Genomic DNA, 259,867 nt, shown 5'->3' with positions numbered 1-259,867 from the left:
AATGAGTGTGTGTATGAATGTTTCCCAGAGATGAGTTGCAGCTGGAAGGAAATCCGCTGCGTAAAACAAATGCTGGATAAGTTGGCGGTTCATTCCGCTGTGGCAACCCCTGATTAATAAAGGGACTAAGCCGAAAAGAAAATGAATGAACGAATAAATACCATCATATAGTTTATTTATTAGCAGAAAATGCCAAGAGGTAATAAAGAATTATTTTAAACAACATTTGTAGTATACATACATACATATATATATATATATATATATATATATATATATATATATATATATATATATATATATATATATATATGAGAGACATATATATTTGAGAGATATATTTGAGAGAGAGAGATATTTATATTACATTAACGAAAAATGTATTTGTATTTTTTGTACTATTTCTACAAACTTTCCATGAACTCAAAGTAACCCTTTTTGTATTAAGATTTTTTACTTATTCATTCAATATTCTTATTCATCAATCTTAGTCCAATGTTTGGTTTTTATAAAATTAATAAATGTATCATTTTGAATGTTTTTTCTCCACTTTTAATGAACCACGTGTGTGAATATGTATGTGTATATGAGCAATATCACACGAGTAGCAGTGCAATATGGCTATATATTTGTGACAGCGAGTGTGATATTGCGTTTGTACAACAGTTCGACGGCATAATTGTGTGTATAAAAAAGAAAATCAAACACAAAGAGTCTCAAAAATCATTTTGTATGAGGAACTAATTTCTTCCACCATTTAAATTGACATCTATCTGCAGCTGACGTCAAAACAGCAAACAGAGTTGCTACTTCACCAACATCACTTTAGAGCTAGTATTTTAATGATTCTCTAGCGTAATGTCTAAAGTGATGACAAAAATTTTTTTGCTGACATTTTAAGATTATAAGACTAAACGGCATGAAATGCCATCAGTCTAGAGAGATTTGTCAGTATTTCTGTTGTAATCGGAAGATCACAATAATTAACCCTGAAAAAGCCAAACCAGTGCCAACACTACTAGATTACCGTTGTGTTTGAGATAAGGAAAAATGCTAAACATGCGGGTATTTCTTCTTTCTTTCTTTTTACTGAACTAGTCTGCAGTAACGAAAACAGGAGACTCATTAGACACAAACACAAGGCCAACCTAAAAGTAACTCAGGGTTATCCAAAGAGTGGCCAACACAAAATAAACACATCAGTGATATGTGAGTCCCATCTCACACTCAATACACTACAACATACAAAAGAGAGATCAACTTAGAATGTCACTCACAAATTTTATGTTTTGATCAGCTGTAGTTTGAAATTACGCTGAGTTGTTCTCTAAGAAAATATTCGGCGGTCTCTGTCGCCATCTTGTGGCGGAACGTCAACATCTTTGCTCTGCTCTGTATGATGGATGCCGATGTGCTGTATCTCCGAAATTATAAATATTTAAAATAGGCACTGTCCTTATAAATAAATTACATAGTTGCAATCTAAACTTTCTCTCCTAATAAAGCCTCAAAAATGCATCATGTCCAATGGCTGCAAAATTTTTCAAACTGTAGTCAATTTATTGATCTGCTGTCACTCTATGTGGGCGGAGTAACACACAAGGGTGAGGAGGCTGTACGAGTGCTGTTATTGCAGAATATCGCACAGCTATCGGCCAATTAGATTCGAGAACCAGACAGAACTGTATATGAGAATGTGTGTATATGCATATGAAAATGAATTTATACATTTATATATCATCATATCATTATCAAATTTACATTTATTTGTTTATAATATGTGTTTAATGTTTTTATTCATTAAATTGATTCTAAATTTACAAATAATCTATATATATTTTAATGGTTTTTCTCTAAACATGAAACCTATTGCGGCCCCAGATTTACACTGACAAAATTAAACAAAGAATTAAATACAGAAATAGTTTATTTCAATTATGATAAAAAAATGCAACATTTTTCTAAAAGAGAAACTCACTTATAATCTAATGACAGTACAGTACAGTTATGTAAAGCTCACTACAAAGCTACGAATTCAAACACACAATATACAATACAACATACAAGACAGTTAAATATTCAGAAATACAATAATTAATTCACTGCATCTTATATCATCATTTCACAATAAATATGAAAATAAACCCTTTTAATCAAGGCACAATATCCACAACTGGCCCAAATCTGAGATTACCATAAAAACATTTTTTTCCTCCACACAATATCTACTTATTCTTCTGAATGGGCCGCACATCCATGGGATTGTGTATGAATTCATAAAGCATCCTGGCATTGCTGCTGCTGGCCAAAATCTCACTGAGCGTCTCCTGGCTAAATGTCACAAGATCAGCCAGACAGGAAACATGTTTTATCAGACTCTTGAAGTTCTTCACACTGACCCCAGGCATACGAAGCAGGAAGTCGTAAGGTCCAGGATTGTACAGATCTGCAGATTCAGTCACAGTCTCTGATTCTGCTGTAATGGCTTGAGCCGCGCTGGCGTCCGGTTCCGGACGGCCATGCTTGAGCTCCTGAAACAGCTCTGCTGTCACATATGGCGAAGGGCACCAGAGGAGCCTCAGGCGGGGGAAATGGAGGGTGAGGAGGGTCAGTTTGGAGGTGACATCATTGGCTGAGATCTCCTGCCGAAAGTCACTGCGGGCCACCAGGGAGAACGGCTTAGTGGGGTCAAACTCGATGAGCAACACGGGACGGCGGTAGAACCGAGTCATGGAGAGGCATTGTGTGTAAAGACGTCCACTCTGTAGGGAGCCAATGAGGTCGCTGACGCTTTTGCGCTCCACGCAGATGTCAGACGTTAGTATGTAGTCGCCGACCTCTAAGGTGACGGGCTCTATGTCCAGACCACGTCGATGCAGAAGCGAAGGAAGTTCACTGCGAAACTCTCTCATGTCAACGATGATCCGATGAGACTCTTTAACCTCTTCAAGTCCTCCTAATTGAAGTCAAAACCGTTTAAAACAGAGATACAGACAGTTATGTGGTCAGAAAGTGAGAAGTTGAGTGAGAACACCAAGAGAAAAATCAGCACTTACAGTTTTGGTTCAAGCGGCACACTACTACATGCTAATATCTAGTTACTTATTTAATGCAGACACCCTATGTAAATGGAGAATTAGTTCAAGCCAAGCCAAGCAGGCTTTTATTGTCATTTCAAGCATTTACAACATTTTTGGTTCAAGCGGTGCACTATTACATGCTAATTTCTAGTTACTTATTTAACGCAGTGTGAATTGAGAATTAGTTCAAATTAAGTCCAGTCAAGTCAAGTCAAGACAAGTCAAAGTCAAAGAAGTCAAAGACAAGTCAAGTCAAGCAGGCTGTCATTGTTATTTCAAGCATATACATTTAGTACACAGTGAAACTAAACAACATTTCTCCTCGGCTAATGTTCTATATTCAACATAAATACAGTGCATCCGGAAAGTATTCATAGCGCTTCACTTTTTCCACATTTTTTTATGCTACAGCCTTCTTCCAAAATGGATTAAATTCATTTATTTCCTCAGAATTAAACACACAATACCTCATAATGACAATGTGAAGAAAGATTTTTTAAAATTGTTGCAAATTTATTAAAAATAAAAAAACTGAAAAATCACATGTACATAAGTATTCACAGCCTTTACTCACAGCCTTTGATCAATAACCCGATGGTCACTCTGTCTGTGCACCAGCATTCTTCTGTGGAGAGAGGAGAACCTTACAGAAGGACAACCATCTGTGCAGCAATCCACCAATCAGGCCTGTATGGTACAGTGGCCAGACGGAAGCCACTTCCTGCCTGGAATTTGCCGAAAAGGCATCTGAAGGACTCTCAGACCATAAGAAACAATATTCTCTGGTCTGCTGAGACTAAAATTGAACTCTTTGGAGTGAATGCCAGGCGTTACGTTTGGAGAAAACCAGGCAAAACACTCCGCCAAAATATCAGTGGAGTGGCTTCACAACAACTTGGTGAATGTCCTTGAGTGGCCCAGCCAGAGCTCAGACCTAAATTCTATTGAACATCTCTAGAGAGATCTGAAAATGGCTGTTCACCGTTGCTTCCCATCCAACCTAACAGAGCTTGAGAGGTACTGCAAAGAGGAATGGGCAAAAACTCCCAAAGACAGGTGTGCCAAGCTTGTGGCATCATATTCAAAAAGACTTGAGGCTGTAATTGCTGCCAAAGGTGCATCAACAAAGTATTGAGCAAAGCCTGTGAATACTTATGTACATGTGATTTTTCAGGTTTTTTATTTTTAATAAATTTGCAACAATTTCAAAAAATCTTTTTTCCCATGGTCATTATGGTGTATTGTGTGTACAATTTTGAGGAAATAAATGAATTAAATCCATTTTGGAATAAGGCTGTAACATAAAAAAAAGTGAAGCACTATGAATACTTTCCGGATGCACCGTATTGTCTCATCATTTAAATCGCAATGTGCGAATCTGCAATAATCACATCGCAGGATCTGCAATGATGAGTTAAGATTATAATTAACAAGGAAGCCCAGTTCAGACCGTGTGTTTTGTTGAGCATAACCCTAATAGAACAAAGGTTTCAAAGCCTTTAGATGTAATTGGGCTAACAAAAATATGCTTTGTGTTCAGGGTTCCAAAGTAAAATGTAAAATTCCTTGACATTTCCCTGACTTTCAAGTATAAATTCAATGACCTATATTGAATAAAAATACAAGCAGCTCTTGTGTTGCTCCGGAATTTTGTGATTCAGCAATTAAACATAATGAAAACAGAAACAAAATCAAAAAATTTTGAGGTGCATGCATTTTTTTGAATTGCTGCATATACAGTTGAAGTCAGAATTATTAAACCCCCTAAATTATTCGCCCCCTGTTTATTTTTTTCTCCAATTTTTGTTTAACGGAGATAAGATTTCTTCACCACATTTCTAAACATAATAGTTTTAATAACTCATGTCTAATAACTGGTTTATTTTATCTTTCCCATGATGACAGTAAATATTATTTGACTAGATGTTTTTCAAGACACTTCTATACAGATTAAAGTGACATTTAAAGCTTTAACTAGGTTAATTAGGTTAACTAGGCAGGTTAGGGTAATTAGGCAAGTTTTTGTATAATGATGGTTTGTTCTGTAGACTATCGAAAAAAAATATATAGCTTTAAGGGGCTAACAATTTTGACCTCAAAATGGTTCTAAAAAAATGTAAAACTGCTTTTATTCTAGCCTAAATAAAAAAAATAAGACTTTCTCCAGAAGAAAAAATATTATCAGACATACTGTGAACATTTCTTTGCTCTGTTAAACATCATTTGGGAAATATTTTTAAAAAATACAAAAAAAAATTTAAAGGGGGTTTAATAATTCTGATTGCAACTGTAGATTTTGGTCAGTCAAGATACTTTTCAAATTGCTGCTGCGCCCTTCGTTTGCATTGTTTTATATTAAATAACATTATATTTGGATATCGGTAGAGCTCATCTGCACAGGGAAATACAAAGACAAAAAATTGATAAATGCAAAGTAAAACTTAAAACAACAAACAAAAATCCCAGCTTTCCCATGACTTGGACAACAGAAACATAAAATTTCAATGTCTGCAATAGACCTTTAAAAATTCTATGACTTTTCAGAAACTAAATCACTCGTAAAAAAGCCTTTGTGTTAATATTTTGGTAGATTAGCTAATGTTCACCTGCTTTGCGGGTGTTGGTGGCAGCACTAGCAGGTTCCTGACTGCGGACAAGATCTAGGTTGGTGTCTTCTCTACCTTCTCTTTCTTCTGGCACAACCATGCTGGCCTTTTCTCTGTTTGAAAAACAGTGGAAAAAACAACAGCTTTTAATAAGATGAATGCCACTGAACGTTCCACTGAATTTTTCAGCTAAAAGAGATATATTTCACATACCTTATCAGGTGCTCAAACGCTTGCTTTTCTTTGTTTAATGCTGTAAGATACCTCTGTTCTTCTGTTGAGCCTCCATATATGAGAAAATACACACTGAAGCAGAAAATAACATGAGGAACTCGTACTGTATTTCTATACATGGTTTATATTGTTTTTAGTATTTATTTATATAAATAAGTTAATACTTATGTAAATAAGTAAAGGAAGTTGACAGATGAATAAATTTCTATTCTTCAAAGAATCATAAAAAATACATTATGGTTTAAAGGCTTTAAATGCTAATATTCTTATTTGAAATTCTGAAGATTTTAAGATTTGACATTACCAGTAGTTTATAAAACGGAACTGACCATTTTACTCAAAACACTGATCTATAAATATAAATGAATCGTATCCAAAATAAGTTTGTATTTATATAATGTGTAAGTAAATAAATGTACTGCGCATATATTTACATTTATATACAAATTGTATATATAAATATTTATGCAAGTCATTTTGTCACACATGCATCTTTGTAATTAATTTCGCAATTAATTGTTTGACAGAACTAATTTTAAACTATTTTAACTTCGCTATGTTAAAATGTAAAAATATTTACTTTTTGATTAAATCATTTCAGCATTCATTAGCCTTAATGTCTTCTTTCAAAAACAAAGATATTGTTATTTTGCTAAACAACAATTAACAAGGCCGAAATACACACCGGAGTGGTTTTCCAGGCCTGCATGCCTTATAAATCTCCAGCTGCCGCACAAAACTGAGTTCAGCATCGTACAAGACGACAAACATGGGGTCAACCTCATGCAGCACGCGGGTCAGACTGTAGGGGTCACTGCATCCCTTTAGTGGGTGAATGACAGTCAGCGGCTCTTTCAGAATACCATAATAATCATCAGAAGAAAGATTCAGAACAATCTCTTCTTCTTCCTCCTCCGCCTCTTCAATCAGCCCTCCTTCATCTTCACTGTTCTCATTCAGGTCCTTATCAGCGCCATCGTCCTGAGAGTCTCTTGACAGTTTCTCCACTTTTGCCGGTTTCTTTGAATTGGCTTTGGATCTTTTCTGACGGCCGTTTTTTCCTTTGCTCTTAGCAGAGTCTTTCTTTTGCCAGCCTTTGTCAAGCTTCAGTAAATCAGGCTGAGGATTTTCTTTTCCAATAGTGCGTGAATAAAGGCGGTTCAGTAGGTGTTCTGGCCCTTTTTGGATGTATTCCTTCAGCTGAGCACAGGTTCTGTCATCACTGGCACATATCAACACTCGGCCTTGGTGTACAGAGAACAAACTATAATGATTAGTTCAACCAAAAACAGGGTTTCTGTAGGTTTCACTAAGTTAACTTTAAGACTTTTTAAAGACATTTTAAGCCCATTATCAATGAAATTTTGGCTCATATAGGGCTAAAGGCTACAGAATTTTTTTAAATGGCCTAGATGGAAAAGATTTTTATTTTCCCCATCAAAAACATTATTAAAATTTAAAACATTTAATAATACAATAATAAATTAATAATAATAATTTTTTTTTTTACATTTTAGATATTTCTTAGTAAAATCCTAACAAAATACTTTTTTTCCAACACAAACCTTCTTTAAAATACAAAAAAATCTTCTAAAATTTTTAAAAACTATAACAAAAACAATTTTGATTTTGAGATTTAGACAATTTAACACCCCATGGAAACCCTAAAAAAATCAAAAATGTTATAAATTACTCACGCATAAGTGGTTCCAAACCCCAAGACATTCTTTCATCTTCAGAATACAAATGAAGCTATTTTTGGTGAAATATTTGAGGTAAAATGGCTTTGTTCTTTGTTCATTCATGTTAGTAAATACATTCACTAACATGAACAAATACAAGCTCATGAACAAATACTTGAATTATTAAAAAATAACCTGTTTTATTTACATTACTCAATGCATAAAGTAGCTAATTCATAAAAAAGCATTCATCTGATTTAGTACTTTTTGTACACTTTTGAAAGATCAGAGCAAGCCAAATCATATAATGGATTATTATAACTGGTGTAAACAGCTGTAACCCTGAGATAAATTGTAACCTCAAAAATGTCCACTTTTCATGAATTCCGCAGTTTGAACACCTGTTATTCAATGATCAATAAGTCACTAATGACATTAGAATTAGACATTAGAAGAAGCCATGTCCATTTTTAAATAATGTTTTAATTTAAATAATCTGAATGCACTGTCGGGATCGGCATGGTGGCGCAGCGGGTAGCGATGTCACCTCACAGCAAAAAGGTCACTGGTTTGACCCTGGCTGGGTCAGTTGGCATCTCTGTGTGGAGTTTGCATGTCCAAAGACATGCCCTATACAGTAGGTAAATTGGGTAAGCTGAATTGTCCATTGTATATGTGTGTATGTCCTGGTCCTCCAGGTTGCGGGTTGAGCGTTGGGTTAACGACCCACCTCATAAAAATTAGATGTTACGAAACACAAACATGGTGCGGCTAAATATCAACTTTGATATAAACGGCCCTGGAAGTAAGTAAGAAAGAAAGAATGCATTGTCACTGGAATAAATCGTTACTTTATTAACCAGAAGGCCTCTCTGATATCAGGCTTGTCTGTCTGTTTGTCTGATATTAAATTGGTATCGAAAAAAGTATTGACCGGGAACCTGTATTAGTACCTGTTATTGAAGATTTTTGAAAGACAACCCTGTATCAGCGCACAGAGCTGTTGAAAGAACACTCCATGCTGACATTAAGAAGAAGAAACAGTTTCATAAAGTTATTTATGTTTTAAGTGTGCACAAAAGTATTCTTGTAGTTTCATAATATTCCAATTGAACCACTGAAAACACATGGACTTTTTTGAGAAGTATTTTTTGGTATTTTTCTGGACTTTGAACAAGTCATGACCGTTGCCATCTATGGAGGATACGGGAGCTCTCGGTTTACATACAAAATATTTTAATTTGTGTTCTAAAGATGAATAAAGGTCTCTGGAATTTGGATCGACATAAGGGTGAGTAATTACGACCACAATATACTGGTTATTTACTCATTAAAAGTAATCTTACTTCAGTAGAACACTGGAGAAGCTTTTTACTTGAAACTGTGGTCTTGGTGATTCATAAAATGGAAGTCAACGGCTAACGGCACTTTGACAGCACCGCAGTATCGGCTAAAAATCTTTTGCTGAAGAAAACAAAAACCTTGGATGATCTGAGGATGAGGAAATAAACAGTGATTTTTTATTTGTGATCAATTCTTACCTGGTTCATGCTCAGATTTGCTGTTTTCTGTCTCAATCTCCTGTAGCACTTCTGTTAATGCTTCCCACTTTGGATTTTTCTCAAGTACAAGCTCTCTTTTCGGAGGTGCTAAATTTATACACAAACAAATAAGATGAAAATAGTTGTTTGAAAATTAAAACACATTTGTAAACAGACAAAAACAAGAAACATATTATACCTAGATTTTGTTTCTGCTCAGTCTCTCCAACTTTTAGTTTTTTCTTTGACTGCTGAATGCGATACACGCGACTGCGAGCATTTATAAACATAGACATGCTTGAGTCCAGGAATAACCAACCTGATATGGGAAAAAATAAATAAATAAATAAATAAAAAAATCGGGTGATATTTCTGCTGTATAATCAGCTCAAATAGAGCAGCAGACTGTACCTGAATTACTACCAAAACTTTTCTGGCTGGTTCTCAGAGACTCCAGCAGATTTAGGAAGGTGACACAGTCATACTGAGTGAGGTAGAGAAGAAGGGTTCTTAAAATCTTCAGGTCCTGAACAAGAGATTTGGTCCTGGACCCCAGCTGATGCCACAGTGGGTCAAGGTAATGTCGAATTGTCTACAGATGGAAGAATTATTAGTATTAAATATATCAGTATTTCACAAACAACTCACATAACCAAACATATAAAGTCTTTTAAATCAAGTCTTTTTTCTTTCATGCAATTATTTTATCTGTCAATTTAGTTTAACTAATTACGTTTATTTACTTGTAATTACATTAAATGACTGATCTTTTAAAACTTTTTAAAAATATAATTTGACCTTATCTAACTAAAAAATGAATAAAAATACAATTGGAATTACTTTGAAAATTTAATCTAAAAGGACCGTTAATTATTTTTTATTTAAAAAATATATAAATAAATTGTTTGTTTTAAAGTAATTTCCCACTGTGTGTAATATCATATACAGAAATATAAATAACAGGACTTCTCACTTTCTAAATGGATGGGCCAAAGATTTAAACTTGATTTGAAAACAAATGCATTTATCTTTTTACTATATTTCTAACCGGCACTTATACACACACATACATATACATATATACATATACATATATATATATATATATATATATATATATATATATATATATATATATATATATATATATATATATATATATATATATATATATATATATATATATATACACATACATACATACATACACACACATACATATATACATATACAATTTATTTTTTTATTAGTGGTATAGTCAATTCTTCTATGTGCTGTATAATGAACAGCATGTGATTAAAAAGATTTCTCACTTTCTCAAAGGCAGTGCCCAGGCTGTTCTCTAAAGAAAGGTCTTCTGCTTCCAGTGTGGGGTTATAGCGCTTCAGCTCTTTCAGGCAGGCATTCATGATGTCCAGAATCGAGCTCTGAATGGCTCTCATTGCTGGAGTCACAGTCACATGAAGTTCCACTACATCTGGCTTGTGTTTGTCTAGCGTTGCATTCACTGATGCTTGGAATCTAGTAATTAAAGACACATTTACAACTTGATTTACAATAGGGGTGCACAAATAGTGAAATATGATCAAATAATTATTTATATAATTATAATTTCAAATAATTATTTGAAAAATAAAGAACAATATTAGCATTTTGCTAAAAGTTCCTCAGGGGTTGTATACATTTTTCCTATTAAAATTCCATGACTTTTCCAAAACTTTCGGGTAAAATATCATGACATATTATTTCATGCAATGTCTTTGTATAGGCCTACATATTAAATAAAGATAAAAAAATGCATATTCAAATATATTAAAATAAATAATCTATGTCATTTATAATACAAAATAAAATTTAAGTTTACAAAACACTTAAACATTATAGTGAGAGCATGTAATTGGCCAAGGACAGAAAAGAAGCAAAGAGGCTGGGACAACTAACCCTACACATAAGGATAATTTATACACAAAATAATAGAATAATGAAGAAAAGTACTGAAAACATATTATAAAACTAAAGGCCTAGTAGAATTCATACAATTTATATTGAAAAATATTTAAACATAGATATTTGTTAACCAAATTTCCATGACTTTTCCAAAACATCGTGGATTCATTTGTTTTTCCAAAAAGTTTGCAGGCCTAAAAAAATGCCATGTGAAAATCACATGACTTTTTCAAGTTTTATATATCAGTATAAATAAAGAGCCTGCAAACTAAAACCTGCAGATATAAACACGCACCATGTTTATTTTATATGATTAGCTGCAAAGCAAGGTATGAAATGACTTTGATCAAAATGCTAAACACGGTTTATAATGCATAAAGTTGTTGTAAATAATATAACTTAATTAGATGATCAAAAATAACAGGAAAATATGATCAATAACAGAACATATTCTCTAAAATAATGTTTGAATAATAAAAGAAATATATATAAACAAACTTATATAACATTTTGCTCAATTTTATGAGCTGAAACAATCAACTGGCATATCAAAACATCTCTGTTGTAAATGTTTTACTTAATGAAGCTAATAATGTTCAGTAGAACTTTTTAAAACTTACATGAACAATAAGTTAAGACATTTAGCTATTTCTCAATGTTGATGTTAGTTAATACATTAACAACATTTACTAATGAGACCTTATTTTAATTCATAACACTTTTTTCAGTTCAATTTGTTAAAAAAAAAAAAGTTTACTCTGAACAATAAAGCAACACACAAAGATGTACCTCTTTTTATTGTTATACCTGTTAAAAAAAAAATTTGCAGCTTACTTAAACATTGTGAGATACATAATTAGTTTAGAGCTGTGGCCTTTCAGTCCCAGATGTCTCACTGCACATCAGCATTTTAAGCTTGTTTGAAAGCTTGTCTGCCTGTTTTACACAGTTGCAACACTATAAACAAGAAACCATTGCCTACATGCATGTTGTGTTACAACAATTTTTTTCTAAAAAATCTTTGACAAAACATTTGCAACAAATATTATATGATGATAATAATAATAAATAAATAAATAAATAAATAAAAATTATTTTATGTGTTAATAAAACATATTCTTATTTAGTGATAAAAATAATATTGTGATTCAAAATTCAACAATGTTTTTAAAATGTAAAAAAATTCTTAATTTATTAAAAATTCATATACTTTATATATTTAAAGGTCATAGTTATGAAAAATACATTAAAATAAAGTCAAAATCATGACATACTAAATCCTAATTAAGAAATTAAAGTAGTAATTACTGGACAAAAGTCAATCATTACAACATACAGTCAAATAAATGTATAATTATGAGGTAAAACTTCAAATGTATGACTTAAGTATTAAAAAAAAGCAAAAAGCAAACATTATATATATATATATATATATATATATATATATATATATATATATATATATATATATATATACACACACATATATATATACATATACATATATATGTATACATATGTATACATATATATGTATAAATATATACACATTTTAAATCTTTTTCTAGGAAATGTTTGATAAAATCTAGCAACAAATGTTTACAAAAAATGTATATACATTTTGAAATATTTTAAGATTTTAATATTTTCTCGATTGAAGCTGTCCTACCTTGGCCAGAGAAAAAGTTTCTTCACAAACAGGTTTCTCATGACGCGCTCAACTTTACAGAAGCCTGAAGAGAAGGAAGTGGCTTTATCTGTAAAGGCCTTGATGAAGCCTGTCTTGTTTTTCTGCCGATAAAGTCTCAGAATGAAAGCCTCCTGACAAGACTCAATGATCTTATGAGCACGGTACACCAGGATTCCTATTCAAGCACACAGTAATCCACATTATATCTCAGCTGTAATGAATGAACACAGATTTATTTTATTATATGTTTTTTTTTTTCTCTGACCTGTTATGAGGTGAGCAGGGATTCTGTCGGTCAGGAAATCCACCACTAGGATTCGGCTGGTGACAAACAGCACTCCTCCTTTAGTGTAGACGTTATATCTGTCAGCGCTCTGCACATCACTGGTCACAGTCTGAGGAAGATGACTGACTCCTTCAGCTCGCAGCCGCTCCGTCAAATACTCCTTAAGCAGAAACACACACATACAGTCAGCATCCATACTGAATCACTGCAATCCAATGTTTGACTGGTAGTTCATCTTTTTTTTTTAATAAAAGGCCTTTAAGTATAATTCTAAAAATGTCCATCTTCAGGATGCAGTACTCATGTTATTTATTTTTTGATGAGATTGAAAAGTAAATTTAACAGAGTAATATTTATATAGTTAGATATATTTTATGGATTGAAGCAACTCAGGATTGTTTTATTATTTAAAGGGCACCTATTTGACCTCTTTTACAAGATGTAAGATAAGACTTTGGTGTCTTACACAGCTTACACAAGTTGATTTTCATCATCGGTGATCTTTAATGATCAATTTGAAATGTTTTTGAGAAACCGTGTCATGCAGCTAATGTATTGATTTAAGTATCAAAAATGATACATTAGTCTTGATCAAATGTGTATTTGTGTGATTGTTGTATTGCAGCTATTAATAATTAAACTTTTAGATATCATTCAACAGATTTTTGTAAATAGAGTGACAACTATAAATTATAGACCTTTTATATAGTACTCTGCTCTGCGAAAATCCTTTCCAGATTTGTTTAAAAGATATGTAAACATTTTGTCTAAAGGTATGTTAATAATAATAATAATAATAATAATAATAATAATAATAATAAAACGAATTCTTATTATTTTAGAGATAATATTAATATTAGTCATTTAAAATTCAACAATGCTTTAAAAAAGTCTTCTAAACATAAAAAGTTACAAAAAATAGTCAAAAAATGACACACTAAATCATAATTATAAGATAAAAGTGAAAATTACAAGACAGAAAGTCAAAAACAGTCATTTAGTCAAATTAAGTCATAATTATGTGGCAAAATATCCAATGTATGACTTTATAACTTTAAATACAGTGGCTGAGAGAGCTTAACATGCTGCAGTTTAAGAAAACACATGCAATTACAAAAAAGCCAGCAAATTAAGAAATGATCTTCATTCATTTGACAGGACACATGCTGCAAATCTTCCGTATGCATACACACACACAAAAAACATGCTGCATTTTCACACAACGCAAACAAAAACGTGACGGATGCTGCTGTGCCGTGACTATTGCTCAGTGAAGTTGTAGGTGATCTTTAAAAGGTGAGTTTTTTATTTGTTTATTCTAACATCCTGATTCCCTTGTCTTAGTATTTCCTTAGACTAATTATCCATAACCTAAATAGCTGCGCCTGTCATGTTTTAGTGAAACATTTCCGTTGTGTTATGTATTTAAAAGTGTTGTGAGAAAATGCAGCATATTCTTTAAAAAGGGTTAGGCACGTATGATGTCAAATGGATAAAGATTTTTTTTTATTTGCTGGTGGTTTTTGTAATTGCATATGTTTTTTTTTTTTTTAAATGCAGTGCATTAAGCTCTCTAGGCCACCGTATTTATATGATGGTATAACAAAAGAGGTCAAAAGTAAATGTAAAATAATTGTTAAAAAACTATTAAAATAAATAACAATGAAGTAAAAATTGCATCATTTTATAATGTATATTATCAAATATAAACCCCCTATTAGATGCCTTTTGTATGATATGCCATAAAACCAACCTGATTATTTCCTGCCTGTATCAAATATGATACAAAACATAAAAACCATACACAAAGCTTTTCGACATATCTGCATAAAAGGTTAATAATAAAAAATATTAATTAGAAAGTTCACAAATTATTTTATAGTTGGGTTCACCAGTACTATGCAATGCATTGCTTATTTTAATAGCTTTTTAGCTTCTTTGCAGTTCCCATTTGAACATAAAACCGCATAAACAATAGCTATACACTATAACCAAATATTACACACGTAAGAGACATTACACTACTCGGTTATAGTACTGTAATAGCTGATGAAATGGCTCATGGTTTCACCTGTTCGGGAGTGCTGGTGTTCAGTAAGAGCACCAGGCTGCCCTCCTCAGAATACACCTTCATGAAGTGCAGCAGAAGGCGGTCAATGCCGAGTCCTTCAGCCGTGATCAGCAGCCCGTCTGTGCTGAACACGCTCAGAAACATCTCCGTCTCATACTCCAGCAGAGCACCCGCCATCTTCACCAGCACCTGCTGAAGTAATGTTAGTAAAACGCATATTAGCACATTCGTGTTAACTTGTAACATGCTCCCTAACTTATATCGTTTACCATGGTACTTTGAATATTCGGTCTGAAAACACATGCAAGTATGACTCGACAACAACATTAGACTTATTTATTTGACTGTGAACACTGCTGTACTTTGATAGTCACTGGCTGCTAATATGATTTCATTATTCACAAAGTTTTGAAATTATATTAGTAATGAGAAAGTCTGAATGTGTGAATACAGAATCAACTTTACCTCAGTTCACCAACGACAGATCCAAACCATCCAGATTTCCCCTAACGTTACTGAAATGATACTTCATTATGTTTGCTTTTCATTAATACATCCTCAAAACATACAGCTCATCATGACCGCCTTTTAACATGACGAGACGATAATATGATGCAGGTCGAGCACACAAACGGAACTAATGCATTATGAGGTATAAAAACATAGTTTGTTACTGTAGCTTTATATCACACAAGTTTGACATGTCTTTGGTTTGAAAAAAAGAAAGGAAAAAAAAAAAACGTGTTGTGTCACGTGACATTGAGGTGTTTTGTTCGTTAAATATTGGTAGCGCCATCTGCCGCACTGGAGTTTAAAAATACAAAAGCGAAAGCGCCTCAAAAACAACAGTAGGGTCCCAATAATACAAATATGGAAGACCAAGTGCAAAAATATTATTAAATGTATAAATGATTAGATAGAAAGATAAATAAACGTATTAATAGAAGAAAAATAAAGTAATATTATGATTTAATAAAAGCCTAAACCTAAATTTATATAGTTTTCCTTCATTCATTTTTTTCTGCATGTCGTTTTATTTATATTTGACTATTTTAAACTTGAATTAATTTATTTTATATAGGTTTTTTGTGTTATTTGTATTTGTTAATTATTTCCATATTTATTTATTATTGCTCGGAAATAAAAAAGAATACAAAAAGAAAGTAAAAAGAAATCAAAGCAAAATAAATGAATTCAAAATAAACATGGAAATAAATAAATGCAGTAATAAATAAATAAAGTTTAAAATTATAAACTACAAATGAAAAAATACAGGCAGAAAACAATGAATGAAAGAAAAATAATAAAATTATAAAATTAGGATTAAGTTTAACTAAAATATATCTGTTTTATTATGTCGCATTACTTATGTTACTATTTTTCTATTGTTACATAGGATATCTATCTATCTGTTTGTCTGTCTGTCTGTCTGTCTTTCTATCTTTTAATTATTATCAAACCTGCATAATAATTCTAAATGTCTGTCTGTCTGTCTGTCTGTCTGTCTGTCTGTCTGTCTAGGAATTACTTCAGATAATTCTAAATGAAGCAAGTCAAAATACCATGTTTTGGAAATTGCATTACATTTACTGTGAAGTGTGTGCTTCAAAAAATGTTTGTAAACATGCAGACTAAACTTGCCTATTTGACAAAATATAATTAATTTGCTTATGGCTTCATGTTTTAACAATGATTAAATTGCTCACATAAATAAATAAATCAAATCAAATCAAATCACTTTTATTGTCACATCATCAGCAGCACGTGTGCTGTGATGAGTGAAAAGCTTAGGTGCTGGCTCCAGACGTGCAAAATACAGACAGTGCAAATACAACGACAGTGCAAAATACAGACATTTTTAAAATACAACAACATACAACAGCATACTCCCAAAAAAAACAGGACAATGTAAAATTGGCAGTGTTGACAGCAATATGTACAATGAATAGGTGTACACATAGTTATAGGCAGTATTGTTTTAAGTATGGATTGGTTAAAGTGCAGCACATGCTACATGTTGATGGTGTGCAGTGAGGGGTGTGGAAGAGTTTGTGTGGGGTGTGTTAAGTGTTCATCAGCCTAATAGTCTGAGGGAAGAAACTTACCTTCAGTCGGCTGGTGCATGACCGGATGCTGCGGAACCGTCTGCCTGAGGGTAGCAGAGAGAAAAGTCTATGGCTTGGGTGGCTAAAGTCACTGATGATTCTCTTGGCTTTCCTCATGCACCGCCTGGTGCAGATGTCCTGGAGGGAGGGAAGCTCACCTCCTACTACGCGTCCAGCAGTTCGCACAATCCTATGTTGGCCTTTGCGATTGCTGCTGGTGCTGTTTCCATACCAGGTGGTGATACAGCCAGACAGAATGCTCTCCTTACAGTAACACATACAGTAACAGACATCGCTTGACACAATCAAAAAATACTTTTGTTGCTTGCTAAACTAATTGAAAATGAGCTTAATCAACACAACTCTTGGGTTTGACAACTTAATAGTTTTATGTTTAATCCACCTAAATTTGTAAGAACAATCAAGTAAACTTAATGGATTTGTGTTATGATAAAATAAGCGAATTGTGTGGAACCCAGCAGTTTTTATTTTTTAAGTTTATTGCACTTTAAAATGAATTAAATGATTGTTTTCTTTGACTTACATGTTGTTAGTAAAAGTTCATTGGACTCAAAATTTGAGGGTATTAGACAACTTAAACTGAACAAATTATTTTAACCTTGCAGATTTCTAGTTCCCAGTATACTTTGTGTTAGACTGTAATGTAATGTAATGTGTATTTATACAGCGCATTTATTGTGTATGGCCATACACCCAAAGCGCTTCACAATCACGAGAGAGGGTCTCTTCACACCACCACCAGTGTGCAGCATACACTTGGATGATGTGACGGCAGCCACAGGACGACTGCGCCAGTGCGCTCATCACACACCAGCTATTGGTGAAGTGAAGAGACAGTGATAGAGCCAATTCGCTGGATGGGGATGATTGGGAGGCCATGATTGTAAGGGTCGATTGAGGGAATTTGGCCAGGACACTGAGAAAGTAAGTGCTTTTGAACACGATTGGGCATGATTTAGACTTTAATGTTGTGTTATGTTGAGATTTCTGTAAAAATAAAATGATAAACTACTAAATCAGCCAGCAATATGGTCTAAGTAAATAACACTCAGTAAACTGTAAAAAGCCATTAATTACTTTACTTAAAAAAAGCAAGTAAACCTGTTGCCTTAAAAACAAAAAGTTGACTTTACAAGAAAAAATGAAACGTGAGTAAATCTTTTGCAACTTGGAAAAGTTAAGTTGGCTTAACTTATTTTTTAATAATTATGCACATAATTCATTAACTTAACAATTTGAAGTCAATGCCTTTACACACTTTTTAAAGTGAAGTCAGCTAATTGCTTTAAACGCAATGTGTTTACTCACTTTTTACAAGAAAATTTAGCTAATCACTATAAAAGTAATGGGTTTACTCGCCTTTTTAAGTTAAAATTACTTAATTGAATTAAGTTAGGTTATTCAGTTAGGTTAACATAACAAATTTATATTTATGGTTTACAGCCAGTTAAAAAATGTAACTTTCTCTGGAAGAGAAAATGTTATTGGAACAATAGTAATAAATTTCCGTGCTCTGTTAAGCATTACTTAGGAAATATTTGAAAAAGATAAAAGATTTCACAGAAGGGCTTAATAATTTAGTCTTCTAATGTATGCCTACAGTTTTTTAGTATATTACTTTAGTTTTCATTTTTATGTTTTTATTTTAAGCAGGACATTTACTGGTAATATTTACTACTATACAGGAGTGGATTTGTGATTGTAGGTGAAGTGAAGCAACTAATCTTAGGTCAAATGACAAGACAACACACATGAGAAACCCATTATTTTATTCACACAACACAGAACAGGCTTTATTTATAAGCAGTTGCAAAGTCATTACTTCTTTAAAATAAGTAACAACTCAAGAATGCGATTTCAGATGTGATTCATTGTGAGATGCATTTCTACACGGCAGCCTTGAGAGAGCAGTAGAGCACTTCTGCTCAGAGCTCTGCTGAAAGACTGTTCATCACAGTTTAAGTGGGGCATGCTTCAAGATAAATAGGAAATGAATGTAAAGCGCTATTGTGAGGAACATAAGCTCCACGGTCGTTTTTTTTTTGTTGAGAAAACAGAGTGAAAATTCGTAGATATCATTGTAATTACCAAAAATATTTTGTACCAAATATACAAAAATCTAAAAAGATTAAATATAAATTGTCCATATTGTTAAATGCAATGTTGGCTGTTTAAAATTAAACCAGGAAAAATAATCATGCTCACTGAAACAGAAGATAGGATAGTATGTGTTATATGTTGGATATGTATCTTTTTTTCTTATTCTATCCATAATTAGTGTATTTACATACAGTATGTATATAAATGTGCCAGTCAGGCTGGTCTGAGTATTTCAGAAACTGCTGATCTACTGGGATTTTCACGCACAGCCATCTCTCGGGTTTACAGAGAATGGTGCAAAAAAGAGAAAATATCCAGCGAGCGGCAGTTCTGTGGGCACAAATGCCTTGTTGATGCCAGAAGTCGGAGGAGAATGCCCAGACCGGTTCCAGTTGATAGAAAGGCAACAGTAACTCAAATAACCACTCGGTACAACCGAGGTCTGCAGAAGAGCATCTCTGGATGCGCAACAGGTTGAACCTTAAGGCAGATGGGCTACAGCAGCAGAAGACCACACTGGATGCCACTCCTGTCAACTATAAACAGGAAACTGAGGCTACAATTCGCACAGACTCACTAAAATTGGACAACAGAAGATTGGAAAAACGTTGCCTGGTCTGATGAGTCTCGATTTCTGCTGCGACATTCAGATGGTAGGGTCAGAATTTGAACATGAAAGCATGGATCCATTCTGCCTTGTATCAACAGTTCAGGCTGCTGGTGGTAGTGTAATGGTGTGGGGGATATTAGTACCATTAGTACCAATTGAGCATTGTGTCAACGCCACAGCCTACCTGATTATTGTTACTGACCATTTCCATCCCTTTATGACCACAGTGTATCTATCTTCTGATTCACCTAATCTGATTATCCATCTAAATTCACTGTACTCAAATGGCCTTAACAGTCACCAGAACTCAACTTCAATGTTAGGACGACCCCGATGGATGTTTACTATTTTTGTATTTATATTCCCTAAAACGCATGAAAAACTGAACTTGATTTGGTTGTTCCAACGTCAAATAAACATCAGTATTTGTCATCAATATGACGTTGGTTAAAAATGTTGGCTCGACACTGAATTTTGGTCACTTTCGAACACAAACCAAAAAAAATCAACCAAATATCAACGTCATTTGATGTTGTTATTGGGAATCACAGTAACGTTGTCCTTAGACGCTGGCTAGACATTGAATTTTGGCCACCTGACATCACAATGTAAATCTAACCTAATATCAATGTCTTATGATGTTGTGTGCCTGCCGGGCAATAACTAAATGCACTACAGAATGTTACGTTTACACACACATCCACAAATTACATGTAAATGTATCAGCTTTCTACAGCGTTATACTCACTCTTCTTGAGTACTTTTGAAGGGTCTACTTTTTACTCATACTTTGAGTAATATTTACAACAGATACTCCTACTCTACTTGCACTACATTTTTAGGCAAGTAATGGTACTTTAACTTAAGTATGATTTTTCAGCACTCTTTCCACCACTGGCTGTATGTTTTGCTCTCCTAATAAAAAAAATGAAAAATACAATAAAATCAGACCCTTTGCTTAGCTTTTTAAATCTGAAGGTGATTTTTGTTTCTATCGCACTTCAGTTTATAATACACACACCTTGCCAGAATCAGTATACAGTAAAATATTGAATTCCAGATCTGCATATCTCAAGGTTGCATTCAATCATATTAAGTGCATTCTTCTGTAAACCTTTCATTATTTATTTAGCTTTTTTTTTGCCATTTCCAAAAGAGGGATGAGAATAGTAATAATAATAAAAACGATGTACATAGTGTTCTCAGGAAGCTCTTAACTCATCAAGTGCCCTGACGCTTGTTTGAAATTAAAGACCCCGAATAATTAACAAAGTAACCTCAAATAACATGAAATGGCACCGCTTGTCTATTCATTCATTCCATCCCAGTGGCTGTATTTGCTGTTTTGTTTTTTGAGGTCACCGACTAAGCACTTGAGGAGAGAAAGCTCTAATGGCAGAAGTGAATGAAAGCTGTATTAACCTTTTATTCGGCCTGGTTCAAAGTTTAATATGAGCTATTCTCAAACAGCAGCATGTCAGAAGGATGAGATGGATGTGGAGAGTGAGAGGAAACAAACAAACACTGGAGCATTGCAGTGACTGGGCATGTCAAGCAGCATATGAGATTAATGGAGGCTGGAAAAGACGGAGGCTCAGAGATTTTAGCAGTCTCTTTAAAGGCTGACAGGAGGTGCTCTGCTTAAACAGAGTTGTGTCAATGACTCATTAATAACACGTCCAAATGTTCTACGCATCATAAACCGGGTTCCTGCTCTGCCTTGTTAACCATGTGAAGCTTGATGTGTAAAGTAGTCAGAAAAAAATCCTATTGATTCTTTAGACATACTATGAAAAAATAAACAGAAGAAAAAAGTCAATTATATTTACAGACCAAAACCCAGCAAAAATATCCATGTTGACTAGCTGTATGCTCTTACATTATTGCAAATGTTTTGAAGAACGTTCAAATATAGAAAGATAAGCAATTTTAACTAGTGACATAGTCCTGTGCGCAGTCTAAAGTTAAGGGTGTTTTTTGCAAAACAGCATTTTAACAGCACCCTTAGATTTTTTTTATTTGCTAGTTTTTGTAATTGCATATGTTTTTGTTTTTTTAAATGCAGTGCATTAAGCTCTCTAGGCCACCGTATTTATAAGATGGTATAACAAAAGAGGTTAAAAGTAAATGTAAAATAATTGTTAAAAACTATTAAAATAAATAACAATGAAGTAAAAATTGCATCATTTTATAATGTATATTATCAAATATAAACCCCCTACTAGATGCCTTATATATGAATATCCCATAAAACCAACCTGATTATTTCCTGCCTGTATCAAATATGATACAAAACATAAGAACCATACACAAAGCTTTTCGATCTGTATAAAAGGTTAATAATAAAAAATATTAATTAGAAAGTTCACAAATTATTTTATTATTTTATAGTTGGGTTCACCAGTACTATGCAATGCATTGCTTATTTTAATAGTTTTTTAGCTTCTTTGCAGTTCCCATTTGAACATAAAACCGCATAAACAATAGCTATACACTATAACCAAATATTACACACGTAAGAGACATTACACTGCTCGGTTATAGTACTGTAATAGCTGATGAAATGGCTCATGGTTTCACCTGTTCAGGAGTACTGGTGTTTAGTAAGAGCACCAGGCTGCCCTCCTCAGAATACACCTTCATGAAGTGCAGCAGAAGGCGGTCAATGTTGAGTCCTTCAGCCGTGATCAGCAGCCCGTCTGTTCTGAATATGCTCAGAAACATCTAAAATGTATTCAATTATCAATTAGGTCTCAGATGTGTATAAAAGACCTTCACATCAACTGCAACTAGACCTCTGCAAACATGCCTAAGATTTACCCTGAGACTAAAGTGTTGATTATCAAAAGGCTGAAGACCAGATTCACTGCTGATGTGTCAGAGGTCTTCAATGTGTTTGAGCGTCAAAAATACAGAGGATTTAAAAAAAAATTAAAAATTGAAGATTTGTTTTTGACAAACTCAGGTCAGGCAGACCACGCAAGACAACTGCTCGAGAGGACCGTTAGTTGGCTTGAAAATCCAAGGCTAGCCCGTTTTCCACTGCAGCAGAGATCCACCTGGGCCCAATCCCAATTCTACCCCTTAGCCCTTCCCCTTACCCCTACCCCTCGTTTTGCGGTTTCTCGTGAAGGGGTAGAGGTGTCCCAATACTCTTTAACTTGAAGGCGTAGGGCTAAGAGAATAGGTTAAATACCCCTTCGAACAAAGATTTTTCAGGACCACACTCGAAACCAAGGGGTAAGAAAATTTCCCAGAATACACCAGCCACAGCGGCAGGATAGTAGCACCCGGAAATAAGGAAATCCACAAATAAGTATTTTTTTGTCATTACTACGAATCTTTACAACAAATAAGCACATGTTTTAATATATTCATAACCGCATTCATGTTTTACCATCATGCTTAAAAAAAAAACGCTAAAATAAAAACCGCTAAATTTCGCAATCTATAATCCATAATAATAACTCCTGTACAGCAGTCCCACAACATTCTGACACTCGATGACACTTGAATACCCTGTCAGAAAAGTCTAGTGGCTGGGAATGACCTTTTTACAGTGTCTGCAATAATGTTAATGTTGTTTTTTGTGTGATTACATAGATGAATATGGCCACTGTGTAAATGCACAGTACAGTTACGAACTTATTGCCACATTAGATCGTTATGATAACATAATATATGCCTTCAGTGATTTCCTAAAGATAAATACCAAAAAATAACACAACTGGACTAACTACAGCAGTCGCCATCGTCTGATCTCATAAGAAGCAAGAGATCGCGAAGACATATGATGATGTGTGCCGGTGCTGAAGTGCAGTCCCAATTCTTAGGGGTAAATTTTGAACCCCTTCCCCTTCACACTCTGTTTTAAGGGCCAAGGGGAAGGGGATTGGGCCCTGGTCATTTGAAGTCCCTGTGTCAAGCAGAGCAGTTTGTTAGATTCTGTCTTGAAATGGCCTCCAAGACCAAATCAGTGCCCAGAAGCCAGCACAAAAAAAAGACAATTGAAAAAACGTGTGACATTTGCCAAGGCCCACAGCCTGCTAAAAGGATGAACACTGGAAAAGTGGCAGAAGGTGAATTTTTCAGACGAATCTTCTGTTGAATTACACCAGTCACTGCAAATATTGCAGGAGACCAATTGGAGCCCGCATGGATCCGAGATTCACCCAGAAACGGGCGTAGATTTAGGGTGGATGGAGGGGACGTGTCCCCACCAATATCCACCAACTACTGAATGTCCCCACCAATATTTTAATTCACAACATCGCACTGTCAATATAAACCTAGACATGCCGAAAGGGTTAAATCACGTTCTCTCCTCGAGTCGCACCGCCCCCAAAACACATATGAACATTGTGATTGGCTTAGCCTTTCCCTGCTGTCATGTGAGAGGCTGCTTTCAGATACAAGCAGCGCCTTAACAACTACAAGGGGGGAATGTCTCGTAAGATGTGTGACACACACAGGTGAGGATGGCGGTAGCAAAAAAAGGTGGACATAAGGAGCTTTTTTCAACGAAAAGTGTGTCACATAAACTCAAGTTCGCTACTAAATGAGTCCATCATGATAACGCCACCTTGCTAGTGTTTTTCACCCCTTTTACAGTCAGTCTAAGGCTATAGCAGACTGATGTAGTCTGTGAACAATATTCCCTGAAAACTAACTGCAGAATAAACACCTACATGTAAAAGTATATGACCCTGCCAGTTCTCCTAATCTCTTAGAGTAACATCTCCAATTTCATGAAACAAATTTTTGAAACAATTTGTTAGAAAAACTACAGCCTGTGCTCCATCTTTTAATAATACTATGAGACATGTTTAATTTGTACGAAAAATAAACGAATCTTTATTAAACTCTCTCTTTATCAGTTAATAAACATTGTTTTAACATTACACTTTCAGGCCTGCAGCCAGCTTATTGAAAGGAATTTGTTTTCTGAAAAACTGAACCTTTTTGCAGTTATTCACCTGATTAATTATTCATTCTGTTTAATTAATGTATAAATATTACATTTTATTGACATATTAAGAACTAATATTTGCTGGATTATCTTGTTGGATATTTATTATAACTACACTTTTTGATTTACTACAAATATTTCCTACCATTTTGTCAAATTACTTTATTTACACATGTGCACAAAGAAATTAGAACTTTAAATTCTTAGAATAAAGAAATGAAGAGTTCAGATGCCATGTAAAATGAGTATTTTTGGGGGGGAAATCTGTCAAAACTTGATTTAAAATAAAAACTGAAGCCTATTGGCAAATAACAAACTGGCCAGTGCATTCAACCTTCCTTAGTCAGAATTTGGCCATTTGAATAATAAGATAATTTCATACATAATAATAATAATAATAATAATCCAACTTTTGGTCTTTCACACCACCTGAACCCCCTTTGCTATGCGCCTGACTATTTAATTTAACTTAATAAATTGTGTGAAGAGAGGATTAATTAATAATATATTTTAATAGCAGTTAAATAATTAATGGCAATATAAAAAATATATCATATAAAAAAAAACAATATTCATTCTTGGCCGGGTGTGGGGGGATTGTATTCACTCGTCCCCACCAATGTCAAGTGCAAACCTACGCCCTTGCCCAGAAATGTGGTTTGAATGGTTGAGTGTATAAGTGCAAAGTGTATCATTTGTGATGCAGCTTTGGTTTGTTATGAGTAAGTAACACAGATTCCAGGTCCAGGGGCTCTATCAGACTTTATCGGGACAAAAGGTTCTCATAAAATGTTTCCAAAGTGCTGTAATATTATGATCACAATATACAGTTGAAGTCAGAATTAGGGGGGCTAATAATTCTGACTTCAACTGTATATCTCCAGGTCTAATATGGTTTTATATCATATTTTTTTTATAAATTGTTAATATTTTGGTGTCTGTGATGCAGCAAGTGTAGTGTTTACCATGATTTTGTAAGATATTCACTGTAATGTATGATAATAAGACTATAATAAGATAATAAGACTGCTCATAAATGAAAAAAGAATTTTCTCAATTCAAATGAGTAGCGGCTGGAACCCAAAATCATTATTCCATGCATCACAACTTAACAAATGAATAACTGATGTATAATTTCTGATTCCATGACGCCAATAAATCCTATAAATCAACAGGAAAGTATTTATTTATGTATGTCAGAGTAATACAGCTACAGTAACACTGGCCATTGCAGTAAGCCTGACTTGGTCATTTTAAAGAACGTCGATAAGAATCTATAAGAAGACCAACTGAAGACTGCCAGAAGAGTTTGCAGGCAACCTATATGGGGTCATCTTTTACCCTGTGGGGGCAGTTGTTGCCTAATGGTTAGAGAGTTGGTTTGTAACCTGAAATTCTCAGGTTTAATTTCCAGTAACCTTGTAACCTGCAGGTCAGGAGTTGTAGAGAATGAACAGTGCTCTCTTTTACCTTCAATACCCATGAATGAGGTGCCCTTGAGCAAGGTGCAAATGACTGCCCAACACTACAGTTTTATTGATAATGCTTTTTTTAGAGGAATTGGTGTATCAAATGTGGTACAGCAGGCTTATTGGGTTATAACCATGTCATGACATCATTTATTCCAAACATGTATTAAATGTAAATGAACAGTTTTCCATATTTTGTGATCCATTGTATTTTTCCATTTATTAATGCTTTTGAATTGCATTATGTGACCTTGATCTTTCCTCTGACAACTTACGATGTTGAAAAGTTTTAATAAATGATAAAAAAACATATATATAGAAACTGGAATATATATGTGTTATATTTGTTATATATTAATGTAACCATTTGAAGAAAATGACATATTTTACTATAGTTATTAGAGCTAGGCACCGCCATCATAGAATATCGCTGTCTGACGTCACAGTGTTGGTTCATTCCCTCAGCTGAATAGATACAGTGGAAGTAATGGACTGAGCAGCCTAATTTAACAATGCGTGAAGTTGTGGACATGGAGCTGGTGTATCATTTATTGCATCCTCTATAGTCTGAATGTAAATCCCCTCATCAGGCAGTGCTGGACCACAGTGAGTCTACCAAAGTACATCAAACAAAAAGGTAAAAAAAAAAGAAACAAGAAAAGAATAAATAGCGTATAAATATTTCTATATGTATTAGACACAATTTTTCTCCTTTATTTGCACCAGATCTGCGATGCACGTCCACAACTTCACACATTGTGTTAAATTGGCTTTGTAGTTTCCATGTTTAGTCCATTAATATCTGTTCAGCTGAGGGAATGGAACAAACTCCGTGACATCAGACATAGAAAAAATGTATGATAGCGGTTCCCTAACTCTAAATACTATAGTAAAACATGCTCTTTACTTTAATCGAGTTTGTTATCCAGTTGAAGTCAGAATTATTATCCCTCTTTTGAATTTTTGATTTCTTTTTTAATTATTTCCAAAATTATGTTTTGAGCAAGGACGTTTTTTTACAGTTTCACTGATATTTTTTCTTCTGGAGAAATAAGAAATAAGAAGAAATTTAAATTTTTAAAAATTATTTTTAAGGTCAAACTTGTTAGCCCCTTTTTGCTATATTTTTTTGATAGTCTCCAGAACAAACCATCTTTATACAATAACTTGCCTAATTACCCTAACCTGCCTAGTTAACCTAGTTAAACCTTTAAATGTGACTTTAAGCTGTATAGAAGTGTCTTGAAAAAATCTAGTCAAATATTATGTGCTGTCATCATGGCAAAGATAAAATAAATCAGTTATTAAAAATATTATGTGTAGAAATGTGTTGAAAAAAGCCTTCTCTCCGTTAAACAGAAATTGGGGAAAAATAAACAGGGGGGCTAATAATTCAGACTTCAACTGTATATATTTTCGTTAAAGTTGAAACCAATTTACAAAACAATGTAAACTTGACTGAGTGCTTAAATTCCACTTTAAATCAATGGAAAGCACAGTTGAAACACAAATAAAGAAACAGTTAATTGGATATTGGACATATACATGAACAGCTGAATGACTTTCTTTCTTTTGTAGAACATAGAGTTTTTTTTCTGTTTTGTCCAACATTAGATGTCAGTGGGATCCAAATAAAAGAAGAATGAAATCTGTTTTATAAGAATACTGTTTCAGAATGACATGACAGCGAGTGAACACTGTCAGTTTACATATTTCGGTGAAAACCTGTAGTAGGTGACCTTTGCTTTAAGTATTACGATGTGCAGTCACTCTGAAGATTGGACTCTTGGAGAGAGTAGATTATCTGAAGAGATCCAGCATATTTAAGGCAGACTCTACAACAAATTGTATTAAAGTCACCAAGGTACAGGAACAATACTGCAGGATATTTGGTTTGCACAACAACCAAATGAAGTTGCAGTGAGAACAGCATGACCCTGATAAAGTAAACTCAAAAACCACACAGGGAACACTCGCATGGGAATTTAAGCCTTTGTGGAAAATGATCTATCAGTAATGCAGAGTGTTTTTGGGACAGTCACCACTAGCTCACATTCAAAACGCACTGCTGGGAGTCACTAATAGAGAAAAATGCATCTCACTAGAGAAAATAATAACACAAACTACTTTGTGGAGGAAAGTGGAAACCCATTTTGTGTTTCAGAAAATGACTACAGCTGCTCCATTTGATCAGACGGCTTTTGTGCCAATGAATTTAAAAATGGAGCTCTTAGCGCTGAAACCAAATGGGAGTCTGGCTGATAAGTCTGGAGGCGCTTTTAAAAATATTAGCCCTATTCTGCAATTCTCTTTAATCCAAATATTAATATCATGTGTAATAATCTAATTGAAGCGGAGGATGAAAATCAAGGCTGCCCGGTGTGAGAAAATGTGCTGGCAGATTATCCGCATTAGCATTCTTACTGGGTTTTAAAAGAACCAGTAAGAAAGGGGATTAATGTTCATGTACAATGTAAAATATAGAAACCTTCTGCATGAATAACGCAAGTCAATTCTACGCTAAAAATGACTGCAAATTCCAATTAAAAATACAAAATTAACCACAGAGCTCAGAAGGATAAACAACACAAGGTCACGTTTTAAGTTAGGGCATTATGAACGAATGTTTAAACATCTTAACCAAATAGTGTTTTTTTTTGTTTTATTTAGACAAGTATTTATAGGCTGTCGTTTTGCAATGCCAATGAGGCATCTTAATGTGTACGCCTCTGTATCTCTGTGCTAATGTGCCCTTCACCTCACTGCATACTGAAAATGACTCTATTACTGTCCAACTGCACTGAAATAGCATGCGCAGATGGGCAGACCGTACAGCAATCTGTCAAAGTCTGGGTGAGGGTTGACTGACAGCCTGGAGTGTTGGCTTGTGGAAAGTTCTTGCTTTGGAAACTTTTGTACCATATACTTTTTCTTCACAAAGAGGGATTTCTGTTTTATTTTTAATTGTAGTGGTTAAATTTGACAGGATTAAACGCTGGAAATTTATAACTATGTAAGTAAAATATATATAAATATATAGAGCAACAATACTCAGGTAGGCTGTGGTGTTGACACAATTTTCAATCGGTACTAATGGGCCCAAGGTGTGCAAGGAAAATATTCGCCACACTATTACAGCACTACCACCAGCCTGAACCGTTGATACAAGGCAGGATGGATCCATGCTTTTATGGTGTTGACGCCAAATTCTGACACTACCATCCAAATTTCACAGCAGAAATCGAGACTCATCAGACCAGGCAACATTTTTACAATCTTCCATAGTCCAATTTTGGTGAGCCTGTGCCAATTGTAGCTTCAGTTTTCTGTTCTTAGATGACCGGAGTGGCACAAGGTTTCCGTCTATTAGCTATATCCCTGTCTGGCCATTCTCCTCTGACCTCTGGCAAACAATGGAAACCTCTTTGTAATGACAGCAACAGCTAGACAATACTTAATGAGGAGTGTGTGAGTGGCGTTTAAATAGTGTGTGTAATCAGAGTAAATGATCTGCAGCTGTGTGTCCATGTCCAAATTACTGTCAGCAGTAGCAGGAGTTGATTGGCACAAAGTCTCATGGGAGTTGTAGTTCAGGTGAGTGTTCTCCAGATCAATCCCTCTGGCCACCAACATATTGCATATCACTAATAATGGACTATATGCACAGCTAGTGTTTTTCAGCCAATGATGAACTTCCGGTGTAAGCTTATAATCAGAATCAGAATCAGAAAGAGCTTTATTGCCAGGTATGTTCACACATACGAGGAATTTGTTTTCATGACAGAGCTTCTACAGTGCAACAGAATTACAGAGACAGGACAAAAAACAGATAATAAATATATTTTAAAAAAATAGAAGTAAGTAGTGAGTGCAAATATACAAATTGACAAGTGCATGTACGTGTTTATTACTATATACAATGTTATATGAGCAGCTGTTTTGTGCAAATTGGCATGTAAAGTGTTTTGTTAAATAAGTGTATATGTGTATAAAAGCGTATGGCAAGTAGTGATGTTGGTTCCACAATTATTATCATCAAGTGTTCATGAGATGGATTGCCTGAGGGAAGAAACTGTTTCTGTGTCGGGCTGTTCTGGTGCACAGTGCTCTGTAGCGTCGACCAGAAGCTAAAAGTTCAAAGAGGCAGTGTGCTGGGTGTGAGGGGTCCAGAGTGATTTTGGCAGCCCTTCTGCTCGCTCTGGATAAGTACACTTCTAGGGAAGTAGGAAGGGTTGTACCAGTGATTCGCTCAGCAGTCCGAACTATTTGACGTAGTCTTTGGAGATCATATTTAGTAGCTGAGCTGAACCAGACAGTTATTGATGTGCAGATGACTGATTCAGTGATGGAGGTGTAGAACTGTTTTAGCAGCTCCTTTGGGAGGTTGAACTTCCTCAGCTGACGAAGAAAGTACAGCCTCTGTTGAGCTTTTTTGACAATGGAGTCAATGTGAGTGTCCCACTTCAGGTCCTGAGAGATGGTGGTGCCCAGGAACCTGAATGACTCCATTGCTGCCACAATGCTGTCCATGATGGTCAGTGGGGAGAGAGCAGAGGAGTTTCTCCAGAAGTCCACTATCATCTCCACTGTTTTGAGCGTGTTGAGCTCCAGGTTGTTGTGACTGCACCAGACAGCCTACTCCTTAACCTCCTGTCTGTAAGCAGACTCGTCACCGTCCTGAATGAGGCCGATAAGTGTGGTGTCGTCTGCAAACTTCAAGAGTTTGACAGAGGAGTCTTTTGAAGTGCAGTCATTCGTGTACAGGGAGAAGAGCAGTGGGGAGAGGACACACCCCTGGGGGGCGCCAGTGCTGATTGTGCGGATACTAGATGAGAATTTTCCCAGCTTCACCAGCTGCTGCCTCTCCATTAGGAAGCTGTTGATCCACTGACAGACAGAGGTGGGCACTGAGAGCTGAGTTAATTTGGGCAGGAGAAGTTTTGGGATGATAGTGTTAAACGCCGAGCTGAAGTCAACAAACAAGATCCTCACATAGGTCCCTGGTCTGTTTAGGTGTTGCAGAACAAAATGCAGTCTCATATTTACTGCATCATCCACAGACCTGTTTGCTCTGTACGCAAACTGAAGAGAGTCCAGTGAGGGTTCAGTGATGTCCTTCAGGTGGGCCAGCACCAGTTTTTCAAAAGATTTCATGACCACAGATGTTAGTGCCACCGGTCTGTAGTCATTTAGTCCTGTAAGTTTGGGTTTCTTTGGGATGGGGATGATGGTGGAGCGTTTGAGGCAGGAGGGCACTTCACACAGCTCTAGTGATCTGTTGAGGATCAGGATGAAGATGGGGGCCAGTTGGTCAGCACAGAATTTTAAACAGGCTGGTGTTATAAAATCTGGGCCTGGTGCTTTTTTCCTCTTCTGTTTCCGGAAGACCTGGCGCACCTCATCTTCACCGAACTAAAGTGCAGGTATGGGGGATGTAATGTAATTACAATACATTGTTAAATAGAGTTACGCATTTAGTTGTTCAAGTGTAAAATGAGATGAAAGACCGTGTAATCGTTAGCGCCGTCAGTAGCAGCAGGTTAGCGCAGAAACTCTATTGAAAATACTGGGGGAACAATTTTACCATTTTATGGTAAATTTTATTTACCATTTTATTATATGTCATATTTTAAAGACATGGCAAGGGGAAATAGAATTTAATGCAGTGCTTCTTGTCCGGTCTGAGACCCACTTTATACTGTATCTCATCCAGGCAGTGAAGAAAACCAAAGAAATCAGACCTTGGTAATTTTATAACGGAAAGACAGTTCACCGGAAACGCTGGCGGTTGATCTGTTGGTTGCATATACACTGCAAAAGTTCAAATATTTTAAACCATTCTGAATGTTCAAATCAGATCAGATTATGATCTGAACTCTATTGCAAATGAGAATATTACAGTTTTTCTGGCCCATTTTTCGAAACAGTCTAAACATTCTCTAAACTGTGAGTGCAAATGTCAAAACGGTTTGCTGGAAGTTGACATGTCAGTCAGAAGCATGACAGTCAGCCATGGAAATTAAGATTTTAAAAAATCTGATATTTGTTGAGAAGAGTCATTGGTATATATAGAAATAAAAGAATATTTGTATTCATACAGTACATTTATTTTTGTATGAATGTATTACATGTAAAATGCAATCTTGTTTGTCAAACTATAGTTCATATTTCTTATGTTAGCACAAATACACAAAAATGCAACAAAGTAAACATCCATGAAAAAGTTATTCTTAGTGGACATTCTGTCGCTCTTGTTGGTCAGGCTAGAGATTACACCTCTTCCAGTTACTCTTTCACAAGCATGTTTCTGCAGTTCAGGATTGTGGAAGTTCTCCATTCTCAAAAAAATGTAGTGATGTAGGACAAGCTACATATATATGCTTCCAAACTTGATTGGTTAAATAGATTATGCAAATTGTATTGCATTTAGAGGTCAATTATCAGTTTAGCAGACAATACAAACAATGTCAATATCAAATATTTATGGTGTAAACATGTGTGTATACAAATGTTTGATGATTGAATGGATTTTTTAGTGTGGTGGCTGTTCAATTGGCACCAGGCCCCCGACGCTATTTGTTTCGGCCCTCCAAATGGTGTGACCAAGACATCAAAAATAAATTTAGTTCAGTGGAAAAACGGTCGCTTTAGTTATGAAGTGACGTGCATCTGTTCAATACAGCACGAGCTGCAGTTGAATGCTACGCAGAGCGTGAGTCACCTGACATCAAGCGAGTGGTGCGAGCAGCCGAAAACATTTGGATATGTTTGTAGAAAAGGCTTTTTGTACAATGCACTGATATCGTTAATAGGGATGCAATGATTAGCCGATTTCACTATTAACCATGCTTTAATTCATTACGGTTAATTGATCTTAAAGGCTTCTCAATGTTTCTGTTGAACAAAACTGCTGTCACCAAACAAAAGTTATGCCAAACGTGTGCTAGTTTAAAATTCTGAGCTTATACCGAGGCTAATACACACGCACTTTGAATTAACTAGCAGCAGGCTGTCACATATCATGTTTTTTCCGCACGCAAGTTTATTATTTCCAATGGAGACATGCGCATATTGGGAGCGGTGTGCACATAGAGCAACCGATGCACTTGTGCCCTCCAGACCATCTCACACTGTACTGGTGAGAGTTGTGCGTGGCTTGTAGCTTGTAGTGGCAGTGCAATGTACACAAAAGATAAGTTAGACTAATTATTACAATTGATTAAAATGATTATGTATGTATGAACGCAGATAATAACAACAGTTTATTTAAATTCTTAGCTAATATATAGCTTAAATTAACATTAGACAAATACTATTTTTTATTTATTAATTTATTAATTGTTCTGTCATTTATTTTCATAAAATAAATTGTAAAATTATCACTCATGTTTAAATCAAAAACGTTTTCATTTATTTTTTATGTCCAAAGAGAGAAATTGGACTATTGTTTGCTTTTTACTTCACTTGGAGGGGCACATCATTATTACAGATCTGGTTTGAACTAATGCACGTTTTTTCCTGCACTGCCATGCAAATCGTCATGCATGGCCACGCAAGCTCCTGCAGTGGCTTTTTCCAGATTTTTTTAAACATTGCTGCGCTGCATACAATGACCACCAGGTGATGCATGGAACAACATTCAGGTGCATTTCCCAAGCTCTTTGACCAACCATGGTCGCAGTTCCGTTGTTACATGGTTCGGCAATTTGCTTTGTCCCGAAACCATATTTAAATAAATAAATAAATAAATAAATTAATGAATTAAAATAAAAAAGAAAATCGCGAACACCATTGCAAACCTGTGTGGTTGGAACAGGGCCGGATTAACCAATGGGCCTTATGGGCACAGGGCAGTGGCGCAATTCCCGGGGGGGGACAGGGGGGACATTTTTTTTTAGATATAACGTTAGCACAGGCCCGGATTGGACCAGGAGGACCGACACATTCTTAACTATTCATGAACTCCTTATGCACATCCATCTAGTGCGTTTACACTGAATAACAGAAAAGTGTTCTGTCTATCAGCATGAACAGTTTAAGCGCAGGAGTTCATGAGTAGTTAGGGATAAGTTAATAGTGATGTGCCCCTGCAAGTAAGGTCACGACATAATTGTACACTAACAGCTCATGAGTTCATGTTGACCACATTTAGCTTAAACTTAAATGTTAATTAATACATGAATTCACAACATGTACTAACATGTAATTAATATAGCCATTATTGACTCTTGTGACTCATGTTGTAGTTAAAGTTAGTTCACGATTGGTGCGCGCCTTAACTCATCATTAATTCATAATAAAGTAATGTTTAGTTTATATATTAACGCATCATTATTCATGTAGTGTTATTGTAAAGTGTTACCGGAAAAATGAATCCATGCAAGCTAATGCTAATGTTAATGTTTAAGGGTAATGTTTGTAATGTTTAATCAAAGTCTGACCATTTGCTTCTGTGATTGTAGTGGCAGTTCAAGAGTTCACACTTAGCTGATGATTGATTATAAAGCTTGTTTGGCATGTTGTCCCGGGAGAGAGCCCTGAGCTCATAAGATCCTCGAGCGCGGGGATCCCTCCCGATTGCAAGGCGAGAACCCATCCATCTAGGAAAGGAGGAGGAGTGGAAGGGGGGATTTTTCAAAACGAAGATGGCTGTTATATGGAGGGTATTTATTGTGGCTAAGCAATTGTCTGATTGGTGATTGGTGTCTGGCCAGCTGCAAGCAATCATAAGCAAGCGATCCTCTCGAAATTTGTTAATAAATAAAGTTCACTTCTCTGTGGGCATCATTTTGATGGCATCAGACACAATATTCTTAAGGGTTCATTTGGACTTTAAGCTAAGAGTAAGGATGGGGTTGACCTTGTTTCTATGGATGATGTTAACATGATAACTGCACACACAGTGATTGGCTGATGGTGAGGGGGAGGAGTCTCTGTCAGAGATTTATTCATGGAAACCTTGTAAAATATACAATTTTATTTAAATTTTATTGTTGCCATATTCAAATAAAGATTACAGGCTAAATGAAGAATCAGATTTTAAAAAAGTGTTCCTTTTCTTTTGATTCTTTAAACATTTACATTTCTTACAGTGTTACAAGATAATGTATTTTCTTAGAAAAAAATTAAGCGAATTATTCAAATGATTTTAAATACTTATGTTTTTTAAACTTTTTTTATTTGTACTGACAGAACATTCATTGATTTTCCTTTGGCTTAGTCTCTGTATTCATCAGGGGAATGAACCGCCAACTTATCCAGCATATGTTTTACACAGCGAATGCCCTTCCAGCTGCAACCCAGTACTGGGAAACATCCATACACACACATTCACACACATACACTATGGACAATTTAGTTTATTCAATTCACCTATAGCTCATGCCTTTGGACTGTGGGGGAAACCCGAGCACCCGAAGGAAACCCACCCCAACACGGAGAGAACATGCAAACTTCACACTGAAACGACAACTGGCCCAGCCAGGGCTCGAACCAGCAAACTTCTTGCTGTGAGGCGACAGTGCTAACCACTGAGCCATTGCGTCACCCCATTGCCAAAACATATAAGCTTAAATGCTTTGGTCATTTTGGTTGTTTTAAAATAAATTAAAACATTTATTTTTAAAAAATCATTTCTTACCATATGCGAATACCTCTGTGATTAAGGCGATAACTTTTTAAAAGCTAATAGTGGTGAAAAGGATTTAAAATGTTTGCTTCCCAAGGCAGATTTCCAGGAACCACCATTTTAGACTCCAACGACTCACTGACTTAAGAGATAGTTTAAGTAATAAAAAACTTTGTGGAAAAACTCCAACAAAAGTTTAGAGTCCTACATTTTGGTTTGACACAATCACTATTTCCTTACTCTTAGATAAATGGCAAATTCTTTTCCCAGACTTCTACTGATTAAAAAGACGAATTTCCATGACCTACAGTGAACCGAAAAACAAGGCACTGTTAGAGTAGAAACATTATAATTGTTTGAGGTTAAATATTATTTTTCATGAATTTAATAACAATTATGAGCACATCAATGAATAATTTACCTCAAATTTTGAACAGAAATGAATAGAAATAAAAGCACGCAGTTTTTGAAGAGGACATTTTGTAACCAAACTAATTTTGAAAATTACATTTTCCCAACATATTTGCCTTAGTTAACAGGTCTTAGTTATCTGGTGCTTGGTGACTTGGTGTTTGATCAGTTAACGAACATGGAAGGAATGAAACGGCGCTGAAAAACAGCCTAACCATAACGGTGTGCGAAACTTGTGAAACAACATAAATAAACATGATATGGTATAGAAACAAATTTGATAAAATTGTATGTGACAAAAACATTCCTGATATTTATTGACTTGGAGAAAAAAAAATTCAATGTCATGATAAGACCTTTTAAAGTTCCATGATATTCCAGAAATTCCATGACCTGTCTAAACCTGATTTTCTCCTAAATTGTTAACCCTTAAGGGCCCCTTTGCAGAAAATCACCTTTTGTAAACTGTTTGGACAGAATTGTGTGTAGGTATAGTGTGTCCACAGTCATACTGGAGTCATATAAAAACAATAAGTCTCTTTTTTTAATTTCCTGATGTTTAGGATCCAAATCCCTTCCATTTTGAGTCCCACCACAACATGACGTAGGAGTGCTATTTCCCCGACCACCGATTTGATTGACAGCCGTGTATTAACATGTCTCCATAGTAATGTGTATAATCAACAAGACAGGATGTGTGCAAAACAACTAGGATTATAAGATCTGTTCAGCTCGCTGTGATCATCAATCATTATCAAATGTGATCAAGAATGAGTTTTACAAGTTTAAAACGTTTTTAAAACAGTGCATGTGTGTAATGAATTACAGCGATTTTTTTTTACCATCTTTACTTCATCACCAGAGCCACATGTCAGTACAATTATAAAAGAAGACGCTTCAATCCCAGTTTGTGGACGTAAATTCAACTTTTTTTGTACATTAACATAACAGATGTCCATAGAGCAGTGGATATTAACGTGTATCATGTCACATTTGCCATACAAAAACAGTGCAAAGTTAAACACGTGCTGTGTGGGTGTGCGTGAACTTTGTAACAACATTGTGTTTGATTCGTAGCAGAAAGGCTTGAATTAACTCCATAACAAATACATCAAATAATCAATGGGAAAGTTCTGACTAGTATTTTCTCACAAACGTTACACGAGATCTGCTTCCTTCATCTTTGTCATATCACTGTGCTGTTTATCTGACGGAGCCGAGGTGGAGATTGAGGCACACTCTGTGAGGCATATGGGAACGTTAGGTGGGGAGAACTAGCATTAAAGGCACAGGAAACAAAAACAGCTACATTGTGTTAAGAGCAGCAAATCCCAATATTCTGAAAGGTATAATAAATAATCTGGAGGCACAAAAGACTGGTCTTAAATCTTGAAAAAAGGGTCAAGTAGGTGCCCGTTAAGATGTTTTGTAGGGCCTATGAATTCAACTTTTCCTAAAAATCGGATTGATCCCGCAGACCAGAATGAAGTATTTTATGAAGGACAGTTTACATTTCCATGCAACAGCCAAGAAAAGGGCAGTTTTTGGCCGTTCGGCAGGTGGTTATTATCGGTGATTTATATGTCAGGCTGTTGATGCCCTGTGATTTACTCAGTGTAGGAGTTCATTCTGCTGTGTGAAGAAAACCAACCTGCTAAATGTCAAATGTCCTCCTGTTCCAAGACTGAATTAATTTACATTCTATGCTGCGTGTCCCTTCGAGAAGCGCTTGGGTTGGGCAAGAAAAACTGTGCTCTACAAACTGACCAATGGTCTAATCATCTCAAATACAAAAAAACCCTCAGAAAACCTGTGTAGCTCTTTACAGCTGACTAACTGTGACAAACCCAAATTATCAATGTAAGAACAGAGGCCATTACTACGGTGTAGCCACTGACCTGGACAAATCGTATTATGTTGTACATCCTTGAGTACTGCATACTATCTTAGAATGACATGCTGATTACTTGCCCTTGGGCTTGAGATCAGAACAAAAAGGCACATGAAGATGCTTTCAATATACAACAGCTGTTGCAGGAAAGAGCTGGAGAGAAAATAAGGTAACATGACAGGGGACATCTTATGTCTGGGTTCATTGAGTCAGGTCAGTGCAGTGAGCTGCAAGCAATGACAAAGCCTGTTTTGGGTAATGGATGAAACACTGAAATGTTGGTGAGGTATTGTTTTTTGTACAGTATTAAGGATGTTTTGAGTAGTTTGAATAAAAAAGTTTAGGGATTTTAAAAAAATAATGCTGGTAATCTGCCATGGAAAGAAAAATCCATCCATCCATCCATCCATCCATCTCATCTATAGTATATCAATCAGTGTTGAAACAACATGAAGGAATTAGGTTAACCTATTAGTTTTTACAAATGTAAGTTGATTGAACATCATGTTATGTTTGGGATGAAAACATCCACTGAATTAAACTGTTGAAAAAATGCATCAGATAAATACATTTTTGAATTTATTTTTTTGCATAAATCTGTTAATCAACCTCAGTCCTGATCAAAACTACTAAATGTTTTAAATGATTACAGGATTTTAACTCTTTAGTTGCCAAATTTATAAATAATGTCACTGATTTAGTGAAAAAAAAAACACACAATGACATATTATTAATATAAAAAGTAATTGTGGACTGGATTGTTTTTACCTTTCATCACAGTCTTGGACATGTGAATGATTAGTAACACCATTGACTTTGACACATTGTTAGATTTTCATTTTTTCACCCTTATTGACTGTTTTACTGGGCTGTTTTTGCCCAATTGACTTCTATTATAACCACATTTGATGTTGCATAAATTCGGTCTTTGTTTTTGTTTACTCCATGTAGTTCTGAGAGCTGAGATGCATCCCTTACAAAAAATTACTGCAGTTTTTTATTAAGAATACTCCAGTTGTTTAAAGGGAATACTGCAGTTTTAGTTAACTTCTAGAAAGTGCAGTTTTTTGGACACGAAAAAACTGTGTTATTTAAATATATTGCAGTATTACTGCAATACAACTGAAGTCCTACAATAAAACTAAGGTGCAACCCTGCTTAGCTTCTGTGGGCAACTATGTGAGAGTTGCAGAGCGCTGGCTGCCAGCTACTGCCAGTTAGAAGTGATACTACTACTATAATGCAGTACAACTACTGCAATGGTACTGAAGTAATACAACTACTATAATGCAGTACAACTACTGCAATGGTACTGCAGTGATACTACTACTATAATGCAGTACAACTACTGCAATGGTACTGAAGTAATACAACTACTATAATGCAGTACAACTACTGCAATGGTACTGAAGTAATACAACTACTATATGGCAGTACTGCTACTGCAATACATGTTAAATAATTTATTGCACTTAGGTACATAAGTATTAAAAGTGTACTTTAGTTTTATTATGTATTGCAGTATTGTAGATGGTTCCACTTCTGAAAAGTGCAATACAATATATTGTGGTAGTACTTCAGTAATACAACTTAAGTGCTGAAACCTCATTTGAAAATCATTGTCCACCGAGCAGGAAAAGTAATAGTTGTACTGTAGTAGTAATTCAGTTGTATTGCAGTAGATGTACTGCAGTTGGTTGTATTGTAGTACTTCAGTTGTTTTACAGTAATACTGCAATATACTTAAATAAATATATATACTTAATATATACTTACATTGCGCCAAAAACTGTAGTATTCCTTTAAAAAACTGCAGTATTCTTTTTTTGTTGTTTAAAAACTGCAGTAATTTTTGAAAGGGCCCTCTTTATTTAAATGTTACTACAGTTTTACTGCAGATTTTACTGCTGTTGAACTTCATAGCATTATAGTTGCTGTTGTACTGTTCAGTTCAATGCAGTTATTTTTTATTATTCGTTTTTGCAAATAAACTCTTACAATTCAAATTAGAAAATTACTTGAACCCAAAAAACATCCCTAAAAAAGTACAAAATATTCTTGGAAGATGTTGAAGAACAAACCCCTTGTAACACAAGTGCAGTACAGTTCTTACCACACCATTGGCATATTAGACTACAGCAGCACAAGTGCAGTAAAGACGGAGTTTACTTGTTTTTACTGCAGTTTACTGCAACGTATACTGCTGTTAAATTTTATTGTACTCTATTTGAACTGTGTTTATACTTCATTGTATTGCAATTTTGCAATTGCACTTTACCTTACTGCAGTTTAATTTGCTGTTATACTCCAAACAACTCCATATAAAATCCAAAAACTAAGCTTTTTTTTTAGCATAGGCCTATCTAAAGGGTTAATGGTTCCACCAACTGATGATCAACAGTAAAAATGACAATTTTTACCTCTTCCAGGGAAAACCACCAACAATCAAAAATGCATGATTATATGGTGCCATGCTTATAATGGAAGTCAATGTGACAGAAACAGCCACCAACAGTAAATGAGGGAGAAAAAATGAAAATTAATCAAAAATAATGCATCAAAGACAATGCAGTTTCACATTTCCAAGACTTGTATAAAAGGTAAAAAAAAAATCCAGTGCACAATTACTTTTTATATTGAAAATATGTCATCTTGTGTGTGTGTTTTTTTTCTTCGCCAAATCAGTGACAGTATTTATGAATTTGGCAATTGAAGAGTTAAAATCCTGTAAATATCTAAGCAATCTAGTAGTTTTAATCAAGACTGAGGTTGATTAACAGATTTATGCAAAAGAATTTAAACAATATATCTATTCATCCATCCATCCATCTATCTCTTTTTGCTTAATTTTTTAATAAAATGCCTTAATTTCTAACATTGGAAGAAAATCACTATTTAATGTCTAAAACATTAAAAACAATGAACATATTTAAAAAAAAGCAATTCTTTACTTAGTCACTGAAATACACTGAAATAAAATGCAGGGTTCTACACAATTCATTCATTTTGTCCCAACACAAATCGATTAAGTTAACTTAATAAATTTAAGTGGATTGAACATTAAACAATTATGTCGTCAGAAAGAAATGTAAGAATTGTGTTGTTTCAGTTTACTTTAAATAAGTAGTCTAAACAAGCAAATTGTTTTTATTTGAGTGTAATATCATGCTCTACAGAGTTTCCACGAATTAATCTCTGACAGAGACCCCTCCCCTCCTCATCGGCCAATCCCACATAGTTAGTAATTATATTGAGATCATCCACAGGAATAAAGTCAACCCCACCCTTAATCTTAGCTAAAGACTTCTCTTTATTCCCTTTATTAATACAAAGATATTTTTCATAACTTCAATTAGGGCTGCACAATTCTGGCTAAAATGAGAATCACATTTTTTTTTTTTGCTTAAAATCAAGATCACAATTTTCTCACAATTCTGTAGATGTAAAGGTTAATATAAGTAGGCTATTATTATTATTGTTATTTCTCAAACGTGGTAAAACAACAACATTAATATTAGGCCTACGTGAAGGTCTACTGTTGGTTAAAATGCTACAATGGCGGACTACAGGACTTCATGTGCAAAGATGTGTGGTGTTTCTATTTAAAGTAATATAGACAACAATTGGACTGGCATATATAATACAGCATTTAAACAAATTGGTCTGTACACATTTTTATTTTAATGTTAATATTTATATTTTATTTTATAAAGAAGTTTATATTAGTACATTGTTTTTGTGTACTTTGTGGCTGGTAGGGCATCCGCCACATAAAAAATTCACCAGAGTAATTGGTGGTTCATTTCGCTGTGCCGACCCCTGACAAATCAGGGTCAAAGCCGAAGTGTAAGGATGGCTATATGTCTCCATAATATTAAACGCTGAGAACTGTTATGGAACTCCACATGAGATACAACCACAAGAATGGTCAGGCACTAAAACAAAAAACTTTCTAATCTGAGAAGATGATCAGCTAGGAATCCAGTTGTTCAGGTTGTCTCGATCATGCATCCTGAGCCCCCCCTCTTTGCCCTGGACTTTACCTTCTCCACCAGAGCAGCTAGTTCACATTCCACACAGAATACCCAAGTTTTTAATATGGTGTATCTTGTGGCTCTATATGACATGATGATAGCTCTATATTCATGTTTAGTGTCATTTCAAATGTCTCTGTGTGATTGGTAAAGTGGTCTTAATTTGACTGTAATATTTTACAGTTTCCCTTATATCTGTTAATTGTTGATTTTGACGTTGCAGTGTGTGAGTCTCTGAGCTCTGAATCGAGGCTTATACATACCGCAACATACTTCTACACAGTCAGGTGCTAATCTCTGAACTCTTAAATGAATCTTTGGGTAATTGATGTTGTACAATCAGAATTGGCTTATTTTGTTTAATTATGTGAATTGGAATGGAAAATCTTTGCCTAAAAAATAAATGTAAATATCTTGTTTAACTCTAATATCTCCTGAAATCATTTAAATCTAGTAGAGTGTTTAGGCTGATGTTTCCGCAGCCTAAGACCAGGATTTATTCATACATTCAGGCTCAATGGATGGAGCATAGGCACAGCATTAGAGACATGTTGATTTCTGACAATCACTGACTTAGTATGATATAATCTAGTTGCTAAACCATACTTTCTTTATGTATGAGCAAGCATGGGGCCTGATATTACTTAGGGGATATAACTGTAAACTAATTTCCTTTATCTAAGAACCAGAACTGGCGAGGATGTGTCCGTGAACAGATGTAACTGGCTAAAATACCGATTCTAAGCGACTTCGGGTAAACAATGAACCATTAACTGAAAATAAGGATTTATTAGGTTAATCTATCTAAATTAGGCCAAATCACAACCTATAAGTAGGCCCACATGGAAACTGGGCGCGCAGAATTGCGCAGATTTTTAACCCATCATTGATTCTATTTATTAACTTGTGTAAATGTGTTTAAAATTATATTTATTTAGTCAGTTTTTAAATTTCAGTAATATTATTGACTAATATGAAAATATTCATATGATTTATTTACAATAAAGTTTGTGAAGTAATATTTTCTGTCTTTTAGTAGATCTATTATATGAGAGACTTGCTTTGTTTACCAAATAAAGTGGATCTAATTGGATTTGCATTGTAAACATTAAATACAAGTTAAAAAGTACTGCTTTTTATTCCATATATTAAAGTTTTAGTAATGATACTCCCAAAATCATTCTGCATAATCCGCAAATTTTTAAAACAATTCTGCGCAGAAATAGCAAAAAATGTCGGCACGTTCCGTCTGGCCCTACCTATAAGGTAATCAGTTTGAATTGGATGAATTTAAATAATTAAAATGATTATAAATCAGATTAAATTCGAAGTTGGAAACAAATTAAAGTTAACTTTGACAAATAAAAATATTTCTTTTCGCATGTGCTAAAAAGGCTTACACACATTTAACCTCCACCCATGCTGTTAGTTCAGTCATAGGACTAATAGACGGACCCTTACAGAAAGATAGTAAGTGTTGTTTACTTTACTTTCTTCTGGAGCACTGAGTTCATATTTGAAACCTCTTTAAATGAAAAGCTCAGCGAAAATACAAGCAACAGGCAACTAATTACACATATAGATTTTAATAAATTTTCGTGTCATTTAAAATACAGTAGAGCTGTATTTGTTAACATTAATTTATGTAGTGAACATTAAAAGAACAAATCGTAAATTTAAAGGTTAATTAATAAATTACAGTTCATGTTATGAATTTTATAAAATGTCACCGTAAATTAGCAAAGCTAATCATAGGAACTCCTCTGCACAGATAGTCAGATGTTCATACAGCGCCGTCATTAAACAGCATAAATCAAATTCGAAGACATTCCAAAAATCATGTCATCACTTTTCATTTAACTTTCCGCTGAAACTGAATGTCAACTGCATAATTCATGACAAAACTTTAAACTTTTGAACCCCTTCTAGTATGATCACAGCATTAGACATTACACATCAATATTACATGACTATATCCTGAGAAAACTGGAAAACATCTTGTTTCATTTTAACATGACACTGCTAAGGAAAGTTATGAGGTCACGGGTGGAATTCAAACAAGAACTCTGTTCGTTTAAAACGCCTTTCTTTCTGCATCGACGCAGCCTAAGATATTCAGTCACACATTTCGGCTACTTTCGACGCTTCTGAGTCCAAGTGTGAGGTGAGGTCAGCAATTATGTTTTTGGTGATCCACCCACAGAACAAGTGACTCGATGTCCCGGTCACCGCAGCCACGTCTTTCAATCGTTGCCATGGAGATTGCCTCTTTCCTCCTCTCCAAGATGGAAAAGAGTAATGAGCAGAGAGGAGCAAGGAGTGAACTCATCAAACTGTCATCCAAAATGTTCAGCGCTATTAAACTACCATTGTACCCTAGCATCTCCTCACTCCATTACTATGATGAGGTGATTTAACTCCAGTGTTTTAGGAATTCTCAGACACATTTGCATGATTAAAGTGTGGAGACAGATGACGCGAGTATCAAAGATCAAACTGGTTCAAGATTTTAATGCTTGCTAATGTATTCTGAACGTAAATCTTGTAAAAAAAAAAACAAAACACCTGAAAGTTCTAAATGTACAAACAATGGCTCGCTTTTCTGTTGTGTATGGAGATACGGCCATTTGATTACTGACCTACAGCAGAAGTGCATTTAAAGCAGCAATTTCTTCAGGTCTTTATCCATTCCTCTTTCGGATAACTGGTCAAGACTATGGTAGCGATGGATGATGTCGTTTTCAGTGACTACCACCACTCGAACACCATGAGTGTCATCTCCTAACTGACAACCGACTGCTGAGCTCACCACCATATCCAGTCCGTCATGGCATCCTCCTGCATTCCTGTGGTAATGGCCGGAAAAAACACCTTTCACCCCTGAAAACAGAGAAAGGATGATGTTACTTACAAATGACATCAAAATAGATCTTAGTCTAAGGCAGGGGTGCCCAAACTTTTTCTTACGAAGGGCCAAAAACCAAACTTGATTGAGGGTGGTGGGCCGAAGTCATATACCAAAAATATAAATAAATTTGTAAACATACAAACTATAAAGTTGCCATGGTAATTTCCTAATTTAATAATATTCAAAAACATATTGAAAAAAAATACTTTAATCGTATTAATAATTATATATATACTTCAAATATAGATGCGCGATCGAGAGCTCTCTTTAGAGAAAGTGAAACAGCTCGCACTTTTAGACGGGCTTGTAAAACAACAGCAGGACACAGCAGATTTTGTTCCTCTTGGCTTTTTGGCAGTTCATCAAGACGACGACATAGTTTGTTTGAGCTTGAGTTGATCATTGCCTGTAATTATATGTATATATTATTGCATTGTAATGTCTTGGCTGTGTTTTTAAAAAATGGCGGTTTCTTTGTTTTCATTCTTCTGCTTGTCCACGAGCGAGTGACGCATGTCTGTAAACCAAAAGCGTTCAGCTACACATCTAGCTCCGCTTTTGGTACCCTTTTGTCATGCTAGATACCATTTGCAAAGGGTACTCAAAAAAGTGGTACAGCACGGTCCGCTTTTTGGTACCCTTTGACAGTGGAAAAGGCTATAAAAGCGTACCAAACCATACCGTACCACTCGGTGAAAATGGGCCATTAAAGTACTGTACAATATGTTCTGGTTACTTTCGGTTTCTCTCAGCGTATGGTCAGGAGTAGGCGAAGCTTCTGCTCTCTCCCCTGCTACAGTGACTGCATCTCCATCATTCATTCAGTATATAAAGCACCGGACTGAATGCAGAACTACAATAGTTTATCAAACAAGTCACCCAGAGTGAGACGCACAAATAAGCTCTCTCTTTTGTAAAGGCGGTGAATCTAGAGGTGTTTTTTTCTTTCAGTCAGAAACGGTGGTACCCCATACTGAGGTAATGGATGCACTTGAAAACAGGAAACGAAATCTCACATGAATTTTTCATACAGAACAGAGCAAAGGTGCCAAAAACCACAGGAAGATGCAGGAGATGGCATGCCAAAATACATAAAAGAAGAAGAAGAAAGAAGGAGAAAACGACTGTGACAGAAACACAGTGTTGAGAGGTATAATTACAGATGGTTGCTTGCTGTCAGAGTTCATCTAAATTTCAAAAGTTGTTCTTGTTCCACATGCACATGATAGCTATCTGCATGCTCTGTTGGACACTGCTAATGAAACCACACAAACAAAACACAATTACAACTACCTTGACACTTGAAAACTCACACAGCGGCACGTAAAGCTGAAAACCGTCACCGAAACAATTAAAACAACAAGAACAAAACATTAGGATGAATTATAATTGCTTATAAATAACTATTATGCACATTTCAAGCGTCTTTCACATATCATAACCTCTAATCCACGCGACGGAAGCAAGCAAAAGAAACAAGATGGATAAAAAAAAGTGTCCAATTATCTGGAGAAGTCAGATGTGAAACCGAGGAGGGGAAGAAAAACCAAAGCACTTCTTAAACAGTCATTTACTCTAAGGACATCCTCCCTTACTGCACTACCGGAAAGAATAATTAGACACGCAATACTGTTAACGACTGCATATATCTACTGTAAATCATACAGCTGAAATCTAAATCTAATAGCTTTTCACGAACAGACTAAAGGACAGTGACTGACACTAAAAAGTGATTTATGTTTTTTTTAACTATGAATAGTGTAATCTAGGTGCTTAACCTTTACAAGTTCATATTATATGAGCTTATCATTACTGCATATCAAAATTTGGGCCTTTATTAAACTTTACTTTGTATTAAACATTTGACTTTTTTTAAACTACGACTTATTAAAATAAAAAAAATCTAAATTCACCAAAAGGAAATGCTTTATTATCATGCATGAGAGGACAGTTTTTGGGAATGATGCTTTGTAATGAGACGCTATTTGATTTTTCTCTTTATATAAAGATATGAGCTGTATTTGCATGATCAAAGAAGCCAGGCTCGTAACCAGCCTATTGAAAAGGAAGGTTCTTTTTCTTTGAAAAAGTGGTCCTTTTTTGCCCTTATTGGCCTCATTTTCTATTCGATTATGCATTTTAGTGACATTTTAAGAACTAATCTTTGCTGGATCAGCTTGTCGGATGGTGATCATAAACACACTTTTTGCATGCACCAAAATTTCCTTCAATTTTGTCCAAGTGCTTACCTTACTATTTTACTACGAAGTATTTATTTACAAATTTGGATTTAAACTGTAAGTTAATTCAGGTTTTAAAATATTGTTATGAGATTATTATTTAAAAAAAAAAGAATAAAGAACTATAAAAATACTTATTTTTATGCAGTATATTTCAGTATATACAGATGATAAATTTATTAAGTGGCATCACAAAGATGCATAAAGTCTGTTTGAATGTGTTTATTTGGCAATTTAACATGTATTGAAAGTTTATGTTTATAAGGAAAAAGTCTTGTTATAACCCCCAGTAACACTCTATGGTTTTTCATGCACACTTGAATAAGCATTACAAAAGTCTTGTCGCCTATCCAAGTTTTAGGAACAACGAATAATAACTTAACTTCAAATTAATCGTTTGGTATCAGAAGTGGCTTATATGAAAGACAAAGGCATCTAGATTACGGTTGTTTTAGCAAAATAAAATATGATCATGCTTTGAATTTTAATTATTTAATTAGGAGAGTAAGGTCTGTCTTTGCTTTGACAAAAGTCTTGTCACGTAACAGAAATAATGTACAGTAGAGAATATAAAGTTATGGTGCAGTGGAAAAAGAATTAATGTTGTGTATGACTAGAGGTGTGAACCTATACTGGTCTCACGGTTCGGTTACGACTATCATGCCATCGATTCGGTTCAATTCGATGATTCGGTGCATCACTGTGCATTGATGATGCTTTCCATACACAGTGTTGTATTTTGGGGGGTGGCTATAACAAGCTGTCTGTATAAACACACACACACACACACACACACACACACACACACATGGACACACAGCACCACACTGTCTCTCATTCACACACATACACAAACATAGAAAGCACCAAACAAACACACACACACGCACACATACACATGCACTAACACACACACACACATACACACACACACACACACACACACGCACACACACACACGCACGCACACACACGCGCACACACACACGCACATACATGCCACGTGCGCTTGCTTGCTCGCTCGCTCGGGAGCGATATTGTGAGACCGCCCACTCCTGTTAAAATTACACCAGAGTTACAGACCGCTCCGGCACTTTATTCGGAAATTTATGTATGCATTCGGAATGCATACAGCCGAGAGGAAAAGAGAGGAGAGGAAAAGCCACGCCAGCAGATGAAATGGGCCACAGTGACAGAGGGAAATGGAGTACTTTCACTCCCTCAATTGCAGAGCAATAGGGGCTTCTGCTGTAAGTGCCAGTGAAAGGCTTTTCAGAAAACACACACACAGTGAAATTTTTAAGTAGTTGGCGCCTGTAGTGTTGTAAATACCCGCGCTCGCCTCCCTCGCGACAGAGCCATATGACATAAATGACGTCAGTACATAATAACCATAATAATGACTCAAATAACTTTATTAATAAGTCATCTGGAATGGTGAAGAAAGCATTCTTGCAGGACTCCCAGAGTTCATCAAGATTTTTTGGATTCATCTTCAATGCCTCCTCCATCTTACCCCAGACATGCTCAATAATGTTCATGTCTAGTGACTGGGCTGGCCAACCCTGGAGCAGCTTGACCTTCTTTGTTTTCAGAAACTTATTACAGGACTATCCTGCTGAAGACCCTCTCCTGTGGTTTGTAATGTATTGGGCAGCACAAATGTCTTGATACCTCAAGCTGTTGATGTTGCCATCCACTTTGCAGATCTCTCACACGGCCCCATACTGAACGTAATCCCGAACCATGATTTTTTACTTCACCGAACTTGACTGATGTCTGTGAGAATCTTGGGTCCATGCTGGTTCCAATAGGTCTTCTGCAGTATTTGTGATGATTGGGATGCAGTTCAACAGATGATTCATCAGAAAAATCTACCTTCTGCCATTAGAAGGTATTATTTGTTGCTCTTACAACTGGGATCAACGACAAGACTTTTGTCAGGGAGTGTAAGTCGAAGAACTTATACAGTAAGTTATGAAATATCATCAATAAGATTTGTTTAATACATGAGAACATTAAAAACCGCCATTTTTGGCAAATTTAAATGCTCAAAATTTAGAAGAGCTATTTTACAAACCAAAAATATTTTTAAAATATCATTATGGTAACTTAATATTATATTAAACGGCTAATCAAACAGTTCATACAACAAAAGTTTTTGTTGTTTACTTTTAATAACATAATAGAAAGTATTTTTGCATTAACATCTTGGGATTTACCGCTGTTTTATCATTTAATAATCTGCGCGTTTTATGACAGTATCTCAGCACGCTTGCAGTCTCAGCTTTTCTGGATTGTGATTTTTGGCTGTGAGTGTATCAGTGTGTCCATACTCCCACCAGTCCTGTAATCAGCCTGATTAATAAGCTGTGGTCTCTTAACAACAAACACTGCTGTGTTGGATTTAGTTGTGTAGATTTGCAGCAAAGTCAGTAGTTTCTGCGTGTTTACATAATGACGTCCATCTAAAAATGATCAAATGCATCCTGCCGCTGAGAATTCTGGGATTCTACACCAATACCGATAAACACAGAGCGGTTTCCACGTTATGTTCCTCTTGAATCTTGTCCATTGCTCACAGCAACTTACTTCCATCTTCCGAACTGCTTTTTATTTCACATCTTGTAGATCCATTTGAGAAAATCCCATTTATCCACTTGTTAATTAATGGGCTCATTACTGCAAGAATAGTGGTATCTGGGGATCAACATGCCTTTTGGCTGAGAGAGGTGAAATTTGCTGAGCGTGTGAGAGAATAGTACATACTAAAAATAAACATTCACATAAAATAAGCCAGAAATCTCATCCAATAAGGAGGTATGATGCCGTTCTGCGTTCAGTTCTCTGGAGACACTCTAAACGCGCTACTAGAGTCTCTCTCTTCCAAGCCACAGAACTAACGGATCTGCCAGATTTGGATGATATGTAAATCCTCAGTCTCGTCTATTCAAACTACTCAGACTGCATTAACGGTTTAGTTTGAGGGTTGTGTGTGCGTGTGTGTGTGTGTGTTTCTGCGTGCTGTCATTAGGCCACTGGGATACATTATTCACATAACTCTGCCAGCAATAATTTGCATGACAGAAGGAAGTACAAAATGATTTTGTGCAGGGAGGGCATTGCTTATGCTGGTCATACATAGGCCCCGCTTATCACTGCAGATCCTCTAAATGAGGGACAGAGTTTGCTGTGCATTGTAATTATGATTTAATCGTAATATATATGATATATATATATCATTGAGCTTGACGATTAATACTCATAATGTCATTAGGGAAACATATTTAAAAGGGATATATTATGCCCTTGCAAATTAGGATGTGTGGGGGTGTTTTTGGTAAATTTTAAGTGATCAGTATTGGATATTTTATAGTTTATGTTCATTTAATTGTTCTTTAAATAATCTTTGCTGTCATCAAGTGCTCACATAACCTTTAAAAAACTATTCATTTAACAGCACAGGATTTTTTTTTTGGCAAAACAAATATCAAATTGTATTTTTATTTATTTATTGTACATTCTAATTTATATAGTTTTATGTTTTATTATTTTTTTATTTTTTTATTTAATATTTAAGTTAATTGCACAAAATAATACTATTACCATTAGCTATTAATAGGTCATCATTTAAGACATGAAAATAATTCTGTTCTTGTTATTTAGTATTATTCTTTGAAGTTTTTTAACAGTTTGGTATGGAAAACAAATTAAAGTTCAGTAAAAAGAAAAAAAGTTTTTTTTCAAGTTACAGTCTGAATAAATAAAGTAAATAACGTTTCGATTAGAGCTGCATGATTAAATAGAGTCTGCTTGCTTGTTTGTTTGTTTTTTACTTAGCTTTTTACCATGATTCTGAATAGGATCTAAACAAAATAATATGTAATTTAGTAAAGGTTCAAGAAAATATAGTTAGTAGAAAATAGTATAATTAATAGAAATAGCCAATTTCAAACGATAAATTGGTATAAAATGTAAACAGTACATTTATTGTCATGATTGAAGGCGGGGAAAGAACGAGGACTCAAGTGCAAAACTAAAATGGGTGTTTATTATTATAAAATAAAACAAAAGGAGGGGGAAACATTAACAAAAATAAACGAACAACCTTGACTGGGCAGGGCTGGACAAACTGGACGAACTGGCACAAAACAACAAGAGTAGACTATAAAGAGAAAGAATTAACAAACAAATAGGTGAACATAAACTAATAATGGGTTAATAAGGAGTGTGGGACTAGACAATAGACAATGGAGCACATTGCACAAAGAAACAACAAGCCATGTGCTCATGTAAAACGAGATGCAGCCAATGACAGAACTCATTAACCGTGTGTTCACATGAAACACAACACTAAAGCCTGTTTCACACTGCAAGCGTGAACAGAGCATGAGCAGCGCATGTTTTTTTCAGCGTCCATGTTAACAGATTAGAGCTTTCATACCGCACACAGAAGCATAGCGTGAGCGTCACTGAAGCAGCAGTGCTGCGATGGCTTCTGCGCTGGGTCTATTTTTGCCACGCTGCTCACGCTCAATTAAAGTGACAGTGCATTGACAATGACCAAAAACACATTGAATGACAGTAAAAAGTAGCAATTTTACCCAATAAATGCATCAATAATATCCACTGATTTTTATATATTCAATCAAATGAACTTAAACGATTAAAAATGGCAACAAATATTTAGTTGGGCCCAAACTACAAAACGAAATTTAAAACCATTTTAGTACCAGTTTTGCTGAAGTTACACACTAGTTTGATTATGTATACACACCATTATAACTATATTGTATTATAACTTTTGGCCTACATTATCCTGACAATCAAAAACAAAATGACATAATATCACAGGAGATTGTCTTCTGACCGAGTGCACCTGAATGGAACTCCTCAGAGCATGAGAAGCATACAGTTCTTCAGGATCTATGTAATTTGTAAAGTAAAGAGTTGCAGGGTAAGGAAACAGCATAGAAGGTAGGCGGGATTAAAAAAGATGATTAGACATTAAAAAAGCGAGCAATTGGTCCATATTTTACATTTCTGTCCAGAGAGATCATGTTTTGACCATTGGTTGGTCTCACGCAGTCAAGTGATGCGATTTCGCAGGTCACAGTTCACCAAGCTTGAACTTTGCACCCCAGCGAACTGCAAAACTTGTCGCATAAGCTTGCGTTTTCGGTCTGACGCATTCATGTGCGTATGAATGGAAGTCTATGGGGAAAAAAGTGCAGTGTGACCACATGAACATGAACCACGTGCTAAACACAGCTCCAACAGAAGACTGAACGCAAAACATGGGTACACAATAAATAAAAACATTTACGTGCCCTCACACATGCAACATACACGTTTCATCCCAGTGCCAACCAAAACCGAAACCAACTAGACTGAGAACAGAACAGCACGCTGCAGACAGAGCAAACACAAACGACACAATGAGAGCGCGCATCCTGAGTACGCCCGGACACCAAGACAGCCAAGACGATGCTCGTACAAAGACGAACACAATGACAGAAAAAGAGTGCTCGAACTGAGAATTCTTGAGCCGAGCACAACATACAAGACATGACAGGACTAGTGTCTGGACAAGACCGAAATGGCAAAATCCTGACATTTACATATATTTTAAACAGTTATTTGTTGCCTCTTATGGGTGTAATGATTTTTATTTGATTTATTTCATTTTATTATATTCATAACTTGACTCTATTTGTAACCACAGACATTAGTGTTTAAATCCCACCTATAAATGTTTATTCGTCTTATAATTTTTACTTCAGTAACCCAAAAATAACTATACAATGCACCTGAAATCACTAGTACTAAAGTTGAATTAGTAGTTGACGACACAAATGCAAATCTGAATGTACCCTGTGACCGGATGAGTTCCAAGTGACCAAATGTTTATTAAACAGAGCTGAACTGCTCTAATTTAGGATTAAGATCATGTGTCTAAATCAAGATCTCAATCTTATAACAATTAATCATGTGGTTCTTGCAATCGCCACACTTAATAATGCAGTTTAACCATCTACAATTCATCTTTAAACCAAATTACCAATTAAAGACACAAGAAGTGAAGAAACGCCAACTGATAACCACGAACTGACCCTATTATTTTCCTTAATTCACTGTCAAGTTACAGTATCTTTCTAAGGCCTGAAACACTGCTTATAATGATGCAAGACCTTGAGATACACAAAAAACAAAGCCCTGCCTTTCCTAAAGGATATCTGATAACAATGGGCACTCCATCACACTGTAACCTCCACAATACATGCCATCCTTCTTTGTCTGCCTGAAACAACATGCTTGCCAGCTTACCTTCAATTCTCAAGCAGATGACAAGCGTTCTGTTGATTAACCAAATCCCACTCTCATTCTACTGGCGTGTGCTGAATGAGAGCCTTAAGACAGCTGAAATAGCAGTGGAAACACTTGGCTTATCACTGCTAATTAACACGCCACAAGATAGCACCACTGGCACCACGAGAAACGTTGAATGGTAATTTCAAGTGAAATGGTTTTGCATTATAATACAAGGCAATGGGCGCTCAAAAACACCTTTTAGGATGGGCTTCTTTCTGCTTGTGTGTTTAGTAGATTTTAGTTTATAGTAGCACTAATGTAGATTTACCAATAAAGATGCAATCAAGGGTGCTTACAAAGAACACAAACATAAAACTTCACTTAGTAGTGGCTAAATATTCAGAGCTCAAATGATTTATATAGCTTTATGCCATTAGGGTGAAACTGATTTCTTTTTTAGCATATGCGAGTATAATAAGCCTTCTGGTATTCCCATTCATGACATATCAAGTCGCCGTGAAATGTAAATAAAGTTTCTTTGATGCAAGTATCACTATGTTAGTCTATAAGCTAGTGTATTATAAAACAGTGAAAAAATTTGTATTAAGAAGATATAAACATTCAAAGTTTCAGTTCATCACTTCCGGTTAAATGGATTGATTTTTTTTTTACTTCAGTTTCTCATCAAGACCCAAACTCAATTTTACTCCTTAGCCCGTCCCCTTAACCCCTTTCCCCTGTCCTTATTCTCTTTAGCTTGAAGGCATAGGGCTAAGGGAAAGGGCTAGATAGCCCTTGAAATGGAGATTTTTCAGGACCACACTCGAAACCAAGGGGTACAAAATTTTCCCAGAATACACCATCTACAACGGCAGAAAAGTCTAGTGGCTGGGAATGAGCTTTTTACAGTGTCTGGTATAGAGTTAATGTGATGAATATGGCCAGGGTGTAATTGCACAGTACAGTTACGAGCCTATTGCCACATTAAGCCTGGTTTATACTCGACATGTCTGCTAGTTCGCTTGAGTGCGCACTGCGAACGTGACGTCATCGATCGTGACATGAATTCGGCTGGCGGAGCACATGTTTTTTTTTTTGAGACTCGAGCGAACAATTCGCATGGCCCCACGTTTGATTTGAGTTGAATATGATACACTTTTTTAGACATTTTGTCTGAAACAAGTACACCTGTACAGACATCTTTAACATCCGTGATCATAGAGATAACCAGATGATCAATAATTCTTGGCTAGAAATTGCAACAGCTGTGGGAAAGGGGTAAAGTTTTTGTTAAAAAGTTTGGAAAAACCTGAGGGATAAGTTTGTTAAAGCCAAAAGAGGCCATGGAAAAAGTGGAGACCCAGGTACACAATTACAGAAATATGTTTTTCCACCATTCACAGGTTTTACACTGATGTATATATTACAATTTTGAATTTAAAACAATTTAATAGTTACAAAACTATTAATTAAGGAACAAATTATTCCTTTAATAACTGGAGACAAGTAATTTCACTTGGCGGCCATCTTTGAAATGCCTCTTGGGCAGTATGCTCAGGCATTCTGTCTGAATGAAACGACATCAAATTTTCCAAAACTGTTTGCCAAGCTTACTATTATATCACATCTTTGGAAATCACAATTTAAATTAAACAATAACCGTCTCAAAAGTTTTGTTTCTATGTTCGAATCAAACAACATTCGAATCAAACAAAATCAGCATATTTTCAGATTGCCCAAGCTAATGCGCATGTGCCACTCGAAAGGAACGAGATCAAGACACCAACCTCATTTATGGCCATTCTACACATTATCATCCTCTGATCGCGCTGGTCTTCTGAAGTAATCCATAACTTGGTCTTAATAGCGAATCTCCTCCAGACATGACAGTGACCCCTTGTTTACAAGTCTGTGGGCGTTTGAGTTGTTGCTGTCATGTGAATGGACAGAATGGACTGTACCTCGCATTAATTTCATACCAATTACAAAACCAAAAAACTTTTGTTTTTAAGTATAATTGGTTCATTTAAAAGCAAAAATGTCAAGCTTTATGTTAATATATTTCTTGTTTGTGAAGCAAGTATTTGCTGAGATTCCTGTGCGTTTGTTGACCACCAAACTGTCGTAAAAGCACATGTCTGGTCTGAGCCCCTCCCGTGGAGAAACTTCAGTCTATAACGATTGATGATTGGCTCCTGTACTAGTAGGTGGGGCTTCTTTCACCATTTTGACCGTTAGACTTTTCCCCATTCAAAGCTATACGAGTGACACATCTTGTGTATTCTATAGATTTTGATTATATACAGTATAATACAATTTACTTTTAGATTATTCAAAAAATACTGTAGTAGTATTTACTATAAATCACTTTAGTATTTTTTTCATGTGGGTATTCAAGCACTTTCTGCAAAGTTCTAGACTTCTGTGCAGGCCTGACTAGAATCCAACCATCCAGCCTTTACGCTCATCAATCTGTAAATCTGCACAGAATCAGTAAATTCAGAGTTTCGGTAAAGTTCTGCGTACCGTGTGTCCCAACCCTGATGTTACACACTATTATTTATCATTGAAGCTAGGGTAGGCAATAGAAAGTAGCTTTGAAAGAGTAAGATTCCACATTTAGTTTCAGTGTTCTTTCTTAAGCCACATTTCCTTCAAAGCACATGCACAGAAACAGCAAGTGCAGAAATCTGCAGAAGCTCCACTATGAGAGACGATGTCAAACACAACACTTTTGGTTGTTTCGGATTACCTCATGTTTCAATATTAATGTACAAAGCCATAACATAATGTCAAATGTAAACAACTTCTTTATACTTAGGGTTGGGGAGGCCACTTTGTAAGATAAGTTACGAGATACATTATGTAGAATGTAGTAGTGTAACTACAAATAATTACTTTTAATGTGACTGATTTCTTTTCTAAATGTAAAAAGAAAAAAGTGATTTTATAGCTGATAAATTTAATTAATGATTCATATCAGGATGTGAAAAGATTTTCAAATCAGTTTAAACCTTAGCTTCACATTGCTGCTCACGAATAGAGAGTACATACAGCTAATTTGGTCATTAAAGTTGAATAGTATCCAACTACTGTATCAGTGCAGCACAGGAATACAGGTCCAGAAACAGCCCAGGATATCAGCAACTGTACATGTATTCATTACAAAAAACACCCACTGTACAAACCTCAAAGCTAATAGACGTGTGGAGTGATCAGCATGTTTTCCTGCAAGGAAGAAGTCTCAAAAGAAAAAAAATCCTCTTCTCACAGCCCCACTCCCTTTTAGAAAAACCGATTTAACTCATACAAATATAATTTGCAGCATGATATTAAATCTACGAGCTGAAGGAGGCCTGGAAAATGATTTTATGGGCAGTGGCTGTGTTTTCCTCTGACAGTGATCTCTGATCTCCAAGAGGATTGGCTTATTTCTTTTTCAAAACAAATTCCTTAGGTTTGCATCCCTCATGAAAATTAGAGGAAATTAGAATGTTGAAATGGAGATGGAGTTTGGAAGCATGTAAAAGCCCAGACTCTGACAAGTATTTCCAGGAGGATACTTTGATGAAAAAAAACATGTAAAAATCGCAAGTTGATTTGATGTCAATTGAATATCTTGATGTCAAAACGATCAAGACATCAAGAAAATCTATTACAGGACAATCATTCATTCAATTTTTGACATGTTTTTTTATGCCAATGATTAAGTTTACATGGACACCATTAATCAGATTTTAACACGATTTAGACAATATTCTGATTAAGAGTCTACCATGGAAACAGCGATTTTTGATTACCTTACCACTCGAATTAAACATAAATCAAATTAGGAGCATGTAGAGTATGCTGGTTTTAGTCACATTATTGAAGTGCATTACAGACATGTTAACACCTTAATCAAACTATTGCCTTCATGTAGGATTTTGCAACAGGATAGTCTATACACACGACTGTTTGACACTATTCTCTGCACCTACTAAAGAAGGATCACAGACACCTGCATTGTGAAATGTGGATTTTTTTTTTCACCATACGGCGTGCGGTCTCAATTTCCATGAAAACAACACTCTTCCAGCAGTTGATCTTCGCATACAATATCTCGTTTGTCATAGGGGGCATGCATGAAATGTTCCTGAATGAAAGTGAAATTAAAAATGAAACACCCGAAATGACATGAAACTCTGGAGGAAATGTGGATAGCGTGGTGACGCAATGACGTTAATCGAATTAAATGCTGTAGCGATTAAAAAACGGGATCATGAATGGAACGTTTAAAAAGCAACTAATGTAAACAGGGATGGGCAGTATCTATATGTTTTTCATATACGTTTTTTAATACAAAATAGTGTTTTGTAAATCGTATTTCAAGGTTATTATTTTGTATGAAAATACTTTAGTGTCTTGTATTTTTGTATTTTTAAAATACTGTAAAATACTTTGTAAGAAATCTACATAATGATATCTGTCAGGGCTTGGACAGACCACAGAGAGTTTATTAAGTATAATAGTGAACAAAGAACTAAGGAACGGATGCTGGAGCTGGAAACAACTGAAGATGAACAGGACTCCTCTGTGAGGTGACTGAACAAATACAGGTAAGCAAAGGGTTAAATAATAAATTATGACACTGGACTAGACACGGTGAAGAAAGGAGTAACAGGGATAATGTAAGCTAGAGAACACAATAATCCGACAAAGTGTAACAAGACGGGGCAGGTATATATAGAAAAGTGAATGGGATCAAATAGAAACAGGTGAGTAATTCATGCATGCCAGCGCTGATTGTAAGGAGGAACAGCTGACGTGAACAACAGAAAAGATAACATCAAACCCGACTCATGACAATATCATAGCACCAAATGTGGCTTCAGATTGGTGCTTTCTCAGTTATTCGCCTAGGTTTCAGATCGGAACAAAAAATGTATTAAGATGGTCGTCGATGCTTGGATTGTGGATGGAAATTATGCACACATAAAGAAAATAACAGACAAACGGCCTTAAGAACAGGATGTGGAGCCTTCAGCACATCATCATTCTCAGTCTCAGTACTGCAGGTGCAGATGCAGAGGATGTTTAGAAATATCAAACAGATAAAAATGGTGTACTGGTATTTACTAAGATGGTAAACGGAGACACTTCCAGTTAAAGAAGAACAGAAATCATCTTTAAGGAATGAGTTAACTGTACAAATAATAGTATTTTTGAATGGATTGCTGATGTAGATGCAAAGAGAATACGACAAAGAACATACAAATAAGTCCTTCAGTGGCAATTCCTACAATACTTTATAGCCTGTTTCAAATGCCAGTCTCTGCAGATACAGTGTAGTTAATGAAGACTGTGTGGTCAAAATGGCACAATACAGTATATGAGACACAAATATTCAATGATACTCTATAATATCTAGTCTAGTCTATAGAGACTGGTCAAAAACTGCAGACTCACATTACACAGCTGCAGCAGGATGTATACGCAGAGTATTTTTTTTTGAGACTTCATGTTTTATGTTGTGCATTGAAAAGTACAATAGCAAAAACATGATTCATGGATATTACTAAAACTAGATTTTAGTAGTTTTCAGAAATCGTGTTTTTACATTAAATATTGAAGATTTCGCAAAAAAAACAAAACAATTGTAATGTAAATGTAAATGTAAATAACCTTCATATGTCATCCTTTTAAAAGACTGTTAATAGATTGTTGCAATTTCACTGGCCACGTGACTGATGGAAACACAATGAAGAGATATAGTATATTGAAACTCTATTATCTGCATTACATGGTTTTTACAATGATTAAAGAGATCATCTTCAAGACAGGACTTTCTGTATGAAATTTGTACAAAATTTATGCTAAAATGAAAGAGAAAGTCAGTTTTTTGGTGAAGGGATTGAACAAATATGCCTATTGATGGAAGGTTTGCGAATAAATTTGATGCTCCCTTGTAAAAAGATTTTTGTAGTATTTTCAAAATACAAAATACAGTATTTTATTTGGATATATTTGTGGCTGCTGTATTTTGTAGTTAATTTTAATACTCGTAAAAGTGAGCTATCTTGTATTTTATTTTAAAATGCTTTTCAATGTATTTTTTGCCCATCCCTGCATGTAAACACCTTAATCATATTATTGTCTTATTCAGATTAAGGCAAATAATTTGATTACTAATGACTATGTAAACGTAATAAATGTTAGATGTCAACTTGATGTCATTTAGACATTGCGGTAGTTTATATGTATTGCAGGGATGTAGAGTGTAGATGTGATTTGGAATTGAAGCTTTCAGAAGAATATAACTTTTTTATATTATGATACTTTGCGGGTCAAAAGGGCATAAATGAGTGATGAATATCAAGTGTATGCCATCAAATTGATTTGCATATTTGACTTGTTTTTTGATGCCATTTTGACATCAAGGCACTTGCTGGGATACACAACACACTACTCCTTTTCCATAAACACACAACATGCATAAAAGTAGCGATGAAAATAGGAATCTTTTATTAAAGACTGGACTTTTTTCATGACCAAAGGGATTTAATCTTTCTGCATTGCCCATTTTTTATACAGATTTTCAATATCAATGCACCATGATGTATGTCTCTGGCCATACAAAGATCAATACATATTGTATCTTCTGAACACTAACCTTTGCAAAAAAGGAAGATCTGTACTTTTTTGTTCCCCTATGGCAAACATAGCCCTCAACCAAGTGAATTTACTTCTTGTTACAGAGCACAGAAGCTTTTTTAATGGTTTCTGCAACACGAACTAAGATGTTTAACTGAAAATAAATGGAGAGTGAATCAATCGGACACGTTAGGAGATGCATATCATTTGATACCATCTTTGTGTGGAAATTAATACAGCATTCAGATTCTGCATATTAATAGTGGAAATCTTTATTTAAGCGAAGGGACTGCAAACCCCAAAAATGCTCATTAGATACCAACATGAGAATACAGTAGTGAGTAATGTATGCTGTGTCCAAAGCAGCTGTTAAATAAAACAATAACCGCTCTGACCTGCTTAGAGTTCTATAATCAATAATTAACCCATGCCTCTTATAGAGCGAGTCCACACGCATAATAAAAAGTGTATGGACAACTTGCACATTTCTCTGTAAAGCTTTTATTATACATCCGGTAAAAGCACTCCAGGGTACTCACAGCATAATTAAACAGCCACAGGCAAAATAAAGGCATCATTCCAGCATGTGGCCATAAATGGCATCTACTGTAGCAATCTTGCACCAATTTAATGAAATTATAGGTCTAAATAAATAGATAAATAAATGGAAATTTCAGAAATACTGAAAAATAAATTATATCAATTCAATAAATAAATTAAAATTAATTTAGATCATACACTTGTTCATACATTTTTGCTGCTTGTTCAAACTACTTATTTAAAATGAGCTGAAACAACACAATTTGTAAGATTTTTTTGGGGGAAACTCAATTGTTTTTTGTTCAATCCACTTAAATTTGTTAACTTGATTGATTTGTGTAGGGACAACATGAATGAATTGTGTGGAACCCTACATTTCTTTTACAGTGTATTAATGATCCGATTAATTTTAACACTTTTATTTAACATTTGTATTATTTTTGATTCTTTTCTCTTTACCTATGTTTTCATTTTAACCTTTTTAAGAACGAGAACCAATTCTACTGAATAAAAGCTATTACTATTTTTGAACGAACAGTTCATTCGCTATTAAAAATTTGTTTGACTTAATAGAATAACATTATTGAAAAGCAGACTTTTGTGTTTTTTTTTTACAGTGAAAAAAAAGTTGTCAATAATTGCTGTTGTCTTCAAAATAATATTATTTGAATCACTGTTGTCTTTGAGGCAACACAAAGAAACTGTGTTTTGATTAAGAATAAAAAAAAATTAAAAATGAAAAAATATAAATAAATAAAAAATAAAAAAATAAAAAAATAAATAATAATTATATATATATATATATATATATATATATATATATATATATATATATATATATATATATACACACACATAATAATAACAATGTCATGGTCACCAGCGATCTAACACTTATAGATCACTGGAGAACATTCACTATCACACTATCACTACAATCCTGTCATCATAGGAACCACAAATCCTGTCATGAACCACACACACACCTGTTCCGGTTCTCCTTTGATTACTCACACACAGCTGGGAGCTGCTCAAAGACTGATTACATGGACCATATATACAGCATACACACACAGACTTGGCTGAGTCTTAAGCTACGGTCACACCGGGCTTTGTGTGTGCGAAATTCTGTCGTGCTGCGCTGCGAAAAGGGGCGGGATTAAACAAGATAATTAGACATTAATAAAGCGAGCGATTGCTCCATGTTTTTAAATTTCTGTCTAGAGAGGTCCTGTTTTGATGCTCGATTCATCTCACGCAGTCAAGTGATGCGATTTCGCAGGTTAGAATTCACCAAGCTTGAACTTTGCACCGCAGCAACCTGCGAAACTCGACGCATGACCCCGCGTTTCCGGTCTGACGCATTCGCGTGCTTATGAATGGAAGTCTATGGAAGGAAAAGTCAAGTGTGACCGCACCTTTATTTGGTTTTCACCCTGTAACATTACGAAGCATTCCTGATTGCGCCTGTCTTTGACCATTGCCTGTCTGACTACTCTAAATAAAGCTGCATGTGGATCCTCTCTCCACTGTTACCTGACCCCCTTGTGGTTACAAACAAAATACATATATGGGAAAATCTGCTGGAATTTGTATTACTAATGTGGTTATTTTTGAAAATGCTAAACCTTTTTTCTTTTTAATTAAAATATTTTAATTTAGTTACATTTTAGTAATTATTTGAGTTTTATTATTATTATTTTTTTAAATATGTCAAATTTATTTGTTACATTTAGGGCTGCAACAACAAATTGGCAGCAAATTTTATAATCGATTCATTGTGACGAGCGACACGGGAACGTTTGATTATTAAAAAAAGACTTTAGTTCAGCGAGGAGCAGAGTGAATACGGTCTTTCTTGCGCACTGATACAGAGTTTGGCACCTCATAGACAGGGACACGGAGGAAGGGAGTTCAACAGCAGGGTAAATCACTACAAAATGTGATTAAAGTCCCTGGTGCTGGTGTTTTTACTCGTTATTCAGCTTGACAAGCATGACAAGTTAGCGTTAGCTCGTTAACTGCAACTGAAAAAAAATCAAACTGAGCTTTGCTGCGTTGTCTGGCGCTGAGCCAGAGAAAGACTTTCATATTATCACAATTATGCAGTGTTTTTTTAACCTCCTAATGCTTATTTTATGTTTTAATCATTAAATACACACAAGCACTAGTAAAACAATACATTTAGATTTGTAAAACACACAAGGTAGTCTAACAATCCATTCAAATATAATTAGTTTTTTGTGTCGATGTGTTTTATTCATATCAGATACACATTACACACAGTGAAAGCAACTATAAAGTTGAATCTATTCTTCTCTATGTTCACCAGCCACTAACTTGCATGTATTTTGGGAGTAACTTATGAATTTACGTGCTGAATCCTGCGTTTTCTACTTTTATGAATGAAGCAAACGCGCGGCCGCAAGTGAAGATCACGATACACTTACACGTTTATGTGAATTGGAATATCAGGTAGTTGATGACATGATGAGCAAGAGTGTGAATGTTGAAATAAAACGGAAAAAACTAAATGAAAGGGATATATCTGCCATAAAGCGCTATTGCGGCTGCGGTGTGTCACGTGGCAAACATGACACGTTTCCATGGAAACATTAAGGGTGAGCATTCTAAAATAATGGTCACTTAAAAAAAACTGACTCCTGGTTCCATAAAATTTTAAACTCACCAGCAAAAGGGTTAACAGGAGTAGTAAAGCAGCGGTGAAATAGTTAATTTGCACTTTGCATTGCAAGACTAAAGACATGTTTTGATTCACTCGCCTTTTTTGGATCATTTATTTTTCCATCTGTTGTCATCTACAGCTACACTGCAAAAAAACTTTATAAGAAATTTAGTCTCTTTCCAGTCCAAATATGTAAAAAAATCTTAAATCCAGACTACTAGACATGAAAAATGGCATGAGAAAATTAAGTGACGCTTAAAACTTCTGCCGCTAAGTGACGCTAAAAATCTCATTAAGATTGTTTTTCTTACCATATTGGCAAACAATTACTTAATTTTGAGGTGTTTTTTTTTCTCAGAAAACAAGACATAATTTCTTATGCTATTTCATTTGTCTAGTATGTATCTTGATTTAAGATTTTTTTAGATATTTGGATTGAAAACAGGACAACACTACTTAGTTTTTATTTTAATATTATTATTATTATTGTTATTATTATTATTATTATTATTATTATTATTATTATTATTATTATTATTATTATTATATTAGCTTTTTTGAATAAAGGGATGGAAATGAATGCTTTTCTTGTTTATCCGATTCACCAATTAATCGAAGAAATAATCGAAAGATTAATCGATTATTAAAATAATTGTTAGTTGCAGCCCTAGTTACATTTAAGTTTTAGTTATTTCAGTTTAACATCACAATGAAATAAAATTACACATATTTTTATTTATTTCAAACTGTATTTTTATATAAAAATTTGCTGCAGACCTCTTGGCCAGGTCACCAATAGGTCTCAATAGGTTTTTTACTCAGTTAACTGAAGAAACACATATATTTTCCTGTCAACTACAGAAAATGAAACATTTTGGTATCACTTCAGTTTAAGTAGCAATTTTCACAATTAACTAGTGGCTTATTACCTGCCTAATATTAAAGATGCAGTAGGTGATTGTCTTCAGAAACATTTTTTGTTGTGCTGGTTAAGTCTCTTCATAAGACTAAAAAATGCTCATCCAATTGAAAATCTTTGTGCCGACAAATAACTCAATTACAACAGGTATCTTAAACTCTCTGTCAACAAATTTAAGTTTGTATTTCTGTGCAGCCTGTCACACAGTCAGAATCGTCATTCAGCTGTAGGTGGCCATGCTTCTTGTGCACGTGCATGAGAGAAATGACGTTATGCAAAAAAAAAAACATGATCTGAAGGATAACATCATGACTGAAGTATTACTTTTAGACAGGTATGTTGTAAAACTATTTTGGTCAAGCAAAGCTTATGTCGATTGTGTTCTTTTTTTATGAATGGGTTATATGCACGGAGGTGTTTTTCTGCCACTGAAAACGTCCGGTGAAAAATCGACTATTTTCAAGTTCAGCATCAATAATATAGTCGGTTAAATAGACCTAAGCATTCATTTAGTTGTTCAAGTGTAAAAGGAGATGAAAACAAGTAATTTACGCGAGGAGCAGCGAGCACAATTGAAAATGAAAAGTCACTCGTCTTGATGTCAGTGTAATATAAAGCGATGACAGGATATTTCTGTTTTTAGCACTACTTTTTTCTGATCTGATTTTTATTTAGTTGCATAACAACACATAAGAGATTAATTTGTTAACATTTACAGCCTTTAAAATAACGTAACTAGCCTTCTCAGAATAAGATTGCACACTCTTCAACCCTCCCTAACATATGAACTCTTGCAGCTTCACTGTGTTTGATGTGAAAGGCTCAAGTACTTTCTTCTCACCTGCCCGTTTGAATCTCTGGATCAAATGTTCTCTGATCCCCCTCTGCAGGTTGAAATAGTCATCCTCTTCATCAGGGGTGCGGAGGAACAGCGGAATGTGCTGGAAGACTAGCACATGTCGGGACGGGGTCTGAACTGCCATCTGTAACCTGTTCTCCAGCCAGACCTCATGGGCCTCCATTAACTCAGGACAGCCTGATGAGTCAAAAAAGAACTGAGAGTTCAACACCAGGCACAACACGCCACCCACCCAAAAACTGAAGTAATCATCGCCCCATTCGTGGCAGAACTGCTCCACGGTGTCTGGAGTGGGTGCGTTGCCGAGGTCATGGTTTCCGCTGACGAACACAAGAGGAATGTCCGGATCGGTGCCTCGCAGGGCATCTTTCAGGTCCTTTATCTGCTGTTCTCTGAACGGACTACCTGAAAAATGTAAAAGAAAGAAGTTTTACTTGTTTGAAGAAAGTCAAAAATACCTTAAGAAAGTCAACACAAAGTTTTATTTGACAACTATACTGTGAAAATAGTAAATAAAACAAAGATTAAAGGATTTTGTTTAATAAGAAAAGGCTATTTAAGTTTTTCAACTTCACAGCTTCATGTTTATAAAAACAGAGGCTCAATCTGAAAACGTAGCAAATTATACAGCCAGAAGGTAGGGGCTTGGGGGGGGGCTTGAGACGCAGAGAGGAGTTGAACATGACAACGAGGTTCGAGTCTGGTGAAGAACGGTTCCAGAAAGCGGGTAGGACAAAAATAGAAGCCAAAAAGTAAAATAAACAACTAAATACCAGGGTGAGAATGTAGTAAAATCTGAAAAACATGGTAAAAATTAGACAAGGGCTGATTGCTAGATCGCTTTTTAAAATTGTCGGTTGGGTTTAGGGAAGTGGGTGGGCAGGTCAATCGGTGCTTTTGAAAGCACTATTGGTTGGCCTCTGGTGGATTCTGAATAAAAAAAACTTCAAAAAACATAGCTCCTGGGACGTATTTGGTGTTCTCCAATAATGGTACGTTTTCAGAATGAGCCTGGGTTGGATAATAATGTAAGATATTTTTAAATACTTAATCCACTACTCTTTTCATATCATTGGAATACATTTGTAGATTCATCAAGTTCATTCATTCATTTTCTTTTCGGCTTAGTCCCTTTATTAATCGGGGGTCCCCACAGCAGAATCAGCCACTAACTTATTCAGCATATTCTCTACACAGCGAATGCCCTCCCAGCTGCAACACTGGGAAACACCCATACACTCTTGCTAGATTCATCAAGTTTCAATATGATATTTTTATTTTTAGATTTTACGTTTTCTTATTAATTTCAAAGAATTAAGTCATTTTCATTAGAATTTTTGACATTTTATTTTCATGCATTTACTTTTCTAATTAATTTCATCATTTTATTACATCAAGCTAAACAAAACAAAACATAAAAACACACACACACCTAACACTTTTATGGGGATCTCCCATAGACATAAATATATTTATATTGTAGAGACACTTTATACTATCCCCACGTTTGGTTCCCATGACCCGTTATCCTTATAGGGACCAAAAACTTTCCCCACAAAGTCCAAATTTAGTAGTATTGCAATTATATCTCCACAATGTAAGGAATACAAGCTACACGTGTGTTTATGTGTGTATCTGTGTTGTTTTATTTTTTATTTTGTTCAGGGGTTCTCAATCCCGGTCCTTGTGCCTCTCAATGCTACACATTTCAGATGTTTCTCTTTTTAAATCAGATGTTTATTCAAAATTCAACAAGTGCTCTGCAAAGTAGTCTCTGTATGAAATCCCACCTTGATATCGGTTTGAAGGGAGCATCTTTCATTCGAATAATTTAGTGTGTGAAATGTTATTGTATTTATTTACAGAAATATATTGTCACATTTGAAGCTTCTCTAGTAAGATGCTGTGTCTAGTACACCTTTGTGAAGTGAATTAAAGGTTTTTCACGGTTCGGTAGAGAGTAATGAAGAAGAAGGGACTAGGGACGGATCGAGGATCCTAAATCCAAGATTGAGAAACACTAGTTTAGCTAAATTACACACGCACACGCACACACACACACACACTCTCTTCTTTAACATAACATGTAGTAAATTTTGTTATTTAATGTAACAAATGTATCAACATTTGTGCCTGTGTTGTTTCATTGTGCTGTGTTGTTTCATTTTCATTTTAACTTTTAAAATGTTTATAAAGTTTTTAGTAATGTTATTTACATTCAGTTACTCTGGCACAAAATGAAACAAATACATACACACATACATACAGTATGTATAAAAACCTTCATTTCAACATATTACACAGTATATAAATAGATTTATTTAAATTTTAATACATAATTTTTATTTCCCCATTTAAAACAATTTGCACAGATGTGCACAACAGGAGCAGAAAAGACTATATAAATAACCCCAAAAAATTTAAATAAAGAAATAAATAAAACTACAGTTAAATCCTCAGGAGCAATACGGCACTCAGCAGCTATGAACACAGTAGGAACAGTCATTTTTCAGTAGAAAATAAGATGCAGCTCCAGACATGAGGCATGTGATCGTATATAAATACAATCTTCAATGGCTTCTTCCATCTTCAAAAGAATACTGAAGCAGTCAATATGTGCAGGATTCAGAATGAAGTTTCTGTTTCATGCAGAAAATAGGGAAGCATTCAGTCTAACCACATTTCTCTAAAGTAAAGGCAGACTGTCAAGCGAGTTTTGAAGCTCGTTAATAACAGCCTTAGGTTACCTCTAATATGACAAGTAGGGCATCTTGCTAATTGCCTGCTGTGAATCTGAAACTCAATGAGTAGTGAGGCTGAAATTAGAGTTGGCATTAGTGACTGTGGTGTTGAGAATGCTTGACAAAGAAAACTAAACCAACAGACCATGGTTTTAGTCTACGGAGAGAATTAACAGCCTTTCCAACACCTCACTAAAATGTGTTTTAGAAAAATATAAAATTGGAACACATTTAGTGTAAATTATAATAGAGAAACCAAGGAGTAAAATAAGTGTGCTGTTGTTCTTTAATCACTTCTGTCAAAAAAATACAAATAAATAAATAAAAATTTTAAATTATCAATTGTTTCATCTTCAGATGGTAATAGGGTCATATCGGTCTATCCTAAAGACTTATTTTGAAAACCAGCCTAGTCATGGTAAATCTTGTAAGAGTTTTTTTAAAGACGCTAGGACACATTTTTTAATACTTCGGTCACTCTTGCAAAACTCTTCAGACAATTCTCCTAACCGACTTTCACCTTGGCAAAGCAGTTCATTTCACATTCAAAATGCACTACAACTACCAAAACACTTTATTCAGGTCTCAAATAAACTCATTCTTCCAAAACACTAGCAAAGGTTGACAGCCGACAAACACACTTTGTCACCAACAAAACAATGAGCTAAAAAGCACTATCAACATGTTGCATTACACAGTGTTTTCTTACCGGAACGAATCAGACATGATGCAGAAATCCTCAATATTTTATGTCGTTTATTTATTTATTTGCACCAAGTAATTCCAAAATACAATAATTTGTATACACACCATCCACTGATAGAGATACAATAGTAATGCTAATCAGTCTTCTACATTTGGCCACAGGTTCTCATCCACATTACATCTTATGTCATTTAGGGCAGTGTTTCCCAACCCTGTTCCTGAAGGCACACCAACAGTCCACATTTTCAACCTCTCCCTAATCAAACACACCTGAATCAACTCATCAGAAGATCAGAAGAGACTCCAAAACCTGAAGTTAATGGGTCAGATAAGGGAGACATTCAAAATATGTACTGTTGGTGTGCCTCCAGGAACAGGGTTGGGAAACACTGATTTAGGGCAATACACCTAGGAAAGACTCTTCTGGCATGCATGATCAATCCCAGCCACTCTTCTTACTCTTTCAGCCACTTCTCTGTTTCTGGCTGGATCCATGTTTACATCACAATACAAACCTATTCAGAAATTATCTCCTTTCGTAATGAAATTTACATTTACATTTAGTCATTTAGCAGACGCTTTTATCCAAAGCGACTTACAAATGAGGACAAGGAAGCAATTTACACAACTATAAGAGCAGCAGTGAACAAGTGCTATAGACAAGTTTCAGGTGTGTAAAGTCTAAGAAGCAAAGCATTAGAATTTTTTTTTTTTTTTTACTTAATAAATCAATCAACCAATCAATCAATCAATAAATACTTAATCTGTCAAATACTAGCCATGGGGGGTTAGTGTGGTTCAAAAGACCCACCCCCACTGACAAAGGTCTAGAATTTGTCCCATATATGAGCTCATTTGTACTATTCTGACTGCTATGCCATCATAAATTGTAAAAAATAAGCCATCAAAAAGGCCTTAAGACCAAGCGGAATTTGACACAAGAATCTTTCTCCATTGACCTTCTGTATTGCTGTTAAATAGAAAAAAAATTACAAGGAACTTTTATTCAAAATCTTGGACCTTATTCATGAAAGAAAAAAAAATCACCAATAAAAAAGTGTGAAGCACCAAAAGTGGACCATATTAAAGTTACTTTTAATACTAATTTGGCTATTGTTGTTATCCATGAATTGTCAAATTTGTTTTACAAGAGAGGCTAGAAAAGTTGTCAAGCTCTACATTATTGTTATTATTATCATTATTATTATTGATCAAACTAACTGAGGAAAGTTAGATGTGCTGCTTAGTTTGTTATTTGCCTAATGAATGACACAATTGGCTACAGTTTTTACTATAAAACCAACAGGTTTCATTTTCCCCCCTAAACATATATGTAATCAATTTGTATTTTAAAACTAAGTTTTTTCTTCATATAACTTAATTGCAAATCTTTAGAAAATACTTTTAGAACATCTAAAAGTGTGGTTATGATGAGATTCCAACTAGCTAACCCAGCTAAAAATAGTGGTTAAAATGTCACTAAATGCCGTATTTAAACCTCACATCATGAGTATAACCAGTATTAATTTTGTTTTTCCCGTTTATGTTTTTTTCTGACTGTAAATGTAGTAACTGTTGATTTAAAGAGATAATTCACCCAGAAATGACAATTTACTTACTATTTATTTACTCTTCCTCAAGTAGTTAGAAAATCTTTATGAGTTTCTTTCTTATGTTGAACACATATGAATATATTTTAAAGAATGCTGAAAAACCTGTAACTACTGATTTCCGAAGTAAAGATAACTAAATAAATATTCTGGAAGTCAAGGGTTAACACATTGCGCTTAAAATGTCAAAAATTGAAAGAGTAACACCTGTCTAGATGTTCATCTACAATGAGAATCAGCTGTGGCTGGTTAAACTGCATTTGTAGATCTGAAATGTTTCAATAAAACATTGCTGTTGAATTTTGTTGTCTTATTCAGTTTTGCATTATGTTATTGTTTTGAACATAAGTTTAACAGGTTTGAAAACAGTATGTAAGCACGTGCAAAATGTCCTGTACGTACAAAGATTTTTGGCAGTTGTTGTGTATGAGTGAGAAAAGAATTCTTGAAATTTCAAAACAATGATAATTGATCCTCAGTTTAGCCCACATAGACTTCTGTTGTGCTCACTGTGTGAAGAGCTTTGTAAAAGTGACCCAAGTATTGAGAAATGTGTCCTAGCGTCTGTAAAAAACTGTAATTATAGGAAGGTTATAGGGTTGCATAATTAATGATTGAACTGCTGTGATTCTCATGCACATGCTGCCTGTTATATTCCATGGTGTTTTGAATGTATTGTTGTGTTTGCTGTCTTTTCTCCCTCTCTCCTTTCTGTTACCCGTTTCTCAGCTAGGTGTGAAGGAACAGAGGTTAATTGATTGCGCCTGCTGCTCGTTGCCGTACAAGCTTAAAAGCTGACCAGTTGCAAGCCACAGTGACTACGCTTACATGGACATCAGTAATCAAATTATTTGCTTCGATCTGATTAAGACAATAATTTAAGGTGTTTATATGAGTTATTTTTGAATGTTCCTTTCATGATTCCGTTTTAGATGTTATAGCATATAATTGAATTCACATTTCCTCCGGAGATTCATGTTATTTCAGGCATTTCATTTTTTAATTTTTTGACAAACTTTTTTCGAGTAATTTCGTTCAGTTTGCCTAAATAACATTAAAATGTTACGAGATGCTTCTAAACACATCTACAACAAACGTTGATCCCACTACTACATACAAGTCATAACTAGAACACTACTGTACAATGCAAAGCTTTTAAGACAGAGAACATAATCCTTCATCGTTTACCTGGTGTTTTATCTATGATTAGCTTTGCTCACCTCCTCTGGCATGTCTTCAAATTTGAGTCGTTTGTTCACCTGACACTGACAGTCCCATACAAGCTTAACTAATAAAAAAACTAAATAAAAAAATGGCTTTCAATAGCCCCTTTTGCACAGTGATACCCGTAAATTTTCCGGAACGACTTTTAAAAAAGGTGTTCGCACAGGCACTAAAGAGCATAGAATCACCAAGAGGCGACACTAGTGCGATTTGGGAAACAGCCACTAGGCGGCCATTTTGGAATGAAAATTCCAATAGCACAACAGCATATTATAAGTCTGTAAAATAAACTTTTAAAAGTGCTGATGATTGTGATCGTAAGTGTTGTATTGTCGTCTTTCAGGTGGTTTCTCAGCTTTAATGCGCTTTTTAAATAAATAAAAAACAAAGCAGCCATCGTGACAGCCATAAGATCCAATGGACAGCTGACTGCTTTTACTCCAAAATGCTGGAATCCGGGGCTGTTGCTGGGCACTGCTGTTGCAATGGAACGTTCTATTGAGTGTCGTATCTTGGTCATTCTAAGTTCTTTGCAGGCACTTGAATTTTTCCGAAAAAGACCATTCACACATCCATTCCAAAAATACTGGTAAATTCTGACACCATTAACCAAAAATATAAACGGCAGCGTTTGTATTTGTAAACATAGAAGGGGTCCGGCAATTATGTTTCGTGCAGAAGGGGTCCGGCGATTTCACTTTTATTTAAAGCTTTATCATTTATGCAGCTGCTTTGTGAGACATCCAAAGGCAGAAATGTGAACCGCAGCTAAATGTTTACACACTTGACTACATACAAATTCTGTGGATGGATAAGTATTGTGAACAACTTATATGAAAACATATGGAGGAACACCTTCACATATCGAGATGTTCTTAATATATGTGTGTGTGCTGGCGCTCTCCGGCTGCTTCCCTTGTACACACGTCAAGCAACTGAAGCAGTGAAAGTAAACAAACAGCGCTTTATCATAAGCATTTTATCAATAATTATTTACACAGCTGGCATTATGAAGGAACATAGAAATATTGATCTGACTAACATCTAGTAGCTAAATGTGTCTGGAAAAATATTCAAATGCTTTTATTTTCATAAACCGCGGGTATGTGAATGCATCTGAGTGTTCTGATTGGCTAAACATCACATCAGCATGTTCTAGATGTGAATGCGCACTTTCCAGCAATCTTCCTTCTGCGTTCACACAGCGCAGCAAATTACCGATAATGTTACAACTTCTCTTTCTGGTGAATTGTCAAAATTAATTTACCGGTATTTTCAAAAAGGGCCTGTATGACCTGTACAGTCTGTATGTGTGAAAGGGGCTAAAGTATAACCTTATATAATTTCCCCTCTGGTCTCTTTTAAATTTTTTTATTCACTCTATTTAATTTATATGTTATAATTGTTTTCTCTTTTTTTTCTCTTCTGTAAAATTTATTATGCACATTGAAACAACATCTCAGTTTTTTCCTAATGTTCTAAGTTTCTGCAATCTATTGTTAACTGTTTTCATTCATTCATTTTCTTTTCGGCTTAGTCCCTTTATTAATGAGGGGTCATTACAGCGGAATAAACCGCCAACTTATCCATATGTTTTATGCAGGGGATGCCTTTCAGCTGCAACCCATCTCTGGGAAACATCCATACACACTCACACTTATACACTACAGACAATTAAGCCTACCCAATTCACCTGTACCGCATGTCCTTGGACTGTGGGGGAAACCGGAGCACCCGGAGGAAACCCACGTGAACGCAGGGAGAACATGCCATCTCCACACAGAAATGCCAACTGACCCAGCTGAGGCTCGAACCAGCGACCTTCTTGCTGTGAGGCGACAGCACTACCTACTGCGCCACTGCGTCGCCTTGTTAACTGTTTTTTAAACGAATAATAAAAAATAAAAAAAATAAATAAATAAAAAAAATAAAAAGCTTAACTAATGCTTACAGCCTGGGACAGAAACACCCATTATTAGTTCACCTTTCGAGTCTTTGGGTTTTTGAGTCGTTCGTTCATCACGTGACAGCATGTAAATAAAGAGATGACTCGAGAAATGAACAGATCAAATCTTTTTCCAGCTCTAAATTCATATGACTGGCTTCTGACTCAAAAAATGAACTAATCATCTCCACCTGCACAAATGTGTGCATGTGCAAATGAACGAATCACTCCCTAAGATGACTCTTCGTTCTCGAGTCACATAAAAGATTCATTCAGAATGAGCTACCCCCGTGTGACAAACTGAGGTATTGGATGCATAGACTAATGGAATAGTGTTGTTTTAATAGAATTTGATACTGGGCGCTGAATGGAAAGAAAAAAAAAAACTCCACATTTCGTGATGCAGGTGTCTGAGGTCCTTCACTGACTCAGTAGGTGCAGAGAATAGTGTCAAACAGCTGTATGTATGGAATGTTCTGTCTCAAAACGCAGTGTAAAACTCTACATGAAGGTGTTTACATGTCTGCACTGCACTTTAATAATGCGACGAAAATTGGCATACTCCACATGTCTTCATTCGATTTCGGTTTCATTTGATTATGAGCTTAATCAGATTAAAATAATCAAAAATCGCTGTTTACATTGTAGGCTCTTAATCAGTGTCCATGTAAACATACTCAATGAAGCTTGCTTCAAGAGTGTGGTCGCTCTCCTGCCTGGTTGTTTTGCGCAAATGTGTTGTCGCTGTTGTGGTCAATTTGTCAAAGTTAAAATATGTAGTAAAGCATTTGAAACCGCTTACAATCTGCCATTGAAACTTAACTTTGTGTTTGGAAGCCATAGGGAGGTGGGTGCCATTTTATTTCTAAACCTTTTTTTTTTGGTTAATGTTTAGTTAGGGAGTTAGTGTACATTTCTGTTGTTAGTTGAATTTTACTTTGTCAGTTTAGACAGTTTTACTCCCTAACTAGCTAGAGTGTGCTTTAGCTTGTTGTTTTGGCCTTCCCCGCTCCTGAAGCTTCCCAATTTTGTTTTACAATTGTTCATTTTTGTTAATAAATTCTTTAACTAAATTGGTGTGTTGTCGTGAAGGCAGGAGACTGATCCACACTCACCCCAACCAACTTTAAACTTTTCACTGTTCGCTCACCCCTAGACACTTAACATCAGGGACGTGGCAGACACGGCTCTGTGAACAGAAGTAAATCTTCTCCAAAGGCCAGAAGGTGCTCTCATGTAAAACTACAAATATGCCACAAAGAAGAGATACAGCAAAGTCCCTTTCAAGAAAAGTCATTTCACTCTGCATTTTTACTCATATTCTTTCAGTCTATCTTTCTCTTTTTCACACAATATAGTAGTATAACTGGATATAGTTCATTTAGTGTTTTCTTTGTTTTGCTATGTAGAGGGTACACTGTTAAAAAATGTAAAGATTAAAAAAATCATGACAACATGTTTCTGTTACTTTGACATATACGGATAAGTTAATCTTGAATCTTTTTCATCTCACTGAAGTTGAGGGTCTTTAATCTGTCCCAAGTTCACACAAGTTCACACAGAAAGACAAACCATATCAGTATCCTTTTGACACACCAAAAATTAAAATTGAAATTAAAATCGTAACGCATGGTTTCTGTATTTGAATATAAAAATTCTACCAATATGGAAATAAGAGCATTTTTGACTGCAGCAACTAAAGACATTATTCAGATGTATTTTGAAACATTTCAAGACTAGTTTTTGGTCTTCAAACAGCTCCATCCAAATTTCTAATGCTTTACACAAGGATTAGGAGTAAACACTAAGGGAATTTTTTACCATTCTTCTTAAAGTGCATTCGTGAGGTCAGGTCTAATGTTGGATGAGTACACTACCTGACAAAAGTCTTGTCGTTGATCCCAGTTGTAAGAGCAAAATATCTAAAAAAAACTTGATTTATAGTTGATCATTTGGAAGAGTGGCAGAAGGTAAATTTTTTTTATGACGAACCATCTGTTGAACTGCATCCCAATTATCACAAATACTGCAGAAGACCTATTGGAACCAGCATGGACCCTAGATTCTCACAGAAATCAGTCAAATTTGGTCAAGGAAATATCATGGTTTGCGGTTACATTCAGTATGGGGGTGTGTGAAAGATCTGCAGAGTGGATGGCAACATCAACAGCCTGAGGCATCAAGACATTTGTGCTGCCCAATACATTACAAACCACAGGAGTGGGCAATTAATAAGTTATTTGAGTCATTGCAGAGATGTATGGATGCAGTCGTTAAAACTCATGGGAGTCATACACATTATTAATTCTTTTTCCACTGCACCATGACTTTATATTATATACTGTACATTATTTCTGTTAGGTGACAAGACTTTTGTCTAAGCAAAATCAGACCTTACTGTCCTAATTAAATATTTAAAAATCAAGACATGATCATATTTTATTTTGGTAAAATAAGCATAATCTTGAGGCATTTGCCTTTCATATAAGCCACTTCTGATACCAAATGATCAACTAGAAATCAAGTTATTATTTGTTGTTCCTAAAACCTGAATAGACGACACGACTTTTGACAGGTAGTGTAGGTCTGGTTTAGTCTCCACTCTAATTAAACCCAAAGGTCTCTATCGGGTTGAGTTCAGGACTCTAATCAGGCCAATCAAGTTCTACACACCAAACTCATGTATCCCTGCCTTTAACGGCCTTGTTTTGTGCACTGGTGTGCAGTAATGTTGGAATAGAAATGGGAGGATATCCCCAAACTGTTCAAAGTTGTGTGCATGGAATTGTCCAAAATGTCTTTTAGGGTAAGTACTAAGAGTGCGGTGGCCTGCTTTACTGTACATGGCCTACTGTACTAATTCATGGCTGAGATGCTGTTGTTCCCATTTTCTACCACTTTGTTATAATTCAATTACCAGGTAACCAAGGAATATTTAATATTTAATATTTGTGATTTTTCACAAATGGACTTACTGTACAGGTGGAATCCTATCCCAGTACCAACTGTTGAAAACAACCTATTCTTTCACAGATCTTTGTAGAAGAAATCTGCATACCTCCATGCTTGATTTCATACACCTGTGGCCATGTAGTTGTTTGGAAGACTTTCTTTTTTCTTTTTTAAATATTTGCCAAATTATGTTTAACAGAGCAAGGAAATTTTCAGAGTATGTCTGATAAATTTTTTTCTTATGGAGAAAGTCTTATTTATTTTATTTCGGCTAGAATAAAAGCAGTTTTAAATTTTTAAAAACCATTTTAAGTTTAAACTTATTAGCCCCTTTAAGCTTTTTTTGATAGCCTACAGAGCAAACCATCATTATACAATAACCTGCCTAATTACCCTATGCTGCCTAGGTAACTTAATTAACCTAGTTAAGCCTTTAAATGTCACTTTAAGCCGTATAGAAGTGTCTTGAAATATATACATACATACATACATACATACATACATACATATGCACATACATATATATACATATATACATACATACATACATACATACATATGCATATATATACAAGTCCTTGTTTTAAAAGAAAGGTCATACAGGTTTCAACTTATATGAATGTGACTAAATAATAACAAATAAAACAATAAATAATTTACTTAATAGTAAATTACAGAATTGTCTTTACTGGTCATTACAAAAAACGAAAAGGAGATAATTATTAGGTTTATTTGAGGGGGGGGGGGGGGGGGGGGGTGGAAGTGAAAAAAAGAGGACTCCTGATGTGAATAGGCTAATTACTGTTCTTAGTTTGTGATCAATACCCATTCCCAATATCTGAATGCGAGTCTCATTTAGACTTTCTCTCCAAGTTACATAACATTCAATCTCAACAGGTTTCCCTCATTCTCCCAGAAGTGCCAAATCCCACAGAAACCTATTAAAATCACTCCCAAAAGAGATCTCTATCAGCTAAACATACAGAGAAGAGAGGGCTCTTTCAGTGCTGATTTCCCTCTGGTCAGTCCATTGATGTGCAGCTGCTCCTCAGAGAAATTCACTTTTATCCGCTTTCAACGGCAATTAAAACTCTAAAGTACGTGGAAGGGGAAACAGAAGGAAAAGCAAACCTCCACCTCACCTTCTGAAATGTCCCCGACCACAGCACAGGCAAGGCTACAGGCATCAGGCAAAGGTTTTTATAGTCCCCAGAAGGAAAGCATCAGGTTCAGTGCTCTCCAAATCTAATCACCTCCCTCGATGATCTCTCCCGCTGGCAGCCAGGAGAAGTCCTTGAACCGGAAAGCTCAAAAGGGTTTGGTGCCGATATCACGAAGCGGCCCTTCAATTACCGTGCAGAACTTAGCTTGTCCAACACGCTGCCGCTCACTGTTCATTACGGCTGGCAGAACGCAGGAGATTGAATGGCTGAAATAGAATCAGATTTGGCTTCCAATGAGGCTTGAAGAGATCACAGCAAGTGTTTAATGAAGGAAACGTTGACTGGCAGGGCTGCTCAATGCCTCATACTGCCAATACAATAGCACAATGATAGCCAAATTTATTTAACCTCATGTCATTAACATGTTGTTTTCCTAAAATAAATACGAAAAGAATTGTTTGGCAGAATGTCCTTGCACTTGAAAACTGTAATTCAATTAGTGTGATTGGTTTTTAGCTTATCTTTAGCTATCTGCAGGTTTTAGTGGAAAACATGCGGCCTGTTTTGTTTTTTAAATATATAAACGGAGCATATTTATGTGCCAATGACCTGGTTGTTAAATTTGCACTGGTTTATTCATAGCCAGCTAGTTCCTTTCATGTGCCTGCCTCCAAGTAAACTATGGACTTTACCTTCCTCCCACCTCTTTTTGTAAACAAATAAAAAAGTGACTAACAACGGTACCCCTTTTGTTTCTCTGCATTTGAACAATGAAGCGATTCTGGCATGGACACTGTTGTGTGTTTGTATGTAGCTTTAGAGGCTCACAGGTGTGCTTACACAGAATTCCAGCATCAGAAGAGGCAACAGCAAAATGGATTAGTTTCAAATATGAAGATAATGTCCCAGAAAGAGTGGGCAAAAACCTGCTTGTGTGTGCAAAACCTTTTATTGCTGGACTGCTTTATGACCTTGGGCAATACATAGTAATTGCAAATACGTTGTAATTGCATTTAAAGGATGTATCTGAACCTAAAATTTGTCTAAAAGATGCAAGTCATTTTAAAATATAATTTGTGATTGTTTCATTTGGTTACAGTTAGCAAATGCCAACTTCAATTCACTTGCGTTTAGAATCAGATCATCATCCTTCATGGGTTGAGCTGTGTGTGTAATGTTGTCTTTCAGACTGTGCATTGTGCAGCTGAGCATTTGTTAAATACATTGTTACTTTTGTATGTATATAGGTTTGTTTGAATACATTTTCTATTGATAATGGTGAGCTGCAATGTCAAGCAATGATAAATCATGTGACGATTACATGCCCAGTGTAACCTTTAAAAATAACTAACATTACACTAACATGTTCCATCATTCGCCACATAAGCTATGTTTCATCTAAAAATGCGAATAAAATTTATGCGCAAAACTGGAATATCACATAAAAGACGTGCAAATAATGCAGCGTTTCCATCCATCGAGTCAAAGAGAACATAATCGTCACTTCCTGATTAACTGGTGCCAAATATCAAAAGTACAAACGTAATTTGCAAAAGTACAAAAGTAGGAGAAGCTGCGAGAATCTTTTCTTTATTTTTTAAATGACAACGGCGACACGCAATGAATGGCGTTTGAAGGCGTGAGACGCAGAGCACAGACACTCTTTCTGGAGGTTATTAATAATATAATAACACTAATGCTGGAATGATTAAGGAATTTTAAAATCTCATATAACAAAATCACATGGTTTTTTTGATGCACATACTTGATTTTGTTCGGTAAAAGTGTTTCCAATGTAGTTCATGCATATCTTTTTTTATCTAATAAAAAGTTTATCCTACTCTGTTTTTATGCACATTAATGCGCATCAATGCAACCGATTTTTCTATGTGCATATGCAAAATACGCATAGATATAGGTGGATGGAAACATAGCTATTGTAACCTATTGGAAAACATAGGTGGATGGAAACATAGCTATAGTCTCCAATCTCTTAAAAAAAAAACATAAAAAACAAGAAAAAGATAATGACTTCCAGTCAGGCCCAGCCTCCTAATTTGTATTTTATTTACACCTTCGTGCAGCACCCAAAGCATATAGTGTGCCTTGTCAAAAACATCTACCTGTACATCAATTGATTAAATTGTTTACAACTCAAGGGAATTACAGTGGGTTAATATCCACACCGTATAATTTTATTCTGGAGGCTTCCTTGAACTACCATTAGATAGACTATGGTGACAAGATTGCCCCAACTTGGATTCACATTTTATTTAGGAAGATACTTGGATAAATAGTACAGAGGCTGCTCGGAACATGGACCACTGCACAGAACATGCTTAACTTCCCATAAACATTATTGAATGAAGAGATTACCAAACTCTAAACGTACTGTATGCAGTCTGAATATCCCAGGCACTTTCTTATGTACTGTATGGTATAAGAGTGTTCACCCGTTGCTCAGTTCTGAACTTAGGTTGCACCTAAATTGTCTGATCTGACTTCAACAACGAAACCTGTAACTATGCAATATTGAATAATATAACAATTTTACAGGTTAACAATCAGCACATATTATTATCAGCACTGTATTATTAGCTGACCTTACAGCTGCTAGGAAGATGATTACACTAAGATTGAAACCTCCCCATTTACTTTATGTTAAATGTTGAATTCTCACTTAGAACTGTCTACTGCTTGAATAAATGATGCAGATTACAAGACCCTCTGCAGTTGGCAGACATCTGCAGAATCAATAAAAATCTGTTTGAGGTGATCTAATCAGATGGTTTTTATTTGAGCATCTGTAGAAAAATAAGTCTCCTATAACATATATATTTTTATTTATTTTTCTTTCCTTTCTATTTTGTTTATGCTAATGGTCACCTTCAATACAGCTGAAGACAAAATTATTAGTCATTTACTGTAAAATTTTTAATCTTTTTCAAATATTTTCCAAGTAATATAGAGCAGAGTAAGGAATTTTTCAGAAATATGTTTTGTTTTATTCTATAGAAACGTTAGTCGCCTACTTAACTAACATAGTTGAGCCTTTAAATTGCACTTTAAGCTGAATACTAGTATAGGCTGTCAAGATACAGATAAAGTTCAGGTTTAGACAAAAAAAGGTTAAATATGTACTAAAAAACATTCCACATAGATAATGGGTTAAAATGTTAAACAACCTGAAATAAGGAAAAAAATCTTACAATTTTTTTTTTACATTTCAATCACTATAGCCATAGTTTAATTTGCATTATTTTACAGTTTTAAATGACCTTGTTGGTCTACTAAAATGTAAAAAACATAACTAAGCTTGAAAACACTGAAACTTTTTTTTTTTTTTTTACTCAGTAAAACAAATGTTAACTGAAATAAAGAAAAAAATATTTCAAAGTACTGCAATATTTTATCTTACAATGCTGTTTCAGTAGTACTCTCAAAAATGTCATTTACTTTCATTTTTCACATTCATATTTTAGGGGGAAATGCACTGCTAATTGTGAGAAATTGAAACATTTAGGTATCAAAACTTAGAATCATATGCACTAATTAGTAAATTAAACAGTACATTAAATCATAAAGTTATCCTATGCTGACCTGGAACTATCATATAAGTCACACTGTAAAAAAATGCATTGCCTAAAAGTTTTGTAGTTGAATCAACATTAGTCAAAATGACAAAAAAAATATTAAGTTAAACTTTATATAACTACAAGTATTAAGTTTTAATCTGTCTAATTAAATTTAAAGTAACAAAAACAGTTGTTGTCATGACTTTTTGCATATCATTTTGTAGTGCAGATTCCTTTCTTCTTAAACACTATAGTCATTATACCTCTCTTTCATGTTATTTGAAACTTTATGGAAGTTGTTTTGTATCAGGTTGAGCTACACTTACCAGCCACTTTATTACGTGCATCTGTCCAACTGCTCATTAATGCAAATTTAAAATCAGCCAATCACATGGTAGCAATTCAATGCATTTAAGCATGTAAACATTTAAGTGACTTTAAACGTGGCATGGTTGTTGGTGTCAGAGGAGAACAGCCAGACTGGTTTACTCGTTACAATCGAGGTATGCAGAAAAGCATCTCTGAACGCACATGTCCAACTTTGAGTCAGATGGGCTACAGCAGCAGAAAACCACACCAGATGCCACTCCTTTCAGCTAAGAACAGGAAACTAAGGCTACAATTCACAAAGGCTCACCAAAATTGGAAAATAGAAGATTGGAAAAACGTTGCTTGGTCTGATGAGTCTCGAGTTCTGCTGCAACATTCGGATGGTAGAGTCAGAATTTGGCATCAACAACATGAAAGCATGAATCCATCCTGCCTTGTATTAACGGTTCAGGCTGGTGGTGGTGGTGTAATGGTGTAGGGGATATTTTTTTGGCACACTTTGGGCCCATTAGTACCAATTGATCATTGTGTCAACGCCACAGCCTACCTGAGAATTGTTGCTGACCATGTCCATCCCTTTATGACCACAGTGTACCCATCTTCTAATGTCATAAAGCGAGATTCATCTGAGACTGGTTTCTTGAACATGACAATGAGTTCACTGTAATGAAATGGTCTTCACAGTCACCAAACCTCAATCCAATCGAGCATCTATGGGATGCGGTGGAGCGGGAGATTTGCATCATGGATGTGCAGCCGACAAATCTGCAGCAACTGTGATGCTATCATGTCAATATGAACCAAAATCACTGAGGAATGTTTTCCAGAAGCTTGTTGAATTTATGCCACGAAGGATTAAGGCAGTTCTGGAGGCAAAAAGACATCCAACCCAGTACTACTAAGGTGTCCCTAATAAAGTGAACATTTGAAAAATAATTACAAATTCACAGGAGGGCTGATAATTGCATCTCCAAGTATGTTCTAATATGTGTGTATGCATGCACTGAAACGCTTGTGCATATGCGTACATTCCCTTTAGATGTCTGAGATTTTTATGTGTGCTCCTTTTCACCAAAAAGCATTTGAACTCAAATCTACTTCAGGTTCATGTGAGTCAAAAGAAAAATAAATGGCAAAGACACGACAAAGCTTCTATTACCAAAATAGATTCAGGATGGACCCTGAGATACAGATATTCTTTTACAGGTGCACTATTGATAGGCTCATGTCATGTTATATTACTGTCCACTGTATGAACTGCACCACACAGGAGGTGATACATTTGGAATGGTTCACCGGGGGTCTGCAGAATGACCACAACAAATAAAGCAAGACTAAGGCCACCAAAATCATTATGGACCCCTGCCATCCAAACAATGGCCTCTTTTCATTGCTGCAGTCAAAAAAATAAAATAAAATAAAAATGCCCAAAAGCCTCGGGGTCAAAACTGAGAGGTTCTGGGGGAGCTTCTACAGCCAAACTATCCAGACATTTAATGAGGGCCAGAAGCCCGCAGCACTACTGTAACAACACAGCAGAGACCTTTATCATATGCACTCTGTCACATGTACTGTATATATTGTTATTCGTAGAGATGCAAAATAATCACACAATAACTACTGTTTTTCTCATTTGCATGGCCTCATTATTCGCACTTGCACTTTGGTATATAGTGGCAGAATTCAACACGTCTTTGCCGCCTTCTCTTTTTTTAACTTGTTTGTTTTTCAGTTTATTCTGCACCCAGTCATGTGTATACAGTACAGTAACTTAAAAAAAGACACTAACTGTAAGTTATGCAATGTTTACAAGTGGTTCCAAAACAGCACCTACTGTTAACACCATGGTAGGCAAGATTGTATATATATTTTTTTTTTTGGCAGTGCAGTGGCTGGATGAATAATCATTTCTGAAAAACGACTTCAATAAACAATGAATAAAACTGTATTTTAGGGGATTTAAAACTATTGGGTGACACTTTTTTGTAGTCGCACATTGTGGCTTTAAAACTATTAACCGTGAACTTATGTTTTAATAATTAGTTTGTTTGTTTGTTAAGACTAAATTAATCCCAAAGGGAAATTCACTCGTCACAACAGAGCTCTCCATACTATAAAATAAATAAAATAAGTTGCATATATAAAAAGACAATATTCATAAAATTACATTCATACTGCACACCTTAGTTTCAAACAACGATTAGACACTTGTCCATATCTACAATATTAATGCTATTACAATTTAGCATAATTCATCTACACTCTTAGAAATAAAGGTAAGCACGCTGTCACTGGGGTGGTACCTTACACATTTATACTTGAAGGGTCCATATTGGTACCTCAAAAGTATATATTAGTATCTACAAATTTTAAGAGGAACACTTTTGCACTTTTTAGGTATTAATATGGACCTTTTGGGTAAAAATTTTTACCTTTTGAAAAGGTACCACCCCAGTGACACCTTGTAGACAGAGTGTAGTATGACTTTGGTTATACAATTCAATTCAATTCAATTCAATTCAATTCATCTTTATTTCTATAGCGCTTTTACAATGTAGATTGTGTCAAAGCAGCTTAACATAGAAGTTCTAGTAAATTGACACTGTCAGTCCAGTTTTCAGAGTTGAAAGTCAGTTTAGTTCGGTGTAGTTTAGATTTCACAGCTGAAAGTTCAAACACTGATGAGCTAAACCATCGATGCGCAGCTCCACAAGTCCCAACCAAGCAAGCCAATGGCAACAGGGGAGACGAACAAACTTCACCAATTAACTGCAGGTGTGTGTAGGTCACCGTTGGGTGATCATACTGGCCCAGGGGATCAATGTGAAGACTCGTCTGACACTTTGGTCTTTCAGGAATCAGACTCATGCTCTCCGCTCCTCCAAGATCAATCTGATAACTGTTGGTAAAAATTACTTCCTGTATTGTTCCTTGTAACACCGGGGCTGAATTAATTTTTAGTTAAAAGAGCTTGCACACACTTGGACAGTATCAAAAAGGGGATGACTATCGTGGTTCATTATACTGACAAATTTGTCCATAATTCGGACATGTGCTATCTCTTCTATAGTGAGTAGTACCAAAGTCTCTTTAAGGCAAGTCATTTCACTTGGCGCCATCTTTGAAATGCCTCTTGGGCAGTATTCTCGGGCATTCTGTCTGAATATGGAAACATCAAATTCTGCAAAACTGTTAGCCAAGCTTACGATTACATTACATATGTGGAATCACCAATAAAAATTTTACAACAACCATCTCATAAGTTTAGTTTCTAAATGTTGTAATCAATTAAAATCAGCATTTTTTGCCCAGGCTAATGCGCATGCGCACTCGAAAAGAACGAGACCACAACACCAACCTCATTTATGGCAGTGTAGTGGGTTCGTTTAAAAGTAGAGATTTCAAGCTTTATGTGGATATATTTCTCATGTCTGTGAAGCAAGTATTTGCTGAGATTCCAGTGTGTTTGTTGACCACATAAAGTGTCGTAAAAGCACAAGTCTGATCTGAGCTTCTTCCCCGGAGAATCGTCAGTCTTTATTGATCGATGACTGGCTACTGTACAAGTCGGCAGGGCTTCATTCGCCATATTGACCGTTACACTTTGCCCCTTTCAAAACAATACGAGTGACATGTCTTGTGTATTCTGAACACCAAAGGACCTCAGTCATCTTAATAAATGAATGTGACTCTGACCCTTTTTGTACACCTGCATTGTATTCTCAGACCAATCAAGCTTGTTATTCAGATATACACCTAGGTACGTATACGATAAATCAATCTCAATTGCAATTGATGCCTTTAAATACACAATGAGTCTGTATTTGATATTCTAAATGTTATCTCTTTATTACCTTCTTGTTTACTTTTTTACTCTATAACTCCATGAAATGATTTCAGGTTAGACTTTATTTTAGGGTGTAATTACACATTTACAGTGTGTAAAATATTCATAGCACATCTCTTTTTCAAAACTTGTGAAATTAGACCACAAAACTTTGTTGTACAGGTTTATTTTGGCAAAATCCAAAAACATATTGTTTGAGTCATAGTTATAGCTTTTTCTTTTATGCCAAAAATCACAAAAATATTAAGACCATGTCCAATGAAGATGTCTTGTAAATGTCCTAGTGTAAATTTATTAAAACCTAATTTTTTATGAGTAATATACCTTGCTAAGTATCTAATTATGACACATTTAATTTGATTTAAATACCTTTTGAAAAATTGACATGTTGATTTCAGACAGAAGCAGACAAAAAAAGTTCTGCAATATGAATTCAAATGGTTTCTGTGAAAGTGGTTCAAAATTAAGCAAATAAAATAAAGACTGAGGCTGTAGCCCACAGGCCAAAGAGTAAACAGGAAAAAATAATATTTGCATTATGACCAGTCATATCATCTGTCAGTCAAGCTCTGTCTATACTCTGAGGTTGAAACTGGCTCCCAAAATGAAATGGTGACTTTTAATCTCACATTTCTCACTTTTTTCCTTTGCAAATCTGAGAAAAAAAAGTCAGAATTGCAAGATACCATCCAAATTCATACTTCTTCAAAAACGTAAATACATTTTATTACATACATTACATATATGAAGAAGGTGAGGGAGAGAGAGAGATCTTTAAAAAAACATGACGCTCTTGTATTCTTTAAATTCTGGGTGTATATTTGACTTTTCCCTCAAAATTGCAAGATATAAAATATAAACTGGCAAATCTGAAAAGGAAAAAAAAACATTTGGGGTGGCTGGGGTTGGGGGGCTCTGGCTGGGGTTGTTAGGGGGAGGAAGGCAGAATTGCAAAAAGCCCTTTTTTAAATTCTGTGAAAACAAGCCTCCATAGGCTTCCATTAGTTAATATCAATAAACTTAAATAAACAAATTCTATGTATATTATACACTCATTGGCCACTTTATTAGATAAATCTGTTCAACTGCTCATTAACGTAAATTTCTAATCAGCCAATCACATGGCAGCAACTCAATTCATTTAGGCATGTAGACATGGTCGAGACGATCTGCTGCAGTTCAAACCAAGCACCAGAATTGGAAAAAAGGTGATTTAAGTGACTTTAAACGTGGCATGGTTGTTGGTGCCAGACGGGCTGGTTTGAGTATTTCAGAAACTGCTGATCTACTGGGATTTTCATGCACAACCATCTCTAGGGTTTACAGAGAATGGTCCAATAAAGGAGAAAACATCCAGTGAGCGGCAGTTCTGTGCACACAAATGCCTTGATGATGCCAGAGGTCAGAGGAGAATGGCTAGACTGGTAGAAGGCAACAGTAACTCAAATAAGCACTCGGTACAACAGAGGTATGCAGAAGAGCATCTCTGAACATACAACACGCCCAACCTTGAGGCGGATGGGTTACAGCATCAGAAGACACACCGGGAGCCACTCCTGTCTGCTAAGAACAGAAAACTGAGGCTAAAATTTGCACAGGCTCACCAAAATTGGACAAGATTGGAAAAACGTGGCCTGATCTGATGGGTTTCGATTTCTGCAGCCACATTCGGATGGTAAGGTCAGAATTTGGCATCACCAACATGAAAGCATGGATCCGTCCTGCCTTGTATCAACGGTTCAGGCTGGTGGTGTTTTAATGATGTAGGGGATATTTTCTTTGCACAGTTTGGGCCCATTAGTACCAATTGATCATTATGTCAATGCCACAGCCTACCTGAGAATTGCTGCTGACCATGTCCATCCCTTTATGACCACAGTGTACCCATCTTCCGATGGCTACTTTCAGCAGGATAACGTGCCATGTCATAAAGCGAGAATCATCTCAGTCTGGTTTCTTGAACATGACAATGAGTTCACTGTACTCAAATGACCTCCACAGTCACCAGAACTCAATCCAATAGAGCACCTTTGGGATGTGGTGGAACAGGAGATTCGGATCATGGATGTGCAGTCAACAAATCTGCAGCAACTGCGTGATGCTATCATGTCAATATGGACCAAGATCTCTGAGGAATATTTCCAGTACCTCGTTGAATCTATGCCACGAAGGATTAAGGCAGTTCTGAAGGCAAAAGGGGGTCCAACCCAGTACTAGTGAGGTGTATCTAATAAAGTAGCCAGTGAGTGTATATTTGTATTTAACAAAACAGTTTTAAGTAATGGAAAATACAACAGTATTATTTTTTTTTGTAAAACATAACATATAACATACATTCATTGAATGCACAATGAAAACAAGTTGAATCAAAACACGCTCACATCCCTGCCTAGATAAAAATCAGCCATCATCCAACATCAGACAACAGGCAAACCTGTTTATGCCTTTGCCCAATATTTATGACTAATTTATGTGCCTGCTGGCGTTTATTTTTATTTTCTTATATACAGTCTTTTACTGTTGAATCTTTAGCAATAAAACTTGTCATTACTACGACCACAAATAAAACACAGAAGAAGCTTTTCTCTCTCACTGACTTATGCTTAATGAAGACGTGGTGAGGAGGAAGTTGCTTAGGTCTGCTGAAGCCCGTGTGGAGCAGACACTGAAGACGGGCTGAGTGACGGACGTGCCGTGTAATGCATATGGCATCCTCTGCCTGCTCTTCTGGCCTGACATTAATAGGTGTTGACGCCAGGCCATTTAAAGGTCTCCAAACCTCATAAAGTTCCATGACTGAGCTTTTACAGGCAGCTTATCATAACATGACCTATAAATTACATCCAACAGGGAAGCAACAAACCTAGGCTCATTTTAAATCAAGCAAATATGACACCTCAGAGTTCCTTCCGATCCCAAAAAAGGGATAATCTGATAAGTCAGCCATTGAAAAACCAGTTACTGTCAACATTTGGGTGATTTAAGTTCATTCATGATGGCTTTAAATGTACTGCCGCTTTGATATTGGCACTCCAGCGCAAGACATTACAGGAAACACTGACTCAGAGACCTGACACTTGAAATACATAAACACTTATGTCACATTCACAGGTGACTTCCTGTCAGCTTATATTTATGTGTGCAGGAAAACTGTCATCTGGTCTTCGCTGGTGTTTTTTTTTTCTTTGCCGTGTGCTCTGCCGTTTGAACTCAGGCAATTAGATAAGTGTGGAGATTTCAGGTAGTCGGCTCTTTCAGATTGCTCACAGCTCCATTTCCTAACAGCCACCTCAAAGATTAGAGTCGGCGGAAGAATAAAAGACTACTCTGCACAAGCCCTGCCTTTTCAATCATAAAGATAAAATAAATGTATTTTATAGTGGATTTTTAGTCTAATAAATGTGTTTTTTATGAACCTTGAATTTAATATTTGATATTAATTCATATTGAGATTACTGATATATTTTTTATATGATTAGTAGTCAACAATATGAAAGAAATATTTGATATCCATTACCAAAGACAGTTCTTCATCTATAATTTATGAATAAAATATATTATATTAAAAGAATATTTCATCCAAAAATGAAAATTTGCTCACCGTTTACACACCCTCAAGTGCTTCCAACTTTTATAATAGGACTGGGTAATCAATCGTAAAGTAATCGAAATCGACATTAACCTATAATCGTGGAAATTTTTCAAGGTCAATTTTTAAAATTACAAAACAAATGTGTTGTTCAGCGTTGATGTTCAATAAATAATTATAGATAGTAGATATATAGTAGATAGTGTGTGTTTACTTCAATTATTTTAAAATCAAGCAATCCACCATATACATTCAAAAATCTCTCACTTGTAATATGTGATCATATTTACTGTATAAAAATATTAGCTTTCACTTGTAATACTGAAAAATATTTATTATAATCACTGAAAATTACACAATTTTTAAAATCGACCCCTTGAAATTATTCTGCGACCCCCAGTTTGAGTACCACAGGTCTAGACTCTAAATCAGAGTATTGTCTAAATCATATTAAAATCGGAGCATTAGTGTCCATGTACGTAATCATTGAAAGTGCCATATGATGTCAGAGACAGTGCATTCCTCTGACTTTGAGCCCTCAAATGTGCCGTTAAGTTTGATGTATTTCCCCCTTGCACGCAACTTTTGTAAATCATCTGCTTCACGTTGCTGTGTCAGAATCCTTGCTTGTAAAATACGCTTATGCTTAAAAGCACATTTGATGATCATGCGTGTTGATCTGTGTGTTGATCTGAAGAGAGTCGCTCTCGCTCACCTAATCCGCTGTACTGCGCGAGTTGCATGCGTCCGTTCCCTAAGCAACAAGAACAAACACCTGACATCGCCTGTCCGTATTCCTCAAAGTTGTTTAGAATTAAATGTTTAGAGATGGTGAGACAACGCGTACCTATGTGTGCCTTTGATGCACCCCTTTCTTACGTCCTTGTCGCAGCACCAGTGGCACCGAAATTAGGCACCGAAATTCATATACTGATTTGATCCGGTACATACCGGTTACAAAGGTACCGGTGCTATAACGGCACCGGGTTTCGGTACCCAACTCTAAGTGTAAATACTGCAAGTGAGATTAAAATGGTTGCCTCCTTGTGTACTTGTAATCTCTCTGCGCGTCTTGTACTGTATTTGGTTAACTCTTTATATTCACATATTGCATCTTAAGCCATGTTGAAAGTGTGGTGTTTTTGCACAGATGCTTTTGAAATATACCTTATTATTTGCATACGTCATTTTAATAGAAATACCGGTCTTTTCATGAGATGCAATATTAGTTTAATCTTAGTCAGTGCTAGCCCTTTTGCGATGGTGTACGTGGTGTAACCACAATGAACTGAGCTAAACTGAACTGAACTTAAACACTACAAGCTGAACTACACTGTTCCAATTTACTATGACCTTTTATGTGAAGCTGCTTTGACACAATCTACATTGTAAAAACGCTATACAAATAAAGGTGAATTGAATTGAATTGAATTGGTGTGTGCTGCTTTGTTTACAGATTTAAATGCGTTTGTGAGCTCGTGGTCCTCTGCCGTTTGTCATTGTTTTGGCCATCATCAGCTGTTTCCACACAAGTGCGGTGGTCAAATTTCAAAATAGTTCAGCTTTTGCCACTGTGTGGATTAATACTGATTGTATGTCATTGATATTACTTATGGTTAAGATAAGAGCTATAAGCTGGTGTTTAACTGCATTGTTTTTATTCGCTCCTGCATTGGGCTCACACATATACTTTGTATATCATCAAACCAACCAGCGCAGATTAGCATCGCGCTAAGGAGGGGGTTGGGAACAAATGAATCACTGAACAAATCATATGAGAGTCGTTGGGATAATTAAGTAAAACTAAATGCATATTATAAGACAATGAAAATGTTTTTGACCTTGCATGAATATCAGCCTGTTGTTGAAGACCCCTATAACCAAAATATTTGCTGCATAAATAAAATTAAATGAAAATATATATTAAAAATAATAATAATTTAATGCATAATAGAGGCTTCTTTAGCACATCCTCAAAATCCCTATTTATATCAATGAATCGAACCAAAAGAAAGTCAAGAGAAAAATCAAGAGAAAGTTTTGCAGTGCATCACGACTTGAATAGAAAAGTTGTCTAACCTGGCATAGCGTGGACCAGATCTCCACACAGAACTATGAAGCGAGGTCTGGGCTGGAGTTTGTTGATGGCCTGCACTGCCTGCTTTGTGAGCTGGACCTCTTCAGCCCACTCATCGCCTCCTGAATCACAATCACCAATCCTCCATGCCTTCATCAGGCCAAGCTGTGGGTCCGCAGCCTGGATGAAATAAAAGGGACCGCTCCATTCCTTCTGTTCATCTGGGAAGGACAAGAAAACACATGAAGCTGACAAACTACCTGCTGTAAAATCTCAATTATTGATGGCGTGTTTGTGGACAACGTGTACACCGTTTTACATAATTAAACATTACATAAGACATTACATTACATTCACAATCAAAATGTTTTAAAGTATTTATAAAAAGTGCGAGAGTCAGCTGAGGGCACAGCGTTGGCACCTGGAACTTGTGGAAAACGCTTGTCTCGCTTGACGTATATACTGTAAACTTCAGCTGTATACAACACCTCCACAGGAGCTCTTGTGTTATAAGGAAATGAAACCGGCAGGAAAAAGAAAACGCCAATTTTCACACCTTGGGTTTTACAGCACAAATACAGCACAGAATCAGTTCTTATCTGGAAACTTCAAGCATTAAAACTTGGTCAAAATATAAAAGACGACGATGCCCCTGCTGGGAACATCACACAGGTCTAGTCTTTGCTTTCCACTATACTCACTTACTCCAAGTTTGTGGAGAGAATTTTTGACAGAGCTGCAAGCCTCAAGAGCTACAGGAAAAATAGAGGATTTCTATCAGTTCCTGATCCTGACAGTGCAGCCAAAGGAAATGTAGGATTCTGATTCATCTTAGCTACACGTTGTTATAATGTATTAACAACTTGTTAGTAACCACAATTATTATCTTTCCATCATTGACAAGATATCTCATCAATTTACAGAGAACACTTTCTTGCCATTGACACATTTTTGCTAGGTTTTGATGGTAAAGTTTAGATAGGATACACAGCCGGCTGGAAAGGTAATATGCACATCAATATAGGAGCATTTTTATGACATTGTATAACAATAATTAATATGTTTACAATACTGTGATGGTTGGGTTAAGGGTTGGGGTGGGGGTAGACATTAAAAAATACAATTTATTGGGTAATTTAATAGATTACATAAATAATACTCGGTACAAACAGGGATGGGCAGTATTTATGATACATGTATTTCAAATACGTATTTTAAATACAAAATTGTATTTTGTAATTTGTTTTTTATGGGGTTTATGAAAATGGGTATTTTAAAATACTGTAAAATACTTTGTAAGAAGTACATGATGACAGTATAAAGATGCGGCAGATTGGTGCTTTCTCAGTTATTTGCCTAGGCTTGAGATCAGAACAGAAAACTGATTTATATTGAAGACATTGTTCAATGCTTGGAGAAGGGATGGATATTATGCATCACATATAAAGAAAGTAACAGATAAACAGCAAGGGTAAATTTGGGAGGAGGTCAAAATCAGACAGGAAAATAGGACAAACAATATAAAAAAGTCACACAGTGGCGATACCTACAGAAATAAATTGTCTGTTTTAAATGCCAGCTGATCTGCAGGTGCTTTTTATAGTTAATTACAAACTTTGACATAGTTAATTAGTACACAACAAAAATATTAAATAATATTCCAGTCTACTGATCAAAAACTCCCAAATTGTTTGAGATCTCGTGATTGTACATTGAGTATTGAAGATTTCAATTGCAAAAATGTGGAAAAATTTGAGTTTTAAGAGATGGTGGCAATTTTCACAATCAAGAGATTTAGTACTATTTTCCAACTCATTATCTGTATTACATGGTTTTTACAGTGATTAAAGGGATAATCTTCAAGACAGAACTTTCTGTATGAAATTTGTACAAAATCTATACTAAAATCAAAGAGAAACAAGTTTTATGAATAAAACTTAATTTTTTTTATTCTTACAGTAGAGGTGATGAGGTGCAGAGAAGCTGAATTAAACTTGCTTAGAGAAACGCTTTTGTTATCAATTATTGTTTACTTCACTAAATTGATCTAATAGGCCTATTAATATAAAGTTTGCGAAAAAAAAAGGTCATGCTCCCTTATGAAAGTATTTTGTAGTATTTTCAAAATACAGTATTTTATTTTGATACTTGTTGCGACTGCTGTATTTTGTAGTTTATTTTGATACACGTAAAACTGAGGTACTTGTTATTTTATTTTAAAATACATTTTAATGTATTTTGCCCATCCCTGGGTACAACTACTGTTTTTCCGTTATTGTGATGGTTGGGTTTAGGGTTGGTTCTATCCGCTATCATCCCGTAAAGGTATTTTACCATATTTTTCCTGTTTTTTCAACCTTTCCATGAAGGATGGCAATAAATATTAAAGAGCCAATCGTCCCTATACGCAACCCATACCACCAAACCACCAGGGGACGCTCCCTGCTCTTAAATGTGTATCTGTTCTGCTCTTTCATTCTATTTAGGCATGAAAAGACTTTGAAATAAATATAAAAACGAAAGGATTCCCTTCCTTTCCATTACACGTGTCGTCGGCCCTCCTATGCAATCCTCAAAACAAGATTTTCAAATGATAAATTTCCGCTGTTTCCCAAACAGATTCTGTACATGCGATTTGAATCCGAGCGAAAGTGAACACTCTGGGTTTTGGGTGCATGTTGGAACATACATATACACATAATATTAATATTAATAATAACAACATCTAAACAGGTCGATCTTGGTAGGTTTTCATTTAAACTCAACCAATTTTGTCTTAAATGATCATAAACAGTTAGGAAAGCAAACGAATGCCTTTATTATGTGGGCATTTTTAAAGTGACAGTTATTTAAATGGGATCCCTTATTTTCACATCCCAATATTGACAGGAGTGCCTGAATAAGTTATGAGAATGTAAGAAAATCCTGTATGAGAATGGGTCTCCTGGGTGTAAAATATAAGACAATCAGGTATAGCGTAGATCAGATTGCATGTAAACATTTCTTTGACTTATAGTACCTGCATTATCAGAGCTTGCCAAAGTGAAAGGATCTGCCCCCATCAATCTGGAGGCAGTTTTGTGTGTGCATTGTATACTATATAAAAATTAACTTATTAAAAAAAAATTTTTTTTTAAATGATATCGGATGGTTAGTTTTATATATTTGACCATTATTTCAATAAAATGGTTTTTGTTTGTTTAAAAGCAGATGCTGCACTTTCTTATGTGTAATGTGGTCCTATACTCCTTGAAGTAAATTTTCTGAGGGTGAAAAATTTACAACAGGAAACAGGATAATCTGGTTGTGCTCTAGGTTTATGCACATCGAGCCCTGATTAACAATTTACAAGTGTCCAGCAGTTGGCGTTGCAAAACCAAGATTATGCAGCACTGAGCGATTACACGCAGTTTGAGCATGTATTTGAAAACGTAAATTTCTGTAGTGCATTTATTTATTCTTGAAGTACATTTGGCGATTTCAGTCATCATTCAGTATGGTTGATCATTGGTTGTGTCTTCTTTGACACTTTTAATGGTCATTGCTTCCATGCTGTCTTGAGCTCATTCTATCTGATGTGATTTTTTTTATGTGCGATTTGATTAGATGGGAATCACTGGACGGATCGCAAATCATACAAGAAAAAAATAAACATACAAAAGTAGTGACTGCAGCTTAAATGAAAGTAATGCAGTAAAAGAAGCAATACAGCTCTAAAATTTTACTGACATAAAAGTTAAATACATATTTTAAAGAGCCCCTATTATGCAGTATAAAAGGTCATATTTTGGTTTTGGGGGTGTCCAAAAACAGGATAACACACTTTAATTGTGTGATAACACAAAAAACACTTTCATTCTCTTATAATATGCATTTATTTTTACCTAATTATCCCTTCTTTGCGTGAAGCTAATCTGCGCTGATTGGTCCGATGACTAAGTCTATTGTGATTGGTCAACTGAGTTCAGCGCGCGACGTAGAGAACAACCCACCACGGTTATGAAGTAGCCAGAGTACAGAGTATATGTGTGAGCACAACGCAGGAATGTATTAAAGCAATGCAGTTAAACACCAGCCTATCCTCTATTCTTAACCTCAACTCCAAGTAATAATACTCTTCACCATAACTTTTCAATCCAGATGGATGGAGCAACCATCACTGCATCCAAAATGGTAAAAAGCCTTGGAGTTACGATTGATGACCAACTGAACTTCTCTGACCACATTTCTAGAACTGCCCGATCTTGCAGATTCGCACTCTACAACATCAGAAAGGTCCGACCCTTCCTATCTGAACATACAGCTCAACTCATTGTTCAAGCTCTTGTCCTCTCCAAACTGGACTATTGCAACTCTCTGCTAGCCGGGCTACCAGCTAGTTCTATCAAACCTCTTCAGCTGCTTCAGAACGCAGCAGCACGAGTGGTCTTTGATGAACCCAAAAGAGCACATGTCACTCCGCTACTCACCCGTTTGCACTGGCTTCCAGTTGCTGCCCGCATCAAATTCAAAGCTCTGATGTTTGCTTACAAAGTGACCTCTAGCTGTGCTCCTTCGTATCTGCTCTCACTTCTGCAGATATATGTGCCCTCCAGAAACTTGCGTTCTGTGAATGAACGTCGCCTCGTTGTTCCATCCCAAAGAGGGAAGAAATCACTTTCCCGAACTCTCACATTCAATCTGCCCAGTTGGTGGAATGAACTCCCTAACTACATCAGAACAGCCGAGTCACTTGCTGTCTTCAAGAAACGACTAAAAACGCAACTGTTTAGTCTCCACTTTTCCTCCTAATCTGCAATTGCCTCTCTGGCTATACCACTAACTGAGCCCTCTTTCTCTCTCTCTCTCTCTCTCTAAAAAAAAAAAAAAAAAAAAAAAAAAAAAAAAAAAAAATTTTCTACTAATGTTTTGCTTCTTAGACTTTTACACGCCTGAAACTTGTCTATAGCGCTTGTTCACTGCTGCTCTTATAGTTGTGTAAATTGCTTCCTTGTCCTCATTTGTAAGTCGCTTTGGATAAAAGCGTCTGCTAAATGACTAAATGTAAATGTAAATGTAAATGTAATAATGACACACATTCAGTATTAATCCACACAGAGGCAAAAGCAGTATTTTGAAAATCGACCACGTAATGTCTGTGTAGGAACAGTTGAAGGTGGTCATAGCAATGACAAAAGGCAAGGAATCAAGCACAGAAGTGCATTTAAATTGGTAAAGGGAGAAGCATGCTTCGCATTTTCAGCGTGTTTTTGGATGCTATATGTGACTAGCCCATAGAGATTTAACCTAAAAGATACAGTACAAGCACTGATCTATAATAGGTAAGTGATTACAAGCCGCTTGAAGCGATAACAAGTTACAACAAACAATTAAGTACACATTTTGCAAACTACAGAAAATGAGGCAACCATATTAATCACGCTTACAGCTTGTGTAGGAAGGAGAAACACTTACAGGATCTATAGGAAGAAGAAACTGGTCCAAATAAACCATGTAACAGTTACTGACGAAGTCCCATTCATTCACACGAGGCGTCAGCGTCAACACTTCCTATTCAATTTTAAATGGCTGATGTCAAGTGTTGCCGAACTGAATTGTGGATCCGTCGGCACCACTTCAGTGGCGTTGCTCACTGTACAAGTTGGACATTTTTAAGCGCCAACGGATGCGTCAGCCAATCAGATTGCTTTATGCAAATACTCCAGTTCAGACTGAAGCTGCGGTCACATTGGGCTTTTGCTCCCATAGACTTCCATTCATACGCACGTGAATGCGTCAGACCGGAAACGCAAGGTCATGCGTCAAGTTTCGCATGTCGCTGCGGTGCAAAGTTCAAGCTTGGTGAACTCTACCCTGCGAAATCGCATCACTTGACTGCGTGAGACCAATCGAGGATCAAAACAGGACCTCCCTGGACAGAAATTTAAAACATGGAGCAATCGCTGGCTTTTTTAAATGTCTAATCATCTTGTTTAATCCTGCCCCTTTTCGCTATACGACAGAATTTCGCACACACAAAGCCCAGTGTGACCGTAGCTTGATTCTGGACTAAATTTATTTGCTGACGCTGCTATGAAGATTGCGTCAGCCCCAACTTCAGACACGCCCTCCATCAAGTGTTGTCGCTGAGGCCCCATGTGTATCGGGCATAATAGTCTTTGTTGATGCTTCCTTTAGCAAATGGTTGGCAAATCCCGCTTTGCAGCATAGGTTATTTCATCAGTTTTTATTGTATATATTAGGGCTGCACGATTAATTGAAAAAACATCACGATCTCGATTCGACCCTACACACGATCTTAATTCAGCTTTTCTACGATTCAACCAATTATATTTTCAAGGTCAGAAAAGAAGAGTAAAGGCGGACGCACAAGTCTTCACAGGACTATGAACACCTTCAAATGGCGTTAAAAGTGTCATACTGTATTTATAAGGTATAATTCACCCAGAAATGTCATTTCTGTCTTCATGTAATGATGTATTTGCAGCCGCGAAATCACACGTGAGCTGACCACGAGCTACCGAGAACGCCAATGACGGCTACTTTAGTGAACAGAACCTGCATAGACTGTAAATAACAAGTAATAAAGTTGTAAATAATGTTCAGTTTGTTGCAGAGCGATCGTTTGAGAGCCACGCTGAAAGAATGATTTGCATGTGTGTGTGTTTTATCACAGTGACGGCAGCCATGAGCCGCACTAGGATGTGAAAATGAAACTGGCCACACATCATTTAAATGATCATAACGCATTTTACGGTTATGATTACGACAAGCATTTAAAATGTTTTTTTTTTTCTTTCATAGCTAACAGATAGTGTTGTGCATGAAAATAAATGTTTTACAGTGTCAGTATAGCTACTCTAGCTTATTTAATGTTGATTATATTGCAAAAAGAAATCTGATAATGACAAATGTCTGATTTTACCAGTGAAAACAAATGGTCTAAAAATGCTGTCAGTGACAAATGACACGTCTCAAACATAATAATTCAATTTAATAATTATGAATAGTTGTATTCTGATGTCATCATTTTACTGTGAATTAACAAACAGGACATATTAAAAGTCTGTTCAAGTCCACCATAATGACTGTACAAAATTTAGCATTTTAGGCAACAGTAGATCTACACATAGGCCCAATATTTTTATTGTTGTTTTACCATATTGTCACAATTATAAGGTTCTATCTGACATTTTTTGTCAAAATTAAGTTATTGACATATTCTTATTAAATGACAACTTATTGTTTACATTTTAAGACTTAAAAAAAAAACTGTTGCACACATACTGTTTGCTATATGGATTGCAAAAACTTTGAAGCTCAATATCTCAAAATCATTCAGAACGCAGATAGAACCTTGTAATTCTAAGGTGAAGATATGTTTGAGAATTACCAATAATAATAGCCTACTTATATTAACCTTTATTTCATATTTAAAGAATCGTGAGAAAGACTCGTGATCTTGATTTTAAGCAAAAAAAAAAAAAAAAATGTGATTCACATTTTAGCCAGAATCGTGCAGCCCTAGTATTTACAGTATGTTGTGAAAATGAACTTTAACACTTTCTTCCCCATAGCCACATATCTGGTCATCTCTCAGTGATAGTAATCTTTGCATCATGACCAATCCCATGATCCTCCTGCACTTAGCTAGTATTTGAAAAGAAGGGCTTGTTCACGTTTTACCGGAATCTGCACTTCATATTTGGCAATGTGTCATATCGACATCGATACGAGCAGGCAAAAGATCCAAACACAAAATGAATCATTCATTCGACTCTATCAACTCTTTCGTTTAAGAATCAATCATTTCAAACGGGGTCCACTTTCGGATTTAAACTTCAGCTGGATGTTTTCATTCACTTAGAGCTGTGTTACACACTGCATGGAAGGTAATTTTTAAAAAACATACTAGGAGCTCTTTAAAAGTACAATTTCTGAGAAAAACTCAAGTAATTTCAGTATTTGTAATCTGTTACTTTACACCATTGTTTAATACAAGAACCAATTCATTAAGTCATTTGTTTGGGAGGAGGAGTATACTCATAGCTCTGTTTCTGATTTACTAAACAGAACATGTTCGTATGAATCATTTGCTTAGTAACTGAACTTCATTTGCCTGTGCTGTTGATTTGACAGCAGTTTTGCGAACCCTTTACTGACAACATGTACTAAATGTGTCAAACTGCAAAAGAATACCCATGCCAGAAACATTAACACAATTTTAAACTGGAACCGATAATTTAATGTGTGATTACCTGCTGCGCAATCGTATAACTTTTCATTTTTAAATGAGCAGAGCAACTTCTTAATTAATATTACAATGAAGTTTCAACACAAATCCCAGTGGACAGACAATGTTGTTTCAATTCAATCGTTTTGTCATTCTGACAAGATGAAGTGTTTGCCATACTTCGAGTATCTCTTTGGGATAGCAGAAAACCTGCTTAAAATAAATAAATAAAATAAAAACACATGATATTTGACCAACTCCAAAAGCATTTAAAATGTACCATCTGCTGCCTGGAATCTTGTTTGTTGTCTAACTCTTTCATGTACGGTCCCCGGAGACTGGGAACTATTTTCAGGCAACTTTAAACAACATGAATTGAGAGGAGCAGACAAAGCTCCCATGACAGCCGATAAGCACAAGCCTCTTTCAGCAAACATAAATCAGAAGGATATCTCAGATGACTCCCAGAGCTTTCAAATACTGCTAACCTAATCATAAGTCAAGATAAAAGCCTCCTGTGATAAAGCATTAAAATATCAACTCAACTCACAGCATCCACTAACAGTCACTGCTGTAGGTTTTTCATATTAAAAAAGGGAGGAAAAAAACTGCAGATGTCAACACTGCCAGAGCAAAGCAAAGAATAAGCAAGAAATTAGTCTGCGATGAAGATTTCAGACAGGATTTACATAAACAGTCAAGCAGGGGAACTGCACAACGGCACAGAAGTACATAAAAAACTGGAAAAACACCATACCAAAGGTTAAAAGTCCATGTACATTTTCTTCACTTGTTTTCTAGTTTTAAACGGAATAAAGGAAACATAGAAAACAGATGTTTTTTTGGTTTTTCTTTTGCTCACTAGTAAAAAATAAAATAAAATAAATAAATAAATATAAATAAAATATAAATATAAATATAAATAAATAAATAAAAACAAAAAAAAAATAAAAAGATTTTGGCTCAATTTTCGTTTTTTGGTTTAGGTTAAGAAAACGCATAAACGACTTTAAAATTAGACTATTTGAAATTGTAAATTCTTTTAGTGTGTGTCTATTTTTTTTAATAAAAAGACATAACGAATAATTCTAGTAATGGTGAAAATGCCTACTTAATTTTATAGTTCTGGTCACAGTGTTTTAATAATGTTAATTTAAAAGGATTAACAAAATAAACTAAATAAGTAAATTAGTCAAGGAAACTGGTGTTGAGCAATAAAAATGTGTCATCTATCAGTTTCAGAAAACAATTTTAAGGCAACCAACTTTATAACATTTTTTGGTTTACAAAACTTAAAGTTCAATTAGCTGTACATTTGTATGCATGTTTAATAAATTTGCGTTAAACAAACTTATTTAAACTTTCAATTTTATGTTTGGTTGACTAGAACTATGGAGTTCTCATAATGTCTAAATGTAAGCTTACAAAAACATGATAGTTCTTCAGCAGTTATGTGAAATGTTTTCTGACAGAGAATAAAACAAAGAGGCAAATTATGCTAAACGTACTAATAGGTTGTATATGCAATTAAATTCTAGATTTTCTAATATTCCTTTCAGCCTATTACCAAAATTGCTAGATTGTTGCATTTTGTCTATCCTGTAAATGTCTGATATTTGTCTTGGCCGGCAATCCTGATTTGAGACATTTTAACCCAATCATGTTGTGTTAAGTTGTTTATGTTAGGTTAACTTCATTTTGAATTGTTGATGTTTGTCAACCCTCCTCAGAGTAACCCTCCTCAGAGTAAATGCAAAATATCTACAGCTCTGTCCAAAGGTGCTTTGTTATTCCTGACGTGTGTCAAAGACTTGTTGCTGGAATTCAGTAACCTACACTGGTAGCTAGAGTGTTTATTAAAACATAAAAGACCATAGAGGAAAACGTACTGCCATAATTCAAAGTTTTACAGAAATCTCTAATGTAAATCTACGTTAAGCTAGCTCAGCTAAGTTAACTGTACCTTCTGTCAGCCCCTTATAACTCCGATCCTTCGCCCTCAGAAAAACGCTTTCGTCCGCTGCCATTGAAACGCGATAGACAGTGATAAAAAGGTTTAAACTGGTTATGGACTTTCGTTGCCCTGTTTGGTCACGAAATAAGGGCGTTCTGTGCACTAAAACTGACTAAATCATTGGTTCCTGCTTGTGAATCGATGCGTTTGGTGATGTATTAGCGATGTCTGGGAATGTGCGGACTCCAGAGAGCTCAACAGAGTCAGAGAACGACCGTCTGACAAGAAAACAGAATAAAGATCGGCTATCTGAAGCTCATCTTCAAATATTTTCGGATTTGCAAAATGAAGGACAACGACAGTAATAACAAAATGAACAGTAGGCTACTGATTATGATGCTTCTTAATGTACCAATATATAAACAGAAGAGTTAAACAACACAAACAACTTAGAAACTTCAAAGTTCAGGACACAAAAGGTGTAGGCCTATTCACTAAATTACATTATAATAGATTATAATAGCATTTATAAATTGATATTATTATTATTTGATGATGATGATGATGATGGTGATAATAATAATAATAATAATAATAATAATAATAATAATAATAATAATAAAATATTGACCTATTAATAATAATATTATGTAATTAAATAATTATAAGAATATTTAATAATTTTGCAATACTAGTGAGGCTCATATCTCATTTCCAAATATACTAGCTACTTCTAATACGTATAGGCTGAAAATTGAAAATATCAAAATAATTTAGCTAATATGTTATTTATTATTATATTAGAATTGAACAACAACAGTAATAACAATATACAATAAGCTAGCAAAAAAAAAGTCTACTTTGCTAATCTCTGCTATCATAAGGTGTTACAAATCTGATTTACTTTATTATACTAAATATTGTTTGGCATATCATTCTTTTGTTGTAAAACTGGATATTAAAAAAAAGAAAAAGAAAAGAAAAACTAACAAAAAATACAAAAAATAAAATACCAGCAACAGGAGATTAAAATGTTGTAAAGTTGATTAAAACAAAATCATATTGATTAAAACAAAAATAATATATTGGGATGCGTTTTCTTTAAACGGCACTGTAACATTTCACATTATCTGGTATCATCAAGCTCCTTGTTGACTGAACGAGTCAGCACAGTCATGCCCAGTGGAGACTCGCAAAGGGGTTGCGTTGCGCAAAATAAACCACAAATCATGAGCTTTGTGTTTTCTGGTGACGCGTGGTTAAGTTACGCGCGATGGACTTGAGATCCAAACGAGCTGTTGCTATTAAATTAAAGATGAGGTATAGGGTAACCTATTTGTTTTCAAGTTGCATGGAGCATCTTAAATCAGTCTGCAACTTTTCACGGCGATTCTTTACTACAAGAGCACTTCTTCTTGTCCAATAGCCCTCCCATGTCTCCTCCTTCCCTTTACGCACTGTCTCTCCCACTCTCCGCGCGCGCGCTCCACAGTTCTGCCTCTGCTCTCCTGTCATCATCACAAACAAAGACAGCCTTCAGGGTAGTTGCGCAGTGGTTTCAGAGGTCCACAAAGTACTTGACAATCAGCAGAACAATTGGGATTGAGATCAACAGCGGCCGGAGTGGACTTCTCAAACATCTGCGGTTTTAATTCACCTCTTTGAAAATGCAAACCTCCCCGGATGGCTTTGTTCAGTCGTGTGGATTTATGCCCTGCTATCAGTGGTAGTACCAAGTCAATTCTCAGTCTCGTTTTGTCATTTAAGGGAAGCCTCCAGGAGACTACAGGATGAAATGGACAGTCTTGCTGTTAGAATACTTCTTGGTCAAAGTTCTGGTGCTGTTGTACAGCGCGGACGGGGAAGCGCAGCAGCTCGAGGGCTTTATAATGCTCTCTGGGTCCAATGGGTCCCGGGATGAGGAGAGCGTTTCTGAACCTCCACACACCGAGGACAAATGTCGGGGTTACTATGATGTCATGGGACAGTGGGACCCGCCGTTCGTTTGCCAAACAGGCAATTATTTATACTGTTGCGGCACTTGTGGCTTCCGATTTTGCTGCGCTTATAAAAACTCTCGTTTGGATCAGAGCACTTGTAAAAATTACGACACACCTGTGTGGTTAACAGGACAGCCACCGTATAAGAAAACATTAGATCCGAGACACGATCCGACCAAGGATAAAACAAACTTGATTGTGTACATAATATGTGGAGTAGTGGCAATCATGGCACTGGTTGGGATATTTACCAAACTTGGACTAGAAAAGGCTCACAGACCTCACAGGGAGAGCATGTCTCGGTAAGCAGCTGAAATATTGCTTTGACAAAGTTCCCATTCTCTATTTGAATTTAAATAAAATGCTTCAGCAACAGTGTGATTTGGTGGTGTAGGCGACTTACAGAACAGTATAATCTATTGTAAGCATGTTTGCTAAACGCATGCAGTTGAGGTCTAGACTCAAGTTAAAATAACACTCGTAAAAATCAAGGTGTCTTGAAGAATCAGTGATGTCATAGAACAAGCTTCTTTGTTCCCAAATGAACATTTTAGGAAAAAGGTATTTAAATAATATTTTTTTCCATAGTGTGAGGAACATATTTATAATCTAAATAGCAAATTTTGACTGTAAAGAACCTTTACGGGAATGAAAAGGTCTCTCTGAAAGGTTTTTAATAGAATGGTTGATGACAACAGAGACACTTTTTTAAGAATGAAAAAAAATCAAATAGAAATAAGTTAGAAACACACAAAGATGTCATTTCATTGCCATTGTTTCTGTTTTTGAATGCAAGAATGCCCCAGTATAAGTGGCTGAGAGGGCTGCTTCACGCATGATGCTTTTAAAAACAAGCAGACAACTGAATGGAGCACATCACATGTGCTTCAAAATGCATTTTGATTGTAAATATTTCAGTTTGCGACTTAATTTAGATACAATAAAGCAAAGAGAAACATGCAAAGCACTTTTGGTATGAAACACTGAAAAAAAGTGTGTAAAAGTGCTATATCTCGGATTCATGTACAGTATGATTGAAACAAAACTTTAGGTAAGGTACTCAACATTGAGTTAAAATCTCTCTAAACCAATATATCTTTAATTTGTTGGGGCAGCTTGCTTGGTTAACATATGTTTGACCTTTCGCCATGTTTTGTGCATGAGTCTTGGGTTTTAAATTAACCTTTTCAAATTAGATGTTAAAATTTTAAAAAGAATTGTGTATCATTTCATAGTTCATTTTTTCTGTTTCTGAATGCTTCAGTGTAACTGTTTGGGGTTGTGTGTAGACATGATGCATTCAAAAAGAACTTACATACTTTCTTTAAATAGTTTTATTTGTGGACTTAATATAGATATAATAATGCATGAGGAGTATAAAGTTGGAAGAGCGGGTAAGCTCTCAATGCATGGGATGTATAAAACCCTGTGAAAAAATTGATTTATTTTGTAGTTTTTGTGAATTTGCTCTACCTAACTGCTTGGTCAAAATGTCAAATTATTTAACATATTTATACATATTTAGCTCAATAGTTGGGTTTGTGCATATCTGATGCAAACTTGGGTTGATATAACCCAGCAATATTTAGCAGTGTGGCATTATAGACTAAAATTTGTTTACTCCATCTCAGGGTAAAAAAAAAATGAACAGACAAAGAATTTCACCTTCTGTAGCCAGAAGCGCTGCTTGTCATGATTTGTTTTTTCACTGTTGCTCCTATCCTACCCATGCATATTCATGCATAATTAGAGCAAAAACAATCCCTTGAATCTTCATTACAGTTTCTAAATTCATGCATTTGTGTTACGCAAGCTCTCGTTTAGAGGGCTTTCTTGAATCACTGATCTCAAGAGATCCACATGAAAACACGGTTAAGTTGCACATGTAAACCAAGAGAGCTGTACAAAATGTTACATGGCATTGCATAACGTCCGGTTGTCAGTTTTTACCCTTTGGTTACTCAACTTAGATGGTGGAGGTGTAAATCTCTGATATAGTGGGTCAAAACCTCTGATGAGAGCCGCGTTGCCCACAGTGGGCAGGTTTGCTGAAAGAGCGGCTCACAGAAAAACCTGCTCTCTTTGAATCAGCACTACGGACAGCGGCAGCTAAATAGATGTCAGTTTGCTGACTCTGTATCACTCTATGCTTTTCAGCTGGGCTCTGATATCTAAATAAAGGCTGGTTACACAATACAACTAAGCTAACGAATTGCTTGTTCTTCAACAGAGCTGTTGCGAGCGTCATGCAAGGAGCCCGTCAGGGTCAACACGAGGAGGCCATCGGAATGCACACACAGCGTTATGACACTGTGCAGGCCAGAGCAAACAACATGCGTAAGTTGACTGTAGCCTACTTGCTCTCTTTTCCCACAAGCTCAGCATAAACTGTGCGCTACATTTTTATGAAACAGCCTAAAAGCTTGGTTTGTCCTGGCTGGAGTGCCCAATATACCATACCCTCTATGCAAACAATGCACGTGTACTGAATTACATATGTAGTTATAAATGATACATACAGTAAAACATATTAAATATTTAGTTTTGCTGGTGGTGCAAAACTTTGTTCTGTGCCACTTTTGAATTCTTAGCATACAATATGTACTGTAGATATAGGTTGTTGAGATGACAATGCATTTTCACGTTCACACATGACAAAAATGAAGATAATTAGTGCTGTTGTTATTTTAAATGGAGTAAATGGTTAACCATTTCTTTGTCTTTCTTGGATCTCTTGGTATAAAAACTGCTGAGTTTTTATATGGTGTGATTGTCTCAAGCGTAGTTCAATGAAATAAAGCTCTTATAAATGAAAAAAGAAAATTGTAAAAACATTAAAGGTCCACTACAATATCATATTTTAAACTTTAGTTTACTTGTAATGTAGCTGTGTGAACATAAACAACATCTCTGAATGTAATATGCTCAAAGTTCAATACAAAGGCAGACATTGGCTTCACAGCAAGAAGGTCGCTGGTTCAAGCTTCGGCTGGGTCAGTTGGCATTTCTGTGTGGAGTTTGGATGTTCTCTCCGCGTTCGCGTGGGTTTCCTTCAGGTGCTGCGGTTTTCCCCACAAGTCCAAAGACATGCGCTAAAGGTGAATTGGGTAAGCTAAAATTGTCCGTAGTGTATGTGTGTGAATGAGTGTAAGGGTGTTTCCCAGTGATGGGTTGCAGCTGGAAGGGCATTGGCTGCGTAAAAAACATATGCTGGATAAGTTGGCGGTTCATTCCGCTGTGGCGACCCCAGAATAATAAAGGGACTAAGCCGAAAAGAAAATGAATGAAATTAGTGAAAATTTATCAACTACATGCATAGTGTCTGGCGTTAACGATATGTTGTAGCAAGGATGTAAACAATGATGTAAACAATGGGAAAATCAGTTTGGCATCGTTAACAATTTAGTTACAAATTCATATTTATCAGTCAAACCCCTATAAACAGCCACAATCTTCAGCAGCGTGTGCAGTGTCTCTTTATGTGTGTCTCTCTATGCGGCTGCTTTCTGTGTGTTCTACATCTCAAATAACCAACTGGCCAAAGATATGTGAGCGTTTCATATTACTTACACATGCTTATTCCGAATATATGTGAATGACACTTGTCAGATTTTATTTTAGGTAGCGGGTGTGAGCTGTGTGTTCTTAATTTCTGGCTGATTTAGGCAGCTAACGCTGCTAACAGCTGCTCTCACTGGACTGTTTACACAGCGCAAAAGTGCATGCTTATAGGGGAGTGACTTGGAGCCAATCTGCGCATCAAAGCACATTATGTTAGCGGACCGATCAGAGTCTCTTGAGGGCGGGCATTTCAGAGGAAATAGGAAACATGACAGTAGTTTTCATGTTTGCTGAGTGGCTGTGATAAAAGTGAGATATATGGGAAAATAATGTGATTTTCTACAAGTGAAGCATGAGCACACATTGCTTTGCATCTTATAAACACAACCAAGTCTTAAAAATACACTCTGGACCACCCCTTAAATAAATAGATCAGGCCTAATTTTACAAGTCACTATTTTATTAAACAACTTTTTTTTTTTGTTGAATTTTTCATTTGTTATCCTTTGGTGTGACACCACTATTTATTGAAAATGTCTAACAACAAAATACAATTTTATATCTATAAACTAAAATAGCACTATATAAAGATAATTGCGTGGCTGTAAGGACATCTGCTGCATAAAACCAATGCCAGTAATTGATGGTTCATTCTGCTGTGGCAACCCCTCATAAATCAGGGACTAAGCCAAAGACTATAGAATACACAAGACATGTCACTCATATAGTTTTGAATAGGAAAAAGTGTCAGTATGGCAAATAAAGCCCCGCCTACTAGTACAGGAGCCAATCATCAATCTCTATAGACTGACGATTTTCTAGGGGAGAAGCTCAGACGACTTGGGCTTGTACGACAGTTTTGCGGTGATCAAACACACTGGAATCTCAGTAAATATTTACTTCACAGACATGAGAAATATATCCAAATAAAGCTTGAAGGCCCTGCTTTTAAATGAACCAAATATTCTTGAAAACAAAAGTTGTTTTGTTTTGTAATCTGTATGAAACATACGCAAGGTACAGTCTGTCCTGTCAAACGTACATGACAGAAACTAGTCAAACTCCCATAAACTTGTAAACAAAGAGTCACTGTCATTTCTGGAGGATATTCGCCAATCGCCATCAAGTCCAAGTTGTGAATTACTTCAGAAGAGCAGCACGATCAAACATTATCCAGAGGATGATAATGGGTAGAACTGCCGTAGATGAGGTTGGTGTTGTGATCTCGTTCTTTTCAAGTGTGCATGCGCATTAGCCTGCGCAACCTGAACATTTTTTGATTTTGTTTGATTAGAACATTTAGAAACGAAACTTATGAGACAGTTGTTGTTTAATTTTATTGGCGAATTCCAAATATGTAATGTAATCATGAGCTTGGCAAACAGTTTCCCAAATCTGACAGAATACCCGAAAGGCGTTTGAAAGATGGCTGCCGAGTGAAATGACTTGCCTTAAAGGGACTTTGACTAAGCTGAAGCAAATTGAGTAAGTTAAGATAAGTGTCCAACAATGAAAATAAATCACTCTTACATTAGTAGTATATCATTAAGAGTTGTTTTTCTTTATTTTAGCTATGTTACATCATAGGAAATTTTTACGGTACACTGTAGAAAATACCTTTCAATGAACAGTTTTTGTATTTTGTGATTCACAAGTGTTTTTTGCTACTGTGAATTGCAATTATGGGACCTTGATCTCCGTGCTGTCATTTTTTTATGTTGAAAATTCAAAAGTACAGTTTAACAAAGTGACTATTATTGACATTTTAGAAATAATAAAATGTATAAGAAATGATATAGAGAGAGAAATAAGTCTGTAAAATAACAGAAAATGTACTGGCAGTTAATTACAAGGTTTTTGTAGCATAATATACAACACCAACCCAGACAATATTCATTCATTCACTAATTTTCTTTTCGACTTAGTCCCTATATTAATCTGGGGTCGCCACAGTGGAAAGAACCACCAACTTATCCAGCATATGTTTTATGCAGCGGATGCGCTTTCAGCTGCAAATCATCGCTGGGAAACACCCATACATTTTCATTCACACACATACACTACGGACAATTTAGCCTACCCAATTCACCTGTGCCACATTTTTGCACTTGTGGGGGAAACCAGAGCACCCGGAGGAAACCCACGCAAACATGGGAGAACATGCAAACTCCACACAGAAACGTCAGACAATATATCACTTTAAACTATTAAAAATGTTAATAAAAGTCACTTTTTCAAACTTCTCAAGGATAAAAGCTGTTGGAAGAAAGTCCAAGGTTCCATAAGTTAAAAGTTCCATGCAGTTAAAAAGCATGAATAAATGTGGAAAGATAAAAAAATAAAAACATGAATGGGTGTCACGGTGGCTCAGTGGTTAGCACTATCACCTCACAGAAAGTAGGTTGCTGGTTCGAGTCCCGGTTGGACCAGTTGGCATTTTTGTGTGGAGTTTGCATGTTCTCCCTGTGTTCGCGTGGGTTTCCTCCAGGTGCGGTACAGGTGAATTGGATGAACTAAATTGGCCATAGTATGTGTGTGTGTGAATGATTGGGTTAAGATGAATGTATGGGTGTTTCCCAGTACTGGGTTACAGCAGAAAGGGCATCCACTGCGTAAAACATATGCTGGATAAGTTGGCGGTTCATTCCGCTGTGGCGATCCCTGTTAAATAAGACACTGAGCCATAGAAAACATGAAAAAAAAGAAAAACATGAATGAGAAAATATGGAAAACTGCTAATTTACAGATATGTTTTACAGTGTACAGTTCAGTCATATGTAAATAACTGAAAGAATAAATAAAGTTAGAGACTCCTTTTATTTTCTCAAACATCAGACTTCAAACTACACAAATATACAGACACAAATTTTTACTGCTTATTTGTCACTACACATATATGTATATAAGAGAAAGCAGATGCTGAAAGCACAATGCTGTTGTGAAAGAAGCCTATTTCTGGTCACTGCCGTGGGCTGTTGCTGCAGTTGTGTGTTTGCTATTGTTCAACACCAGGATCAAACCACATGAAATGAATGTCTGTCATATATGTTTAAATTCTCATTTGTTGCGATTCTGATTACGTCAACTCCCTAAATATATCAGTGTTGAAATCCAGTGAGAATATCAAAGCCCTCCTAAGAGGGATTCATTTTGGTCGCCACTGAGGATGTGCGCGAGTAGATGGAGAAATTTCTCTTTCATCTAATTGCGAAGATAATGCCACTCTTCCTTTACTGCCATGCGTATTGTAGACGTCGCTAGTTTTTGAAGCTGAGATGATTTTAATGCAATTTTCTTCATAAAGAACAAAGGCTGAGCAATAATATATAGACGTTTCTTAGAACTTTTTTCTAAGCGCAATAGAATTGTGGGTTTCGAGCTTTTAACAGTAGCACAGTTCTTACCAAATTGAACTCTTTTTATGGTTGCATAAAGAATCGAGCTTTGCTATATAGAAGCTGAAAGGTCTTTTTGGAGTTTTTACTAAATAGAACCATTTTTAGGCTTTGAAAGAGCCTTTTCATATGAGTCTGAAGCATTTTTGCTTTATTTTTGTATGTATCTACCTGCTTTGCACCTGCACTGTAGCCTCTGAAATGGTTTTAAATATGAATAACCCTCAACTTTCATAGAAGCTTTGCATTGCACTGATGGTTCTGTATAGTTGATCATGGTTTTCTAGATTATTGGTTTTTGCATTAGGAAAAATGTGGTTCTGAATGATTTTGATAAGATGGTTCAAAAAAAGTTCTTCCATGGCATCCATGCAGAATGGCTTTTCTGTAACCTTTATCATTTCGAGTGTAGTGTTTTGTTTTTAGTTTTGGCGTTTTGCATAATATAGGCTAACTATTTTTATGATGTGAAAAATTTTTTTATATGATTTATTTGATTTATTTATTTAATTTATCCACCTGTTCTGCACCTGTATTCTCTGTATTCTCAAAAGGTCTTAAATAAGAAATGATTTAGAAAAAAAACAAATGGATACACTTTATTTTAGGGTGTCCTTGTTACAGTGCAGTTATAATATTAAAGAGATAGTTCACACAAAACCGAAAATTCTGTCATCATACACACTCTTCACTGTTCAAAACATCTCTGTTTAACTTAAAAAGAATGCTGGAAACCCATGACCTCCATAGTATTTAATTACTTATTTCTACAATTAATGTCAATCAATGGTTACAGGTTTTCAGCTTTCTTCAAAATATCTTCCTTAGTGTTCGACAGAATAAAGAAACCCGTTAAGGTTTGGAACCACTTGAGGATGAGTAAATAGTGAATAATTTTACATTTTTGGGTGATCTATCCTTTGGTTACCGACTACTATTAATTAACAACATATACTTAAGTAAAATGTGATGTATTTTTTTCTATGCCAAGTTTTTTCGCTGGTAAATTTCAGTTTTAAATTTCAAGTTTAAAGTAAATTTCATGTATGCTATTACAGTAAGTAAAATTTGCTTAACTAAGTTAACAACATTGAGTCATTTTTATCTTTGAAACCATTTGAAGTTTGCTTTCAAATACTTCATTTATTCATTTTCTTTTATTAATCTGGGGTCGCCACAGCAGAATGAACCGCCAACTTATCCAGCACGTTTTCACGTGCTTATGATTGCTTGCAGCCGGCCCCACATTATTCAATTTATGATTCACCAATCAGACGATTGCTAAGCCACTATAAATACCCTAAGTTCCATATAACAGCCATCTTCGTTTTGAAGAATCCCCCCTTCCACCCCTACTCCTCCTCCTTTCCTAGATGAGTGGCATGATGGCCCAGTGGTTAGCACTGTTGCCTCACAGCAAGAACGTCACTGGTTCTAGTCTTTACCAAGCCAGCCGATGTTTCTGTGTGGAGTTTATACATTCTCCCCATGCTCACGTAGGTTTCCCCCGGTTTCCTCCCACCGTCAAAAACATGCAACTTAAGTTAATTGACTAATCCAAATCGGCACCATAGACATGCTCCTAGTAAATAGCTATTTCTTAAAGTGCAATCACTATCTGTTCATTACAGCAGGGGAGTTCTCGAGATCTACCTGAGCTCAAACTCCCCTCTCGCCTTGCAAACGGGAAGCTCAGGGTTCTCTCCCAGGACAGCATGCCAAACAAGCTTTGTAATCAATCATCAGCTAAGTGTGAACTCTTGAAATACACTACGGGCAATTCAGCATACCCAACTGTACCACATGTCTTTGGACTTGTGGGGGAAACTGGAACACCCGCATGAAACCCACGCGAATGCAGGGAGAACATGCAAACTGCACACAGAAATGCCAACTGACCTAGCCAAGGCTCGAACCAGTGACCTTTTGACATGGAGTGTTATCCTGCTGGATATAGCCATCAGAAGATATGTACATTGTGGTCATAAAGAGATGGACATGGTCAGCAGCAATAATCAACAACAATACTGTGGCATTGAAACGATGCCCTATTGGTACTAACGGACCCAAATTGTGCCAAGAAAATATCTCCCACACCATTACACCACCACCACCAGCCTGAACCGTTGATACAAGGCAGGATGGATCCATACTTTCATGTTGTTGATGCGAAATTCTGACCCTACCATCCAAATGTCGCAGCAGAAATCAAGACTCATCAGACCAGGCAACGTTTTTCCAATCTTTTATTGTCCAATTTTGGTGAGCCTGTGCTTATTGTAGCCTCTTGTCTACTCTTGTACTGTAGACAGGAGTGACACCTGGTGTGGTCTTCTGCTGCTATAGCCCTTCTGCCACAAGGTTGGACATGTTGTGCATTCAGAGATGCTCTTCTGCATACCTCGGTTGTAATGAGTGGTTATTTAAGTTACTGTTGCCGTTCTATCAGCTGGAACAAATCTGACCATTCTCCTCTGACCTCTGGCATCAGCAAGGGATTTGCACCCACAGAACTGCCGCTCAGTGGATATTTTCTCTTTTTCAGACCATTCTCTGTAAGCCCTAGAGATGGTTGTATCTGAAAATTTCTAAAATATTATAGTTCCTAAAATATTTAAACCAGCCTGTCTGGAACCAACAACCATGCCACGTTCAAAGTCACTTAAATCACCTTTCTTCCCCATTCTGATGCTCAGTTTGAACAGCAGTAGATCGTCTTGACCATGTCTACATGCCTAAAAGCATTGAGTTGCTGCCATGTGATTGGCTGATTAGAAATTTGCATTAATGATGTGTGTGTGTGTGTGTGTGTGTGTGCGTGCGTGCGTGTGTGTGTGTGATACTTTTTTACAACACAGCAGAGGTAATGAGGCAACTACTGTAACTACTGTAACAGTAACAACTAGCTTTAAAAAAAAAATCATTCTTATAAATCTGTTGTTTTGAGCAGAAAATGTTACCCAGATGTCATAAAACAGCAAGTAACTACACCCAACAACACAATCCAGGATAAAACATAAACACAAATGGAAAAAAGTAACAATAAATGCAAAACACCACAATGAATGATACATTAGAGTCATCAAATTAAAAAAGCTAAGCTGGTTTTACATAATTTCATTTTTTATTATTTAGAACAGTCATTTGTAAACACAACAAACAATGAAAATATTAATTCATTCTACAAGCTTGAATTGAGTACTAATATAAAACTAGTTTCTCTTTTTTTTTTTTTGTTTTTTGTACATATATAGAAAGAAAGTCCCATTAAGCAGGAACAAGTTGATTTGCACATTTTACACTGAAATCACTAATATATGAGGACTGTCAGAAGAACTATCAGAGAAAGAACATTCAAAGAGTTTGGCTCACCTCGTCTTCAAAGATCATGATCATAATTCTCGCTGTACTGCCTTTAAATCCATAAACCTGAGTGTAATTATGCGGACTGCTTTTAACCTCTGACCTCAGCGATTTAATATATGCTCCTCCGGGTTATTCTGTATGAGCTAATGATTTGACCTGAATTCAAAAGAACAGACACAGCAGCACTTATAGCCACCATACAGAGGATCTCCTCAACCTAGGTTTTCAGAATTGAGTGGCAGAACATAAGATTGTAATTAAAACAGAAAGATTTGTTTAAAGCTTAAAGATACATTAAAGATGTGATTATTTTAATTATGAATCTGAATGCAGATAAGAATAAAGCCTTATACTGATAAAAGTTTCCATCTTTTGATGTTGAATGAAGGCCAGCAGAAGTTTATCTAATCTTGCTTTTAGCGTGACTATGAGGTTTCTTTCAACATGAGATGATGACAAAAGACGTGTGTATGATAAATGTGGCAATTATTAGCCTGTGTAAAGCTTAGTCAGATTCAGGGTCATCGCTAGACCACTATATTACTGATACATCCTTATGTGTCTGTGGGATGGACATTTACCAACCTAAAAATCAATTTCTGTGATAATATTTCAGAACGCAAGTCATGTGTTTTCTATCAACTGTTTAGTGAAGGTTTTTTATTTTTTATTTATCCACCTTCTTTGCACCTGCGCTCTTGCCTCTCAGGTTTTGAATATGAAGAAATTATAGCTTACATGCAATCTTTCCACTGCCTTAAGTGTTCTTTATAGTGGAAAAAGGTTCTTTACATTATTAAAATGTTCTTTGCATTAAGAAAAACATGTTTCTTTTAGGAACACCTGACTGAGAGGAAACAACATCAGCTTTAGATTGCAGTTTTCCTTACAGTATTTGTTTATTTTTAAGATTTAAGGGCATACAAGATGGAAACGTTATATCTTGTTGTAGGTTTACTTATTCTCATTTGCAGTGCAGATAGATTACTTAATAATTTTAGCCTGTAAATGAATTTGTATCCAGTATTATAATAGTAATAGATTACTCATTATATGGTGTAACTTGACTACCTTTGGATTACTTTTAGATTACTTCAGCTTGTTTCAATGAGATAAATGTAATTAGAACAGATTAACCAAATTATTCATTATAAGCATCGTCGAATATTTGTTGTTTACTTTTCATTAGTACCTTTAAAAATACAATCAATCAACACAAACTGACTTGACTGACATTGGTTAACGTTTTGTCGTTAATTCTTTGATTCCTCTTAATGTATGTTTGACAAAAAGCAAGCATTTTTATGGGTGTCCCTCAAGTTTATCCAATTCCTAGTGAGTTTATTAACAATTAACAACACAATATAAAACATTTTTTTCATTAAAATATCTAAAAAACTATTAGAATATTGTTATTTATTTTGACTTTTTATATTATATATTATATAATATATGTTATATATTTTGTCATATATTTTGACTTTGACTTTTATACTTACTATGCCAAATGTTTAAAAAAAAAAAGTTCAAATCCTGAAAAATAAGCAGTTTAACTAGTGCCAGAGACCCAATACAGCTTCAATTTTTAGGTTTGATTTGATAGAAAACACACAAAAAAACCCACAATTTAATTTGTTGTATGTTGTATTTTGTGGCACCGAGCAGCAATATAACAGACTCCTAAAATGTGTTTATTATGATAAAAAGAGGAACCAGAAGTGGTGGATTGTGGCATAATAAAAGCTCTTCTGTTTTGTGCTGTGCACGCTTGTCTCTCTTAAGCAATTGCTTCAGTGCTCTCGTTTCACTTTAACATCTTTCAGCCTTACTCTGCTTCATACTACCATGACAATACATTTTGAATAGATTAGCTTATTTGTGATCACGATTGCAGGAATCCTGTATAATGCAATGGAGACAAAAACTTTAGTAATTTGACACTCGGATGCAAATGCATCAACTGCATCTAGTATAAAAGCCTTTTGAAGGTTTACACACAGCTTTCACTGTTAGACTAATAATAATAATAATTCCTTACATTTATATAGCGCTTTTCTAGACACTCAAATCGCTTTACACAATTGGGGGGGGGGGGGGGGGGGGGGGGGCTGGGTCTCCAGTGTGCAGCATCCACTTGATGATACGACGATAGCCATATTGCACCAGACCCCACACCACACACCAGCTGATTGGTGGAGAGGAGACAGAGTAATGAAGCCAAGTATGATATGGGGATGGTTAGGAGGCCATGATGGACAGAGGTCAGTGGGCAAATTTGCCCAGGATGCTGGGCTTAAATGCCAAAAAAGTGATTAGATTATATTGCATTTTAAAATGTACTCAGATCCTACCCAGCTCTGTTCGTTTAAACTTTCAGTAAAATAATTTTTCTGCCATTCTTATCTGTTCATACTCCTCCTCTGTGAAGCCGACAATCCAGATGCTCACCCACCGTGTGCTGAATGATCCCATCAAAGAGGTCTAGTTACCTCACTGAAAGTGCAGAATTACTAGACCCTTTTTCTGCAATGATGCTGGATTCGGGAAGACACAGTACTGTGCTCCATTACCATCACAGCTTGGCATTACGAGAGTACCCATGGCTTAAAGAAGAAAGAGGAGGAAATAACTATTGAATACAGAATGCTGGTAATTCTTTTTTTTTTTTTTCGCCATGAAATAATCAAGACTTAAGCCCAGTGTGATTTCCATCATTGTACAGTACAGGATGTTAAATTCAGCATGTCAGTGACCTGAATTGAAGAACAAAAGCATTTCCTCCCACAGTGCACCGAGCAACTGAACCTTGCAGATGAAGTGGAGCTTTTTCAGTGCCACAGCTCAAACTAATTACCTTAATGGGGTTTCCCAAAAGAAACAGCAGAAATCTATTATGTTGTATTTATTCTGAGCTGTGCCCCAACGCAAACATCCGAAACGAAGGGCTGCTTACAAATATGCAGGTGCAGAAGATACATCTGTTTGTTCTGTATATGGACCTTACCTTTTCTGTACAAAACTCATCTGCTTGTTAAGACTGAATTCATGCATCACGGTTTTTCGGTCCAGATGCTCAATCTGATATGAAAAGTGAACAATATATGCTAATAGTATATGCTTACAATGTGCTGTAATTCTATTGAAAATCTTGATTATAATATTTAAATCCATGCCTAATCTCAGATGGTCACATTTCTTATTTATAAACCGTTAAAATATTGGTGTTTGGGCTGCACATTGTAAGAATTATATCAAATAAGTCAAATTGTTTTGTTGTTTTAACTTATTTTAATCAGATTTCACCTAAATTCCAGAGATTGGACATTGTAAAAATGGCTGTGATTAAAAAAAATATATATTTAACTATAAAAAACTTTAAAAATGCTATATAAACATGTAAATATTAAAGGGCACCTATGGTGAAAAATTTACTTTTCAAGCTGTTTGGACAGACATATGTGCATGTATGGTGTATAGACCGTCATATTGGGGTGAAATAAACACACCCAGTCCTTTATTTCCAATTTAACAACATAAAAACGGTAGACCAATTGGAGCGGTTTTCATACCGACTACAACTTTATGTAGGAGTGCGGTCCCCCCGCCCACCGAAATGATTGATAGCTGTGCGTAATAACATGTCCCGGTAGCCACGTGTATAACCATATCAACAAGACCAGACGTGCACAAATCAACCGGGAATAAAAGGTCTGTTCAGTTTGCTAGGATCATCAATCATCAACAAATGTGATCAAGAGTGAGGTTTACATGTTAAAATGTTTTAAAACAGTCCACGTGTGTAATGAAGTACAGCGATTTACTTCAGCTTTACTTCATCAGCACAGCCGCGTGTCAGAACAATTATAAAGGAAGACGCTTCAATCCTGGTTTGTGGACGTTAAATCAGGTTTATATTGTACATTAACATAACAGATATTCATACAGCAGTGAGGATTAACCTGTATCCTGTCTATGCGTGCAAAAAGAGTGCAAAGCTAAACGGGTGTGTGTGTGTGTGTGTGTGTGTGTGTGTGCGTGTGTATCTGTGTGTGCATGTGCGCGCATGAACTTTGTGTGACTCATCGATGCAACTACACAACAAATACTCATTGGTAAAGTTCTTACTGTAGTATTTCTTACAAACGCTACGTGAAATCTGCTTCCTTTAAGTCTGTCTATTTTCTGACGCAGCCGAGGGAGGAGATTAAGGCACGCAGAAAGGCACGTAGAAACGGTGGGCGGGGAGGACTAGCCTTAAAGGAGCAGTACACCAAAACCGCCACCCAGTGCAAAAATGTATAAATAGGAATTTAATAAAAGGTATAATAAAAAATCTGATGGGTGTTTTGAGCTGAAACTTTACAGACACATTCTGGAGACGCAAAACACTTATATTAAATCTGAAAAAAGGGCTAACCTAGGTGCCCTTTAAGGAAACTGTACAGGTTACAAATTGTACTGTAGTGTTTACTGTAAAAAATGTGTAACCTGTACAGTTTCCTTAATATATAATTAGCTTATTCTTTGCGTACGAGCGGGCGCAACCGTTTGAGTCTTTTTGGCTCGAGTCTTCCGGTCTCTTTCACTTCCATTAATTTTTAGACATTAAAAACGCTTGTTACGTTGCTTGATGTTGCAAACTGATATTTTCTTATTATATTATTCTGCTTTGTCTGTATTGTCATGCAAACACTTGTTTGTAGAGCAAGTAGTTTGACCGTTTTCTGCAGATTATTATTCCAAGTGATTTCACTCATAGGCAGCTGAATCGGAAGTTCTAAAACAATCGTAGAAACGAGTGCACTTCCGCATTGAAGAATAAGATCAATACAGTAATTAACTTTAAATAAATTTTCCCAGAATTCCCTGCATGACAAAGTCTAAAGCGCATGGCGCAAAACCATTAGGGCCATTGCTATTTTAAGGATGAAAAAATGCGCATGGCGCATGGTCTAACAGGGTTGTGCTTAGTCTGTTAATGGGTTATAGGTGTGTTTTGAGCATAATGTGCATTAAACCAATCAGAGTTGATTTTAAGAGTCAGTTGCGTCCCGCCATGACGCATTTGCTATTTACATGGTGGACTTTCTAAGTGGTAAAACTGAATGCTTTACTAGCGAGAAAACAGTTAAACAGACCATCTGCAGCGCGACAATAAAAAACAAGCCTCCTAGATTTGGCCTCTTTACTTTGTCTTTACTTTACTCCTTTACTTTCCTGGATAAGGAAGACAGACTAATAATAATAATAATAATAATAATAATAATAATAATAATAATAATAATAATAATAATAATAATAATAATAATAATAATAATAAGACTGCTTATAATAATAACATAAAACAAATGCAAATTGTCATGAATGAACTGAAAAAAAAGGCATGGAGGCATGAAGAAGACATGGAGGCAGTGTTTTTTATATCTATGTTGAAAATAATAATTTTTGTTACATTTTAATTCCTTAGTTTTTTATATGTAAAGATATTTGTGTATTTCTGTACATCCTATGTGTATTAAGCAATGTGTATGTGTTTGGGTATTAGACCAGCTTTTAGTTGGTCAATGGCACTGTCCAGTTCCTCAAAATACCAACGTACCAACAATGTGCCTTAACACACCTCTATTTTAGACCAGCACACCCATGAGTCCATAAAGTGCCGCAAATGGATTTGCTATTTAAACATCGTGACGCAAAATGTGAAAATTACTGTTGCACTGGTCTGTTGACATTACTATGGTTCTTTTTTCTCATCTGTTATGCACATTAAAGTTTTATGTTACATCTAATTTTGATAAATAACATTAGTTTAATTTGTTTCCATGATGGTGTTTAGTCATAGTGTGCATTGTCTATATACAATACTACTATGTTTTTCTGCTTGTGGGAAAAGTTGTTTGTTTTGTCTCATCAACACCTTCTTTTAGTTGTGTTTTTGTCTGTGTAACAAAGGTACAGTGTGTAGATGTTAGAACTCCAAAGCAAATTTGGTGGATTAACACTATAAATGGATGTAATACGGTAGTTTACAATAAAAACAGTTATATTTCTTTGACAGCTTCTACCTTATTTAACTGTAAACTAAAACTGCAGTTTTTGTACAGTAAATGTATTTTACAATGCAGTGGGCACGTCATGATTTTGTAAAATACTCATTTAATGTAAAAACAGTGGTCCTAATTTGGTATTTAGAAAGAGTTTTATGTTTATGTTAAATTCAGATGAGTAGAGACTTGGAACCAGAAACATTATTCCATACGTCACAACTTAACAAGTGCATAATTTAATACAAAACACTAAAAAGCGTAGAGAGCAGAATGGATTTGGATTTACATATTACATTCTTCATCCGTATGATTATTCTTCCCACTGGCACTGCTTGCAATAAGTCCATATACATCGAATTGTCCTTCTTCAAGTATGTCTTTCTTCTGAGATCTCTCATTGCAGAAATCTGATTTGATAAAGACGCACTTTAAATTTTAAGCCATCAAATAGACCTCTAACTTTCAACTTTACTCCTGCTCCATTTTCATAAAAGCCAAAGACTGAAATGTGAAAATGACTTCTCTGTTGTGACAGGGCGAGTTGATTTATCAAGTGATATGTGAGCTCTTTGAAATGCTATTATTAAATATTGTTATGCGCTAATGTCATTTTATGCCCTTTAAAAATCTTGACACATAAATCTGTTATCAAAACTAAAGCATTTGACATAGTTAGAGCTACAGTATGCTTGGCACCATTGAAAGTGCTAACAAAACACAACGAAAAGTAATTTTTTGTCTTTTATATTCTCTTCATTTTTAAACAATAGCAGTAATTCTTTCAGTCATTAAATAGAATCTTGTAAGTGTTAATCAAATGAATCTTAGTAAGTTGTTTTGCTAAATTACATCTTTAACTGTGGTAAACTTAGATGATAATCATTATTATTTGCTCCAAAAGGTAGACATTTTAATTAAAGAAAAGAAAAATTAAAGATGTATTACAATTTTATTCATTTGATTTATTAAATCCCCTTTGTCTTTTGAAAACAAAAGATCTGAGACAAATTAAAAAGGCCTGTAAAAATACTTCCAAGGACACAACTAAGAATGAAATTGATAGAAAAAAAATGCTTAAAAATGGCGCTATAAAGTTAGTTATCGATCATAATTTAAGTGAAGTGTGAGACTAAATCTTTAGTGTCATATATTTTGGATTTTGGATGTCAACATAGGCATAGACCAATCACTTAATAGATTTCTGTATTTAAGGGTATTATTGGCGGCACAGTGGCTCAGTGGTTAGTACTGTCACCTCATAGCAAAAAGATTGCTGGTTTGAGTCGTGGCTGGTCCACTTGGCATTTCTGTGTGGAGTTTGCGTGTTCATGTGGGTTTCCGCCAGGTGCTCTGGTTTCCCCCACAAGTCCAAAGACATGTGCTCTAGATGAATTGAATAAGCTAAATTGGCTGTAGTGTGTGAATGAGAGTGTCTGTTTTTTTCCATGTACTGTGTTGTGGCTGAAAGGTCATCTGCTGCATAAAACATATGCTGGAATAGTTGGCGGTTCATTCCACTGTGGTGATCTCTGAAAAAGAGACTATGGTGAAATTCAAAACACAATTGATAAAAAGGATATATAATACCAGCCTGATAAAAGCAGCCTGTTTAAAAGGAGGTGTGGCACCAAACCCCACCCCTAAACCCAACCATCATTAGGAGATAAGTAAATCGTGCTAAATTGGATGAATAAGATCGTACGATTTCATACGACTTGACCTAAATCAAAATCAAAAAGATACGGACTGCCATAACATAGCTTTTGATTATACACAACTGATTTGAAACAAAAACCAAAAGCACAATTAAACTGCCATTTTTAAATCTGTGTGCTGTGTGTGGTTTTATGACATCCCTCATCAAGTTGCTGATGAAGATGATACCTGCTTATTCAAACGATATCAAACTTTTCCTCTCCTGAAAGATCTGCTCACATCTTTGTCTCCACAGCACCATCACAAGCTCCTAATGGCTACTACCACTCGAGAGACCTCACGAGCTGTCTTAAATAATTAGGAGAGTAGTTCTTAGCTTTAAGAAATGTAATAACTTGCTTTTAACTTAAGTCTGAAAGTAGGAGTATATTCCATGAATTCTAAGACTAAACTGAGAAGCTTGATAAATATGGACCAAGACAACAATTTGAAGAGGAATTCTTGAGTAATTTGCCATATTATTTACTGTTTCCAATGAGAAATCCAAAAATGAATTGCGAATTTAATAATAATAATAATAATAATAATTATAGTATCATTTACAATTAAAGCAAAAACCATTTTTTTTGCTCTTTATTTCATCCTTTTTGTCTGATGCAATCATTGGCTACGTCTAAAAACAGAACGTGTGTACTCGTCGCAACATATCGGCCCCCCACCTGAGGCACCATCCCATCCCATTTACTGGGCCACGGTTCACGCTTCTCGAGGCAAGCAGCATATTTCTGTTGGCTCAGAGACCATAGCCACCATTGCTGCCATGCTACAATGGCAGAAGCCCCCCCCCCCCCCACCGGGATTGCATTCAGGTCAGCATGGTCTCCCCACGCTCAGAGAACTCCACCAAGGAGAACTGGCTCTGATATCACACCCAGAGGACAGGCTGCCAGCCTATTTCTTCCAGCACATTGGGGGAAGAGGGGCATGTGGCCATCTGATGTGCGTCACTGAAACGGGACTCGCACAGGTCTGCTTCTTGATGCCAAAGCTAATTTTACTTTGCGCGCGGAACCCTGGTGTCCATTGTCACCAGGAAATACCGTCTTCGATGCTCCAGTTCTAATAAGCAGATAAAAGAAGAATAAAGTCACAAGATAAATAAAGCACAAGAAAATGGATAAGGATATTTCAGTTGACCGAAATCCTTTTTATTATAGAAATGGAAGATGTTAAATGAAACTTGAGCCAGATTCATCATGGACCATGTAGATAAGATCCATTATCTGTTGTTTTTTTAAGGTAGAGGTCTATGAAGCATAAGTCATTTTTAAATGGAGCTGCTTCCCAATCTGTAAACACAACAAATGTGTGACCATCTTGATTCTGCTGTGAAATCTTGAATATCTTTCCCACTCTTGTGAAATTCTTCAATATGTGGGTTCCTAATTGCTTGTTAAATCTGACGTCATGCATCACTATTTCATGGTCCAGCTGCTCTATCAGATGCAAAAGCAAACTAAGAAAATAAAAGCTCCCAGTGTGCTGTAATTCTATACCAGTCATGATGCTAAATTTGATTTATAATGTCTTTTTTTATTTGCATCTACAAAACCCAAATATATATGCAAAAAATCGAAAATATTGTGAAATAACTCAAGTAAAGTGTAAGTATACGCACGTGTCAATTGCACCAAATTGAGTTTCTTTCTTTTGTTGGTATGTCGGTAACCCCCATTTACAATATGTTGTTATCATTTACAGTATACAGTATTTTAAGTTTGGAGTGAACTATCTCTGTAAGGGGGTGGGTCCTATATGTAAATGGCCTCTGTTTTGATTGGTGATAATAATTCATCAGTAAGAAACAGCATCAAAGTGTTATAACAACATTATCCATATAAAACTGTCATTCACAGACAAAGCATTGTATACTAGTTTGTGATGCCTCTGTATTAGTTGCGTTGTTTTCAAAGGTGTGTTTTTGTTTTCATATTTCAGAGATCCTAGTTTTTCACAATTGTTTATTTTTTGTGATTTTTTTTTTTGCGATAAAAATTACTGATTTTGTGGTGGTAATTCCCAGAAATTTGCGGACAATTTTGTGATAAAAAATTATATATATATATATATATATATATATATATATATATATATATATATATATATATATATACAATATTATGTTAGGTGTGCAATCTGACACAATGACAATGACACAAATCATAAAAATAAAGCTTCTTTATTTTGGTCTCTTGTCAAGACAAGTTCTAAAATTGATCTAAAATGATAGGGATTAAGCCAAAAGAAAGGTTGTATAACTTTTGTCCATGAGTTTACATTCTCTTTCTCAGATTTCACTCCCTGGAGCAATGACATCATGTACCTCACTCAGAACATGTGTTAGGGCTTCCCCTACCGTAAAACACGGATTGCTGTAAAACTCGTCAATGGCCACAATAATATATATCTCAATGGCAGGGAAACGCTTTCTCTCGTTAACTGCAGGGAAAGTTAAATGAAATAATTTATCGATTTGACGCACACCATAATCTATAGTCCTCCAATTCTGTCACATCCAGCAGCCATCATCCTTGAACTCATCTCCATCATTGTAAGCTGCTTGCTCGTTAGCCAACTAAGGTCGCAAGTTCCGTCGTTACAAACATAGTTTGTTGATTTGCCATTTTCCAAATTCATCGCTCCAACGAACATTCTCAAACTTCATCGCAAACTTGAGCACTCGCAACTACACTTCTGGAGCTGTAGTTAGGAACAATAGTTCCTGGCTGTGTTCTATTCCTACTTATCCCCCCTACATGTATGCCCTGTTTATTTAAAACATTCTAACATTCAAAGTTGGAATTATTAAAAATAAAAAAAGCGTTAAAGTCATCTCTCTTAGGTGTAATTTGCTTTCAAACTATTTTTACAGTTCAGTTTTACCCATCTTCATGTTTAAAATTGTGCTCCCTTTGCAGAACAGTTTCAAAACATTGATGTCATTTTGAACACAGCCTCATAACGAAAGATATAGGGGACCTATTATTTAAAAGTGGAATTTATGTTACGTCTCCAAAGCTTGTGAAAACAAAAAGCATACGTTAATTCTTTTAATATATAGTGGGTTTTTTATTAAGTATCTGTACTGTATATGACATGGGCCCGCCCGTTAGAATTCTCTGCAGTGGTTTACATGTGTCAAATTGTAAAAGTAGACTTTTCTAAAAAATACAAAATAAATAAACAATATCCTACTTAATAATAATAATAATCATCATCATTATCATTAGTATTAATATTATTAATAAAGTATAATATTTTCATTTCTAATAATTAATAATATATAATAATTATAATATTTATAATAAATAGCCTCATTATTTATTTATTTATTTATTTATATGATTTAATGATATTAGAATACGTGTTAGCTTTTGTGAGTGATTTTATGTTTTAGAATAGAATATGTTCAACTTCTCAATAATATTAGTAAAGCAAACATACGGCCTATATGTGCCATTTACATATATTTCAGTTAATATGGAAAGCGAGTGCATGTTTTTACCTAATCTAATATTGGATTTTTTTTTAAATGCATGTTTGTGTAAAACATTATAATTTACACAGAAATTTTGGGGTTCTTCTCTAAAGAAGTAGTTACTCCACCCTGTTTAGAGCATCATTATGGGCGTTTTACGTTATAACTAACATGGTTCAAGAGATGGATCTGCGACAGAGAAACTACGCGTTTTGGGAAACACTCGTCACTACATCGTTCTTTTCTCAAATGATGCATCGTACTATGATAGTTCAGCCACGAGTTACGTCGTTGTTTGGGAAATGCACCCCTGTTTGTTAGATGTTTGGTCTCACTTTCTTTTGCAGTCTGAAGGGCAATAAATGCACAAAATGCCCAATTTGTGCCACAAGATGTCTAATCGCATCTTTGCATTTACTTCACATGTAAATCACTTGCATTCATCTGCTTACTGCACAAGCTGCAAAACAATTCTGCCCCCCCTTCCATGTAATGTAATGATTGTGAGGGCGCAGGTGAAACGTAATTTTTCGAGAAACACTCAAATACATCACATGCGTTGCTTACACAACATCTATTAGTCATGTAAAACAATTCATTGTTCATTCATTCATTTTGTTTTCGGCTTAGTCCCTTTATTAATCAGGGGTCGCCACAGCGGAATGAACCACCAACTCATCCAGCACGTTTTTACGCAGCGGATGCCCTTCCAGCTGCAACCCATCTCTGGGACACATCCATACATACTCATTCACACTCATACACTACGGACAATTTAGCCTATCCAATTCACCTGTACCACATGTCTTTTGGACTGTGGGGGAAACCGGAGCACCCGGTGGAAACCTACGCGAACGCGGGGAGAACATGCAAACTCCACCAGTGACTTTCTTGCTGTGAGCCGACAGCACTACCTACTGCACCACTGCATCGCCCACAATTAATTTAGATTGAAATAAATATAATTTGATTATATGGTTTGGAATTGTATGTTTTATGAGATTATTTACTTTTTTGTGATTAATTTGTGTTTAGGTAAGAATTTTGCAGGATCGCAAAAATGGCCAACTTTTGTGGATTTTGCATTGGATTCAGCGATGGCAGAATCGCGAAAAACTAGCGGGTCTGATATTTGCATAACAAATAGCTTTACATTGAAATTTATGTCATCATTTACTCAGCCTCCACTTGTTCCAAACCTGTTTGACTTTCTTTAGTTGAACACAAAAGAAGATACAGTATTTCAAAAAATTTTTGAAAACTGGTTACCATTTTTCCTTACTATGAATGTCAATGGCTAGCAGATTCCAATATTCCTAAAAATATCAAATTTGAGTAAACATTGAATACATTTCCATTTTGGAGTGAACTACCATCACTTAGTAGCTTATGAGCATCTCAAGAATTGATGACGAGGAAGGAAAGCTATAGATCTACTGATCCAGCAAAGCAGAAAAACTAGAGAGAATTTTTGTTTTGCTTCTTCATATCCATTTCCAAGATATCCGTCTGCCTAAAAATGCTCACTACTTTTTCAAACTGATAGCTGCCACCACCCAAGACAGACAACATGCATGTGAAAGACCTTGATGTGACACCAAAGAGAATTGAATTCCGGTGTTAAAAAACATTTTTAATCAAACACTCACACGGGTTGACAGCACAATGACAACAAGCATTAATGAAAGGGGTACTGTTAGCACCTATTGAAAGGCATCAATCCCAAACCACCTGTCACTTATTCACATATGCACTGATTTGAATCATTCCTTGTGGCTTCTCCTCTCCCTACATGACTGACTGTATCAGTTGTCATGGTGGACACGCTCTTGCTAGCACAAAAACACACAGCTTCTAATCCTTAGATCAACACATCACTGGGCAAAAATGATGCATAATTCATTTCGTGTAGCACACAGCAGTGAAGGGAAATGACAGATTAATGTGTTTGCTGTTGAACACTTAGCACCTCCGGATGCTTTATCATTTGATATGACAGAAACAGGAATAGTTTCTGATCTCTGTCTGTTTAGCTTCAACTTTAAACGGACAGCCAGCTTTCTTTACCACAGTGGAGACCTTAATAAAAATAAAGGACGACCGAATGCAGTTTAACAGGCAAGATTAAGTTAGATTAAATCGGATGTGCTGATTAAATGCAGCCAACATGGATGAGTGCCATTCCATCAAACACACCTCAGTGAAAATGAGAATGTGCTGGTTTATTATTGACTTCCCCTTCATTAATGTAATTCTAGACAGCCAGGGCAAGACCCGGGTCGCAATTTATAATAAGCAACAGAGAAAGACTTGCAATGTTATTCTGATTTTAAAGTGATTGCAAATGTCCCCCAAAGGCACTATGACTGGCATTAATTGTGAAACAGGTGTTAAGGTGGCTGGATCTGATGAACGGCGGTTTGAAACAGTGCCGTTAATAGGTTCCTGTGGGTATATGTGTGTGTGCGTGTGAGCGAGGGAGAGAATGTAGGACTTACAGCTGTCTCAGGAGTGTAATAAGTTAAACAAAGTTCATTATAGTCGCATCATTATGCATTTAATCAGTATAACTCAAATGCTCTCAAATGGCTTCGTTTTAGGACACAGATTTTCAATTGGGCACCCAGTGACCACCCAAAACTAACACTGTTAAATATCACATCAAATCAAATATGCACTATTTAGAGGTTTAAGAAAGTGAATACTTATAATCAGTGATTTTAATTGACAGTAAATATACTTCAAAAAATGCTGGACTTTCTAAATGCTGTTCTTTAATTGTATTGATGGTTTTAAGCAACATAATTTTCAGCATTTCTGATCATAAAAAGCTTCTTGAGCTTCAAATCAGCACATTACAAAGATATTTTAAGGATCATGTGACCCAGAAGATGGGAATAAGTGAAGTTTATTCATTAACTAATTTCGAGAGAGTCACGTGCTTATGATTGATTGTAGCTGGTCCTGCATTATCTAATGCATAATCCACCAATCAGATGATTCCTAAATCACTAAAAATAACCAGAGTATCTTACCTTGCCATCTTCGTCTTGAAGAATCCCCCCTTCCACCCCTACTCCTCTCCTTTCCATTACAGGGCAGCACAGAGGCCCAGTGGTTGGCACAATTGCTTAACAGCTAGAATGTCACTAGCTCAGGTCTTTACCTGGCTAAGTTGACATTTCTGTGTGGAGTTTGCATGTTCTCCCCGTGTTTGCGTGGGTTTTCCCCAGGCTCTCCGGTTTCTTCCCACAGACCAAAAACATGTAACATAAGTAAATTGACCAAACCAAATCAACACCATAGACAAGCGATTAATTCAGAAATATTCTCTCCATAGTTATTCAGAATTTTCATTCACCATTATCAAGCAGGGTAGTTCTCGAGACCTACCTGAGCTCAATCTCCCCTCTCACCCTGCAACGGGAGGGAGCCCCGGGCTCGAGGATCTCATAAGCTCAGGGCTCTCTCCCGGGACAGCATGCCAAACACGCTTTATAATCAATCATCCGCTAAGGGTGAACTCTTGAATGATTAAAAAAATTCAGCTTTTCCATCACAGGAGTAAAGAAGCATGCGGTACAGGTGAATTGGGTAAGCTAAATTGTCCGTAGTGTATGAGTGTGAATGAATGTGGATGGATGTTTCCCAGAGATGGGTTGCAGCTGGAAGGGCATCCGCTGCGTAAAACGTGCTGGATAAGTTGGCGGTTCATTCTACTGTGGCGACCCCGAATTAATAAAGGGACTAAGCCGAAAAGAAAATGAGTGAATGGTTACCAGTTTGCAACATTTTTTAAAACGTCTTTTGTGTTCAACAGAAAAAGGTTTGTAAACAGTGAGTTGATGACAATCATTATCTACTCATGGCAGTTCATACATTTTTTTATTTAGTAGCTAATTTGTATTACATTTAGTCATTTTTGTCCAAAGCGACTTACAATTTAGGAGGTGAGTTATTGAGTTATACAAAATACAACCCAGGCTCATTCTGAAACTGTAGTCCAACGGATGTTTCTGGAGACCGCAAAATGCGTCCCAGGAGGTACGTATTTTTGCAGTTTATGTTTTCGTGAATTCACGAGAGGTCGTTGTGTGCACTTTTTCACATCTCAAATTTCTCTTGCGAGTGCCGTTCGTGCCCGCTGTTCTCGCGTAAACCCACCAGAGGCTGCTGTCGACTGACTGTCTGTCTGACTGACTGACTAAATGACTGACCGACCAATCGACTGACCCACCCTCCTCCATCGCTAAACCCAACCAATTTTAACGATTGACCGACCCACCTACTTACTTCCCTAAACCCAACCAACGATTTACAGAAGACGTCCAGAAAAAGAAAATCCCTCATCTGATTTTTACCACATTCTCACTCTGTTATTCATCCTGTTATTTTATTTTTTAGATTCTGTTAATATCTTACTTGATTTCTGGAACCGCTCTTCCACGGACTTGTTGCCATCGTGGTCAACTCTTCTCTGCATCTTAAGTCCGCCGACATACACACAAACTAACTGGACAACCTGGTTGCAGCAGGAAACGGAATTAAGCGGTCAGCTGGTAAGCGCGAAAAGGAACGGCGTCATACCGCCCCATAGTGTTCGTTTAAAAAATTAAATGCAGCCATACGTACCTCCGGTTACATAATTTGCAGTTTCCAGAAACATCCATGGGACTACGTTTTCAGAATGAGCTTGTGTTGGCAAAATAACGTGTTTGTGCTCAGAGAATTTAGTGCTAGAGTAGAAGTGTTTTTTTTTTTTGGAGAGAAAGAGAAAATGCTTCTACATGTTGTTTTGGTTTAATTCACCGGGGTTCAGGTGTTCTTGGAAGAGATGGGTTTTTAGTTGTTGTTTGAAGGATACCAGTGAATCTGCAGTACAAGTGGAAATGGGAAGATCATTCCACCAGCATGGAGCATTGAATGAAATGGTTTTGGAAAGTGACGTATAGCCTCTCTGCGATGGCACCACAAGTTAGTGCTCGCTCCCTGACCGGAGGCTTTTGAAGGGGATGTAGACCTTCAGGAGCAGGTGGAGGTGAGAGGGTGCAGTATTCATTTGTACAATCTCATTTGTATAGGTTAATACACGTTGCCTACGCCCCAATGAGGGGTAGGATTAGGGGTTCGGTTTGGTGTTACACCCTTTTGAATTTGACTTTTACATAATAACGAATTAGGTATTTTTCTGACAATACACAAAATAGTTACATTTCCCTACGACAGCAGGCTTGTAAATGACAAAAGTTTCAGTTCTGGGTGAACTAGCTCTTTAAGTGACAAATTAATTTATGACAAATGAGCCAGTTTAAAAATATTTTGGGAGACCGTAAATTTTTAATTTTCATGGTTTGCCTATTAACGACCAAATGGTAGCTTGTCCTGTGAAGTGAAGTTGGAAAAAGAGGGGGGATAGGATTGGGAAAGATCCATGAGCTGGGATTCAAATTGCCATTACATGTCAACACGCTAACCACTACGTTATCATCATCGACACAATTTGTCCGATTTTGATAATGATCAGAAATATGTCATTCAACTGTGAGTTTGTTAAGCAGTTTCTGAGATTTCAAAATTCTGTATTCAAAAAGACAAGACTTGGTTTTGCAAGCCCAAAATAGTTGGCCGAAGGCATTGCAAACATGGCCACTGTGGGAAAAAGACTTTACTTGATGCACTTTTGTAGAATTTGATCGAACGCCCAGCCTTTGACATTAGCAAAAATAGACATGTGAAGCAGCTACTTCTCCTTTTTTAAAAACCTATTTATTTTGCTGCCCTAACTACTGTATGCATAATTGTATGTGTTGCCGACTTTGGCCCTCAGGGACCTTCGATCAGGGTCGAGTCTCTATCTACTATTGGTTAGGATAGTAAGTTGTTGTGCTTGTTTCCTGTCCTACTTCTTTTTGAAAGCACCAAAAGGGAATAAAGAATATCAAAAGAAAATGAATGAGAGCATGAGCACATATAGCATGCTGTGCTGTATCCAGTTTTTAGGTTGCGAAACACCAGTTATAAACCACTGGTGAAACTTATGTCAGGAAACAAAGTTTAGAATAAAGCTGGGTTACACTTTATTTCGACGGTCCCCTTTTAAGTTAATGGTAACTGTATACAGTAGAGTAACTCTCAGTAGAGTATTAGCAGTTAGGGTTAATGGAATAAGTTGATGAACTTACAACATTGCTTTTATTTAATAGAATGCTTTTTTGGAGATTTTAAGAAGTGATATTAAGCAGACAGTCTACTAAAACTCTAATGACTTCTAGATGACATTTAGTTTTAAAGATACTTAAAGGCAACAGAATGTCTAAGGGGACCATTAAAATAAAGTGCTACCTAAAGCTATGTTGTTCCCAAAACAAGGACACCACAGCATATCCTCATAACGACTATCCAATTAACAGATGGTTTTGTAAAGTTTTCCCTAATGTAATATCACAAGTGTTTTGCTGTAATCCTATGGTGATGTATGGTATTCATAAGCTGCTCATCTCCTGAACTCTCATGTTCTTGCACTCTCCGTTGGCAAAAGAGCTTCAAACTTTGCTGAGAGGGATATTGAGGTTCCATATGAGATTACCTCTCACAAGGATTTTTCACCCTTGGAAAAAACTGCGTGCCTTGGCATCCGTTTTTTTTTTCCCTTCATATAACGGCATGAGATCCATTGCCTTGCAGCAGCGTTTCTCCAATACTGCTGCTGTCACCCGTCTCATATCCCAGAATGATCCTTCTATTGGAAAATAATGCCAAATAGAGAGTGAGAGAGGAGGTCTAAAAGAGGCTGTGTTGACAGAGCATTTTGGACTTTGTGAATATATTATCTTGACAATTTATAAAATGGATATAAAACAGTGTGGATTTCACTGCTTCCAAACCTCCATATGTGGACATGTTGGTTCATTTACAACCTCAAAATCAGAAAAAATTAGGCACTATGGAAAACGGAAATAAAAAAAAGAAAGTAGTGATTTCTAAATTTACTTTGACTTGTGTTTCGTTGCAGACAATACAACAAGTGAAGTTTATGTATAAACTAATTACGAGAGGAGCACGTGCTTATGATTGATAGCAGCTGGTTCCTCATTAGCTAACGCACGATCCACCAATCAGACAATTCCTAAATCACTATAAATAACCAGAGTATCTTACCTTAGCCATCTTCATCTTGAAGAATCTCCCTACCACCCCTACTCCTCTTTCTTTGTCAGAGCAGCACGGAGGCCTAATGGTTAGCATCATAGCCTCACCACAAGAATGTCACTGGCTTAGATCTTACTGGCTTAGATCTTGTGTGAAGTTTGCATGTTCTCCCCGTATTTGTTTGAGTTTCCTCCCACAGACCAAAAACACGTAATATAAGTAAATTAACAAAACTAAATCGACATCATAGACAAGTGTTTTCCATAGCTATTCATAATCTACATTCACCATTATCAAGCAGGGTAGTTCTCGAGACCTACCTGACCTCAAACTCCCCTCTCACCCTGCAACAGGAGGGAGCCCCAGGCTCGAGGATCTCATAAGCTCAGGGCTCTCTCCCAGGACAGCATGCCAAACACGCCTATTTTTTCGGCATGCATGTTCACAACTGGGATTCATACCGGTAGCAGCAACGTGAGCAGCGCATCAGCGTCAATCAGGGGCGATGCGAGAGGCGCGTGGGGATGTTTTCAGCGCATGCGTCAGTTTGTTTTTGATTACATTGCTTTCACCAGCGTTAGATTGGTTGCACATAGAGAGATCAACATCTTTATAAACCGATAAAAATCTTTAACATCTTCTTTATTGTAACAGAAAAAAAATATTTCACATGATGATTTTTCTGCGTGAGAAAATGGATGTGTGGCATAAGAGCGTAAGAATACTGTCATTTGCGTGACTCACGCCGAATGCGGGAGAGTTGCCAGCCCTGCAATTCTATCGAATACAAAAAGATGTTTTATAGAATTATCTGTTGTGTGCTGTCTTAACCCCAACTCGTGGCCGAGAATTAGGTTTATTAAGTCTTACCTCATTGGCTCGTCATCTATCAGGAGGCATGCTTAGTCTAAGTAAGATCACCATCATATTAATTAAACTTTGTTCTGTCGACTTGCAAACTCACTGCATGCCGACACCTCCGCATAAGCGGCGCGTGAGCAGCGCAGCTATTTTTTCGGCGTGCTTGTTCAAAACCAGGAGTACACCGGGAGCAGAGCAGCGTGTCAGCGTCAAGCAGGAGCGGTGCGTGAGGCGCGCTGTTTGCTTTTTGATTAAACTACATTGCTTTCACCAGCGTTGGTTCGGTTGCACATAGAGAACAATGTCTTCATTCTGGGATTACCACTCTTAAAAAATACACTTGCATATAAAGTAAGTCATATCTCAAAGCATTTACTGGGGCACTGGCAATTTTTACTGGGGCACGTGTCCCAGTAAATGGGGTCTAGAGACGCCCCTGCTTGAAATGGTGGCTAATTAATTGCACTAAATATTTTTAATATATAATGCTGGCTACATACAGCAGCATAATAACTATAGCAAACAAAAAGGTAAAATGGCTTACTATTTTCAAGTTTTGCCCACAAAACTTATTTTTTCCGCTCATTCTCATAGACAAACACAAACATATATCATGCATGCACAGTTTGTCAGCACTGCCCCACTCATATATCAATTTATCACAACTGAAAAGTATTAGTGATGAAGTAACTTTTACTAGAAACACTCATACCATATTTGGCACACATACATGCTTAATCTCTCTCTCTCTCTCTCTCTCTCTCTCTCTGTAATAACTGCATTAGTCTGCATATCAACGGCTCACGCCTCTGCCACAAACTCCTAAAATTACGGTTTGGAATTAGCAACCAAGGCTTGAGATAAGATGCAGAAAAAAAATGAGTCCTACACACAAGAGCACTTTAAAAACAAAAGCCTGGCAAAATGTCTTGAAATAAAACATCTTAATAGTGTCTTGAGGAGCAGTAACTGTAGTGTATGCAGATTAAATGGCTGCAGGTTGTTGAGTTATTAGAAAAACAACGCAAAAAGTCAGTTATTCCTTCTTCAAACAGTTTTCTGTTTTGAAATGAGTAAAAAACAATATCTGATCTTTATTTACTGAGCGCAAGCTGGATGATTTTTCACTTCTTGTGCTTGGGGTGGTAATATTACTGTATATAATTATAGGAAACACAAGAGCTGCACATTTCCTTTGCGTTCAGTATGTGGGTAAAGCCAGTGACAGACCCCCAATATGATGATCTCTTCACAAAAGAAGAGATTTCTTCACGCTTAACAAAATAAAAGAAGCAGCTGTATAATTTTATATACTGTATATGAACTTGCTATTACAATCATCTTTATAAATATATAATTTATTTTTAATATTTGTGATGCCACAGACCCCAAAATGTGATCATTTTCTTGCAAGTGATCACCATCCTAAGATGTAAAGGACATCTATGTAGTTTGCTTTTATGAAGACCCAATTTATAGACCTTTTTCTTTGTTGCTGCATGGAAGGTGTCATAGCGCAAGTGTATTTGTCTGTGGACTGCAAGACAGGGGCGTAACATGAAGGATGTAAAAAATGTAAAAATTTAGAGGCGTAACTTGCAGTTATCGAGACTAAACTATGCAAGATGTCACAACGAGATGTTGTTGGCAAGATGGTGGAAATGCTTACCAGAGAACATTTTCAGCAAATGTATCATGAGTTTTCTCCAAATTTATCCACAACCAAATCATTTGATATATTATTGTTGTATATTCATTCATTTAGCAACTCCACCATGCAACTCCACTTTCTGACTTTTTCATCCATTTTGTTATGACAGTTAGCCTACTCGATGTTGCCCCCTGTGGTTGCAAATAACAGTACGAGCGCGTCAAGTATGATATCCTCCTCAACTTGCGGCTGTATGTTAAAAGCTGTGACGGTTGAGTTTAGGGTTGGGGAAGGTTTAGACGTCAATAACTGTGATGGTTGGGTTATGGGTTGGGGTAGGTGTAGACGTTAATAACTGTGATGGTTGGGTTATGGGTTGGGGTAGTTGTAGACATTAATAACTATGATGGTTGGGTATAGGCTTGGGGAAGGTGTAGAGGTTAATCACGATGACAGTTGGGTTTAGGGTTTTGGTCGGTATAGACGTTAATAACTGTGATGGTTTGGTTTGGGGTTGTGGTAGGTATAAACGTTAATATCTGTGATGGTTGGGTTTAGGTGTGGAGTAGGTGTAGATGTTAATAACTGATGTACGGCACAATCTTGCCGACAACATAGTTTTGACATGTGGGTCTCCAACTTCAAGTTACGCCCCTGAGGCCTCTTCATGTTACGCCCCTGTCTTGCAGTCTGCAGACAGACCCTACTCCCATAGCAACCAGCGTGATTCGGTAGGATGCTTAGAACTTCCATTTACAGCGTTTACAACTGGTAAATCTCGATCCGAAAATGGGTGTCAGTACCGCTTTGAGTGGCTTACTGAGTGTTTTTGTGATTTACAACTTTGAAAGATGTGTGTTAAAGCCTTTATACTTCTGTCAGATGTGATTCAAACGCGAGAGAAAAATGTTCTCCTAATTCAGTTATAAATTCAGGCTAAATGACTCGCAGCGATTGTTTTTCATTCTCATTAGATTGCATTTTTTAAATAATCAGTCCAGGAGGTGAAACTGATCAGCATCAGCATTAGTTCAAAGACATTAAAAGCAAGTAAAATAAATTAAAATTATTATTTTAAAGTTGTTCAAATGTGATTCTTTATAAGCATAAATCTGCCGAACGAAAGTTTGAAGCATCCTCATTACACATACACGCAAATTGTAATGGGTAATTTTGCGCTTTATGAAAAAGGTCTATAGGCAGCATGGTGGCGCAGTGGGTAGCACAATCGCCTCATAGCAAGAAGATCACTGGTTTGAGCCCTAGCTGGGTCAGTTGGCATTTCTGTGTGGAGTTTGCATGTTCTCGTCGTGTTCATGTGGGTTTTGGTTCCAGGTGCTCCGGTTTCCCCCACAGTCCAAAGACATGTGCTATAGGTGAATTGGGTAAGCTAAATTGTCCGTAGTGTGTGTGTGAATGAGTGTGTATGGATGTTTCCCAATGATGGGTTGCAGCTGGAAGGGCATCCGCTGCATAAAACATATGCTGGATAAGTTGGCGGTTCATTCCGCTGTGGTGACCCCAGATTAATAAAGAGACTTAGCTGAAAAAAAATGAATGAATGAAAAAGCTAATTAAAATTTGCTTATGTAATTTTTAACTCATAACTTTTTCATCTTTCTTTCTTCTTCTTCTTTCTTTCTTTATTTCTTTCTTCTTTCTTCTTTCTTTCTTCTTTCTTTCTTCTTTTCTTCTTCTTTCTTTTCTTTCTTATTATTAATGTATTCATATTGATTTAGTTAAAATAGCATTAATTCAATTAATCATTTAATCTAAAATATACATGGGGTTGTTATAATCACTCAGGTCTTCCCTTTCCTGTGGCTTATTTTCTGAATTATAAGGGTAGAGTACAACACTCTGGGAAACCCACACTATCACATTCATGGACAATGGAAAACCAAGTACCTGAAGGAAACTTTACACTAACATGCAAACCCAGCCAGAAAAACCAGTGACCCTTTGCTGTGAGGCAACCGTGCGAACCATTTAGCCACCATGCCACTTTGTTTTAATCATATATTTTAATTGATTTGATTGAATTTTGGTTAAATTCCATACATTTATTGGAATTGGTATTTCTGTTTTTGTCAAATATTTTGAATTAAACAATATTTGTCTGTTTATTTGTCTATAATAAAATGTTATAAAATATGATAAACATTTCCTTTTTTATTTATTATTAAACTTTACAATAATTTACAACTGATGTTGTAAAACATAATGTATTTACTAACATGAGCAAACAATGAACAATAAATTACAGTGTTTATTCATTTGTGTCAATGTTAGTTATTGAAAATAAAGTTGTTCTTGTTACTCACTAGTTCTTGTGCATTAACCTCTATTGTTAACAAGCATACATTTGGATTTTATTAATGCATTGTTAAATGTGGATCTATGATTAATTAATGTGGCACAAGTATTGTTCATTATTAGTTTATGTGTAGTAAATACATTAACCAACATTTACTATCTAAACTTTATTGACAAGTATGAACAACTTTCAGTAGGAAGGTTTGAAAAGCCTGTATGTTATGTTATCGTCAGATCTGTATTTACAGTTGTATAATGGGCCCTACCATACACCAGCAGCACTAAGACGGCGCAAGGTGTGTATGGCGCGATTTGTTGCTATTTTCAGACCAGCGCAACACTAATTTTCACGTTTTGTGCCACGTTTTTTAATAGCAAATTCATTGTCACCACTTTGTGGACTCATGGGTGTGGCCGGTGTAACTGACTTTTGTCAGTTTATTTTGATAATTTGCATTTGTATAATGTTATTCTGATGTAGCAGTATTATTTAGACGTATGCATTATGGAGACGTATGCACTAACCCATGCGCATAAGAATAGGACGTGTTTTTTGGATATAATTCAGTTTTTTGACCACACTTCGCTGTTATTTTTTATTTATTCATTTTAAATTAGAACTGAATTTAGAAATAAATATACAAATCTTTGTGCTTCAGAAACTGAATTAAATATGTAAGCTATTGAATATCTTCAGGGGCGACGCGGTGGCGCAGTAGGTAGTGCTGTCGTCTCACCGCAAGAAGGGTCCCTGGTTGAGCCTCGACTGGGTCAAGAGAAAGTAAAGAGAAAGTACTGTAAAGAGGTCGAATGAAGGAGGCTCCTTCTTTATCCTCGTGCTGCAGATGGTCTGTTTAACTGTTTTCTCGCTAGTGAAGCTTTTAGTTTTTTTAGTTACAAATTCTGCCATGTAAATAGCAAATGCGACGTGTTGCAATGCAACTGACTCTTAAAGAGATTGGGAGATGAGTCTGAGCCAGGGAGCAGAGCATATTTTCTGTTCTTAAAATAGCAAAAACGAATTCTGACACGCCCTTAATGCTAGACTTTGCACCTAGATTGTTAAAATAGAGCCCTCAGTTTTTCTCTGTAAGATTTTCTTCAATCTGTACAAAAGTTAACCAAAAAAGGGTTTTTTCCCTTTTTGGCATCTAAAATGCAGATCTTTTCTCGTGCTGTTTCAGAATGTTCTCAGCTTTATCTGTCACTTTAAAACTGTAATCCCTTAAAATTTCCAAAACACCTGTAACCAAAAGCCAATGTAAACTACTATAATCAACAATAGTTTTACTGGTAATGACCTCACTTTTTGGTACTCAGCATAAAACAAAAGTCCCAAAACCAACGGTGTCACAGAGAGGTCCATAAATGCCTCACAAGCCATGATGATACTTGACATCTGGCAATCATTGTGTTTCCCTCTTCCTGCCATGGCTTGCATTTTGCTAATGTCAAGAGCAAGTGGGAGACACGTAGCGGGAATAGTCCTCTCTAATTGTATATCACTTGCAAGCTTAGATGCCCTTCTGCCGCTTCCATCCCAAAGGACGAGCAGCTCCCAAAATACCCTCCTGCATCTTAATGAGAAACTGGAAATGTATCTTATAGTCACATTGTTGACTCAGTCTATGCACTTTGTGATAACCTTGGCGTATTTAACCTGAAACTCGCAGAGGAGTCTGGGGATTTTACAGGCAGACGCAGACACAACGAATGGTTAGATGTGAATGACACAAAGATAAACCGTAGTAAATGTATTGATAGTAGTAAAAGGGGGTATCAAACAGATGGCGAAGGTTTGATTGACAGACAGATGGTAAAACAGATGCAAATACGCTTTATTTACCTGAAAAAATAAAAATCTTTGCATTATATATTTCGTTTTTTTTTTAACACTGTAAACAAGAACCTAGGATGAAGTCAATGTCATTTTCGTGTTATATATGATATTTTCGTGCAGCAAAATGTACCCAGCCATTATATACTCTAAAATAGTAATGTGTTGCATTTAAATTCAATTGACATTTATTTAGGAGAAGATCATCTGTGTAAGGGAAACTTGAGATCTTATTTATAAAGTTCTGCTTGATGCTGTTTACAGTATATCATCTACACTGAAAACCCTAATAAGTTGACTGAACTAAATTAATTGAGTAAACTTGTTGCCCATTAAATTGAGTAATGGAGTCTCCCAAAACTTGTTTATTTAAGTTTATTAACTTGCCGGTTTTGTAGACTATACTTAAATTGTTCAGTTCACCCAAACTTAGTACTAAGTTTGGTGAACTGAACAATTTAAGTAGCTCCAAGGAACCATACGTTCCCTCTACCACAACTTAATCTCTTTCTTCATTCACCCACTCACTATTATACATTCCAGGTGTCTGACCAGCGCCCTTTAGTTCCCTGTAGTTCCATTAGAATAGCCTTTTTATTTCAATTATTCCATGGATAACAAAAAAAAAAAGTGACAGACATTTCATTCTGTTACTATATATATATATCAAAAGATCCAAACACAAAATGAATCATTCATTCGACTCCATCAACTCTTTCGTTTAAGAATCAATCATTTCAAACGGGGTCCACTTTCGGATTTAAACTTCAGCTGGATGTTTTCATTCACTTAGAGCTGTTACACACTGCATGGAAGATAATAAAAAAAAAACATACTAGGAGCTCTTTAAAAGTACAATTTCTGAGAAAAACTCAAGTAATTTCAGTATTTGTAATCTGTTACTTTACACCATTGTTTAATACAAGAACATTAAGTCATTTGTTTGGGAGGAGGAGTATACTCATAGCTCTGTTTCTGATTTACTAACAGAACATGTTCGTATGAATCATTTGCTTAGTAACTGAACTTCATTTGCCTGTGCTGTTGATTTGACAGCAGTTTTGCAAACCCTTTACTGACAACATGTACTAAATGTGTCAAACTGCAAAAGAATACCCATGCCAGAAACATTAACACAATTTTAAACTGGAACCGATTATTTACTGTGTGATTACCTGCTGCGCAATCGTATAACTTTTCATTTTAAATGAGCAGAGCAACTTCTTAATTAATATTACAATGAAGTTTCAACACAAATCCCAGGACAGACAATGTTGTTTCAATTCAATCGTTTTGTCATTCTGACAAGATGAAGTGTTTGCCATACTTCGAGTATCTCTTTGGGATAGCAGAAAACCTGCTTAAAATAAATAAATAAAATAAACACATGATATTTGACCAACTCCAAAAGCATTTAAAATGTACCATCTGCTGCCTGGAATCTTGTTTGTTGTCTAACTCTTTCATGTACGGTCCCCGGAGACTGGGAACTATTTTCAGGCAACTTTAAACAACATGAATTGAGAGGAGCAGACAAAGCTCCCATGACAGCCGATAAGCACAAGCCTCTTTCAGCAAACATAAATCAGAAGGATATCTCAGATGACTCCCAGAGCTTTCAAATACTGCTAACCTAATCATAAGTCAAGATAAAAGCCTCCTGTGATAAAGCATTAAAATATCAACTCAACTCACAGCATCCACTAACAGTCACTGCTGTAGGTTTTTCATATTAAAAAAGGGAGGAAAAAACTGCAGATGTCAACACTGCCAGAGCAAAGCAAAGAATAAGCAAGAAATTAGTCTGCGATGAAGATTTCAGACAGGATTTACATAAACAGTCAAGCAGGGGAACTGCACAACGGCACAAAGTACATAAAAAACTGGAAAAACACCATACCAAAGGTTAAAAGTCCATGTACATTTCTTCACTTGTTTTCTAGTTTTAAACGGAATAAAGGAAACAAGAAAACAGATGTTTTTTGGTTTTTTTTTGCTCACTAATAAAAAATAAATTAAAAAATAAAAATAAAAAAACAAAAAAAAATAAAAAGATTTTGGCTCAATTTTCGTTTTTTGGTTTAGGTTAAGAAAACGGATAAACGACTTTAAAATTAGACTATTTGAAATTGTAAATTCTTTTAGTGTGTGTCTATTTTTTTAATAAAAAGACAACGAATATTCTAGTAATGGTGAAAATGCCTACTTAATTTTATAGTTCTGGTCACAGTGTTTTAATAATGTTAATTTAAAAGGATTAACAAAATAAACAAAACAAGTAAATTAGTCAAGGAAACTGGTGTTAATAAAAATGTGTCATCTATCAGTTTAGAAAATAATTTTAAGGCAACCAACTTTATAACATTTTTTGGTTTACAAAACTTAAAGTTCAATTAGCTGTACATTTGTATGCATGTTTAATAAATTTGCGTTAAACAAACTTATTTAAACTTTCAATTTTATGTTTGGTTGACTAGAACTATGGAGTTCTCATAATGTCTAAATGTAAGCTTACAAAAACATGATAGTTCTTCAAGTTATGTGAAATGTTTTCTGACAGAGGATAAAAAAAGAGGCAAATTATGCTAAACGTACTAATAGGTTGTATATGCAATTAAATTCTAGATTTTGAAACACTTTTTCTAATATTCCTTCAGCCTATTACCAAAATTGCTAGATTGTTGCATTTTGTCTATCCTGTAAATGTCTGATATTTGTCTTGGCCGGCAATCCTGATTTGAGACATTTTAACCCAATCATGTTGTGTTAAGTTGTTTATGTTAGGTTAACTTCATTTTGAATTGTTGATGTTTGTCAACCCTCCTCAGAGTAAATGCAAAATCTACAGCTCTGTCCAAAGGTGCTTGTTATTCCTGACGTGTGTCAAAGACTTGTTGCTGGAATTCAGTAACCTACACTGGTAGCTAGAGTGTTTATTAAAACATAAAAGACCATAGAGGAAAACGTACTGCCATAATTCAAAGTTTTACAGAAATCTCTATGTTAAGCTAGCTCAGCTAAGTTAACTGTACCTTCTGTCAGCCCCTTATAACTCCGATCCTTCGCCCTCAGAAAAACGCTTTCGTCCGCTGCCATTGAAACGCGATAGACAGTGATAAAAAGGTTTAAACTGGTTATGGACTTTCGTTGCCCTGTTTGGTCACGAAATAAGGGCGTTCTGTGCACTAAAACTGACTAAATCATTGGTTCCTGCTTGTGAATCGATGCGTTTGGTGATGTATTAGCGATGTCTGGGAATGTGCGGACTCCAGAGAGCTCAACAGAGTCAGAGAACGACCGTCTGACAAGAAACAGAATAAAGATCGGCTATCTGAAGCTCATCTTCAAATATTTTCGGATTTGCAAAATGAAGGACAACGACAGTAATAACAAAATGAACAGTAGGCTACTGATTATGATGCTTCTTAATGTACCAATATATAAACAGAAGAGTTAAACAACACAAACAACTTAGAAACTTCAAAGTTCAGGACACAAAAGGTGTAGGCCTATTCACTAAATTACATTATAATAGATTATAATAGCATTTATAAATTGATATTATTATTATTTGATGATGATGATGATGATGGTGATAATAATAATATATAATATAATAATAATAATATAATATAATAATAATAATAATAATAATATTGACCTATTAATAATAATATTATGTAATTAAATAATTATAAGAATATTTAATAATTTTGCAATACTAGTGAGGCTCATATCTCATTTCCAAATATACTAATAGCTACTTCTAATACGTATAGGCTGAAAATTGAAAATATCAAAATAATTTAGCTAATATGTTATTTATTATTATATTAGAATTGAACAACAACAGTAATAACAATATACAATAAGCTAGCAAAAAAAAGTCTACTTTGCTAATCTCTGCTATCATAAGGTGTTACAAATCTGATTACTTTATTATACTAAATATTGTTTGGCATATCATTCTTTTGTTGTAAAACTGGATATTAAAAAAAAGAAAAAAAGAAAAAAAACAAAAATACAAAAAAAAAATACCAGCAACAGGAGATTAAAATGTTGTAAAGTTGATTAAAACAAAATCATATTGATTAAAACAAATAATATATTGGGATGCGTTTTCTTTAAACGGCACTGTAACATTTCACATTATCTGGTATCATCAAGCTCCTTGTTGACTGAACGAGTCAGCACAGTCATGCCCAGTGGAGACTCGCAAAGGGTTTGCGTTGCGCAAAATAAACCACAAATCATGAGCTTTGTGTTTTCTGATGACGCGTGGTTAAGTTACGCGCGATGGACTTGTGATCCAAACGAGCTGTTGCTATTAAATTAAAGATGGTATAGGGTAACCTATTTGTTTTCAAGTTGCATGGAGCATCTTAAATCAGTCTGCAACTTTTCACGGCGATTCTTTACTACAAGAGCACTTCTTCTTGTCCAATAGCCCTCCCATGTCTCCTCCTTCCCTTTACGCACTGTCTCTCCCACTCTCCGCGCGCGCGCTCCACAGTTCTGCCTCTGCTCTCCTGTCATCATCACAAACAAAGACAGCCTTCAGGGTAGTTGCGCAGTGGTTTCAGAGGTCCACAAAGTACTTGACAATCAGCAGAACAATTGGGATTGAGATCAACAGCGGCCGGAGTGGACTTCTCAAACATCTGCGGTTTAATTCACCTCTTTGAAAATGCAAACCTCCCCGGATGGCTTTGTTCAGTCGTGTGGATTTATGCCCTGCTATCAGTGGTAGTACCAAGTCAATTCTCAGTCTCGTTTTGTCATTTAAGGGAAGCCTCCAGGAGACTACAGGATGAAATGGACAGTCTTGCTGTTAGAATACTTCTTGGTCAAAGTTCTGGTGCTGTTGTACAGCGCGGACGGGGAAGCGCAGCAGCTCGAGGGCTTTATAATGCTCTCTGGGTCCAATGGGTCCCGGGATGAGGAGAGCGTTTCTGAACCTCCACACACCGAGGACAAATGTCGGGGTTACTATGATGTCATGGGACAGTGGGACCCCCGTTCGTTTGCCAAACAGGCAATTATTTATACTGTTGCGGCACTTGTGGCTTCCGATTTTGCTGCGCTTATAAAAACTCTCGTTTGGATCAGAGCACTTGTAAAATTACGACACACCTGTGTGGTTAACAGGACAGCCACCGTATAAGAAAACATTAGATCCGAGACACGATCCGACCAAGGATAAAACAAACTTGATTGTGTACATAATATGTGGAGTAGTGGCAATCATGGCACTGGTTGGGATATTTACCAAACTTGGACTAGAAAAGGCTCACAGACCTCACAGGGAGAGCATGTCTCGGTAAGCAGCTGAAATATTGCTTACAAAGTTCCCATTCTCTATTTGAATTTAAATAAAATGCTTCAGCAACAGTGTGATTTGGTGGTGTAGGCGACTTACAGAACAGTATAATCTATTGTAAGCATGTTTGCTAAACGCATGCAGTTGAGGTCTAGACTCAAGTTAAAATAACACTCGTAAAAATCAAGGTGTCTTGAAGAATCAGTGATGTCATAGAACAGCTTCTTTGTTCCCAAATGAACATTTAAAAAGGTATTTAAATAATATTTTTTTCCATAGTGTGAGAACATATTTATAATCTAAATAGCAAATTTTGACTGTAAAGAACCTTTACGGGAATGAAAAGGTCTCTGAAAGGTTTTTAATAGAATGGTTGATGACAACAGAGACACTTTTTTAAGAATGAAAAAAAATCAAATAGAAATAAGTTAGAAACACACAAAGATGTCATTTCATTGCCATTGTTTCTGTTTTTGAATGCAAGAATGCCCCAGTATAAGTGGCTGAGAGGGCTGCTTCACGCATGATGCTTTTAAAAACAAGCAGACAACTGAATGGAGCACATCACATGTGCTTCAAAATGCATTTTGATTGTAAATATTTCAGTTTGCGACTTAATTTTGAGACAATAAAGCAAAGAGAAACATGCAAAGCACTTTTGGTATGAAACACTGAAAAAAAGTGTGTAAAAGTGCTATATCTCGGATTCATGTACAGTATGATTGAAACCTTTAAACTTTAGGTAAGGTATCAACAATTGAGTTAAAATCTCTCTAAACCAATAATCTTTAATGTGTTGGGCAGCTGCTTGGTTAACATATGTTGGACCTTTCGCCATGTTTTGTGCATGAGTCTTGGGTTTGAAATAAACCTTTTCAAATTAGATGTTACAATTTTAAAACAGAATTGTGTATCATTTCATAGTTAATTTTTCTGTTTCTGAATGCTTCAGTGTAACTGTTTGGGGTGGTGTGTAGACAGATGCATTCAAAAAGAACTTACATACTTTTCTTTAAATAGTTTATTTTTGTGGACTTAATATAGATATAATAATGCATGAGGAGTATAAAGTTGGAAGAGCGGGTAAGCTCTCATGCATGGATGTATAAAAACACTGTGAAAAAAAATTGATTCATTTGGTAGTTTTTGGGAATTTGCTCTACCTAACTGCTTGGTCAAAATGTCAAATTATTAACATATTTATACATATTTAGCTCAATAGTTGGGTTTGTGCATATCTGATGCAAACTGGGGTTGATATAACCCAGCAATATTTAGCAGTGTGGCATTATAGACTAAAATTTGTTTACTCCATCTCAGGGTAAAAAAAAAATGAACAGACAAAGAATTTCACCTTCTGTAGCCAGAAGCGCTGCTGTCATGATTTGTTTTTTCACATGTGCTCCAGCCTACCCATGCATATTCATGCATAATTAGAGCAAAAACAATCCCTTGAATCTTCATTTACAGTTTTCTAAATTCATGCTTTGTGGTTACGCAAGCTCTCGTTTGAGGAGGGCCTTCTTGAATCACTGATCCAAGAGATCCCATGAAACACGGTTAAGTTGCACATGTAAACCAAGAGAGCTGTACAAAATGTTACATGGCATTGCATAACGTCCGGTTGTCATAGTTTTTACCCTTTGGTTACTCAACTTAGATGGTGGAGGTGTAAATCTCTGTATAGTGGGTCAAAAACCTCTGATGAGAGCCGCGTTGCCCACAGTGGGCAGGTTTGCCTGAAAGAGCGGCTCACAGAAAAACCTGCTCTCTTTGAATCAGCACTACGGACAGCGGCAGCTAAATAGATGTCAGTCTGCTGACTCTGTATCACTCTATGCTTTCAGCTGGGCTCTGATATCTAAATAAAGGCTGGTTACACAATACCAACTAAGCTAACGAATTGCTTGTTCTTCAAACAGAGCTGTTGCGAGCGTCATGCAAGGAGCCCATCAGGGTCAACACGAGGAGGCCATCGGAATGCACACACAGCATTATGACACTGTGCAGGCCAGAGCAAAACAACATGCGTAAGTTGACTGTAGCCTACTTGCTCTCTTTTCCCACCAAGCTCAGCATAACTGTGCGCTAGATTTTATGAAACAGCCTAAAAGCTTGGTTTGTCCTGGCTGGAGTGCCCAATATACCATACCCTCTATGCAAACAATGCACGTGTACTGAATTACATATGTAGTTATAAATGATACATACAGTAAAACATATTAAATATTTAGTTTGCTGGTGGTGCAAAACTTTGTTCTGTGCCACTTTGAATTCTTAGCATACGTATGTACTGTAGATATAGGTTGTTGAGATGACAATGCATTTTCCACGTTCACACATGACAAAAATGAAGATAATTAGTGCTGTTGTTATTTTAAAATGGATGTAAATGGTTACCATTTCTTTGTCTTTCTTGGATCTCTTGGTATAAAAACTGCTGAGTTTTTATATGGTGTGATTGTCTCAAGCGTAGTCAATGAAATAAAGCTCTTATAAATGAAAAAAGAATATTGTAAAAGCATTAAAGGTCCACTACAATATCATATTTTAAACTTTAGTTCGCATTGTAATGTAGCTGTGTGAACACAAACAACATCTCTGAATTAATATGCGCAAAGTTCAATACAAGGCAAGACATTGGCTTCACAGCAAGAAGGTCGCTGTTCAAGCTTCGGCTGGGTCAGTTGGCATTTTCTGTGTGGAGTTGGATGTTCTCATCCGCGTTCGCGTGGGTTTCCTCCAGGTGCTGCGGTTTCCCCACAAGGTCCAAAGACATGCGCTACAGGTGAATTGGGTAAGCTAAAATTGTCCGTAGTGTATGTGTGTGAATGAGTGTAAGGGTGTTTCCCAGTGATGGGTTGCAGAGCTGGAAGGGCATTGGCTGCGTAAAAACATATGCTGGATAAGTTGGCGGGTTCATTCCGCTGTGGCGACCCCAGAATAATAAAAGGAACTAAGCCGAAAAAAATGAAATGAAATTAGTGAAAATTGATCAACTACATGCATAGTGTCTGGCGTTAACGGTATGTTGTAGCGAGGAGGTAAACAATGATGTAAACAATGGGAAAATCAGTTTGGCATCGTTAACACATTTAGTTACAAATTCATATTTACAGTCAAAACCCCTATAAACAGGCCACAATCTTCAGCAGCGTGTGCAGTGTCTCTTTATGTGTGTCTCTCTATGCGGCTGCTTTATGTGTGTCTACATCTCAAATAACCACTGGCCAAAGATATGTGAGCGTTTCATATTACTTACACATGCTTACTCCGAATATATGTGAATGACACTTGTCAGATTTTATTTTAGGTAGCGGGTGTGAGCTGTGTGCTCTTAATTTCTGGCTGATTAGGCAGCGAACGCTGCAAACAGCTGCTCGACTGGACTGTTTACACAGCGCAAAAGTGCATGCTTATAGGGGAGTGACTTGGAGCCAATCTACGAATCACAGCACATTATGGTAGCGGACCAATCAGAGTATCTTGAGGGCGGGCATTTCAGAGGAAATAGGAAACATGACAGTAGTTTTCATGTTTGCTGAGTGGCTGTGATAAAGTGAGATATATGGGAAAATAATGTGATTTCTACAAGTGAGCATGAGCATGAGCACACATTGCTTTGCATCTTATAAACACAACCAAGTCTTAAAAATACACTCTGGACCACCCCTTAAATAAATAGATTCAGGCCTAATTTTAAAGTCACTATTTTATTAAACAACCTTTTTTTGTTGTTGAATTTTCCATTTGTTATCCTTTGGTGTGACACCACTATTTATTGAAAACTGTCTAACAACAAAATACAATTTTATATCTATAAACTAAATAGCACTATATAAAGATAATTGTGTGGCTGTAAGGACATCTGCTGCCTAAAATCAATGCCAGTAATGATGGTTCATTCTGCTGTGCAACCCCTCATAAATCAGGGACTAAGCCAAAGACTATAGAATACACAAGACATGTCACTCATATAGTTTTGAATAGGGAAAAAGTGTCAATATGGCAAATAAAGCCCCGCCTACTAGTGCAGGAGCCAATCATTAATCTCTATAGACTGATGATTTTCCAGGGGAGAAGCTCAGACGACTTGTGCTTTTACGACAGTTTTGCTGTGAACAACACACTGGAATCTCAGTAAATATTTACTTCACAGACATGAGAACTATATCCAAATAAAGCTTGAAGTCTCTGCTTTTAAATGAACCAAATATACTTGAAAACAAAAGTGTTTTGTTTTGTAATCTGTATGAAACATACGCAAGGTTCAGTCTGTCCTGTCAAACGTACATGACAGAAACTAGTCAAACTCCCATGAAACTTGTAAACAAAGAGTCACTGTCATTTCTGGAGGATATTCGCCAATCGCCATCAAGTCCAAGTTGTGAATTACTTCAGAAGATCAAACATTATCCAGAGGATGATATGGGTAGAACTGCCGTAGATGAGGTTGGTGTTGTGGTCTCTTCTTTTCAGGTGTGCATGCGCATTAGCCTGTGCAACCTGAACATTTTTTGATTTTGTTTGATTAGAACATTAGAAACGAATCTTATGAGACAGTTGTTGTTTAATTTTATTGGCGAATTCCAAATATGTAATGTAATCATGAGCTTGGCAAACAGTTTCCAAATCTGACAGAATGCCCGCAAGGCGTTTGAAAGATGGCTGCCGAGTGAAATGACTTGCCTTAAAGGGACTTTGACTAAGCTGAAGCAAATTGAGTAAGTTAAGATAAGTGTCCAACAATGAAATAAATCACTCTTACATTAGTAGTATATCATTAAGAGTTGTTTTTCTTTATTTTAGCTTATGTTACATCATAGGAAAATTTTTACGGTACACTGTAGAAAATACCTTTCAATGAACAGTTTTTGTATTTTGTGATTCACAAGTGTTTTTTGCTACTGTGAATTGCAATTATGGGACCTTAATCTCTGCGCTGTCATTTTTTATGTTAAAAATTCAAAAGTACAGTTTAACAAAGTGACTATTATTGACATTTTAGAAATAATAAAATGTATAGAAATGATATAGAGAGAGAATAAATCTGTAAAATAACAGAAAATGTACTGGCAGTTAATTACAAGGTTTTTGTAGCATAATATACAACACCAAACCCAGACAATATTCATTCATTCACTAATTTTCTTTTCGGCTTAGTCCCTATATTAATCTGGGGTCGCCACAGTGGAAAGAACCACCAACTTATCCAGCATATGTTTTACGCAGCGGATGCGCTTCCAGCTGCAAATCATCGCTGGGAAACACCCATACATTCTCATTCACACACATACACTATGGACATTTAGCTTACCCAATTCACCTGTGCCACGTTTTTGCACTTGTGGGGGAAACCGGAGCACCCGGAGGAAACCCACGCAAACATGGGAGAACATGCACACTCCACACAGAAACGTCAGACAATATATCGCTTTAAACTATTAAAAATGTTAATAAAAGTCACTTTTTCAAACTTCTCAAGGATAAAAGCTGTTGGAAGAAAGTCCAAGGTTCCATAAGTTAAAAGTTCCATGCAGTTAAAAGCATGAATAAATGTGGAAAGATAAAAAAATAAAACATGAATGGGTGTCACGGTGGCTCAGTGGTTAGCACTATCACCTCACAGCAAGAAGATTGCTGGTTCGAGTCCCGGTTGGACCAGTTGGCATTTTTGTGTGGAGTTTGCATGTTCTCCCTGTGTTCGCGTGGGTTTCCTCCAGGTGCGGTACAGGTGAATTGGATGAACTAAATTGCCCAAAGTATGTGTGTGTGTGAATGATTGGGTTGGGATGAATGTATGGGTGTTTCCCAGTACTGGGTTACAGCAGAAAGGGCATCCACTGAGTAAAACATATGCTGGATAAGTTGGCGGTTCATTCCGCTGTGGCGATCCCTGTTAAATAAGACACTGAGCCATAGAAAACATGAAAAAAAGAAAAACATGAATGAGAAAATATGGAAAACTACTAATTTACAGGTATGTTTTACAGTGTACAGTTCAGTCATATGTAAATAACTGAAAGAATAAATAAGGTTAGAGACTCCTTTTATTTTCTCAAACATCAGACTTCAAACTACACAAATATACAAACACAAATTTTTACTGCTTATTTGTCACTACACATATATGTATATAAGAGAAAGCAGATGCTGAAAGCACAATGCTGTTGTGAAAGAAGCCTATTTCTGGTCACTGCCGTGGGCTGTTGCTGCAGTTGTGTGTTTGCTATTGTTCAACACCAGGATCAAACCACATGAATGAATGTCTGTCATATATGTTTAAATTCTCATTTGTTGCGATTCTGATTACGTCAAACTCCCTAAATATATCAGTGTTGAAATCCAGAGAGAATATCAAAGCCCTCCTAAGAGGGATTCATTTTGGTCGCCACTGAGGATGTGCGCGAGTAGATGGAGAAATTCTCTTTCATCTAATTGCGAAGATAATGCCACTCTTCCTTTACTGCCATGCGTATTGTAGACGTTGCTAGTTTTTGAAGCTGAGATGATTTTAATGCAATTTTCTTCATAAAGAACAAAGGCTGAGCAATAATATATAGACGTTTCTTAGAACTTTTTTCTAAGCCCAATAGAAATGTGGGTTTTGAGCTTTTAACAGTAGTACAGTTCTTACCAAATTGAACTCTTTTTATGGTTGCATAAAGAATCGAGCTTTGCTATATAGAAGCTGAAAGGTCTTTTTGGAGTTTTTACTAAATAGAACCATTTTAGGCTTTGAAAGAGCCTTTTCATATGAGTCTGAAGCATTTTTGCTTTATTTTTGTATGTATCTACCTGCTTTGCACCTGCACTGTAGCCTCTGAAATGGTTTTAAATATGAATAAACCTCAACCTTCATAGAAGCTTTGCATTGCACTGATGGTTTTGTATAGTTGATCATGGTTTTCTAGATTATTGGTTTTTGCATTAGGAAAAATGTGGTTCTGAATGATTTTGATAAGATGGTTCAAAAAAAGTTCTTCCATGGCATCCATGCAGAATGGCTTTTCTGTAACTTTTATCATTACGAGTGAAGTGTTTTGTTTTTAGTTTTGGCGTTTTGCATAATATAGGCTAACTATTTTTATGATGTGAAAAAACTTTTTATATGATTCATTTGATTTATTTATTTAATTTATCCACCTGCTCTGCACCTGTATTCTCTGTATTCTCAAAAGGTCTTAAATAAGAAATGATTTAGAAAAAAACAAATGGATACACTTTATTTTAGGGTGTCCTTGTTACAGTGCAGTTATAATATTAAAGAGATAGTTCACACAAAACCGAAAATTCTGTCATCATACACACTCTTCACTGTTCAAAACATTTCTGTTTAACTTAAAAAGAATGCTGGAAACCCATGACCTCCATAGTATTTAATTACTTATTTCTACAATTAATGTCAATCAATGGTTACAGGTTTTCAGCTTTCTTCAAAATATCTTCCTTAGTGTTCGACAGAATAAAGAAACCCGTTAAGGTTTGGAACCACTTGAGGATGAGTAAATAGTGAATAATTTTACATTTTTGGGTGATCTATCCTTTGGTTACCGACTACTATTAATTAACAACATATACTTAAGTAAAATGTGATGTATTTTTTTCTATGCCAAGTTTTTTCGCTGGTAAATTTCAGTTTTAAATTTCAAGTTTAAAGTAAATTTCATGTATGCTATTACAGTAAGTAAAATTTGCTTAACTAAGTTAACAACATTGAGTCATTTTATCTTTGAAACCATTTGAAGTTTGCTTTCAAATACTTCATTTATTCATTTTCTTTTATTAATCTGGGGTCGCCACAGCAGAATGAACCGCCCAACTTATCCAGCACGTTTTCACGTGCTTATGATTGCTTGCAGCCGGCCCCGCATTATTCAATTTATGATTCACCAATCAGACGATTGCTAAGCCACTATAAATACCCTAAGTTCCATATAACAGCCATCTTCGTTTTGAAGAATCCCCCCTTCCACCCCTACTCCTCCTCCTTTCCTAGATGAGTGGCATGATGGCCCAGTGGTTAGCACTGTTGCCTCACAGCAAGAACTCACTGGTTCTAGTCTTTACCAAGCCAGCCGATGTTTCTGTGTGGAGTTATACATTCTCCCCATGCTCACGTAGGTTTCCCCCGGTTTCCTCCCACCGTCAAAAACATGCAACTTAAGTTAATTGACTAATCCAAATCGGCACCATAGACATGCTCCTAGTAAATAGCTATTTCTTAAAGTGCAATCACTATCTGTTCATTACAGCAGGGGAGTTCTCGAGATCTACCTGAGCTCAAACTCCCCTCTCGCCTTGCAAACGGGAAGCTCAGGGTTCTCTCCCAGGACAGCATGCCAAACAAGCTTTGTAATCAATCATCAGCTAAGTGTGAACTCTTGAAATACACTACGGGCAATTCAGCATACCCAACTGTACCACATGTCTTTGGACTTGTGGGGGAAACTGGAACACCCGCATGAAACCCACGCGAATGCAGGGAGAACATGCAAACTGCCACAGAAATGCCAACTGACCTAGCCAAGGCTCGAACCAGTGACCTTTTGACATGGAGTGTTATCCTGCTGGATATAGCCATCAGAAGATATGTACATTGTGGTCATAAAGAGATGGACATGGTCAGCAGCAATAATCAACAACAATACTGTGGCATTGAAACGATGCCCTATTGGTACTAACGGACCCAACTTGTGCCAAGGAAAATATCTCCCACACCATTACACCACACCACCAGCCTGAACCGTTGATACAAGGCAGGATGGATCCATACTTTCATGTTGTTGATGCGAAATTCTGACCCTACCATCCAAATGTCGCAGCAGAAATCAAGACTCATCAGACCAGGCAACGTTTTTCCAATCTTTTATTGTCCAATTTTGGTGAGCCTGTGCTTATTGTAGCCTCTTGTCTACTCTTGTACTGTAGACAGGAGTGACACTTGGTGTGGTCTTCTGCTGCTATAGCCCTTCTGCCACAAGGTTGGACATGTTGTGCATTCAGAGATGCTCTTCTGCATACCTCGGTTGTAATGAGTGGTTATTTAAGTTACTGTTGCCGTTCTATCAGCTGGAACAAATCTGGCCATTCTCCTCTGACCTCTGGCATCAGCAAGGGATTTGCACCCACAGAACTGCCGCTCAGTGGATATTTTCTCTTTTTCAGACCATTCTCTGTAAGCCCTAGAGATGGTTGTATCTGAAAATTTCTAAAATATTATAGTTCCTAAAATATTTAAACCAGCCTGTCTGGAACCAACAACCATGCCACGTTCAAAGTCACTTAAATCACCTTTCTTCCCCATTCTGATGCTCAGTTTGAACAGCAGTAGATCGTCTTGACCATGTCTACATGCCTAAAAGCATTGAGTTGCTGCCATGTGATTGGCTGATTAGAAATTTGCATTAATGATGTGTGTGTGTGTGTGTGTGTGTGTGCGTGCGTGCGTGTGTGTGTGTGATACTTTTTTACAACACAGCAGAGGTAATGAGGCAACTACTGTAACTACTGTAACAGTAACAACTAGCTTTAAAAAAAAATCATTCTTATAAATGTGTTGTTTTGAGCAGAAAATGTTACCCAGATGTCATAAAACAGCAAGTAACTACACCCAACAACACAATCCAGGATAAAACATAAACACAAATGGAAAAAAGTAACAATAAATGCAAAACACCACAATGAATGATACATTAGAGTCATCAAATTAAAAAAGCTAAGCTGGTTTTACATAATTTCATTTTTTATTATTTAGAACAGTCATTTGTAAACACAACAAACAATGAAAATATTAATTCATTCTACAAGCTTGAATTGAGTACTAATATAAAACTAGTTTCTCTTTTTTTTTTTGTTTTTTGTACATATATAGAAAGAAAGTCCCATTAAGCAGGAACAAGTTGATTTGCACATTTTACACTGAAATCACTAATATATGAGGACTGTCAGAAGAACTATCAGAGAAAGAACATTCAAAGAGTTTGGCTCACCTCGTCTTCAAAGATCATGATCATAATTCTCGCTGTACTGCCTTTAAATCCATAAACCTGAGTGTAATTATGCGGACTGCTTTTAAACCTCTGACCTCAGCGATTTAATATATGCTCCTCCGGGTTATTCTGTATGAGCTAATGATTTGACCTGAATTCAAAAGAACAGACACAGCAGCACTTATAGCCACCATACAGAGGATCTCCTCAACCTAGGTTTTCTGAATTGAGTGGCAGAACATAAGATTGTAATTAAAACAGAAAGATTTGTTTAAAGCTTAAAGATACATTAAAGATGTGATTATTTTAATTATGAATCTTAATGCAGATAAGAATAAAGCCTTATACTGATAAAAGTTTCCATCTTTTGATGTTGAATGAAGGCCAGCAGAAGTTTATCTAATCTTGCTTTTAGCGTGACTATGAGGTTTCTTTCAACATGAGATGATGACAAAAGACGTGTGTATGATAAATGTGGCAATTATTAGCCTGTGTAAAGCTTAGTCAGATTCAGGGTCATCGCTAGACCACTATATTACTGATACATCCTTATGTGTCTGTGGGATGGACATTTACCAACCTAAAAATCAATTTCTGTGATAATATTTCAGAACGCAAGTCATGTGTTTTCTATCAACTGTTTAGTGAAGGTTTTTATTTTTTATTTATCCACCTTCTTTGCACCTGCGCTCTTGCCTCTCAGGTTTTGAATATGAAGAAATTACAGCTTAGATGCAATCTTTCCACTGCCTTAAGTGTTCTTTATAGTGGAAAAATGTTCTTTACATTATTAAAATGTTCTTTGCATTAAGAAAAACATGTTTCTTTTAGGAACACCTGACTGAGAGGAAACAACATCAGCGTTAGATTGCAGTTTTCCCGCTTATATCTCTTACAGTATTTGTTTCTTTTTTAAGATTTAAGGGCATACAAGATGGAAACGTTATATCTTGTTGTAGGTTTACTTATTCTCATTTGCAGTGCAGATAGATTACTCAATAATTTTAGCCTGTAAAGGAATTTGTATCCAGTATTATAATAGTAATAGATTACTCATTATATGTTGTAACTTGACTACCTTTGGATTACTTTTAGATTACTTCAACTTGTTTCAATGAGATTAGATAAATGTGATTAGAACAGATTAATCAAATTATTCATTATATGCATCGTCAAACATTTGTTGTTTACTTTTCATTAATACCTTTAAAAATACAATCAATCAACACAAACTGACTTGATTGACATTGGTTAACGTTTTGTCGTTAATTCTTTGATTCCTCTTAATGTATGTTTGACAAAGTGCAAAGCAAGCATTTTTATGGGTGTCCCTCAAGTTTATCCAATTCCTAGTGAGTTTATTAACAATTAACGACACAAAATAAAACATTTTTTTCATTAAAATATCTAAAAAACTATTAGAACATTGTTATTTATTTTGACTTTTTATATTATATATTATATAATATATGTTATATATTTTGTTATATATTTTGACTTTAACTTTTATACTTACTATCCCAAATGTTTTAAAAAATGTTCAAATCCTGAAAAATAAGCAGTTTAACTAGTGCCAGAGACCCAATACAGCTTCAATTTTTAGGTTTGATTTGATAGAAAACACACAAAAAAAACCCACAATTTAATTTGTTGTGTGTTGTATTTTGTGGCACCGAGCAGCAATATAACAGACTCCTAAAATGTGTTTAGTATGATAAAAAGAGGAACCAGAAGTGGTGGATTGTGGCATAATAAAAGCTCTTCTGTTTTGTGCTGTGCACGCTTGTCTCTCTTCAGCAATTGCTTCAGTGCTCTCGTTTCACTTTAACATCTTTCAGCCTTACTCTGCTTCATACTACCATGACAGTACATTTTGAATAGATTAGCTTATTTGTGATCACGATTGCAGGAATCCTGTATAATGCAATGGAGACAAAAACTTTAGTAATTTGACACTCGGATGCAAATGCATCAACTGCATCTAGTATAAAAGCCTTTTGAAGGTTTACACACAGCTTTCACTGTTACACTATTAATAATAATAATTCCTTAAATTTATATAGCGCTTTTCTAGACACTCAAATCACTTTACACAATTGGGGGGGGATCTCCAGTGTGCAGCATCCACTGGATGATGCGACGATAGCCATATTGCGCCAGACCCCACACCACACACCAGCTGATTGGTGGAGAGGAGACAGAGTAATGAAGCCAAGTATGATATGGGGATGGTTAGGAGGCCATGATGGACAGAGGTCAGTGGGCAAATTTGCACAGGATGCTGGAGTTAAATGCCAAAAAAGTGATTAGATTATATTGCATTTTAAAATGTACTCAGATCCTACCCAGCTCTGTTCGTTTAAACTTTCAGTAAAATAATTTTTCTGCCATTCTTATCTGTTCATACTCCTCCTCTGTGAAGCCGACAATCCAGATGCTCACCCACCGTGTGCTGAATGATCCCATCAAAGAGGTCTAGTTACCTCACTGAAAGTGCAGAATTACTAGACCCTTTTTCTGCAATGATGCTGGATTCGGGAAGACACAGTACTGTGCTCCATTACCATCACAGCTTGGCATTACGAGAGTACCCATGGCTTAAAGAAGAAAGAGGAGGAAATAACTATTGAATACAGAATGCTGGTAATTCTTTTTTTTTTTTTTTCGCCATGAAATAATCAAGACTTAAGCCCAGTGTGATTTCCATCATTGTACAGTACAGGATGTTAAATTCAGCATGTCAGTGACCTGAATTGAAGAACAAAAGCATTTCCTCCCACAGTGCACCGAGCAACTGAACCTTGCAGATGAAGTGGAGCTTTTTCAGTGGCACAGCTCAAACTAATTACCTTAATGGGGTTTCCCAAAAGAAACAGCAGAAATCTATTATGTTGTATTTATTCTGAGCTGTGCCCCAACGCAAACATCCGAAACGAAGGGCTGCTTACAAATGTGCAGGTGCAGAAGATACATCTGTTTGTTCTGTATATGGACCTTACCTTTTCTGTACAAAACTCATCTGCTTGTTAAGACTGAAGTCATGCATCACTGTTTTTCGGTCCAGATGCTCAATCTGATATGAAAAGTGAACAACATATGCTAATAATATATGCTTACAATGTGCTGTAATTCTATTGATAATCATGATTATACTATTTAAATCCATGCCTAATCTCAGATGGTCAGATTTCTTTTTTATAAACCGTTAAAATATTGGTGTTTGGGCTGCACATTGTAAGAATTATATCAAATAAGTCATGACAACAAATTGTTTTATTGTTTTAACTTATTTTAATCAGATTTCACCTAAATTCCAGAGATTGGACATTGTAAAAATGTCTGTGATTAAAAAAATATATATTTAACTATAAAAAACTGTAAAAATGCTATATAAACATGTAAATATTAAAGGGCACCTATGGTGAAAAATTTACTTTTCAAGCTGTTTAGACAGACATATGTGCATGTATGGTGTATAGACCGTCATATTGGGGTGATATAAACACACCCAGTCCTTTATTTTCAATTTAACAACATAAAAACGGTGGACCAATTGGAGCGGTTTTCATACCGACCACAACTTTATGTAGGAGTGCGGTCCCCCCGCCCACCGAAATGATTGACAGCTGTGCGTAATAACATGTCCCGTTAGCCACGTGTATAATCATATCAACAAGACCAGACGTGCGCAAATCAACCGGGAATAAAAGGTGTGTTCAGTTTGCTAGGATCATCAATCATCATCAAATGTGATCAAGAGGGAGTTTCACATGTTTAAAATGTTTTAAAACAGTCCACGTGTGTAATGAAGTACAGCGATTTACTTCAGCTTTACTTCATCAGCACAGCCGCGTGTCAGAACAATTATAAAGGAAGACGCTTCAATCCTGGTTTGTGGACGTTAAATCAGGTTTATATTGTACATTAACATAACAGATATTCATACAGCAGTGAGGATTAACCTGTATCCTGTCTATGCGTGCAAAAAGAGTGCAAAGCTAAACGTGTGTGTGTGTGTGTGTGTGTGTGTGTGTGTGTGTGTGTGTGTGTGTGTGTCTGCTGCGGTGTGTGTGTGCGCGTGTATCTGTGTGTGCCTGTGCGTGCATGAACTTTGTGTGACTCATCGATGCAACTGCACAACAAATACTCATTGGTAAAGTGCTTACTGTAGTATTTCTTACAAACGCTACGTGAAATCTGCTTCCTTTAAGTCTGTCTATTGTCTGACGCAGCCGAGGGAGGAGATTAAGGCACGCAGAAAGGCATGTAGAAACGGTGGGCGGGGAGGACTAGCCTTAAAGGAGCAGTACACCAAAACCGCCACCCAGTGCAAAAATGTATAAATAGGAATTTAATAAAAGGTATAATAAAAAATCTGATGGGTGTTTTGAGCTGAAACTTTACAGACACATTCTGGGGACGCAAAACACTTATGTTAAATCTAAAAAAAGGGCTAACCTAGGTGTCCTTTAAGGAAACTGTACAGGTTACAAATTGTACTGTAGTGTTTACTGTAAAAAATGTGTAACCTGTACAGTTTCCTTAATATATTCAGCTTATTCTTTGCGTACGAGCGGGCGCAACCGTTTGAGTCTTTTTGGCTCGAGTCTTCCGGTATCTTACACTTCCATTGATTTTTAGACATTAAAACGCTTGTTATGTTGCTTGATGTTGCAAACTGATATTTTCTTATTATATTATTCTGCTTTGTCTGTATTGTCATGCAAACACTTGTTTGTAGAGCAAGTAGTCGACCGTTTTCTGCAGATTATTATTCCAAGTCATTTCTCCCATAGGCAGCTGAATCGGAAGTTCTAAAACAATCGTAAAAACGAGTGCACTTCCGCATTGAAGAATACGATCAATACAGTAATTAACTTTAAATAAATTTTCCCAGAATTGCCTGCATGACAAAGTCTAAAGCGCATGGCGCAAAACCATTAGGGCCATTGCTATTTTAAGGATGAAAAAATGCGCATGGCGCATGGTCTAACAGGGTTGTGCTTAGTCTTTTAATGGGTTATAGGTGTGTTTTGAGCATAACGTGCATTAAACCAATCAGAGTTGATTTTAAGAGTCAGTTGCGTCCCGCCATGGCGCATTTGCTATTTACATGGTGGACTTTCTAAGTGGTAAAACTGAATGCTTTACTAGCGAGAAAACAGTTAAACAGACCATCTGCAGTGTGACAATAAAAAACAAGCCTCCTAGATTTGGCCTCTTTACTTTGTCTTTACTTTACTCCTTTACTTTCCTGGATAAGGAAGACAGACTAATAATAATAATAATAATAATAATAATAACATAAAACAAATGCAAATTGTCATGAATTAACTGAAAAAAAGGCATGGAGGCATGAAGAAGACATGGAGGCAGTGTTTTTTATATCTATGTTGAAAATAATCATTTTTGTTACATTTTAATTCCTTAGTTTTTTATATGTAAAGATATTTGTGTATTTCTGTACATCCTATGTGTATTAAGCAATGTGTATGTGTTTGGACCTGCAGAGGCACATAATTTTCGTGCTCTGGGTATTAGACCAGCTTTTAGTTGGTCAATGGCGCTGTCCAGTTCCTCAAAATACCAACGTACCAACAATGTGCCTTAACACACCTCTATTTTAGACCAGCACACCTATGAGTCCATAAAGTGCCGCAAATGGATTTGCTATTTAAACAGCGTGACGCAAAATGTGAAAATTACTGTTGCACTGGTCTGTTGACATTACTATAGTTCTTTTTTCTCATCTGTTATGCACATTAAAGTTTTATGTTACATCTAATTTTGATAAATAACATTAGTTTCCATGATGGTGTTTAGTCATTGAGTGCATTGTCTATATACCATACTACTATGTTTTTCTGCTTGTGGGAAAAGTTGTTTGTTTTGTCTCATCAACACCTTCTTTTGGTTGTGTTTTTGTCTGTGTAACAAAGGTACAGTGTGTAGATGTTAGAACTCCCAAGCAAATTTGGTGGATTAACACTATAAATGGATGTAATACGGTAGTTTACAATAAAAACAGTTATATTTCTTTGACAGCTTCTACCTTATTTAACTGTAAACTATAACTGCAGTTTTTGTACAGTAAATGTATTTTACAATGCAGTGGGCATGTCATGATTTTGTGAAATACTCATTTTACTGTAAAAACAGTGGTAATAATTTGGTATTTAGAAAGAGTTTTATGTTTATGTTAAATTCAGATGAGTAGAGACTTGGAACCAGAAACATTATTCCATACGTCACAACTTAACAAGTGCATAATTTAATACAAAACACTAAAAAGCGGAGAGAGCAGAATGGATTTGGATTTACATATTACATTCTTCATCCGTATGATTATTCTTCCCACTGGCACTGCTTGCAATAAGTCCATATACATCGAATTGTCCTTCTTCAAGTATGTCTTTCTTCTGAGATCTCTCATTGCAGAAATCTGATTTGATAAAGACGCACTTTAAATTTTAAGCCATCAAATAGACCTCTAACTTTCAACTTTACTCCTGCTCCATTTTCATAAAAGCCAAAGACTGAAATGTGAAAATGACTTCTCTGTTGTGACAGGGCGAGTTGATTTATCAAGTGATATGTGAGCTCTTTGAAATGCTATTATTAAATATTGTTATGCGCTAATGTCATTTTATGCCCTTTAAAAATCTTGACACATAAATCTGTTATCAAAACTAAAGCATTTGACATAGTTAGAGCTACAGTATGCTTGGCACCATTGAAAGTGCTAACAAAACACAACGAAAAGTAATTTTTTGTCTTTTATATTCTCTTCATTTTTAAACAATAGCAGTAATTCTTTCAGTCATTAAATAGAATCTTGTAAGTGTTAATCAAATGAATCTTAGTAAGTTGTTTTGCTAAATTACATCTTTAACTGTGGTAAACTTAGATGATAATCATTATTATTTGCTCCAAAAGGTAGACATTTTAATTAAAGAAAAGAAAAATTAAAGATGTATTACAATTTTATTCATTTGATTTATTAAATCCCCTTTGTCTTTTGAAAACAAAAGATCTGAGACAAATTAAAAAGGCCTGTAAAAATACTTCCAAGGACACAACTAAGAATGAAATTGATAGAAAAAAAATGCTTAAAAATGGCGCTATAAAGTTAGTTATCGATCATAATTTAAGTGAGGTGTGAGACTAAATCTTTAGTGTCATATATTTTGGATTTTGTATGTCAACATAGGCATAGACCAATCACTTAATAGATTTCTGTATTTAAGGGTTTTATTGGCGGCACAGTGGCTCAGTGGTTAGTACTGTCACCTCATAGCAAAAAGATTGCTGGTTTGAGTCGTGGCTGGTCCACTTGGCATTTCTGTGTGGAGTTTGCGTGTTCATGTGGGTTTCCTCCAGGTGCTCCGGTTTCCCCCACAAGTCCAAAGACATGTGCTCTAGGTGAATTGAATAAGCTAAATTGGCTGTAGAGTGTGAATGAGAGTGTCTGTTTTTTTTTTCCATGTACTGTGTTGTGGCTGAAAGGTCATCCGCTGCATAAAACATATGCTGGAATAGTTGGCGGTTCATTCCACTGTGGTGAGCTCTGAAAAAGAGACTGTGGTGAAATTCAAAACACAATTGATAAAAAGGATATATAAAACCAGCCTGATAAAAGCAGCCTGTTTAAAAGGAGGTGTGGCACCAAACCCCACCCCTAAACCCAACCATCATTAGGGGATAAGTAAATCGTGCTAAATTGGATGAATAAGATCGTACGATTTCATACGAGTTGACCTAAATCAAAATCAAAAAGATACGGACTGCCATAACATAGCTTTTGATTATACACAACTGATTTGAAACAAAAACCAAAAGTACAATTAAACTGCCATTTTTAAATCAGTGTGCTGTGTGTGGTTTTATGACATCCCTCATCAAGTTGCTGATGAAGATGATACCTGCTTATTCAAACGATATCAAACTTTTCCTCTCCTGAAAGATCTGCTCACATCTTTGTCTCCACAGCACCATCACAAGCTCCTGTTTCCAATGAGAAATCCAAAAATGAATTGCGAATTTAATAATAATAATAATAATAATAATTATAGTATCATTTACAATAAAGCAAAAACAATTTTTTTGCTCTTTATTTCATCCTTTTTGTCTGATGCAATCATTGGCTACGTCTAAAAACAGAACGTGTGTACTCGTCGCAACATATCGGCCCCCCACCTGAGGCACCATCCCATCCCATTTACTGGGCCACGGTTCACGCTTCTCGAGGCAAGCAGCATATTTCTGTTGGCTCAGAGACCATAGCCACCATTGCTGCCATGCTACAATGGCAGAAGCCCCCCCCCCACCGGGATTGCATTCAGGTCAGCATGGTCTCCCCACGCTCAGAGAACTCCACCAAGGAGAACTGGCTCTGATTTCACACCCAGAGGACAGGCTGCCAGCCTATTTCTTCCAGCACATTGGGGGAAGAGGGGCATGTGGCCATCTGATGTGCGTCACTGAAACGGGACTCGCACAGGTCTGCTTCTTGATGCCAAAGCTAATTTTACTTTGCCCGCGGAACCCTGGTGCCCATTGTCACCAGGAAATACCGTCTTCGATGCTCCAGTTCTAATAAGCAGATAAAAGAAGAATAAAGTCACAAGATAAATAAAGCACAAGAAAATGGAGAAGGATATTTCAGTTGACCGAAATCCTTTTTATTATAGAAATGGAAGATGTTAAATGAAACTTGAGCCAGATTCATCATGAACCATGTAGATAAGATCCATTATCTGTTGTTTTTTTAAGGTAGAGGTCTATGAAGCATAAGTCATTTTTAAATGGAGCTGCTTCCCAATCTGTAAACACAACAAATGTGTGACCATCTTGATTCTGCTGTGAAATCTTGAATATCTTTCCCACTCTTGTGAAATTCTTCAATATGTGGGTTCCTAATTGCTTGTTAAATCTGACGTCATGCATCACTATTTCATGGTCCAGCTGCTCTATCAGATGCAAAAGCAAACTAAGAAAATAAAAGCTCCCAGTGTGCTGTAATTCTATACCAGTCATGATGCTAAATTTGATTTATAATGTCTTTTTTTATTTGCATCTACAAAACCCAAATATATATGCAAAAAATCGAAAATATTGTGAAATAACTCAAGTAAAGTGTAAGTATACGCACGTGTCAATTGCACCAAATTGAGTTTCTTTCTTTTGTTGGTATGTCGGTAACCCCCATTTACAATATGTTGTTATCATTTACAGTATACAGTATTTTAAGTTTGGAGTGAACTATCTCTGTAAGGGGGTGGGTCCTATATGTAAATGGCCTCTGTTTTGATGGTGATAATAATTCATCAGTAAGAAACAGCATCAAAGTGTTATAACAACATTATCCATATAAAACTGTCATTCACAGACAAAGCATTGTATACTAGTTTGTGATGCCTCTGTATTAGTTGCGTTGTTTTCAAAGGTGTGTTTTTGTTTTCATATTTCAGAGATCCTAGTTTTTCACAATTGTTTTTTTTTTTGTGTGTGTGATTTTTTTGCAATAAAAATTACTGATTTTGTGGTGGTAATTCCCAGAAATTTGCAGACAATTTTGCGAAAAAAAAAATTATATATATATATATATATATATATATATATATATATATATATATATATATATATATATATATATATATATATATATACAAATCATAAAAATAAAGCTTCTTTATTTTGGTCTCTTGTCAAGACAAGTTCTAAAATTGATCTAAAATGATAGGGATTAAGCCAAAAGAAAGGTTGTATAACTTTTGTCCATGAGCTTACATTCTCTTTCTCAGATTTCACTCCCTGGAGCAATGACATCATGTACCTCACTCAGGACATGTGTTAGGGCTTCCCCTACCGTAATACACCTAAAACACGGATTGCTGTAAAACTCGTCAATGGCCACAATAATATATATATCTCAATGGCAGGGAAACGCTTTCTCTCGTTAACTGCAGGGAAAGTTAAATGAAATAATTTATCGATTTGACGCACACCATAATCTATAGTCCTCCAATTCTGTCACATCCAGCAGCCATCATCCTTGAACTAATCTCCATCATTGTAAGCTGCTTGCTCGTTAGCCAACTAAGGTCGCAAGTTCCGTCGTTACAAACATAGTTTGTTGATTTGCCATTTTCCAAATTCATCGCTCCAACGAACATTCTCAAACTTCATCGCAAACTTGAGCACTCGCAACTACACTTCTGGAGCTGTAGTTAGAAACAATAGTTTCTGGCTGTGTTCTATTCCTACTTATCCCCCCTATGCCCTATCCCCCCTAAAGTCATCTCTCTTAGGTGTAATTTGCTTTCAAACTATTTTTACAGTTCAGTTTTAGCCATCTTCATGTTTAAAATTGTGCTCCCTTTGCAGAACAGTTTGAAAACATTGATGTCATTTTGAACACAGCCTCATGGCGAAAGATATAGGGGACCTATTATTTAAAAACGGAATTTATGTTACGTCTCCAAAGCTTGTGAAAACAAAAAGCATACGTTAATTCTTTTAATTTACAGTGGGTTTTTTATTAAGTATCTGTACTGTATATGACATGGGCCTGCCCGTTAGAATTCTCTGCAGTGGTTTACATGTGTCAAATTGTAAAAGTAGACTTTTCTAAAAAATAAAAAATAAATATCAATATCGTACTTAATAATAATAATCATCATTATCATTAGTATTAATATTATTATTAAAGTATAATATTTTCATTTCTAATAATTAATAATATTAAATTTCATTTTATAATAAATAATTTAGCCTATCCAATTCACCTGTACCGCATGTCTTTTGGACTGTGGGGGAAACCGGAGCACCCGGTGGAAACCTACGCGAACGCGGGGAGAACATGCAAACTCCACCAGTGACTTTCTTGCTGTGAGGCGACAGCACCACCTACTGCACCACTGCATCGCCCACAATTAATTTAGATTGAAATAAATATAATTTGATTATATGGTTTGGAATTGTATGTTTTATGAGATTATTTACTTTTTTGTGATTATTTTGCGTTTAGGTAAGAATTTTGCAGGATCGCAAAAATGGCCAACTTTTGTGGATTTTGCATTGGATTCAGCGATGGCAGAATCGCAAAAAACTAGCGGGTCTGATATTTGCATAACAAATAGCTTTACATTGAAATTTATGTCATCATTTACTCAGCCTCCACTTGTTCCAAACCTGTTTGATTTTCTTTAGTTGAACACAAAAGAAAAAATGTTGAAAACTGGTGACCATTTTTCCTTACTATGAATGTCAATGGCTAGCAGATTCTAATATTCCTAAAAATATCAAATTTGAGTAAACATTGAATACATTTCCATTTTGGAGTGAACTCCCATCACTTAGTAGCTTATGAGCATCTCAAGAATTGATGACGAGGAAGGAAAGCTATAGATCTACTGATCCAGCAAAGCAGAAAAACTAGAGAGAACTTTTGTTTTGCTTCTCCATATCCATTTCCAAGATATCCGTCTGCCTAGAAATGCTCACTACTTTTTCAAACTGATAGCTGCCACCACCCAAGACAGACAACATGCATGTGGAAGACCTTGATGTGACACCAAAGAGAATTGAATTCCGGTGTTAAAAAACATTTTTAATCAAACACTCACACGGGTTGACAGCACAATGACAACAAGCATTAATGAAAGGGGTACTGTTAGCACCTTTCGAAAGGCATCAATCCCAAACCACCTGTCACTTATTCACATATGCACTGATTTGAATCATTCCTTGTGGCTTCTCCTCTCCCTACATGACTGACTGTATCAGTTGTCATGGTGGACACGCTCTTGCTAGCACAAAAAACACACAGCTTCTAATCCTTAGATCAACACATCACTGGGCAAAAATGATGCATAATTCATTTCGTGTAGCACACAGCAGTGAAGGGAAATGACAGATTAATGTGTGTGCTGTTGAACACTTAGCACCTCCGGATGCTTTATCATTTGATATGACAGAAACAGGAATAGTTTCTGATCTCTGTCTGTTTAGCTTCAACTTTAAACGGACAGCCAGCTTTCTTTACCACAGTGGAGACCTTAATAAAAATAAAGGATGACCGAATGCAGTTTAACAGGCAAGATTAAGTTAGATTAAATCGGATGTGCTGATTAAATGCAGCCAACATGGATGAGTGCCATTCCATCAATCACACCTCAGTGAAAATGAGAATGTGCTGGTTTATTATTGACTTCCCCTTCATTAATGTAATTCTAGACAGCCAGGGCAAGACCCGGGTCGGAATTTATAATAAGCAATAGAGAAAGACTTGCAATGTTATTCTGATTTTAAAGTGATTGCAAATGTCCCCCAAAGGCACTATGACTGGCATTAATTGTGAAACAGGTGTTAAGGTGGCTGGATCTGATGAACGGCGGTTTGAAACAGTGCCGTTAATAGGTTCCTGTGGGTATATGTGTGTGTGCGTGTGAGCGAGGGAGAGAATGTAGGACTTACAGCTGTCTCAGGAGTGTAATAAGTTAAACAAAGTTCATTATAGTCGCATCATTATGCATTTAATCAGTATAACTCAAATGCTCTCAATGGCTTCGTTTTAGGACACAGATTTTAAATTGGGCACCCAGTGACCACCCAACACTAACACTGTTAAATATCACATAATATCAAATATGCACTATTTAGAGGTTTAAGAAAGTGAATACTTATAATCAGTGATTTTAATTGACAGTAAATATACTTCAAAAAATGCTGGACTTTCTAAATGCTGTTCTTTAATTGTATTGATGGTTTTAAGCAACACAGTTTTCAGCATTTCTGATCATAAAAAGTTTCTTGAGTTTCAAATCAGCACATTACAAAGATATTTTAAGGATCATGTGACCCAGAAGATGGGAATAAGTGAAGTTTATTCATTAACTAATTTCGAGAGAGTCACGTGCTTATGATTGATTGTAGCTGGTCCTGCATTAGCTAATGCATAATCCACCAATCAGATGATTCCTAAATCACTAAAAATAACCAGAGTATCTACCTAGCCATCTTCGTCTTGAAGAATCCCCCCTTTCCACCCCTACTCCTCCCCTTTCCTTGACAGGGCAGCACGGAGGCCCAGTGGTTGGCACCATTGCTTAACAGCTAGAATGTCACTAGCTCAGGTCTTTACCTGGCTCAGTTGACATTTCTGTGTGGAGTTTGCATGTTGTCCCCGTGTTTGCGTGGGTTTTCCCCGGGCTCTCCGGTTTCTTCCCACAGACCAAAAACATGTAACATAAGTAAATTGACCAAACCAAATCAACACCATAGACAAGCGATTAATTCAGAAATATTCTCTCCATAGCTATTCATAATCTACATTCACCATTATCAAGCAGGGGAGTTCTCGAGACCTACCTGAGCTCAATCTCCCCTCTCACCCTGCAACGGGAGGGAGCCCCGGGCTCGAGGATCTCATAAGCTCAGGGCTCTCTCCCGGGACAGCATGCCAAACACGCTTTCTAATCAATCATCAGCTAAGGGTGAACTCTTGAATGATTAAAAAAATACAGCATTTAATATATATTAAAAACAAGTTGGTCACACTTTACAATGTTCATCTAGTTAATGTATTTACAAAAATGAACTACGTATGAATAATACTTGTGCAGCATTTATTAATCGTAATTCAACATTTACTAATGCATTATTAACACCCAAATTCATGCTTGTTAACATTAGTTATTGCACTATGAGTTAACATGAACTAACAATGAACAACTGTATTTTCATCAACTAACGTTAACTAACATGAACAAATACTGTAGTAAATGTTAGTTCATTGTTTATTCATGTTAGTGAATGTATTAACTAACATTAACTAATACAAACTTATTGTAAAGTGTTACAAATAATTTTAAACAATAATAATTGTTCACAATATTAAAATTTGTGTATCAAATAAATGCAGCCTTGATGAGCAGAAGAGACTTCTTCCAAAAACGTCTTGCCAACCCCAAACATTTTAATGGCAGTGTATAATAAGATTTAATTTTTTTTATTAGCAAACATCTGTAAGCCCAATTTAAATATCACTTTTTTCTTTACATAAGCTTTGTAAGCTTTACATTTTATGAAAGCAAGTTTATTTGTCTGCATTTAAAGGAATAATTCACCCAAAAATAAAAATGTTCTCACTATTTACTCGTCTTCAAGGGTTTTCAAACTTTTATGAGTTTCTTTTATTCTGTCGAACACAACAGAAGATATTTTGAAAAATGCCAACTGTTAAACTGTTAATTATTGAGGTTTATTGCAGAACAAACAAACATTATGGAAATCAATGGTTACCAGGGACGACAAAGTGGCGCAGTAGGTAGTGCTGTCGCCTCACAGCAAGAAGGTCGCTGGTTCGAGCTTTGGCTGGGTCAATTGGCGTTTCTGTGTGGAGTTTGCATGTTCTCCCCGTGTTCGCATGGGTTTCCTCCGGGTGCTCCGGTTTCCTCCACAGTTCAAAGACATGCGGTACAGGTGAATTGGGTAAGCTAAATTGTCCGTAGTGTATGAGTGTGAATGAATGTGGATGGATGTTTCCCAGAGATGGGTTGCAGCTGGAAGGGCATCCGCTGCGTAAAACGTGCTGGATATGTTGGCGGTTCATTCTGCTGTGGCGACCCCGAATTAATAAATGGACTAAGCCGAAAAGAAAATGAATGAATGGTTACCAGTTTGCAACATTTTTTAAAACGTCTTTTGTGTTCAACAGAAAAATGTTTGTGAACACTGAGTTGATGACAATCATTATCTACTCATGGCAGTTCATACATTTTTTATTTAGTAGCTAATTTGTATTACATTTAGTCATTTAGCAGACGCTTTTGTCCAAAGCGACTTACAATTTAGGAGGTGAGTTATTGAGTTATACAAAATACAACCCAGGCTCATTCTGAAACTGTAGTCCAACAGACGTTTCTGGAGACCACAAAATGCGTCCCAGGAAGTACGTATTTTTGCAGTTTTTGTTTTCGCGAATCCACGAGAGGCTGTTGTGTGCACTTTTTCACATCTCAAATTTCTCTTGCGAGTGCCGTTGTGCCCGATGTTCTCGCGTAAACCCACCAGAGGCTGCTGTCGACTGACTGTCTGTCTGACTGACTGACTGAATGACTGACTGACTGACCGACCAATCGACAGACCCACCCTCCTCCATCTCTAAACCCAACCAATTTTACGATTGACCGACCAACCTACTTACTTCCCTAAACCCAACCAACGATTTACAGAAGCCGTCCAGAAAAAGAAAAGCCCTCATCTGATTTTTACCACTTTCTCACTCTGTTATTCACCCTGTTATTTTATTTTTTAGATTCTGCTAATATCTTACTTGATTTCTGGAACCGCTCTTCCACCGACTTGTCGCGGTCGTGGTCCACTCTTCTCTGCATCTTAAGTCCGCCGACATACACACAAACTAACTGGACAACCTGGTTGCAGCAGGAAACGGAATTAAGCAGTCAGCTGGTAAGCGCGAAAAGGAACGGCGTCATATCGCCCCATAGCGTTCGTTTAAAAAATTAAATGCAGCCATACGTACCTCCGGTTACATAATTTGCAGTTTCCAGAAACATCCATGGGACTATGTTTTCAGAATGAGCTTGTTTGGCAAAATAACTTGTTTGTGCTCAGAGAATTTAATGCTAGAGTAGGAGTGTTTTTTTTTTTTTTTTTTGGAGAGAAAGAGAGAAAATGCTTCTACATGTGGTTTTGGTTTAATTCACCGGGGTTCAGGTGTTCTTGGAAGAGATGGGTTTTTAGTTGTTGTTTGAAGGATACCAGTGAATCTGCAGTACAAGTGGAAATGGGAAGATCATTTCACCAGCATGGAGCATTGAATGAAATGGTTTTGGAAAGTGACGTATAGCCTCTCTGCGATGGCACCACAAGTTAGTGCTCGCTCCCTGACCGGAGGCTTTTGAAGGGGATGTAGACCTTCAGGAGCAGGTGGAGGTGAGAGGGTGCAGTATTCATTTGTACAATCTCATTTGTATAGGTTAATACACTTTGCTTATGCCCCAATGAGGGGTAGGATTAGGGGTTCGGTTTGGTGTTACACCCTTTTGAATTTGACTTTTACATAATAACGAATTAGGTATTTTTCTGACAATACACAAAATAGTTACATTTCCCTACGACAGCAGGCTTGTAAATGACAAAAGTTTCAGTTCTGGGTGAACTAGCTCTTTAAGTGACAAATTAATTTATGACAAATGAGCCAGTTTAAAAATATTTTGGGAGACCGTAAATTTTTAATTTTCATGGTTTGCCTATTAACGACCAAATGGTAGCTTGTCCTGTGAAGTGAAGTTGGAGAAAGAGGGGGGATAGGATTGGGAAAGATCCATGAGCTGGGATTCAAATTGCCATTACATGTCAACACGCTAACCACTACGTTATCATCATCGACACAATTTGTCAGATTTTGATAATGATCAGAAATATGTCATTCAACTGTGAGTTTGTTAAGCAGTTTCTGACTTGGTTTTGCAAGCCCAAAATAGTTGGCCAAAGGCATTGCAAACATGGCCACTGTGGGAAAAAGACTTGATGCACTTTTGTAGAATTTGATCGAACGCCCAGCCTTTGACATTAGCAAAAATAGACATGTGAAGCAGCTACTTCTCCTTTTTTAAAAACCTATTTATTTTGCTGCCCTAACTACTGTATGCATAATTGTATGTGTTGCCGACTTTGGCCCTCAGGGACCTTCGATCAGGGTCGAGTCTCTATCTACTATTGGTTAGGATAGTAAGTTGTTGTGCTTGTTTCCTGTCCTACTTCTTTTTGAAAGCACCAAAAGGGAATAAAGAATATCAAAAGAAAATGAATGAGAGCATGAGCACATATAGCATGCTGTGCTGTTTCCAGTTTTTAGGTTGCGAAACACCAGTTATAAACCACTGGTAAAACTTATGTCAGGAAACAAAGTTTAGAATAAAGCTGGGTTACACTTTATTTCGACGGTCCCCTTTTAAGTTAATGGTAACTGTATACAGTAGAGTAACTCTCAGTAGAGTATTAGCAGTTAGGGTTAATGGAATAAGTTGATGAACTTACAACATTGCTTTTATTTAATAGAATGCTTTTTTTGGAGATTTTAAGAAGTGATATTAAGCTGACAGTCTACTAAAACTCTAATGACTTCTAGATGACATTTAGTTTTAAAGATACTTAAAGGCAACAGAATGTCTAAGGGGACCATTAAAATAAAGTGCTACCTAAAGCTATGTTGTTCCCAAAACAAGGACACCACAGCATATCCTCATAACGACTATCCAATTAACAGATGGTTTTGTAAAGCTTTCCCTAATGTAATATCACAAGTGTTTTGCTGTAATCCTATGGTGATGTATGGTATTCATAAGCTGCTCATCTCCTGAACTCTCATGTTCTTGCACTCTCCGTTGGCAAAAGAGCTTCAAACTTTGCTGAGAGGGATATTGAGGTTCCATATGAGATTACCTCTCACAAGGATTTTTCACCCTTGGAAAAAACTGCGTGCCTTGGCATCCGTTTTTTTTTCCTTCCTTCATATAACGGCATGAGATCCATTGCCTTGCAGCAGCGTTTCTCCAATACTGCTGCTGTCACCCGTCTCATATCCCAGAATGATCCTTCTATTGGAAAATAATGCCAAATAGAGAGTGAGAGAGGAGGTCTAAAAGAGGCTGTGTTGACAGAGCATTTTGGACTTTGTGAATATATTATCTTGACAATTTATAAAATGGATATAAAACAGTGTGGATTTTACTGCTTCCAAACCTCCATATGTGGACATGTTGGTCCATTTACAACCTCAAATCAGAAAAATATTAGGCACTATGGAAAACGGAAATAAAAAAAAGAAAGTGGTGATTCCTAAATTTACTTTGACTTGTGTTTCGTTGCAGACAATACAACAAGTGAAGTTTATGTATAAACTAATTACGAGAGGAGCACGCGCTTATGATTGATAGCAGCTGGTTCCTCATTAGCTAACGCACGATCCACCTATCAGACAATTCCTAAATCACTATAAATAACCAGAGTATCTTACCTTAGCCATCTTCATCTTGAAGAATCCCCCTACCACCCCTACTCCTCTTTCCTTGTCAGAGCAGCACGGAGGCCCAATGGTTAGCATCATAGCCTCACCACAAGAATGTCACTGGCTTAGATCTTACCTGGCCAAGTCGGCATTTCTGTGTGAAGTTTGCATGTTCTCCCCGTATTTGTTTGAGTTTCCTCCCACAGACCAAAAACATGTAATATAAGTAAATTGACAAAACTAAATCGACATCATAGACAAGTGTTTTCCATAGCTATTCATAATCTACATTCACCATTATCAAGCAGGGTAGTTCTCGAGACCTACCTGACCTCAAACTCCCCTCTCACCCTGCAACGGGAGGGAGCCCCAGGCTCGAGGATCTCATAAGCTCAGGGCTCTCTCCCGGGACAGCATGCCAAACACGCCTATTTTTTTCGGCATGCATGTTCACAACCGGGATTCATACCGGTAGCAGCAACGTGAGCAGCGCATCAGCGTCAATCAGGGGCGATGCGAGAGGCGCGTGGGTATGTTTTCAGCGCATGCGTCAGTTTGTTTTTGATTACATTGCTTTCACCAGCGTTAGATTGGTTGCACATAGAGAGAACAACATCTTTATAAACTGATAAAAGTCTGATAAGACTGATAACATCTTCTTTATTGTAACAGAAAAAAAATATTTCACAGGATGATTTTTCTGCGTGAGAAAATGGATGTGTGGCATAAGAGCGTGAGAATACTGTCATTTGCGTGACTCACGCCGAATGCTTGAGAGTTGCCAGCCCTGCAATTCTATCGAATACAAAAAGATGTTTTATAGAATTATCTGTTGTGTGTTGTCTTAACCCCAACTCGTGGACGAGAATTAGGTTTATTAAGTCTTACCTCACTGGCTCGTCATCTATCAGGAGGCATGCTTAGTCTAAGTAAGATCACCATCATATTAATTAAACTTTGTTCTGTCGACTTGCAAACTCACTGCATGCCGACACCTCCGCATAAGCGGCGCGTGAGCAGCGCAGCTATTTTTTCGGCGTGCTTGTTCAAAACCAGGAGTACACCGGGAGCAGAGCAGCGTGTCAGCGTCAAGCAGGAGCGGTGCGTGAGGCGCGCTGTTTGCTTTTTGATTAAACTACATTGCTTTCACCAGCGTTGGTTCGGTTGCACATAGAGAACAATGTCTTCATTCTGGGATTACCACTCTTAAAAAATACACTTGCATATAAAGTAAGTCATATCTCAAAGCATTTACTGGGGCACTGGCGATTTTTACTGGGACACGTGCCCCAGTAAATGGGGTCTAGCGACGCCCCTGCTTGAAATGGTGGCTAATTAATTGCACTAAATATTTTTAATATATAATGCTGGCTACATACAGCAGCATAATAACTATTGCAAACAAAAAGGTAAAATGGCTTACTATTTTCATGTTTTGCCCACAAAACTTCTTTTTTCCGCTCATTCTCATAAACAAACACAAACATATATCATGCATGCACAGTTTGTCAGCACTGCCCCACTCATATATCAATTTATCACAACTGAAAAGTATTAGTGATGAAGTAACTTTTACTAGAAACACTCATACCATATTTGGCACACATACATGCTTAATCTCTCTCTCTCTCTCTCTCTCTCTCTCTCTCTCTCTCTCTCTCTCTCTCTCTCTCTCTCTCTCTCTCTCTCTCTGTAATAACTGCATTAGTCTGCATATCAACGGCTCACGCCTCTGCCACAAACTCTTAAAATTACGGTTTGGAATTAGCAACCGAGGCTTGAGATAAGATGCAGAAAAAAAATGAGTCCTACACACAAGAGCACTTTAAAAACAAAAGCCTGGCAAAATGTCTTGAAATAAAACATCTTAATAGTGTCTTGAGGAGCAGTAACTGTAGTGTATGCAGATTAAATGACTGCAGGTTGTTGAGTTATTAGAAAAACAACGCAAAAAGTCAGTTATTCCTTCATTAAACAGTTTTCTGTTTTGAAATGAGTAAAAAACAATATCTGATCTTGATTTACTGAGCGCAAGCTGGATGATTTTTCACTTCTTGTGCTTGGGGTGGTAATATTACTGTATATAATTATAGGAAACACAAGAGCTGCACATTTCCTTTGCATTCAGTATGTGGGTAAATCCAGTGACAGACCCCCAATATGATGATCTCTTCACAAAAGAAGAGATCTCTTCACAAAAGAAGAGATTTCTTCACGCTTAACAAAATAAAAGAAGCAGCAGTATAATTTTATATACTGTATATGAACTTGCTATTACAAGTAAGATCATCTTTATAAATATATAATTTATTTTTAATATTTGTGATGCCACAGACCCCAAAATGTGATCATTTTCTTGCAAGTGATCACCATCCTAAGATGTAAAGGACATCTATGTAGTTTGCTTTTATGAAGACCCAATTTATAGACCTTTTTCTTTGTTGCTGCATGGAAGGTGTCATAGCGCAAGTGTATTTGTCTGTGGACTCCAAGACAGGGGCGTAACATGAAGGAGCGTTACTTGTAAAAATTTAGAGGCGTAACTTGCAGTTATCGAGACTAAATTATGCAAGATGTCACAAGGAGATGTTGTTAGCAAGATGGTGGAAATACTTACCAGAGATCATTTTCAGCAAATGTATCATGAGTTTTCTCCAAATTTATCCACAACCAAATCATTTGATATATTATTGTTGTATATTCATTCATTTAGCAACTCCACCATGCAACTCCACTTTCTGACTTTTTCATCCATTTTGTTATGACAGTTAGCCTACTCGATGTTGCCCCCTGTGGTTGCAAATAACAGTACGAGCGCGTCAAGTATGATATCCTCCTCAACTTGCGGCTGTATGTTAAAAGCTGTGACGGTTGAGTTTAGGGTTGGGGAAGGTTTAGACGTCAATAACTGTGATGGTTGGGTTATGGGTTGGGGTAGGTGTAGACGTTAATAACTGTGATGGTTGGGTTAGGGGTTGGGGTAGTTGTAGACATTAATAACTATGATGGTTGGGTATAGGCTTGGGGAAGGTGTAGAGGTTAATCACGATGACAGTTGGGTTTAGGGTTTTGGTCGGTATAGACGTTAATAACTGTGATGGTTTGGTTTGGGGTTGTGGTAGGTATAAACGTTAATATCTGTGATGGTTGGGTTTAGGTGTGGAGTAGGTGTAGATGTTAATAACTGATGTACGGCACAATCTTGCCGACAACATAGTTTTGACATGTGGGTCTCCAACTTCAAGTTACACCCCTAAGGCCTCTTCATGTTACGCCCCTGTCTTGCAGTCTGCAGACAGACCCTACTCCCATAGTAACCAGCGTGATTCGGTAGGATGCTTAGAACTTCCATTTACAGCGTTTACAACTGGTAAATCTCGATCCGAAAATGGGTGTCAGTACCGTTTTGAGTGGCTTACTGAGTGTTTTTGTGATTTACAACTTTGAAAGATGTGTGTTAAAGCCTTTATTCTTCTGTCAGATGTGATTCAAACGCGAGAGAAAAATGTTCTCCTAATTCAGTTTTAAATTCAGGCTAAATGACTCGCAGCGATTGTTTTTCATTCTCATTAGATTGCATTTTTTAAATAATCAGTCCAGGAGGTGAAACTGATCAGCATCAGCATTAGTTCATAGACATTAAAAGCAAGTAAAATAGATTAAAATTATTATTTTAAAGTTGTTCAAATGTGATTCTTTATAAGCATAAATCTGCCGAATGAAAGTTTGAAGCATCCTCATTACACATACACGCAAATGGTAATGGGTAATTTTGCGCTTTATGAAAAAGGTCTATAGGCAGCATGGTGGCGCAGTGGGTAGCACAATCGCCTTACAGCAAGAAGATCACTGGTTCGAGCCCCAGCTGGGTCAGTTGGCATTTCTGTGTGGAGTTTGCATGTTTTCACGGTGTTCGCGTGGGTTTCCTCTGGGTGATTTGGTCTCCCCCACAGTCCAAAGACATGTGCTATAGGTGAATTGGGTAAGCTAAATTGTCCGTAGTGTGAGTGTGAATGAGTGTGTATGGATGTTTCCCAATGATGGGTTGCAGCTGGAAGGGCATCCGCTGCATAAAACATATGCTGGATAAGTTGGCGGTTCATTCCGCTGTGGTGACCCCAGATTAATAAAGGGATTTAGCTAAAAAAAAAAAATGAATGAATGAAAAAGCAAATAAAAATTTGCTTATGTAATTTTTAACTCATAACTTTTTCATCTTTCTTTCTTTCTTTCTTTCTTTCTTTCTTTCTTTCTTTCTTTCTGATCTTTTCTTTCTTATTATTAATGGTATTCAATATTGATTTAGTTAAAATAGCATTAATTCAAATTTAATTCATTTTAATCTAAAATATACATCTGCTTGTTATAATCACTCAGTTATTCACTTTCCTGTGGCTTATTTTCTGAATTATAAGGGGAGAGTACAACACTCTGGGAAACCCACACACTATCACATTCATGGACAATGGAAACCAGAGTACCTGAAGGAAACTTTACACTAACATGCAAACTCCAGCCAGAAAAACCAGTGACCCTTTTGCTATGAGGCAACCGTGCTAACCATTTAGCCACCATGCCACTTTGTTTTAATCTATATTTTTAAATGATTTTGATTGAATTTTGGTTAAATTTCCATACATTTATTGGAATTGTATTTCTGTTTTTGTCAATATTTTGAATTAAACAAATATTTGTCTGTTTATTTGTCTTAATAAAATGTTATAAAATATGATAACATTTCCTTTTTTATTTTATTATTAAACTTTACAATAATTTACAATGATGTTGTAAAACATAATGTATTTACTAACATGAGCAAACAATGAACAATAAATTACAGTGTTTATTCATTTGTGTCAATGTTAGTTATTGAAAATAAAGTTGTTCTTGTTAACTCACTAGTTCTTGTGCATTAACCTCTATTGTTAACAAGCATAAATTTGGATTTTATTAATGCATTGTTAAATGTGGATCTATGATTAATTAATGTGGCACAAGTATTGTTCATTATTAGTTTATGTTAGTAAATACATTAACCAACATTTACTATCTAAACTTTATTGACAAGTATGAACAACATTTCAGTAGGAATGTTTGAAAAGCCTGTATGTTATGTTATCGTCAGATCTGTATTTACAGTTGTATAATGGGCCCTACCATACACCAGCGCAATAAGGCGCAAAGTGTGTATGGCGCGATTTGTTGCTATTTTCAGACCAGCGCAACACTAATTTTCACGTTTTGTGCCACGTTGTTTAAATAGCAAATCCATTTGCACCACTTTGTGGACTCAGGGGTGTGGCGGTGTAACTGACTTTTGTCAGTTTATTTTTGATAATTTGCATTTGTATGATGTTATTCTTATTAGCAGTATTATTTAGACGTATGCATTATGGAGACGTATGCATCAACACATGGCGCATAAGAATAGGACGTGTTTTTTGGATATAATTCAGTTTTTTGACCACACTTCGCTATTATTGTTCATTTATTCATTTTAAATTAGAACTGAATTTAGAAATAAATAAACAAATCTTTGTGCTTCAGAAACTAAATTAAATATGTAAGCTATTGAATATCTTCAGGGGCGACGCGGTGGCGCAGTAGGTAGTGCTGTCGTCTCACCGCAAGAAGGTCCCTGGTTTGAGCCTCGACTGGGTCGAGAGAAAGTAAAGAGAAAGTACTGTAAAGAGGTCGAATGAAGGAGGCTCCTTCTTTATCCTCGTGCTGCAGATGGTCTGTTTAACTGTTTTCTCGCTAGTGAAGCTTTCAGTTTTTTTAGTTACAAATTCTGCCATGTAAATAGCAAATGCGACGTGTTGCAATGAAACTGACTCTTAAAGGGAATGGGAGATGAGTCTGAGCCAGGGAGCAGAGCATATTTTCTGTTCTTAAAATAGCAAAAACGAATTCTGACACGCCCTTAATGCAAGACTTTGCACCTAGATCGTTAAAATAGAACCCTCAGTTTTTCTCTGTAAGATTTTTCTTCAAATCTGTACAAAAAGTTAACCAAAAAAAGAGGTTTGTTTCCCTTTTTTTGAGCATCTAAAATGCAGATCTTTTCTCGTGCTGTTTCAGAATGTTCTCAGCTTTATCTGTCACTTTAAAACTGTAATCCCTTAAAATTTCCAAAACACCTGTAACCAAAAGCCAGTGTAAACTACTATAATCAACAATAGTTTTACTGTATATGACCTCACTTTTTGCTTACTCAGCATAAAACAAAAGTCCCAAAACCAACGGTGTCACAGAGAGGTCAATAAATTCCTCACAAGCCATGATGATACTTGACATCTGGCAATCATTTGTGTTTCCCTCTTCCTGCCATGGCTTGCATTTTGCTAATGTCAAGAGCAAGTGGGAGACACGTAGAGGGAGAATAGTCCTCTCTAATTGTATATCACTTGCAAGCTTAGATGCCCTTCTGCCGCTTCCATCCCAAAGGAACGAGCAGCTCCCAAAATACCCTCCTGCATCTTTAATGAGAAACTGGAAATGTATCTTATAGTCACATTGTTGACTCAGTCTATGCACTTTGTGATAACCTTGGCGTATTTAACCCGAAAACTCGCAGAGGAGTCTGGGGATTTTACAGGCAGACGCAGACACAACGAATGGTTAGATGTGAATGACACAAAGATAAACCGTAGTAAATGTATTGATAGTAGTAAAAGGGGGTATCAAACAGATGGCGAAGGTTTGATTGACAGACAGATGGTAAAACAGATGCAAATACGCTTTATTTACCTGAAAAAATAAAAATCTTTGCATTATATATTTCGTTTTTTTTTTTTAACACTGTAAACAAGAACCTAGGATGAAGTCAATTTCATTTTCATGTTATATATGATATTTTCGTGCAGCAAAATGTACCCAGCCATTATATACACTAAAATAGTAATGTGTTGCATTTAAATTCAATTGACATTCATTTAGGAGAAGATCATCTGTGTAAGGGAAACTTGAGATCTTATTTATAAAGTTCTGCTTGATGCTGTTTACAGTATATCATCTACACTGAAAACCCTAATAAGTTGACTGAACTAAATTAATTGAGTAAACTTGTTGCCCCAATTTAATTGAGTAATGGAGTCTCCCAAAACTTGTTTATTTAAGTTTATTTAACTTGCCGGTTTTGTAGACTATACTTAAATTGTTCAGTACACCAAACTTAGTACTAAGTTTGGTGAACTGAACAATTTAAGTAGCTCCAAGGAACCATACGTTCCCTCTACCACAACTTAATCTCTTCTTCATTCACCCACTCACCTATTATACATTCCAGGTGTCTGACCAGCGCCCTTTAGTTCCCTGTAGTTCCATTAGAATAGCCTTTTTATTTCAATTATTCCATGGATAACAAAAAAAAAAAGTGACAGACATTTCATTCTGTTACTATATATATATATATATATATATATATTAGGGCTGTCAAATTATTTAAAAAATTTACGCAATTAATCACACTTTTTTGTAATTAATCATGATTAATCACGAAACGCCGTATTTATTACAGAGATAAAAACACAGGCATTTAAGTGCCATTTGAATTGCAAAACAATCAATGCCAATAACAAACAAAAATGATTTCCATGTTGGATTCTACGTGGACTACAAACATCAAACACACATACAGACATTGCGCGCAGTACAGCGGACCCGGTTAGCGAGGGATCCCTTCAGATTCATCAACACGCATGATCGCGTTCATCAAATTTGCTGAAACTAAGCATTCTAAATATGGCTATATATTACAAGCAAGGATTCTGACACAGCACGTGAAGCAGACGCTTTACAAAAGTTGTGTGTAGGGGGAAACACGTCAAACTTATGAAATGTTATGGCTCATGGACGCAGCTTAAAGGCAGAGAATAGGGCTGTGGCTGTCCTTGACAGGTTGCGACTTCATTTGCCACTTTCACTACAATACATTTACATGGACACCAATACTCCGCTTTTATGATTAAGATAATACTGATTAAGAGTCTACCATGTAAGCAGCGATTTTTTGATTACCTTAAAGGATCACGCGAGTCCCGAAATGTGGAGGTTTTTCTTTCCGTTCGCCATGCGGTAACAAATTCCAATAAAACATCCTGAATGAAAATATGCTGAATGAGAGTGAACTGCTGAACTGCAGTTAAAGTCTAAAGATTAGAAATGAAACACCCGAAATTGCATGAAACTCTGGAGGAAATGCTGGATAGCCAGGTGATGCGACATGAATTGTTTTATACTGAAACTTTCCTTCTAAAAGCAAGTCCTTGGTCTTATCCAAATTTATTTGCACATTAAACACACGCAGGACCAGAGCAAGCTGAACTCAACTGGCGCTCTAAGCAAACGGCAATCACGCCGCCCTCAACCGGAAAGTGAAAAGAAAGTGACCGGTTCACGGATGAAAGTTAGGACTGGGAGGTTCGCTCACTATTCTGAGGCCCAAGGCGGTCGCCTAGGTCGCCTATACGCATGTGCCATCCCTGAGCACACGTTGGCCACAACAGGAAAAAAAACTGCAACTGCATTACTATATATATATATATATATATATATATATATATATATATATATATATATATATATATATATATATATATATATATATATATATTTACACATTATGATGAAGAATTATACCTGAAGCCATTTGTTTTCTGATTATTCACATATTAGAATTTTACAGTCAAGACTACTTTTGTGAAAATGACCTATTTTTTTAAAGAGTTATGATTTTGAGCTCACTACACTTGAAATTTTAAGTTTATGCAGTTTCATGGTACATAAGTTAAATTAACTCATATTTTTAAGTGATAGGACCAAAATTCAAAATTTTAAGTTATGTTCAGTCAACTTTACTTAATTGTTTAAGTAATGACAACATTAGTGTTTACAGTGTATTATGTACTGTAGATGGTTAAGTTACTGAATACTCAAATTTTAAACAGATGTTATTGAGATCAAATTCTGAGACAATTCTCAAATTGATGCAAAATTATAGTTTAGAAATGCATTCAAATTACTTTGAATATAAGACAGCGCAATGAATTATGATACAATAAGTAAAATCATTGTTGATAAGAAGTTATTGTTGTAGAAGTTATTCAACCTAGGCTCATTCTGATACGTACCATTATATACATTTCTGGAGAGCACCAAACACATCCCTGGAGCAACGTTTTTTTGCAGTATTTGTTTTTGTAACTCCACCAGAGGCAGCTGTGTACGTTTTTTCAGATTTTAAATTTCACCTGCTCTTCTCATGTAAATCCACCAGAGGCCGCTGTCGACTGACTGACCAACCGACCGACTGACAGATCCCCTCACCCTCCCACTTCCCTAAACTCAACTAATAGTGTTTTAAAAAGCACCGATTGACCTGCCCACCCCCTTCCCTTCCTGTTAATTACTTGTTTATATTATTTTTTGGCTTTTGTTTTTGTCTTAACTGCTTTCTGGAACCGTTCTTCACCAGACTCAAAGCTCCGCTCTACATCTGAAGTCCGCCGATGTACATGTTGAGCTACCAGACAAACTGGTAACAACAGAAAAGCTGTCCATTTGGAGATAAGTGCTCAGCTGGTAACATGAAAAGAATTGGCATCACACTGCCCTGTAGCATTCGTTTTAAAGATGACATGCAGTCATACGAATGTCTCGCTACATAATTCGCGATCTCTAGAAATGTATATATTGGCTACGTTGTCAGAATGAGCCTATGTTGCAACATACGCAGCCGAGCTGACTATTGGCAGCTGGTTTAGTCCAAAAAGGTGCAGTACTTTTTGCAGTTGCCCCTGTTTGAGTTTGGATCGTCTCTGCTCTTAAACAAACAACTCCAGTGTACATTTGAAAGCGTACTGAGATCATCTCTTCAAGCAAGTCTTGGTACACATGTTTGGTCTGTTTTTTGGTGATTACTGCATTCACACCTGCCCAAATGAACAACTCAAATATAAAAACATACTCTAGTGCAATTTATTCAACATTTAGGTGTGAAAGCAACCTCACTTTATGAATATGGACAGATCATTCGCAAACTCATTGAAAAGAATCCAAAATATTGTTGTGAATGGATGGAAGGGTAGATGAACAGATCACAACAGTGAGTCTCATTTGTTATTGTCTTTATCACTACACACTAAAGTGCAACCAGAGGTAGAAGGGCACTAAAGTCCATCCATCATGCGTCTAACAAGGACTGATGGATCTCTCCAGTCAAAGTTGTGACATTTTCCCAAATTAGCAGCTGCGGTGAACACCGGTCTCGTTCAGCCTGTCTGCTGTCCCATTCAGCAGATGCTAATCCTCTTGATTCAAGTGTTTCCTGGAGAGCACAGCAATTTTTGACTTGATCAGAAATGTGCAGTAAAATCTGTAATGTCTATATATATATATATATATATATATATATATTTGGACCTCTATTATAAAAGCACAGCGCTGTCCAGCAGTGTTTATCAGCTGTTTTCGACACACAGGAGGCTGCTGACCCAGATACATGAAGGAAAACACCCATGCATAACTTAAGGTGCTACATCTAATAAAAGCCTCTTTTTCAGGCCAATAAAGTATTAACCAGGGTGCTGGAAGGAGACGGGGTGACATGACAGAGGCTGTTCTGCAAACCTATGCATTCCTTCAAAAAAGAAGGGTGCTTTTTTCATGGGGATTGAGTTAGCAGAATGATATTTGGGTGTTTTTTATCTGACTCAGTGGAGCATTTTAGACTATCTGTGGTGTTCAGACTGTGCCTGGATCTTTCCTTACAAAATCCGAGCAGTCGCATTTTAAACCTGATATATACTACTTTTAGAGCCTTCGTTGTATTTAGACAAAATCCAATGCTGTTACACCTTATCAAAATTATCAATTGGCTGCTTTTTTTCTAGATAGATGCTAATGAAGGGATATGTTCATCTTATATGAAGGAGTGTTTCGAAATATATCTAATCACTTTTTTCATGCAACTGCAAAATTTTTGGTTTTATTACTTTGTATGATATTACATTCAGTTCAATTCAATTCATGTTTATTTATATAGCGCTTTTCACAATATAGATTGTCAAAGCAGCTTAACATAGTTCTAATAAAGTCCAGATTTCAGAGTTAAAGTTCAGTTTAGTTCAGTTCAGTGTGGTTTAAATTTAACTGCTAAAAGTTCAAACACTGTAGAGCAAATCCAACGAAGTGCAGCTCCACAAGTCCCGATCCAAGCAAGCCGGTGGTGACAGTGATTCACCAATTGATGAAGTGAAGGGGGAAAAAAAAGCCTCTAGAGAAACTAGGTTCTGTTGGGCACGACCATTAATCTTCTGGCCAAACTTCCTGTGTGGAGCTGCAGTCTAGGTGCCGGAGGCTGGAGAAGCTGGACGTCCATTGTGGAGAAGCTGCAGGTGTGAGTAGGGCACCGGCGGCAGGCCAGGCTCGCCCACAGGATCAATGCAGGGACTCGTTTGTCACAGTGGTCTTTCAGGAGTCTCATGCACTCCATTCCTCCATGACCACCACAGCATCAGCTCGGGATACGGCCTGGTCCAAGATTATGGATACCTAGTGATCATCTCTTCACAGATCTTGGATCGCGTAAATGGCGCTGCATAATCTCTATGGGCCTCGGAATGATTATGCCCAGGTGGACATAGAGAATAGAGTTTGCATGTTCTCCTTGTGTTAGTGTGGTTTCCCTCTGGGTGCTCTGGTGTCCCCTACAGTGCAAAGACATGCGCTATAGGTGAATTGAATAAACTAAATTGGCTATAGTGTATGTGTGTGTGTGTGTGTGTGTGTGTGTGTGCGTGTGTGTGTGTGTGTGTGAATGGGTGTGTATTGATGTTTGCCAATACTCGGTTGTGGCTGGAAGGGCATCTGATGCATAAAACATGTGCTGGATAAGTTGCCGGCTCATTCCGCTGTGGCGACCCCGGATTAATTAAGGGACTAAGCTGAAAAGAAAATGAATGAAATTGGCTGTAGTGTGTGTGTGTGTGTGTGTGTGTGCGTGTGCGTGCGCGTGTGCATGTGTGTATGTGTGTGTGTGTGTGTGTGTGTGTGTGTGTGTGTGTGTGTGAATGAGTGTGTATGGGTGTTTCCCAATACTCGGTGGTGGCTAGAAGGGCATCTGATGCGTAAAACATATGCTGGAAAAGTTTGCGATTCATTCTGCTGTGTTAACCTCTGAAATATTTGGTTAGTAATGTGGATTGCTCGGTACTTAATTTGAACAACTCCAAAGGCAATTTTCTTAGAAACGTAGGCAGTTTTGATTTATTTGAACCCTCAGATTACAAATTTTCAATTAGTTATATCTTGTCCAAATATTGTAGACATATTTATTTGTTTGTTATTTTCATAGAATATGAATAGGCTTCCAATTCCCACAGTTTTTTTTTCTTTAATGTCAAGTAGTGCTTAGCTTTTGCTGTTTGAATACATTCATTATATTAGGAAGAAAACAAAGCTCAATTATAAGCCATAAGATCATCAGTTATAATAGCCTGATGAATTTTCACTGATGAAAAGGGGATTTCAAGCATCTAAACAATAATTGCAAGTGTATTAAAGCTTTAAATGTAATTGTGCTATACAGTAGATTTGAGCTAAAGAAAAATAGCTCTAATATATGTTTAACATTGTTTAGAACACCCAGGAAAAATGACATGTAATAGTTTAGATGTCAAAATTTCTTATCAGACATTTTCAGAACAAAAATTATTTAATGAAAAAATTCTCTAGGAATTTAAGTACCACAGCTCCAAAAAAGGAATTACTTTACATTTTAAAACAGTATTGTATTTAATTTTATTCATTTATTCATTCATTTTCCATTATTAATCTGGGGTCATCACAGCGGATTGAACCGCCAACTTATCCAGCACATGTTTTACGCAGCAGATGCCCTTCCAGCTGCAACCCATCACTGAAAAACACCAATTCACTCTCATTCACACACAAACACCATGGACAATTTAGTATATTCAATTTACCTACAGCGCATGTCTTTAGACTTGTGGGGGAAACCGAAGCACCCGGAGAAAACCCATGCGAACACGGGGAGAACATGCCAACTCCACACAAAAATGCCAACTGACCCAGGTGAGGCTCGAACCAGTGACCTTCTTGCTGTGAGGCGACAGCGATACCCACTGCAACACAGCTTTATTTTATAATATTATACAATATTATTTCTACATTTTCTACTACATTTCTTGCTTAATTATTAGAAATGATTAATTATTAGAAATGCTGGCCAAACCTAATGTGTGTAATGTAATACCCTCGGCTCGTTCCTGCTCCCCCAATCACCGCTCTCCCTCACAAACCACCTCTCACCAACCCCACGAACCATCACCAGCCTTCTAACATCTGCACCTGTTCCCCCTCATCAAAGGACACTATAAAACCTACCTCATTCTCCCATTCATCGGCCAGTATCGGAGTTGGATGGTTGTCCTCACCTTCACTCCTTCATTTGCTCCTCTTCTCCCATGGATGTCTCATTTGTGCCTTCAGTGATTATATTCATATTGTGTTTACATGAAGATCTACTATTTACCTGATGAACTGTGTGTCTGTATACTCACCTGCTGATGTTCCCAAGAACGAACTGTGTGTGAGATTGCTAACATCAGATGTTTACCTTATGAGCTGTTGAAGAAGATCGCTAACAGCATTGACACCACTCTCCTGCTTCCTCACTTTGATTCAATGATTTGTTTTGAATAAAATCCATAAAAAGATAACCATCCTTGTCTACAACCTAATGCTGGTTAATAAATTAAATTATCAAGTTTTCATGTTAGTTATAAGTACGTTAACTAAGGTTAATATACATGGGAAGGTTTTAAAATGTTTTTTTAATAAATGCAGTAGAAAACTCTAGTAAGATGAACAAATGCTGTAGAAATATTCCATTTTCCTGTGGCTTAGTCCCTTAATTTATCAGGCGTCACAACAGCGGAATGAACCACCAACTAATCCAGCATATGTTTTACACAGTGGAAGCCCATCCAGCTACAACACAGTACTGGGAAACACCCATACACCCATACTCATTCACACACATACTCGGCCGATTTAGTTTATTCAATTCACCTATAGCATGTCTTTGGATTGTGGGGGAAACCGGAGCAGCCAGAGGAAGCCCACGCAAATACAGGGAGAACATGCAAGCTCCACACAAAAATGCCAACTGACCCAACCTTTTTGCAGTGAGGTCAAATGTCACCTTGTTTGTTCATGTTGAATAATATTAACAATCTTGATTGTAGAGTTTAACACTATACATATGGTATAAATGTATACGTTGCTATTTTTATTTTATTTTATTTCATGTGGTCGGATTCTAAAAATCTGAACTACAGAAATGCATAATGTGGAATCGTTTGTGTTATTTTAACGCTCAGATTTCCATCTTCTCCTCTCATTCTGAGTGCCTGGTTGCTTCTCATTTTTAATTCACACCCTTTCTCATATCAGCTGGATGGATCTGAATATATCATGCTTCATCTTTTGTGTGACTTTCAGTCAGTTTGAAATGCAACAATCCGCTGACATTTGTAGGTTGTTGGTAATGACTCTGTGTGGATTTCAGTAGCGCTTCTCATGAGAGACAGAATTCTGCATGTCTAATGAGCGCCAGTGAACAAATAAACATATGGGCTGAATAATGAGGACATCAGTGTTTATAACACCAAGCAGTCCAGCCTCTCTAGCACATTCATGGCTATTTAACATGGTTAATGCTATACAGAACATCATGCTGTCTCATTCGGATCTCTTTTTGCCTTTTTAACTCATCCATTTGATCAAGGAGTACCAGTTATTTCAGATTATGTGGAGTAGTTTAGATGTATTATTTAAAAAATATGTTGGGAAAACTTTACTTTTGGTCACAATTAACAGTATTAACAAACCATTAACTAACACTACTAGCTTAATAAATTACTAATTGGCTGCTTCTTAATAGTTAGTAGTAGGTTTTGGGTAGGATTAGGGAAGCAGAACAAGATGAAACTTTATAACTACTAATGAACAGTTAATAACTTAATAGGCAGGTAATAAGCCAGTAGCTAACAGTGTGAATTGTGACCTAAACTAAAGTGTTACTATTTTTTTAAACAATCTCTTATGTTCATAAAGGCTGCTGTAAAAAAGCTATTTGCAATATAACACAGCAATTTCTATTCATTTGTTTAATAAATGCCATTCTTTGCTTTCTGACAGTACGCTTCTTCAAAAATGAATTTAATATTATGATTTGTTGCACATTTATTTCATTTATTTAGCAAGGAGCTATTGCATTGATCAAAAGTGACAATACGTATAGAATATTACAAAAGATGTTGTTTTAGGAATATCATCAAGGATTACTGGTGTAAAAAAGGTCACACTTCACAATAGGGTTTCATTAATGTTAGCTAATGTATTTCCTAACATTAACTAATAATGAACAATGCTTGTACATCATTCACAATCATAGTTCAGCATTTACTAATGCATTATTAAAATACTGATTCATGCTTGTTAACATTAGTTAATACATTGTGAGTTAACATTGAACAACTTTACTTCCATTTACTATTGTTAACAAAATTGAATAAATAAATGTGTTCATGTTAGTAAATACATTAGCTAACTTTACCTAATATTGTGAAGTATTACCATATACACGCACCAGCCACTTTATTAAGTTATCTAACTGCTTGTTAATACAAATTTCTAATCAGCCAATCACATGGCAGCAACTCAATGCATTTAGGCATGACGAACTGCTGCAGTTGAAACCGAGCATCAGAATGGGGAAGAAAGGTGATTTAAGTGGCTCTGAACGTGGCATGGTTGTTGGTGCCAGGCGGGCTGGTCTGGTCCATCCCTTTATGACCACAGTGTACCCATTTTCTGATGGCTACTTTCAGCAGGATAACACGCCATGTCATAAAGCGCAAATCATCTCAGACTAGTTTCTTGAACATGACAATGAGTTCACTGTACTCAAATGGCCTCCACAGTCACCAGAACTTAATCCAACAGAGCACCCTTGGGATGTGGCGAAACAAGAGATTCGCATCATATATGTGCAGCTGACAAATCTGCAGCAACTGCGTGATGCTATCATGTCAATATGGACCAAGATCTCTAAGGAATATTTCCAGTACCTCGTTGAATCTATGCCACGAAGGATTAAGGCAGTTATGAAGGCAAAATGGGGTCCAACCAGGTACTAATAAGGTGTACCTAATAAAGTGGCCATTGAGTGTAAATGTATCAATTTCCACAAAAAAAATACAGATAATGTTTTCAACATTAATAATAATAAGATCTATTTAAATACAGCCTTGGTGAGCATTTGAGTCTTTGGTAATGCTTTAGTTTAAGTAACAATTCACACCATTTACTACTGCCTTATTACCTCCTTATTAATAAGATATTAGCTGTTTATTAACACTTATAAATTATTAATTTCACATATATAAAGTATTAACATTATTGACATTAACATTACTTATAAAGTATTATTTTACATCCCTAATCATACCTAAACCCAACTACAAACTAACTATTAATTACTAACAGAATTAACATTAACATTACTTATAAAGTATTATTTTACCTCCCTAATCATACCTAAACCCAACTACAAACTATTAATTACTAACTATTAATAAGCAAATAATTAGTAGTTTATTGAGCTAAAAGTCTTTGTTAATGTGTTTTGCATAGCGTGAATTATACATTAAACTAAAGTGTGACTAAATCTTCATTCAAAAACATAAGAAAAGTTGTACTTTTACAAAGAAGCAGTTGCCTAGAGAAATCAAAATGTTGAGCACTAAAAACAAACCATTATTATCAAGTGCACTTTGACCTCATTTTTAAAGGAGTAAACGCTCTGCCATTCTCAGACCAGACTATTTAAAGCACAAAAGTGGATCCTGATAGAAGCAAACAGCTTTATAGACACACACTGGCTTCTCTATCGCTTCTTTGCTGCAGTTTTATTGACCTTATTCATCATGTACGAGCGGGCGCAACCATTGGAATCTTTTTTGACAAGATACTTCAGGTCTCATTCACTTCCATTGACCTCTAGACGTTAAAAACAGCTTGTTATGCTGCTTGATGTTGTAAACTCATATTTTTTTATTGTGGTATTCTACTTTTTCGTGCAGTCATGAATACACTTGTTTGTAGAGCAAGTAGTTTGACTGTTTTCTTTAGTTTATTATTCCTTGTAATTTCTTCCATAGACAACTTCTATTTTGTCACATTTAATATGAACTGAACTAACTTTCTCAGCACTTATTCTTCTATTCTACTTCCGCCTGCTGAATGAGCCTTGCTAAAAGCACCTACAGTGCATCCGGAAAGTATTCATATCACTTCACTTTTTCCATAGTTTTTATGTTACAGCCTTATTCCAAAATGGATTAAATTAATTTATTTCCTCAAAATTCTACACACAATACCCCATAATGACAATGTGAAAAATATTTTTTTTGAAATTGTTTCAAATTTATTAAAAATAAAAAACCTGACAAATCACATGTACTGTACATAAGTATTCACAGCCTTTGCCATGAAACTCTAAATTGAGCTCAGGTACATTCTGTTTCCACTGATCATTCTTGAGATGTTTCAGCAGCTTAATTGGAGTTCACCTGTGGTAAATTCAGTTGATTGGATATGATTTGAAAAGGCATACACCTGTTTATATAAGGTCCCATGTCAAAGTACAAACCAATCATGAAGACAAAGGAATTGTCTGTAGACCTCAGAGACAGGATTGTCTCTGTCTGAGCTCCATTGTTCTTCTGTGAACTTTACAAAACCTTACAGAACGACAACATCTGTGCAGAAATCCACAAATCAGGCCTGTATGGTAGAGTGGCGAGACAGAAGCCAAAATTTAACTCTTTGGAGTGAATGCCAGGCATGTCACGTTTGGAGAAAACCAGGCACCCCTCATCACCAGGCTAATACCACCCCTACATTGAAGCATGGTGGTGGTGGCAGCATCATGCTGTGGAGATGTTTTTTAGCAGCAGGAACTGGAAGACTAGTCAGGATAGAGGGAAAGATGAAAGCAGCAATGTACAGAGACATCCTGAATGAAAACCTGCTTCAGAGTGTTCTTGACCTCAGACTGGGGTGACGGTTCATCTTTCACCAGGACAATGACACAAAGCACGCCGGCAAAAGATCAATGGAGTGGCTTTACAACAACTCAGTGAATGTCCTTGAGTGGCCCAGCCAGAGCTCAGATCCTATTGAAGGATATAAAATCTTATTGAACATCTTTGGAGAGATCCGAAAATGACTGTACACCCTCGCTTCCCATCCAACCTGATAGAGCTTGAGAGGTACTGCAACAAGGAATGGGCAAAAATCCCCAAAGACAGGTGTGCCAAGCTTGTGACATCATAATAAAAAAGACTTGAGGCTGCATTTGCTGCCAAAGGTGCATCTACAAAGTATCGAGCAAAGCCTGTGAACACTTATGTACATGTGATTTTTCAGTTTTTTTTTTTATTTTTTTTTTAATAAATTTGCAACAATTAAAAAAAAAAAAATTTTCACACTGTTATTATGGGGTATTGTGTGTAGAATTTTGAGAAATAAATGAATTTAATCCATTTTGGAATAAGGCTGTAACCTAAACAAATGTGGAAAAAGCAAAGCTATATGAATACTTTCTGGATGCACTGTATATAGTACTGGATGAGTTAATTAAGTCAGTAAAATAAATGGGTAACACTTTACTTGAAGGGGGTGTTCATGAGACTGACATTACACCTTCATGCATGCTTACAACAACTGTCTTGAGATAAATATTATAATCACACTTTTACTGAGTTTATTAATAAAAATAAGCTCATTAAAAGTATCAATACACTGTCAAATTATTGTATAACAGCATCATTACTATTTAATGACATTTCATGAGATTTAAATAACAAATTCAATTTGTACCACTGTAGTTGAGGTCAAGAGAAATATTAATAAGACTGTTCTAAAATTATGATGGCCTTGTGACAGTCTTTTTCAGCCTATAACAGATTTATGGCAAGTTGAATTGTCTTGGTAATGTCAAGTGGATATATTTGGTTATGTCAAGTTGTCATAAAGACATCTCAAACATTGTCACCTCATGATGTCATGTCATGATTACAATCGTTGCTTATCAATTAACAATTGGAGTCTTATGAACACCCCTTCAAGTAAAGTGTTACTAATAAATGCATTCAAATGTGCCCCCACTGCTTACACAGGTTATAATTGTGGTCAGAAACTGCACAAATTAGAAAAGAGTTAATAAGTGACGTTTTATTAACAAATTTCTGGAGGAGCATGCACAGATGTTTCAACAATTCTAATACATCATTGACAATCATTCTATTATCCAATCAGCATTAGACCAGACCCCCATAAATACAAACTCGTGGTACCTTCATTTTCTCACGACATTAGCATCTTTCCACCACCCCAACACGTCACCTCTTAAACATTATCTACCTAGGGGGAGCCATTCTGGGGCCGGGCTAGACACTTCACTCTGACTCCAACATCTCTCACTATCCCGACAAGGGGATTAACACTAGTTGGGGTGTCTTTTCCAAGCTCAGAACCCTCTCCCTGCACAGCACACCAAATATGCTTTATTCTTAATCTGTAAGTGTGAATTTGTTAATATTAGGAAAATAATAGGGATAAAAGTTTTTAATTTAGTTCTAAATTGAATAAACTATAACACGTATTATGCAATGATTACTATAGAACTACTAGCTGAGTTCATGCATTTACAAACTGCCCATGGTCTCTAGAAAAAACCTTCAGTTGCTGCCATGTAATAGGGTATATGCCGAAGCATTGTAATAGGACTTTTAATTTGCCAGTAACCGGGGTCTGTTTTCTTTTAAAATCAGCGATCTCCACTGGCTGAGTGACATCCGATATAAAGTGGGTCTCAGACTGTACAAGAAGCACTGCATTAAATAACATTTCCCCCGCCATGTCTTTATAATATGAGCATTTATTTTATCCCATTATTTTCAATGGAGCTTCTGCGCTAGCCTGCCGATTCTGACGGGCGCGTGCGAGCAAACGTTTTTTTGTCTCGTTTTACAATTGAGCAACTAAATGAATACCAAAGTCTGATTAACTGATTGTATTTGAATTACATTACAACATCGATGCTGTAAAAGGAATCATATAAAATGTAAAAAAAACCTCACAATAACAGGTCGTTATTATACAATAACGGAAGTTTATCAGTTTGGGAAAAACACTAGCTCGCCATATACCCTATTCCTTTTCCAGCATTCCCAAAATATACTGTTCACATAAATTCTAGTGTACACATAAATATCAAAGATTATTTTGTACTTTACATCATATCTACAGCAGGTTGGCACCACACAACCCTAATGAAGATTGTAAAGTGTATTATAAAGTGTGATTTTGCCTATACTGGATGTGACAGATCATTCAAACAAACCTTCAACAGTAAACTGATGCCTCATTCTTATAATGTACTGTACTCACACAATGAACAAATGATTTACAATGATCACTTTGTCATATCCAGTGTACACAACCTCAGACGGTTGTGACGTTTTAAACATTTATTCGGTACACCTTGTAAATACTGTAGTGTACCACACTGGTCCGTTTTTGCCTAATTTTTTTATGGCACTGATTCAACAAGGTTTGGGTCCATATTAACCAACTAACATTACTACATCAAGCAGTTGCTTCAAATTTGATAGAAGCAAACAGCTTTTAAAGACACACACTGGCTTCTTTATCGCTTCTCTGCAGCAGTTGTTGACCTTATTCTTCAAGTACAAACGGGTGCAGCCATTGGAATCTTTTTTCATCTGGTTTCATTCACTTCCATTGATTTCTAGACGTTAAAAACGGCTTGTTATGCTGCTTGATGTTGCAAATATTTTCTTATTGTGTTATTTTACTTTTAATGTATAGTGATGAACACACTTGTTTGTAGAGCAAGTAGTTTGACTGTTTTCTGTGGTTTCTGTGGTCTTCCGTAGGCTACTGAATTGGAGGTTCTAAAACAAGCGCAAAAACAAATGCACTACTGCATTGCAGAATAAGGTCAATAGGACTGCATCTTTTTGTCACATTTAACATGAACTGAGTTCACATTTAACATGTGTCACATTTAACATGAACTCTCAGAGCAGCTCTGTGCAGTTCATATTAACCAACTAACGATAACGCATCAAGTTGCTTCAAATTTGTCTGCAACACATCCTAAAGATGTACATTGGCTTGAGATGTGGGCACTGTCATTTGAGGCCATATGAGTATTAGTGAACTCATTGTCATTTTCTCAACACAGTCTCATTGGTAAACATGTTTAAACCTACATTTTTGTAAAACCCAAAAACCCTGCAGTTGTTTGACTGCAGTTTCTGGGTAAAATGAATGCTATGGGCAATACCTGTATGATGCCAACAACTTTTGTTCATTTTCACACTAATGAAATTTACAGGGGAATATTATTATTTGATGAAAAAATAATTATGTGCAGTTTTTTGCACAACACCATATAAATACCACAAAAAACCTTAACTGTGTCTGTTATTTGTAAACAAATATGTAGTCCTCACCTTTCTATCTCCATATGGACCACTTGGACCATAGGGACTACACTCCGGTGTGATCAGTTTGCTCAGTAGCTCACTTTGTCCACTTTTAAGTCCAGTGAAGCACGGTTACATAAATGAAGAGCTGTGTAAACAAGGTAAAACTACATGATCTAAGTGTTTTTTTCTCTTATGTTTACTATTGCTACAGTACATCAGCCAACACAGGCTCATTCTGATTATGTACCCCTACAGTATATACGTTTCTGGAGTGAGAAAAATACGTCCCAGGAGCTGTGATTTTTGCAGTTTTTGTTTTCGTGAATCCGCTAGCGGCCTCTTGTGTACGCGTTTTCAGATCTCAAATTTCTTTCGCGGGTGCCATTCGCACTTGTTCTTCTTGCATAAATCACCCAGAGGCCACTGTCGAAGGACTGACTGACTGACTGACCAACTGATCAATCCCGCCTCCTACCTCCCTAAAAAAGCACCAATTTTAAAAAGCACCAATTGACCTGCCCACCCCCTTCCATAATCCCAACCGCAGTGTTTTCAAAAGCATTCTAGAAAAAGAAAAGCCCTGCCTGCGGCAGCCTGATGTTTACGTTTTCCGATTTTACCAAATTCTCAACCTGTTATTTGCTTGTTTTTTTATTTTTTGGCTTTTGTTTTATTTGCTTTTTGGAACCATTCTTTACCGAACTCGAAACTCAATGTCACGGTCAACTTTGCTCTGCATCTCATGTCCACCATCGTACCTGTCAAGCTACCAAACAAACTGGTAACAGCAGAAAAGGCCGTCCATATGGAGGTAATCGAACTGGAACAGCATCATATCACCCCATAGCGTTCGCTTTAAAGATGAAATGCAGCCATACGTAACTCTCGCTACATAATTCGCAATCTCCAGAAATGTATAAAGGGTTACGTTTTCAGAATGAGCTTATGTTCACATCAGCTATTGTTATGATTGGGTTGGATTAGGGAAGGAATTCTTTCAGCGGTTTGCTAGGTAATCTCAGATTCCAGATTTGCAAATAGTTTGTCCAAAAATTGTCCTATCAAAACAATCCTTACGCTAAAGGAAAGTTTATTTATTATATAACTTTTAGGTGATTTAAATCTTGTAAATGGTTACTTATGACTGGTTTTTAGGTCTATGGTCACATACTGTATTTGGATTAACAAGCAGTTGAACAGGTTACACCTGTTATAGAGATCAGTTACTAAAGGTTACATCAAAACCTGTTCCTTCCTCTGCAAATCAATGACTGATTAACATTAACAGCTAAGCAAAATTTGAACTCATAACCTCTCAGACTTACACAGAGAAATCTTCCTCATGCCACATCAGCTCATGCTCATAATATCAATGACTGAGCTCCTATAAACCAAAATCCCAGAATCGCCCCTGCAGGTCTCAATCAGATCCATGTGACAGGGATTATCCACCGGGGGCTGCGAGGGGCCGTTTTACATGACTGTTTTTAAACAAGGTTCATCACAGCAGATCACACTGCAGTCTGCTAATTGCAAACTTGGACGTGATTCCAGCAAAAATATCTCTTTCCATAGTGGCAGATAACAATTGCTAATGAATGCGTGTGTTAATGTTTCCTCATTCAGGCTTGCCGAGATGAGGGTATTTGACAACACCAGAACAAACCCCGAAAGTCCATTCTTTGCAAACACTGCACTCGTTTAGCATGTGGGTGGTGTAAACCATACAAGAGTCTGGCTGCATGCGTTGCGAACAGAGCACGGGAGCTTGTGTTGCCATGACAAGAGCGATAGCACAAGGAGAAGATGGTGTAAAGGCAATTTGCAAGCAAACACTTGGGAGGAAGTTCTCCCAGTGGAGATGAGTCAGCTTCTTACACAAAACAAAACAAACACTAAGATACCCAGGAAATTGAATAGAACCAAGCATGGGATCACTCCCACTTATCTGCTACTTCTGTCAAATTTTCAAAAGAGTAGGCCGCAAAATCTGTGGTGTACAAAATGAACAGCATGTATGTTTAGCAAGAATGGTTTGGCCCAAAAACCAACAAATGTTTTTCAAGAATGAGGTGTTCATGTCTCTTTTAAAGATATGTATATGCGCTTATTCTAGCTTGCTGGAATCTGTCATGTTTTTTGACCTTGCCATCAGAGTCAGATACACGGAGCTATGGCTTGCCACATCATCTTGACACTTACTGTTGTCTGTCATGAATAAGGTCACACTAGAGCAAGACACTTAGCACACTTAATCATGTCTTGCTGACCTTTGCCCTTTTCTGCTAAGAGATTAAATGTTAAATCTGTTAATTAAATGCTAATTTAAACATTATTTAATTAAGTCTTATTTCACAAAGCACTGACAAAAATATATAATAATGATAATAGCATACACATAAATAAGTCAAGGGGATTTTAAGCAGCAAAAGAATGGTGAAAAATTTTACACAGCTTTATTTTTCCCTACATTAAGATGTGCTCTAGCACATTTAGGTGGACAATCCCCTATTTATTAAACATTTTACCATGATTTACAGAAGACACCCACTAAAATGTAATTAAGGTTAACAGTTAATACACAAAAAAACATTTAATGACATTAAAAGAGTTATCTTAGTTGAGCCCCAAAATATTAATTCAACTCAATTCATCTTTGTTTCTATAGGGCTTTACAATGTAGATTGTGTCAAAGCAGCTTAACATAGAAGTTCTAGTAAACTGAAACGGTCAGTCCAGTTTTCAGAGTTGAAATTCAGTTTAGTTCAATTCAGTGTGGTTTAAATTTCACTGCTGAAAGTCAGTAAATCGCAGATGCGCAGCTCTACAAGTGCCAAACCAAGCAAGCCAGTGGTGACAGTGGCGAGGAACAAAAACTTCACCAATTGACCAAAGTGAAAGAAAAAAACCTTCAGAGAGAGACCGGGCTTAGTTGGGCATGACCATTTCTCCTCTGGCCAAGCTTCTTGTGCAGAGCTGCAGTCTAGGCACTGAAGGCTGGAGTAATGAATTTAAAATGTAATTTAAAATTGTAAAACTTTGCCATTATTCTTTAAACTACTAGGTTTTAGCCATTTTAAGTTTTTATCATTACAATAAAATTCAATTCAACATAACCATTATCCATTTGTCGAAACCAAAATAGATAACTTGCCTTTGACCCAAAACCCACATTGCTAAAAAGTTTTTTTTATTATTATTTATTGATTTTTAAAAAAGTTACAGAAAACTAATTTTGTAAAATGTGAGTTGGAGCACAAAACACAAGTATAAAGTAATAGCCAAAATACACAGAATTAGCCAAAATTATATAATTTTTCTTTAATGCCAAAAATCATTTTAATATGAAAAGCATAGTTCACCCTGAGTACATTTTAATTTTTAGATAAACTATTCACCTTTAAGTAAAGGTCATGTTCCATGAAGGTAATGTGTAATTGTTCTACGTAAATATATGAAAACTTATAATTTGATTATTAATATGCATTACTAAGAGTTGAATTTGGACACCTTTGAAGTCCCCATAACCTTTAAAGTACATTTTTTTTCGTATTGTGACGCAGAGAAACGGAATTTTGAATGAGAAAACAGTGGGCGTGGCTTGTTTTTTCTACCGCAAGCTGAATGATTGTAGTAAAGTAGGCGTTTCATTCAGAAAGATCGGGGAAATACCATTGCTGTTTGTTGTCAAAACTGACAGTTGGAACAGCGTAGTTAAATATGTTAACCACGTCCATTTGCTAACATATAGGTAATCTGACAATTTAGCTGAAAAAAAAAAAAACAGGAAATGCATTTTCAGATTTCAATTAAAGATTACAAGAGCAAACAATTTTTTTCCATAATGACATGCACAGATGAATTGTTCATGACAAAACTAGTAATGTGAGCTAACAAAATCATATGGTTAGTTCTGATTCCCCTTCGGGAGGGGAACTTCAATGCTATGTGGAAAATTCCATTATGGGGATTTCGTTCAGAAAGCCAATCATCTGAAAGAGTATGTTAAAGGGCCAGAGAAGTGCCAACGAGTTGGCAGCGTCAGCTTGTGCAGCTGATGCTCTTTGCAATCAATTTGGCAATATAAGCACAGCGAGAGCAAAGCTGAGGCATCATTTTTCGCTTCAGAGTCTTTCACGAAGCTTCTGAGAGAGACTATGAGTCAGCCTCGACTCCCGTTCAAAGCGTGTCGGTTTTCTGCCTCCCCTGAGCCAGAGCCCACACAGCCACGGGCCAGGCTACTTCCACCCTGCACGCGAGGGTCAATGCATGCGCACTTGCCCAGCTGCACGAGAGTGTTTCAGACCCAGGCTTGTTACAAGCCCCGCTTGTTACTGAGCTCCACGGGCCTCAAGTCCGCTGCGTGTGCCCTGGGAAGGACGATGGCCACATTAGTGGTCCTGGAGCGCCACCTCAGGCTAACTTGGCAAAAGATTTGCACGGAGTCGACAAAGTTTGCTTTCTTGACTCTCCCATATCCCAGGCTGGCCTGTTCGGCGACACCGTCGGTGGATTCACCCAGTCTGGGATGTTATGCCTTCCAGCTCGCAGGTTCCGTGCATTTCGTCAGTGGCTCTCCTTTCTCCCACTCCTCAAGCCCCCCCTCTGGAGTTTGAGTGTAAGGTGAGAGTGAATCTCTCACCTCCAGCTCTTCTGCGGGACCCCAGCACTTCCGGGATCAGCACACACACTCCGCGCTGCCCCATTGCGGGTACATCAGCGATTGTAACAATGAGTCCATTAGCGAGAGCTCTGCCTGTCTGGTTAGCACAGGCCAGCCCTTCGTGGTGGCTCATACGCACAATCAGACTCGGATATGCGATTCAGTTCACGAAACGCCCTCCCAAGTTCATGGGTGTGTATTTTACCAGGGTCAGCCCCTGTCCGCCCCTGTCTTGCAAGAGGAGATTGCTGTCCTCCTGGCGAAGGATGCAATCGAGCTGGTCCCCCCAGCCGAGATGGAGAGCGGGTTTACAGCCCGTACTTCATCATGCCCAAAAAGAGCGGTGGGTCACGGCCAATCTTATATCTGCACGTTTAGAACCGCTGTCTGCTCAAGCAGCAGTTCAGAATGCTCACGCAGAAACGCATCCTCTGATGCGTTCGTCCTCGGAATTAGTTTGCAGGAATAGACCTGAAGGACGCACACTCCCATGTCTCCATTCTTCCAGGCCACCGTCAGTTCCTGCGGTTTGCGTTCGAAGGTCAAACGTGGCAGTACAAAGTCCTCCCCTTCGGGCTCTCTCTGACTCCACTGGTCTTCAGGAAGCTCGCTGAGGGTGCTCTAGCGCTGCTTCGGCTCGCGGGCATCCGCATATTCAATTATCTCGACAACTGGCTGATTTTAGCCCACTCTCAGGAGCAATTAATTATGCACAGAGACAAGGTGCTCTGGCACTTCCACCTGTTGGACCTTCAGGTCAACTGAGAAAAGACCAAATGCTCGGATTACTCCATATGAGACCACTTCAGCACCGGCTTCACGATCGAGTCCCCAGAAGCGCATGGCATGCGTCTCATGCGCGTCTGGGAACTCTATCGTGAAGCCACTGCTGAAGTGGTCTCAAATGGAGTAATCCTAGCAGCGTGACAGCGGCTGCGGATGCCATATGCCCCAGGAGCCTCTAGGACAGGTGTCCAGACATGTCGTTTCGACAGATGATTCCAACACGGGCTGGGGGGGCCGTGTGTTGCAGGCATGCAGCTGCAGGCCTGTGGAAGGGAACCCAGTTGCTTTGGCATATCAATCGCCTAGAGCTGTTGGCAGTGTTCCTTGCTCTCCTCCGTTTTTTACCGGTGCTGGAGCAACAACACGTGCTGGTCAGGACGGACAGCATGGTGGCAGTGGCGTATATCAACCGTATGGGGGGTATCCGCTCTCGCCACATGTTTCAACTCTCCTGCCGTCTGCTCCTCTGGAGTCATACGCGGCTGAAATTGCTGCGTGCCATTCACATTCCAGGCGAGCCCAACCATGTAGCCGACGCGGTCTCACGGCAGCCTTTACGTCCAGGAGAATGGAGACTCCACTTCGAGTCTGTTCAGCTGATATGGGCGCGTTTCGGGGAAGCCCAGATCAATCTGTTGCTTCCCCTTAGAATGCTTAAGCTGCGTCCACGCTGGGCTTTTCCTCCCATAGACTTCCATGCATACGCACGCAAATGCGTCAGACCGGAAACTCAAGGTCATGAGTCAAGTTTCGCATGTTGCTGCAGTGCAAAGTTCAAGCTTGGTGAACTCTGACCTGCGATATCGCATCACTTGACTGCATGAGACCAATCGAGGATCAGAACATGACCTCTCTGGACAGAAATTTAAAATATGGAGCAATCGCTTGCTTTTTTTAATGTCAAATCATCTTGTTTAATCCTGCCCCTTTTCGCAGTGCCGTATGACAGAATTTCGCACACACAAAGCCCAGTGTAACCGCAGCTTCATTGGCAGATGTTTTTTTTCCCTGACCGAGGGCTCTCTCGGCACGGATGCACTGGCCCACAGCTGGCCTTGGGGCATGCGCAAATATGTGTTTCCTTCAGTGAGCCTGCTCGCGCGGTTACTGTGCAAGGTTAGGGAGGACAAGGAGCAGCTTGCTAGTTGCCCCTCTCTGGCCCAACCAGACCTGGATGTCAGAACTCTCCCTCCTCGCAACGGCTCTCCCCTGGCAGATCCCTTTGAGAGAGGACCTACTCTCTCAGGGACAGGGCACCATCTGGCACCCTCGCCCGGATCTTTGGAACCTCCACTTGTGGTCCTTAAACGCGAGGAAGACTTGGGTAACCTACAGATGGCGGTGGTTAATACCATCACTCAAGCTAGAGCCCTCTTGACGAGGCGTGCCTGCGCCCTGAAGTGGAGTCTATTCACTTAATGGTTCGTCTCTCGCAGAGAAGACCCCCGAACTTGCCAGATCAGCGTTGTGCTTTCTTTCCTTCAAGAGAAGCTGGAGAGCAGGCTGTCGCCCTCCACACTCAAGGTTTACGTGGCTGCCATCTCCGCTCACCATGACGCGGTGGCTGGCAGCACCGTGGGATGGAATAACCTAATCATCCGGTTCCTCAGAGGTTCCTCTTGGGATCTCGCCCTCGTTCTCACGAGCCTGAGAACCACTCGACTCAGTATCTTTAAGATTTCTGTCCCTGAAGACAGCTCTGCTGGTCGCTTTGGCATCGAATAAGAGGCTCAGGGACCTGGAGGCATTTTTGGTCAGTGACTTGTGCCTGGAATTCGGGCCGACCTATTCTCACGTTGTCCTGAGACCCTGCCCTGGATATGTACCAAAGGTTCCTACCACACCGTTTAAGGACCAGATAGTGAGCCTGCAAGTGCTGCCCCCGGAGGAGGCAGACCCAGCCCTTTCATTACTTTGTCCAGTTCACGCTTTGCGAATCTATCTGAACAGCACTCAGAGCTTTAGATCATCTGAGCAGCTCTTCGTCTGTTATGGTGGTCGGCAGAAAGGAAGTGCCGTATCTAAACAAAGGTTGAAAACCCACTGAATAGTGGATGCCATCTCCCTCGCTTACCAAAGCCAGGGCGAGTCGTGTCCCCCAGGAGTTCGAGCGCACTCTACTCGGAGCATCGCATCCTCTTGGGAACGTACACGCGGCACCTCTCTAACAGACATCTGTAGAGCTGCGGGCTGGGTGACACCTGATACATTTGCAAGATTTTTTAATTGGTGAGTGCAGCCGGTTTCCTCAAGAGTATTAGGTAACCCTTGGTGATTGAGGAAACAACTCGGTTAAGGTGCTGTAACCCGTTTGCTGCGCCATTATTCCTAACACATGTCAGTAAAGTTTCCCGCTTAGGCGAGCCCTGCAGAGATTCCTCCAAGGCCCCCAGCATTTGATTCAGCGGAGGAGTCAGACGCTGGCCCGTTATGTTGTAGGTCTGCCCGCTGGTCAGCCCGCGTTCTGAGTATAGGTGCCTGCTATGCGCGATGCCCACTAGGAGGTCCCATATTCAGCCACGGTGCAATCCCCCCTCACAGGCGGACCCGTGTTTTCCCTCACCGATAACCATCCTTTGTCTCTAACGTAGCGCTAACGTCTCTTCAGCTCTTTTTTTTTTTTTTTGAAGCCACTGTTTCCAGAATTTCACACAGTTGTGTCTCAGCCAAATATAGTTCTATCCATCATCAGGACATCAGTGGAAATATTATGATTGGTTTTGTTGTCTGGGATCACAATTGTAAAACTCAGTAAAAACTTAACACTTATTTGTCATTTTGTAACAATGAAATATAAAATAAATAATTTAATAATGTGAAACATTATCAACGTTTAAAAAGACAGTTTTGACACTATAAATCGCAGCTGACTAGCAGTCACACATGATATTTCAGAAATCATATAACATGCTGATGTGTGCTTGAAACAACAGTAGTTTTATTATCAGTGTTAAAAACTGCTGTGCTGCTTAATATTTCTATGAAACCTTTACTACATTTTATGATTCTCTGATCTCAGATGAACCAATAATTCATTCAAAAATAGTCTTTGAACAGAAGAGTACACAAGTCAAGACTTTGAAGTTTTCAGATTATAAGTGTTCACTCAAAGTGCTCAATTCCTGAGTCATCCCATTATAAACATTACATAACTGGATATAACAATGTACTACTGCCAAATAAATAGCATTTTCCACATGCTTGGGAAAAAAAGAGAAATCTGTTGGTATTATTATAGACAAAAACATATGTGAAAACAAGCATACCGCGCGCTAATGGGTGTACAGTAGTCTATAGTGTGCTTGCGGTAATGTGTGTGATGTCTGGTGTGGAGTGAGTCACTGCGCGGCACTCAGTACAGACGTGTGTCAGAAACCCTGCTGCAGGGCTAAGTGATTAATTAGTCACAACAGGAGCTCGACGCTGACAGCTCTGCCACGCAGGTTACACCTCTTTGATCGTCATTCACTGTTGACAATTCATCTCTATGAACCGGAGGAAGTCAAGGGAGGAAATCAATGCGACCGCTTGTATATACATACCATCGCTTATTCGTTGACTGTCACATCACAGGAGGCAGATCGGCCCTGGTTGTGACACATGCCAAACACACACAAACACTCATATCAAACAGCTCATTATCAGATCTATTTCTTCTTCCGTGCACTGTATGTACAGTGCCTGATGGAAATGAGTTTTTATGACAGATTTTAAATTCACACTTTCAATGGCATGCTACAGTATATAATGAGGTATTTGTGCAAATCTGGTTAAATGGTTTTACATTGGACTAGCTAAAAACTTGACACTAATCTAAACTTGACACTAATCATAACTAAACTTGACACTAATATATATATATATATATATATATATATATATATATATATATATATATATATATATATATATATATATATATATATATATATATATATATATGAGCAATATCACACGAGTAGCAGTGCGATATGGCTGTACTGTATATTCCCACTGGTGGGAGGCGTGCCTTGTGGTCTCGTGGCCTTCATTCACACTGGGTGTCAGCATCAACACTTCGCATTTACTTTGAATCGGTGACGTCAAGTGGTGCCGAACTGAATTGTGGATCTGTCGTCGCTGCTTCAGCAGCATTGCTTGCTGCAGAAGTTGGGAATTTCTCAACTTTTCAAGCCCCAACAGAAGCGTCAGCCAATCAGATCGCTTTATACAAATATTCCAGCTCAGACAGTAGCCGATTGTGGACTAATTTCATTGGCTGATGCTGCTATGACAATCGCGTCAGCCCCAACTTCAGACACGCCCTCACTCAATTGTTGACGCTGAAGCCTTGTTGAATGCATGAATAGTGTTCCACCAGTGACGAAATACAGCCATATCGCCCTGCTACAAGTGTGAAATTGCGTTTATACAACACTTTGACAGCATAATCATGTAAATAAAAAAAGACAATCCAACACGGAGAGTCTAAAAATCCTTTTGTAAGAGGAACTACTTTCTTTTGCCTTTCATTCACATCTGCAGCTGACATCAACAATTGAAACCGATTCTACTTCACAAACATCACTTTAGAGCTAGTATTTAAATGATTCCCTTGAATTATTTAAGATTATAAGGTGGAACGACATGAAATGCCATCAGTCTTCAGAGATTTCCCAGTATTTCTCTGTTGCAATTGGGAAATCACAGAAATTAACCTCGAAAAAGCCAAAGCAACGCAAACATGACCAGATTACTGTTGTGTTTGCGATAAGGAAAAATGTTAAGCACATGCGGGTATTTCTTCTTTCTTTCTTTTTACTTAACTAATCTGTAGTAACGAAAACAGGAGACTCATTAGAAACAAACAGATGGCCAACCAAAAAGTAACTCAGGGTTATACAAAGAGTGGCCAACACAAAATACATACATTCCTGATATGTGAGTCCCATCTCACACTCAATACACTACAATTACTATGGTATAAAAACAGCACTACAACATACAAAAGAGAGAGATTAACTTAGAATGTCACTTGCCTGTTCAATAATAATTTGATCAGTTGTGTTTTAAAATACGCTGAGTTTTTCTCCTCTAAGGGCGTATTATGCGGTCCCTGTCGCAATTTTGTGGATGGACAACATCAACCATCTTTGCTCTGCTCAATGACAGGCTGATGGATGCTGATGCTCTGTATCTCCAAAATTATAAATATTTTAAATAGGCACTAGCCTAAACTGCATAGTTGCAATCTAAACAACTACATTCTCGCCACTAAAGTACTATATGTTGTCTAAAAGCTGCAATATATGTCAAACTATAGTTTGATCTTGAGAGTTTATTGATCTGCTGTCACTCTATGTGGGCGGAGTAATACACAAGGGTGAGGAGGCTGTTATTGTAGAATATCGCACTGCTTACAACCAATCAGATTCGAGAACAGAACTGTTGTATAAATATATATCTTACTATTAAAATGTAGCGAATTATCGAGTTTATTTTGTTAGTGTTTCATTCATTGCAAAAATTGTACACTAAAATAAAATATTTTTATAATGCTAAAGATGTTCGGTCGGGTTGCGGCTGGAAGGGCATCTGCTGCGCAAAACATATGCTGAAATAAAGTCATCAGAAATAGAGCGCCCCTGAAATAGAGACTAAGGCGAAGGAATGAATGAATGTTTTATAAAAATCTACTTATAGATATTGTCCATATTCACTGTGAAATGGAGTAAAATATTAATGTTCAAAGAGTGCTGGGCACTATGTATGGTCTGTTTCTTTTTTGTTATTTGTGGAAAACCAGCTGACATTAGGCAGCAATAAGTATGACATATTATTAGGACTGACTAAGAAAATGCTGTAAATTAAGACAAATCCTGATGCAACCTTTTAACAATATTTGGTTTTGTTTTGCAGAAGCCGGCCAGATAAACAACATGATGCAAACGCACCCGTATCCAGCCCTCAGCCAGCTGTCCCATGTCTATGAGCAACAGCAATCGGCAAAAGACCTCAACAAATACGCCTCTCTGAAGGCTGTGGGTAAGGATCGACTGTACACTCCAAAGGATAATTTTTAGCATGTCCCATGTGGATCTTAAGCTGTGCAAAAGTCATAAATTATTCCTCTTATTGAGTACAGCATTTACAGAAGAATATTTTACAAATGATTAATGGCTCTCGGATTAAGAGGATTCAATAGTGGTTTTATCACAGGATCTAGAGTATATTGAAAAAGAGTCTCTGCACCTCATATTCAGTAGCTCACATAGATATACTTGAAATGATCTGATATACACTGCCTGTACACACAAAAAATCATGCACTCTAATATTGGATTGCCTTTAGCTTTGATTACAGTGTGCCTTCACCATGGCATTGTTTCAGTGTGTTTTTGCCAACCCAGGCTCATTGGAGATACGTGCCCAAGGCTATATTTTAGAGAACCACAAAATACGTGGCAAGGGCTATGTCTGCTTGAATTTTTATTTTTTTTATAAATCTACTAGGCCATTGTGCAGGGGAGCACGGGTTAATGCGGGGTAAAATGTAACATGGAGTTTTAAGATATTTGCTCAGGGTTAACCATGGCATGCTTCCAAAGTTTTCACCAGTGTTGGCAGACGTCTTCCTGACAATTATTGAAAAAGTTCAGCAAAATTTGGATGAGAAACACAGGAGAAACCATTTTTGCAGCATAAAAGTATTTATTATTTTAGTCAATATTTTTTTTTAATTAAAAAATCTGTGAAAGTATGTATGTAAAATCTTATATTGTTGTGATAACTGTCTTCTAGGCTAAAAGATGGAACCATTTTGAAAGACGTATAAAGCACACAGTGACTGCAAGCTAGTTTTGAGGAAAACACAACACAGCGTTGTGTTGCGCACAGTTGTAACAGGGTGTTACAAATAAGCCACACAATGTTGGACACCAACTAAACTAACAAAATAATTTTGGAATTTTGAGTGTAATGTTAAAAACTTTTTAAATAAAATGTTTTTAAAAGAAAATATTTTTTAATAGACAAAAAAAGTATTTTATTGCTAATACTACAAATAAATGCATTAAAATAATGGATAATAATCTAAATAAATCCAAATGTGTTTATCCAATAAATAAATAAACATGCTGTGTTAAGTAGAATAAAAAATAAACAGTTAAGTACTGAGGAAATATAGCTATTATTTAAAGTGAAATCTGCCTTTATAAGCACGTGTTACAACTAACTCTCTGACTGTTACAACTTGCCCCGCAGGTGGGGTAAATAGTAACATTTTTACTTATGGCCCTTTTGGCAATAATGCATAGAAACCATAAGTCAGGCGATCATACAACCAGTGCTCATTTGTAGGAGAGGCTACCTTTTTGACAAGTCCTTCAATTCGATCACATACAACAGCCATCACCCTTGAACCAATCTCCATCATTGTATGCTGCTTGCTGTTCTGTCTGTTCTACTACTCCACTTTTTTAGATGTTTGCTCCCACTTTCTTTTGCAGTCCGAAGCGTGTCAAACGCACAAAACATACAATTCGCACCACAGGATGTCTAATCGCATCTTTGCATTGACTTTACATGTAAATCACTTGTGCTTTATCCGTGTCTGCTTACTGCACAGGCTGCAAAACAATCAATGTAATGTAAAGATTGTGCAGGTGAGAAGTCATTTTTTGAGAGACACTCAATACTTAATGTGCGCTGCGTATGCAATGTATATAAGTCATGTAAAACAATTAATTTCTGAAATAAATATCATTTGATTATATGGTTTGGAATTAAATGTTTTATGTGATTATTTTACATGTAAATTAAGAATTTTGCAGAATTGCAAAAATGTGCAACTTTTTGTTGATTTTGTGTTGGATTCAGCGATCGCGGAATCGCAAAAAACTAGGAGGTGTGTATAATGATATTTATACTGATAAATAAAACTGATACTAAACATTTTTCTAATTTGGCTTTTTAGTTCAGGCCCAAATACAATTTTTGTTGTTTAAGTTCATTTGATTGACTATATAAAATCAGTGGACATTATCGATACATTTATTGGGTAAAATTGCTGCTTTTTACTGTCATTCAATGTGTATTTGGTCATCATCAATGCATTGTCTTCTGTGTCTTCTGAGGTTTTTTTTTTAAAGAAATTACAATCTGTTAGATTTGTACATCTGTAGAAAGCACTTTGATAGGGGTTTTGACAATTCAGAGCGAGCTTACAAGCAAAAGCCAAAATCCAAAATGCAGTCATTGACAGCCCTGAGCACTTAATGACAAACGAAGTATGTAATATAAAGTCAGAATATGGCAGATGGTTGAGAACCACTGCTGTGGTGTATTGTAGGAATGGTTTTAAACCACAGCGGTTCGAACTGTAGTTCTGCCGAATGGGCAGTATTAATAGCTATAAATGTGGGAGAGCGTTGATATTATGTGATTGTATTGTATTGCAATATGGAACAGTTAAGTGTTGATGTTAAATCAAAAGTAATTCACAAATACTTGAAAATGAAATTATTTAATGATAATAATTCTGTATGGTTACAACTGAATTAGTTACAAAATAACTGTATAAAATGATAAAATATGGAATGATAAAGCCTATGATATAAATTGTACCCAGCTTAAATGTATAATTAAAGTTACCAGAGGTAGAAGAAGAGAACAGGGGGAGGGAGAGAGAGACAAAGAGAGCAGGCCCAGAAGTTAGCCTGATTGCAGTAGAGTCAGAGAAGATAGACTCCCGAGGAGGAGAGGAGCAGAGGAGGAAAGCAAACCAGGAAAAGACAGGCCAGGAAAAGAAAAGAGCCAGAGCTGCGTTTTACCACCTATTTTGTATCTTTCTTGACCATGTGACTAAAGCTCAAATGTTGAGACATTCAAACTGACCAATCAACATGTGACCACATCGTAAAACCCCCAAAGTCCACATACCAGGCCCTGATCTTATCAGTATCTGCCTTTGGAGTCAGTATGGACCTTCTTGAGTCAAAAAGACATGTTTTGTCATGTAAACAAACGCATATAATAATTTAGCCTCTTACAGTATCGTATGCTGATTTCAATTGCTACCCCTTTCCCATGCAGTTTGGCAACTGTGTGTGTGTCCATGACATACTGCCAGTCTCTGTTCAGGATTTATATGTTTATGGAAATTTGTGTTATGTGGCTTAAGTATCACAAATGCCAGATTTACTGAAATATTTTTTTTGTCTGCGATGGATTGGATGCAGGGCCGTGCACAGGGGGGTGGCCCGGCTGCTAGAGCCACTGCCCCTCTGCCCTCATTGGTTAAAGTGCCCCTCTCAGCCTGTACCCCCTCCCTCCCCCTCTACTGATTCCGATAATCCCCGTCTTCACTTTGCGCTCTCCACCCCCTTCTTATTTCATCAGTTTGCGGGTCACCCCCTTTTTGTTGAACTCAAAAGAAGATATTTTGTAAAAAGTAGTAGCACTTTTACAGTTGTACAACTGTTTGCAGGAAAACCTGGAAAAGTCATGGAATTTTGACATGGTGTTTTCCAGGCCTGGAAAAGTTTTAGAAAACCAGAAAAACGCACAAAGTTTTGGAAAAGTCATGGAAATTAGTTAAACAAATATCTGTATACTTGAATTAGGGCTGCGCAATATTGGAAAAATCTGACATTACGATATTTTGTATTTTTGCGATATGCATTGCGATGTGAATACAGTTTCACCAGATGATTTAACAGGTTTATTTGGATTGATTGGGGGATTTTGTAGAGGAGTGAATCTCGAATTATACATAACAAATAAATTACAAGCATGGATAAATAAAATATAGTAAAGATAAAAGTGAATTATAGTTTTCAGGTATTCACTTTTCAGGTACAGATATTGAATAATCAACACTGCATAGTCTTCATTGTATATTATTTAATCTTTATTAAAGTTTTTAAATATTTTAAAAAAATCTCTGTTCATCTTTATTTAAAGCTTTATTAAAAAATTCTTGTGGTCGGATGTTTTAAACTTTGAAATGTTCACACAGTCACAGGCCTTAAAGGGACAGTTTACTCAAACATTATAACATACTCACTATTTACTCACACTTCACTTGTTTCAATACTATAGGAGTTATTCAATTATCTTATTTTTGTGTTCATTAGAAGAAAAAAAAAAAAAGAAAACTTTTTGAAACAAGTGAAGGGTGTAATGAAAATGGTAAGTAATTTTTGGGTGAACTGTCTCTTTAAAAATGCATGCAGATGATAAACTGTTACTCCATTATGATTAAACTCTATATTAAACTATAATCCCAACATTGCATATCCTGTGATGTGACTATTGCGGATGCACACATTGCGATATCGATGCTGAAACGATATATTGTGCAGCCCTAACTTGAATATAGGTTAGTTGTCTTTACTTTTCTGTCCTTGCCAAAAACTTGCTCTCACATTGTTAGTGCTGTGTAAGCATGATCAAAATCAATTTTACATAAATATACAAATTAAAACAAAATAGATTGTTGTGCGTCTATGATATGCTGTAATAAATTTGAACATCATTGTTTTTCTTATTATTTATCATGTATATGTAGGCATTACATGAAACATTGCGTCATGAAAATGTACTTGAAGTTCTGGAAAAGTCTTGGAAAAGTCATGGAATTTTAGTAGTAAAAGTGTGTATGAACCCTGTGTTTGGTTAATGGTTATTTTTTAAAGTTTCTACAAAGCATACTTTTTTGTTTAACAAAAAACAGAAACTTGTAAAAATTTGGATAAAGTGGAGAGTGAGTAATCGATAAATAAATTGTAATTTTTGTAAGAACTTGTTTTTCTTCTGGAAATATATTATGTATGTATAAGATATTTAAAGAAAATTGGAAAAAAAATTAAACTCCTATTGATAAACATGTCTGCTTAATGCATTAATATAATGTCTTGGTTTTGCTGCTACTATTGGGTCTCATTCACTAAACGTGTATGCACAAAGGTTTGAATGAATTGTGCGTAAGTATATATATAGCAAACCTATATGTGCAAATACTTATATGCTCTAACAAGCGTAGCAATTTATCGATCTGGAAGATTAGCATCAATGCTCATGCAGTGCATTATGCTCAGCTGCCAGATGAATAAACTGAAAAAAAGCTCGCTCTGCTTCACTCGCGATGTGCCAGTGGAAATGTATCATTCAGTTGCTTCAGGTTTCCCAGAGAAGTCATTATTGATTTATTAACTTTTTTGAATTGCACATTCTTTCTGGCCTCCACCTCAGCAAAACCTGATGCTCATTATTATTAAAGTTCTTTGTCTTTTGTTTTACTGCCATAATTGTCTTTTTTGGAAGAGTGCAACTTTATGGAAAACCCTTATATGGTTTTAGCATTTTTATGCAGAACAAATTTAAAGGTGCAGTAAAGGTGCCAAAATGCTAACCATACTTATGCACTATTCTACGCCATTTTGTTAGTGCGTTCACACCGAAAAATCTTTAAAAAATAAGTGCATTTTAATTACCCGGATGATGCACTCATTCTACCGGTAAAATGAAGTGTGGAATGATGAACACTTCTCGCTGCTTTGCTCAGGTAGCGGAAGGGGTGGAGCTTTCGGGCACACATGTTGGATACCTTTATTTATTTTGGATTGTGAAAGCAAAATTCTCCTACCAGAGTGATTATAGCCCCTCCCGATGGTGAATGCGGTTATACTCATGAGAGGTATTATTTGGTGTTTTTGTAATTTATTTCACTGATTTGGCAACCGACAAACCTCATCTGGAAAACGGATTAAATTTCCACTTAGTAAAAAAAGCATTAGTGTTCCATTTGGGACAACACTACATACATATACCATGCTGTTGAGTGTGTAAGCGCATAAGTACATAGTGCATAAGTGCATAGTGTATAGTGTGCCATTTGGGATGCAGCTTATCCCTCCACTGCTGTTCAGAGCCATGCATTTTGAAATCATGATCGCGCACCATGAAAATGATAGTAAAGAATCCACTAGATCATGTCAATCGCCAGTTAGAAAACTTTATATTACTTTATAATACAGGGCGATTCAGGTAGAATACCACAATTGTCAGATTAATGTCACTTGAGTGCCTGGGGCAGAGTGGGGGTCATATTGGACATCTATGAACTTGTATTCTACTGAAAAAAACTTCAACTTGATTAATTAACCAAGGTTCCATCATGTTTCTTTGATTAAAAACAGAACGTGTCACAGGTTGTCATTGTTCAAAAATGAATCAATGTGATTTGAATCTAAAAGAAACTTCAGCTCAGTAAAGCAGGCTAGGCAGAATAGCACTATTTACTTATGTTCTGTTGTTAAACTAAATAAAATCTACATTATCAATGCTGTAAAAGGTCCCTTATGAAATTGAAAATAGTCACATGAATCTTTAGCTTTCGCTAAAATAGTTTTAAAACATAATATACCTGTCTAAAAGAAATACTTAAGCCATGGTGTCATGGTTCCTCCAGTGTGTGAAAGTATTTTCAATCCAATATTGATTCAGAATTTGAAAAAGTTTTGATTCATCATTTGTTTTTACTGCTGTTACTCTATGTAAAGGCACATGAACGCATGTGCATGCGCAAACGTCAGATCTGTCTGTGTGAACAGATGCACAGATGTACAAATGTACATTTGTTGACAGACAGTTTGGGCTACTTATCAGAATTATGGGAATTATTGGCCATACAAATTTTAATTGGATGAACATTTTTTAGTTTTATGCCTTACCCAGAATTTAAAAATACATATAAATACATTTAGATCATTTACTTTAATCATCAATATCAGAATGTGAAGAGACTTTCAACCAACACAACAAAAAATGTTTCTGAAGACAATCACCTGCACCTTTAAGAATAAGCTCACGTGTAATTATTTGGGTGGAAAGCTTTTTGTGAGAAATTTTAATGTGTGTATAAATATATGCAATTATTAGTACACAGCTTAAACAATTATAGTGATTGAAATCCATTGTTTCTGTTAATGTTCGCCTGAGGATTTCTCTATCACCATGACAGTACACCTAAAGAGACTCTCGCTGATGCATGTCCGTCTGTGAAATTGCCTTAAGATCCCTTCCTTTCTCTACCAAAACAGTTAAATGCTTTAATTCCCCCTCACCATGGATGAAATACAGTGTGATATCATCGAGCAGAGAAAAACTGACCCTCTGGCGTCACAGTTATTTAATTGCCTCCTCCATGAGAATTCCCAAAGGTGTAGATTTGTTCGAGCCGATAAGTCCCAATTCTGCAAATCAATACTTCTCTCTCTAAGGTCAGAGAATTGGATTTCCACCCGACATTGAGAAGTAGAGCTTCTAATAAAGGCTTGTACCAGAATATCCTCCCACCAAAACCCTGACACCAACTACATGCTTGGAGTTTGGGAGCTGGTAGATATTTGAACTCTGTCTGGGGGCACAAGTTACAAAACCACAATTCATCTTGATTATGGCTCTTGAGGATGTGCACTGTTGAGCACTGTAATTGATTCACCCGTCTGTAGTGATGATCCGTGTATTTGATACGGTGGGAAAAAAAATGTCCACAGCGCGCGACGTCTTCGTCTTCTCCCACAGGGGCAGACGAGCGATAAATAAGATTTATCATCTCACCACAGACCAAACTCATCTTAAGCGTGAAAAGTTTATCTTCAAGGTCGTCAAAGCAGTCGACCGTCAAAAGCAGACTGAGGAAGTCACACCAGGTGCCCGGTACTTCAAGAGTAATGATTCCCTTATAAACATGAATCACCTGGTAAAAGGACAGATCTCCCAAAGGGAAACCACAATGGCCACAGAATCAGAGGTTTAACTGCTTGTGTGCTGAACTCAGTCGGTCAGCTGATATTTGTTTCTGTTGGAAAAGGTTAATGGGAGGCTGACCTTACTATTGTAATGTGTGGCAACTGTATTGAGTAGCTTTGTCTGGATGATTGTTATCAGTAAATATTGTGACGCTAGCTTGAAATGGAATCAATTTTCTACATGAATGTTATTGATCTCATTGGGAATGATTAATCCCACTCAAGACAAAACAATGAACTTCCAGTGAATCAATAGAATTCTCTTTGGTGACATATAATGCGCTTTTACCAATCAGTTTGTTCACTAAAACCAGTGGTAGGTAAATAGTTGCCGTAAACGATTACCTAAAACTTACAAAATGTTTATTAAAAACTTATTAATTATTTACATTATGACTTAATACTTAAGGCCATAACATTTTTAAATACAAAAAACATTATTAAATACAAAAGAATAAAACAAATAATATAAATAAAACTTATATATATATGACAACAACATGGTTGTAGAATTTGCCATGTGTACATGCTATGTAGGGCGACATGGTGACGCAGTGGGTAGCACATTCAACTTAGCTGTAACAGCTGGTTCAACCCTCGGCTGGGTCAGTTGGCATTTCTGTGTGGAGTTTGCATGTTTTCCCCGTGTTTGCGTGGGTTTCCTCTGGGTGATTTGGTCTCCCCCACAGTCCAAAGACATGTGGTACAGGTGAATTGGGTAAGCTAAATTGTCTGTGGTGTATGTGTGTGAATGAGTGTGTAAGGGTGTTTCCCAGTGATGGGTTGTGGCTGGAAGGGCATCTGCTGTGTAAAACATAAGCTGGATAACTTGGCAGCTCATTCCGCTGTGGCGAGCCCAAATTAATAAAGGGACTATGCCGAGAAGAATGAATGAATGTATATGTTCAGTTCAGTTCATCTTTATTTCTATAGCACTTTTACAATGCAGATTGTTTCAAAGCACCTTAATATAAAAGTTCTAATAAATTGAAACTGTGTCAGTCCAATTTTCAGAGTTCAGACTTTAGTTCAGTTCAGTGTGGTTTGAATTTTGCTGCTGAAAGTCCAAACACTGAAGAGCAAATCCATCGAAGCACAGCTCCACAAGTCCCAAACCTGATCTGGAATTAAATGACATAAAGTTCTTTACGGACAGCAAGGTGGTCCTTGGCTACATTTATAATGAGTCAAAGCGTGTGAGTCCAACGTGTCCACCAGTCCTTAAGACCGGACCAATGGCACTATGTACGTACCGAAGAAAATCCAGCAGATCATGCGTCGCGATCCTTACCTGCATCATACCTGGCACAGACTTCCTGGTTCACCGGTCCTTTCTTCCTTCGACAGCCACCTGCAGAAAAAACAAAATCAAGCAAGATGTTTGAGCTAATTGAACCTGAGAATGATGCAGAAATTCGTCCTCAAATACAAACATGTGCTACTTACCTGGAGGAAGCAGGACTTATATCTACCAGATTTCAAAGGTTTTCCACCTTCACCTCTTTAGTATAAGGAATATCACCTCTAGTTCACATCGCAAAATCCTTCAAACACTCGAACCAAAACAGCAAACGCAAAGGTTGGCACAGATGCGACTTACCACGTACTCCAAATTAGATGAACCAAGCAGGAAATGTTGTACTTAAAGCAACACAAAAGGCTGAATTTGTAAAAGAACTGTCTGCACTGCTAGCTGACCAACCTGTTTCCAAAAACAGCTGCTTGCGTAAACTCAGTCATGGAGGGCAATTTCATTTGTGTTGGCATAAGATTAAAGCACTCTGAGATTGCAACTGCCGAAAAGAACCCGATAATTCTCCTTAAAGATAGCCACACATCTTTGCTGCTCATTTGACATCATCATGAGCAAGTAAAACATCAAGGCCGTCATTTGACGGAGGGAGCAATCTGGCAGCAGGACTGTGGATCTTAGGAGGCAAGTCGCTAATAAATTCAGTACTGCACAAATGTATAACCTGTGGCAAGCTGTGTGGCAAGTTTGAAGAGCAGCACATGGCGGGCCTGCCATCTGAACGACTCAAAATCTGCCCTCCCTTTACATACGTGGGGCTTGATGTATTTGGACCCTGGTCTGTCACTACTAGACGCACCAGAGGAGGACAGGCAGAGAGCAAAAGGTGGGCCATCATGTTTGGCTGTATGAGCTAGAGAGCTGTGCACATCGAGGTCATTGAATCTATGGATGCATCAAGTTGCATAAATGCTCTCAGGCGGTTCTTTGCATTAAGAGGTCCTGAAAAACAGCTCCGCTCCGATTGCGATACCAAATTCGTTGGGGCATGCAAGGAACTTGGAATAGACAAGATGGTGCAGAGGTACCTCAGTGAGCAAGGATGCAGCTGGGAATTCAATCCACCTCACAGCTCTCTCATGGGAGGATCATGGGAGCACCAGACTGGCATTGCAAGAAGAATTCTAGATTCAATGTTTCTGCAGCTAAAAGCTCGCTTAACCCATGAAGTTCTTTGCACACTACTAGCAGAAGTTATTGCTATTAATGCACAGCTACTCTTACCTGTGTCGGCAGACCCGCAACAACCATTTATACTTTCACCGTCAGTGCTCCTTACATAGAAGACAGGAGATCCACCACCCCCTTGAGATTTCTCTGACAAGGACCTGTATACAAAGCAATGGAGACAAGTTCAGGCACTTGCAAACCAGTTCTGGACATGCTGGAGCCGTGAATACTTATCTTGCTTGCAACACAGACTGAAGTGGACAGTACCTCGCAGAAACCTTCAAGTGGGAGATCTAGTTCTGCTCAGGGACAAGCAGATAGCCCACAACTGTTGGCCCATGGCCAGAATCTCTGCTGTATTCCCAAGAAAGGATGGATATGTGAGAAAGGTTGAGGTTACAACAACTGATCAAGAGAATATAAAAACCTTTCTAAGGCCAATTTCAGAAGTTGTCCTGCTTCTACCAAAGACTGATCTGGAAATTAAGGTATAGCCCAGAAGCTCATAGTGACCTTACATAGGTCAGGCGGGGAGTGTGTTGCCCTTTAAGAGGTTTCACTTTAAAATATCTACTTATATTTTATATGCATATTCCCTTTGTTCAAATGTGAAATTCATAATTTAATTAATTAATCTCCTTCATTTGTAAAAATGAATACTTTTATTTTGTGTTATAACATACTTCCTGTTTAGTCACTTCCGGTTAGTGTTCCTGGCTCTGTGTGAAAGCCATGTCAGACGTGCTTTCTCGGACAATCTAAACCATCCGCTTAAAATCATCATAGAGGCAATGCCGTAAGTTTATATTTTGTACATTAGATATGTTAAAGACATTATGTCAGTGATTATTTTGTAAAAATACAATGTTTTCATAAGTTTGTTTGCTAGTGTAATTCCTACTGCAAGGAGAACTGTAGTCTGTTAATGTTATGGAAATGTAAGTGCAAATACCTGTCAAAACTCAATTTCCGAGAATTGTTTTATTATTTTATTGCAGTTTTCACCATAATTGCTAATAAGAAAAGTGACAGATATTATCAACCTTTTTACGACTCTGTCTTCATTGGCTATGGTTTAACTCTGTGTTTAGTCAGTCACAACACACTGCACGAGAACAGTACAATTGCCATGTGCCAAAGAACTGGCAAAATTAAAACTGATCTGTTTTTAGTAGAAAAAGTTGTCAAATATAATAATTTAAACTACATTACATTGTATTATTATAATCATATTGTGTTCATTTATTTATTCAATTTTTTCCGGCATTTTTTTTTTAGTCCTTTTATTAATCAGGGGTGGCCACAGCAGAATAAACATCCAATTTATCCAGCATATGTCTTTTATGCAACAGATGCCTTTCCAGCTGCAACCCATCATTGGGAAACACCCATACACTCTCACATTCACACACATACACTACACCCAATTTAGCCTACCCATTTCACCTATGGCATATGTGTTTGGACTGTGGGGAAACTGGAGCACCCGAAGAAAACCTATGCAAACACATGGAGAGCATGCAAACTCCAGACAGAATTGGCAACGTACCCAGCCAAGGCTTGAACCAGCGACCTTCTTGCTGTGAGGTGACATTGCTACTCACTGCGCCACCGCGCCACCCTCATATTGTATTTCATTAATAATTTATACTTACAAGTTGTATTAATTTATATTTTAAGAGTTCACACTTAGCTGATGATTGATTATAACCTTGTTTGGCATGCTGTCCCAGGAGAGAGCCCTGAGCTCAAAATATCCTTGAGCGCTTGGCTCACTTCTGTTTGTAGAGTGAGGAGGGGTGAGATTGAGTTCAGGTAGATCTCTAGAACTTGTGGCTAATGACGAATTGCTTTATGAGGGAAAAATGCGGTTGGCTATGAACTTGACTATGGTGCCAGTTTGGTTTAGTAAATTTAGTCAGTGGGAGGAAACCAAGGAACCGGGGGAAACCCATGTGAGCACAGGGAGAACATGTAAACTGCACAAAAATGTCAACTGGCCTAGTAAGGATCAGAACCAGTGATGTTCTTGTTGTAAGGCAACAGTGCTAACTGCTGGCTGGCCGTGCCACCCAATTAAGGAAGAAGGGGCGGAAGCGGGGATTCTACAAGACAAAGATGACTGTGTTGAGAAGATGGTTATTTATAGCAAGGACTATAGAATACACAAGACATGTCACTTGTATAGTTTTGAATAGGGAACAGCGTAACGGTCAATATGGCAAATGAATATGCCTTCTAGTACATGAGCCAATTGGCATCACTATAGACTGATGAATCTCTGGGGGAGGGGCTTGGAACAGATGTGAGTTTCTGCAGATTTTGTGTGATTAAAATGTTTATAAATGAAACTAAAGACACAGTTGTTGTTCAATTTTATTGGTGATTCATAATATGATATTTAATTATAAGCTTGGCAAGCAATTTTGGAGAATTTGATGTTTCCCCATTCAAAAAGAATGCCCGAGCATACTGCCCAAGAGGCGTTTCAAAGATGGCCGCTGAGTGAAATTACTTTCCTTAAAGGGACTTTGTTTATGGTGGCTCAGGACACATCTGATTGAAGAAACGAGTGATGGCTGATGTGGGTCCAGCCATGGTCGATCATAAGCACGTGATCCTCTCAAAACTAGTTTATAAATAAACTTCATTCCTTCATTTTCTTTTTGGCTTTGTCTTTTTGTTAATCAGGGTTGGCTAGAGTGAAATGAACCGCCAACTTATCCAGAATATGTTTTACGCAGTGGATGCCCTTCCAGCTGCAACCTAACACTGGGAAACACCCATACACACTCTTTCACACACATACACTATGGCCAATTTAGCTTGTTCAATTCACCTATAGCGCATGTCTTTGGACTGTGGGGGAAACCAGAGCTCCCGGAGGAAACCCACATAAACACAGGGAGAACATGTAAACTCCACACAGAAATGCCAGTTGACCCAGCCAGTGCTCGAACCAGCAACCTTATTGCTTTGAGGTGATTGTGCTACCCACTGCGCCACTGTGACACCCTAAATAAACTTCACATAATTTATATATAGCTGTATGATTTATATATAGTTCTATGTAATATATAATGACTATGATTTTGACAAAAATAGGCATAAAAATTGGCACAGTCTCCCACCTTTTAGACAGAAACAAATTAAGCAACTGAACAAAGTGTTAAATTTGCTGTGCCAAAACATATCTATTTAAATCTTTCATTCAGGAATAGGAAAATCTCTCCTGCTCCTTCTTCAACATCTCCCTGTAATAGGTGATTTTTTTCAGGCTAATTTCATGTAATCCTTTCTGAACAGGGTACATCCAGCTCTTTCATCTTGAGAAAAATTTAGTTTCTCATTAAATATACCAATTTCATTCGACTAATCTCACTGTTCTTCTCTATTTTTCCATCAGCCGCCAAAGCCAATGGTGATTTCCTCAACAAGCAGCACCGCCACCTGGTCGAACTTGCGGCTAAAGGAAACCTGCCGCTTCATCCAATTCGAATGGAGCACGTGGAGCCCACAGCGTCTTACGTCACAGAGGTCCCGTGCATCAAACAAAATGGACAGAAGCCCAAGAGCATTAAAGCCAACATTTCCCATCCCGCGATGGCCTACAGCTCCAATACCATCGCAAATCCAGGCATGCTGAGAAGCTGGGAGGCCGCAGAGACTGCAGGTCGACGCAAAACCTACAACCCCAGGAAGATGTGCATGGTGGAGCAGGTCAATGAGCTACACACTGCCCGCAGTCATCACTACTTACCCACGCAACCCTACTTTGTAACCAACAGTAAGACTGAAGTGACTGTTTAAGAAGCAGCTGAGAGCCGGAAGTGAAATCATATCACAAAAGGACTCTCCACACTGCCCCTAGTGGACTGGAGGAACACCAGGGGTGAGCATGTCATGCTCTCTCGATAACATGAGGGACACTCAAAGCGTTCGCCACTATTTATATCCACTGTAACAATGATGTGTTTGTGTTCCGTCAATGAAAAGGTTACAGGAAACTGATGTAAAGAATTGGCTCTGGAAAAAGATTCAGATCAATAGCAATAAGATATAAGAGAATGGCTACGGTTAGATGAGACATTATAGAAATGAAACATACCACATTATTGATTCCTAGTTATTAAAGGGCTGGCGTGGAGTATGAAACACAGGGTGATGCTCTTATGTGAAATAAAATACAGAAAACTTTGGCACCGATTTGAGGGAGACTGGAATTGAGGCCGTGCCTTTTGTTTTGTCATTATAACTAAATAACCGGACGCTCGAAATATGGAGTCACATGTGCTGAATATTTCATGCGAAAGTAGCATTGTCATGCCATGAGCACCACTGTTAAACAACATGGACATTTGGGCACAACTATAAAAATACGTGTTTGGTCTCCTTTTGGCGTTCCTTTTTTTACGTGTACTCTCAAACGCATACGAGCATGTTGAAATATTTGTCAAAATGTCATCAGTAGGTGTATCTGCTGCCACATGTGAGGTTTTTTGCACTTTTTACAAATGTGTCGTATGGAAGGTACGTTTTATTGATTTATTTATTTCTTTTGTCCCAAACAGATGCGACCATATGCATTTATTTATACCATTGCCAGTATATGTATGCAGATTATACAGTACATTGTGCCAAGAAGTAGCTGGTTGAAGTTATTGTGTTCAGCAATTATTTATTGAAATATATTTATTTATTTTCTGTTTCGTTCAATAGTACGTTTGAGAGAAACTGTTTCTGTTGCTACATCATTATCTAATGGAGTGGTAGTTCTGGAGATGAAGATGTACTTTAAACTGGAATAAAATAAGCTTTTTCTTTCCTCATTCTCTTCATCTGTATTTTTATTTTATTTTTTTTGTGTGTGTTCCTCCTCCATTGCTGTGTTTGATGCTAACGGGATGTTCCAAGTTTTCACAAACAGATCAATGAATTTTGTTGTATCCAATTGAGTTAATTCAACAATACGGAAACCAGGAAATATCAACACAAAGAACTTGACCTGCGCCTGCACTTTACTCTAATTGCAGATGAACCAGATCATGTGAAATAACTTTAGTCTAGGATGAATCCTGTCAAACTAACACCTGCTGAAAAATATTTATGTGTGCTCCATGCTTTCCAATTACTCCGTTGCATGTTGTGTGCATGAGCAGTAAGCAAAGCTGTAGATGCTTGATAACGCATATGGTATTTGAAAGTTACAGGTTTATTTATGACAGGACTGTAACTGCCATAGAAAGCTATTTAAGGAGACAATATGGCCATTAATATCTCTCCAGTAATAACAAGTGGACAACTCCCCCTCACAATTTTATGATATTCACATGCTTTTGCTTATTTGCACTTTTATTTATATTTTTATTAATATAATTCTTTATGTTCAAAATAGTTACGAAAACTTAATTACAATTTTAGTTGAATCTATTTTAATTTCTATGTCATTTCAACTTTCATCACAAGAAACAGTACAACATACTTCTGACTTAACTTGTCAAAAATCTGTCATAAACATGATGGTCATGAAGACATCACAATTGTGACGTTTTTTTAGTGGCATGAGCAAAAAAAGTGTCAATACTCTGTCAAATAATTTTATAACACTGTCATTAATATGTCTTGACATTTCAATTTGCACCACTGTAGTTACTAAAAATATATATATTAATGACGCTGTAATAAAATTCATGACATGATTATAATGGCCTCATGACAATCATGTTTATGACAGATTTATGACAAGTCGGGATGTATTTGTTTATATCAAGTTCATTCATTCAATTTCCTTAAGCTTAGTCTCTATTTCAGAGGTTGCCACAGCAGAATGGACCGCCAACTATTCTGGCATATGTTTTATGCAGTGGATGCCCTTCCAGCTGCAACCCAGTACTGGGAAACACCCATACAACACTCATACCAATTTAGTTTACTCAATTCACCTATGTCACATGTCCTTGGGCTGTGGTGGAAACGGGAGCACCCAGAGAAAACCCACGTGAACATGTTTGAATATGCAAACTCCACACAGCAATGCCAACTGACCCTGCTGGTACTTGAATTAGCGACCTTCTTGCTGTGAGGCGACAGTGCTAACAACTGAGCCACCGTGCCACCCTTATGTCACATTGTCATAACAAATATATCTCAAACAGTGTCATCTTTGCATTTAAAATAACATGACTGAACTAATGACACTTAATGACAGCTGCCATAAGCATGTATAAAATCTCATTCATATTCATGACAGTATGATTATAAAGGTTTCATGACAGTCTTATGAACAACACTTTCAACCAAAGTGTTTTCTCAACAAACTTATGTGAAACATCACATTGAAACTTGTATACCTTAATAAAATAAGATAAGACAAGGGCCAAACGGTGGTGCAGTGGGTAGCGCTGTTGCCTCACAGCAAGAAGGTTGCTGGTTTGAGTCCTGGCTGGGTCAGTTGGCATTTCTGTGTGGAGTTTGCATGTTCTCCTTATGTTCCGAGTGCCCTGATATAGGTGAATTGAGTAAGCGAAAATGTCCTGTAGTGTATGTACGTATGTCTTGGTTCTACAGATTGGGGGTTGAGTGTTGGGCTAACAACTCACCTCATAAATACTAGATGTTAAGAAATATCAACTTCGATATACAGTAAATGGCCCTGGAAGTAAGACAAGGTTAACTTCTTTTAATGGAGTAAAAGCACAAAAATGTGGTTGTATATTTTAAAGATGGTTACAGTGTTGACAGAGTAGTTTTATCTTTGTTTCTTCTAACATGCTATAGATGTATATTTTCCTTCATATGTGAATACAGATGTATGGAGTATAACAGAGGTCTAAAAGCATTTCAATACCCTACAACACACCAATTTCTGAGGTCCATCAAAGGGTGCGACGGTGTTTTGTTGGAAATAGTCAGGGAGCAGGCAGAAAGTCTTTCATCTGCTGCAATTCGGAAGAAGTCCCAGATGAGGAGCAGGGACGGGAAAGGCTCTGATTGATTTGATTCAGGCACTTTGAGCAAGAATAAGTCAGCTAATCCAATCCTCAGCTGCACACATTCACCTCTGAACAGGTGCCTGGAAACAGCCAGCGATTGAATGAGCCCATTTCTGTGGGGGCCTTGTTGAGCTGCCAGAAATCAAAGTTCTGCTCTGCAAATTAAGATCGAGGGTACGAGTGACCTAGTTAACCGAATCAGCATCGGCCTGTTCGGCATACAGAGAAGATGTATTTGGAGAGCGGGTGGTCGACTGCATTTATTTGTTGAGGGCCCATGCAGACCATGAGGCATGAATTCTTTTACAATGTCTTCAAGGTCTGCATGTACTGGAGAGAAATAACAAAAGAAGTTATCCTCAGAAAACATATTTTATATTGCTCTATATAGGTGGTATACAGCACAGTACGATAATTTATGCCAGACAGCCCCATAAAAATTAGACAGAGTAATTATATGACAGAGTAAATAAAATAAGCAGAAAATCCAACACAATTTCATGGCAATTCATAATTTTTTTATTTAGTTGCTAAGTTATTTTAATTTGGATAATCTCATTTGTACACTGAGTCCCCCCCCCCACCCCCAATGAGGGGTAGGTTTAGGGTGGGGTTTGGGGGCATGCACCTGTAAAAATCTTACATTTTCATTCTAAATAAATTGTTTTAATTTGTACAATTAAGCTACCGTTTCTCATAATATGTACAATTCCTCATAAGAGTGGCCTGGAAAATCAGTAAAATCAGTTCTTTTCTATTGACTATAAAACACTATTTGTTTGGTTTTATAATGATTTTAAATAAAAAAAACTATATAAGGAATACACTCTCTCCAAACTGCTGTCTTATTTTGAAGCAAATTTAAGTAAAATGTGGACAAACCAACCGATTGATTACATTTTTACATTTAATTTAAAAACACAGTGGTTGAGTTTTTTTTTATGTGCACTGTTAGACTTTGTCACAATTTTACAATTATTTACTGCAAAAACACCCAGTAAAATACCACATACATTCTTTACAGTTCACTACAGTAATATGCACTGCATTGAGGGTCATTTTTAAATTTTACAGTAACTTACTGTAATTAGGAATTTGCGGTATTCTACTGTAATCAAAGTAATCGAGTACTGCTACTGTAGTTGAAGACAAAAATGAGAGTTAAAGAAAATTGAGCCACTTGTTTGGAATTACTAAAATTCAATAGTAAATACTAAAAATAAAGGTTTTGTGCTGCTAGTGTAAAATGTAAATAAATTACCGTAAAACTACAGTAAAAACTGTCATACTGTAAAATTGCAATGTGGTATAGGGCATTTTACCATAAAAAAGTTGTAGTAAGGCTATTTTACTGTAAAATGAAATTGTGATAGGGCCCTGCTACTGTAAACACATTTACAGGTAAGCTACTGTAAAGGGGCAGTTGCGGTAACTTGCTGGTAATAGTGCTGTCAGTGAGTTACTCCAAAAAACAATCAACTGTCTAACAGTGACTACGTTTACATGGACATCAGTAATCAACTGATTTGTCTTATTCTGAATGAGACAATAATATGATTAAGGTGTTTACATGAGTTGCTTTTTGAATGTCCCCTTCATGATCCCGTTTTGCATGTTATAGCACACAGTTCGATTAACGCCATTGCATCACTTTGGGTGTTTCATTTTTAATTTGTCCACTCCAGTTGCAGTTTGGCACTTTCACTTTCATTCAGGATCATTTCATACATGCTCCCTATGATATACAAGATATTGAATGTGAGTATGAACTGCTGGAAGAGTGTTGTTTCAATAGAATTTGATACCAAACGCAGAATGGCAAAAAACCTCACCTACACGATGGTAAGAGTTTGATTAATGTGTTTACATGTCTGTACTGCACTTCAATGCGACTAAAATTGGCATACTCCACGTCTTAATTAGATTTCTGTTTAGTTCGATTATGACCTTAATCGGATTATTCTTTCATTCATTCATTCATTTTCTTTTCGGCTTAGTCCCTTGATCAATCCAGGGTCACCACAGCGGAATGAACCGCCAACTTATCCAGCACATGTTTTACGCAGCGGATGCTCTTCCAGCCGCAACCCATCTCTGGAAAACATCCACACGCTCACCCACACTCATGCACTACGGACAATTTAGCTTACCCAATTCACCTGTACCACATGTCTTTGGACTGTGGGGGAAACCAGAGCACCCGGAGGAAACCCATGCGAACGCAGGGAGAACATGCAAACTCCACACAGAAACGCCAATCGACCCAGCCGAGGCTCGAACCAGCAACCTTCTTGCTGTGAGGCGGCAGCACTACCTACTGCGCCACTGCTACGCCTTAATCGGATTAAATTAATTAAAAATTGCTGTTTACATGGTGGACTCTTAATCAAAGTATTGTTTTTAACGCATTAAAATCTGATTATTGGTGTCCATGTAAGCATACTCAGTGTGGCCGTGTGAGAGCTCAAACATGCTGCAAGAAAACTCTAAAAAATTGACACACACCAATTCTCTCAATACATGCAAATACAAAAATGTGCCTAAATTAGTGCAGACAAAAACAGAAATGTGTTGGGGACCCAAAATGTGACTGCTTCTCGACAGCTTCCTGTTTAGTGTCAAAACTGTGCAACGTTTGAAAAAAACTCAAATCTTTCAGATCTCTGAAAACATTGATGACTTTAAACAGAAAGCAGACAGGAACATTCATTTATGGCAGGGGTTCGCAAACTCTCAATTTAAAGGTCCAAATTTGAATTTTCATAAATGTCAAAGGTCTAAAAAAAATTATTGTTTTAATAAACATGCATATAAATCAGGAAAAATATTAAATTCTGTTTAATTTCGAACCATTGCTAAAAAGGCATTAAAAACTAAAAAGATTACAAGTTTAATATGCATTTTCAAAGTAGTAAATCCACATGTTTAAAATCCCTTACACACAATTAGTGGTCTTTAAATATGAAATGGATGTGGGTCCAGATTGAATTCTCATCTGGATCGGAGTTCAGACTTTGAGAAGCCCTGCTTTTTGGGGTTCCCCAAAACATTATTGTTGAGGTCAGTACTATTTGCATTCCAATTCTGTATTTGCATGTGTTGTGGGAATTTGTGGATTATGTGTTGTCAAACTGATGATTTCAGTGTGTTAGTGTTTTCAATACAGTAGACCATTTCAATGTGTTAATGTCATTGGCCCATGAACATTTCCTGCTTGTTATCAAACTATTTCATAACTATAACAAGAGGCAATTCAATCGTAACGTAATGTTAACACTGCTGTCATAACATTATTTATCAATATGTGGCTCTTTTTGGATTCTTGGAAGCTATAGAAATTAAAAATGTAAAACAGGAAATACTTTGAGACCATTGTTTTTGTTTACATCCCTCAAAATGGTCTATTATATTTAATCAGCTGTGTTATTTATCAATAAATGCTTCATCGATAAATCAATCAGTGCATGAATATTAGTCTATGAGCTTCTATAAGCACAAGCAATGACTATGGTCAAAAATCACAGCATATTCACAAGTATGCAGCGTTTTATTCTCCAGTAAGAAATCTCCAAAATATGCACACAACCTAATTTCAATTAAGGCAGAAATGAGGTTGGGAAATGGTATTGACTGTGATTAATAGACTGAGCCTGAGATAAGTCTGATTGTTATGAGGTTAGGATTAATTTAAAGTAGGGAAATGATAATTTAGACCTATGCTGGTTGGCGAGAAACTAATCAGATATAAGGGCTTATCTTTTTCCTTTTTCATATTTCAGTTTTGCAATTTGTCCTTATCTGTGCATGTAAAATGCAATTCATTTTGTTTGCAGTATTTTAGGGAATGTCGCCGATAAGATGACTTTAAAACTGTAATGTAAATGCTATTTTTGTGCAGTGTCTTTGTATACATATGACATTTATTAAAGATACTCTAAACTGATCTCACTGGTGAAGGTGCATTTAATAGTGCTTAAATTTATTCAGAATTTACTTAGGCTTTTCTTCTGTTAAAATCACAATTACATCCATTTATTGTATTCATATTATATGTTAAAATGTCATATGCTAACCAAAGCTGTCCTTTCAGGAGATATGCAAAGCTATACATGTTTATTAAGCAGAGAAAACATAAATGTTGGTTTTTGAAATGCACTTTACCTACACACGAATCGTTACATTTAAAGTCTGCCTGTGTGAGCCAGAAGACTTTTATTTCAGTATGTTGATGTACTTCCAACTGAAGCGGAATATGGAATAGGGGTATGGCTTTTTTGTGCATCATTCCTTCATAGCAAACTAATGGTAAGAAGGTGTGCTTTAGCTTATAAATATACAGTTGCTATGGAAACCCTCAAATTGACGTTAGCTAAAGGAGTGCCACTCCAAATGATAAAGCAAATGGTCAGATTTTGATTGAAGATTGCCAAAACATTTTTAAGTGGATTAACTTACACTGATTAATTGTTTAGTTTAAGAAAAAGCTAGCAGAATAAAAAAATGTGCGCTAGCAGAATAAAAATGGTAAGAATGGTCATTTGGTTTTTGCACGAAATGCCCAACCAATTTAATAACCAAAGTGTACAATCTTTGCAATTGATAAAGCTATTTAAACTGTAAATGCTATTGGTGTGGTCAATTATGTTCATGTAAAAAAAAAAAAAGAAATAGTATCTGACTGCAGTGCTGAGACACGCAGTCTCACATACACAATCTCAGGCACAATACACTCAATGAAGCCAGTGATGTCACTGTGAGGTGTAGGGTTAGGGGTAGGGTTAGGTGTGTGCATTAAAAGCATTGCATGCAGCTCGACCTGCATTTGTACCCAGTCTGCAGCCATACCCTTTTTCTAAATTCTATCAATATTTGGACTTTGCAACAAGAGTTACAGGGTGACGCAGTGGCGCAGTAGGTAGTGCTGTTTCCTTCGGGTGCTCCGGTTTCCCCCACAGTCCAAAGACATGCGGTACTGGCGAATTGGGTAGGCTAAATTGTCCGTAGTGTATGTGTGTGAATGAGTGTGTATGGTTGTTTCCCAGAGATGGGTTGTGGCTGGAAGGGCATCCGCTGCGTAAAAACGTGCTGGATAAGTTGGCGGTTCATTCCACTGTGGCGACCCCGGATTAATAAATGGAATAAGACGAAAAACAAAATGAACGAATGAATGAATGAATAAACAAGAGTTACAAACACATTCAACTGTAACAGCCCTTTATTCGTAAAGACTGCTCCTCAGATGTGAAGGACCAGTTCAGAACCAGATGAAAACCTGGTCAGCAGAAGTCATTTCTGCACTTGTGGTCAGTTTTGAGCACACTGACTTCCACAGGTTCAGAAACACTGTAACAGCTGGCAACTTCAACCAACTTAAAGGAATACAAGGCATCAGTGACCAGGGACATCACTGTACACTCCAGCCAGAAATACAAGCTCTGCTGAGGACCCATCACTTTATCATCAGAGCAGATGATTTAATAAGGCAGGTCTATGAACAACAAGGACAAAACTGTCCTTGGCCATCAGTAGGGTAAGTGGGTAAACTCACAAAGAATCTACAGCCAATTCAGTGACAGCAATGATACATGGCGTATATGTGGCAAGGCATTCAGGTTATCACCAACTATAGGCCAAAACCACCTAACAGACAGATCATAGAGATGCTAAAAATGTTGGCCCACAAAACAGTGTTTTCTGATAATGGCAAATGTTTATTGGTATTGTTATCAGGCCAATAGGAAATTAGCTTGACAAGCAATACAAAGCAGCTCCACAAATTAGAAGATATGGCATTGATTTTTTCAATATAAAAAATGAATATAAAAACTGCAGTGTGTAAATGATTTAGCAAAAAAATCAAGATGTTTTCCTGCAGTTTATTTGTTTTCTGCAATGAAGTTGTCTATTTATTTGTGTTTTGCTTTTGTAATTAGGTTCAGAAAAAAATATCATTTCAAAGTTTATACATATCACTGTTGGGGAAGCTACTCATTAGGAAATGTACACTATAAACTATTGGCAAACTAGACTTCTAAAAAAGTAGCTAGCTGCACTACAAATTACTTCCTAATGGTTGCCGATTACATTGAAGCTGCTTTTGTCACAAAGGCGTATATTACAAAAATGTGAATGTTAATTTTAATATAAACTATTAAGTTAATATTTATATTATGTTAATAAAATATTTGCAAAATACATGCAAAATTATTTAATAACATTCAAAGAACATTCATTAGGATTTTTAACCTCCTATAAATGCGAGTTTCTGTCACTTCTGTACTGGAATCTTCCCCCATTCCTAGGTAAAAAAAAAAATATGATTGATGATGTCTGGTTTTCACATTGCTACTGCTTTCCTTGGATATTAAAACAGATTTATATCTTAAGACTGAACAGTCCACATAAAAACATTACAACTTAAAAACATTGATATAATTGTCCAGCTGGAAATTCCCAATCATCTTCATGCTTCGGTTTACAGTATATACTTCATAAAATCTTCATAAAAATAAAATTTTGTTTTTGAGGGTCTCCAATAACATGCTGATATGCATGCAGGGTCAAAAAACACTTTCATTGTCTTATAATATTCATTTATAATGTCTTATAACATTCATTATTAATATTCATTTATTATCCTAATGACTCCCATATGATTTGGTCAGCGATTAATTTGTTCCCAAACCCCTCCTTTTGCATGAAGTTAATCTGCAGGGATTGGTCCGATGACCCAGTCTGCTGTGATTGGTCGACTGGGTTCAGTGCAAGACAGAAAAAAACATCTACCTCGGAAGGAATGCAATAAAGCAATGCAGTTACACACCAGCATATTACTCTACTCTTAACCCCAAGTAATATCTACGACACACATTCAGTACTAATCCACAGAGTGGCAAAAGTTAAACCATTTTGAAAATTGACCGCGCCGCGCATGTGAGGAACTGCTGATGGTGACCATAGCAAACGGCAGATGATCGCGAGTATAGAAACGCAATTAAATAGGTATTTGGATGCAATATGGATTTTTGGATTTAACCTGAGAGATACAGTACAAGCACTGATGTATAATAAATAAGTGATTACAAGCCACGTGAAGCAATTACAACCTACAACACAGAATTAAACACATATTTTGCAAACTAGTGAAAACAAAGCAACAATTTTAATTACACATATTGTATGAGGAAGAAGAAAATGGTCCGTATGAAATGTAAGTCCAATAGTCTCTGCTGCTCCTTCCTTCAATAGCAAACTGCCGGCGTTGCAGTGTTGATTTTTGCATCAAAAATCAGAAAAATGACAGGAACAAACACATCACTCGGATGGCTATACTGTGGTTTTGTTGTGAAAATGAACTTTAACCCTGCAGCCGAATCTTCATCTGTCAGTGATCGTCATATTTGCGTCATGATCAGTCCCGTGATCCCCCGCACTCCTCTAGTGTCTGAAGGGAAAGATGCGTTCACATTTTACCGGAACCAGCACTTTATATTTGGTGATGTATGGTATTAAAGTCGACGTGTTCAAGCAACAGATCCGAACCCAACACGATTCATTTATTTGACTCTGAGTTGACTATTTCATTAAAGAATCAATAGTTTTGAACACGGTGCACTTTCAGATTTAAACCTCAGCTGGATGCTTTCATTCACTTAGTACTGTGTTACACACTGCATGGAAACTCATTTTCAAAAACCCATAATATGGGCTCTTTAAAGGAACTTTTCTCAGTATTTAGATTTTTTTTCAATCTCAGATTTTAGATTTCAAATAGTTGTATCTAAGCCAAATATTGGGCTAACAAGCTAATCATCAATATAAATACTTATTTATTCAGCTTTAAGATGATAAATCTCAATTTGGGAAAATGTGCCTTTTTTGTTTTGTGGTCTAGGGTCACATACAGACATATTCACAGCATAAACAGTACCATTTTCCCAACATACCATTATTAAAACTACAGTATTTAAAACAACTTGGCAATGCATGGCACAGGTGTTAAAAATTAAAGAACAGTGCTATCGGTTTTTCCAAGCATTCATTACCAGCTTTGTGTTGTTGGCTGTGGCGTTATCCTCACGGGAACGTGCTGAATCATCAACCAAAGAGCCCACAACAGCTCAGGCTTAATTACAGCACTACCTTTTCATTCATACCGGTTTAAACCAGAACACAATGAAGCGCACAAATCAATCAGCGATGCAACTTGTCACATCAGACAATGTTCCTCTATGGGTTTCTACAGAGGCTGTGAACACTGCTCCAGTTCATTTTATACATTAAGTGTTAGTGGGTTATTCTGCCCATCCACATTGTAGTTTTTCTGGTTAATGGAGATGACAGGCAATTGCACCCACCAGCCTGTTGCTTGGTCTAAGGGCATGATTGCTGAAACCTCTACCAACAATATGAGTCTTCTGATCTAGCGCTTGTCACATGGTGAGTCACTGCGATGAGATTCAATTTCTCAACCCCCATCCACAACTGATATAAATATTTATGCGTGAGGTAGACTTTTATCTCCCACTGTTTTCCCCCTGAGTGTTCGCCCCTGTAACACTTACTTCCTCTCCGAGACAATCGACTGATCCTAGTATTGGTCATGTGGATCATAAAAAACCTTCAGAGCACTGCTTCTCTTTATCTGACAGAGAATAAACCAGTGCTGAGGACACCAGAGACTCCTCAGTGAGCCTTACCTACAGTATGAGATGTGCTCAGATCTTTGATTCAGAGTGAATATGAGCATTTCCATCATGGCTTTGGTTTTAGTTAGTGTCAAAGGGCTACAACAATTGCTGACTTTTGAGATGCAGCTTTAAAGAATGATTCATTATTAAAAATGAATCTCTGTTGCTGTGCTGTTTTTCTGTGGAAACATTTGAACTTACATTCTTTGAAGTGTCAAACTGAACTATTTGTTGCAACATACAGTAGGCTCATTCAATTTCTGGAGATCGTGAATCATATAGCCAGAAGTACGTATGGCTGCATTTCATCTTTAAAATGAACAGGGCGGTGTGACATTGTTCCTTTTCGTGCTTACCAGATGACTGCTTACCAGCTCTCCTTGAACAGCATGCCAAACAAACTTTATAATCAATCATCAGCTAAGTGTGAACTCTTGAAACATCTTTAATAGAAATTTAATAAATTGCAATAAGCTAAAGAGCCAAAAATTATAATACTGTGATACTACTACTGTAGTCATAACGTTGTAGAGAAAGTGTGATCTTTTACAGTTCATGAAAAAAAATGGAAAAGTTCAAGATTATAAAGAGGGTTACTTAACGCTAAGATATGGTGACTATCTTTAATTTGTCGCATTGCCTGTTTTTAATGTATAATGTATACCATTTAAAGGCAGTTTAAACAAAAGTTTAGAAAAGTAATCAAAAATAAATGAATCAGTTTAAAATGAATAACAAATGTTACACTACTACATTTAAAGATGCTATATACTGTACTGATTCAATACGTTACATTGTTTTCTGATAAAATTGTAGGTACACTGAAAAAAAATACTTGTTATTTAGTTAATAACAAGCCAAGCAGTAATAATATATCTATTAAACGACTATAAAATTACCATAAAAAACACATTACACAAGGTAGATAAATCATCTAGACATTTGCACATTATTCAATAATAATCTAATCTCTTCTCATTTTCGTCTGCTTTTCTGGGGCCGGGTCGCGGGGGCCGCAATCTTAGGAGAAAACCCCAGACCTCCCTCTCCCTAGACAGTTCCTCCAGCCGAGAGACATAGTCCCTCCAGCATGACCTCAAGGCTTTGGAACATGGAACACCTCTCTAGGTAGGCGTCCAGGAGGCATCCGAAACAGATGCCTGAGCCACCTCAGCTGACTTCTCTCGATGTGGAGGAGCAGCGGCTCTATTTTGACCTCCCCCCGGATGACAGAGCTCCTCACACTATCTATAATGGTGCACCCTGTCATCCTGCGAAGGAAACTCATTTCGGCTGCTTGTTTCTGAGATCTTGTGCTTTCAGTCATGACCCTAAGCTCATGACCATAGGTGAGAGTAGGAACGTAGATTGACCGGTAAATCAAGAGCTTTGCCTTTTGGCTCAGCTCCTTCTTTATCACAACGGATCAGTACATTGTCTGCATTACTGCTGCCGTTGCACTAATCTGCCTGTCAATGTCACATACGTCCTTCCCTCACTCGTGAACTAAACCCCAAGATACTTGAACTCCTCCACCTTGGGTAAGGACTCTCCTCCAACCTGGAGATGGCAAACCACCTTTTCCCATTTTTCAATAATAATAATTCAATACATAAACAGTTGCTCTAAACAATTGTTAACCTGAAACATCTTGTTGCCATACAGTAGCAGTTGAGGATTTTCATATCATTGTACAATAGTAAATAATCTTGGTGCTGGGTGTACTTGTTGCTCACCTGTCTGTTGGGACATTTAAACGTCAAATAATGTGGCACAAAATGAATACGAGATTGGTGGCTTTACTTTTCAGTCACAAGGCCTCTTGAGCTGTCCTCAATTGGCCACTGAAAGATGCCAAAGTTCCCGGACCTTTTGCTGTCAGTCTGAAGGTCTGGCTTCACAAGACTGACATGGGAACAACAGCATATTAGGCATGTGGTCATGATATTTTGGCTCATGCTGCTACATATTTAGGGCATGTAATATATCACTTCAAGATGGCAGGGACCAAGTAATGACATAAAATAAGCACCAAATAAGTCCATGGAAATGAGTGAGAGTTTCCATCACTAGTTTTTTAGATGCCTTTCTAAAATAAAAAAAATAAATCCTTCCCCTTCTAATTCACCATGCTCTGTTGAGCTTGTCTTTTTTTTGGAAAGACAACGTATTCTTTAAGAAGCTCCAAATGTGGAGATTCAGACTGATACATAAATCATGATGGGTCATAAGACAGGTCATCACAAAAGGGAACTGAGCTGTAATAATATTCAGTCTACCGCAGTAATTAAGACCTGAGTGGCAGTTTTGGAAATTCTAATAATACCTTTTTGTTACCGTCAGGTTTCCTTTAGCTTCATTTGTGCTTCTGAATAATGTTATGATGAAATTATGACAGGTGAGCGCTCGGCGGAAATGAAGCTCACACGGGCCATTTTAATGCCTTTAGATCCAACAATTAGGTTTCAGCCCATTCTCATTTTATGCCCATAATGAATGTTCAGAGGAAGAGGAATTTTCTCATCAGTGATAATTTATGAGTTTTTGCACAGCATATCCAGAAAGAGAAGTTAGGTCATGTAACACGCCACAAGCACCTTTTAATAAGCCCCCGCTCGGCAGTCCATTTCAGCAAGGAATATTTCCTCTTTGCAATCAGGAGTAATTTACTGCTTATACTGCAGGTTTAATGTGAAGTCGGCAGTCTGGCGGTGGTCACTTTGACAAATTTCCGAAAAACTGCTATAACTAGAACCCCAAAGCCTTGATGAAAGCCAGCCGTTGCCATGGCAACAGAATTTGAGCCGCCTGCTTACAAATCTCTTTGTATGTTTCCAGGCAACCGCTGTAGATGGGTGGCGAGGGGGGCGGTGTGGAGGAGTGAGGGGGAGGGAGAGAGTGCGGGCGCATTGTTTATGCTCTGGAATTTACTAGCGCGATCATCTGAGTTGGATCCTAAACAATACTCAACGCTTACAGCTTTTCCAAACACTAGAATGATCACCTGAGACAAAGCTGGAGTACTAACTTCATTTCAAACTTTTTTCAATTACAACCTAAAAAGAAACGCGTGCATATTCAGGGGTTATGAACTGAGAAATAAAAAATCCCTTTGACAAACATGACATTGTACTAAAAAATCCTGTAAAATTGAGCAAATTCTGATGGTCGAAAGATTGTATGTCATTGCACATGTCACAGGTGTGTTTATGTGAAAAATCACTGCGATGCCATGATAATCTACACTATTTTATCTATTTTATGATCTGGCAAATTCCGAAGCAATGGCATGTAATTCCATCTCTAAAACATGGACAGAGGATACCATTGCTTTCAGAGCCACCCTCCCTCTCTCTCTCTCTCTCTCTCTCTCTCTCTCTCTCTCATAACAGCTATTGATAGCAGATTCTATTTCAGCACAGGGAAACCAGTACAGTAGCCTGTTCACCCCATGTGTGTGACTTATAAATCTATGTCCACTCTAAACTATCATTTCTGATGACTCTGTCATGCATAGCACATCATACAACACTTGCAGTTCAGTGAGTTTGTCTTTTGATTGGTCAAACTCAGCACATTTCGGCTTAGCCACAGCGGAACGAACCACCAACTTATCCAGCACATGTTTTACACAGCGAATGACCTTCCAGCCACTACCCATCACTGAGGAAACATTGATATACAATCATTCACACACATACACTATGGACAATTTTAGTTTACCCAATTCACCTGCATCACAGGTTTTTAGACTTGTGGGGGAAACCGGAGCACCCGGAGGAAACCCACGCAAACACGGGGAGAACATGCAAACTCCACACAGAAATGCCAACTGACCCAGCCGGGGCTTGAACCAGCAACCTTCTTGCTGTGAGGCAATTGTGCTACCCACTGCGCCAACGTGCTGCCGCAATTCAAGCAAACAGCTGACCAAATTTTTTTAACATGGTAAAAAATTATCTGGATCTCTTGAGTGGCTCAGCTTCTAAGTTCAACTAACATTGTACGGTATGAACCATAACCATACAATCATCAACAATTTCCACACAACATCTCCTGATGAGAAAAAAATGCATACAATCTCGTACAACTGCAAAAATCACATGGTGTATGCCCCCTTAAGTTATAGAACTCAAAAACTGTATTGTTACCTCAAGGAAATACCATATACTGAAGCCAACAGATTTAGGGAAACATTTATTCTTTCATTAATCCATTCATTTTTATCCACTTTTTCTCGGCCCAGGCAGTAGTTTAAGGAGAGAGCCCCAGACTTCCCTCTCCCCAGACACTTCATCCAGTTCCTCCAGGGGATCCCGAGGTGTTCCCAGGCCAGCCGAAAGACATAATCCCTCCAGCGTGTCCTGGGTCTTCCCCTTCTTCCTGGTGGAACATACCTGGAACACATCCCTAGGTAGGTATCCAGGAGGCATCCGCATCACACTCAGCAGCAAACCGCCCCAGTGCATGCTGAAGGTCCATGTTCGATGAAGCCAACAGAACAACATCATCTGTGAATAACAGAGATGAAATCCTGTGGTTCCCGAACCGGACCCCCTCCAGCCCAAGGCTGCGCTTTGAAATCTTGTCCATAAAAGTTAAGTACAGAATTGGTGACAAAGGGCCCAACATGCACTGGAAACAATTTTGACTTATTGCCGACAATCTTAACCAGACTCCTACTCTGGTCATACAGGGACAAGACAACCCTTATCAGAGTGCCTCTGACCTCATAGCACTCTCCACAGAATGCCACAAGGGACATGATCGAATGCCTTCTCAAAGTCCACAAAACACATGTGGACTGGTTGGGCATACTCTCATGGACCCTTGAGCACCCTGGTGAGGGTATAGAGCTGGTTCAGTGTACAGCACCATGGCCTGTACGAAAACCACATTGTTCCTCCTGGAGGTTTAACCATCAGATCCTCCTCTCCAGTACCCTGGCATAGAATTTTCCAGGGATGCTGAGGTTTAGGGATATGCCAACTTATTGTTTAATAAAATGGTTCAACCCAACTTCATGGAACAATATCAATGGCTGCTCTATATCAGTGTCTGTTTAATGTTGTATAAGTGAAAACAAAAGATTCAAACATGGGTCTATGCAAAAACCAAACCATAAAAATGACTTTGAAGTCAACAAGACACTGTGCAGTGCCACATTGTGAAAACACAGTATTTGCTTAGCCCTTCCTCTGATCCCATCATAAGGAAGGATCGGGTGAACACATAAGACCATATCAGGAAGAACTAGCTTTTAACCAAAATCAAAGCAGCATCAATGGAAGTATGTTAAACACATACAGAAATTTACATTAGTGAGCACACAGTTGACCTTTTTTGTTTGACAATCGTACAAGTGGGCATTTAATATTTAATGTTAATTCAAGTGTGCAAACAAGTAAAAAATAACATGATATACTATACCAACAAAATACACCATAAATTCTACATAAATGAATAAACACAAAATGTGTGGAAATGTGTGTTCACAGATATAAACATGCAATATATATAAAAATAAATATAACCGAGGGCAAAATGTGTTAACATTTTAAGAAGCATGCTGTTGCTGTACTGGTTATATATTTTTTATGTGCTAGTAGAGGGGAAATGTATGGGGATTTGTGTAAATAAATCCTACCCTGTTCGGTTGGTAAAACTCAAATATGAACATGCATACATTCACACATTTTACCAGTGGGTTTAAACAGCTCAAATCTAAATATCAGCTCAAAATGGATCTAAATATGATTTTCATTTATGATAATGAATCTTATAATTTGTCATTAGTAAATTTTTTTTATAAAAGCTTTCATTTGCCGGTATTGAATGAATAAGTACATGAAACTCCTTTTTTTTATTCCTTTTGAATCAGTTTGCAAATTCAGTGAATGGTTTTCTGGATCTGGAGCTATGGTGGACCTGGAACATTTGAATTATTAAATGATTAACTGTATACTCTGACTAGATCTTTCAATTAGTGGGTTATTAACTTGTGAACATATTTAACCACTCATCTGTTTGGTTTGTAAATTAATAGCATGTTTGAATTGATTCTACAGGTTAACAAACAGGATTCACCTTATTCATGAAAATGTGTCCAGTTCAAAATATGTTTTACTCTATAGTATTGAATTTTGCAATGCTCTGAAGTAGTCTCTAAATGTAATACGCTCAAAGTTCAATGCAAAGGGAGACATTGGCTTAGCTTAGCAAAGCCTACAGCGAACGAAGTTTGGGGACTGCATAAGAAAAATCAAAGCTAGTGAGATTACAAACATTCTAGGTTACGCACATTCACCATTGTGCATACACCCTGCACAGCAAAGGGGCATGGCCAGAGGCACTGTAATGTTGTAGTAGAGAAAGCTAAAATGCCATCCAAACGGTGCTATTTCCACAGTTTGTTCTGTTTTTTGTATTTAGGCTTCCAAAGGACACGTCACAAAGAGAGAAGTGCTTACAATTTAATTTCAACTATGTTTTAGAGTATAATAAAAATATATATATAGCTAGCATTTGACAAAGGACAGCTTCCAGAATCTCTCCCAGTTCAGTGCTGGATTCAGCTAAAAGCTTAAAGAAGGAGCAGCTCCAATCATAATAGACAAAGCTGTGGATTGTGAGCCACAACCTGTACGTTTTTATTTGTTAAAATTGATCAATTACATGCATAGTTTCTAGTGTTAATGGTATATTGTAGCAAGGATGTAAACAAGGATATAAATAACAGGAAATGTTGTTTGGCATTGTTAGCAATTTAGCTATAAATTCATATTCATCCATCAAATTGCTGTAAACACCCACAATTTTCAGCAGTGCGTACAGTGTGTCTCTCTATGCGGCCGCTTTCCCTGCATTCTACATCTCAAATAACAAACCCGCAAAAGATATGTAAATGTTTAATATTACTTACACATGCTTATAACCTGAATATATATGAAATATTGTCAGATTTTATTTTTGAGATCAGGCATGAAGTTCAGCTGTGTCCTCTTCAATTTATGTCTAATTCAAGCTCACACTGACACAGCTACACTGACTGACAGTATTTACCCAGTAGAAGTGTGGCTGGATGTGACGTGGAGCCGATCCGCAAATCACAGTACATTATGTTAGCTTATCAATCAGAGCCTCCTGAGGGCAGGATTTTAGAGAATCTGGGAACATGATTGTCGTTTTCATGTTAACCGAGTAGCTGTTTATAATCAAAGTAAGATATGTGAAAAAATAACGTGATTTTTTACAAATGAAGCATAAGAACACATTGATTTGCATATTTTAAACACAATCAAGCCTTAAAAATACACTCTGGACCACCCCTTTAAAATAAAATACTCAGATAAAGTACAGGTACATAGTTTTCTGTCCACCACAGTAATTATAAGTTAATATAGCTTTTTAAAACATTCAAAGAAAGAAAGAAAGAAAGAAAGAAAGAAAGAAAGAAAGAAAGAAAGAAAGAAAGAAAGAAAGAAAGAAAGAAAGAAAGAAAGAAAGAAAGAAAGAAAGAAAGAAAGAAAGAAAGAAATGGCCTGTGAAAATCAGTTGGCTTGTACATCAGTTGGTTCAGGCAGGGCTTTACAGACTGAAGGATTCTATTTTTGTTACTTGCAAGATTTAAACCCAAACCACTGGATGTGGACTCTGAGCATCTGTTAACCATAGCAACCAGCAACACAGATCGAAACACAGCCAAAATCCACCACAATCCAGCCCTATCATGTGGTATGAGACAGGAGGTATATCAATAATTACACTAAATTGATGTTATGGTGTTTCTCATTATGAGAGAACAGCAAGTACACAAACAGCACACACTTGAGCTGAGAACAGGCGAGCTTCTCTTCACACTCGGGGACAATAAAGCTTCATCCCACTGAGAGATGCTGCTTATCTGAGAAAACAATTAGAATGGCAGACATCAAGCAAACTGCAAAGAGACTCAGGTACACACACACACACACACACGAGCGCACGTACATACTCATCAGCACAATATATCTTCCTATTCATGCGAGCCAGACAGCATCCTATCTCAGTGTAAGCTGCAGAAGGATCTAATAATGGAACATGAATCTAAAAGAACACAAAACAGCAGAAGATCATTTCTGCTCTACGGCAACACATCTAAATCCAGACGACAGTAACATTTTTATGGGGCTTCCTTTTTTTTGTTTGTTTTTTTTTTTGGTTTATTCTTAAATTTATTTTGAGAACTTATAACCACAACAACTGTGTCTGCAAATCCAGAAGTTTTGCTGTGGGCAATAAAAGATTTATAATTACTTTTTTGGAGCTGAACAGGCCTATTTGAGGCTGATAAGTAATTTTAAACTTCAAATAGCTTCACACAAACAAGAAGACCCACTTAGTTCACATTATTTCTTATAATAAGCTTCACAATAATTATTGTTTCAAAGCAGCTTTACAAAAGGTGCGCATCACTACATTACAGTCAAAATAGGAACTGTTAAGATTATTAATTACTAATAACTTTAAGCATAAGCAAATAGAGAATTCATTATATGTTAAGCATTAACTCTACATTAATAGATGTTAGTAAACAGTTTATAACTGCAGATACAAATGCTCTATTCTTGACTTAAAGTACATTTATAATGTGCTTAATAATTGTGTTTTCATATTTTGTCACTGATTGATTTTTCATGACTAAATTAAGTATTGCATTATTTACAAACCATTTGTATTTCAGAGTAGTTGGGTTTTTAAGATCATTCAGACTGAGTTAGTAAACAATTACAGTTTTCTTGAATTGCTTACACACTAAAATTAAAAGTAGTACACTATTAGCAAAACCCTACATTCAAGAAGCAAAACATCAGCCCATATTTGCACAACTATAAGCACATTGTCAACCTCACACTTGTTGCAAAACTCTACACACAGTGATTTGCAAAACACTAAACACACTTAACATACATTACACACAAAAATCTATCATGAAGTCACTTCCTTGCAATACCAAAGCACTGACTGTCAAATTACCGCACTGTCTAACCAATTGGTTCAACACAGTCATCAGGTGTGCAATCGCTTTTTTGATTAATTGTAGACACATCAATCAGATGTTTAAGCACTATATAAAGCATAAAGTTCTTCAAGCACAATGGAAAGAGTCAGAGAATGAGTAAGCAAATCAGCAAATCAAATCGGTCATATGCAATGCATTGTTGTCTGGGACAATGTGTCTTTCCACCACTCTGCTGGTTCAGAACTGGTTTCAGCAACATCCACATTTTACCGTCCTTATCTTCCACCATACTCTCCATTCCTCAACCCTATAGAAGTTTATCTCGGCATGGCAGTGGAAGGTAAATGAACTCCATCTCCAGGCTGAGGTACCCCTTATCCAAGCCATGGAGGAGGCCTGTGACCAGGTGGAGGTACTGTAGCAACAATGCAAGGATGGATTCATCATTCAAGACGTTTCTTTTCAAGATGTCTTGCTAATGATAACATTGCCTGCAATGTTGATGAAATTCTCTGGCCAGATTCAGCTAGACGAAGAGACAATATCTAGTGGGGTTTTTTTGTTTGTTTTTTTGTAACAGTAAACTTACAGTACAATTTGTAAAGTGACATGTTGTAACAGTACTATGAATCTCCATGTCAACATTTTGGGCATGTTGAGAAATAGATGAGTTTCTTCAGTGTGCAGCATTAGTCTTGTGAAGTGTTTGGTGGATTTACTTTATATTTGTAATTTGTTGATACTAGCCTACTGTAATCATAGGGAAATAGAAGTGCTAAAAGTGTTTTAGGTTTATCACAGCAGAGTGTAACTCGTGCAAACAGAGTTAAGTAAATGTGAAACGTGTGTTTCTTATGGTAAAAAAGTGTGTTTTTTTTAAACATAAGTCTATTGTTTTTACAGCAGTGTTTAATTATGCAAAGGATCTGTAGTGTTTTGCTAATTGGGTGTGTGGTTGTTCTTATTGTACGTACTGTTTTGAAAACACAGGCCCTGTTTTAAAAATTGTGCTTAAACAATCCAAAAAAAAAACTGTAATAAACTATTAAAATCAACATTTATATCTTATTATTCAGGCATATAGTAATAGTTAATTTGTATTTTAATAAATGCTTTATTAACTCAACTTCATCCAGTTTTGTGACCTAATCTAAAATGAGGATTATTTATGCTTTGTTAATACCTTCATTGTTCCTATTTACTGTGACCTTTTATGTGAAGCTGCTTTGACACAATCTACATTGTATAAACGCTATACAAATAAAGGTGAATTGAATTGAATTGAACCTTATAAATAACAATTAAAGGCTCAACATCAAATGAAAAATTAATCTTTGCAAAAAATAGATTGTATAATTTAAGATAGTAAAGATTTATTTTTCATTTGATACAGTTTCATTTGTGCATCTTCAAATGAATAGAAATGAGTAAAGTCATTTATTTTCTTCTTTCCTGTTTAGAATAAAACTGAGACTTTAACTGTCATTTATAAATGATTTTTAAAGCATGGATAGTCCTCACTTTAGGTCACAAAAGTGGATGAAGTTGAGTTAATAAAGCATTTATTAACATACAAATTAACTATTATTATTTGCCTGAATAATATTATATATAAATGTTGATTTGAATAGTTTATTAATCATTTACTTACGCATTCTGAATTCAATTAATTTAAATTCAATTCACCATTATTTGTATAGAGCTTTTACAATGTAGATTGTGTCAAAGCAGCTTCACATAGAGGATCATAGTAAATTGAAACAGTGTAGTTCACTTTTCAAAGTTTAAGTTCAGTTTAGCTCAGTTTAGCTCAGTTCAGTGTGGTTAATAATCACTACTGAGAGTCCAAACACTGAAGAGCAAATCCATCGATGTGCAGCTCCACAGATTCTGAACCATGCAAGTCAGTGGCGACAGCGGCGAGGAAAAAACTTCAACAATTGGCGAAGGTGAAGAAAAAACCTCGAGAGAAACCAGGCTCATATGCGCACGACCATTTCTCCTCTGGCCAAACGTTTTGTGGAGAGCTGCAGTCCAAGTGCCGGAGGCTGGACCTCAGCGGAGACTCGTCTGTCCCTGGAACGTCACAGGAATCAGTCTCATGCTCTCCACTCCACGACCATCACAGTAGCTGCTCAGGATACAGCCTGGTCCAGGATATGGAAACCTTGGGATCATCTCGTCGTTGGTCTTGGATCGAATCAGTGGCGCTGCGTGGTCTAAGGGTCTCGGGATGAGTATCCCCAGATGGAAGTAGAGAATAAAGAGAATAATTTTAACTGTCTGAGCCTTGGGCATTATCAGGAAGGCTAATCCAGAGTTTAGGAGCCATAAATGAGAAGGCTTGACCTTCTTTGCTCAACTTTCCTTTTTTCAGTACTACCAGAAGCCTTGAGTTTTGAGACCTTAAAAAGCGAGTTGGATTGTAGCGAGACAGAAGATTGGTTAGATAAACAGGAGCTAGATTATTTAAAGCTTTATAGGTAAGAAGTAATATTTTAAATACAATAGGAAACTTAACAGGCAGCCAGTGTAAGGAGGATAAAATTGGGGTGATGTGATCATATTTTCTAGACCTGGTAAGAACTCTGGCAGCTGCATTTTGTACTAATTTAAGTTTGTTAATAGAGGATGCTGGGCAGCCAGCAAACAGAGCATTACAGTAATCCAGCCTTGAAGTCATAAAAGTATGGACTAGCTTTTCTGCATCTGAGATGGATAGCATATTTTGTAACTTAGCAATATTTCTCAGATGAAAGAAGGCAGTTATTGTGACATAGGATATATGATTTACAAAAGTTAAATTGCTGTCTAATAGGACACCCAGATCTTTTATAGTAGAGCTAACGCTAACTTTGTATCCCTCCAACTGTAGGTCGAGTTGTGAGATCTGCTGTGTACAATATTTAGGCCCAACAAGTAATAATTCTGTTTTGTCTGAGTTTAAGAGAAGATAATTGTTGGTCATCCAATCTTTAACATCTTTAATACACTCATTTAGCTTAGACAGTTTAGACATCTCATCAGGTTTAGCTGAAATATATAATTGAGTATAATCTTCATAGCAGTGAATGATCTTAAAAACCACCAACTACTCTCAAATAACTGTTTTTTTTTAAATGATGCAATACTTAATTTAGTAATGAAAAAATAATAATTAACAAAGTTTGAATATACAATCATTAAGCACATTATATGTGTGCTTATAAATCAAGAATAGAGCATTTGTATCTGCAGTTATAAACGGCTTAATAACGTCTATTAACATAGAGTTAATGCTTAACAGATACTGAATTCACTATATGCTAATGCTTAATAAATAATTCATAGTGTTTAATTATAAAGTGTTACCAAATTAACTAATAAACAAATAAGATGTCTGCTATTCACTAAAGCCAACTATACATAGGATGTCTACGCACACGTCACAAGTTATTCTATGTAAAACTCCTTCTGATGCAGATTCATACACTACCTGACAAAAGTCTTGTCGTTGATTTCAATTGTAAGAGCAACAAATAATAATTTGACTTCTAGTTGATCATTTGGAAAAGTGGCAGAAGGTAGATTTTTCTGATGAATCATCTGTTGAACTGCATCCCAATTATCACTAATACTGCAGAGGACCTGTTGGAACCCGCATGTACCCAAGATTCTCACAAAAATCAGTCAAGTGTGGTGAAGGAAAAATTATGGTTTGAGGTGGCATTCATTGTGGGGGCGTGCGAGAAATCTGCAGAGTGGATGGCAACATCAACAACCTGAGGTATCAAGACATTTGTGCTGCCCTTTATATTACAAACCACTGGAGAGGGCACATTCTGCCTCTACATCAAAGTTCCTGAACATTATTGAGCATGTCTGGGGTAAGGTAAAGGAGGAGACATTGAAGATGAATCCAAAGAACCTTGATGAACTCTGGGAGTCCTGCAAGAACGCTTTCTTTGCCATTGTAGATGACTTTATTATTCAACCCAGGCTCATTCTGAAAACATACCTCTACAGATGTTTCTGGAGACCGCAAAATACGTCCCGGCAGCATGTTTTTCTGCAGTTTTTGTTTTTGCTAATGCATGATAGGCCGCTGTGTACACTTTTTGAGATCTCAAATTTCCCTTGCGAGTGCCACTTGCACCTGCTGTTCTTGCGTAAACCCACCAGAGGCTGCTGTCGACTGACTTTTCGACAGACTTTTTGACTGACTGAGCGAACGATCGACTGACCCACCCTCCCCCTTCCCTAAACCCAACCAATTTTATCGATTGACCTGCCCACCCGCTTCCCTAAACCCAACCAACACGATTCAAAAGCAATCCAAAAAAGAAAAGCCCTCATCTAATATTTTTACCACGTTTTCAGATTTTACCACATTCTCACCCTGCTATTTACTTGTTTGTTTTATTTTTTGGATTCTGTTTTTGTCTTACCTGCGCTCTTCAACGGACTCGAACCCTGTCGCCGTGGTCAACTCCTCTCTGCGTCTCAAGTCAGCTGACGTACATGGCGCACTAATGGGATAAACTGGTTGCAGCCGGAATGCCATCCATACGGAGGTAAGCGGTCAGCTGGTAGGCGCGAAAAGGAATGGCGTCACATTGCCCCATAGCGGTTTAAGAAATAAAATGCAACCATACGTACCTCTGGCTACGTAATTCGCGGTTTCCAGAAATGTCTGTAGGGCTACGTTTTCAGAATGAGCCTGTGTTGTTAATATTGATGACAATTATTTGAGTTATTGCAGAGATGTATGGATGCAGTCCTCCAAGCTCATGAGAGTCATACACAATATTAATACTTTTTTCACTGCACCATGTGTTCCTCCACCACTACATTATTTCTCAGAAACGCAGAATAGTTCAGTCATCTCATTATTCTTCATAATTTTACAAAAACACTAATGTATTATTTATAGGTGATTGCTTTTTAATTATTCGCTCGACTAGTTTGTTCAAAAAACACTGATTCAGCAAAAAAAAAAAAAGCTGCAGATTTTTCTTAGATATGCACAATTGTGTATTCAGCTCATGAATTCTGTACAAAAACACAGATTTATTCGAGAATGTAACAAGAATTTAATCATTGTATTATTCAGTCAATTATTCCACCAATTTGTTGGAAAGTGCTGACTGCCTTCCTCAGGAATTCACAACGCTTGCAGAGCAACAGTGACAAAATAAAAACAATTTGTGTTTTAAAATATTTCAGTATTCCTCACTATTAACTTAACTTACATTTGTGATTTTTTTATACTACACACTCATGAAGTCCACATCAGCACTCTAGTGCTAGTGTGATATAACACAATTAAAGCAAAAATATTCACCAATAGACTGAAGTGCCAGTCAAATACTAGAGTATATGTGCTGACACTGAAAGGTAATTCCCACAAATCTCACTGAACCTGAGCGTTTCCATAAGTTTAAGCTTCTCATGTCTTTTTCCCAGTCAGCAATTTCTTGCATTGTTTACAGTATTATTTCCTCTGAAAGAAAATGGATTGCTCTAGATCTGCAGATTGCAGAAGGAAGACTTCTTCAAACCACTGAAAGATTCATCAGCTTCCACATTATGAACAGCCACAACAAAATATATTTCCTTTGTATATACAGATAAATCCTATACAGAATTTGATGTCTAAGTACAGTAGCTTTTAATCAGCAGAGCTACTAATATTTCATTAAAGCAAGACCCTGTAGGCTAACTGCAACAGTCAATTTTAGGATTTGGGTTTCCCTGGCTTTTCAGAAAGCATTTTGTTTTTTAATCTAATGTAAAGAAAATATCAAAAATGCACTTTTAAGTGTTTATCACAGTGTACTACAGTAGTTTATGTGTCTAGATTTCAACCATAATAGACATTTTTAGAGGTTGTTTCTCAGTGGGATGTTAAAAAAAACATGTCAAAAATGCTAATCAATTTGGGGTCATTTATTGCCTTGATGTCAAATTGACATCAAATTGACATCTAAAATTGGCATCAAAAATCCATTAGATGGGAGTCCTGAAATTATTTTTTACATGTTTTTTGACGTGCTAAATCTCAATTACAATTAAATTAAATTAAATTCATGTTTATTTATATAGGGCTTTAAGAATGTAGATAGTGTCAAATCAGGTTAACATATTAGTCTATTAAATTGAAACTGTCAGTCCAGTTTTCATAGTTGAAAGTCAGTTTAGTTCAGTTCAGTGTGGTTTAAATTTCACTGCTCAAAGATCAAACACTGAAGAGCAAATCCATCGATGTGCAGGTCCACAAGTCCCGAATCAACAAGCCATTGGCAACAGTGGCGAGGAACAAACTTCACCAACGGATGAAAGTGAAGGGAAAAAAGAAACCTCGAGAGAAACCAGGCTCAGTTGGGCATGACCATTTCTCCTCTGGCCAAACTTCCTGTGCGGAGCTGCAGTCTTGATGCCAGAGGCTGGAGAACACTGGATGTCCATTATGGAAAAGCTGCAGGTGTGAGTAGGTCACTGCAGACCCACAGGATCAATTCAGTCTTGTCTGTCACTGTGGTCTTTCAGGAATCAGTCTCATGCTCTCTGCCCCTCCATGACCACCACAGCATCAGCCCAGAATAGCTCAGAATATGGCTTGGTCCGGGAGTATGGATCCCTTGGCATCATTTCTTCACAGGTCTTGTTTCGCATCAACGGTGCTGCGTAACCTCTAGAGGCCTCAGGATGAGTATGCCTTAGCAGAAATAATTAAAAGAAAGAATAATAGAATAAAGAATTTAAAAAATAAAGAAAATAATTAGCGTAGCTGCTGTTCATTGTGTATTTAAACACGAGATGCAAAAATGAAGTCCGATAAATGAAAATAGTAGTTATATAAACAGACATCGAAACAAACATGTAAAGCATATGAGTGTCATTTTGGCATTAAAGGGCACCTATGGTGAAAAATCTACTTTTAAAGCTGTTTGGACAGACATGTGTGTAGATGTAGTGTAAAGACAGTCATATTGGGGTGATATAAACACACCCAGTCCTTTTTTTTCAAATTTAACAACATAAAAACGGTGGACCAATTGGAGTGGTTCTCAGATCGACCGCAACTTGACGTAGGAGTGCGGTCCCCCCGCCGACCAATATTGATTGACAGCTGCGCATATTAACATGTCCCGGTCCTCACGTGTATAATCATATCAACAAGCCTAGTCGTGCGCAAAGCACCCGGGAATAAAAGGTCTGTTCAGTTTGCTAGGATCATCAATCATCATCAAATGTGATCAAGAGTAAATTTTACAAGTTCAAAATGTTTTAAAACAGAGCATGTGTGTAATAAATTACAACGATTTAGCTTAGCTTTACTTCATCAGCACAGCCGCGTGTCAGAACAATTATAAAAGAAGACGCTTCAATCCCGGTTTGTGGACGTTAAATCAGGTTTATTTTGTTGATTAACATAACAGATATTCATACAGCAGTGAGGATTAACCTGTATCCTGTCACATATGCGTGCAAACAGAGTGCGAAGCTAAACGCGCTCTCTCTCTCTCTCTCTCTCTCTCTCTCTATCTGTGTGTGTGTGTGTGCGTGTCCTCGCAGTGTGTGCGCGTGAACTTTGTAACGACTTTGTGTGTGACTCATGGTGGCAACTAAAAAAACTGCATCAAATACTGATTGGTAAAGTTCTTACTGTAGTATTTCTCACAATCGCGACGTGAGACGGTGGGCGGGGAGGACTAGCCTTAAAGGCCCAGTACAAGAAAACAGCAACCAAGTTTTACCGGTTATAATACAGACACTTCAGACAGCTATAATAAATACTCTGATGGTTGTTTTGAGCTCAAACTTTACAGACACATTCTGGGGACACAAAAGACTTATATTAAATCTGAAAAAAGGGGTAACCTAGGTGCCCTTTAAGGTACTTTTTTTCATCCATCATTTGCCTGATTATATACATTTTATACTATAAAAAATAAAAATAAAGCAAGAATTAAGAACCTAACTAGTGCAGTGTTCAGATTTTTGTGTTAGAAATGTATTTTTGGACATTTTTAATAAAATAATGTCTTGGCATATTTAAACAAAACAACTTGTAATACAAGATCAAAATGTGAGCAATCAACTGGCAAAGTATGGTGATGACTATTTGTAACTTCTTCGACCCACCCTAACTTGAGGACAAAAACACAATGTTTATGGTTCATCATGACAAAACAAAACAAAATGTAGTTTAGAAATGTAAAACTTAAAAGGGTGTTTTATTCCCAAAATCAAACAAAAGCAATCAGAAGATAAGCAATCAGTATGTGTGCAGTATGATGGAGCTGTTTCTTGTTGTGTAAACGTTCCTCCTGTTTCATGCTAATTTTCTCACCTCAGGAACGAGCCAACCTGGCCATACTGGTTGTGCCCTTGTGTTGGGCCCTTTGCCAGGATTAGCAGATGGCTGAATGGGTGACAAAGCTACTGGAACCCTATTCAATGAGATGTGAATGTGACTATAGCCATTTATGAGGGTCCTGTACGACAAATGACCTGTTTATGAAATTAAATTATGAACATTTCAAGTTTTCTTTGTTTTCAAGTAATCAGTATGCCTAAGACAATTAAGGGGGCAAATATAGTGAATCTGCAATCGGTTTCTTTGCTGTTCTGTCGTCTCAACCACATGAGGAGTGTGGAATGTGTGTTTTTATAGTATATGGCATTCATGCAGATGCGCAGCTGTTGTCATATACAGTGAGGGCTCTTCAAACCAATCAGATCCGGCCAAGGGTGAAGCATCTCTATAAAGCTTCACAAGAGCACACTCGATTGCTCATTTCCGGCACTCTGATAAAACAGCTGGAGCAAATCTCAACTCTAAACAAATGAAAAACGAGAGAGCGAGAAAGAAAGATCAAATTAAAGTAGGGAAAAGACGAGAAATTAATGAAATTGTAGAAAACATTTTTTAATAATAAAGTGCATGTAAATAATGCAAATATAATTCAGTGGCTTTATTACTAAATCTATCAATTCGATCAAAAAATCATATTTAATCTAATCTCGACCCTTTAAAAAATAGGTAACACTTTATTTTGATGGTCCATTTGAGTATTAGTAGACTGTTTGCCTAATATCTGTTGATACCGCTCCGGTACCACTTTATAATAACTACACAGTATAAACTATTTATTAAGCATTAGCAAATAGTGAATTCATAATCTGTTAAGCATGAACACTACATTAATAAATGTTAGTGAGCAGTTTATAACTGCAGCTACAAATGCTGTATTCTTGACTTATAACCACATTTATAATGTGTTTAATAATTGTACTTTCATAATTTGTTAATGATTTTTTTTCATTACTAAATTATTTGATGGAATTGACAAACTTCAAGATTTATGTCGGTTTTATATCTCCTAAACGCAAATATTGTTACTGTTTTGAAGCACACCCTATTACCCTTGCCTAATTACCCTAACCTGCCTAGTTAAACTAATTAACCTAGTTAAGCCTTTAAATGTCACTTTAAGCTGTATAGAAGTGTCTTGAAAAATATCCAGTCAAATATTATTTACTGTCATCATGGCAAAGATAAAATAAATCAGTTATTAGAGATGAGTTATTAAAACTATTATGTTTAGAAATGTAATGAGAAAATCTCCTCTCCGTTAAACAGAAATTGGGAAAAAAATAAACAGGGGGGCTAATAATTCAACTGTATATATATATATGTGTGTGTGTGTGTGTGTGTGTGTGTGCGTGTGTGTGTGTGTGTGTGTGTGTGTGTGTGTAATATTATTATTATTATTATTATTATGATTATTATTCAGGCATATACAAATAGTTACTTTATATGTTAATAAATGCTTTGTTAACACATCTTTATGCAGTTTTGTGACCTAGTCTAAGGTGAGGATTATTTATGCTTTATAAATCCCTTATAAATGACAATTAAAGGCTTAGTTGTATAAACGATGAATAGTGTGTAGTTACAATGTTTTACAATGACTATGACAGTTTTTTTCAATACATTTAACAAGTTTGCTAAACTCTTAACGCACCAACACACCTAACAACACAAAATTGGCCAAACAATTAATTTCATGCTCAAAATCACACATTGTAAACTAAACCCCAAAACTACTTTTCAAAATACAATAATAAACTAACACACCATGTCTAACAAAACACTGCAAACATGTTTCAAAATCAAATGATGAATCAAAACACTTACACGTGTTCTCTTCCGACAGGAACATTTAGTCAATCGTAACACATTGACAAAAAAACACTATCATCAGCTGACAATACAGAGACAGCATTATTTTATGTGTCAGGTCTGCCCTTATATTTGAAGCCTCTCTACATTTTTGTTGTGTTGGGTTTAGCAAATGCATGAATTTTGTTTCTTTTGCTGCAGAAATTCAAAACAAAACATAAATGACCATCTCAGAGTAGCTTTATAAAATGTACAGTTTCTGTAAAAAAAAAACACAGACACAGAATTGCTGCACAGACTTTATTGGCAAATGAACGTTTCTGCAAGATGTACAACCAAAAAAGCACCGCAATTATAATAATAAAAAAAACAAAAACAAAGTAATCTTCTATCCTGCCTGGTCATCTGCATTTGGCCACATGTTCTCATCCACATCACACCTGATATCTTCTATGGCCCGGCAGGGTGACTGTGGCCCTTTGGCCTATGTTTCTCCCAAAGCGACGACTTTTCGCCAAGATGAAGCCAGCCTCCAACTCTATGACTCTCTGAAAGTAATTAGACATAGTGTATGTAAATGCTGTATTTCTAGTGTATGTACTAATGAACTCCAGGTTTATAGAGTAGTTTACTGCAAAACACAATGTGTATAGTATAGTAAAGACTGTATTGCATAACTATACCTGGACGTATTGGTGACGGAGGTTTCAAAAACCTCACGAGTCCTCTTTTAGAACATATGATCATGTGATTGGAAAAACACAACCTCAACACATGAGTGTGGTTTCTAGCTGGGAATCAGCTGTGATATATATATATGCAATAAACTTGCCAATGGAATAAAATACAGGGATTATATTTGTGTTTCAATTCAGAATATGAGCAGCTGTTCACTTTGACTTTCAACACAATTTCACGGCAATTCGTAACTTTTTGATTTAGTGGCTAATTTGTATGAATTCATAGGATCTAATTCGTACAATTTAGTACGATTTGCTCATCCCCCAATGATGGTTGGGTTTAGGGGTTGGGTTAGGTGCCACGGCTCCTTTTTAAAATCATACAAATTCATGCGACTGAACTCACACGAATTCGTACGAATTAGCCACTAAACTGACAAAACGTAAAATACTTTCTCGTGAGATCAGGCTGTGACTTTAGCCTAAATAAGTTCTGTTTAGAACATGATGTTATCTGTTCTGACATACTGTGTTAAAGCATTTGTCAATTTGACTGTAAAATTACATTGTTTTGATCTTGGTTGAGCTTGTGTGTAAAAGAAGTACAAGCATTTTAAATTGGTGTTAACTGGATGCATTTTGTGTCAAAGCAACAAGAAGTGTGTTAATTGTACAGCCTACAAAGATGGATGTTGTGCTAACCGTGTTAAGAGTTTAGGAAACATGTTAAATGTATTGAAAAAAACTGTCATAGCCATTGTAAAAAAACTGTATTATAAAGTGTTACCGATGAAACAACATATAGGATTGCTAACATAACATTCATCTAACATGCATATAACATACAAATGCTAAAGACAGAATGAGAATTTCATTAAAGCCTTTTCAATCAAGTGTATTTTATAATGGTGAAATGCAAAAGAAATGCCGTATATGATCCATAGTGGGCTTCAAGAAAATGACTGTAATTCCACATATGAGCACAAATGTCTGCTGATAATGTTCTGAAACTGAAACGAAATGCATTTGCAGATGAATAGATCTGTCTGAATTATACAGAAAGCCATTTTTATGTCTCTAACATGCTTGAGGCAAAACTTCACAGGGCTTTAGTGACTGATGCAGACACATGAGATATTGTCTGGATATAAAGCTACAGCTCTCTTTTTATCTCTTTGTTTACATTAATATGTAACGTTCAGAGAAACTATATATATATATATATATATATATATATATATATATATATATATATATATATATATATATATATATATATATATATATATATATATATATGTATGTATGTATGTATGTATGTATGTATACAGTTGAAGTCGGAATTATTAGCCCCCCTGAATTAATAGCCCCCGTTTATTTTTTCCCCCAATTTCTGTTTAACGGAGAGAAGATTTTTTCAACACATTTCTAAACATAATAGTTTTAATAACTCATTTCTAATAACTGATTTATTTTATCTTTGCCATGATGACAGTAAATAATATTTGACTAGATATTTTTCAAGACACTTCTATACAGCTTAAAGTGACATTTAAAGGCTTAACTAGGTTAATAAGGTTAACTAGGCAGGTTAGGGTAATTAGGCAAGTTATTGTATAATGATGGTTTGTTCTGTAGGCTATCAAAAAAATTCGCATAAAGGGGCTAATAATTTAGACTTTAAAATGGTTCATAAAAAATTAAAAACTGCTTTTATTCTAGCCAAAATAAAACACATTTTCTTTCTCCAGAAGAAAAAATATTATCAGACATACTGTGAAAATTTTCTTCCTCTGTTAAACGTCATTTGGGAAATATTTAAAAAAGAAAAAAAAAAATTCAAAGGGGGGCTAATAAATCTGACTTCGACTGTATGTATATAAATATGAGAATATGTACATTTTGACATTTTGAGTTATAGATAAATGTATATTTTAGACAGGCTAAAATATTTAAAACATAACAGCCTTTCAAACTTTTTATTAATCATTATATCGATAAAGGATATATAGATATAGATCATTTAACCCTACAACCAAAGCTAAACATGAATATTGTAACATAAAATTGCGATAAATAAAAAATGTGTAGGAATAGCATCAAGTGAGGGTGAATAAGATGACAACAGGAAAATGTCATTGCAAACCACTGAAGATTGTTTTCTTCAGTGGATCACAAAAGCAGTAGTTTTTCAGACTACATTTGCACTGTAATCTAATATATTTTAAAGATATTTGTAGGCTGGTATTTAAGTAACTGTTCACTAAACATCGTGTTCATGAAAGGTTTGTATAAAAATGTTAGAGAAAAACTGTGATGCCTGCTGCTTGAACGAATTGTTCCTTTTAGCCAATTAATAAGTTGATCCAGTTCACAAAGCCATTCTGAATGATTCACTCAGGAGTTTAACCAAATCAGTTAATGATCCAGTTGCAACATTTAACAGCCCACTGGAGGGAGAGATTATGAGTGCATAACTTAGAGAGAGTTCAAGCAAATATTCTCTTGTCATTTACTCACCCTTATGCTGTTCCAGAAAGGCTTGACATTCTTGTTTTTTTCCAGAGAAACCAAACCAAGATTTTTAGAAAATAAATCCCCTCTGTCAGTTCATGTACTGTAATGCAATTGCACCTCCAATTCTGATGCTTCAAAATGATACACAAACAGTACTGTAATTCTAATAAGCAGACAAATAATTATCCACAAACGATAGATGGATGTACGAAAATATACATTTTTCGACTCTAAAAGATGGCTTCTGGTTATTATTTCACAGCCCATTTGCATAGACACTGAAACATAAAATATTAATGCATTGACAGTTTACATATGTACAAGAGTGAGGTATGAAATATGGAAGCATATAAACATACAATATTGATGTTTCGACAACATATATAATGTATATTATGTATGATCAGATTTACACTCTTAAAATATTCATCTTTGTATAGTGAAAAATTACATTACATCATTTTTATATATGACATCACAAATGTCATCATTTTTAACATGTTATCATTTTTAACACATCACAAATATTAGCATGAAAGCTAATGTTATATATTCATGTTAGAGATTGAGAAACTGCTGCTTCCATTTCAAGACATTTTATGAAAGGTTTAAAAGGTTTGTTTCTATGAGAAATGCACTCCTTTATTTATTTTGCAGATAAACTGGGATAAAAAAAAATGTTGTTCCAACTCTGTGATTTTTTTAATACATTTTACAAGTTTAAAATGTTTTAAAAACAGAGCATGTTTAAAATAAAGACAGTTAAATAAAGACTGTCACTGTGCTGTTTATTTGACATAATGCATGATGAGAAGCAGAGACTCATGTGGGAATGATGGGCGGGGAGTAGCAGCTTATTTTGATTTAAAGCCGCAGGCTACAAAAACAGCCACAATGTACTTAGACAGCAAAATGTGCAAATTCTGGAGGCTATAACAAATTTTCTGATGGGTATTTTGAGCTGATTTCAGAGACATTCTGGAGACACCAAAGGCTTTTCTTACATCTTGTAAAAGAGTTAAAATAGGTGCCCTTTAAAACACTGTAAAACATCAGATCGAATGGTGGGCTGTTTGACTGTAAGTACAGTATATGACTCTTCAAGTGCAATATGCTTTCCCTTTAAATGACATGCATAGAATAAAGTTTAGTCAAACACCCCACCAAAAAGTTCTGTGCTTAAGTGAAGTTTAAATTTTAAACTAATTTCGAGAGGAGCATGTGCTCATAATTGACCCAGCTGGTCCACATTAGCTAATCATGATCCTCCAATCAAAGGATCCCAACTCACTATATATATCCTCATTTCCTCTCTACAACTATCTTCGTCTGGAAGAACCCCCCCCCTCCTCCCCTTCTTCCACCTTTATCCAGAATGGGTGGCACGGTGGCCCAGTGACTGGCACGTTTGCCTCACAGCAAGAATACCAATGGCGTTGGGTCTTCACTGGGCCATCTGGTGTTCCTGTGCGGAGTTTGCATGTTCTCCGTGTGGGTTTCCCCCGGGTTCCCTGGTTTCCTCCTACCATCCAAATGTGCTCTATATTATAGATAAAATAAGCCTAAATCTTTTTTCTATGTCTTACTCTCAGGAAGTTCACCTTGGCCTCAGCAGCGGGGGAGTTTCAGATCGACCTGTGCTCAGTCTCCCCTCGCCCTGTGAAAGGAGGGAGCCCTGGGCTCGAGGATACCTTAAGCTCAGGGCTCTCTCCTGGGACAGCACGCCAAACAAGCTATGTATAAATCGTGAGCTAAGTGTGAACTCTTGAAAAGACATCTAATAGACATCCAAACATAAACATACATCTTGGTAAAAACAAGACTAAATTTGGGCCATCAAGGAAAATCTCACACATCTAACAATAGACCAAACAAACTAACAAAAAGTCAACAGCTACCCCAAACTCTTCGGTAACCAACATTCTTCAAAATATCTTCGTTTGTGTTCAGCAAAAGAAAGAAACACATTTAGGTTTGGAAAAACTTGAGGGTGCAAAGACTATCCTCAAAGTTTATGAGACAATACACATCAAAGTGTTAGTAGCATCATACTCAGGCATTTTACATAAAACATATGTAATTTTTGATCATAAACGAGAACACTTCCAAACTCGAGCACGCAGTATGCTTGACAGTTCTTACTGTCATCTGATTTTCAATTTAAAAGTTTTCTTCTCTTAATGAAGGATCCATGAGAAGGGATTTACCCTCAGGCGCAGTTAGTGCAGCACTTTTAAGAAATTGCCTGAGAAAGTACATATTTTGTTAGAGATTTCTTTTTGTGTGTGTGTGTGTGTGCGTGCGTGCGTGCGTGTGTGTGTGTGGGCGCTTTCGATCCTCATCATCTACATGGAGTTAAACTGAACTTATGATATTCTCCTCAGAGGCTCGTCCGTCTGGTTTCACAAGATGTGAAAACTCATAAACTTACTTTAATCTTACATTGAGATGTTGAGTGTGTATTAAAAGGGTGGACGTGCCTGCGTTTGAAACCACAAGGCATGTACTGGCAAAACGAAAAATATTTGAAATGTTTTATAAAAAGTTTCAACCAAAAGAGGCCTTCTCACACCTGTCCATATTGCGTTTATAAATTTTTAATTGCTCATTAATATTTATGAGAAAAGGTGATATGCACCATGAGTCTGTTTGCATTTTGATGAATGCGTTCTCTTTTGTATTTCGATCATCCTTGTGTTTCCATTGTCAAAGTTGTCAATGATGTCAGCATGCTACTTGAATGATGCAAGTGTGTGAAATCAGCCTCAGGTTTTGAACAGTTTCTCAGTTGTAATATCCATTCTGTCCAACCCAAAGGAATGGAGCATATTGATTATATTAAAATTAAAATGGAAATATCGATTCAAAGACAGATTGAAAACCAAGATACTGGAACTCTTCACCTGATAAGATATCACAGCTACAAACTGAGAAAAAGTGAGTAAATATGATTAAATTCATATAGATTTAGATGGGTTTTGGGGGTTATAAAATGTAATGCATACATATCTGGAAGTTCTATCAATTTAAATGAAAAATATCTCCATCAAAGAGAAAATTTCGATAATACTTTATAATATATGAAGAGATTATGCAACATCTTTTATTTAAAATTGATCTTTAAGTATATTTTGAAAAACTGAACTTGGAGATAATATACTATTAATGAAATAAATTGTACTTAAAGACAATATACTTTCATTACTGTAGAATATTTTGTAATAATTTCAAATTACACATGTTGAAAACATTCTATTTTACAGTTCTCTAGTTATATGTTGAAAGTTCTTTATTAATAACAATGAATTATGAAAAAATGCATAGCATTTCTACCGGTAGAAAAATCAAGCTTGTAATTGTCAGAATATGAATATGAATGAAATGACTGTGCACTGCATTTAAATACAGTTGAATGCATCTAATATTTCCCAAGTGATAATTTCACAGTATTTCCTAAAATGTGTTTTTCCTCTGGAAAAATCCTAGAATTATTATTTCTTATTAATATTAGTTTGGCTGGAACAAAAGCAGTTTAAAGAAGGTCTTTAAATTGCACATTAACCCGAACATAGTATCATGTGAGGGACGCTGATCACGGAGTAGAGGATCCTTGTGCAGTTTATTACAAGAATGGTCAGGCAGGCAATGGTCAATAGTGTCAAACAGGTACATGGAGATCATGGGGTGGTACATGGAAGGTGTGTGTTTACCATTGATCTGCAGCCACTAGTTTGCTGGTGATCATAAAAGAGCTTTTAAAGTTTGTTTTGTATAAAATACTCACAAATACTTAAAGTGCTCATTTTATGCACAAAAATAGCCAAGTATACTTTTTGAGATCTCAAATTTGTCTCACGAGTGTCTTTCGCGCTTGCTGTTCTCATGTAAATGCACCAGAGGCTGCAGTTGACTGACTGAAAGACTGACTGAAAGACTGACTGACTGACTGATCGACTGACCCACCCTCCTCCTTCCCTAAACCCAACCAATTGTGTATCCAAAAGGACTGGTTGACCTGCCCAGCCACTTCACTAAACCCAACTGACTGGTTTAAAAAGCAAAAAAGTAAATGGCGAGCTACTGGACAAACTGGTAACAGCAGAAAAGCCGTCCATACAGAGGTATGTGGTCAGATGGTGAGTGCGAAAAGTTAGAGCGTCATACCACACCATTGATTCGCAATAATTTCTGATCACATGTATAGGGCTATGTTTTCAGAAGGAGCCGATGTTGAATTTACTAAGTGCAAGATGAAACCAAAACAATTATGAATGGTAAACCTGCCAATTTGTCAGTCCTTCGGAGAAACAAGCATAATTTATACTGATTTAATCTGCTTATAGTTTGACGGTGGACCACAGATAATGTAATACAAAAAGATTCCTAAGATTCCAATGATCGCAAGTCTGCAGGAGGAGAAACAAACAAAGCTGATTCAGACTGACCATGAGGAGCTCTGAGCTGCATACCTATACCAACACTCCAGGCCCCTCTGGCCTTGGGTTGGTGAATGCAGTTTATCCCTGTCTCTCTTCATAATGTCATTTGCAACAAGGTCCTCCTTTAGATACTATGGTAGCTTAAGGGGGACTAATGCTAAGGAGGAGCTTCTTTATCTGCAAATCGAGAGCTGCTTTAGATCCAACTTATTTTGCTCCAGGTTAAAATTTAATCCTAAATAAGCACAGCAAAAAAAAATAAAAAATGTCAGATACAGGGAATGCGAAAGTAACACATGGAAGCAATTGAACGTTGTTGTGTGCTCTTCCCGTACGTTTCCCCCCTGAGACCACAGCCCAGATTCATTAGACTGCTGAGATGTTCCAGCGCTCAGCACATCCTTAGGAACATCTGTGTTTTCATGTTACATAAGTCAGTGTGCAGAAACGTGTTTTTGGCTTTGATCTTTTCAACTGTCAAGGGAGAAAAGGCAAATATACAAAATAAGCAAGATGCAAGACATAATAGGATAAGCTCAGAAGTCATTGCTTGATGCCAGCAGAAGAATCCATTTACTTGGAACCACATAATTGATTCAGGCTGACATACCAGACCAATTAGCTGATCCTTGTGCACATGCAGATATAACAAATCTTCTATCACAGCACAGGTGAAACACTTGAAAGTGAATTGTTCTCAATTTACAGCTCAATTATTCAAATATTTAAGATTCAGTAAGATAAGTTTCAATAAGATAAGATAAAATTCCACAAAGCAACTAATGTATAGGTCATTTGAGAACAGTGTGATGTTTATTACACAGCATTAAAATAGAATTAGTGCATTACATTGACACATTTCGTTTAACACATTCCATTCATAAGGAGTTTTTCTCAATTTATGCATAAATATATATTTCTTTGTTGTTTTTCTCTTTTTTAAACAGTCCAAAAATGAATATGTTAGGGAAAAAATATTAAATAAAAATGGAACAATCAACAGAAACAAAATATCTATATAACATTTGTTGAAACTGAGTAGTTTGTAATATTATTTTTGTTTATTTAATTTTTTGGCAATATTTGGCATGAGTTTAAATGTATTCTCTTTATATTTACAACGATGTTTGGTGATTCAAGTACTATTTTAATAAATGTCTTTGTTTAATAAACCTGTTTTGTTTGAATGCACCAAAATACATTACCTATCCACTGAGAAATTGATACAAATATTTATTTTCAATTTCATACCTCATTTATCTCATGATCCCATGAAATCAGTTCTTCTTCACTTCTTTAACAATTAGTTTGCTGTGAGGGAAAGGTGGGGAGAAGGAGCCATTGCTGACAGCACGAAATGGGATGGGGTTGTCTTTAAGTAACAACATTTTATAGGCAACTCTCTGCTGGACACCTGCATAAAGAATGATTAGACTCACATGTGGTTGAATAAATTAGACATTTGTACTGTAAACAGAGGTGGGTAGTAATGAGTTACATTTACTACGTCACATTTACTTGAGTAAAATTATTGGGTAACGTGTACTTTTTGAGTACATTTAAATATGTGTACTTTTACTCTTACTCAAGTAAATTATAAGAGAAAAATCAGTACTCTCACTTTGCTACATTTGGCGGTGTTCCTCCGTTACTGTTAAATGATAATAAATATAATTCACATCTAGTTTGCTAATATCACGAGGCACCGCATTGGAGAGGTTGTGAGGTTGCTATAGAGACATCTCTCCCGCTTTCGGTTAGAGCACGCGTGGCTATGTTGGAGTAATGTCTGAAGTTTAGGAAGACGTGCAAGTTTATACTGCTGTCCCCTCATGCCGCCATCTGCGGTTCCGAGAAGGATGGTCACGCAGTCTGTGCAGTGAGTTTATCGGACCAGATC

General features: G+C 36.7%; 3 protein-coding genes across 3 annotated transcripts; 1 reads left to right on the top strand and 2 right to left on the bottom strand.

Moving 5' to 3' along the window:
- Nucleotides 1-1,956: 1,956 nt before the first annotated feature.
- ercc4 (excision repair cross-complementation group 4) lies at nt 1,957-15,869 on the bottom strand. The gene is made up of 12 exons (XM_056469776.1): nt 15,603-15,869; nt 15,138-15,329; nt 13,046-13,226; nt 12,760-12,955; nt 10,457-10,664; nt 9,555-9,735; nt 9,343-9,462; nt 9,144-9,251; nt 6,606-7,164; nt 5,900-5,992; nt 5,687-5,799; nt 1,957-2,956 (listed from the first exon to the last, which is right to left on the bottom strand). The coding sequence occupies exons 2-12, from the start codon at nt 15,312-15,314 to the stop codon at nt 2,226-2,228; spliced, it is 2,667 nt and encodes an 888-aa protein (XP_056325751.1). The 5' UTR covers nt 15,315-15,329; nt 15,603-15,869; the 3' UTR covers nt 1,957-2,225.
- A 28,076-nt stretch (nt 15,870-43,945) lies between these two features.
- Nucleotides 43,946-101,621, bottom strand: cpped1 (calcineurin-like phosphoesterase domain containing 1). The gene is made up of 4 exons (XM_056470003.1): nt 101,427-101,621; nt 91,233-91,451; nt 65,455-65,877; nt 43,946-45,255 (listed from the first exon to the last, which is right to left on the bottom strand). The coding sequence occupies exons 1-4, from the start codon at nt 101,488-101,490 to the stop codon at nt 45,032-45,034; spliced, it is 930 nt and encodes a 309-aa protein (XP_056325978.1). The 5' UTR covers nt 101,491-101,621; the 3' UTR covers nt 43,946-45,031.
- Nucleotides 101,622-102,925: 1,304 nt separating this feature from the next.
- Nucleotides 102,926-220,276, top strand: shisa9a (shisa family member 9a). The gene is made up of 4 exons (XM_056468861.1): nt 102,926-103,719; nt 105,648-105,754; nt 205,102-205,227; nt 218,884-220,276. Exons 1-4 carry the CDS (start codon nt 103,208-103,210, stop codon nt 219,285-219,287), a joined length of 1,149 nt encoding a protein of 382 aa, XP_056324836.1. The 5' UTR covers nt 102,926-103,207; the 3' UTR covers nt 219,288-220,276.
- The last annotated feature ends 39,591 nt before the right edge of the window (nt 220,277-259,867 follow it).

This window comes from Danio aesculapii, chromosome 12, assembly GCF_903798145.1.
Source record: "Danio aesculapii chromosome 12, fDanAes4.1, whole genome shotgun sequence".
Classification (NCBI taxonomy): domain Eukaryota; kingdom Metazoa; phylum Chordata; class Actinopteri; order Cypriniformes; family Danionidae; genus Danio; species Danio aesculapii.
Note: the sequence above shows the minus strand (reverse complement) of the source record. Positions and strands in the feature narration are given on the sequence as shown.

Excerpts from the sequence above, each read along its gene's own strand:
- cpped1 (XM_056470003.1), bottom strand. The coding sequence starts at position 101,490 with ATGGCAGCGGACGAAAGCGTTTTTCTGAGGGCGAAGGATCGGAGTTAT. Across the intron at positions 91,452-101,426 it reads TTATAAGGGGCTGACAGAAG|ATGAACAGAAGGAATGGAGC; the intron begins GTACAGTTAACT and ends TGTCCTTCCCAG. Across the intron at positions 65,878-91,232 it reads TCTGGTCCACGCTATGCCAG|GTAGTCCGTTCAGAGAACAG; the intron begins GTTAGACAACTT and ends TACATTTTTCAG.
- shisa9a (XM_056468861.1), top strand. The coding sequence starts at position 103,208 with ATGAAATGGACAGTCTTGCTGTTAGAATACTTCTTGGTCAAAGTTCTG. Across the intron at positions 103,720-105,647 it reads CACAGGGAGAGCATGTCTCG|AGCTGTTGCGAGCGTCATGC; the intron begins GTAAGCAGCTGA and ends GTTCTTCAACAG. Across the intron at positions 105,755-205,101 it reads GGCCAGAGCAAACAACATGC|AAGCCGGCCAGATAAACAAC; the intron begins GTAAGTTGACTG and ends TTTGTTTTGCAG.
- ercc4 (XM_056469776.1), bottom strand. The coding sequence starts at position 15,314 with ATGGCGGGTGCTCTGCTGGAGTATGAGACGGAGATGTTTCTGAGCGTG. Across the intron at positions 12,956-13,045 it reads CCCTGCTCACCTCATAACAG|GAATCCTGGTGTACCGTGCT; the intron begins GTCAGAGAAAAA and ends GTGCTTGAATAG. Across the intron at positions 10,665-12,759 it reads AAACTTTTTCTCTGGCCAAG|ATTCCAAGCATCAGTGAATG; the intron begins GTAGGACAGCTT and ends TTTAATTACTAG.